Raw genomic sequence first — 233,882 nt, 5'->3', positions numbered from 1 at the left:
CCGAGCCCCTAGCTTCTCAGATGTTGGCTAGAGGGCAGACCCCAGCCCGGGAAGTAAGGGCCGGTGGAGAGGAGTCCAAACAGCCTTCCAGGGCCTGCAGTGGTCCCGGTAACTGCGCGCTTGCGCACGGGGTTTACGGTAATGACATCACTTTCACATCCATCTTTACTCCAGGGGCCATACTTCCTGGCTCATGGAGGTAAAAAGCTTGGTTTTGACAATGAGTTATACAATCCGGCTAAGGACCACAGTGGATCACCTCTGAAATGGGTGCTTTTATGTCAATTTAAACCATGAGGAACTGAAGGCTTAACAAGGTAAAATTTCTCGCTCAGGGTCACAGTTGGTGAGCGGTGGAGGACTAGGACTAGGACCCAGCTGGCCAGATGGCGTAGATGGAGCACTTCGGCTCCTGCTGCTGTGGCCACCTGAGGATGGACATTGATGGGAGCCTCTCGCCCATCCTCCTAGCACGACAGCACGATCTCTAGAAACCACCCGCCACAAATCTTGTGTCCCTCCAGCCCCCAGCTCCTAAAACGGCTCACCTGCCTGCCTGAGGAAGGCCAAGGGTTTGACCCAGGCAACTCTGGGGACTCTGACCAAAGAAACCTTCAAGCCACAAATCCATTCACCCTCAGGAAAAAGCAGCTTTGCTTCTAGAAGCCTCTAGGGGGAGGAATGAGGCCGTGAAATAGCGCTCGATGATGCTCTACCAAGAGCCCGGGAAGGGAAGAAGAGGGGAGGGCAGAAAGGGTGCTAGCCCCAGCCTCCCCCTTGGAACTCTGCTAACCTACCCCCACCTCATTCAGTGTGCTGGCGGGGAGCCCCTCAGCCCCGCGGGGTTGCCCTGGTCCGGGGCGCCCTGTCTGTCTCCCCCAGCGCAGTGGACTCCCCCCCCCCCCCCCCCCCCCCCCGCCCACCGCACTTCCTCCCCTCCCTGGCTCAGCAGCCACCCCTGCTCAGAGACCTCAGACTTCTTCCTCTCCGTCCCGCACGCAAACAAGCTCCAGCTCCCATTCTCAGCTGTCAGTCACCGTCTCAGTGCCCCTCACTGGGACCTGCCCAGCCTTCTGGTGTTCCTCTTTGGCCACAGCCTCTCTGCTCTGCCGCCCAAGGGGAAGGATCTGTCTAAAATGGTTCATTTCCTAGTTTGAAAACTTTTGCGGGCTTGCAACCTCAGCCCTCTCCAGGCAAGCCCAGTGTCTGGGCTCAGAGCCTCCTGGTGGCCCTTCAGCCTTCCCGGCCATTCCCTGACCCCTGCTCCGGGAGGACCACACACGGACTTCGTCAAGGCCCTGTCCCGACCTGCTGTGGGCAAAAGTCTGCCATGCTGGTTGGGGGCTCCAGAGCAGGACCCGAATTTATTCAGCAGGGTCTCTGCAACCCACCTGGGCCTGGCACACAGTAGGTCTCAATGTGGGATTCGGGAGCGCTTGGCTCATTACAGGCCGGTCCCTAACGTGCAGGGAATTGACTGAGAGCCCTTGTTCTCAGCCAGAGCAAACTCTCATCTCCCTGCCCTAGTGGGTGGCAGCAGCCTGGGCCGCTTTCGGCACTGCCCTTACCCTGCTCTTCACCCACTCCGGGCCCAGCTTCTTGGTGGTGTTCCAGGGTGGGGGGTTCCCAGATCCCAGAGGGAGGAATGAGATCATGCCCCTCGAGGTCTTGGAGATCCTCAGAGAAAGGCGCCTCTATAAAGGCCACTGTGATTAACCCTGTTGGAACCCATTCAGTGTTTTAATTGCCCCGCCAACGGCCTGGCTGAGCACCCACAGCTGGGTTCCCAGGGCTGGGAGCTGACAGGGCCGGGTGGGGCCAAGAGGGGCCAAGGTAGGGTAGGCGTCCCCTTCCTTCTGAGGCATACAGTAGCCATGACGTGAGGGGTGCAAGGCTGTTGACCTCCTCGGCCTCTCTGCAGCCTTCTTGTCTGTGTCATACAAGCCTAAGGCTACTCTCACAGCAGCCCAGTCCCCAGAGATGTCCTGTGTTCTGTCTCTTGTCCTTCGCTTCCTGAGGGCAGAAAAAGGCGGCTTTGACTCCAACCCACACACAAACCCATACGGAGCCCAGTTCAGTGCTAGGGGATTGGATCGCCACCCAGCCTTCTGGGAGCTGAGTCTGTAGGGTGATGAAGCACCCAGAAGCCATGACCCTGGTCAGGACCGTGAGCCCTAAAGATCAGGGCTCAAGGGAATTGACTGGGGCATGGTTGTACGTGCCAGGGGTATGGGGTGGTTTAGGTGCGGGAAGACCATATAGTATAGGTGGCCTCTGGCCCAGGTCTGAGCAGCATCAGCAGAGCTGGGGGATTAGCAGTGGGCAGGAGAGTTAGAAGTGCACATCTGTTCAGGTAGGAGGGCTGCTGGTGAATTAGCCCCTTCTTGCTCCTGGGCTTGGAACACAAAAGCCTTCTAGAACAGGGCCCCACTGCAACCAGCAGCCAGCTGAATGTGGAATTCTTCCAGCACTTGCTCACTTCAGCTTTGAGACTGGGATCCAGGGGATCAGCCTTTCTTTGGGAGAGTAGTACAAAGTAGTAGGGAGCCTCAGACTCACAGCCCCTTAGGGAAGGCAGGGGCTAAGGCAGGGGAGGCTGGCGGTCAGAATAGGGTCTTTAACCCACACTCCCTCCACCACGGGCTGGGGGATGAGTCCTTTCTTCCCTTCATCCCAGAAAGGAGAAACAAGGTTGGTGACTTGGTGTAATTAGGCCTTTTACAGTGCACAGGTGCCCCTCGTCCAGCTCCCATCTGAAAGGTGGTAGAATAAAGCTACGGTGACAAGGAGTTGCTGGGCCACACAGGAAAGCAGCATTGGATTATAACCCAGTGCATAAAACAATACCCACGGGTCCAGACTGATCGGAATGTAGGACTAAGAAATGCGGGAGAATTCCAAATAATCTATAGAGGTTATTAGCTAATAATAGAATCTATCTATCTATAATCTGTCCTTACAGATGGTGGGACATAACTCCTTGTTCCTTAAGTGTGGGCCGCACCCAGTGACTTCCTTCCAAAGAGGACAGTATGAAGAGGGAGAAGCAGGTTTACAGTGGAGAAACCTGACAAACGATACTTCAGCCAGGTCATCAAGGTCAACATCCATCCTTGATGTGTGATGAGACTATGCCTTCCTCTGTGGCCTTCCTTGGCAAAACACAAAATCCCGCAGCTGTCAGAGCCAGGAGAAACCAGGAAAGCCTGAGGAGCTGCCAGAAGCAGGAGGAGCCTAAAGAGGCCTGGAGACTAAAGGGAATGTGGGATCCTGGAGCAGAAAAAGGACGACAGGGGAGCCGCATACGTCTGAAAAAGGCATGAAGGTCGGTTCATAGTAGTGTCCCAACAGCGGCTGGTCAGTTGTAAGCTGTGTGCATCCTAGTGTAAGAGGCTAATGACAGAGGGCACTGCGTGGGGGGTATATAGGAACTCCCTGGATTATCTTTGCAATAATTCTGTCAATCTAAAACTGTCTTGAGGAAAGTTCATGAAAAGAGAGTGAAAGAGGGAAGGAAAACGAGGAGCCTGGCTCTGTCCCGGCCAGGCACCGCCGTAGGCCAGGCGGGACAAGGAGCAGTGCGGGTGGAAAGGAGCGGGGGAGGCGAGTGGAGCAGACAGCTGCTTTAATTCCGAACAAGACGTCACAGCCCTGTCCCACCCCCGCACCTGGGAACCCTGAGCCCAGGTGAGCTGGGCAGCTGCAGGCCTGGAGAGATAAAGCAGAGGGAGGTCTGAGTGTGTTCCTCCTCTAACCAGAGGAATGGGTCACCACGACTGTGGTGTGACTCCTCAGCGGTCCAGGGAATAGGGAATAAAGGGATCAGGGTCCTCGAAAGTCAAGGTGAAGCAGGAGGGGGACACACCTCCCCTGCTGGCAGGAGGAGAAGGGATGGTGGCATCCAAGGGCTTGGAGGACAGTAGAGCAGAAGGGCCATCCTTGGGGCTGGGTTCTAGAATGCCAAAGGAAGACCCAAAGTGACAGCAGTGCAGAATCTGAGGGACGAGGGTGTTCCTGGGAAGGCGTCCAGGGGAGCAACCACAGTCCTGGGCTTTGTTGGCTGTCCCATCATGCTAGGCTTCCTCTCTCTCTGGGACCCAATCAGACACAAGCAGAGGCTCTCGTGGGTGCCGAGAGGCCACCTGCTCAAGGCGGGGGCGCTGCCTTGGGGCAGTCCCAACTGCTGGTCCCACAGAAGAAGTCCTCAGGGAGCTCACTGAGGAGTCCATCCAGGTCATCTGCAGGGGGACATGAAGAGGGTAGACGGACTTAGTGACGACGTTAGGGTTCCACGGGACTCAGGTCCCAAGCTCCTGCCTCTCAGGGGGTTCTGGACCTGGCTGCATAGTTGGGGAGTTCCCTCCCCCTGGGCAGTGGTGACTGGGCCTGAGGCTGACTGGACTCCCGGCTTCCTTCTGCTTCCCACACATGCACACATCACAAGAGACAAGGACAAAACGCCTGGGCCTTTCTGTCAAGAAAGACGCTCCCCTTGGCCTTGGGCATGACCCTCTATCCATCCAGAGGCACAGTGCTTGACCAGAGAGGCTGCAGGGATCCACCAGTGCAACCCGCTCATTGGATGGAGGAAGGCAAAAGGCCAGAAAAAGTCATCAGACACATTCAGAATCACGGATCCCTTTCTTACCTGAAGAGCGTGAGACATGGGCCCCTTCCCCTGTGGACCTTCCTGGGCGTGTGGAATGAAAGCAACTCTCCCTGACTGCAGTTCGCAGCTGCAAGCTTGTGTCTGAGAACTTGGAAGCCACCTATCTCAGTCATCCCTGCTGGGACTATACCAGTTAACAACAGCAGCTACCGCTCGCTGACCCAATGCTCCTGGCCATACCTGCTGTACTCATCCCTTTCCGAACTCACAAAGCCCTTTGGAGGGCGTGGTTCCTCTTTACCATCCTCGCTTTGAGAGAATGGAGTTTAAAGCAGTCAGGCAACTGGTGGTGAGCGTCCTCAAGCTCCATCTGAGGCCAGAAGCACATGGCTCCCAACCAGGGACCTCCAGTGTAATGGATGGGCTCAGGCAGCCCATGGGGTCAGGATTGGACACCACACCTGCAGAGGCTAGCTTCTGGCCTGGCATAGAGCTCCTGATAACCACGACGCTGCTCAAAGAAGTCCACTTGCTGGCATTCAAAAAAATTTTTTTGGTAGGACTTTTTTTTTTTTTTTTCTTAAAGATTTTATTTACTTATTTTTTTTTTAAAGATTTTATTTATTTATTTGACAGGTATCACAAGTAGGCAGAGAGGCAGGCAGAGAGAGAGGGGGGAAGCAGGCTCCGTGCTGAGCAGAGAGCCTGATGTGGGGCTCAATCCCAGGACCCTGGGATCATGACCTGAGCCAAAGGCAGAGGCTTTAAACCACTGAGCCACCCAGGCGCCCCTAGCATTCAAAATTTAATTAAGGTGCCTGGCACTGTACTTAGGGAAGTGAGACTGGAATTTGATTGTACCAACAAAAGGTGATGGGGCGCCTGTGGGGGGGCTCGGTCGGTTGGGTGGCCGATTCTTGATTGTCGCTCCTGGGGTCGAGCCACACATTTGGCTCTGCGCTCAGCCGGGACTCTGCTTGCGAGTCTCTCTCTTCCATTCCCTTTGCTCCTCCCCCGCCTCAAATGAATAAATACATCTTAAAAAATAAGAAAAAAAAAAAGGTGTCCCTCACTCATTACACTATGACTGTTCAGGGAAACTCGATGTTAAATGAAGGGCAATGAGCAGACTGTGTGGGCCTACGAAACTGGGAATCAGAGAAAGAACTAGTGTTGGTGGGGTGCCTGGGTGGCTCAGTGGGTTAAGCCTCTGCCTTTGGCTCGGGTCATGATCCCAGAGACCTGGGATCGAGCCCCACATCAGGCTCTCTGTTCCGTGGAGAGCCTGCTTCCTCCTCTCTCTCTTCCTGCCTCTCTGCCTTCTTGTGAGCTCTGTCTGTCAAATAAATAAATAAAATCTTAAAAAAAAAAAAAAAAAAAAAAGAACTAGTGTTGGTGTCTCCCAACTCTGTCCAGCCACGGCTAGTAGCTGCCTGCTTGGCAAGTCTGTCCCTACAATGGAGATGTGACACCAGCCACAATATTCTACGGATGACTCTCCTCACTTATTTCATGAGCTCCAGTAACCTCCTGATGATGGTCTGGCTTGTCAACCAGCTTACTGATAAGGAACGAATGCAACATCTCAGGGAAGATTCTAGCATGAGGGGTAGATACCCTTTCGTAGGCTATAAGTAAATTGGCTTATGTGGTTTAGCCATTAGTCCAATGTGAATCTGATTAATGTGAGAAACTTACCCACAATCCCATGAATTTCGGGGCTGGACAGGGTTGAATTTATGGAATCCAAAAGCTAAGGCTCACACTTGGACTGTGTACGCTCCACATGGGTGATGCTCCCTCCCGAGGAACAAGCTGGTCATACCCTTACAGGTCTGTGTTTGGGCTTCTCAGGTCTGTTTCTTGGTGCCACCCTAACCCCATGGATGTCTGACTCCTCAGCCCTGCCTGCAGGATCTCTGAGCTTAGTCAGAATGGGGAAATCAGCCCCCAGAAGACTCAAGGTGTGGCACAGGGGTGGTGCCCATCCATCCCCTCCTTGTGGGTAACCACATGGCCTGGAAAAGGGGAGACCCGTGGATCCCACTGTATTTGTTTATGTAGCCCCAATCACACTACTATAGTTAGTTTGTGGCCTACAGCCTTGCCAAAAAAGATACCACATCTGATTTCTGGAAGATTCTGTAAGACCCAAAGATTCACAGAAGGAGGGAAGAGATGTAGCCAGATTCTCCTGGCTGCGCTATCCAAGAGGAAATAGAAGAAGAACCGCTTTTGCTCCTGGGTAGGATGACTGCCTTACCTGCTTCTGGGAGCTCTTCCTCGGGGGATGCCCCTGCCTCTGCGTTCGGTGCTGTTCTGAAGCCTTTTCCAGACTTTGCAGTCTCATGATGGGGGCTGCCAGGGAAGCTCCCCGGGTTCTGGGGACAGAGGGCCTGGTTACTAATGTCCATGCCCCTGACATCCCTCTGGACAGTCCCATGCCCCCCAGACAACCTCAAAAGAATAGGTAGGGGCTTAGGAAAGACACGACAGAGGAGTGTGGAAGGGGCCAGTCACCGAGGGGAGGGAGCTGAAATACCAAACACCCCAAAGAGCAGGTAATTAAAAACACAAACTTTTTTGGGCGATTTTCTTTCCTAATTCTGTTGGTATCTGGTGTTTTAGGAAATCTGTATATACCGGGAACAGAGTGAAGAGGCCATTCAGAAATATGTTGAGGATTTGGCCTGGGGTTAAAAATGAGATTTTAGGGGGCGCCTGGGTGGCTCAGTCATTAAAGCATCTGCCTTTGGCTTGGGTCATGATCCCAGGGTCCTGGGATCAAACCCCACATCAGGCTTCTTGCTCAGCAGGAAGCCTGCTTTCCCTTTCCCACTCCCAAGCTTGTGTTCCTGCCCTCACTGTCTCTGTCAAATAAATAAATTAAATATTTAAAAAAAAAAAAAAAGATGAGCTTTTATGGGTTCGGAGATTCAGCCCCATGTCACGCTCATGCACTGGGTGTGGAACCTGCTTAAGATTCTCTCTTTCTCTCTTTCCCTCACTAAAACAACAACAACAAACACCAAAAAAACCTTTTAAGAATCTGCACACCTGGGTGGCTCAGTGGGCTAAAGCCTCTGCCTTTGGCTCAGGTCATGATCCCAGGGTCTGGAGATAGAACCCCACACATCTTGCTCTCTGCTCAGTGGGGAGCCTGCTTCCCTCTTCTCTCTCTCTGCCTGCCTCTCTGCCTGGTTGTGATCTTTCTTTGCCAAATAAATAAAATCTTAACAAAATAATAAATAAAAACAAAAAACAAACAAACAACCTTTCCTTTAAAAAAAAAAAAGAATCTGCACACTAGCTAATATACAGTCAGGTAATGGAAATTAGTAATTAAGCTGTTTTTTAAAAGAATATAAGCTTTTTATTATTTTTTAATTAATTAATTAATTAATTTTTATTTGACGGAGAGAGCGAGAGACCACAAGTACGCAGAGAAGCAGGCAGAGAGAGAGGGGAAAGCAGGCTCCCCGCTGAGCAGAGAGCCTGATGCAGGGATGTGGGTCTCGATCCCAGGACCCTGAGATCATGACCTGAGCTGAAGGCAGAGGCTTAACCCACTGAGCCACCCAGGCGCCCCAGTAATTAAGCCATTGACCATCATCTGCCGTAGGGAATGGGAAAGAAGAGTAAGTTTTATGTTTTGCTTTATTCTGTACCATTGCAATTTTTGTCAATGTGTATGGATAACTTGACATTTAAAAGAAAAAGAAGGATGAGGTTTTGGGAGTGGGTGATTTTTGAGAAAATGTGGAAGGTTAAGGGGAAAGATGAGGGAAATGGGAAGTACCCCACCAAGTGAAAGGTGTAACTTGAGAAGAAGTCATCAAGTCTAGAGCATTCGCTTTTTAGATGAAGCAACAGCAGGGGTGGGGACGGGACCTGCCAAGGTCAAGTTACAAATTACCAGCGGAGCGGAGACAGGAGGTCTCCCCACCCCCAGGCCAGGCCCAACAACCCAGGACCCCAGGAAGGGGGGAGGTGGCCACAGAGGGGACACCATGCACCAGTCAAGGGCCAGCTCTGCACTCTTAACCTGGAGTGGAGCTGCCTGGAACCCTAGTCTCCCTTAGTTCCCAAAGGGGGGTGTCCCCTCCTGAGTTCTGTGTGGGTGCCCCCCACACCCAGCAGAGGTGGAGGCCAGGAGGGCAGATGCAGAGCAAGGGCTGGCTCACATGACAGGCCATACGCAGCTCCCTACTCTCTGCCCCGCCGCCTGTAGCAGATCTGACCCTGAGTCACTTACTGAGGGCCACACCACCCCTCACCCAGGAAACCACAGCCTCGTTAGTTCTCAGGTGACTCCATCCTCCCTGGTGCTCAAGCCTGCCATCAGATCACCAAGTAGCCAGCTGCTCTAGGTCCTGTTACTGTGCCGTCTGGCAGGCGGGGGCCCTGGGAACAGGAGGATGCTGCACTGTCTTCAGAGGCATCTCTTCACCTCGGGGTAACTGGCCCCTTCACGCCTCTGCTCCCCAGGGTGAAGGAATGGAAGGTACCAGAAGATCCAGCCAGAGAGAGGCCCTGTCAGCCCCCATTCCATCCTGCTCCTCTTACCTTGGGGAAGGGCTGAGACGGCTTGAGGAAGCTCCCATCCCCGGAATCTGGGCTGTAAACACGGACCAGGTTGTTGGGCGTCACGTTGAGGTAGTGATTCCGGAGCGACGGAGAGAACACTCCAACCTTGAGCCGGGGATGGGGGAAGGTCAGTGTCCTCATGGAGCCCAAGATACTGTTAGATGCTACCCGGTCCCCGCCTGAGTCTCTCTCGCTGGCCTCGGCACCGGGGTCACACAGATGGTTTCACCCCAGCCCTGGGACCAGAGCAGAACCGAGTACTGCACCCTCCGGCCCTCACAGCACCACCCCTCATCCCCACCCACCTCCGAAGGATGGGAGCCAGGCCAAGCCCTCAGGGACCTTCTCCAGGGCGGGAAGGCTGGAGAGCAGGTCCCCGTTTGGGGCGCCCCTCACCTGCTTTAGCAGCAGCACCGAGCCAGGTTTCAGCTCACTCTGGCGGGTCTCGAGCAGCAGCCTGTGCACCGTGCCCTGCATCTCTCCTGCAAATACCACGTGGCCCATCAGGCTGGGTCAAGGGCAGCACAGGGACTGCTTTGGGCCCTGGCTGGGAAGTGGACCGCTCACTGCCTCAATTTTCCCGTCTGCAGATAGAGAGGACGACTCTTCCTTATCCCCTGAACTCAGCGAAGGCCACTCATCAGACCCGCTCAGGGCCTGACTGCTCACCTGTGGGGTCCTTGAAAACCACGCTGGCGTCCATCACGCTCCGCCTCAGGGACCTGATCATCACAGCCATGTGGGGGACCTTGTTCCTAGGAAGCTGCTTCAGGGCTGCCTGGTTACGAGGAGAGGCATTTGCTGAGCAAGCAGCATCCCACCAGTGACGTTCCCAAGTGGGCCAGGGCAACTGGAATGGGGGGGGAGGGAGCAGGGAGTGGGTTCCGAGGACAGACATGGTGATGATCTTCCTTTTGTGGAGGGCAAAGGGCTGTCTGAAGGCCTCATCCTGTCTCTCTAGCAGAACTGATGCTGGCAGGGCCTTCATTTATCACTACCCCCTGCTTCCTTTCTCCAGCATATGTCTCTTTATACAGAGCTCTACCTCCGTCGCCGTGGGCATGTGTCCTCACATGAGGCAGCTTGAAGGGTAGCAGTGTGCTCACCCCATCTCATCCAGGACCTGGACACGCAGAGACATACCCATACCCCACTTTCACCTTCCACCTATGCCCAGTAGTAGTGAAATGCTGGGTGAGGAGAAGATACAACCAAAGGGACTCCATGTAGCTGCTTGGAGATAGGCCTGGGGTGAGAGGGAGCAAGAGGACAGCCCCCTTTCCTAAGGCAGAGGAGGACAGCAGGTTGGTAGAAAGGGTAGAAATGGTCTTTCTTGGGGTGCCTGGGTGGCTCATTTGTTAAGCGTCTGCCTTGGGCTCAGGTCATGATCCCAGGGTCCTGGAATTAGGCCCCGCACTGGGCTCCCTGCTCAGCGGGAAGCCTGTTTTTTCCCTCTCTGCTCCCCCTGCTCTTGCTGTCACTCTCGCTGTCAAATAAATAAAATCTTAAAAAAAAGAAAGGAAAAGAAATGGTCTTTCTTGCACAGCTCAGCACCCAGTATCCTTACCTTCCGCAGCACCATGACAATGCTATAGGCACAGAGGAAGCAGGTGGGGTCTCTCTCGTCTAAGCCCAGAGAAGACTTCATGGCCAGCCACGGCCCTCGCCCAAAGTCCTCCTCTGCTGATGCCTGGGAACTGGTAACAATCTGGTACCACAGAGCAAAGGGGGCCTATGTGAGTGGATCCACTCCCTTCTGACCTTGACTGAGACAGGATGGGGGGCTGGGAGGGAAGGTCGAATTCCCTGTAGCATGGTAACCAGTCTCTTCCTCTCCCACGTCACAAAATGGTATGAGAGATTTTGCTGCATAGCATATCTTTCACTAAGCAGCAATACCAAAGGTTTATTTTATTTTATATCAGGTCCTAACTTTGGTTGCACTGAAGCAAAAGGCTATGTCACTTGTGTAATAGACTCGAGAAGTATTGGGGCCGGTGAGCCCCCGCCCCCACATTGACAGGTTTCCAGAGTGCCTTAGCCATTTTGAAACCAGTCACATTTTATTTGGGCTGCCTCTGGCTTAACTATTAATCTTCTTACATTAAAAAATGCTTTGGGGCACCTGGGTGGCTCAGTCGATTGAGCGTCTGACTCTTGGTTTCTGCTCGGGTTGTGGGACTGAGCCCAGTGCTGGGCTCTGCACTCAGTGAAGAGTCTGCTAGTCCCTCTCCCTCTGCCCTCCCCCAAATAAATAAATAAAAAGTCTTTAAAAAAGAAAATGTTTTGTAACCAGATGGATCTGTGGATGGCAGCAAAGAGAATTAAAAGCAAAAGTGGGTCTGAGGATAGAGCAGGTCAACCAGAACCCCGGTGAGGAGGGAAGATGGGTCTCACCCCCGCAAAAGGAACCCACTGGAGGCCAGACGAAGGCAGATCCTTCCCAGCTCAATTCCCAGAAACCTGCGAGGAGGGGTTCCCGAGACACAATTTCCTAATACTTGTGACACTGCCCTCCTCTGAGGGAAGATGGGAGTTAGCTGGGCCTTTCTTTCTTAGGTGAGAAAGAAGACTGGACGCGTGACATGGGTCGGCATCAGGATAGGCTTCATCTTCGGCTAGTAAAACCACCACATCCCCAAACGGCCTTCCCCATGCGCCTCTGGTGCGGGAGCCCCGGAACAGGCCTAGTACCCCAGACTCTGCTTCTCAACTCCTGAAACCCACAGGGGTGTCCCTCACCCTTAAAAAACGCCCAGAAAGTCAGCATATGCATGGAACTAGTTACCTCTGTCCGGAATTTAGCCAGAGCACCATGAGTTGGAGTCTGGGGTGTGGAAACCATGATCTCCTCCAGATGCTTCCCGCTGAGCTACAAGGGGAGAGAGAAGGCGAGAGCACGCGCGGCAGCTGTTACTTACAAGTACAGCTTCTTGTCTGGGTTACATAATGAGTTCAGGAAACTATCGGGGACAATTAACACATATCACAGCTCTCCTAACGAAGTCTCAGGAGCCTTGCTGGCAGCTCAAAAAAGATGCTTTGGGGATTGTTTGGGGAATGTGAGGAAGCTGGAGCTGGCCCAGGAGCAAAACCCAGGGCTTCCTGAAGGAGCCAATGACCCGGATAGGGAGGCCTGGGATAGGCACAGAGGCAGCTTTCCCCAAGTCCCTTCTCAGGGACCTAACCCTTCCCCGCAGGGATCCAGCCCAGGAGGAATGTGGATGGCCTCCTTGGATTTCCCTTAGAGTGCCAGCGAAGGGCAAGGAACAGGCAGAAATGATTTGAACCAGCCTTAAAATGAGAGGAAAGAGTGCACCAATCACAACCAGACCAGACGCTCAGGGTCCCGTTATCTAGGATCTGATCCAAGATGGTTTGACGGAAACTGTCCCTCCACCACCGACTCCAAATGGTCGGCATAGCACAGCTTCCCCCTGCTGACCCCACGCGCCCGCCACAGTGGCCCGTTCCGTGTACCTCTGACAGCATCCTGCCCTCCTGCCTCTGGGCCTTTGCACATTCTCTTCCCTGTCTTCCCACTGCTGAGATGTCTCCCAGAGCACAGCTTTCCTACACGCACCTGTCCATCCACCTCCTACCTGACCCTCCAAAGCCCACTCAATCACCCCAAGGAGCCCAGAGTCTCCGCAGCACCCAGGGACACTCTGCATTTTACATATCACCGCTCGTTTGCATCTGCTGCTTCTGCTGTGCTGTGGACAACTTGGGATGGGAGCCATGCCCATCTTAACCTCTGTGTTCTCAGCTCCAAATTAGCAAATATAAGTGAGTGGCTCTTACTGCCCCAGTGCTAGCAAACAGTAGGTGCTCAACAAAGGAAAGGTGTGAGGTTCTCAGAGCCCGGAGCGCCTCTCTCACCTGCGGTATTCAGTTCTTCCTTCCCACTTCTTTTAACTTCTTCTGAAGCTCTGGAAACCCTCTCTCCACACTTCATTCCCTCCTCCCCCACTCCCCACCCCCCATGTCTGGGACAACTGTCCCTCACCTGGTGAGGCAGGACCCCGGCCGGGCCAGGGAAGCGGCGTGTTTTGGGGCTGGCGGGCTGCTGGGGTGTCTGGTGGGCAGCAGTGACCAGCCGCACCAGGTGGTTGGTGACGATGGGTGTCTGCAGAGCTGCCTGGGGAACCGGGGAGGAATGGGAGCTCTTTGGGGTGCTGGGAGGACACCTGACAGAAGACACTGGTGCTCTGGGTCGTAAGGGGCTCTGAGGAAACGATCCGGAGATAGTCTTTGAGGGAGCAGAGCACATAGAGCTGGGAGTCCGTGGCCCGGGAAAACGAGATTTGCCAGGTATGGAGGCGTCTGGACACTGGAATGAGTGACCAGGAAAACGGTTTTGAGGGCAGCTCTGAACAGGCCCGCCAGCTGCTTGGAGAGGCTGTGGTGCCTGAAGAAGAGGGCCCCTCTGACAGGCTTCCCAGCGGGGCTGCTGAACAGGAATGGGAAAGTCACTGGTGGCAGCCGATCTCGCATGGGGCTCTGGAGTCCTGCAGTGGACAACAGGCTCTGGAGGCTCACCATGGGCTGACAGGACACTAGTCATGTTGGGGGCAGGCACAGGTCCCTTCAGGCAAGACCCACTCAGCTCAGTGACCCGGGCCTTTTTAGCCACCGCTGAGTCCTCCTGATGCCAGGTGGCCAAGATTCCTGGGGCCTCACTGCTGCCTCCAAGGTCCAGGTCCATGCTTGCGAGGACCTTATCAAATTCATCTTGTTCAGGCCCCTCGAAGCCTCCAGTTACCGGCTGCTGGCTCTCAAAACTGAGCAGGGAGTGGGAGGCAGAGGTCTGGTGTCTAGGTGGCACTTTGAGCACTTCTGCCAGTGCCACTCGTCTCTGATGGCCAGTCCAGCTGCTGGAAGTCGGGATAGGCCTTAGGGAGGCTGTTCCTACAGAAGGTGGACCCCTGATGGCCGCGGGCATGCTGGAGGTAGAAAGGCGGAGTCCCAGGGTTGATGGGCCCAAAGCCTCTGAAGGAGCAGTGGGGCCGGATGGCAGCTGCCCGGGAGACTGTGCCTGCCCGGAGTCCCGTGGGCTGGAAGAGGAGGGTCTCAGGCACCCAGCCTTCACAGACCGAGAGCCAGCAAGCCGATTCTCTGCATCCTCCACGGCAGACAAGAAGTCCTACAAAGAAGCAAAGATGGTGGGTCTTGGCATCTGGACATCAAGAAACACTCTGCTTTTACTGTTCCAGGTATGCAGTAGGTACATGGAAGCAGATACATGGAAGTAGGAAACCAAGGCATGAAAGGCCGTGGTGGGGTCTTTTACCACCTTTGACCTTGCCCATGAGCTCACTTCCAGACTTTTTAAAAAGATTTTACTATTATTTTTTAAAGTAATGTCTACATGCATTATGGGACTCAAACTTGTGATCCCAAGATCAAGAGTCGCATGCTCCATGGAATGAGCCAGCCAGGCGCCCCACCACCCCCCAGACTTCTACCAGAACCATCCAGGGGCGCCTGGCTGGCTCAGTGGATGGAGCATGTGACTCCTGATCTTGGGGTCGTGAGTTCAAGTCCCACGTTGCATGTAGAGATTACTTAAAAATAAAATCTTTAGCACTGTATGTTAACTAACTGGAAGTTATTTTATTTATTTTTTAAAGATTCCATTCATTTATTTGAGAGACAGAGAGCATGAGCTGGAGCAAGGGTGGGTAGAGATAGATGTAGACTCCCTGCTGAGCCAGGAGACCAATGTGACTCCAGGATCACAACCCGAGCTGAGGGCAGATGCCTAACCAACTGAGCCACCCAGGTGCCCCACTAACTAGAACTTAAATAAATATATGAAGAGGGGTGCCTGGGTGGCTCAGTCAGTTAAGCGTCTGACTCTTGATTTCGGCTCATGTCATGATCTCAGTGTTGGGAGATCGAGCCCTGCATTGGACTCCACGCTCAGCACGGAGTCTGCTTGAGATTCCTTCTCTCTCCCTCTGCCCCTCCCCTCTCTAAAAATAAATAAACTAATTAATTAAAATTTTGAAGAAAAAAGTCTTAAAAAAAATTCTAAGGCTAAGTCTACAGGTAGCTTCTCTTGGGGGGTGGGGGAGCAGTGGTATTCAGGGGAGTAGGCAGAAGCAAACATACCAGGGCACCAAGGAATCGAATCACCCAAGATTACACACCCATCTAAAGGATATAAGTTTTCTGGTGTCCAGCCTGTGCAACAGGGGTCTCTCCAGCTGGTCATGCTGCCTGTCCTCAGCCCACTCCTCTCCCCCTGCCCCAAGACACACACACACACACAACCTTCAGTAAGCCAAAGAGGCCTTGGATCCAGCAAAATAGGCAGACGTTAAATATAGCTTTTCAGGCAGGTTAAATTAAGTATGGATTCCAGTTGGGAAGCAAGGTGAGATTGACACCTTCGAGAGCAACAGACCTGTTCTGAGGGTGTTTTTGAGTCAGAACTGCTGATTTAACTGACAGGAAGGTCCTCTCCACCCCCATCCTTTGGTGCTGCATTGGATTGTCTGGGCCAGAGAAGGGTTTTTCCCTGCTTTGTGTATTGTCAGGAGAATGGCATACCCCAGCGGGACTGCCATGGGGTTTAGCAATAACAATATTAGAATTACAGCAGCAGTGAAATCCTGACAATCCTTTTCTCCTAAAGAGCTTAGACATGATGTCATCTGCCTGAGGAAGGAGGAAAGGGGCTGTTCTTAGAACAGAAACTTGAACTGTCAGAGTCCTTCACTCTTTTTTTTTTTTTTTTAAAGTAATCTCTATGCCTAACATGGGGCTCGAACTCAAGACCCCGGGATCAAGAGCCAACATGCTCCACTGAGCCAGCCAGGTACCACAGAGACCTTCACTCTTAATCCCATTGCCAGCCCCACAGTCCTCTCATCACCTGGTAAGACCCGAAAGGGACACTTAGCAGTCACTTTTTCAGCCTGTAATTACACATCTCCAAAGCTGAAAGACAAAGACAGGGACACATCTCCTCAACAAAGCTGGCAATTTTGAATTTTTTGTAAAAGAAAAATTCAAGTCCCCAAGTGATGACAAAAACATCTTACAATTTGAAATGGCACTGGGTGCCGGGGACCCCATACACATTTTACCGGAATTCTCTCAATGAATTTTCACGATGGTCCTAATAAGTGTTATTATTATTCCCGTTTTATGGATGCAGAAATGGAGACTCAGAAGTTAAATAACTTCACAGAACTAGGACTAGAGCCCATATGTGTCCCTGTCACTATGTCTTAGGGCCTCAATGAATGAGACAAGTCAGAGACCGGTTTTTAAGAGGTCTGAGGAAGGTCTGTCTTCGCTTTCAAACCTTAGGTTCCAAAAGCCTCAAAGGAAGAGGAGTGCGGGGCTTGGGCTGCCAGAAGGGTCCCCAGTGCAGCATTCATCACCCGATGAGGTACAAATGGGGCATCTTGACAAATCCTAAATTCGATTTTTAAAGCACAGTGCTGGGAGACAAAAAGTAAGTTTGAAAGGTTTGTCATTGATAAAAGAAAGCAATTCTCTATAAATATAGTTTAGTATCTATGTATGTTAGCCTGGAATCAGGAGGCCAAGACCTCACCCTGGTTGTTGGTGGTGTGTTCTTAAACAGGTTAATTTACCTCTTTTGCATTTTGCCTGCTTAAATCCTGCCTCTTTCTGAAAAGGGTTTCAGGTAGCGATTTTGGGCCTCCCAGACCAAACTATATCCTTTGGATCTGAGCGGGAAGAGAGCTGCGGGGAGTGCTAGCTAGTTCAGTGATCTCTAACTATACCCCGAGATTAGAAACAGCCCTGCTTGGGCCTATCCCCAGAAATTCCGATTTAATTGGCGGGTGGAAAGGCCTCAGCAGGGGTGATTCTGACGTGCCAGCTTCTGATACAGTCTAATCCCTCATCTTCTGAGCAAGAGGGAAGAGTATTTGAGGCAGAAGAACATCCCTCCTATTATAGAAGAGAAAACAGAAGGCCAGAGAATGAAGTAATTTTCCCTGGCTCATGTAGCGACTTGGTGACCCCAAGCCTCCTGCTATCCACTAACTGTGTTGTCTGTGGCTGTCCATAAACTTTCTTCCCACCTCAAGTATGCCATCATAAAGGTGAACTGAATCATCCACATGACACAGCTTCCAGGCAAGGGCCCTAGTAATTTAAAGGTATGTCAATTAGGCAGCTCACATCTCTGTTTTTCTGTCTCTAAAACAGTGAAGTAGGTTGTTTACATGTCTCATCTTCTCTCAGCCTCTCACAGACAAAAAAGCTATACATGTCAAGTAAAAGGGAGGCTGGGGCAGACTGCTTCAAAATGTTCTGGGTCTGGGTGTTGACAACTCAAGACGTCCTCTGCTATCTCTGATCACCAACACTTCCTTACCTCATCTTCAAACTCCTCTTCCACAGTAAACAGCTTCTGCAAACTGCATGCCTGAAAGGAAAACAAAGCAATTGAGGTTGGAGGAGAGATACTGCTTACAAGTACATTCTGTCCTCACTACGCTTCTTTCCAAATCTAACAAGACCATCGGGTGTACTGTTTTTTGTTTTTGTTTTTGTTTTTTTCCCCCTAGTGTTGAGGGAGGAATAAGGGATGAGGAGGGAAGAGATGGGATTTACTTAAAGATTTAGAGGATTCAAAAATAAACAAACAAACAAAAAGATTTAGAGGATTCAGGGTCGCCTGGGTGGCTCAGTGGGTTAAGTCTCTGCTTTTGGGCTCAGGTCATGATCTTGGGGTCCTGGGATCAAGCCCCACATCGGGCTCTCTGCTCAGCAGGGAGCCTGCTTCCCCTTCTCTCTGCCTGCCTCTCTGCCTACTTGTGATCTCTGTCTGTCAAATAAATAAAATGTTAAAAAAAAAAAAGATTTAGAGGATTTGGAATCCTTTCTTGCAAAATAATCCACTCGGGTCCATCTGTATTCACCTTGGAAGAGGGAGGAAGAGGCAAGGGGAAGGCTTAAAAGGGTGCATGGGTCATTCTTTAGCCTCAGCACTGGGCACATGGGCTGAAGGATTTTGCAACATCCCAAAAAGTTGGCCTGGGGAACCTATGTGAAACCTCAGAGAGGCTACCATAAATCCAAGCATGCCCAGTACAGTGGCCTTGTTTCTGAAGCAAGTGGTTTCCTTCTATCTAATCCCATGCACCAAAGCCAGCGTCCCAGGAGGGTTGGATGCCCCGGCCCAGAGTTCCTTCTTTCTAGGCAGCAGGGCTGCTGTGGGCAGTTCTTAAGACGTGTCAAGCCCAGCGCGGCGGGGTGTGCCTACCCCCGCCCCCCGTTGCCAGAGCAGCAAGAGCTATAGTGACACACACCCCCGCAACCCAGTGCCCAAGGATCAGGAGGTACGGGGTTGCGGGGGAAGGGGGTCGGTTCTGGGGCCGTGACGTTCGGGCACACCGAGAACCACGAGCAGTTCTCCAAGAAGAGAGGTAAGAGCAGCAGGAGGGAAGCAGGCCCAGAGGGAGGTGCGTGGAGAGAACCTTCCCAGGGTCTCCAGGCAAGCCCTGACTAGTGCCCAGGTGTTCCGAGGCCACCAAGCTCTGACCCAAACCTAACCCGGTGGTGCGGCAGTTCCACCGCCTGGGGCGCGGCATTACCATGGCGACGGCGGGCGGCCTCTGACCCCGGGCGGGGAGAGTGTTTTGTCCGGCAGGCCCCCCACTCGAGGGGTCGCCAGGGCCTCGGACTTGTCCCGGGCGGGACAGTCGGAGTCCGGACTTGCGGGGTCTCTGGAGCGAGGTCGGAAAGTCACGACTCTGAGACTCGGGCGGGGGCCGAGAGGGGGTCGCCGGAAAGCCGGGGGAGCTGAAGCCCGTGGCTGCTTTCGAAGTGGCCGCCACTCCGGCGTCTCCGCCTCTTAAAGGGGCGGGCCTATTTCTATCCCGCCGACGCAAAGACTCTTCTTCCTCTGTCTTCCGCCTCGGCCTTAAAGGGAAATGAGTGGGCTCTCGGTCGCCCCCCAGCGGCCCCTCGGGCCAGGTTGGTTGGTTCAACAGGAGTTCTGGGACCGCAGGTTGGGTCCCCAGTTCCGCCCATCCTCCTCTACAGAGTTAAGCGCACTGGGGACGGGGTCCTGGAGCATAACTCTCATTCACATTAGAATCCGCCCCACTGGCTGTTTGTTCATCTATCCACCCATACTTGCAACACGTATATTAAGCAAAGATGTTCTTGGTCTTGTTCTTTTTAACCCTTAATATTTCAACTTAGATCTCAGATCTTCCCTGTCACTTCTCAAGTAACATCCCTCCCCCATCCAACACTCTGTTCCCTTCTCAGCGCTTTCCATAATTTATAACTGTCATGATATACTTCTTTATTGCGTGTCCTCCTCCCTAAAATACGAGCTCCTGGGGTTCAGCACAAAAAGCAAATAAACAAACAAAAATGAGCTTCATGAAGGCAGGGACTTTGTCTGGCTTGTTCAACTTTGTGTCCCCAGCACTTAGCACAAGGCTCAACAGAATTATTGGAGGAGGGGCGCCTGGGTGGCTCAGTGGGTTAAGCCGCTGCCTTCAGCTCCAGTCATGATCTTGGGGTTCTAGGATCGAGTCCCGCATCGGGCTCCCTGCTCGGCAGGGAGCCTGCTTCCTTCTCTCTCTCTCTCTCTGCCTGCCTCTCTGTCTACTTGTGATCTATCTCTGTCAAATAAATAAATAAAAATAAAAATATTTAAAAAAAAAGAATTATTGGAGGAATTCTACAATGACTGCCGTGTATCTGGCATAGTACATAACACTGAGGATAGAGAAACTTAACACTCCTTGTGCCCTCAGCTTTACAACTTAGGGAGACAGGTCAAAAGGTAGTCTAGGCTAGTTGTGCAGAGAGATGGGCAGGGATGCTGTGAGCTGGCAAAGCTAGCCTTCATGAGCCAGCCCTCAGTCCTTCCTCTGTTCTTCTTCTTGCTTGTCACTATAAAACTAGTTGGAGAGAGCTTAGGGCTGCATAGTTTTGAGGACTCAAAAGACAGGAGGAAGGTAGCTGACTCAAGTTCTTAATGATCTGATCTGAGCCAACCTTGGATCGTCCCCAGGGTGGCCTGGCCTGGCCTCTCCTCTGGGCAAGCATCATAGCTTCTTGGGGACCAATTTACCTGTCCCATGTCAGAATGGAAGCCAGAATTGTGATGGGAGATGGAAGCTGGACCCCTGCTAACTCTCACCCAAGTTAGAAATTCCCTCACAGCCTCACAGCTTCTTCTGAGCTGGGTACAAAATCCCAAGTATCCCACTTACAGACCTCCTCTTCCTAAGTGCAGCTCATTCTGCTCAGCTATGGATAGCCCTGGAGACCCATTTGGGGTCCTGGGGCATCTGGGCTCTGCCAGCTCCAGCTGAAGGGAGATCACAGAGCCCAAAAGACCAAGAGGGCTAAGAGCAACTCCTACCCACCCTGAAGTCTGCAGCTTCCAATTTTAACCACTACCTGATTTTGTCTTCACAAAGGTCCCATGAAGAATGGGGGGGGGGGCATGGTATTATTTTACAGATTAGGAAACTGAGGCCCAGGAGGTAAGAGAGCCCATCAGGGCCACACAGTCCCTCAGTGGTAGATCTTCTAATGGGAAATCCTGTTTTCTCCTCCATCACTTTTCTAAGTTCAATGAATTTGACATCTATGGCCCCCACATCCTGTTAGAGCTTGGATGGGGGGTGGGGGAGGTGGTCAGAGCTAATGGAAAATGTGGACCTGAGACATTTTAGAGAGGAGCTGGCAGGACACAGTGAGGAGGTGGTCTGTGATTTTAGAGCTGGGAAGGACCCCCATGCTGAAGGGTCCCCTTTCCCCCAAATCAAACGTCTTCTCCCCAGCGCTGTCATCTTATGGTCAAGGCAAGAACTGGGTCTCCATGGTGATGGTGCCTATGTCCTCTTCTCTCTCCTCTTTTTTTTTTTTTTTTTTTTTTTTTTAAGATTTTATTCATTTATTTGGGAGTGAGAGAGAAAGAGAGAGACAGAGCACACGCAAGCAGAGGGGAGGGGCAGAGGGAGAAGCAGACTCCTTGATGAGCAAGGAGACTGCCAGGGGTTTTGATCCCAGGACCCTGAGAACATGACCTGAGCCTGATCATGACCTGAGCCCACACTTAACTAACTGAACCACCCAGGCTCCCCTTCCTCCTCTTAGAAGAGAGGTTAATGTTAAACTCTAAGAACCAGGCTTGAGGATAATGGAAACTCAAGCCAAAAAGGAAGAGGTGGGTTCTGGAAAAGGGCAAAATGGGTACCAGGTCTCAGGCTGGAGGGCCACACTAGACGACACCAGATCCCCAGCTATGAAGTGGGGTACAAAGGAGAATAAGTGTAGTGAGGGGTCCTTTTTTTAAAAAAAGATTTTCTTTATTTTTTTGAGACAGAGAGAGAGCATGTGGGAGGGAGGGGCAGAGGGAGAGGGAGAAGCAGACTCCCCACTGAGCAGGGAGCCCAAAACGGGCCTCAGTCCCAGGAGCCTAAGATCACGACCTGAGCCAAAGTCAGATGCTTAACGCAACTCAGCCACCCAGGTGCCCCATGGTGGGGGTGTGGGGTCTCAAAAGCACTCTGATTTAACTCATAATAATAGCAGCCAGTACTTCCTGAGCACTTTCTGTTCCAGACAAGGTTCTGGAACTTTCCACATATTGGCTCACTTAATCATTGTAACAAGCCTCAATATAGGTGTTAGGATCACTTCTGCTTCACAGAAGAGGAAAGGGTCAAGGTCCTTTCCCAGTTCATATAGGTAATAGGTGGTGGCGCTGAGATGATGAAGCCAGCTGTCTGATTCTAGCCTCCACAGGCTTAACCACCATGTTGTTTGGCCTGTTAGAATTCCAAGGAACTGGGTTCTTAATCTGGGGCTTCAGGGACTGTAAGTCCCCTATAATTATGTGCAAAAGATAGTTTGCCTATGCATAAATGCCTTGTTCTGAGAGAGAATCCAGGCTTTCGTTACATTTTCCTTGCCTCGCTCTTTCTCAGGACCAGGATAGACCCCAACTTCCCCATCCCTGTCTATCCCTCACCTTGTCCAGAGACCTTCCATTAAACACCAGGCCTTACCAGCTCCTGCCTGAGCTATGGTGGTAGCTTCCTGAATGTTCTTCCTAGTCCAAGCTGTCCTTCCTTCTGTCCATTCTTTCTAACACGCAAATGGGATACTATTTCCCACCGCAAAAATTTTTTAATTCCCCCAGTTACTGGGGAATGACATATAAAATCCCCAGGGCCTGCAGTGCCCTGGCATTTTCCCCCCTGCCCTAGCTAATCTCTCAATCTCTCAAACCAATCTCTCAATCAATACCAATCCATCTCCTTCACACTCCTTCTTCACCCTCCCCTCCAAGGATGCCTCTTCAAAGAAGCCTTTCTTACGACCCCAGGAGGCCCAGCTTTACCTTCTCTTTGGTTCCCTACATTTGGGGCCTACTTTCACTATAGCTTGGGTCTCTTGTGTGCTCTGTATTGTCTATAGGTTTCCCTCACACCTTCCACTGGACTTTGAACTCCTTCAGGGCAACAGCTGTGGCATTTCCTTTGTGACCAGTATTTAGCATAGGACTTGACACATGGAAGACACTCAGCCAAGGGTTTGTTGAATGACTTAATGCCATTTCACAGGAGGGAATGTTAATGAATCTGGGCAACTCCATGCTTATTTCCCAAAATCCCTGCAGTTGCTGGACAACAAGACTCACCTTCTTAGGTACAAAGGAGGGCACACCTTGAGTGTGTGTGTATGCATGCATATGCACACCTATGCACATGTGTTTGGAGATAGCGTGCTGCATTGGCTATGAAGTCAGACGAATCTTGGTTTATATTTGTGGGGACTGGGGGGAGGGGGGAGTAGGCTCCACAGACCAAGTGCTGTCACTTGATGATGTTCCGTTGCCTCTCTGAAACTTAGCTGTCTCATCTATAAAAATGGAATAATACATCGCCCTTTGCAAGGCTGCTGTGAGATTAAATGAATTAATGCATCGACATGGCTAACTCCATGCCTGGCACATTGGCAGGGGCTCAGCAATGTGGGTTCCCTCGACTCCAACTTGAGTTTGTGAACACGAGCTGAGATTTGTTATGAGAGCCACATGGTTTGAGTTTGTATCTATTTCAACATATTTGCAAGTGCATTTTGCCCTAATTTGTGTTTTTATTGTATGAGCCCTTGTATGTGAATCAGTGATGATGATGTGTGTTTATGTGTTTGTATTTACATTTGCCTTGGTACGGACAGTGGCATACACCGCAGATGTGTATACACATTGAGAATCTTGCTGGGCTGTGCTGGTGGGTGTGTGTTGGGTGAGTGAGTGCAGTTAAATGTCTGTTGTGTGCTGCATAGAAGGTGGGGGTGCTGAGTGTCTGGGACTGGGGGAGGGCTGATCTGCTTGTTCAGCTTTGTGCATGCGAAGGTTGTGTAGACCAGCACTATTCATAGACCATTCTGTGTTGATGGACGTCTTCTCTTTTCTTTTTTTTTTTAATTAGATTTAATTTATTTCTATGAGAGAGAGAGAGCAGAAGCAGGGGGAGTGGCCGAGGGAGAGGGAGAAGAAGATTCCCAGTTGAGAGGGGAGCCCAAAGTGGGGCTCCATCCCAGAACTCTGGGATCATGACCCGAGCCCAAGACAGATGCTTAAAAAACAGGCTTAGAAAACAGAAGCTTAATGGACTGAGCCACCCACCCACCCACCGGATAGAAGTATTTTCTACCCACTCTGCCCCCCAGAGTAGTCACTAGCCACATGTGCCTACTGAGCCCTTGAAATGTGGCTAATCAGACTAAGGAACTGAAGTTTTAATTGTATTTAATTTTAATTAATTTAAATGTAAATAGCCATGGGTAGACTAGATAGAAACCTCAAACTTGTTCTCCACAGACCAAGTGGTGTGCATCCCCCTCCTTCTCACCGCGGAAACCCTTTTATGGGGTCCTGACCCCAGCAGGTGAGTGGACCCGCCGGGGCCCTGCCCGCGCGCGTGTGTGCGCGTTGTGCGCGTGTGCGCGCGTGTGTGCTACAGTATGAGTCGAACTGAGGGGGCTGCTGCAGCCTACCTCCCCTCCCCCCAGTCCCCAGGAGAGCAGTGAATCAGCCTGACAATGAGGTGAGTCATTCATGAACTGCTCGGCCGACCCAGCAGGCGGGAAGCCCTACCCCCTACAACCCCCCAGTGGGATCGCTCAACCCCACGCACTGCAGATGTTGAAGAAACTGACGCGGGCGAATCAAGGCACCAAAGCTCATCTCCTCAGCCCCTCCTTCTGGTTTGCAATCCATTCATCCCCCAGCCCCTTTCTCCCCTCGGGTGGCTGGCGTTTGAGTCATCTCAAGATCTACGCCCCCAATCCAACCCCCACCTGCTCTGACCTCTCCCAGTTGGTCTTCCTCCAAAGCTGGGGTGGTGATGGGGGAGGGGATCGGCAGGGAGGCTGAACCCTTGGTGAGGTGCCAGGGTCTGCCTTTGGCAGCCAGGCTGACCCACTCAAGGCTGGGGGGTGGGGCGGGCTCAGGGCAGGCTGTGGCTGGCTGGACCTCAGGGAGGTGACATCCAGCCTTCTTGGAGGAACACCAAGAAAACAGGGGGTGGCAGGGAAGGAGTTCCTGAAGGGTGCTGCCAGGAGCAGCTGTGGCTGCTGGTGAAGAGGGGACCTGGAGGGGATAGGAGTATTCCTCTGTTTTCCAGAGAAGTCCCCCATAGTGGTCTCCCCAGTACCACTCCTCCCGTCAGTCAGCCTTCTTCTCTTGGACTGAAACTTTTCTGAGGCTTCTGACTTGGACAGCTGGTCCCATGGCAGTACCCCTTACTGAGTCAGAAAATATCATCGAAAGCCTTAAAAATGTGTGGACACTTTGACAAAACAACTCCACTTCTAAGAATTTATCTTAAGTAGTAATTGATGTGTACAAAGATTTAGCTATAAGAACATGCACCACAGCGTTATTTAAAATGGTGAAAAGATGGGACACAAACTAGATGTTCATCAAAAGGGGATTGGGGGCACCTGGGTGGCTCAGTGGGCTAAAGCCTCTGCCTTCGGCTCCAGTCGTGATCTCAGGGTCCTGGGATGGAACCCCGCATCAGGCTCTCTGCTCAGTGGGGAGCCTGCTTCCTCCTCTCTCTCTCTCTCTGCCTGCCTCTCCACCTACTTGTGATCTCTGTCTGTCAAATAAATAAATAAAATATTAAAAAAAAAGAAAATAGGAACATGGAAAAAAAGATTAGAAACATTTATTAACAATTGTCCTCATGAGACCAGAGAGTTAGAAATAATTTTTTTTTTAAGATTTTATTTATTCATTTGACACAGAGAGATCACAAGTAGGCAGAGAGGCAGGCAGAGAGAGAGAGAGAGGAGGAAGCAGGCTCCCCGCGGAGCAGAGAACCCGATGCGGGACTCGATCCCAGGACCCTGAGATCATGACCTGAGCCGAAGGCAGCGGCTCAACCCACTGAGCCACCCAGGCGCCCCGAGAGTTAGAAATAATTTTACTTTCTTCTCTTTCTCTGATTTATTTCCCCCAGAATTTCTTTCATAAGAGTCTGTGACTTTTTATAGCAGAAGTAACAATTAATTTATTAAATGTTTAAAAAAACAATTTGTGGGAGGCAGTAATGGGAATTAACTGTAAGTGGATATCTATTGGGGTGATGAAAATGTTTTAAAACTGGATTTTTGTGGGGCGCCTGGGGGGCTCAGTGGTGTAAAGCCTCTGCCTTTGGCTCAGGTCGTGATCCCAGGGTCCGGGGATAGAACCCCGCATGTGGCTCTCTGCTCAGCGGGGAGCCTGCTTGCCCCTCTCTCTCTGCCTGCCTCTCTGCCTTACTTGTGATCTCTGTCTGTCAAATAAATAAAATCTTAAAAAAAGAAACAAACACACAAAAAACCCCTGGATTTTGTAATGGTTGTGCAATTTGGTAAATCTAAAAAAAATTGACTTGTATACTTAAAATGGGTACATTTTATATTATGTAAAAAGATACTTAAAATTGTTCAAAAACTCTTAATAAAAATCATTTGCAGGGCTGTCTGCCATGAAGGTTAGTCTTCCAACGGGTCGGGGAATGGATGGCAGATAAAATACAGGACACCCGCTTAAATTTGAGTTTCAGATAAGGAATAATCTTTTTTTTTTTTTTTTTAGATTTTATTTATTTATTTGACAGACAGAGATTACAAGTAGGCAGAGAAGCAGGCAGAGAGAGGGGAAGGGAAGCAGGCCCCCTGCTGAGCAGAGAGCCGGATGTGGGACTCGATCCCAGGACCCTGAGATCATGACCTGAGCCGAAGGCAACGGCTTAACCCACTGAGCCACCCAGGTGCCCAGGAATAATCTTTTAATATAAGTATAAAAATAAACAAGTTTTAAAAAGTCATGAACTCTTAATATAAGTATACAAAATTAATCCTCGTGTATCTGAAATTCAGATTTAACTGTGCATCCTTTACGTATTTTTTTTTTAAAGATTTTATTTATTTATTAGAGAGAGAGAGAAAGCAGGAGAGGAGAGAGGTCAGCGGGAAAAGCAGACTCCCTGCCGAGCAGGGAGCCCGATGGAACTCGATTCCGGGACTTCAGGATCATGACCTGAGCCGAAGGCAGTCGCTTAACCAACTGAATCACCCAGGTGCCCCTCCTGTATGTATTTTTATTTGCTAATTCTCGCTGCCCCCAGCCTGGAGTCCTTGGTTCTGCAGGATTCCTGGAGCAGGGAAACAGACTTGGGGGTGGCTGTATGAGCTTGTATCCCCACCCATCCCTAGGGCAATTCTACAAAGCCTGGGAGAGTGGGATGGGGAGCTCAGGTGGAAACAGCAAGGTGAGAGCAGGTGGGGGCAGGAGTCATTTCAGGTGTGGAAGGTGAGTACCTTGCACAAGGAGTGGGTGTGGCCAGTAAGTAGCCTGTCAACCACCACAGAACCCCAGAGGGGTAACACAGAGGCTGGGGAGGGGAGAGGGTGGGGTTTACCCTGTGGCTGACTGCCCCCACCCCTTGGGCTTTCACACAAGTGCTCCTGTCGTGCCCTAGCTAGCTACCCAGGGAAGAGGATGTTTTAAAGGTGAGGAAATCGATTTGAAGAGTTTAAGTAGAATTTCTTCTTCTTCTTCTTCTTTTTTTAAGTTTTTTTTTTTTTTTTAGATTTTTTTTAGATTTTATATACTTATTTGAGAGATAGAGCACGTGTGAGAGCTGGGAGGGTCAGAGGGAGAAGCAGACTCCCTGCTGAGCAAGGAGCCCAGTGCTGGTTCCATCCAGGAATTCCAGGATCATGACCTGAGCCAAAGGCAGTCAGTTAACCAACTGAGCCACCCAAGTGCCCCTTACGTAAAATGTCAAGTTCACAGCTAGGAAATGGCAGAGCTTCAGTCCTGATTGGGTTTTTACCGTCGCATGGAGGGCAGAATCCAGTGGTTAAACCAAGCAGACTCTGTGCCCTGCTCACCTGGGCTATAGCCGCACCCAGAAGCATATTTGTTTTTATTGATTATTTATTTATTTAAGAAGATTTTATTTATTTGATACGTAGAGAGAGAGAGAGTACAAGCAGGGGGAGCTGCTGAGAAAGGGAGAAGCAAGCTCCTACTGAGAGAAGAGCCCAAAGTGGGGCTCGATCCCAGGACCCTGGGATCATGACCTGAGCCAAAGTCAGATACTTTGTCAACTTGAGCCACCCAGACGCCCCTAGTCTTTGTTTTTTCTTTTTCTTTTCTTTTTTTTTTTAAAGGTTTTATTTATTTATTTGACAGAGAGAGATCACAAGTAGGCAGAGAGGCAGGCAGAGAGACAGAGGAGGAAGCAGGCTCTCTGCTTAGCAGAGAGCCTGATACGGGACTTGATCCCAGAACCCTGAGATCATGACCTGAGCCGAAGGCAGCGGCTTAACCCACTGAGCCACCCAGGTGCCCTCCTAGTCTTTGTTTTTAAACAAATTCGTAGCTTATTGTAGGAGCCATGATGTCGGCTTCCCCTAGGCCCTGCCCTTGCTGAGTATAAAGACAGGGGCCTGCTCCTGATGTCTGGGTCAGGAAGACATCCCTCGCTTACTGGGTTTGTGGCTTTGGGCAGGTTTGTTAAGTCTCCTGAACTTCGTCTTAAAAGTGAGATAATAATAATGTCCACCTTGTGGGCTGGAGGATGAAAATGAAACGGTACAGGTCAAGTTTGTCATCTGAGCTGTCTACTGGGCAGGACAGATATGCCAAAGACCCTGCTGCTCAAGAATGATGGAATGTGCCTTCCCGACACATGAATCAAGGCCTTCCCATGGAGGGGCGCCTGGGTGGCTCAGTGGGTTAAGCCTCTGCCTTCGTCTTGGGTCATGATCCCAGGGTCCAGGGATTAAGCCCCACATCGGGCTCTCTGCTCAGCAGAGAGCCTGCTTCCCCCCCCACCACCGCCAACCCTGCCTGCCTCTCTGCCTACTTGTGATCTCTCTCTTTCAAATAAATAAATAAAATCTTAAAAAAAAAAAAAAAAGGACTTCCCATGGAGGTCCTGTGTCCTCAAGGAGTTCCCTGGAGAAAGAGGTCATAGCTGTTTCTGCCTATTGGGTGAAGAACCCCTCAAAGCCAGGGAGACCTCCCCTGGTGCTGTACCCAGAGCCTGGGTCATGGCCTGGCCCAGCCACTTACTTACCTTCCCTGGGCTCATTCTCCTTATCCAGAAGGGGGAAGGCATCACATCTACCTTATAGAGTTGTGAGAATGATAATATAGGCGACAAGGCCTTTTGAAAGGAAGTTGCTCAGTAAATGTGTACAAGAAAGGGGACATGGGCACCTGGGTGGCTCAGTGGGTTAAGCATCTGCTATTGGCTTGGGTCATGATCTCAGGGTCCTGGGATCAAGCCCTGCATTGGGCTCTCTGGTTGGCAGGGAGTCTGCTTCTCTCTCTCTCTCTGCCTGCCTGCTTGTGATCTCTCTCTATCAAATAAGTAAATAAAATATCAAAAAAAACCCCACAAAACAAGAAAGGGGACAAAGCATATGTCACCTGCAGACTGCTTGCTTGCTGGAGGGAGGGCAATTAGGCCGGTTTTTCAGTGGCCATGATCCATGCCCCTCCATGTAGCGTGTAGGTCCGCTGTGTCTTGTTCTCTATTGTTTCACGACTTCAGGGCCAAGGGGGCTTCCAGAAATCGAGTACCCAACCCTCCAGTCATAGAGGGGAAGCTGAGGCTCAGAGAGGGCAGATGATTTGCCTGAACTTCTCTAGGTCTGTGTGTCCCAGGCTCCCTCTGTCCCCACTGTCCCATCTTGCTTTCGGGGGTTCTGTGGTTTCCAAAGGATCATAAATTCTGAGAGGGCAGGCATACTTGCATCTTCTGTTCCTCCCCAACATGCTTGCTCTGCCCAGAGAAGACACTCTGGAGGAATCTGCAGACACGTGGGATGGGACTGGCCATGGCTGTTCCTTGTGCTCTTGTGTCCACATGGCCTTGACCCTTAAGCAGTCAGGGAGGAACCCTGTGCCATCCTGGAAATTGTGGGCCTCACTTCCAGGTCCTAGCATCCTTGCATGATGTCGGGGAGCGGATAAGCTTCCTTATCAGTCATTCGCCTGGACCTCCTGCTCTCCTTGTTGCTGAAGGGGTCTGAGGGTCCTATGTGAACCACTCCAGGCTCCTGTGGGGTTCTGGGCTAAGAAGTATTGGAGTCCATCCTAGACCTTTTGGTCACCTGCTGTCCTTTAGCAAGTACCTTGCTGCTATGGGAGGCTGGATGAGGAACCTGGGACCTACACACCACAGGACTGGCAGCTTTTCTCCGCTCTTTCTCTTTATTTTTATTTTTATTTTTTTTAAAGATTTTATTTATTTATTTGTCAGAGAGAGAGAGAGCAAGAGCGAGCACAGGCAGAGTGGCAGGCAGAGTCAGAGGGAGAAGCAGGCTCCCTGCGGAGCAAGGAGCCCGATGTGGGACTCGATCCCAGGACGCTGGGATCATGACCTGAGCTGAAGGCAGCTGCTCAACCAACTGAGTCACCCAGGCGTCCCCGCTCTTTCTCTTTAAATGTGTGTGTGTGTGTGTGTGTGTGTATGTGTGTGTTTAATGCACTGTGACAAATGATGGTAGCTGCACCCAGGACAGTCTATTTTTATTTTATTTTATTTTTTAAGATTTTATTTATTCATTTGAGACAGAGAGAACACAGGCAGGGGAAGAGGCAGAGGGAGAGGGAGAGGGAGAAGTCGCTCCTGCTGAGCAGGGAGCCAGATGCAGGGTCTGGGGCTTGATCCCAGGACCTGGAGATCAGGTCCGGGAGGTCATGACCTGAGCCACCCAGGTGCCCCCCAAACAGTCCATTTTTATACAAATTCATAGCTTAGTCTATGAGCCATGATTCTGGCTTTCTCCAGGCTTGGTTATTGCTGAGTGTAGAGACAGGGACCTACTTCCGATCTCTAGTCCAGGAAGGCAGGAGCTGGGAAGCTTAGGAAGGGACAGAGGTGTTGAGGGCCAGGCAACACTTTCAAGTGAATGACTGAAGCCCTTGCCTCCAGCTAGGCCTTCTTGGTTTTGGTTTTGGTTTTTCGAGCTGTAACTCTAGAATTGTTGGCTCGCAGGGCTAGGGAAAAAAACCTCAGAAGTTATCCATCCGGGGGCACCTGGATGGCTCATTCGGTTGGGTGTCTGATTCTTGATTTCAGCTCAGGTCACGATCTGGGGATCCTGGGACTGAGCCTGGTGTCGGGTTCTGCACTCAGCGAGGAGTCCGCTTGGGATTCTCTTTCTCCCTCTCTCTCTCTCCTCCTCTGGCTCATGTGGTCTCTCTAAAATAATAAATAAATAAAAATCTAAAAATGATAATAATAAAGCTTAATAAAAAGAAAAAGAAGTAGTTATCCATCCAAACATACGATTTTACAGATGAGGAATGGCAGCTTTCCAGGTACCTATCTGTCCCTTGTTCCCAACCATCTCCGTCAAGAGGTCTCTTGTTGGATGATGGCCTAGAACCAGTTCCTTTCAGCCCTAAGTTCAGAGAAGAAGACCCCGGAGGGAAGGGAGGAAGGGAGGGAAGGAGGAACTCCTCTTCTGTCTTTCCTTCTCAACTTTACCTTGTTGGGCCATCCAGAAAAGTCTCTAGCTGGAAGGGAGGAAATCCAGTCCAACCCTCTCCTCCTACAGATAAAGAAACAGAGACCCAGAGAGAAGAAGGGCCTTTGTTCAGGTCACACAGGGAGACCTGAGCCTAACTCAGGCATCCTGAAGTGGGGAGGACATTGCATTATACTCTGCATGATTCAGTCCTCAGTGACTGCCTTTGCTTTGTGCCTCGGGACATATGAAGTGTCTGTCCTGAAATAAATTCTCTTCTGGCTTCTTGAACATATTGTAAACAGCCCAAGGGCAGGACAGGACCTTAAAGCATCGCAAGGAATGAAGGTCCAGCCCAAACTTTGAACTCCGGAGCTATGCTGGATGTGGTCACATCTGCCATCACATCTAATTTGGAATTCACAGAATGTCAGAACTGAAAGAGACCTCAGAGAACAGAAGTCCAAGTCCTGTTTCCCAGATAAGGACACTAAGGTCCAGAGGGAAAATGACTCATATAAAAACACACCGGGATAGAGCTGATCGGAGGACCCAGATTGTCTCACTTCCTGTCCTGTTTTCTTATTTTCTTCTTCTTCTTCTTCTTCTTATTTTTGCAGTCCCCACAGTACCTTATACTGTGCTGGTCTCATAACTTTTCAACATGCTCAGTAATTTCTTGCTCTTAAACTAAAAACAAAATGCCTATAGTAACTGAGCCTTAGTAACTGATAGATTTAAAGAATGCATATTTCCTTTGATAAATGCCTATTGCTTGGGCTTATTAGCTCATTTTTCCCTTGTTCCATATTATTTTCTGCCTAAGGCTATATTTAGGCACAACTGGACTATTTCCACCCGAGGCACTCTTTGGAGGCCCGAAGGACCACATAAGTGTTGCCCCACCCAAGGCTGGAACAGTGGGCTAGACCACTCTGGCCAGAGCCTTTGCAATCCTGGGCATGGATCTGAGGATCTCCACTGCATACAAAATTCTAGGTCAGAGTGTGGAAGTGGGGGCACATTTGAACCGGGTGCCCTATTTGAGCCGCAGGCAATGCTAACTTTATCTTTTTCATTTTTAATTTTTTTTTAAAAAGATTTATTTATTTATTTATTTGACAGAGAGAGATCACAAGCAGACAGAGAGGCAGGCAGAGAGAGAGAGGAGGAAGCAGGCTCCCTGCTGAGCAGAGAGCCGGATGCGGGCCTCGATCCCAGGACCCTGAGATCATGACCTGAGCCGAAGGCAGCGGCTTAACCCACTGAGCCACCCAGGCGCCCTCATTTTTAATTTTTTAAAAGACTTTTTTTTTTAAAAGACTTATTTATTTGACAGACAGAGATCACAAGTAGGCAGAGAGGCAGGCAGTTGCGTGGGAAGCAGGCTCCCCACTGAGCAGAGATCCCAGGACCCTGAGATTATGACCAGAGCCAAAGGCAGAGTCTTAACCCACTGAGACACCCAGGCGCCCCAAAAGCCTTTATTTTTAAGTAATCCCTACACCCAACGTGGGGCTTGAACTCACAACCCCAAGATCACGAGTCACATGCTTTACCCACTGAGCCAGCCAGGCTCCCCCAGGCAAGGCTAACTTTAGAGGGCCTAGGCCTGGGTGAGCAAGAGTGGGTGTGCTGGAGATGGGTGTTATCAGTTCAACAGCATCCGCTGAGCACGGAGGAAGTTCATTCTCTCTCTTGCTCCGGGTACTGACTGGGGCATTTCTCATGATTTTGGATAGGGCTTGCTACTCCCAAAGGCCCTAGCATGTGTTCAGCATCCCCAGTTTTCTCCCCTGATGCATTCTTCTTAAAGTCTATTAGTGCTAACAATCTGTCAGGCTATAGGTTAAAGGCTCAGCTTTCCTCCAAAAGTGATTTCCTTTCTTTCTACCGAGAGGCGAAATTCACTATTGGATCCCTGGGGCGGAAGTTCCCTAATTGGCTACTGGATTCTATCTGCAGTTTCACTCGACATTGGGAAACTGAGGTAGCGTTTAATGAGACAGCCCCATGACCCTCGTTTCCATGGTGAATGGTCCAAGCAAAGACTCATAAGTCATAGCAAAAGGCAGTTTTATTCTCTGTGAGGAGCTCTAAGTTCCTCAAAGGCAGATTCATTTCTAGATCTCTAATACCTACCACTGGTACTCAAAAACACAGGAAGTACAGGATTATTTAACCCCCATGTAGCTGAGAAGGGAAAATCTGAAGGCTCATCAGGGTCCTGTATGGTGAATTCTTATAACTTCTGGGGCATTTGGCTCTTGGAGAACGGAGGTGATCATCTCAGGGACCTCCAGAAGAGAGGGCTAGAGCACTGGAAGCCAACTCCTTCAAGTCCCATCCTTTGTGTTTGGGAGACAGAGATACCTGAAGGTTGTTGTTTTTATTTTTTTTTTTAAGACTTTATTTGTTGGGGTGCCTGAGTGGCTCAGTGGGTTAAGCCTTTGCCTTTGGCTCAGATCATGATCCCAGGGTTCTGGGATCCAGCCCAGCATCTGGCTCTCTGCTCAGCAGGGAGCCTGCTTCTCCCCTCTGTCTCTGCCTGCCTCTCTGCCTAGTTGTGATCTCTGTCTGTCAAATAATTAAATAAAATCTTAAAAAAAAAAAAGACTATTCATTTGACAGAGAGAGAGGTAGAGAGAGCGAGAGCGAGCTCACAAGCAAGGGTTGGGCTGGGATTTGGCAGAGGGAGAAGCAGGCTCCTAGGACCCGGGGATCATGACCAGAGTGGAAGGCAGAGGCCTAACTGACTGAGCCACCCAGGCACCCCAAGACCTGAGTCTGAATCCCAGTTCCTGCTTGCATTAACTCTGTGACTTTGGGCAAGTTATTTAGCTTCTCTGAGCCTCAGTCCCCTCCTTTATAGAATAGGAAGTGCTTAGCCAGGGTGCTCCATGATGGTTACTGACCTCTATCATCCCATGGGGGATGTTCCCCATGTTCTGAGATCTTGAGAGGAGAAATTCCAGCTCTTCAGGATCCCGAGGCCTGGACTTAGTACCTGCTGCGCAGAAGGTGATGTGCTAAGTGCTGGAAAGGCAAAAAGAAATATGATCATACCTCTTTTCTCAAGTGGCCCATGCTCTGGGGAGGCGAAATGAAAGCCTTGAGAAAGCCAAATCCCAGCCCAACCCAACTGCCCTAGAGACAACATAAGGTTGATCAAGAGTGACAGCAATGGGGGTGAAGGCAAGAGGATCTCTGTCTTGGGGTGACTGTGGAGGTGGTCTTTCTGCTCAGAGTCCATTGTCTAATCACAAAGTGCTGGCTCTGACCTAATCTTTTAATACTCATTCATTTCACCCAACAAATACTCATTAAGTCTATTCGTTGTTGTTCCAGGCACTCTGCTGGGAGGAGATGTGCGGTTTCTGCATCAAGAAGCTTGCAGTTTAGAGGAAGAAACGGACACTGACCCTATAATGCCACAAATAGGTGCATATTTCCAAGTCATTATTAGGGTCAGTTAAAACATATATAACAAGGGGAATCAATTTAGCTAAAGAACCAAGGAAGGGCACTTTCAGGAAGTGATATTTAATTGAGTTCTATGGATGGCTAAGAGCTAGCTAGACAAAGAGAAGGAGGGAGGGGGGCATTCCAGAAAAACAGAACAAAACAAAACAAAACAAAAAAACCAAACCAAACCAAAACAAAGCCCAGCCTGTGCAAAGGCCCTGAGGAGCAAAGGGCACACAGTTCAAGGCCATAAGGGAAAGGCAGCTAGAGGAAGAGAGTGAGGTGGTCAGGGACCAGATCATGTACATAGAAGCTTCTAGGTGGTTTATTTGCTTTTTTCCCCATGTATGAAGGAAGGACCAGCTGCAGCAAATCCCCTGGGGTACTTATTAAAATTGAATATTTGTGGACCCCATCCCCACTGAAAAAGTTCTTTGTAAGTATCCTAAAGTTGGGAAGCCACTTTTCCGGGTCAGATACAGATTTCAGTGACAAACTGGAAAGGTTTTAAGCCCTTCTATTAGATTTGTGTTCCAAAAGGGTCACTCTGGCTTTGGAAGGGCCCTGGGTTGGAGGCAGGAATGGATACAGAAATGTCTCAGGCCAGGGATGATTTGGTTTAGACCAAGCCGGGGGAGGGGTGGTCGTGGGTGGGGGGGCGTGGAGTGGCCTGAGTCATGAGATATTTTGTAGGAACAACCTTTAAAATTCATTACAGAAATATTTATTTCATTTACTTTTTCTGATTAAGTAATACATGATCGTTGCAAAATTTCAGATATATACAAAGATGAAGAAAGCAAAAGGTAAATATTTTGGTATATATTCTTTTAAGCTTTTAAATATACATATGTGGGACGCCTGGGTGGCTCAGTTGGTTGAGCAGCTGCCTTCGGCTCAGGTCATGATCCCAGCGTCCTGGGATAGAGTCCCACATCAGGCTCCTTGCTCGGCGGGGAGCCTGCTTCTCCCTCTGCCTCTGCCTGCCATTCTGTCTGCCTGTGCTCGCTCTCTCCCCTCTCTCTCTCTGATAAATAAATAAAATCTAAAAATAAATAAATAAATAAATAAATATACATATGTATTCAGACATTTGGATCTAATTTGTTGTTTTTTACAATAATGGAACAATTCTGTAATACCCGATTTTCAAGAAAACAATGTATCATGAACATCTTTCAGGTCCATACAGACGTGTATATATATATACACGATCTGGATGATATTCTGCTGAGTGTGCGTACACTAGTTTATTTGCCAATCCCCTGCCGGTGACTATTCGTGTTGTTTCCAACTTTTCCAACACCATTATAAACAACCTCTTTCCGTCTCCACTTATTTTTGAACACAATGCTTATTTCCTTAGGATCAATTTTTGTTAGTGAAATGACTGGGTCATTGACAAACTGTCTAGGTTTAATCACATATGTTCATACTGAGTCCTAAGGGGAGTTGTAGAGGAGGATGGCATCAGTCAGGAACCGGAAGTCTTCCTTTTGAAGGCCCTGAGCTGTTTGTTACAGCCATTCTCTGGCCTTTCCAGTCTTTTCTTTCCCTGGCATGGACGCAGTGTGTGCGGTGGCATCTGGTGGCTTCAAGACCGGCCCCAGCCATCCGACCCCAGCCCAGCCCCCTAGGTGGGGCCTTCCGCGGCCCTCCCAGTCCCTAGGAATCCATCCTTAGCTGCCCTCCCCCATCGCGGGAGGACGTGTTAGGGAGAAGCTTAGGCAGGCAACGATTGCACCATCCACGGTTTGAAAGGAAGTAGAGGAAGCGCAGGGAGGAAAGTCGAGCGTCCCAAAGGCCAGGACCCAGCAGCCGGACCAGGTCCCCAGCAACGCTCCTTCCACCACTCCTCGCGGGGCTCGGACCTCTGGCCTTCCACCCCCTACCCAGCCCTGCCCTTCGATGAGTGCCGGCCCTTTAAGAAGCTGTCACGGTGGCGCTGCTGGCCCCGCCCGGCGGGGAGGGCCGAGAGGGAGGGGAGGAGTTGGTGGTGGCTGAAGCTGGGGCGGGCGGGGAAGGAGGGGGGGGTCTGGGTCTATTTTTAGCTCCGGGTCGGGTCACGTGACGGGAGTGACGTCTCCGAATGTTGTTGTTGGTGGCGGCGGCGAGCGGAGCCGGAGGAGCCGCCGCAAAGATGGAGGAGCCGTCGAGGAGGCGCTGCCGCTGCTGCCGCCGCCGCTGCTGCCGCCGCCGCCCGCGAAGCCGGAGCTCGAGCCGCAGGGGGTGAGCGCGCCGCACCAGCCCAGATCCCATCTACCCCGGGTCCCCGCGACGCGAGGCGGCGCCCCCTCCTCCTGCCGTCGCTGCCCGCGGGCTCCCCGCGCGCGCGCGCGCCCGCGCCCCCCTTGCTTCCTCCCGGCGCCCGGTGCCAGCCGGCGCCCCCCGAGAGCATCGCCAGCCCGGGAGCCGGGCCTCGGGGTATTGCCCGCGCCCCTCCACGCCCCTCCCGTGCAGGGGCGCGTTCCCTGCAGGTGAGGGAGGGGCCCGCCTTCCCGCGACCCGCACCCTCAAACGGCCCGGAGCCCGGCGGGGGCTGCCTGATTTGCCCCTTCCCGGGCCGCGCGTGTTGCGTTGCACAGCGATCTGAGCCCTGCACCCGGATTCTGTGCAGACCCCTCTTCGCTGGACACTCCTTTCTTGGTACTCTGAGGTGAGGGGCGCTGCCCACCCCACAGCGCTTCCACCCAGACCTAAGAACGCATCCTTGATTTTGTGTCCTTGACTTCTGTGCGTGAGGAGGGGGCCTGCGGGCCCACCTTACTTCTCTTTCCCATTATTCTCACCCCTTCCTCGGTGAGGCGTTATTGCGTTTGCTCCCGCCCTCTTCTCCGTCTGACACCCTGGAGCCAGGGAGAGGTGAAAGCTCCCCTCCTTCCTGTCTGGGGTGGATGCCCCCAATTTTTAATCCTGGGTCCGTGTCTCATAAAGGCAGGGATACTGCTTGTGCCTTTCAACTTGAGGGAGGCTGATTCCCTACCCCGCCCTTCTCTGTGGTGGGGGGTGGGGGTGGGGGGGGAGAGGGGGTGATGAACGCTGGCTTGGCGATAAGTAAGTAATTTGGGAGTCTGGTTGTTGTGGGGCAGGGAGAAGTGGGGAAGGTGGGGGTGCCCCATTTGGGGTAAGAGGTGACCACCTGATGCCCCCACTGTTGGCCTTCTGAAACGACCTGTGTCCCCAAGAGGAAGGGTAGCAGCTGTAGTTACTTTTGAGGGGGTGCTCAAGAGACCCACCACTCCTGACGGTGACCACTGTGCTTCTGGGACCTGGAATTCGTTTTGGTGATTGGGGTCGATGATGGTGATGATGGGGTCACCTGGGAGGGGAGGAAGGTGCCAGATGGGAGGAACAAAAGAAGGCAGAGGTTGGGAGATCCAGGAGTCTTGGCCAGAGGTGCTCCTGACTGTACTGCCCTGCAGGACTGGAGCGCGGGGTTGGGGGGTGGGGGCTGGGTCCTGCCCTGGTCCGGTTTGGGTTCAGAGGACAGAGGTAGAGAGGGTCCTTGATCCGAGTTCCAGGCACTAGGGTCTCTGAGATGAGGGGCGTAAGTTGAGAGGCTGGGCTGGGCTGGGCTGGTGAGTGAGCCATGTTGGGGGCTGCTGCCTTCTTCCAGTCTTCTTTCCTTCCTCTCCCTCCTAAACACAAAGCTTGGACAATCGTAGTTTGCCCCTGCCCCTTTTGAATCCTCTCTTTGCTGTGTCTCCCCTTGGAGTTAAATCTGACCTATTTTGACAGGGCAGGTAGGGGTCTTTCTGAGTTAGAGGGGTGGGCCCCCAGTATCCCCACTCTGTCCGGTATGGGTGCCTGGGATCAGAGAGACACGTACCAGGTGCACGTTACTTGGGGGCAAGGCTGGAGGACATGTTTTCCTTGTGCCAGCCTTCCCTTCCTCCCCAGTATATCCTGGGGAGTAGCTGGGCCGAGTAATGGGGGTTGGGGGGGTATCACATGCCCCACCCACTCCAAGTAGCTGCAGAAACAAAGGTTTGCTTTTCCTTCCCTAGGGGTGGCATCCTAGCCCAGTGTTTGGAAGTGGGGCCTGGGGATGGGGGTTGGGGGTATAGTTTGTGTTTCTCCATAAGGGGGAGGGGGAATCAGCTTTCGGAGCTTGGGGGGAGTGCAGTCGGTGCCTAAGTACCAGCTGCTCTTTAATAATTAATTCTTCCTACTCACATCCCTTTGAGGAGGGATGTCTGGAACACAGCATCAGGCTCAGCCAGCCTGCTAGAGGACGCACTCCTGGGTGGGGGGGGGGGAAGAGACTGCGAGGGGGGGCGGTTCTTGGCATTTTGGGAGCACTGTCGCTTGCTCATGAATGAAAACCTGATGCAGCCCATGAGGGGGCCTATTGTAGTCGACTTTGGCTAATTAAACTTTCTCTGCCTTTCTTCTCCCCTACCCCACCTCACCCCAGCCCCCGCCCCAGCCCTTTTTTGAATGGGGACCCTGTCTGGTAGTGCTGGGGAGGGGGTATGGGTCTGCCTGAGGTTTTAGGGCAAACAGACCCGGTCTCTGCCCTCTGCCTCCACCTCCTCCCTCCCTCCCCTCTCATTCCCCCCTCCCCTTTTTTTTCTAGAAATAGCAGCCTCCTCCATCTGGCTTGTGCAGATGCCTGGAGCTGCGTCTGAGCAGACAAACAGAAATGGGCCGATTGCAAAAATGAATTTGTCAGCCTGGTGCCTTTTTTCCTTTCCTGTTCTCTCCCCATTCCCTTAGTTTGAAGCCTGGACATCCAAGTCAGCACCCCCTCCTGGCTCTGATAATCCTGGGCTACTGGTGGCCCTGCCCGGGGGAGGTACCAGGTGGTGGAAGCTCTCTGGCTGGGAAAGTGATCTGTTCTGGTCCCAGGCAGGAGGGGTTGAGATGAGAGGTCTTTTGTGCCTTGGGATGGGATGTGTGGGTTTGCACCTCTCTGATGAGGTCTTTGTCACAGATCTCCGATTCTGGGCAATCTCAGTTCCCAGGGTTTGGTTCAGATGGCTCCCCAGGCCATCTGTGACCTGGGGAGGGGACCCCAGGCTGCAGTGCTCAGGGCTGGGGAGAAAGCTGCCTGGTGGTGCTGGAGTCCAGGTTCCAGAGAGGCCCTCGGAGAGACACCTGATTCCCCAGGAATGCTGAGGGAGTTTTTCAGGGACAGATACCTGCGGGGCAGCTCTGTGAACTTGTGGCCTTTGGGTCCTTATGCTGCTGCATGTCTCCCTTACTTGTCTGCCCTTCTCCTCCCACTTTCTGCCAGAGTTTTTATTACTCATGAATGGGGTGGGCGTGGGGGATTGCCCTACCCCCACCCCGTGTCTAGCCGGGAGCTTGTAGGAGGAGATGTACCCTGTTTCCTTCATTCCGTGCCATTGTGGCTGGAGGTCTGACCACAAGAGCCGATGGGATGGGGACTGGACTCTGGGGGGTCTGCCTGCTTAGGAGTCATGGAAGCCAGGCTGCTCACTGGTTTGGCATCTACCTGTGCTGTCATCCAGCAGTGACATGGCCCTTGGCCCCTGAGTGCCCACAGAGACCCTCCTATAACTGTAGGCAACAGCGAAATTTTGGCAGCAGAGTAGGCACCAGAAAACCAGATTTAACCATCCCCCTGTCCTTTTTCCCCCTTCATGCCCCACCCAGACAAGAATCTGTACCTGTCCTGATCAGGCAGTGAACTCTGCTTTGTCTCCCAGAGAGGCCCCTGTTCATTCAGGAGGCCTGATAGAGGTGTTGGCAGACACCCTGTGCTGTGGGGCGAACAGGGCCCAGGGGTCCTGCTGTGTCTTACAGAGCTGGGAGGAGCGTGGCCTAATTGAATCCCGAGCCAAATGGAGTTCTAGGAGCCCCTCCCTTCCTCTTCTCTGTGGAGGGTGGTGAAGATGATGGAGGGGGCGTCAGAGTTGATCTTAACTTCCATTTTTGTACCATTGAGACTCTGCCCCTTCTCAGCGCCCTGCTGTGGAGGCGCCTTTCACTAAGGAGATGGGCTGGGCCACTCAGGCTGCTGGGAATCGTGGGAATTTCTGAACCTGTGTTCCCCAGCCCACGGGAAAGGGTGTGAGCAGGACTGGGCGCCAGCCTTGGGGTGGGCACGGGCTGAGCCGCCTGCCCACGCGGGCCCTGCCAGGGCACCAACAGCCCCACCTGCCACATTCCTGAGCTTAGCCTGAGCCCTGCGCAGCCTCTTTTGTCCTTGCCCCATACCTGTGCCTGCCAGGAGCAATTCAGCCCCTTCTCTCTGCCTCCTCCTAACTCCCTATCTGAGTGCACCCTTCTCTGCTACTGAGGCCCAGCCTTGTGGGTGAAAGCAGGGGGCAGCAGGCCTAGGAAGGCTTGAGGTCTTCTGCGCATGCGTACGTGTGTGTGTGTGTGTGTGTGTGTGTGTGTGTGTGTGTGTGTTCGTTTGTCCCAGCCATGCCTGACTCCCTAGCTACTGGCTCCAAATGGACCGCACTCCTGGGAATCTTTGATGAGAATGTAAGGCTTAACAATAGTGAATCCTGCCAGGAGGTGGGGTTTTGGGGGTGGGGAGTGGAGAGCTGATTGCCCCTCCCCAGCTGGGGGAGCAGAGTCTGGGCTTACACATCTCACTCCTTTCAGCCTCACTGGATCACTCCTGCTACCTCACTTTATCACTGGGTTTTGGAGGGCCTGCCTTCATCTGGAAGAGAATGAATGAGGTCATGTCTGGGGTGGTTCACGGGCCATTCAGGGATGGGCCCAGGTGGGTTCAGGCATAGCGTCTGAGGCTGGAAGGCTAACCATGGGGCCAGGGGGAGGCGAGGAGCTGGAGGAGTGGGACAGGTTGGCAAACTCACTGTCCTGTAATACTGGGATATCCCCCACTACTGTACTGGTCTGGGCAGATACACCGTTGACACCTTTGTACAAACTGGGAAAAGGTGTCCTTTATTTTGGGTGGTCTCAGCCTGGATGACCCATGGCTTGGCAGGCAAAGCCAAGGCTGGTGTTCAGAACTCCTTGCACAGGGCACTGTCTGTCCAACACACACAAAGCCCTGGGCTTGGGTCCTGGACCCCAGTCCGGGGAGTGCTGGATGTGGAGTACGTGTCTCTGCCTTTCTAAATTCCTGGAAACAGCATGGGTTATGGGTAGAAGAGAGGCGATTACCTTCTTCCCTGGACTCGATGTTGAATGGGGGAAACCAAGACAGAAGGCTATCACAGTTCCCGAGCTGGGTGGCACGGGGCTTAGGGAAGAAGGAGAAAGTGGCACTCCGCCTGAGGGTCCCCACCCAGGCAGCTGGGGCTGGGAGAGCAGTGTCTCCCTGACCTTCTTCCCGGGACTCCAGCCCCGCATCTTCCCACTGCCACAGACAAGAGTTCAAATCTGCCTGTGCTTTTCTCCTTTTGTGGACACCCAGTCCCATGTCAGGCACCCAAGCGGGTCTGTAAGGTCTTCCCACCTGGCCGTGGACACTGTCACCTGAAAAGGATTTTGGATGTGGCTCCTGTAGCCATTTCCCTTTCCTTGAGTGCTGGCAGCCTCACAGTTAAGAGAAGAAGCCAGGGTCTGGCCAGTGCTGCTGCTTTCCGCTGCCCCCCCCTGGCCCTCCAAGCCTGGGACAGGTGTCCCTCTTCTCTTCCCCAAGTGTAACCCAACAAGCCCCGAGGTCTCCTTCAACTCTCTCAGATTCCCGAGCTGGGGGCCTCTAACCCTGCTCCATCTCTCCCTAGGGATGCCGTTCTGAGTGCCTGACTGCCTCACCCCGAAGGATGGCCTCTGATGGGCAGTAGAGGCCAGCAGCCCCGGGCTCCTGTCCCGTCCGTCTGTCTGTTATCGTCTGTCTCTCTTGACATCACCGCAGCTCCACCCCTTCCCATCCCAGCCCCCAACGCCAGCTTCCTGTGGGCCCAGAGCCGGCATGAACTCTCCCACCGAGTCGGGTAAGAGCTGGAAGGCCAGAGAAGGGCACCCTGGGGTGGTTTTGGCTTCAGGGGGCTGGGTGAGTTTCTAGCCCAGGCCAGCTGACCATCGGGGTCTGAGCTGTAAGGGAACGAGGGGGTCAGGACTGGAGAAGCATTTCCAGAAAAGGAACGAGGCAAACCTGAAGTGACTGACCTGAGGGATAGACCTGGAAACATGGGCTGACAGTCCAGCCTGGCCCTGGGAGGACCCAGGGTCCAACTGAGTCCCCATGCCTGCTGTCTCATCGTGGGGACCTGCTGTTCCGGTTCTGCGCGGTCCCGTTTGCCACTACAGGCAGGCCTGAGAGGGGATATGTGTCCCTGGATATCTCTGGGCCAGCCGAGGATGATGTTGGAAGGTTTCCACAATAGCTGAATGGAGCTTCGTTTTTGTGGTGCTTCTTATCCCGGTGGAGTTTCTCTCTGTTCCATGCTTTTTTCTTAGGGGAGGGTTTGCAGGGCCTTTGGCCTCGGCCTTTGCTGGGGTGTGTGGTACTGGGATGGGGGATGCAATGTCATGTTGATGGAGGAGTCTTGGCTTTCTCCTTTGAATCTGGGTGGACCACTCCTTCTCTTCTTGGGCACTGGACTGGGGTCCCCAGACTTGGATCTGGGGACTTTGACTCTGTGATGTCCTTTTCCCCTCTGTTCCTAGGAGGCTGCCTTGTGCTGCCAGAAATAGTCCATGGGTGGGACTCCAGGCGGCTTTATGTATGGGTGGGTCTGGGTGTATGCCCGTGAGGATGTGTCCAAGTAGCCTGAGCTGGACCCTCAGGAGTTTCCCAGGAGGGTCATGGGTCAGTGTGGTCAGGGTAATAACTGCCTTCTCTCCCTGGCTGTCTCCTTCTGCACAGTCTTAGAGGGCCAGAGTCTATCTTGTTCCGCTTCAACCCCCCACGGCCCAGCCTGAACCTCCACGTCTCTTTCCGGAGGGATAGAGGAATATTTCCCTTTCTTTTAGGGATAAGAGAACTAGGACCTGGGGATGGAAACCGATTTGCAGGATGGAAGTAGCATCGGTGGGGGTGGGGGGTGCGAATCCAGGCTGCCTCCCATCTCATTGCTTCTCAGCAGTTTGCTGGACCTGATGCTCTCTCTTGGGGGGACCCGATGTGGCCGAGGTCCTGACAAGGCTCCTGGAAGTTCCAGTAGACTCAGGGAAGCTGGGAGTTGGTGGGATTGTTTGGCTTCTTGCCGTTTGTTTTGGTCAAGGTTATGCCCCCTCCTCATTGTCTCTGCGGCCTGACAATGACATCCTCAGGGCACGGCTGCAGGCAGCATAGGGTGTCAGCGGGTGAGGGCTGGGCCCTCAAGACTCCCCAGGTCAGCTTTGCCCAGGGAACCCCCTCCTGCAGTGTGTGCAGTTCCCCCTGCCTCTGTCCTTGCCTTCACTCAACTTGGAGGGGCTGTGGCTAGGAGTTAGACACGGAGAGGTGCTGAGGGACACCGGGGCTGGGGGGGAACAGGCGGTCAAGCTCTGACCTCCTTCTTCCTCCTCTGAGGCTGGTCTGGCCAAGGGAAGGGAGAGGCCTGGTGGGTTCTCCCCAGTCCCTCGCCCCCCTCCTGGACACCGGCCGCCATGCCAATGGCTTGTTTCCTCTTAGCTACTGTGCTGACCTATCTAGGGCCACCTACAGTCACACTGAGCCTGGGTCAGACCGTGGGCCAAGGGAACAGAAACTGCCCAGAGGTATCTGATGATGGCTTGGGAAGGACATTTCCCAGCTTTGGGATTTTATTCCCTGAACAGGGAAAGGCTACGACAATCCACCTTGGCTAGATGAGGCCACTGGGTTGCCTTACCAGATGCTGGTGCTCCAAGGTCCTCTTGCAGCCACTTTGGCCAGGGCTGGTGAGAGTATGGTGGTAGATGGAGGGGGGGGTCCGCATGTGGCTCAGGAACCCCCGCCCCCCCCCCCCGCCCCGCCCCTGCAGTGGGGCTTATAGATAGAGCTGGTCTCACCTCCTGGCTGGCTTTCCAGCTCCCCCCAGCAGGGGGAGATGCTGTCTTCTCGTGTTTGGGAAGGAGGGAGAGGAGGAGGGGGCCAGATACCCGGAACTGCATTTTAGGCCTGCAGAGAGGCCTGGGGGCTGGGATCCTTGCCTGGGGGCAAACTCCAGAGGCTCTTCCCGTCCAGTTTCCCTGGGGCTCTGGGGCTGCCTCTCCTTGTGGAAGGAGAGCTGCTCTGGGCCAGGGAGGCGGCCAGCTTCCACATAGCTCTCCTTTTTGAGGGGCCCTGCACCTGCTATTACCAGAGCTCAGAGTGGCATCTGGGCTGGGGCTGCCGGTGCCCGGCGCCTGGCACCAGCCTGCGGTCCACGTGCCTTTGGACACCACAGAAGGAAGATGAAACCATAGCTGGGCAGATGGGTTTTGACTTCGCTATGGATACGCTGACGGGAGCGCTAGGAAGAGCACGGGGCCCTGGGGCCGGGGGGAGAGGTGGGAGCGATGAGAATGGGTCGTCCCTGGGACCTGGCTGCCCTGGCCCGGAGCACCTCGCACGCACCCTCTCCTGCATCCCTGAGACTCGCTCCCCTATCCTCAGGCCACAGAACAGCGTCCTTTCCTGCCTCCCTCCAGTTCTCTCAGTGTGGGAGCTTTCCGGCTGGCAAGTGCCTGAGTATCCCCAACACGCCCAACCCGGAGCTCAGCCTGCGGGGAAACAGAAGAAAAATAGAAGATGGTCCATCCCTGCCCCCCCTAGCAAACGAGTCAGTGAGAGAGCAGGTCCCGGGTGAGGGGCGGCAGGCGGGGAGAGAAGTGTACTTCTGGGGCTCCCCCCTCCTCCCCAGGGAGTGGGAGCTGACTGACTTACCTCTGGGCTGGGCTGCACGCCAGCATTTGACCTGATTTGCCTCTTTTGCAGTCTTGGGAGTACAGGAGGAGGCCATTGATGGGGCTGCCTCTGCTTCCCTGAGGAGGCTGCTCCCCGGTGTCTGGCTTCTCCTCAGGCCAAAGGGGGCTCAAGGAGGGAGGCTTGCTTTCTTTTTCTGGAACTGGTCATTTCTGCTCTCCTCCGTGGGATTGAAGGACAGACAGAACCTGCCCCCTGTCGGGGCTCAGACTGGAGGAGCTGGCGTGGGCCCTGGGCCCTGGGAGCTGGGCCTGCTCTGATCTCTGCCCTGTGCTCTGTGCCATTGCCTAGGAAGGAGGGCAAGAATCAGGGCTGCTGTGGGAGCCAGTTCGGCCGGCGACAGGGCCCCAGGAGGCGGCAGCCAGGTTCCTGAGCCCCAGCGTGGGAGGGGAGACAAGCTTCATGACAACACCGGCCTGCCCAGCACCTCCCAGCACGTTCCACACTTTCTCTCCTTCCCTTTCCTAGGAAGGAGGGAGAGAAAGTGGCTGCCCCCTCTGGGTGACCAGAGAAACTGGGGCATGGCTGTGGGGTGGAGCCAGGAACCTCGGCGTCCTGCCTCCCAGCCTCGGGCTCAGGCTCTGCCTCGGAGCCCCCGGGGACGGCAGGCAGCCAGCCCCGAAGAGGAGAAAGTGGGTCAGTGCGGGCTTGGCCTGGGGGGTCTGGGAAGTGGACTCTTGGCATCCCGTCTCCGTTTAGGTGCCCCCTGGTGCACCTGTGCTCCCTGCAGATTGGGATCTGCTCCGCCCTCCTTTTCCGGCTTCATCAGTCGAAAGTCCCATCGAAGGCTCAGATGGGATAGTCAGAGGCAGGGTCAGCCCTAAGGGGATGTGAAAGAGGCCAAAGTAGGTGTTCACGTTTTTCCGGGACTGGGTTTCAGACGACAGGGTTCAGCCAGCACCTGGCACGGAACCTGGCACCTGGCAGCTCCCGGGCGGTGCCAACAGGCTCCCGCATGATGGGCCTCCAAGGGCAGGAGAAAACTGGAGGGCAGGCAGGCCTGATGGCTCCGGGGCCCTGGGTCAGCCGGCACGCTCTGCTCTACCCAGGGCGCTCCTGAGCCAGCCCTTGGATTTGTAATGGGCACGAAGACGACTTGCTTTCTTCTGTTAGGTCAGGGCCTTCCCCCAACCTTTTGTACCCAGGAAATGGTAGCCTAGAAGAGCTCAAGAAGCCAGCTTTGGGCTCTTCCCCTCCTAACCTTTAGAGGGTTGGGAGGCCCGAGGCCAGCCTCTAGGAAGGGAATGAGGTCACTGTGGCCTGGAGGGGGTGGTGCTTGCTCCCAGTGGAGCCCACGCACCCTGTGCTTGGTGGGTGCTCTGGAAGATTCGTGGGATGACCCTTGGGAGAGCTGGATGGCTTGGGACGGAGAAGATAAATGAACCACAGAGAGAGAGGCTATAAAGCAGGAAGGATTGAGGTTAGACATTAAGAGGACCTTGTATCACTTGAATCTCAGAGGAAAAGAAGACACTTGTCCCCACCCCAGGTCTTGTCTCTAATTCCCCTGGAGGATTCTGGGAAGTGCATGGAGGATTATCTGGCTGTCTGGCACTTTGCTTCCCACCTCGTGCTGTTACCGGAAGTCCTGACGGTGCTGGCACCTGCCCTGAGCCCCAGGCTCTGACCACCTCTGGGTGCCCAAACCCCTGGGTGCTCCTGTCTTCCCTTACCAAGGAGTTCTTTTTCCTTGGGTTTTTTGCTGCTCTGGGTTCGGGGGGCCCTGCTTTTGAGTCACTGTAACTGATGACTTCTCCTCCTCTAGAACAGGGCTCCCCTACCATACTCTCATGTGCCTGGGGCAGGCAGAGAGAGCCGGGACAGGGCTAGCCAGCCCTTCTGGTTGCTCCCAGCGTGGGTGGGTGGAGTCCTGAGCTGGGAGGGGCTGCTGCCTCCGGCTTTCTGGGGCTGTCTTGAGTCTGCTGCCCATCACCCTGCTGGGGGGGCCTTGGTCTTCCCTTCTCTTCCTCTTCAGAGAGTCTGGTCAGCCAGGATGAGGTTGGAGCGGGAGGTTGTGAATGAGAGGTCCCCAGGCCTACCCCTGGGGTGTCTCTCAACTCCAAACCCCCATGGGGAGCACTGCTCCATCACCATTTTTCTAGAGTCAACCATGGCAGAGAAGCTGAGGCTCTGGATCTTTGTTCAGGTCCTGTTTCCCATCCCCCACCTCAAAGTACATCTTATCATAGAATATCGGCTAGTCCAGGGCCTGGGAAAGTCCACTTCCGCCACCTCCCCTGTCCCCGTGCTCCCCTCACCTGCCCCTTTGCCGTCCTCTGCCTGGCCGGAGAGCCGGCTGGGAAGATGGGCCGCGGGCGCCATGGCTACTGTGTCCTTGGTTGGCCAGCTCCTCCAGGGCTCCCGACAGGAGGGTGAGGTCATCCAGTCCAGGGAGAGGACAGGTGTCCCTGGCTCCATGCCTGGAGTCGGGGGCAAGGAGGGGCCAGGAGGGGGCTCTAAAATAGCAACGGTGACATCAGGAAGGGGGGAGGGGGATCCAGACCCAGGAATAACCAGGCTATTAAAAGGCTCCAGTGAGGTCAGGGGGCCAAGTGGGATCTCTGTACCAGTGGGAGGCACAACCTGAGGAGGAGGGATGAGCCAGCAGTGGGCAGGGTAGACGGGCATCACCGGTCCTTGTGGGCCCTAGCCCGAGGTCCCGTCAGGGCCCCAGGAGCATGGGCTGCTGTGCCAGGCCTGGAGCTGGGAGGGAAGGGCTGGCTTTTATCAGCTTCCTAAGTTCTTAGAGGGGCTCCAGCCTCATGCCTGTGTCTCCTGGGGTGCTGGGGGTCATCGTACCTGTTCATGGAAACCCTGGGGCAGCTTCATGTGTTCCTTTGTGTAGGAGGCAGTGGGCTGTGGTGGTTAGCACTCAGACTGGAGCCTCAGACATCCCGGCCTTACCATTTAAGCAGCCGTATGACGTAGAGTGAGTGACTGCATCTCTCTGCCTCAGTTTCCCCACCTGCACCTATCTCCTGAGGTCATCGTGCAGAGTGAACGAGGTGATGTATGTGCTGTTACTAGCGTCACCCCTGGTATGTTGCCAGGGAGGAGCTGTGTGTGCTCCCACAATGGGCAGGTGCTCCCTGGTCCCCTTCCGTGGTGAGGGCCAAGGCCTATCCGGGAAGACCGCCTCTGCTCCCTGGATGGCAGCTGAGCAGCCCCTGGAGGTGACACCCTTCCAGGGGTTAGGGGTAGGAGGGAGCTGCCATTCAGCTGCTGCCCAGGGGTCTCCCTTCTGACTGAGGGGGTGGGGAGGCACCCTCCAGCTCTTGAGGGAGGACAGAAATCAAATCAATTCCCATCTGGCTGGTAGGAGGGCTCCAGGGAAGATGTGAGGGTAGGGCAAGTGGCCCTGTCTGCCACCCTCTCCCAGACCCTTCTGGTTTCTTTACCTGCTCTGATGGCGAGAGGGAACGTGGAGATTGAATCTGGTGTTTGGGTCCCCGGCCCCTCGGATAGCACCCGAGCCGGTCCCAGACACATGGGTACTCTGGCCTGTGCCCTTCCCCGGCCCAGCCTCCGGCCACCCCGCTCTGTGGCCTTGGCCCCGAGTGTGGGCCCTCCCCTGGCCCCCATCCCCCTGCCTGGCGCTTCCTCCTGGGGTGGAACGCGCCTCCCCCCCCCTGGGGCCTCCGCCAGCCCGGGCTCCTGGGCTCCTGGCAGCCGGCCGGCGGCTCCCTGAGCATGCTCCACCTATTTATAGACAGGGCCCTCCCCCAACTGCTATTTCAGTCTCCTGCCAGCTGCCGGCGGCTCATTCGGGAAGGAGGAGCAGGGAGCCAGGCCCAGAGCTGTCACCCAGGGCTGGGAGGGAACACAGAGAGCCCGCCTGCCTGCTGAGCTCCCCTTCCTGTCCCCTGAGTGCTCAGCCATATAGCCCAGCTCCTGGGAGCTGGGCAAGGCCCGCGGTCTGATGCCCCTCTAGCGGAGAGCCGGGCCTGTAGCTCTGGGGCCTCCTGGCTCCTCCTGCTGCCTGGAGCGCCCAGGCCGGATGAGGCGCCTCCCCATTGCCCGGGTCCCAGCGGCAGTGGCCTGGGGGAGCCCCTGAGCAGTGAGGGCCCCGCCCGACCACCTTTCCCTTTGGCCGACTCACGCCTCCAGCAGCCCCCTCCCGCCTCCGGCGGCCCCTTCCCTGGCATGCTGCTGGTGCCCAAGGCTCAGGGGCTCGTGGAGATGCTGCAGACCATCTATGAGACGGAATCCTGTTTCTCAGCAGATGGGATGTCAGGCCGGGAACCAGCCTTGGAAATCCTGCCTCGGACCCCTCTACACGGCATCCCTGTGGCAGGTGAGTGCCTCGGTGTCCCCGCCTGCCCTCTGCCGTCACGCATCCTTGTCCCCGGGGCCAAGCTTCTGGCTCTAAGCATCGCCCAGCTGGGGTCCTGCCTGGATCTTTGTGGAGGGCTTTGCTGAGAAGATGGGCGGTCGGGGGAGCTGGGCTTCCTGAGGTGGGCTCTGTGGCTCTCCCCGGCCCGACCCTGCCTTCCCCGCCGTACCCTCCAGCCACACTGTGCTGCATTTGAGAGTCTCTCTGGTTTCCGGCAGGGTCAGCTTAAGCTGCTGGGGGCCATGGATCGCTGGAGGATCCTGGCCTAGTTGGCACTGTGGTCGGAGGGGAGGAAGTGGGTCAGTGACCTGCCTCCCAGGGGCCCGCTTCCCAGGTCCGGGCAAAGGAATAAGCTAGCTGAGGATCCACAAGACTAAAGGCGACCCCAGCTCCTCTGGCTGGGTTCTTGGGGGAGCATGTGGCTTCTGCAAGTCTCTCAGTCAGGAGTTCCCAGGGAATCAGATGTGATGCAGGGTTAGGTAGGGTTAGATAGAGGCTATGTGGTAGGGTTAGGTAGAGGCTGTGTGGTAGGGTTATGTAGAGGCTGGCAGCTGGCATGTCGGGGGTCCTGGCTCTCTTAGCTTCCTCATCTCTCTGTCCCTCAGGCCTTGGTTTCATCCCATCTCGTGATGGCGAAGGAGTGTTACTCCAGTTCATTTGGGCTTGAGGACCCCCTGGTCCTGCCATCTTCTCAGCAGGGACATTTTTGTTTCTTGGCTAGGGGTGGGGTCCCCCAAAGCTGGGCCACTCCCTCCCTCCCTCCCAGGAACCTGTTGGCATCATCAGGCTGTTCTGGCACAGCCTTCCCACTGGGCCGGCACCGCGAGATGCTTCTTTTAGGGAGGGGCCTGCTGGACCCTTGCCCGCTTGGCCCCTCCTGGCAGTGGCTTGGCACTTAGATGTGGGTGTCTGTGTGCCTGTGTACTGGGAGTCTTGGCCTCTGGATACGTGGGTGGGGGTCCCAAGCTTTGAATTGGGAGGTGGGAGCTGTCTGTCTCTGCAGGTGCCTGTGATTGGCTCTAAGCTGTCCAGGGATAATGTTGCAGCTGGACTAAGATGCGTCAGAGGACAGATGTTTTGGGAAATTTTGGAAAATCCTTGGAATAAGGCCTGCCCTCTGCCTGGGCAGTGATGACCACAGAGTCTCCTAGGGTAGGGGCCTAACCTTAGGAGCCAGCCCTGCAGGGTGCCCACACAGGCCCCTGGGATGGGGGCCTAACCTTGGGGGCCGGCCATGCGGGGGACCGACACCATCCCCTGGGAGGAAATGTAAACCCAGAGCTCTAGCCCTGGTCTGGTGGAGTCGGCAGCTCTCAGTTGTAAGCTCTAAGTGCCTGCGGACCCCTGCCTGGAAGCCTCAGAGAGCTGGTCCCCTGGAGGGCAGAGGACTTGACGGGCAGCTCTCCCCCATCATGCACATTTCGGTCTGCATCCTGCCCTTTTACCCTGCTGTCCCTTCCTTCCCAGCAGCGGCTGGCAGTTGGTCTGAAGTTGCCTCCTCAGCATGTTCTCTTATCTTCTTTCAAGTTAGACCCCAAAACCCTCACAGGCTGGAGCCCTGCTGCTCTTGTCCCTTCCCTAAGGCTGCCTGTCCCTGCATAGACCTCCTCTGGGCCAGCCCTCTCTCCAGATCCCTGTGTCCCCCTACCACACACACACACACACACACACACACACACACACACGCATGCATTGCCTAGCTTTCTGATCGGCGGTGTGGTCCATGCTGGCAGGAGGGAGGTGTGAGTCACCTCAGCGGCTCCGGGAGAGGGCTAAGAATGTTCCCCCTGCGCAGCTCTGATGCTGTGTTTGTGACGCGGCTGGGGACAGATATAGGCCTGGAGCTCGGCTGCCTTGTGTTGTTTTTTTTTTTTTTTTTTGGACTCTGGAATGTAAATAGATGTTTCAAATAGAAACGCTTTAACCTTTGGGTTAAAAAAAAATCCACCCCGGATAAACACGGCCATGAGGGCCCAGGCAGCCCGGTGTTCCCCCCACCCCCCCCCGCCCCCGCCCGCCTCCTCTCCCTATCTCTTGATCAGTATCCAAACAGGAGGCCGAAGCCTATGGCTAAAAAAACAGGTGTCCAGGAACGCTTCTTGGGCAGTATGTGTCGCCCGGTCTCCCTGGCCGGAGAGGCTAGGGAACAGGGCTTTCCAGGGTGGCTGGCTGCTTCACCAGCAGGTCTTTGGAACTCTGTTTTTGGGCCATCCTTTGCTCCCTGAGCTGTCTGTTGCTGTCTGTGCATGGCCGTTGTGTAGCACAGAGCCTGGCGCATGGATAAATGAAGGTTGCTTTGAAGGGGCTGGTGTCCAGGGCTGAGGTCAGGATTCCTGGGTTCTACTCTGGGGCTTGGCCATCTGGGTGAGCAGACAGATATGCTGAGTTGCCCCAGTGGGTGAGCCAGAGCCTTGGCAGCGGGGAGCCCACGGGGGCTGCAGGGCGCTCTGTGCTGTGTCTGCTCAAAGAGGGGAACCAGGCATCGCTTTCTTCTAGCCCTATAGGGATCTTACTTGACGGATGGGATCTCTGCCGGACTTTTCTGCAACAGCCCACCACACAGAGGGCACCCCCATCATTCAGGCCTCGTTGCGGCTTGGGGAGCCTCGGGGCTCGAGCTCCTGTGTGGGATTCCCCAGGACACAGTGCTGGGGGAGCCCGTGTTTCCTGTGGGCCCTGAATGCCCCCGTGGCCCGGACTGGGCAGCGTTGATACGGGCATCGTGCAAGATTTTAGGAGCAGACGTGGAAGAGGAGTCTCCTTTCCCCAGTGAGGGAGGGTGTGAGTCCTGCTTGTGCCAGGAAAGGAGGCTGTGAATGCTGGGAAGTGCCATGGCGTTGGGGTTTGGTATTGGGTTTTCCCTTGGATACTCTTGCTCATGTTCTTGGGGCCATTCCAAGCTTGGCGGGGTGTGTGGGCGTGTAGGTGGAGCGGTGTGGGGGAAAGTAGGAAGGGCGAGGCTCAGGTGGGAAGGGAACTAATTATGTCCTAAGCCACGAGCATATCAGGCTTTCCTTACCTTGTCTCTTTTAGGAAGGTTTTATTAGCCATGTTGTACAACTGAGAAGGATCAGAGAGGTTAAGGAACTTGCCCAAGGTCAGAGGGTAAGTGACAGCTGGGATTCGGATTCAGGTCCACACAATTGTTCCTTTGTGTACGTTTTTGAGAGGTGGCCCTTCTTCTGGGGAGGGTGTACATCTTCATGCCGGAGCAGGTGGCTTTGCCCTTGAGGCGTGGGCTCAATTTCAGTCCTGACTGGCCCCTTGGGTTGGGTGTCCTTGTGTAGTATACAGTCTACACGACCTGTCTTAGTGCCTCCTGAGTGTAAGCATCTCAGGAATAGAGACCAGTGTGGCTCTGTGTGTGTGTGTGTGTGGGGGGGCTCCTGAGCTCCCAGAGAGGAGACTTTGTTTTCTGTGAACACTGGGGACTCCTTGGTCAACGCTGTCCCTCTTGCACGGATTTCAAGGGAGAAGGGACCTTGGACGCGAAGTTGAACACTCCATCCTGATCAGGCCAGCTCCCCTGCCCCCATCCACTCTTCTTGTGTTTGAGACCCTCAGCTGTCCCTTCCTTGCTGTACAGCTGCCAGACAGGAAATCAGATTAACTGTGTCCACACACACAGCTGTAACAGCTGTCAGGTTAGCAGCAGAAGTGCGTGCGGCCCACCCGCCCGGGGACACCATGAGAAAGAAAGTTCTCAAACTTTCAGTTGCATCAGAATGACTGATTTTACATATACTGAATTTATATATTAAAGTGCAGACCTCCAAGCCTGGCCCCCCCATCCCCTGAAGGGTTCGGATTCTGTAGGGCAGCCCAGGAGCCAGCATTTTGGACATATGTCCAGTGACTCTGATGCTAATGGACTCAGACCGTGCTGGGGGGTAAGGGCTGTGTGGACAGAAGTCGGGTGGGCACGGTCATGGGGCCTCGCAGTCTGCCAGTGCATGTCACCAACAGCCCTGGAAGGCCTGGGCAGGCTCTGGGACTCCTTGGAGCAGAGGGAAGAAGGCTGTCGCCCCATTCAGAGGCACACCCAGCCCCCAGCAGCCTGGCAGCCTGCAGAGGGAGAATGTCTTGAGACGCTGGGCAGCCCGTGTCTCAACCCCAGCTGGGGGGGCGGATTATGGCAAGTGGCCAGGTGACCAGGTGGGCAGGGTGCCCTGCTGGAGGCTGAGTTGCACTTGGGGAATGGAAGCAGATCCCCTGGCCTGGGGCCCCTACTGTCCACCCCAAGTGTGGAGTGGACAGTCCCACCAACAGCTGCAGCCTTTGAATGGGTAGCGTGCCTTTTAGCTGCCTCTAACTGGGCACCCCAATGTTCCCTGGAAATGTCTGGGCTGGGAGAAGTGAGTCCATTTCTTCTCCAGATAGCAGCCGAGGTCAGTGAGTGACTCTCTCTTCCTCAGCGAGACACTTCGCGCCTTCCAGCAGGCGTCCACACACCTGCTGGCTTGAGGTCCTTCAGACACATCGTCTGCCTCAAGGTTTCTGGGGGTTCAGACCACCCAGCCCCCTTCTCCCCTGCGCTCCTGGGCCCTGGTGTGCTGGGGGCCTAATGGATGCTCTCTCTAGATCCCTGCATCCTTAATGCAGAGTTTGGCTCCTCTCTTCATCTCTCATTAAATGCCGGAGCAGCCATCATGGTTTCTCCTGGTGATTTTTCTGTTTGTTTGTTTGTTTTTCTTGTTGTTGTTTTTTATTGGGAGGCTATTAGAGAGAAGACCCTGTGGAAGCCCTAAGTCTTACTCTGCCTCCTTTCCAGATGATGTGGACAAACCTCTTTCTTTCTTTCTTTCTTTCTTTTTTTTTTTAAGATTTTATTTACTTATTTGACTGAGAGAGATCACAAGTAGGCAGAGAGGCAGGCAGAGAGAGAATCGGAAGCAGGCTCCCTACCGAGCAGAGAGCCCGATGTGGGGCTCCATCCCAGGACCCTGGGATCATGACCTGAACCAAGGGCAGAGGCTTTAACCCACTGAGCCACCCAGGCGCCCCAGGGACAAACCTCTTTCATTGCGGCCCCCTGGCCTCTGTTGGTTTGGGAAGCTGAGTTGCTCATCAGCAGGCCCTTCCCGCTCAGACGTTCTAAGAGCCTCTGAAGTCGATTGCACTTTGCTTCTGCCTTTCAGGAAGAGGGGCCCAGGAAGATGTGGGATGGTACTGGAGAGTGAGCTGGCACAGGGAGGCAGGAGACCAGAGAAGACTTTCTGACTGCTTGGGGTTGGGGCCCTGAGAGCAGGGAGCCACACTTGTGCGCATCTGTGCTAAGTAATGCTTATGAGGAACCCGAGGGAGACCGAGGCCTGTGGGCTGTGCTACAGAGGACAGGGCAGCCCTTCTGGGACGTAGCGAGGCAGGACAGACAGCCTGAATATGCTGTGGTCAGCAGGAGGCTGTTCCCAGAGATCCCTGCTAGAGCGCAGGGATCTAGCTGCTGGCCACCCCAGGGTGTGTTGTGTGGGGCGCGCAGGCCGGGCTTTGATCAGGACCACAGAGCGACCTTGGAGTGATCTGAAACCAGAGAGCTAAGGCCTCCCTCTGGCTTGGAGTAGTTCTAAGTATTTTTTTTTTTTTAAGATTTTATTTATTTTGGGGGGGGGCATACAAGTGGGAGGAGGGGCAGAGGGAGCGGGAAAGGGTCAAGCAAACTCACCGCTGAGCAGGGAGCCCGATGTGGGGGCTTGATCCCAGGAGCCGGAGTTCATGACCCTAGCTGAAGGCAGATGCCCAACCAACTGAGCCCCCCAGGTGCCCTGAGTTCTACATATTTTCTTTCCTGAACTTGAAAAACATTCTGAGAAGTGGTCCAGACTGCCAGAGGGGTCTGGGACACACACAGATAGCAGGAACCATTAGTAATCGCCCTGACCAGCTACCCCTGAGATCTTCCTGGGCCTGGGGCCAGGCTCTCCTGGGAGTCCTTTCCTGAGCCTAAGAGCTCTGGGAGGAAGGTACTGGTCTTACTCCTGTTTCACAGATGCCTGCCTGGAGCACAGAGAGGGGCTCAGGGCCTTGCGCTAGGAAGTGGCGCAGTCTGACCTGTACCTGGGCGTTTTCTTACTCCAGGGCCGTGGCTCTTAACTATCACGTGGTGTGTGTGAGCTTGCGTTACGTGAGGAACTGCGAAAATTGCTAGGTGAGAGTCCTCCCCAGCTTGCGCATGGGGAAATACTGTCTGAATTGTGGTAGAACCTGTTGAGCCTAAATTGGGCTCCCTAGTCACGTAAGAGCCCAGAAATAGATCATGGGAAACCGTCCTTGGTGGGGAGGGGTCATCAGCGTCACGGGGAGGAGTGAGAGATGCTGTTCCCTGCCTCCTTCCAAGATCCCTCAAGGCCAAGGAAGGGAAGAGTTCCTTTTCCCATTCTCCAGAGGGACAGAATGAGGGCCTTGGACATTGAAGGAAGCTGGGGACCGCCCAGCCTGTGGAGGGAGCTCCTCGAGGCTCAGGTGCCAGGGGAAGGCGCTGCCTTCCGGGTGGGCTGGCAGCGTGCTGCTCTCCAGAGGGCCTGGTTCCATAGGCGGGCTGGTGCAGAGGGCTTGAGTTGCCCTGTGGTGGAGTCAGGCTCTTAGATAAGTGTTCAGAGGGTGTGAGTCCCCACTGCATAGCCGGGATCTTCTGCACAGTGGCCCAAGAGGTTTGGTTTCTTCATCTGTGCATAGAGGGGCCCGAGGCAGGTGATTGCAAAGGCCTTTTTCATCCTTTCCCCTTTTCAGCAGGGTAGTTCCTTTGACCCAGGTCTTACCTGCAGAGGCCTCGTTTTTTTTTTTTTTTTTTTTGTCCTGTGTAGACTTTCCAAATAGCTCAGTGCACCCCTGGCTCTTACTCCGCGTACCCTGGGTCCCTTCCTTCTGCCCTAGCCCTTTGTGGTGGGCTCCAGGGAGCAGGGTCTTTAAAGAGCTAAGCGGTAAGCTGTTTTGGCCTGTGGGGCAGGTCTACACACTGGGCTTGCCCTTTCATCTCTGGCTTCTCCAGGGGTGGGTCAGAAGGCACCGGTTTCCCTGTTGCCAGGGTTTGGGTCACAGGGATTCTGGAACTGGTGATTTCTCCACTTGAGGGCTCAGAGCTGGGGCATGGCTTATAGGTATGTTCCGAGCAGGGGGAAGGCTTGGCTTTGCCCTCCGGCAGCCAGATGTGTTTTTTATTTTGAACTCTTATTCCTAAAGCTGTTGCTAAAACCTGCTGCTTACATCCCAGAGCTCCTGCCTGCTTGGGGGCTGCGTCCCTTTGTCTGGACACTCTTTTTAGTCTAAGGCTGTGCTGGTGCGCGTCCCAGAGGTTGTCCTGCCAGCACCTGCCTTGTCTCTACCTAGGAGCCAGCCTATCTATCCCTGGGCATGCTGCCTAAAGACTCTGCGGCGGGAGCCCGCCTTTGGCTGGTGGGGCTCGCGGAGAAGTGGGGGTGGGGCAAGCATCCTCACTAAGGTTTTGGCACCGCCCAGGTGGTCCCACGAGACTGGGCAGGGCAGCCCCTCTTGGGCAGAGCCTGGTTTTCGTGAGGCCACTCCAGAAATACACTGCCCTGCCCACTCATCTACCTAGGCTGGGGCTTCTCCGCGGAGGCAGTGTGAGTCAGTCTTGCAGAAGGCCGAAGGATAAGATGATAACATTCTCCTAAGGCTGCTGCTCCCAAGAGGAAGGGTCAGAGTCCCGCAGGAGCAGAGTCTGGAGGAGGGTAGACCTGGACCCTTGTTGCATTTTCCCTCTCTAGGAGGTGACTGTGTTGGCCATCTGACTTCCTCTGTATTCTCTACATCTCTCTGTCTGAGGGAGGCATGGGGGCCCCGGGGCCTTACCCTCTTACTGACCCCTCTCCTGGCCTTTCAGGGATCTCTTTGCTAGCTGGAATTCCTGGCCTTTCCTCTTAGGGAGCAGTGCCCCTCAGCCTGCTTTCTTCTGTCGTCGGAAGTCCTCCCACTGTCTTGGTCCACCAGGAGGCGGTCGAGAGCCTCCTCCTGTCTTCACACACCCATTTCACCTTCCAGGTGCTTGGTTCTAATTGTAACCATGGCCATCTGCTCGGCTCATGCCCCGCTGGCAGAGGGCACAGATCCTCTAGGGGGTGCAAGGCCAGCCAGGCTGCAGGTTTTGTGTCCAGCAGCCTTCATTCAAGAGGCTCTGTGCCTCCCCCGCACCTTTTCCTGGACTCCAGCCGCTCAGCCGTCATCCATTAGAGCTGGGCTGAGCGGGTAGGCCTTGGGCTGCTGTGTTCTGTCCGGGCCACCACAGCACCTGTGGACTCATATTCCCTCATCGGCTGTGCTTCCTACTTGCATGGGAACGAGGCTGGTGTGGTAGAGCCCACGGCCTGTCCTGCTATCTGCAGAGCCATGGGGCTGTGGCTCCCACTACAGATGGGGCCTACTCTCCCTGCCACCCCGGGGGGAGGGTCCCCGAGCCCGAGCCCGTGCCCTCTCCGCGGGGCTCCTGCAAGGGAAGCCAGCCCTGTTGGCGGCAGTTGCATCCCGAGCCGGGTTATCTGTTGGGAGCCAGGAGCGCTTGGACCCCTGCCCTTCCCCAGGCAGGCAGCAGGCTGGCAAGCGTCCAGCTCCTACAGCCCCAGGCCTGCTGGGAGCAGCAGGTTGAAGCCTGTCCTTCTCTTGGCTGAGCGGTCCGAGTGCCACGGGCCAAGCCATGCCGAGGAATAGATAACTCTCCAGCCAGCTTGGGGCTTTACTGAGCATTTCCAGGGCTGGGGAGACCAGAAGCTGTCTGCTGGGTCCTTGCTGTCACCCTGCTTTGCACACTGGATGGGGTTGGCCACCTCCAGGAAAGCCCCGTTGCAGGGCCTTTCCAAGGGCCCTTCCTCCTGGTGCTGGGGGAGAACGGGGGCTGGGAGGGAAAGTGAGTGAGTGAGTGTGTGTCTTTGTATGTAGCCCTGCCCTCCTGGCCACATCTGGCCACTCCTGCAGATGTGGCTCAGGCCTCGTGGCCACAGAGTCGTCAGTGTGGCTGGCGGGCAAACCACAGAGGAACGTGCCTAGCAGTGCTGGGCGGAGAACAGGCGGGCGGGGACCGAGCTATTCTGCTCAGGCTTTACCTTCCCCCAGCCGGTCCCAGAGGCCGTGTTCAGGCATGAGGGTCGTAGCAGGGCCCAAACCTTCAGCAGGCCTGGTCCCTGCCTGGGTGATACTCATTCAGTGTCACTGGAGAGATCCAAACCCACAGACTGTGCAGGGTATGGAAGCCTCTCTTAGCTCAGCCCTCTGTCCCCTCCCAACTCCCTGTCCACTCCCAGTGAAGATAAGGGATGGGAGCCTGGGCAGAGAGGTCTGCTCACGAGGGCAGGAAGCACACTGGTAGCCGCCAGCATGTTGGGGTCCTTCCTTCTCCAGGCCCAGGCTGGAGTGGGCTGCCTTGCCACAGGAAGGTCTTCCCAGCTCCCTGTGGCCTCCCTGGGCTGGAGTGAGAAAAGTGAGGGCTTTCTTTGGAGAAAGAAATGGAAGAGAAACAAGGTGGGTTGGCCCTGCCTTTCTAACTTCCTCCTTTCCAGGCAGTGGGTAGCCTGTCTTCCCCTTCCTGCCAGAGGCTCTGTGGAGTTCGGGTTGGGCTTAGGGCTCCCTGCTGGTGTGGTGTTTGCCCAGTTGCCCTGGCAACCGCAGGGCAGGGGTGGGGAGTGACATTGAGTGACCACAGGACAGTGCGGATGAAGTCGAGACCCATGCTTCCCATGAGCCCCTTGGAACATTTGCCCAGGGATCCATTGTCCACATGGGGGCCTGGACCTAAGGTCTTGGGACCTAGCTGGCCCCTCTCCCTCTTTCCCTTCCCTGCTGGTTCTCCCTGAGACTGGAGTTCTGAGATCTCTGCCTGAGCTCCAGCCTCCGTCCCCCCACCCCACCCCACCCCACCCCATGCTGTTACCCTTCTTCCTGTCTGATTCCCTTTCCTTTCCTGTCTCCTCCTCCTACCTCCTCCCTGCACCACCCGCCCATTCTCTCATTCCCCCTCCCCCCAGGCACAGCTGCTGTTTGGCTCACTCTATATATAGCGGCATTTTCAGGGTAATTACAATAAAACTGTTGAAAGGAGATAATCCAGCAAAGGAAGCAGAGTCTGACTCCCAGCCCCCTCCTGTCCCCGGTTTGGTGCAGCCCTGCACCCCCTTTCCCTGAGGCTTCCTGCTCCAACCCCCCACCCCCAGTCTCATAGCCTCTCCTTTGGGCCCCATCTGCCCCATCTGGGTGTGGGACAGAGAGAAGGGGGGAGGCAAGAGTAGGGGTGTCCAGAAGGTCCCCACAGGTCTCTCCTGGGTTTACTAAGAGCCCTGGCTCCCAGCCCCCTGAGTTCTAGAACCATCCTCGGCTTCAGTTTCTCTTCCAGTATAGGCTTCTTGGCAGGGAATGTGTGATGCTGAAAGGTGGGGAGGAGGCCTGGGAAGGACAGTGGGTGCAAGCACAGGGTTTGGATTCACATTCAGTTCGTCGGTCACCTGGCCGTGTGTCTTTGGTCATGTACTTCAACTTTCCTAAAGCTCAGTTTCCTCTTCCGTAAAGGAGTTCCTATAAAATGCCCACTGGCGTTAACCGTCAATGACAGTATCACAGGTTGAGGACTCAGTCTCCCAGAGACTGTGCTTCATGCTTAAGCATATTTTTTTTTCTTTTCTTTTTGTTTCAAAGATTGAATGGTTTATTTTAGAGAGAGAGTGAGCTTAAAGTGGGAGAGGGAGAGAGGGAGAAGCAGAATCCCCCCCCCCCCCCCGCCAAGTGCAGAGCCCATTGTGGGGCTCAATTTCAGGATCCTGAGATCCTGATTTGAGCCAAAACCAAGAGGTGGACGCTTATTAACCGATGGAGCCACCCTGGTGTCCCGGCTTGTCATGTTTTCTTTTCTTTTCTTTTTTTATAAGATTTTATTTATTTATTTGACAGACAGAGATCACAAGTAGGCAGAGAGGCAGGCAGAGAGAGAGGGGGAAGCAGGCTCCCTGCTGAGCAGAGAGCCTGATGTAGGGCTCGATCCCAGGACCCTGAGATCATGACCTGAGCTGACGGCAGAGGCTTAACCCACTGAGCCACCCAGGTGCCCCTTGTGCACGTTTTCTTATTGAAGTTCATGTCTTTGACTTCAGCTAAGACAGAACGTGGTTCTGCGGAGCAGAGGGGTTTTCCTGTCCCCCTCCCAGAACTTACCCTCCTGGATCTGGCAGTCCTGGCTGGTGGCTTTCTGGGGCCCCAACATGGCTGCCCAGGTGTCACGGTGTTGCCATTGGGCTCCCTGACGCCCATCTCTTGTCCCCACAGTGGAGGTGAAGCCGGTGCTGCCCGGAGCCATGCCCAGCTCCATGGGGGGTGGGGGAGGCAGCCCCAGCCCCGCGGAGCTGCGGGGGGCTCTGGCAGGCCCTGTCGACCCCGCACTGAGGGAGCAGCAGCTGCAGCAGGAGCTTCTGGCGCTCAAGCAGCAGCAGCAGCTGCAGAAGCAGCTCCTGTTCGCCGAGTTCCAGAAACAGCATGACCACCTGACACGGCAGCATGAGGTCCAGCTGCAGAAGCACCTCAAGGTGAGCGAGGGGGGCGCGGGGGGGCTGCCCAGACCTCCGACCCCCGCCCGGACCTGGCTCACCCTGGGTCCGTCCTGTCCCTCTCCCCTCCCCCCCACCGCACCCCTGCAGCAGCAGCAGGAGATGCTGGCGGCCAAGAGGCAACAGGAGCTGGAGCAGCAGCGGCAGCGGGAGCAGCAGCGGCAGGAAGAGCTGGAGAAGCAGCGGCTGGAGCAGCAGCTGCTCATCCTGCGGAACAAGGAGAAGAGCAAAGAGAGTAAGGCCTGGGGCCTCCCGCACCGTCCCCCAGCCCAGGGGTCTGGGCGCCGAGCACCCGGGTCAGCTGTGCCCTGTCCTGCAGGTGCCATCGCCAGCACTGAGGTGAAGCTGAGGCTCCAGGAATTCCTCCTGTCGAAGTCAAAGGAGCCCACGCCAGGCGGCCTCAACCATTCCCTCCCACAGCATCCCAAATGCTGGTAATGGCCCTTGGCAGGCGTGGGACACAGAGCTGCCCTGCTCAGGAGCTTGCCTGGCTGCAGGATGGCAGGGGGTCTCCTGGCCGGAACCCACAGTCGGGCCCTGCAGTCTTTCTTAGGGGATGAAACTCCCACCCCTGGCTTTTTTCCTTTCTTCCCTCCCCAGGATCCATTTCTTATCCCTTGATGTGCTGGGCATTTCCTAACGGTGCTTGCTGGGTGGGAGGCCCCATTGGCTGGGTAGTAACCTAGGTCTGTTTCTATTCCACCTCACATCCCCCAGGGGAGCCCACCATGCTTCTTTGGACCAGAGTTCCCCTCCCCAGAGTGGCCCCCCTGGGACGCCTCCCTCCTACAAACTGCCTTTGCTTGGGCCCTATGACAGCCGCGATGACTTCCCCCTCCGCAAAACAGGTGTGTGGTGGCCAGCCTGGCTTTCTAGAATATGGCTCCTTGGAGGTGGGTGTGTACCTATTCGTGTGGGTGCATCTGAGCCTTGGCTCCATTCTCCCCAGCCTCTGAACCCAACTTGAAAGTGCGTTCGAGGCTAAAGCAGAAGGTGGCTGAGCGGAGAAGTAGTCCCCTCTTGCGACGCAAGGACGGAACAGTCATTAGCACCTTTAAGAAGAGAGCTGTTGAGATCACCGGCACTGGGCCTGGGGGTAAGGACTTCTGTCTCATTCCTGTTCTGAGGTCCTGGGAGTGGGGGGGCAGGGAAGGTGACTCTGAGCATGTCCCGGTGACAGCCAGTTCTCCCATAGTGTCGTCCGTGTGTAACAGTGCGCCAGGCTCCGGCCCCAGCTCTCCCAACAGCTCCCACAGCACCATTGCTGAGAATGGCTTTACTGGCTCAGTCCCCAACATCCCCACCGAGGTACAGGCCTGCTGAGGGCTGGGCGGGTGGGCCAACCTGCTCCATTTCCCTTGGAAGAAGAAAGGCAGCTCCTTCCTGTCTGTCTCGCTGAGAGTATCCAGCAGGGACCTCCCTGCCCATGTGGACAGGCTAGAGGGACCTGTTGCTTTTAGGTGGGCTTGTCCCATGGGCCTCTGGAGGACTGTGATCTCTCAGTACCCCCAGGTGGGGCTTGGTGTGGGGAGCAGGGAGAGCGAGGCACCATTCAGAGCCCTTGGCCCCAGAAAGCCCTCCTTTGCTGGCTCTCATGCCTGTCTCTCCCAACTGCTCCCTAGATGCTCCCCCAGCACCGGGCCCTCCCTCTGGACAGCTCCCCCAACCAGTTCAGCCTCTACACGTCTCCCTCTCTGCCCAACATCTCCCTAGGGCTGCAGGCTACAGTCACTGTCACCAACTCGCACCTCACCGTAAGTATGGGGCGTGTGCCTCCTCCTCCCTCTGGTGTTGAGGTCTGCTGTCCTGGATGCTTCCAGATGGGGCTTTGGTCCACACAAGGCCCCGAGTGAGAGCAGATGGCCTTCTGGTGGGCAGAGGGTGGGTGAGGGATGCTGATCCCGGTTGGCAGGACTTGGGGCCATATAAGCCCCTCCCTCATCTCCATCTCCCTTCCCCACCACAGGCCTCCCCGAAGCTGTCAACGCAGCAGGAGGCCGAGAGGCAGGCCCTCCAGTCCCTGCGGCAGGGTGGCGCACTGACGGGCAAGTTCATGAGCACATCCTCCATCCCTGGCTGCCTGCTGGGCGTGGCGCTGGAGGGCGACAGCAGCCCCCACGGTCACGCCTCCCTACTGCAGCACGTGCTGCTGCTGGAGCAGGCTCGGCAGCAGAGCACCCTCATCGCTGGTGAGTGGGCGGGGGGTGGGTGGCTATGCGGGGGGCATGGGGGGGCACCTGGGTGTCAGGCTGCTGCAGAGGCCCCGCAGGGCCGCCCTAAGGGAGTAGCTAGGGTCGCTCTCCAGCTCTGTCCCAGCTGCCCTCCAGGGCATCGGTGACTTCTCCTGTGTCCTCCAGACATGACTGAGTACATACAGCCCACCAGGCACTGTTCTCGAGGTCATCCACAGCCGCCACGTGCTCACGTCCTCGAGCCGCGCTATCCAGTAGACCTACAGCATGAGCCACGCTTGAAACTTCAAGTTTTCTTTTTTTTTTTTTTTAAGACTTTATTTATTTATTTGACAGAGATCACAAGTAGGCAGAGAGGCAGGCAGAGAGAGAGGAAGGAAGCAGGCTCCCTGCCAAGCGGAGAGCCCAATGTGGGGCTTGATCCCAGGACCCTGAGATCATGACCTGAGCTGAAGGCAGAGGCTTAACCCACTGAGCCACCCAGGCACCCCAACTTCAAGTTTTCTAGAGCCATGTAGTAATATGTAAAATGGGGAACCTGGCTGGCTCTGCTGGGAAAGCACATGACTCTTGATCTCGGTCACGGTTGGGAGTTCGAGCCCCATGTTTGGTGTAGCAGTTACTTAAAATTAAAATCTTAAGAAAAAAAAAGTGAAAAGAAACTGTTAAAATTAACTTTAATAACATACTTAACTCAGTAAATCTGGAATATTGTCATTTTTTAAAGGATTTTATTTATTTGTGAGAGGACAAGCATGAGATGGGTGGAGGGTCACAGGGAGAAGCAGACTCCCCACTAAGCAGGGAACCCGATGTGGGACTCGATCCTGGGACCCCAGGATCCTGACCTGAGCCCAAGGCAGATGCTTAACTGACTGAGCCACCAGGTGCCCCTTATTTATGTATGTATTTTTAGATTATATTTTGTTTATTTATTTTTATTTTTTTTAATTATTTATTTATTTTTTAAAAGGATTTTATTTATTTATTTGACAGAGATCACAAGTAGGCAGAGAAGCAGGCAGAGAGAGAGGAAGGGAAGCAGGCTTCCTGCTGAACAGAGAGCCCGATGCAGGGCTCGATCCCAGGACCATGACCCGAGCCTAAGGCAGAGACTTTAACCCACTGAGCCACCGAGGCGCCCCTGTTTATTTATTTTTAAAGATTTTATTTATTTGTCAGAGAGAGCACGTGCACAAGCAGGGGGAATGACTCAGCTCCTGCTGAGCAAGGAGCCTGTTGGGGGATCGATCCCAGGACCCTGGGATCATGACCTGAGCCCAAGGCATATGCTTAACTGACTGAGCTCCCCAGGGTTCCTTATTTATTTATTTTAGAGAGGGAGAGAGAATGTATGTGGGAGAGGGAGAGGGACACACACACTCTGTGCTGAGCAGGGAGCCCAACGTGGGGCTTGATCTCACAACCCCGAGATCCTGACCTGAACCCAAATCAGATGTTCAACTGACTGAGCCTCCCAGAAGTCCCCATCTCAATTTAGAGGGGCTGCATTTCAAGTGCTCAGTAGTTACAAGTGGCTGGCATCCAGAACTGGACAGCATAGTTTTGGACATTCAGACCTTCAGCAGCTAGTGGCATTAGAAGAGGTTCTGCCTAAAAGACATACAATCCTGGCCCCAGGCTTCCCCACCCAATGGCATCCATGTCTACTATCAGGACGGTCTTGTTGCAGTTGGAGGAAACAAGTTATTATTTACCTACACTGAGGGCGTAAGACTATATGTGCAATCATAAGGGAATCAAAGGGAGAGAGTGGTGAATCCAGGAAGGCTTGCTGGAGGCAGTGACTCTGAGCTTACAGGACCGTTCCATTGTGGGGAGGAGGAAGAATGGGGCTCAGGTTGGGGAGCCAGGTGCCCCCAGGCCCCTCCAGGGTTTTTCCTGATTATGTAGGTGGTGGCGTTCTAGGAGGGGGAGAGAGCTGGGGTAGGACGGGGGTGCCTGGCACCTTGGCAGTGATGGTTCCTCCCCTCCTCCCGCTGCACAGTGCCACTCCACGGGCAGTCCCCGCTGGTGACAGGTGAACGTGTGGCCACCAGCATGCGGACAGTGGGCAAGCTTCCGCGGCACCGGCCCTTGAGCCGCACGCAGTCGTCCCCGCTGCCCCAGAGCCCCCAGGCCCTGCAGCAGCTCGTCATGCAGCAGCAGCACCAGCAGTTCCTGGAGAAGCAGAAGCAACAGCAGCTGCAGCTGGGCAAGGTGAGCTGGGGGCGGCCAAGGGCCAGGGCGGTGCTGGGGGCCGGGCAGAGCAGGGCACTGGTCTGGCAGCTAAGGAGCGAGGGGAGCAGGGGGTTAATGCCCTGGGCCATCCCCCAGGCTCCATCTGCTCCAACATATCACCTGGCCTCCTGGAGAGGCTCCATACGGCTGGCCAGCTGCCAGGGGAGGCCAGGGAAGGGCAGACCATCCTGGGCCACGGCTGCATGGCTGCGCCCCCTCCCAGCGGATGTCCCCCCTCTCTCTGCTCCTCCAGATTCTCACCAAGACTGGGGAGCTGTCACGGCAGCCCACCACCCACCCCGAGGAGACGGAGGAGGAGCTGACCGAGCAGCAGGAGGCCTTGCTTGGGGAGGGAGCCCTGACCATCCCCCGGGAAGGTTCCACGGAGAGTGAGAGCACGCAGGAAGACCTGGAGGAGGAGGAGGAGGAAGAGGAGGAAGAGGAGGAGGAAGAGGGGGAGGAGGACTGCATCCAGGTCAAGGATGAGGAGGGCGAGAGTGGCCCTGAGGAGGGGCCCGACTTGGATGAGTCCAGTGCTGGTTACAAAAAGGTGACCCCTCCACCCCAGCCCTTGATCACTGCCCCTCTGTCCCCCACATCCCCATCTCCCCGCTCTGTGTGGCCCAGGATGCGGGGGAGGGGGTGGGGGGACGGTGGCTTTGTGTAGAGGGCAAACACGGAGGAGGAGGGGGCAGGGGGTGGTAGAAGGGGGCGCTGCTTGTGCTGGTCTCAGGAGAGCCTCCTCCGCCCAGTCGCCCAGTCCACCAGCCAGTCCTGGCTGCCACTGTGACTGCCCCGCTGCTGAGCTGTGTGTGTGTGTGTGTGTGTGTGTGTGTGTGCGCGTGCGCGCACGCGCGCATGTGTGTGTACTTGCGAGCGCCCATGTGTTTCCGCCTGCTTTGGGCCAGTTGTGCATCGGTCTCTGTGCACACGTGTGTGTGTGTGTGTGTGTGTGTACACACACACCCCCGCTGTTACTCCCGTCTGCCCCGCACCTAGCAGCACTCCATTCATTGCGGACAGCGCTGAGCCCTCCAGGCCTGAGTCATCCTGCCCCCTCCCACGCCCCCGTCCCTCCTGCCTCTTACCTCAGTGCTACTCTGGCTGACTCATCACGTCCCCCCGCCCCCCTACCATCTCCTGGGAGGTGGCGGTGGTGAAGGCTGCAGTGCCTCCTGTCTCTGGTGGGAGGAGATGGGGAGCGGGTTTGGAAGAGAAGGGCTGGAACGGGGGGCCCCCCCAGAGGCCCCAGGACACTTGTCCTCACTTTCATCTCCTGCCCGCTCTCCTCCTGTGCAGGTGTTCTCCGACGCCCAGCAGCTGCAACCACTTCAGGTGTTCCAGGCGCCCCTCAGCCTGGCCACTGTGCCCCACCAGGCCCTGGGCCGCACCCAGTCCTCACCTGCTGCTCCTGGCGGCCTGAAAAGCCCCCCAGACCAGCCCGCCAAGCACCTCTTCACCACAGGTGAGCCCCGCCGCGCCAGTGGTCCTCCCCGCATGTACCAGGAGCCTGTGTGGGCTACCCAGCCTTGTACGACCGGCTGAGGGACCACGGGATTTTTGTGCCATCATCCCATAAGCCCTGGGTCCCTGGGTGCCGAGAACCTACTGTCTCAGTTGGGCTCCGGCCTTCTCTGGGCCCTGTCCTCTCTGTGAGGTCAAAAGTGAGGCCTCAGTCCATTCCCGAATGGACTGGGCTCTGAGGGGGCACAGATGCCCGGTGATGGTCTGACCCCACCAGTGGGGTGTCGGGAGTCGGGGGCATGGCACACACGGGCTGTGACAGAAGGGGGAAAAGGAGGCCATGCCCCAGAGGGGGCACAGTGCTGAGAGCATGGTGGGCAGAAATCAAAACCAGTGGGGGTTTTGGCTGCGGCTTAAGGAGCGGGGAGGCTTTTGAGGGGCAGTAACAGGTGAAGGGGACCACAGGCAGAGATAAGAGGGGCAGGGTGGCTGGGGGGGCAGGGTGTGAGGAGGTCCCCAGGACAGGGCTGGCTGGGGGGAGCCCAGGGAGCCCTGCCGAGGGTGGCCGCGGCTGGCTGGGCTGACAGGTGTGTGTGCGGCCCAGGTGTGGTCTACGACACGTTCATGCTGAAGCACCAGTGCATGTGTGGGAACACACACGTGCACCCTGAGCACGCCGGCCGGATCCAGAGCATCTGGTCGCGGCTGCAGGAGACAGGCCTGCTTAACAAGTGTGAGGTAAGGGAGCCTTTCCTTCTTCCACCCCCCAGCCCAGACCCAGCCAAAACCCTTGTGTCTCCCCGTCCGCGAAGCCTCTCTCTGTGTCATCTTCATCCTTCGTTCAACCCCTGATCTCAGGGTCTGTCCCCTCAGCCACCTTTCTGTCCCTTCCCTTGCAGCCCGCTTTGCTGACTGGGGGCGGTCCTGGACCGGGGCGCCTGGGGGTCAGGGCGCACATTCACAAAAGCCATTGGATTCTCTGAAGGCCAGAAAGTGGCTCCATGCGTCCCAGGCTGTGGGGCAGAGAGAGGGTGTGGGCCTCAGGGAGAGCGGGGCCTTCGGCGTGTCCCCTCACCGGGCTCTTCTGCTCTCCCCGCGCAGCGGATCCGGGGTCGCAAAGCCACACTGGACGAGATCCAGACGGTGCACTCCGAGTACCACACCCTGCTCTATGGGACCAGTCCCCTCAACCGACAGAAGCTGGACAGCAAGAAGCTGCTCGGTGAGCCGGCAGGCGGGGTCCGGGCTATGTCCACCGCCCTGTGGAGATAGGGAACTGTCAGGGTAGGGAGGTGGGCCCCCTAGGGCACAGGCCATCCCCTTGCTGCACTGCCCATCTCCAGGGTGCGCGTCTCCAGTCCACATAGACTATCACACGGGTGGGGTGCACTGCAGCTGGTAGAAAGGGGCAGGTCAGTGATAGGGGAGGGCTCTGCTTTTCTCCCTGATCGTCCCCTTTTTCTTCTTGCCATCTGCCCCAGAAGTAAGGTGTCCCCTCCCCAGAATAGAGCACAGACCTCTTCCAGCCGGTGCGGGCCACAGAGGCCTATCTTTTGCTTGGGTCTGGCCGCCTTTTTCAGGCATGGCGCTCGCCACCCTCTGCGGGCCCCAGCTTCCCAAGTAGCTCTGTCCCTCTTCTATGCAGGCCCCATCAGCCAGAAGATGTACGCCGTGCTGCCTTGCGGGGGCATTGGGGTGAGTAGAGTACCTGCTAATAGGGTGGGTGGGCGGCTCTCCCAGCTCTTGCCCCGCCTTTCGTGCCCACCATGGCTGCTGGGCCCACTGTCCAGGTGCCCACCCCCATTCTTGCCCTCCCCCTGCAGGGGGCACGCTGAAGCCTGCTCTCCTGCCCCTGCAGGTGGACAGTGACACTGTGTGGAATGAAATGCACTCCTCCAGTGCTGTGCGCATGGCAGTGGGCTGCCTGGTGGAGCTGGCTTTCAAGGTGGCCTCAGGAGAGCTCAAGGTGAGTGTGTGCCCAAGGCCGCAGCCCCGCCTTGGCTTGGTCCTCAGGGGGTGGAGGACAGGGACAACTTTGCCTTTCCCTAGAGCAAGGCACTGTCCCTGGGCGCCTTAACTATCGGATGCCGGAGTCGGGGGCGGGGGAGGTGCTAGCTCCTGGACCAGCTAGGGAGGCGAGGCATCCAGTGGGGACTGGGAAGGAGGCACGGGCATCTGATGCTCTCAGGGGTATCTCGAGGTCAGAGATGGTGCCTGCTGGTGCATGTGGCCTGCAGCTGTGTTCCTTGCATGAGGGTTCTCTTCCCTGCCTGGTTTATTTTTCCTCCTGTATCCACCCTCTCTGTGGCCACCTTGCCTGCCTGTCTGTCTGTTGTCTCTGACCCTCCGTCTGCACTTCTTCAGAATGGATTTGCCATCATCCGGCCCCCGGGACACCACGCGGAAGAGTCAACAGCCATGTGAGTACCCCCTCTGCCCCCGCCAGACCCACTGCCCTCCCCCCTTCCCTTTTCCCTCCCAGCTGAGCTGATGTGTCTGTTTTGCTCTGGGAGCAAACATCTGCTACAGCTGACCTCCCCAACCGTTTTCTCCCCCGACCTGGCCACCAGGGGTTTCTGCTTCTTCAACTCTGTAGCCATCACAGCCAAACTCCTGCAGCAGAAGCTGAACGTGGGCAAGGTTCTCATCGTGGACTGGGTAGGCAATGGGCTGCTGGGGTCGGGGTCTGCCTTCAGGAGGGCCTCACTCCGACACTGCCCCTTTTTCCTCAGGAGCCCGCACCACTGCTGGGCCTGAGGCCTTACCACAGCTCTTCCTGCTGGAGCATTCGCCCAGCCCTCCCATTCCCGTGGGGCTCCCTCCTCACGAAGAGACTCGAAAGTGGTTTTAGCCCTCGAAAGTGGTTTTAGCCTTAGCCCCGGTCAGTCTGGGCCCCCACCTTGTAGCCTCAAGCAACCGAGGTTTTCTACCTTGAATAGTATAGACCATTACCAGCATTGCTAGAATCACTCTTCTTCTTTTTTTAAGATTTATTTGTTTGTTTTAGAGAGAGGGAGTGTGTATGCCTGCTGGGAAGGGCAGGTGGAGGGAGAGGGAGAGAGAAACCCAAGTCGACTCTGTGCTGAGCACGAAACTCCATGCGGGGCTTTATCTCACGACCCTGAGATCATGACCTGAGCTGAAACTAAGAGTTTGGACACTTAACCGGCTGCACCACCCAGGCGTCCCTGGAGCCACTCTTGATGCAGAGGGGTGGGGTGGGGGGGCGGACTCTGCTGGGACACACAATACTGCTCCTGGCCGCATAGAGTAGTACAAACAAGTATGGATGGGCATTTCTATAAGTGGAGACCCTGAGCTGTTGGGTGACATAGCCACAAAGTCACATAGTTTGGGGTGTTGGGCCTGACGCTTGTGTTCCTGCTGCTGGGCACCGCTTCTCAAACCCCACCTCTCAGGGCAGCGGGAAAGGCACCCACCACTCCTGGTGACTGGAAAGTACCCAGGAGCAGTCATCAGCAAAGACGACATCTCTTTGAAGCCCAGATCTGGCTTAGAAATTCATGGAAACGTTGGGTTCATCAGAATGTATCTGCTTTCAATTCCTTACCAGCTCTAATGTTTCCTCCCAATTGTTGAGTGGAATGGGCTCGCAGGCAGGTCCACCATACGTATCCCGCAGCTTTGTGTGTCTGCACAGTGACCCATGGACCCCGGGTAGAGAAGCATGGGATGATACCATGGTGAACGGAACACAATGCCCTGTAGCCAGTGATGGGCTGCACCCCCCAAGTTCACCATAGAGTGGAGGTGGGGGGCAAGTGGAATTTTGACCTTTGGGGCTAGAGCCTGGGATTTTTTTTTTCTGATGCTTCCATCCCTCCCCACTAGGACATTCACCACGGCAATGGCACCCAGCAAGCGTTTTACAATGATCCCTCTGTGCTCTACATCTCCCTGCATCGCTACGACAACGGGAACTTCTTTCCAGGCTCGGGGGCCCCTGAAGAGGTATGGTTTCTGGGCTCAAACGTGGGGCCCCTTGGGGAGGTGGCAGAACAGGACTCGGCAGGGAGCCCCGGAGACCTGTGGTGGTGCTGGGTCCCCAGGGAGTCTGGGCTCCTAGTGGGAGGACCACACAGGCCAATTGCCCCTCCATGCAGAGCAGCGGTGAGTGGAGCAAGGGCTGGAATCAGGGCTGAGGGTGGGGGCGATGTCTGGGATCCCCAGGCAGTAAGAATAACCCCTCCCCCACCGTGCTGCCAGGTTGGCGGAGGGCCGGGCGTGGGGTACAATGTGAACGTGGCATGGACGGGAGGTGTGGACCCCCCCATCGGAGACGTGGAGTACCTAACGGCCTTCAGGTGGGGACTGAGAAGGGCCAAGGGCGGGGTGGGAGCCCCCTGGGCCCTGCCACGGGGGGGCAGAAGGCACTCAGTTTGGTGCGGGTGGAGGGGGTTGTCTCTGGGTGGGGAACAGAGCGAGGTGAGGCCTGGCGTAGCCACCCGCCCGGGTCAGCTTGGGCCCTCTCCTTTTGCAGGACAGTGGTGATGCCCATTGCCCACGAGTTCTCACCTGATGTGGTCCTGGTCTCTGCCGGGTTTGATGCTGTTGAGGGACACCTGTCTCCACTGGGTGGCTACTCTGTCACCGCCAGATGTGAGTGCTGGGGGATGGAGGGAGGTTGCGGAGCAGTGAGGAGGGGGTTGAGTGGGGACACAGAGCAGGAAGGAACTGGTACTGCAGAGGCTGGGATGATGGACGCGGGGTTGGGGGGCAGGTCCGAGACTTGGAATCATCTTGGCAGGAGCCTCCCGCTCTCCCTCTGCCTGTCTTGGACTTGGGGACAAGCAGGTGGGTGTGGGGTAGCAGAGGGTACGTCTCCTCCCAGATCATAGGGATAGAGCTTGTTGATCCCTTGTGTTTCAGTGGTGCTCCTTGGGACGTATAATTGGAATTTTTAAAAATCTCATCTGTTGTTTTATCTTTAATGGAGCATTTAGTCCATTGACATTAAATTTCATTATGGAGATGTATTGGGGCTTAAATCTGCCATCTTATTTTCTGCTATTTGTTCCACCTCTTGTGTTTATTTTCTCTTCTTCTTTACCTTCTCCTGTTTTTTGTTTTTGTTTCTTTCTTTCTTCTTCCTCCCTTCACCCATCCCTAAAGGCTTTGGCCACTTGACCAGGCAGCTGATGACTCTGGCAGGGGGCCGGGTGGTGCTGGCCCTGGAGGGAGGCCATGACTTGACCGCCATCTGTGATGCCTCTGAGGCCTGTGTCTCAGCTCTGCTCAGTGTAGAGGTAAGGGGTACAGGGAGGCAGTGGGGGTGAGGGGCCAGGGAGAGGCTAGTAAGGGAGGGCCCCTTTCTTGATCAAGCAACACTGATCAAGAAGGTGGGAAGGTTTTCCTGGGTCCTAAAGACAGCTGCTGGCCAGGGAGGGCTTTCTGACCCAGGGTTCCTCCAGAAAGCTAGGTTTGCCCCAGTCATGGGAGATCTCTGGGGCCGAATGTGGGGTGTTTAGGGGACTAGGCTCCATCCACCCTGGCTCACTCCCCACCATGAGCCTTCTCTTCTTTCCCCTTCCAGCTGCAGCCCTTGGATGAGGCAGTCTTGCAACAAAAGCCCAACATCAACGCAGTGGCCACGCTAGAGAAAGTCATCGAGATCCAGAGTGCGTGAGATGAGGCTCAGACCTCAGCCAGCCAAGGGGGCAGAAGCTTACAGGCCTACCAGGGCTGGGGATGTAGTATGGGGCTCTCTGTCCTCCCTGACCCCTGCTTGCCCCTTGTCCACAGGCAAACACTGGAGCTGCGTCCAGAGGTTCGCCGCTGGTCTAGGCCGTTCCCTGCGGGAGGCTCAGGCAGGTGAGACAGAGGAGGCAGAGACTGTGAGCGCCATGGCCTTGCTGTCAGTGGGGGCCGAGCAGGCCCAGGCTGCTGCAGCCCGGGAGCACAGCCCCAGGTAAGCTTCCTTTCTGACTTCTGCCCTTGGCCAAGCTGGTGCCCCTACCTCAGTGCCCACCTCCCTCAATCACCCTGTGCTTGTTCCTCCAGGCCGCCAGAGGAGCCCATGGAACAGGAGCCTGCCCTGTGACACCCTGGCCCCCAATCCTCTGGGCTTCATCATTGTGATTTTGTTTATTTTTTCTATTAAAAACAAAAAGTCACACATTCAACAACGTGTGCCGTGTGGGTCTCTCAGCCTTGCCCCCCTGCTCCTCCAAGCTGTCTTGGGCCTCGCCCCCAACTTCCCACAGCGTGGCCCACGTCTCCATTCTAGAAGTCTGCTTCCCCTGTAAGGCGTGTATGGGGGGTGCCCTTTCCAGCCCCTCATCCGTGTTGTGTCCCATGCCCACATTCCCGCAGGCTATCCTTTTCCTCCTTGGGGCCTGGGCCAGTTTAAGGTGGGCATGGGGGCCCAGATAGTACCGTCTGGTTTTGGGGTCTCCCTGACGGAACAGGGAACAGTAAGTTTGGTGCCTTGGCTTCAGTTGACTTGGGGGGAAATGCCTTAATTTCACCCTCCTTCCCTCTCCCAACCTCAGGGGAAGATCGGGAAGGTTGCTTTACAGTGTGAGACAGAGCGGAAGGGAGGTGGTCTCCCACCCTGCAATTCCCCACCCTTTTCCCTCTTTGTCGTCCTCACCATCTCCACATAGACCCCTTTCCCCTTTCTCCTGGCCTCAGCACTGAGGGGAGGGCTTCTGCCCCAAGAGGTGGGCCTGTGGTCTGTGGGCCAGGCAATTTTACTTCATGCTTCTCCTGGCCTGTTTTCCGTTCCCAGGGGCTGGAGAGGGTCAGAGTGGAGATGGGATGGGGCAGGACTCCTAGGTTCTGCGGGACCGGGGGAGCTGCAGAACCAGGCCTGCTCTCTGCCTTACTCTTTTGGCTTCCCTGGCCCTCTGCTGGCACAGCCTGGGGAGGGGGAGGTGATCCCTGCAGGGGGACTCCAGGCTGGTGAGAGACCCACTGCTGTTCAGGACCACATTACCCCAGCCATCCAGCAGGCCATGAGAAGGGTCAGTGGCTCACCTCCCTCCTGGGGCCTTTGACCCTGAAGCCCAGGGATGGTGAGGGTAGGGGTTCTAGAAGGGGCAAGGCCAGAACCCAGGAACCCAGGAATCTGCCCTCAGCTATAGCTTCCCTTCCTCCTGGGCTTCCTCTGCTGGTCACTAGCCCAAGGGAGCTAAGACCAGGAGGGACTGAACAGCACCCTTTTTCTTTCCCAGGAGCCCAGCCTAGCCCTCTGTTTAAGAGGTTGGGGAGCTCATAAGTCTTCTAGGGAATACGGTCTAGCCTGTAGGAAACCAAAGATGAGAAGCGGTTCCCAGGGGGCTGAGTCTTCCTCCCTCTTCCTCCCAACACCACACATACATTCTTTCCACCCCATCCTGAGGGCCTCACCTGTTTACATATTTATTATCCTAATGGGGGCCTGAGTAGGATTGAGGGAGCTAGGAGAGGGCCAGGAGTCCCACCACCATTGGCTCATTGTGTGCTGTGTCTTGTGTATTGTTAGTGTGTTCTAGATCCTCCTGGGGGATGCGGTTGGGGCTAGGCCCAGTGTAGCAAGCCTCCCCTTGCTGAGCCCCAGCTCCGGGCCCTTAACCCTCCCTCTCCCCATGGCTGGTCTGGTTCTCATGTAAACCCACTCCTTGCTTTGTCTCCCTGGATATGGATTTCAGTTAAGTATTTTGTAATCTGTTAACACTGTGTGTCCTTATGTAAATAAACTTGTTTCTGGCAGTGCCTTCTGGGGCTGTTGTCTCTCTTCTCTGGGCTTCCAAATGGAATAGAGGTTCTTATTCCCCATCCTGGCCCAAAAAACTGCTCTGCTTTTCTCCAGTCCCTGGAGTAGCCAATTTAGGAAACAAGAGGCTGGGGTGGGAGGGAGCAGTGTCTCTGTCCTCAGAGGTTAGAGACGAGGTTTCACCAAACCTAGCCATAGCATTTCATGGGACCTCTCTTGTGGCCTAGGTGGTGATGCTGGGGAGAGGACCCAGGCGGAAGGTCTCCGTGGAAACGGGTGTGGGGGGTGCAGAACAGGTGGCCTGGCGAGGGTCTCACTTGGACACACACAGGCAAGATCAGTGGAAATGTGCGCATAGGCAAGAAAAGAATCCGGAAGTGTTCAAGGGCTTTATTGGGGCTGTTCTGAGCCCCTCACAGTGTTACAGGAGCCCATTGGTCTTGATGTTGCCTTAGCTCCCTGGGAGCTCAGAGGGGGAAGGCAGGATGACCAGCCTTTCTGGGAGGAGAGAAGGCCCTTCTCTGGGGCTAAGACCAGATGACGGAGCAGTGGGAGACTGAGGATGAGCAAGGCCTGCTGGGAGCTGGAAAGGGAATGGGGCTGCCTTCCGGAGTGTGGAGATCACGGAGTGTTGGCTTTTTGGGGTGGGGGATGCAAATGGGAACAGGAGGCACTTGGAAGTCAGGAAGAGCGGAGAGGTGGTGTTTCGTGGGCACTGAACGTGTACACCACCCAGGGCACGAGGGCCAGGACCAGGCATGGCCACAGGGTGTACTTGAGGAAATTGAAGATGTAGAAAAGGCTGATCTGAGGGGGGTGGCCCAGCCAGTCCAGGGGGCCCAGCAGCCCCATGGCCAGCACAAGGCAGGCTATCTTCTGGCCATGTCCCAAGTATGCCCGCCGTACCTGGGCATAGCAGGGAGAGTGCAGGGCGATGCCCAGACCCAGGGCGGCCCCTGAGTCGCGGCTCAGGGAGGCAAAGGGCCGGCTATCCACGTGCACCCACTCAGGCCGCTCACACCACTTGGAGGCCAGGCTGATGGACCTATGGGGAGGAGGGTCTTTGCCAGGAAAGATTCCCCTCGAAGCATGAGGACCAATGGCTTTTAGCTCCTTTGGGGTCTACCCCCATGTTCTGCTGTGACCCCGGGAGAGTCTGTATTTGTGAAAAGGAACGTGTCCCCTTTTAGCTACAGCAAACCAGGGACCTACGAAGGCTAGGTAAAGGCGAAGCAGGACAGGCCCCAGCCTGCCCAAGCTTCAAAGCAGAACTTACCAAGAAAGATCCAGGCCCAGTGTAAAGAGGGTCCAATAGATGAGGCTGGCACCCAGCAAGAGGGCCAGTGAGGTCAATCCATAGAAGCTTAGCTCCCGCTCCGTGGGCACGCGGGGGGTCATGAGCCAGCCCAGGACAGCACCTAGAGAAGTGGGGTAACAGCAGCTTCAAGGGGTTTGGGGATATGAGCCCCCTGAGCTGTAGGGCAGCTTGGCAAAATAGTCTGAGCTGTAAGGGCACCTTGGGGTCCACTGTACGAAGGGAAGATCCTATACCGGTCCTCCCACTGCCAGAGGCACCCCCAGGCCCACCCTGGGGCCCCAGCTGCTCACCAGTTATTAGGCCACCCAACACCTGGTGAGGGAAATGTGCTAAGAGGAAGATCCGGGACAGGCCGACCGCCAATAGGAAGGTGCAGTAAGCCAGGCTGGGTATCATCCTTACCCAGTGGCTACAAAGAAAAGCAAACAGTTCAGGGGGTGTCCATACACAGCTCGGCTTCCCCCAGCACTCAAGCACTTCATGGTTTGACCAAATACCCCAAGGCCCCCAGAACTCCAGCTCCCAGGCTGCCCTGCTGCTGGGTTTTTTGGATCCAGAGATTGGGGGGATGGTAGACAATGCCGAGGCATACCTGTGGGTCCGCGTGGCCAGCTGGGAAGAGATGGCCGTCATGATGGGCCAGAGGGCGGCTCCTGTGATCATGCAGTGTCCAGAAGGGCTGCCTGCCAGGGGATCCAGAAGCTTGAGGTGAGAGCATGAGCGTGGAACTCAGGAGCCCCTGGTGATAGCTGAATGCAGTTGCCATTGCACACCTCCCCCTCACCCCCACCGCTGCCCCTGCCCTGCCCCACCTTGGTCCAGGCTCCCTCCGCCCTGCAGCCTACTTCACCACTGCCTGAGCCCACTGCACTCAGGTTTCTGCTTTGCCCTGTATCTCTTGGCTCTACTCAAAACAGGGTGGTTAGCTGCACTCTGGCCTGGGTGCTCTCCTCCCAGAATTCAACTCAGTCTTCCCGGGCTCTCTTTGTTCTCTGGGTCAGTAACAGAGGGGCTGGGTGTCTGGTTAGGCCACCCCGGCTGAAAAGCACTCTGAAACACTCACCAAACCCTAACCACACCAGGACAGGGAGGTTTGGGGCTTCCCACCTGGACCAGTTTCACAAGAAGAGGGGAACTGGTGAACCTGGGCTGGGGCCTGGCTGTAGTACCCAGACTCATGGACCCACCAAAAGGGCCTGTCTCCAAACAGAAACCTAGAAGAGAACAGATGCAAGATGACATTACACGCACATGCAGCCGGGGGAACAGGCAGGGAGCAAAAAGATGTTTTTGGAAGGCCTGCATGGTGGAGTCTGCAGGGGAGTCCAATTCTGTGCATTACCTTGCAGTGATTTTTTTTTTTTTAACTTTGGAAGAGAATGCACGCTATTTTTAAAGAAGTGATGAGGAGACAAGAGACCATGTGTGTGCACATGTGTGCAAGTGCACACTCAGAAATGTTCATTAGTTTCATTCTTACCCCACTGCAAGGCCAGCCCTACTCTTCTCACTCCTAGTGAGCCTGGGACCTGCCTCTTTTGCTCCCAGACCCCTACTCATGCTCCTATTTCTCCCTCTTCCTATTCCCCAAATTCCAGCCTCAATTACCTACATGTGAACTCTTTAGGTGGGTCTCCGGTGTTTGAAACCGGGAAAGGGAAATGGACAGAGGAAACTGAGAAAGAACAAGGAGGACCAAAAGCTCAAGTTCCCCTGGCCTGGCAGGTGCTTCGCTGGACACTGGGAAACAGCACACAGAAGAGGCTATGCTGCTGGGGCCAGAAAGAGAAAAGATGGCAGACCAGAAAAGATGCTGCTGGGGAGGGACACGAGAAAGGGAGCTGCCTCTCCTTGCCACCAGGTTCACACACCAGGTGCTCCAAACACACTTAGGAAATGAACAAGGGCTTTGTCACGTGGGGGAGGAGCACTGAATGTGTCTACCCAACAGAGCTCACACAGACTCTGAGCTGAGAGAGAGCACAAAGCAAAGGCAATTAGGCAAAAAGGAAATGGTGAGACCGTTGCTTTTTCCTTTTCAGGAGGGATGAAACTCTTGCAGAGAAGAGTGGAGGGGAGGGTAACTCCTATTTTGTTTTTCAGCAAGTCATTCCAGCCTGTTCAAATGTCTCCTCTGAACTCCCCTCCCCCAGGCAAGGCATCAGGCAACAGGGGATGAGGTGAATGAGGAGGAGCAGCTCACACCCAGCGGGAGTCATAGCTCCCCTCTTCACCCCGGAGAGAACAGGTGGCACCAAGAGATAAGCCCTGGGGGCCCCACACACTTGCCTGGGATTCCCAGCTTCTAAGTCTGTGTGAGGAGCCCACTAGTAAACGGAGGAGAAAAGGAAGGAGCAAGTGTTCGCTGGGAGACAGTGCTTTTCAAGTCTTACTAGGCACTCCAATTACCTGAGGTGTTTGATAAAATGCAGATTCTGATTCAGTAGCTCTGGCCTGGGGCTTGAGATCTTGCACTTCTAGCAAGTTTGCCAGGGCTTCCCAAGCTGCTGGTCCCGGTCCAGGAAATGCACCTTAATTCTCCAGCACCTTAGCAGCTATTGTGAAGCCTGGCACAAAGCATGCTTCTTAGCAACTATGTCAAATAAATGAATGACTAGATGAATGAAAGCGTGAGCTGAGAAGCAGGACTTTTTGCTACTTAAGCCGCCCTAGCCTCTTCTTAAAATACAGATTCCCAACCCTTTCCCTGAAATTTCTAAGTCTGTATGTCTGAGGTGGGATGAGGTACTGCATTCTAAAGGCGCCTCTTAGGTGATTTCTCTGGTCAGGCCCGTTTGAGAAATACGGGTTTAATGAGTAACATGGGGACTCTGAGGTCTGAGGCCAAGATGCACAGTGATGCTCAAAGGAAAAAAGTCAGGGGACAAGGGGTAGGGGAGAGGAGGTCTTAAGGCTATGGGTTCAGTGGGGCGGGTTGGCGGGGGATGTCCGAGCCTTTAAGGCACCTGCTTAGAGAGATCAGGGCTTGCCCAGGACTCAGGGCCCTAGGGGGTGGGGGGCCAGGGCGCCGAGGGCTTCGCTGTCTCACCACTTGAAGACGAGGTTGAGCCACTCGGTGATGAGGCTGATCCAGAGCACTGCGATGCCCACGCGGCGGGAAGCGTAGTAGGCCGCGGGGAAGTAGAACAGAAAGAGGCTCTTGGGATCGCCCAGAAAGGTGACCCAGAGCCACACGTTCTCCAACCAAGGCAGTTGGTTTTGCAGTGCCTCGGCCATCGCGATGCCCGCGCCCAGCGTGGACTCCATGACGACCCAGGGGCCGGCCGGGCGGGTTTATACTCTAAGGCGGAAGCCGAGGAGTGTCGGAAACAAGGAAGCGGATCCCCACTGCGGCCCAAAGCCCACCTCTCTGAGCCCCCGGCTCCGCCCCCTGCCCGCGGCCGACGCAGAGCCCCGCCTCCTGCCCCGCCCCTCAGCAGTCCCAGACTCGCGCGAGCCGGGCCTTTAGCCGGTACCGTTTCCTCCAGGGCTCTTCCCGGGCCTTCCTTTCTACTGGGCAGCGCAGGGGACAAATCTTTGCGAAGGCGTTTCCGCAGAGTCCCACGTGGCCGCTGTTGCCGGCACGTGGGCATTGGGCGCAGAGGCGGCTCTCGCTGCTGTTCCGGGTCAAAGGAAGGACTGACTTGCGGGTCGGCAACGCGCCCGGTGTTCTTGCTTTGCCGCTGCGAGGTGGACGTGTTATCACCGACAAGTGGATTCCTTCCGTACCAGACCTCTTTTCTCCGGTACCGCTACCCTCCAGAGATATTCTGAGATTTCATGAAGAGAAGGCTACGGGCACTGCTTCATCGGCATTGCCAGGCATTGCCGGTCAGCGCTGAAGCGGGACCTTAAATTTACGTACACCTCTAATCAGACCATGCTCTTCTCCCCCAGCCCAAGAATCTTCCGCCCAAATTCATCCGTTATTGATTTGGAAGCTGACAGATAAGCCTCTTAATTTTGAGGCGTCTTCTGTAAACACTTGCGAATTCCTACATGTAGCAGTCTAAGTCACACTTCCTCCCACTTCTAAGCTTGCTTTACCTTCCTCCTTTCATTTCTTTGCCTTCCAAAACCCCGATGGGCAGGTAAAACCGTGTGGTAGTAGCTGGGTTGGTATGGGAAGAGGAGGGGCACACACCCACGACAAAATTTGGAATAATCTTCTCCAGGAACACACACACAAAATAGAAACCTTAGCTATTCTAGGCGAGGTTCTGCCTAGAGGCAGAGCTGGGGTGGGAGACTGTTGAGTGGCTCCCCAGTTCTTCCTACCTCAAGCAACTTTTTTCTTGGAGAGTTTTCTGATGGGTGGATGAAATTGAGAATGTAAATATGGTTCTTGGAAAGAGATTAATTTCACTAATTAAAAAGGTGTGGGGAAGGGAAGCTGGATACAAATGTCATTTCACTTCCTTGCTAAATGTTTTTCAATTGCCCCAAGGAGAAAGCCTACATTTTCTAGGTCTTTAAAAGTTTGCTCAGGCTCTACCAAGACAACCTTAACCAGCCTACCCCCACAACTCCATTTCATCATATCTCTGAACTACTTTATGTTCCTTGAAATCACCAGTCTCTCTCTCCTTTTAGAGATCATGCTAGTCTTTTAGGTCTCAGATTTTTTCACTTCCTCTAGGAAGCTTTTCCTAACAGTACCTGACAGTCATATATATGAAAACCTATAATCATGCTACCATATAAAAAGTGGAGCAGCAGTTACATGTGACTTGAGAGGGTCAGGCTTGAAAGTTCTCTGAAAAAACACAACTAAGAAGGAGCAGTATATTTATTCCTATTACAATGATTGTACTACTATACACCCAATATTGAGAAGTTGATGTCTCTTGCAGGGCAAGGAAACACTTTTGAACTGTGTTCAGGTTAAGTAGGACCAGGGCTGGCCCTTTGCCTCTGTCTGGACTAGAGAAAGTTCAGCCTATTGTTGGTCAGATATGAGACTCCAGAATTTCCATGGAGGGAGGGGCAGTAGGTGGATTAGGGATAGAAACTGGTGATGACAGGGCTTGAAAATTGCATCTTGCATGTTTAAACTTTCATACGTCAGATGGACACTAATGGGGGAGGGCCAAAACTCCTGCCCCAAGGCCACCTTTATCACTACTGCTTCTCATTCCTGCCCTTTGCCTGGCTTTCTAGAGAAGGCAAGATGGGAAATGGGGAAACCTCTCAAGTTCCAAGGGTGATGGGTGATCATGGAGGAACAACAATTTATTAAAGACCTACTACATACCATTCATTTGTACACATCATCTCACTAAAAAATACTCTAGACAGATTATTTAATATAGCAGAGCAGTAAATAGCACCGTCTATGTAAATTGCATTTGTCAGGCAGACCAAATCCTTTCTGACTGTGTGATCCCAGCCAAGTTCAGTCTAAGACTTTGGTTTCTTCCTCTGTAAAATGAAGGTGGTGTTTCTTATCCCAAAAGATTATTGGATTTTCAGTAAGTAGTAAGAGGGAAGAAATAAAGATTCAGGATCAGGTTTAGTAATTTGCTCAAATTCATAGAACTTAGAGAGTGGCAGACCTGGGATTCTGATCCCAGTTTAGCTAATCCTATAAGCAATGTTCTTTCCACTACCACTTTATAACTGGGTATAATAATTTTGGGCAAGTTTCCTTAAGTCCTCTGGGCCTCACATTCCTCATATATAAAATAATAGAGTTCATTCATTAAACCCTTGTGTCAAGGTGCGCACATACGTAAACAGCAGCTCCCTCCTCCTTCCCTTTTTCATCCCACGTAGGTCATTTATCTTTAACTTCTGAAAATGACTCTGCAAAGACTTTACCAAGTGGGCCCCCAGTTGCACAAACACACTAACTCAGATTCCCCTTTATTTCCTCTTCTTCCCTTTTCCACCTAGGCTCCCGCCCCACCCAGCACGAGGCCACGCCCTAGCGTGTGACGTCAGTGCGCCTCGTGCGTCGCGTCGCGTCGCGGCGCTCACTGGGGGCCCGGCTTTCGCCCGCTGCTGCCGCCGCCGCCGCCGGCCGCGGCTGCTCTCCCAAGATGGCGGCTCCTCCGGGCGAGTACTTCAGCGTTGGGAGCCAGGTGTCGTGCCGGACGTGCCAGGAGCAGCGGCTGCAGGGCGAGGTGGTAGCCTTCGACTACCAGTCCAAAATGCTGGCTTTAAGTATCCTTCGCTGCGCGGAGCCCGAGGCCGGGCCGGCGTGTATGTGCGGTGGTGGGGGGGTGGGGGACGACGGCGGCGGCTGGGGCCCTCTCCGGGCCTAGGGGCGACCGGCTACCGCGGCGCCCGGAGCGCATGCGCACGGGCCTGAGCTCCCCTCCCCCTCTTCGCGTGTCCCTCGGTCCGCTTTGGGGACCCTGTCTCCCACCCCTTGTGGGAGCTGGGCCCCGAGCGAGGGTCAGTGGGTGGAAGGGGGCTTGACACGAGGATGCCTTTTCGGGGGAACTCTGTGAGAGGGGACACGGTGATCCGGAGAGAGGGTGGTCGTGGGAGGGGGCTGGTGGATGGGAGCCCGGATGGAAGGGGGGCGGGTAGAATCATGTGGGGAGGGGGTGTGCAGATTAAGGAACTGCTAGTAGCTCAAGGGTATAGTTTAAGAAGGGGTGTCTTCTGGTGGGATTTGGTCCAAGGAAGGGCGGTGGGGTGGTGACCAAATGGGCCTTTCTTGCTTTGGGGGAGAGTAAGTGCAGGACAGAGTTTGTATCTGAAATGGGGATAGGGGCTTGTTTTGCTGGTGAGTGTGCATGGTGCTATTGGGGGCGGGGAGTATTGAATTAGCTTTCTCAGTCATTTGAAAATTGCTGTTTTGAGAATGTTTGCATAGGAAACCTGGTCCAGACAGAAGACCACGTTTTTTAGGGGCTCCCGTAGGGTTGTGTGGGCTACAGGTGAAAGAGTAAGTTATCTTCTCCTCCTCAGCCCAGCACATGGAGTCCTGACTTTTCCATAGTAGTTGCCTCCCGTTTTGGAAGTGGCGGTGTTAAACAGAATGGGAAAGAAGGCCTGCTTCTTTGGGGTGGAAATGATTTCTGAATTACTCCAGGAAACTCAATCTTGGAATTACAGTACTTCCTGATTGTAATAAATATGCCACCCCTTCCCCTTTCTGAGCCACAGGTGTGTTTATTTGGATTTTTTTTTTTTTTTTTTGGAAGAGTAATCTTTTATGGCATCTTTCAAAAGGAAGTTTCCCTACCGAGTGCTGCATTTGAGTGGCAAGTATTTTAAATTATTTAATCACTTAGTTGTAGATTTGTAGCCTAGGAGGACATCCTCTGAAACTACAGCAACAGCCATGCTTTTTTTTTTTTTTAAATAAAAACTCAGATCTGGACCAAACAGACCTTTTACGATAGTGGTTTAATTGGAAGGGTTTTGGCATGAGGAATTCCTTTACTTTTAATTGGCATATAATATGCTCTTGATAAATAGTTGGAGGGCAGGTGAGTGAGTGAATGAATGAATGAATGAATGAATATATATATAAATGAATGATTTATTTAGCTGGGTTCACCTTGAGTGAGCCTCCTTTCCAAGTGCTGTAGTTTTCTCCTCTGCAGAATGGGAAATCTGAAATCTAAAAAAGTGAAAAGAGCAGTATATAGATGAAAGGAGTATTATACCAAGAACAGAAAGTACTGCCTCTCCTGTGTGGTTCCTTAGGTCCTAGACAAACTATATATACGGCATTAACACTGCATTATCCCTCCCTCCAACCAGAGAGGTGACAGAAACCTTTTCTGAGGTTTCCAATTTTGGATGGTATTTGGCTTTGAAAAGCTTGAGATCTTTGGGTTCTGGGTTTTGAGTGGGCAGAAGGTGGCCGGCAGAGATTCCCTGAGGAGAGCTGTGATTCTTGCAAGGCTCCCCCCTCTTGCTCATGGCACACCTGTTACACCAGCCTTGTGTGAATTGTGTTTTCCATGCCCCTTTTGGGATGTGTCAGTGCTCGGTTTGCCCCTGTTTTCCTTAACTTTATTTTCTCACCAGAATGTCCCTCTTCCAGTGGAAAGCCCAACCATGCAGACATCTTGCTCATAAACTTACAGTATGTTTCAGAAGTGGAAATAATTAATGACCGAACAGAAACCCCTCCTCCCCTAGCTTCACTCAATGTTAGTAAGGTAAGGACTTGAGGGCAGTTCTGGCTCTCCAGAATGGTGGGGAGATTTGAGATTCATTGACTTTTGGTCATACATACATTGTCCATTGTTTTTCATTTTTTCATTGACTTAAAATTGTTCCGATACCATTTTGAAAGACCTGTCAGTTTAGGTGTTCTCTTTATTCCTGGGTATCCTCAGAAGACTTAAGAAACCTTTTAATGCCCAAATAGAGAAAGTTGAGAGTTTGCTTTTGTCCTTTGTGAAAGAGGACTTTTTTTTTTTTTTTAAACCTGGAGTCCATGTGTGAACTTCTGGTGTTGGTGGGGTCGGGTAGGGGTGTGGCCTGTGAACCTCCTGAAATTGTGCACACATGAATATATGTGATTTTGGTGAACAAAGGGAGTACTTTGCAGATCTCTGATTCATGACCTACAAAAATTTGAAAACTACTGCGTTAGAGCTTCATTTTTGTCTTTATGTTTGTATTTTGAGGTCTGACAGAATTAGAGGCTTAGGATATTTTAATCTTGGATGGATATGTTGATAATGTGGGAACCCCCAAATCACTTTGACTCTCCAGTTCTATGAGTGAAAGTTCATGTATAATAACATTAGTAATAATACAACCCCCATGCCCTGTAGTCTTTGCTGTCCTGTACTTGGAACACTCTTTCTTCCGGAATTTGGAGCTACATCCTTCAGCACCTCTTCCAAGAAGTCTTCTCTGATCACCCAGGCTAAAGTAATTTGCTCCCATTATTCTCTCTTACAGTACTTTATCGTTTAGAGTTAAGGTGGCAGCATTTATAGTCCAACTTGGGACATTTTTGAGAGTAAAGCGTTAGTGCTTTTGTTTTACGCTGGTACAGTGGGGCAAGTATAGACCAGTGTGTCCTGGGCAAATTGAAATTTAAGATAACCCTATTTTTAGCCTTTTTATAAGTATAATTGTGTATTGTTTCTTTGCTTTTCTATCTCACCAAACTTTGTTCAGAGGTTGGGAACCATCCCTGTTTTGTATATGGCTGAATATACAGAGCCTTGCACAGAATAAGTGCTTAATATTTTTGAATGAATATTAAACCTTATTAGACATTCGATTTTAGTAGCAGCTGCTTTTCCTTAAGTCTCTTGAGTTAGTGTGGTGGAAGTTTTTCCCTCTGGAGGAGTCTTGTAATAACGTATATTCTCTTGCTTCTCTCTCGGGAATGTGGTATGTTGGCTACAGTTCAGCAAAGCAAGGAAACACTCAGGCAGCTGAAACAATAGAGGGTAACTGAGGCTGGTGGAATATAGTTACCTGCGATCTGGAGCTCCCTTTTTTTCAGATTCCAGGGAAATGCCACTTGTTTTTTTAGTTATGGCTGAAGACAGATTTGGGAGGGTCTTGGGTTTCATGTTAAAGGCTGTTGCATATAGAATGTCCCATTCTTAGAAATCTATAGATTTTTTTAAACCCTGCCTTAGGTACCTCCTACTAGAATGTAGGACCTCCTTGAGCGGTTGTCTTTTTTTTTGACTGAAGAGATTTGAAAGATTCAGGTGAAGTTGTTTATTCCTAGTATATTGAAGAGAAAGTAGTTACTTTTGGTGTCTATAAGGTATGAGAAGTTTGTTACTAAATAACTGGATGTTTAGTGAGTATTAGAGGAAAGATTATCTGGAAGGGGGATGATTTTCTCAAATGTAAAGGACTAAGTTTCTGTTCCTGGGACCAGTATGTGCCCCCATTTAGAGGGCTTGGAGTATTATGGGGGGGACTGTTAAGAGGTAATTTTATTATGCTTGACCTCAAATATAAATAGTTCTCGGTTATGGAGTTTGTCTTTAGGGTTTTGCTTTCTGCTGGTCAGTTTTAGATTATTAGTATTGTTGTAAACTAGTTGTTTACCCACTTTTTCAAGAAAGCAGCACAATCAATAGGTTAGGGAAGACCAGAAGTTCTTACTTTTCTTATTTTGTGGCATGCTTGCCAGGTCTTGAAAAAGGTTTGCTGGGAAGAGGAGTCAGAAACTAAAAACTAAAATTAGGTTGAAGGGCTATCTTTGGACTTCATTTTTTCACTCTTCCCTTCCCAGACGTGTTGAGGAGTCAGCTGTATTGGCTTTCCCTTGAAACTATCGTTTGAGGAGGCTTTGTGATTCCCTGGATTCAATTAGACTTAGAAGAGCCTGCTGTACTGTTACTGAAAACTTAAATCTGGGCAGTTGTTTGCGTATTGCTTGAATGACCTGAGAAGTTCATCCCATTGAAGAACATGGACTTGGGGATTTTTTAAGATGGAGAGTTGTTTAAGCATGTTAGGAGGGAACTAAAGTGTTCAGAGATCCCTGGAAGAAAGCTGTTGCTCTCGCAGTCTTAGGGAACACCACTTATGTGCTACACTTCCAGTAGGAAGATACCATCACATGTTGGCTCATGTTGCTGATCTAGTAAGTGCTCCGTTAAATCAATCCCGTTGATATAAATTGGATATTTGTTTACTCTGACCCAGCAGGAAATGGAAGAGAAGGACTTTTTTTTGGGGGGAGGGGGCGGGGGAGAGAAGGACTTTTAAAGAAAATACTTAATTCCAGTCCAACTAGAGAAGGTACGAACTAGCAGTTTTTAGAGATGAGTCTGTTTTGCTTTCCATTGACAGTTCACTGCTGGCTAAGAAGTCCTGTGTCTGTCCACAGATGTGGGATGTGAGAGACAGTGGGGTTGCTGAAGGTGGAAGTTACAGGTATCATTTGATCTTCTCCATAGTACCGTGGTACCCTGTTAAAGTGTTCTGAATTTCCTGACTCTAAGACAGAAGCATTTCAATAGAAGTACAAAAGCACATCAAAGCCAGTCATAAGTGAGGTTCAGATTACTCACCCTGTGGCTTATTAGTTTATTCTGTCATGGGGAAGGTTTAATGTTTCTTTAGGACAAGAAGAACTGTAGTGTCCACGTGGCAGGATGAAGTATGATGTTTCTGAACAAGTTCCTTTGAACTGACTCTGCTTCTTGCTCTCTGGGGATGGAGATTACCCGTGGGTTAGTAGTGTTCTCAGGAGACGATTTGGGACATGTCAACATTAACAAGGTTGCTCTTGTGTAGCATTATAAAACATTTCCTGAAATCTATTTTGTGCAAGGCGCTGTGGTAAGCTCTGCTGGGGACCACAACTTGCAAAGAACTTGGACACCTCTCATTCCATTATCTCAGTCATACCGTGTGATCTTTAGAGTGTATTCTTTTCATTTAACAGATGAAAAGACAGGCTTATTAGTTTAAGTGACTTGTTCTGGGTTACGTGGCTGGTAGCATGGAAACTAATGTTTTTTTCGTGTTTTTTTTTTTAAAGATTTTATTTATTTATTTGACAGAGAGAGAGAGATCACAAATAGGTAGAGAGACAGACAGAGAGAGAGATGAGGAGAAGCAGGCTCCCTCCTGAGCAGAGAGCCCAATGCGGGACTCGATCCCAGGCCCCCGGGATCATGACCCGAGCCGAAGGCAGAGGCTTAACCCACTGAGCCACCCAGGCGCCCCGGAGACTAATGTTTTTATGTGCCACTCTAAGCTAGCAACTGGTAGACATCTCATTTAATTCTAACAGTTCTTATGGTATGGGTACCATCAGCATCTCATAAGAGAGTAAACTGAGGCTCAGAGAGAACGAGTCACTAGCTCAAGATCATCCACCTACTAAGTAACAGAGCTGGAATTTGAACTCAGGTCTGATGTTTTGACTGCCAAGTCCCATGTTAGTAATGTTTCTACGTAGAGAAACCTGTGTGTGTGGTCAGGAGCATTGTGGTCTAGTAGAAAAAGCAGGAACCAAGCAGGTAAGTCTCTAAAGTTACTTCTCTGCCTCTTAACTGTACTAAGCATGAATTTCCTGACTGTAAAAATGGGATAATGTTAGAACCTATCTCACAGAGTTGCTGCGGGGATTAGATCAATTGACTAGAATTGGCAGGCGTTAGTTCTGTTCTGCTTAGCTATTTGTAGCCAACTGATGTTCCTTGAATAGGCATAGGGGCACGATGGGAGGATGGGGGGCATTGTGACTGAGGGAAGGCAGCCAAGAACATGAATGCTATTACTCTGTCAGTCTTTCCTGGCTTCAGATCGACATTTGTTCAGTTATCCGAACTTGCCAACCCAAGATTGGGGAAAATCAAAATTGTATTGAATGCCATTAATATGTAATAGAGTTAAATATTTTTAAGAGATCTCTTCTTGGTGACCAGAATTAACTTGAACTTCGAGAGCAGTGTTACCAGGTGGTGTAGTTAACACTTGGCTGGGTACTGGAGTTTAGAGTGAGTAGTCACAGAACCTAGGAGGCTGTGCTTTCAACCTCTGAGACCCTTAGGAAAGAACTCATGGACATAGCCAAGGCAAGTGTATGTATTTATTAAGATAAATGCATCCAGTGCATTGAATGAGATGTAAGTCATCTTCTCACTTTGCTGAGTTGGAGAAGACTTTCTTGAAGAGATATTTGTGAGTTGTGGGGGGAGGCAGGAAAACTGACAAAGCATAGAAATTGAAATCCACAGATAAGGCATCCACCTCCCTTACCAAACCACTGACTAATTTGTCAGCCTCTTTTATCCATTTATTACCTCTTTAGATCTTGCTAACAAGCATTGAGTTACCAGATGCACCCAGGAAGAAGAGATTCAAAAAGCTTATCATTAGCCCCTGGTAATGAAGAAGGAGTTGGGTGCCTTTGGATAAAAAAGGGTATTTGGAGATTGAGTGCGGTAGCAGGGGGGTAGTTCTGGAACGGCTGAGAAAACAAAAGAGTCACAGAGTTCACTTAAAAAAAAATTGTTTACCTTTAGGTAGTTGTCGTATCCAGGGAAGAGCTGACTTACTCTTTGTTTTGAGTTCTCCCGATTTCAAAGCTAAGGTTTAGGTTAGGGGCACCTGGGTGGCTCAGTCGTTAAGCATCTGCCTTTAGTTCAGGTCATGATCCCTGGTTGAGCCCCGCATCGGGCTCCCTGCTTGTTAGGAAGCCTGCTTCTCCCTCTCCCACTCCCCCTTCTTGTGTTCCTTCTCTTGCTCTGTCTCTCTCTGTCAAATAAATAAATAAAATTAAAAAAAAAATAAGGTAAGGTTTAGCATAGCCATAGACTTTCCAGTGATTTGAGGGTTAATTCCCAAGTACAAGTACACTTCTGGAGTGGTTAATAGCTGCTGCCTTACGGCCTTTCTTCGTGGATCTGTCTTGTCAGGTGGGCCCTTGACCATATCGTGACCCTAATGTGTGGAGATACGGAGTTAGCACCGATGGAAACAATTGTTTCTAGAGAAAGCAAGTCTTTTTTGTCAGATACAAATTTTTCTAGCTTTTAGAAGCTGTATATAACCTATTGGCTCACTTGATTAGAGTGTAATGTCATGGCCCCAGTACCAGGTTAGAGTCCACCAGTGTTTTGCCCGTGGCTGTGAGCAGACATAGCTGTTTCCTTATGAAAGCGTCATGGTTTAGGTTGGGGGTGAAAAGGAAGAGCCCATTACTGCTGTGTGACAGGACGTGTTAAGTAGTGAGTGGTATCAGATGAAGTTAGCAAGGTCGAGTGATTGCCATTTTATTTTATTTTAATTTAGAATTATTTATTTATTTTAGAAAGAGGGAGAGCACATGGGATGGGCAGAAGGAGAGGGAGAGAGAATCTCAAGCAGACTCCCGCTGAGTGGGAAGCCTGACAAAGGGCTCGATCCCAGCACCCTGGGTTCATGACCTGAGCCAAAGGCAGACGCTTAAGCAACTGAGCCACCCAGGTGCCCCTTGGCTTAGGTCTTGATCTCAGTGTCTTGAGTTCAAACTCTGCCTTGGGGTCCGCGGTTCAGCAGGAAGCCTGTCTAAACAATCACTGGCCTTCTGAAGCGTGTCACATTCAGTGGCATTCAAACTTTAGCGTCCAAATGACAGAGCCATAGCGGGGGATGCAGTGCTCTGGGCTGGGGCTTGTGGCTCAGTTAGCTATAGTGCATGGCAGCCAATCCTGTGAGCCTTCATTAGGTTGTTAAGGGTTTAGTTGCAAAGGGGGCTTTCTTGACATCGTGGGGTGTGGAGACAGTTGCTAGGCCCGAGTTATTGGCAGAGTGCGCCACCTGTGTGTGACTGAAGCCACCTCTGCACTCTGACGTGGAGGTGGTTTAAACTGAGGGCTGTACTGCTGGGTCAGTGGGGGTATCGCTTCTGCTGTTAAGGGCATCCTAACTGTTTGGTCTTACAGCTGCGGAACAGGCTTGTGGAGTAAAGGGTGATGCGGTCAAGTTCTAGCCCTGGAATTTTGAGACTAACTTAGGTAAATATCAGAAACTACCCTGGAGAGTTCAGCAAATTGTACCTGAAGTGGAAAATGAAAGGATCTGCACACTGTGTCAAAAGCCAATTGTGTGTGTGGTAGAATGTGGGGAGTTTGAAGAGCTGAGTTCTTCCAGCAGCTGGGTTCTTACTGAATTGTGTGACCATGTGTTAGTCACTTATTGAAACTGCGAACTGTTCTGTGAAATTCTTATAGTTGAGGTTTCTTTTCCTTTTATCCTCTTTTCCTCTCATTCCCCTGCCCTTCCAGGCACTGGGAATGTTAAGATGATTAAGACCGCCTTTTGCCCTCAAGAATCCCATGTGTGTTGGTGGTGGCGAGGGAGAGCAGCATTTAGCTGCTGCTGACAGTACGGCGGGGTCCGTGTTACGAGAGGTGTGAGCAAGGTGTTGTGGGCGCATAGAGCAGGGGCCAGCGAACTTTCTCTGTGAAGGGCCAGATAGTAAATATTTTAGGTTTGTGGGATATCCATTCTCTGTCACAACTACTCCACTTTGTCTTTGTAGCAAAAGCAGCCATAGATGATACAGAAACAGGTGGGTGTGGTCTTTCCAATATGGCATAACTAAAACAGGTGGTTGGCTGAATTTGGCCCAGAGGCTCTGGTTTGCCAACCCTTGGCGCAGAGTGGTAAACATTTTAGGGAAGGCTTTTCTGTTGTAATAGTGGAGTAGGGTCTTGAAGAGTAAATAATAAAAGGAAGGAACTTAAATGGAATCAAGCTAATTTGGAAGGTGCTCAGTGTGTCCGTCTACAGTTTAGAAGCTTTTGCTCTTCTGTCGGGAAGCTAACCTGGAGGTTATTAGTTCTCAGAGGGAGGGAATGGACTTGTTACGTGCTGGGATTGGTGTTGGGTGCTGTACATGCTCGCTGAATTCCAACAATAACCCTTCAGGGTGGGCCCCAGATGAATGGACTGAGGCTCTGGAGAGGTTGTGCGTCGTGCTCAGGTTCCCACAGCTAGTGTGTGGTAGGCAAGAGTTTGAGCCAGAATCTCTCTTTGAGGTAGTAAAGGGGTGTGGCTCTTCTATTTTACCTTGTTTTCTCTCTTTTCAGAGCCCAGGAAACAACAGGGCATGGCTAATTTCAGTACCATTGAATAGAAGCAACTTTTTTTTTTTTTTTAAAGAAAGAGAGCAGCACACGTGCTCCCTAGGAGGGGAGGGAAGGTAGGAGTAGGGGAGGGACAGAGAGAGGGAGAGAGAATCTTCAGCAGACTTCATTGCCATGGAGGAGCTTGACATAGGCTCACTTTCCACCCTGAGATCCTGACCTGAGCCAAAATCAAGAGTTGGACACTCAATTGCCTGAGCCACCCATGCACCCCAAAATCAACTCTTTATTTATTTATTTTTATTTTTAAAGATTTTATTTATTTGACAGAGACACAGGGGGAGAGGGAACACAAGCAGGGGGAGTGGGAGAGAGAAGCAGGTTCCTGCTGAGCAGGGAGCTCAAGGTGGGGCTCTATCCCAGGATCCTGGGATCATGACCTGAGCTGAAGGCAGACGCTTAATGATTGAGGCACCCCAGCTCTTTATTCCATAGGTAGTGCCCCCATTTAGGCACATAGAGTTAAAGACATTTCCAACTTACTATTCTAGTTATATTTTGGAAGATGTTAAGATGTTCTGTTTAGGACTTATAACTTGTCTAGCAGCTCTTACAGAAACCAGAAAGGAGAGAGCACTGAGCTCATTGGCTAAAAGGTTGGATTGTATGGATTTTTCTGAAATGACCCACAAGCCACCTCTGTGCTAACAATAATGATATTATAATAATAGTGTTAATGGCTAATATTTATACAGTGCTTTACAGCTCCCTTATGGCTTTCACCTGGGCTGTCTCCCTTAATCCTCACAGCCACGTGTGAGTTGGCTAATTTGAGTGGATACTCTCAGATTGTTGAGGTCAGACTTTAGCTTCTTTCTCAGCCAGTTTTCTCTCTGGAAGGGCCACTTAGAGGTTCCACAGCAGTACTGCTTTCAGGGTCTCTGGAGTAGGAAATTATTTAGTGTCCTGGAAATTTAGTTTTCTGTTAGAGTTATGAATTGTGTTTGGTGACATAATTACAAATTGCTAACAAACCACTGACTTAAAACTAGTTTTCGTTTTAAGCCGGAGAGAGAAACCTTAGCCTTTGTGGACTGGCTGTGACTTAAGGCTGGTCGATACTGTACAGTAGCAATATGATGGTTTAACAAGTATCACGTCTCTATGGCCTTCTGGATTTGCAGAGTGTTTTTCATCTTAGCTCAAAGCACTCAATGTAACTTTATTTTTAAAAATTTTATTTATTTATTTGACATAAAGATCACAAGTAGGCAGAGAGGCAGGCAGAGAGGGGGTGAAGCTGGCTCCCTGCTGAGCAGAGAGCCCGATGTGGGGCGTGATCCCAGGACCCTGAGATCATGACCAGAGCCGAAGGCAGAGGCTTTAACCCTCTGAGCTACCCAGGTACTCCACTTTCTTTCTTTTTTTTTTTTAAGATTTATTTATTTCAAAGTGGTAGCATGAGCCAGGGGAGGGGCAGATGGAGAGAATACTCAACCCCACTCCCCCCACCCAGGTGCCCCTAGATAAATATTAAAAAAAAAAAATAGAAAGAAAATGAGGGTCCAGGGAGTACTTACAATTATTGGCCTGAAATTCTTTGTCACACAAGATGTGTTTTCTGAAAAACAGTTTTGTGACTTACCTTTAACAAAAGAAATAAAGGGGCGCCTAGGTGTCTCAGTAGGTTAAAGCCTCTGCCTTCGGCTCAGGTCATGATCCCAGGGTCCTGGGATCAAGCCACGCATCACATAGGGCTCTCTGCTCGACGGGGAGCCTGCTCTCCCCCACCTCCCTGGCCCGGCTCTCAGCCTACTAGTGATCTCTGTCTGTCAAATAAATAAAAGAATCTTTAAAACAAAACAAAAATAATGTTCTTGACGTTTAGGGTGAGACTGGGGCCCTTTTCAGGTAAGAGCAGTCCTTCTCTAGAAGGCAGACAGCTTTGTTCTGAACTGGAGACATTGGTGGAAATGCCAGAATACGTTGACAAAAAGAGAAGGTGGCAGCTGAATTTTAAAAGTTTTTCCTTTCTGGAAAAAAAAATGTTTTTCCTTTCTGAAAGTATTTTCTTTTGCATTCAAATTTATATTTTCAACAATAATTTAGACTTACTTAGGTGAAGCTGTTTGTAGCATAGGATAAGAATGTAAGCTCTGGGGGTGTCTGGGTGGGTTAAAGCCTCTGCCTTCAGCTCGGGTCATGATCCCAGGGTCCTGGGATCGAGCCCCGCGTCGTGCTCTCTGCTCAGCGGGGAGCCTGCTTCCTCCTCCCTCTCTCTCTGCCTGCCTTTCTGCCTACTTGTGATCTCTGCCTGTCAAATAAATAAATAAAATCTTTAAAAAAAAAAAAAAAGAATGTAAGCTCTGGAGTCAGACTGGGTTGAAATTCAGATTCCCACTTGTGGCTTGGTAAACTTGGCCAAGTCACTAAGTTTCTCCATCTATTAAGTAGGAGGAATTTTAGTCCCTATTCTGTAGGCTTGTACAGATTTTTTTTTTTTACGATTTTATTTGTTAGACAGTGAGCACAAGTGGGGTGGGGGGAAGGGGCAGGGGGAGAGAGACAAGCAGACTCCCCACAGGAAGCCCAACATGGGACTTGACCCCAGGACCCCGAGATCATGACCTGAGCCGAAGGCAGATGCTTAACCTACTGAGCCACTCAGCGCCCCATTGTGCAGATTAAATGTTTTAATACACGTGAGGTGTGTAGCTTGGTGCCTAGGATGGAGTAGGCTTTCACTTAGCAGGTTGGCTCTTAGAATTTTAATATTAACTATCAAGCCTCTTAGGCTCTACAGTTCCTATTTGATTCAGTGTTTTTATACATTATTATATATTCTAAGATACAAAGACAAGTGGGGTACTCTATTTTTGGAGTTCCCAACTATCCAAAGTTGTAAAGAACAGTATTTTACTGAAACTGTCAGATAGGAGCTTTCAGCGAGGGAACAGGAAGACTTGGGGATACTGATTGGAGGCTGGAACAAATATTTTTGAGAGCCTGCTTGTTGCTAGTTAGGAAGGAGGGCTTTCTGAGGACACACCCCAGGATGGGGACCGCAGAGGCAAGCGCAGGCCCTAGGATGCTGGTGGTTCTTGGCCGCCACGGTTCTCAGCCGCCATGGTCTGTCATCCGTCCGCCTCCACAGGCATGATAGCCAGTGCCGGCAGGTCCCGGGTGGCAGCTGCAGTGCTTCCTCGCCTCCGTGTGAGGGCAGCTGGCTGGACGGCCCGCGTGCACACATGAGACAAACTCAGAGTGGCTCATTGGAGTCAGTAGGTCACATCCAGTGTGTTCCTCTTTGGACTCTGCTTCCCTTGTTGTCTCAGCTGTCGCAGCCTGTTAAATACTTGCGGTAGGAACCCGTCTGGGTTCCCCACAGCGCCTGTGCTTCCCCAGTCTGGGTGTGTGGGGCTAAGCTGGCCCAGCTGGTGACTCAGTAACAAGATGAAGTGCGTATCGCTTAGATTTTGTCGTTGTGGCTGCTTCCTTTTCTCCATGTCACTAAGTGTAGGAGGAGAGGTTTGTGCATTAGTTCACTCATTCAAGGGTTACCCCGCAGCAGGCATGACTAGATGCCTTTTAATATTGATGTGCTTTGGTATCAAGTTCACATACTTTTCTCTGTTGCCCACATCAAGTTGCTATATCCAGAACGGCCACGGGAGGAAGCACTGGTTAGTAGACCAGGAATAGTTGTTTCCACAGAGTTTCATACAAAATAAAAGGAGAGGCAGGTAAGCACAGGTTGTCTTGTGCAGACATTTCAGTGAAGCCACATGCACATTAGTAATAAGTACTCATAGGTTTGTGCTTCTCACTTTGCCTGAACTCAGTTTGTAAAGTGCTACCTTTAATAGTCTTGGAGATTCTCAACAGTTAGTACTTCATTTTTTTTTTTTTAAGATTTTTGTTTATTTAACAGAGAGAGATCACAAGTAGCAGAGAGGCAGGCAGAGAGAGAGAGAGAAGGAAGCAGGCTCACTGCTGAGCAGAAAGCCCACTGTGGGATTTGATGCCAGGACCCTGAGATCATGACCTGAGCCGAAGGCAGCGGCTTAACCCACTGAGCCACCCAGGTGCCCCAGTACTTCAGTTTTGATTGGAAGAGAGGCCAGCAGCTAGCATGCTTCACTGAAAATAGATGTAGTATGGTGGTAGTCATTGAATTTTAAAAAATTGCTATCCTGGTTATCTTCCCAAGTTTGTTTATTTATTAAGATTTTATTTACTTATTTGACAGAGATCACAAGTAGGCAGACAGACAGTCGGGGGGTGGGGGCAAACAGGCTCCCTGATGAGCATGGAGCCCGATGTGAGGCTCGATCCCAGGAACTTGAGATCATGACCTGCGCCAAAGGCAGAGGCTTAAACCCACTGAGCCACCCAGGTGCAATCTTCCCAGGTTTAAAAGGTACACACCCTACACCTCTACTGAGGGCAGCTTTTATTGGTTCCCTCTAGTGGTTTGACAGTAACTGTAAACTTACTATCTTGGAGTAACTGGACCATTTATACATATGCATGAGTGATGTGGGGGGATTCAAACCTAAGTAACTGCTAACTTGAGGGTAGAGTGATAGTCATTTGCTTTACAAAAGGAGTCTTATCTACAGTTTTCATGAATTTTCAGGAACATGCCTAAAAAGAGCAAGGTAATCTCACCCCCAGTTTTGAGAGACTTCTAGATTCCTTTTGTGAGGGTAACCATCCTTATTCCTGTTTGTTAGGCTCCTCTGAGGGAGAAATTTACCCCTTTGTATAAGTTCCAGGTGAAAGCAGATCTATGTAGCTGAATCAGATAAAAACATTTTTCAGATTGCCATGAAAATACAATTCATAAACAGACAGCAGGAGGTTTCAAAGGTTGCATTGCATCCAGATCCCCCAGAGCACAGTTGCAGGTACAAGTAGAGTAATTGAGAATATTGGGGCAAATTGAAATACAGTCAGTTTACTCTGATTTCTGTTGACTTTTCTTTCTTTTTTTTTTAAAGATTTATTTATTTATTAGAGAGAGAGAGAGGCAGAGAGGCAGGCAGAGAGAGGGGGAAGCAGGCTTCCTGCTGAGCAGAGTCCAAATCGCGGCTTGATCCCAGGATACTGAGACCATGAACTGAGCCGAAGGCAGAGGCTTAACTCACTGAGCCACCCAGGCACCCCTCTGTTGATTTTTCTAATGCTCTTTTTTTTTTTTTTTTTTTTTTTTTTTTTTGGTAAAGATTTTATTTATTGGAGAGCAAGAAAGGGCGATGAAGGGCAGGGAGAGGGACAACCTGACTTCGCACTGAGTGCGGAGCCTGCTGCAGGGATTGATCTCATGATTCTGAGATCATGACCTGAGCTGAAACCAAGAGCTGAAACAGGAGTCGGACACTTAACCAGTTGAGCCACACAGGTACCCCTCTAAGGCACTTTATCATTTAGCATTTGGGACCTGTTTGCACTATGAGTTGAAATAGAGAATCATCTAGTCTATTCTCCTTTGCTCTCAGAGCCTTTAGAGGAGATTATACACCTGGTATTTTGGGGGGCTGGAAGCGTATTTTGAAATCCTTGTTTTCTAACTGTTGCTGTTACTCAGGCTGTCCAAAGGAATCACTTCTGGCTGAGATTTATATACGTTTTATTCTGCCTCTGGCAAGAACTCAAAAGTGACTCCTTTCCTAGCCTTTTTCCTTCTTCTTCTAGCCTAAATTTGTCAGTTCTGTTCTTAAACATTCAGCATAGGTGCCTGGTTTCCTGAGCCATTTCCTCTCTTACTGAATGGGTGAGGTTAGTTTTTAATTTGCTATGTAGGTGACAAGGATATTTTGCTGGGGGTATCCTCTCTTGTCTAGTCAACACAAGCTTTATAGAAGCAGCTTTGTCTGATCCAACACAGGGAGATGATTTTGGTTTTCAGGGATAAACTTTGTTTTTTTTAAAGATTTTATTTATTTGAGAGAGAGAGAGAGCATGAGAGGGGGAAGGGTCAGAGAGAGAAGCAGACTCCTCGCTAAGCAGGGAACGCGAGACTCAGATCCTAGGACTCCAGGATCATGACCCGAGCCAAAGGCAGTTGCTTAACCAGCAGAGCCACCCAGGCACCCACGTTTTTTTAAAAGATTTTATTTATTTATTTGACAGAAAGAGAAAGATCACAAGTAGGCAGAGAGGCCTATGTCAGGTGGTGGAGAGAAGCAGGCTCCCTGCAGAACAGGGAGCCTCCTGTGGGACTTGATCCCAGGATCCTGAGATCCTGACCTGAGCTGAAGACAGATGCTGAGCCACCCAGGCGTTCCAGGGATAAACACTTTTTTTTTTTTTTTTTAAAGATTTTGTTTATTTATTTGACAGAGATCACAAGTAGGCAGAGAGGCAGGCAGAGAGAGGAAGGGAAGCAGACTCCCCCCTGAGCAGAGAGCCCGATGTAGGGCTCTATCCCAGGACCCTGGGATCATGACCTGAGCTGAAGGCAGAGGCTTTAACCCACTGAGCCACCCAGCGCCCCAGGGAGAAACTTTATTTTTTTTAAGATTTTATTTATTTATTTTTAAAAAGATTTTATTTATTTATTTGACAGAGATCACAAGTAAGCAGAGAGGCAGGCAGAGAGAGGAGGAAGCAGGCTCCCTGCTGAGCAGAGAGCCCGATGTGGGGCTTGATCCCAGGACCCTGGGATCATGACCTGAGCTGAAGTCAGAGGCTTTAACCCACTGAGCCACCCAGGCGCCCCAGGGATAAACATTTTTTTTTTTTTTAAGATTTTATTTATTTATTTGACAGAGATCAAAAGTAGGCAGAGAGGCAGGCAGAGAGAGGAAGGGAAACAGGCTCCCTGCTGAGCAGAGAGCCTGATGCGGGCTCCATCCCAGGACCCTGAGACCATGACCTGAGCCGAAGGCAGAGGCTTAACCCACTGAGCCACCTAAGCACGCGGGATAAACATTTTTAAAAAGACCTGCAAGTGAGACCTTCCTGCCTGTTCACAGGGGTAAGGTAAATAGCTGCCTGGTCACTTGCACTCCACAGGAGCCCTGGAAGAGTGTGGTTAATCCAGGGGAGCGCTGTTGCCCCCTGGTTTTCCCTTCTTTCCTTGAAGACTTCAGGTTTTGTACAGGGTTGTTTGGCAAGTGAGACTCAGGCTCTGGGGAATACTGTCAGCCCTGTGCATTTCTTTCTCTGTGGAGTTCTAGCCTGGTAGGGCCAGAATGGCAGGACCAGGCTTGAAAGATTATTTATTTAGTGCTGCTGTACTTGCCTCTCTCCACGTGCTGGGGACTATGTGAAAAGGGAGCTCAGGCTTCAGATCACTGCAGAGTTCTGGCCTTTCTTTCCTCTTTTCCCTGGGGACACTGAAATGACAGCATGCATGACCTCTCTCTTCTGTGTTCACACCCCTCACCCCTCAGATGATTTTTGAAACTCAGAGGCAGTGCTCCCCATAACCCAAAGGTCTCCTTTTCTCTTCTTCATGGTCAAACCCGCACCTTAATAAAGTGCTTCATTTTGCTAACAATTAGATACTTTGCCTAAATAAACAAACTGTATTTGGTCTATGGTTTGAGGGGTCACTGTTAAAATGGAATAGAAATGTTTAGGAATTCCAAATATCCAGGTACTTTGGGGATGTGTATGAGGTGTGACTCTCTATTATAAGGAGCTGGTATTTGGGGACAAACTGTTCTCATGTGTGTGTCTGTGAGTATGTCTTTAGTGTACTAGCTGCAGCATCGTGCTCATGTTTGTGGGCCTGAAAAATCTCCAAATCATTTGTTTGACTTTCAGATGTATTTTCTGCCTTTCATTTTAACCATCTTGTCCAGCACATTTTGTTTTGCTCTACACTGAAACGAATTTGTACTTCTGGAGTCTCTAGCAACGAGTACAGTAGGGTGGGGACTAGAAGTGTATTAGAGGGACAGTAGGGGTTGACAGGGCAACCCACCCCTGTTGGAAGGGATTTACTAGATTTTAGTAGACTACAGTAGTCTCCCCTTATCTGCAGGGTTTGTAGTCCCAAGACCCTGGAGGATGCCTGAAACCGTGAATAGTACCGAGCCCTATATGTATTAGTTGTTTTTTTTTCCTTCCTGTACACACATAACTATGATAAATTTTAACTTATAATTAGTCACAGTAAAGACTAACAAAAATAATTATTAATAACAGAAAAAGTATAACAATATGCTGTAATAACAGTTACGTGAATATGGTCTCTCTCTCTGTCTCAAAATACCTCATTGTATTGTTTTTACTCACCCTTGTGCTGATGGGAGGTGATAAGATGCCTCTGTGATGTGATGAAATGAGGTGAATGATGTAGGCACTGTGATGTAGCATTAGGTTATTGTTGACCTGACCTGATGATATGTCCAGGAGGAGCGTCAGCTGTTTCCAGACCAAGGTTGACCCTGGATAAGAGGAGGGGCGGGGCGGGGAACTACTGTACTAGTTTGTTAGAATTTCTTTTGATCAGTTTGTGAGCATTCCACTAGAGGGCAGATAAGGAATGAACATAAAGTAGAATGCAAACCATTCCATATTCTAAAGAGTAGGATATCGGTCTTTTAAGTTGAAGGTCGACAGTATCCATGGGTTAGGTTTACTTGAGTTTTGGCTCCCCATGTGAGCACAGATAGTGGTACCAGAAAGGTCGTCTTTAGAATCTAAAATTCTGGTCTCTGAAGGTGTCATAGGCATTAATTTCTGAACCTGAGACTCTAGCAGTGACTGATAAAAATTCTTAATTTTCTCCTTTCATAGATATGTGTGCGATACCTTTTTTTCCGACTGTCACTTCCCAGTCCCACTGTGTAACATTGCTGTGCTTTATTTTCTGCCCAGCTCCTTTTAGCACCGTCTGAAGTTACTCTGTTTTTGTTCGTGGTCTCTGTCCAGTCCCCGCCTCCGTGCTGTATCTCTAGCCTAGCACAGCGCATGGGTACCTGGTGGGCGCTCAGTAAGTGGATGGAAGGAATGTTTGCCACCGTAGCGGTAACTACTCAGGCATCTTGGGGTGCGCTTTGTTTCACTTTTGGACTCTGAGAAAACTGAAGCTACCAAACCAGTCTTTCCTAGCCTCCTTTCCTCAACAGGTCCTGACTGTTGGGAAGAATGAAGGTGAATGCTTTTCTGAGTCTCTTTCCTCTCCCCCACCCTAGCTTGCCAGCAAAGCACGGACAGAGAAGGAGGAGAAGCTGAGCCAGGCCTATGCAATCAGCGCTGGTGTTTCCCTAGAGGGCCAGCAGCTCTTCCAGACCATACACAAGACGTGAGTCGGGGGAGCATAGGGGTCCCTTGTCCCCGGGGGCGATGCTGCCTGGCCACGCTGTGTGGTAGTCGTGTTCCTGAAGGTCAGCAGAGGTGCTGGGTAGTGTGTCGGCAGCACCTCGGTGTCCAGGGACGTGGGTTTTCCCGTCCAGGAGAATGGTGGAATCGCGGGCAGGTTGTCTTCCCTGGCCTTCATGCCTTCAACTGCAAAACTTCATTTGGGATTGGATTTTCCTGAAGATCCCTTTCAGAACTGGTATTCAATAATTTAGAACTCGTGGCTTCTTTCTCTTTATTATTTTGATCTTGTAACTTTCTCCAGAAGCTGATGCAGTTTTACTAAGGGAGAGTTACGTGTCTGTTTCTTTCTAATTAATTGTACATCGGGGTGTATATAGGGAGTTAGGGAAAGCAGAAGGCCACCTTATTACCACCTCCTAAAAGACATTTTGTCACAGCAGAAGTCATTTGACTCTCCACTAGCTTTCCTAGCTGCTGAAAAACTGAAACATTTGACACTCCCCCCTCCCCCCTGCTGCCTTCTGTTACCCTATTTAACCACCTGGGTCTGGTGCACAGATGGCAGCTGGCATCAGAGCTGTCTGAGGCCGTGGTATGAGTGTCTGAACATTTACAGGTATGTGAGGGAACTCTGAGGAATATCAGCTGCCCTGCGTTTCCCCAAGTGTGAACTGGAATGGGTTTTCCCAGTCTGGCAAGTGCCCAGCTGTCTGATAATTGAGAGGGGCTGGTTTGAGGAGCGGTTTCCATTTCGGGAGGTAGGGGACAGTGTGCAGATCATAGCAAGTTGGGGGAATTTCTTTTCCCGTCTTTCTAAAGGTGCTATTTCCCCCTAGGTCAAAGGTTGGCAAACTGCAGGCAGATCAACTCCTTTCTTTATGTATCATCTGTGGCTGCTTTTGTAGTAGGCACAGCAGCAGAATTCAGTGGTTATGACAGAAATTGGATGGCGCTCACAGCCTCAAATACTGTCTGACTCTATAGAAAAAGGTTGCCAGCCCCTGCCCTAGGCTGCTACTTTAGTTGAATCTAGTGGCCTGAGCCTCGCTGTTCATTTGAATTCAATTTGGATTAGACTTCTGAGGCTGCCACCAAGGTTTCTCTGGTTTTCTAGGTCCCCATTGCTTCTGAGTAATTCTTCTGGGCTCTCCTTGGAATGAATGTGCATCATGTCATTGCTTTTCCTAGCCAGTGATGCCCAGGGGCTTTCTTGGCTACGGCACCCTATGGGCTGCTGGCCTCTGGTTACTGTGTGAGCTGTGAGCTGAGAAGTTGGGGTCAGTTTTCTCGAATTACTTATTCATCAGGCAGGAGGTGTGGGATGCCTCCAAGAGGCAACTTTCACCTGCTTTCTTCTCCTTCCAGCATTAAAGACTGTAAATGGCAAGAAAAAAACATCGTAGTCATGGAAGAAGTTGTTATTACACCCCCATATCAAGTGGAAAACTGTAAAGGCAAAGAGGGGAGTGCACTGAGCCATGTACGCAAAATAGTAAGTAAAGGAGCCGTGAACCTTTAGAGAGAGGATGATTCCTTGGCCTTCACCCCTCCAGCCTCAGGGCAGGCCCTTGTGCTGCAGTCTCTGCCTGCTCTGACATGCCAGCCCGAGAGCAGCCCTGCCTAGTTCCCTGTCCCCTGCGCTGCAGTGCTCCGCTGCTGTGCCTGGGCCACTTGTGTGGGGAGGGAACCCACTGGGCAGTGTGATAAAGTGAGCGCTCGACAGTGTGGCTTTTCAGAATTAGCCAGACCATTCCATGGGACTGCGCCTGAGCAGTTCCTCTCATCCCAGGCTGGGTTCTTCTCAGGATGGGCTGGTTGGTATCAGTCAGTTGCTTTTGGCGTCTGTGACCCTGCATATGTCATGTGACTGTCTCGACTGAGTTGCAGCATTTGTAAAAACACTCTGAGCATCAAGAGACCAACATTGTGGGTGTAAAAAGTCTAATACTGTGAATTCCCTATTAGCTTTTCTGCACTTACATGAAGAGGGGAGAGGAAGTTGGGGTCAAAATAATCTCTTTTCATACTGCGTTTGAGCTTACCGGCTCACTTTCTTTTAGACAGTCTGAGCTGAAGGTGCAGCACATGCGGCTGAAACAAAGAGGCCGCCACCTCTCCCTGGCCAAGAAAGCCTGCAGATAGCGAGGGCGGAGGGGCCTGAATGGTCCCTGAGCTGGACAGCCAGGATAGGCTGTGGAGGCCTGGCATGAACTGTTTGGGAGGCCTTGGTGCCCATCTCCTGTTCTGACCTAGGCTGAACTGGTCTCTTTCAGGTTGAAAAACATTTTAGAGACGTGGAAAGCCAAAAGATACTGCAGCGTTCACAAGCCCAGCAACCACAGAAGGAGGCTGCCCTGTCATCCTGAGTCCGCACACACGGAGGACTCTTCCAGCATCCAGCCGACGAGGCGATGGTGGTGGCTTCGGCGGAGGCAGGCCGGGGGAGGGAAGGGATCCTATATTTCCTGTTGGCTCTTGTTAACAAAGGGTCGGCATTTCCAAATCTTAGACTTGAACAAACAAAACACCCAACAAAAAAGAACAAGAGAATAATTTAAAAGTTGAATCATTACTTGACTAACAGACTTCGGTCCACCATGTCCTTTTCACAGCCCCCTTCTGGAACAGTCACCTTGTTAATTTTATTTTTGAAAATTCCTTTCCTGCTCTGCCCTTTCACCTCTGACTTTCCTAGTCTGTCCCTGCCATTCTGTTTTTATAAGTGGCTACACTTGCCTTCTGAGTGATCGAAAGAAACTTTTACATCTTCTCTTCCAAAATAAAAGTAACAAGCTGACTGTGATACTTAAGTTGAGACTAGAGCAGCAGACAGAGGTCTCACTTTAAATTTGTCTTTTTTTTTCTTTTTTTTTTTTTTTCCCTTTTTTTTGCACAGGGCATGGCTTGAATTAGTTTTATTTTTCTTAACTTTAAATATATATATGAAAATATATATTAAAATGTTCTCTAAATATTTTCTGCTTCTTGCAGGTCTCTTTTTACTAGATCATGGCCGCTCTTCCCACCTCATCCCTTCGAAAATAAAAACGTATTACCCTCCCCACCACCTATAGCCAGGCAACTAACTTGACTTGGTTCACAGCAAGAATCTTCTGCAGCACTTTCTAGAGCCAGTGTTTGCAGGTGGGATTCGGCTGTGAGGGTTCCTGATGGCTTTTTAGTCTTTAACCGTGTGTGTGTACCAGTCTCACATTGGGCCAGAACCTCAGGATTCTCCCTCTGCCTTTTGTCTTACTTCATGGTACTAGAAGAACTTCCTCACCACTCTCCTGTCTCCTAGATGGGAGAGTCCGCTGCCCTGTCTCCTGTGCCCTCTGCAGGAAGAAAACTTTTGCATGGCACGTCTCAGCTCCTCCTCGAAGGATGATTTTCTTCCATAAGAAACCTGGAGCCCAACCTCTCCCGGTCTCTCGAAGTCTGTATCCAGAGCCACTAGCCCAGGAGAAAGCTTGGGTGACCTGTAGTTTCTCTTCTCCCACCAACCTCCAGCTTTTATGCCCTTCCCCACCCCCTTAAATTTTACAAGCTTATGATAGTTTGTATGTGCTCAGCCGATGGGCAGAAAACCTGGAGAGAACTTCTGGACTTTAGCCCACCAGTTTGTCTGGTTTGACTAACCTGCTGAGCGCAAAAACTGGCACGCGGTGCCCCTGTGCCTTCAGGGCAGTCCAGTGGGGCCGAGTGTGCCACCAGCTGAATATCAGGCACCTAGTGGGAAGTGGGTGATGCTCATGTGACTGGCTAGAGCTTTGGGGGTGGGGTGGGGGTTAACTACTATCTTTTTGGCCATGATCTCTTTCCCCTTCCTTTTTTTTTTTAATTAAATAAATGGATCAAAATTAAATAATTCAAGCCCTGCCTTCAAAATGAAATTTTTTTTTTTAGTATTGTTTAGCAAAAACAATAAAACCCAAATTTTTTTAACCATCACTCATGTCTCAGGTTTGTACGTGCTTTAGAGACCCCAGAGGGTGGGGGTATAAGGGGGGGGTGTTTGGTAATCTTTCCCTTTAGATTCTCTGCTTTCTACTCTTTACCCTGTCTCCTTCCACCCCATGGAGCTCACCCAGAGATACAGTGCAAAGTGTATAATTTGAGAAGGGGATCCAGGGTTGGGAGGTGTGTGTGAGTGGGGTAGGGGCACACAGAGCTGGACACATACAGGAGGCCATTTGTTATGGGCTGTTTGGAAGAAAAACGAGAAGACTGAGAAGGGTATTTTCATCTGCCTGGTACTTGTAGATTTAAAGTACCAGGCCTTCAATTTAGTCTGCATGGAAGTGTAAGCTTCTGGAAAAGGTGAAAGAGGGAGGCAGAAAGGAGGCCTTGTAAGCTCTAGAAACCGTAAGAGATGCCATTAAAGGATTGAATGTGATTAATGGAAAATAGAAGCCTGGGAGGAAGGTCTGTGTCATGTATCCACACCATCACTTCCTCCCCATTAGTCTTTAGGTGTGAATGGAAGACTGTAGGTACCAACTGTTTCTGGTAGAGAATACTTTTTTGACTCTTCAGTTTTAGTTTATGAAATGATGGGGAACCTGAAGCACTTCAAGATGTGGAGTTAAGACTGTAAAAGGCAGTGAGGTAAAGAAGAAAGAACAAGGACTTTGGAAGCGTAACTAATTGGGCTGGAATCCCCACCCTCCCTTTCCTCACTTTGAGATTGTGGGTAAATCATTTCACCAGTCTGAGCCTTTGGTTCCCCACTGTCAACATGGAACTCATACCTGTTCTCTACTGTTGGTGTGGAAGGCTAAAGATCTTTAAAATGCTTGCTACCGGAAGGTGCTCTGTAAATGTTAGATGGGTCAGAGGCCAAACTGCATTCTTTTCTCCCCTTAAGGTCCCTCGTGCTCTTATGTCGAACCCCTTAAGTTTAGGCTGTACACGCTGATGATTCCTTTTTTTTTTTTTTTTTTAAGATTTTTAAAATTTATTTGACAGACAGAGATCAGAGGCTCTGGCTTTGTTTTGGAAGCCTGGCTTTACATGGCATTTTATTTATTTTTATTTTTTATTTTATTTAAGATTTTATTTATATATTTGACAGAGAGAGACACAGCAAGAGAGGGAACATAGGTAGGGGGAGTGAGAGAGGGAGAAGCAGGCTCTGTGCTGAGCAGGGAGCCCAATGTGGGGGTGAATCCCAGAACCCTAGAATCATGATCTAAGCTGAAGGCAGACAGACACTTAACGACTGAGCCACCCAGGCGCCCCTTTATGTGGCATTTTATTTATTTATTTATTTTAAACGATTTTATTTATTTCACAGCACAAGCAGGGGAAGTGGTAGGCAGAGGGAGAGGGAGAAGCAGGTTCCTTGCAGAGCAGGGGAAGCCCGATGTGGGACTTAATCCTAGGACTCTGGGATCATGACCTGAGCCAAAGGTAGTGGCTTAACCAACTGAGCCTCCCAGGGGCCCCTTATATGGCATTTTAAATGAGGTTGATAAGGTAAAACAGTTGGGCAAGGGAGGGGGTTGTCTCAGTCCTGCCTTTTTTCTAACCGATTTCACCTCTACCTCTGCCCTGCAGTCGAGGGGAATTCCTTTGATTATAATATGAAAACCACTCCTTTTACAGAAGGAGAGTGGGTTCCACAGGGCTAAGTGACTTGTCCTGAGAACCACTGCTACCTGTGCTAACAGAGCTGGAACAAAACCTCAGGCTTACATCCACATGTGGGCTCCTACTGCCGCGCTCTGACTTACCAAACTGATGGCATGTACCCTGCTCACTTGCTTGCCAGGTGTAGGATGGGGCACAGACAGGGCAGAGTGGCAGAAACGGCCTGCTAGATTGGAAGAGCACTGAACTGTTGAAGAGTATGGTGCGGAGGGCTCTGATGACCCGTGTGCAGGTAGCTCCGCAGGACACACCGACCTCCCCACCCCAGCGCTCAATGACTTCCCCTCCCCATGGCCGCATGCCTTCGGGTTTACTGCTGTGGCAAAGCTGTAGTCAGGACGTTCTAGGTAGCATGCGCACAGGGAGCCGATGCTGAGTCTGTCCTGTGAAGAGGCCGAGCAGTTTCTTGCTGCTTTGAAAATTGCTCAGGCACTGCGGTCTTGGGTCAGGAGCTCCAGCCTGGAACTCGTGATGAAGGATAAAGGCCCCTTTACATTTTTGAAGTTAAGAATGTGTGTGTGTTGCAATCTGTTCTTCCACAAGACCTACTAGTGAGTAAAGGAAGATACTGAGATCTTTTAGTCCTACGCAGGGATAGAACCGCCTGTCTTCTTGACACGAGGGACACAGTGGTGAGAACGAATGAGGCTAGGACCTGCAACGTGCAGGGTGAGCAGCGGTGGGGAGAGAGGCCGGGGCAGGTCTGGGAATTGGGATTGGAGGATGGTCATTGTTTACATGGTGCGTTTGCTTTCTTACCACTGCTGGAAGAGGCTGCTCATGCCAGAGATTTCTCCTTTAAGAATCATCAGCATGGCGTCCCCTGGGTGGCTCAAAGGATTAAAGCCTCTGCCCTCGGCTCAGGTCATGATCCAGGGAGCCTGCTTCCTCCTCTCTCTCTCTGTCTGCCCCTCTGCCTACTTGTGATCTCTGTCTGTCAAATAAATAAAATCTTAAAAAAAAAAAAAAAAAAAGAATCATCAGCATGTACAGCCTAAACTTAAGGGGTTCGGCATAAGAGCACGGGGGACCTTAAGGGGAGAAAAGGACGCTGTTTGGCTGCCGTCCACTGGTCATAGACTACTGGGGCTAGAGTTTCAAAACAAGTTTGTTCTTTTTTATTTTAAAAGCCTTACATGGCTCATTAGAGAAAGCTAGAAAATAAGGCGAACGTTTTCCCACTCCCACCCCTGATTGCTAACATCTTTCGAAACTTCCAGATTCTAAAACATTTCTTTATCCCTACCCCTTGCACTTCTACATTGCGGTGTGCTTCATGTCGGATGAAACTTGCCGGCTGCGGTTGCCTCATCCCCAGCTCACGAAGGGCATGCTAATCTTAGCATCTTAGACTTGTTAAGATCGAAGAGACACGGGGATAGATGATCTCTCCGATTACTCCCAGCCTGTCTTATTTTATCTTGTCTGTCTTATCCTACCATGCCTTGCTTCAGAGCCACCTCGGAAGCCATCCTCGACAATTAAGGTAGAAGGCGATTCCTAGAATTTTTTTGTATTACTCACGTCATGGGGCATGTATGATGTGCATTATACGTTATTTGTTTAGGTTTGCCTTGCGTGGTCTGATGGGGGAATTTTGAGGCTCCAAGGCAAGGATAATGACTTCCTCATTTTTGTAGTATTCCCTAGCACCCAGCTGTTGAATATAATTGAAGGTAGAAGTTCGAAAGTTACCAGTTTAATAACTAGATGAGTTGCCTGAGTGGAGGAGACGTAAAGCCATCCAGGATGGAGTGGGATTTGAGGAAGGCTGGAGGTCCAGCTTGAAAAGAGGACAAGGGATCAGCAAAGGACATGGGAGATGAAGGGCTAGGTGGGAGCAGCGGGGCTCTCCCTCAGGTTTCTTGAGCGCATGCTTCGGCGGCTGGGACCAACCCTGGGCGGGCTGTGGCCTCCCCGTCCCATTTTCCTGTCATTTTCAATTTTGTTGAAAAGTTTAACAGGGAACTAACTCGCTTCCTGACTGGTTAAGTGAGGCGAGGGTGAGGCATATTTCTAGTGACTTCTCAAATAACCTGTCCCATCAACCCTTCTGATGCTGACTCTGCAGTTAGTTTTAGTGGAGGAATTCGTAAGTGGTGGCTTCTTTTCGGATCCGGCCCCCTTTGTTCTGGTCTCTGTCCTGGTTTCAGGTAGCTGCTCCTGGTCATTGTGGGGAGGTACAGGTACTGCTCTGAAGACAGCATTCTGGAATGGTCCCTTGAGATGTCATATAAGCCGAAATCTGAACGAGGTGCCAGCCAAGAGTGCTTGGATAGGGGCAGCAGCAGGTGCTAAGTGAGGGTGCTAGGAACTTGGGGTGTTTAGGAATGACTAGAAGACAGGTGGCCGAAGCCCCGTGAGCAAGAGCCGGATCAGGCAGGGCCTCGTTGCCATCGTAGGGACTGGAATCTGTTCTTGGCACAGTGGGGAGCTGTTCGAGGGTTGGAAGCTGTCGAGGGCTTTAGTCTGTCAAGGGCAAAGGTGGAATCACATCGCTGCATTCCGGTCATCCAGGCACGACATGGTGGTGACAGAGGAACAGGGCTTGCTGATGAAGAAGGTTTGAGGCTGAGGTGGTGGGCAGAAAGGAACTGAGAGCAGCTACCGGGTAGATGGCAAACAATGAGAGAGGAAGAGTTTTGTGGAAAAATCAAGAGTCTTGTTCTGCCATATTTGTCTTACCCATGAAACCCTGAAGAGCAGATGGCAGCCGGACAGGTGGGTGACAAGCCTGGCATTCATCAGGGACTGGGCTGCAGCTGGGGTGTTTCAGAGTCATTACCTCATCGTGAACTCCAGAAGGTCGTAGACAAGATCCATGGCCACAGATGTTTTGGCCTCTGATGGGAAGAGGCTCTTCCACTATAAGAGGAAGGAAGGAGAAGACTGTACAGTTGCTGGTGTTTGTAGATTTAACGGGGAGGTGAGGGCAAAGGAGGGCATGTCCACTGGTTCAGTAGACACGGGAGAAATGGCATGGTTGCTGAGGTCCAAACTCATGCATTTAGCATGTAACCAGATGCCCATTGTGTGACCTTGAGGTTGTCCCGCCAAGTGGCCGAGGTGCAGACACAGAAGGTGGAGAGCTGGGCACAACCAAGGGTGTTTATCAGGTGGGCACTGTAGGGGGAGGGGCATTTTGGCTGGGATCCAGTAATGGACTCTTCACCCCTGCAGATGGAAGCTGTTCTCAGATACATTTTGGCTTTTGTTCAGATTACTCTTTTTGAAAGTGTCCCACTGTCATCCTTGTGTCCTGGCTATGGGAAGGAGAAGCCAGAAGTCAGTATGTGAACAGTGTGCAGAAAGAGGAGGCTTCTGGGGCCGGGATGGCCCAGGCGGTATAAGAAGCTCAGCACAGATATCCTGACTTAGAAATGTCATGGATTTTGCAGCTCATAGGGAATAGTCCAGCCTTCCAGTTTATAATTTTTTTTAAAGATTTTATTTATTTATTTGACAGAGAGGGAGAGACAGTGAGAGAGGGAACACAAGCAGGGAAAGTGGGAGAGGGAGAAGCAGGCTTCCCGCTGAGCAGGGAGCCTGATGTGGGGCTCAATCCCAGGACTCCAGGATCACGACCTGAGCTGAAGGTAGACACTTAATGACTGAGCCACACAGGCGCCCCTGTAATTTTTTTTTTTTTTTTTTTTAAGATTTTATCTGAGGGGCACCTGGGTTGCTCGGTTGAGCGTCTGCCTTCAGCTCAGGTCATAATCCCAGGGTCCTGGGATCAAGTCCCACATCAGGCTCTCTGCTCAATGGGGAGCCTGCTTCTCCCTCCTCTTGCCCGCCGCTCCCACGCTTGTGCTCTCTCTTGCTCTCTCTCTGTCAAATAAATAAAATCTTAAAAAAAAAAAAAAAAGATTTTGAGGCACCTGGGTGGCTCAGTGGGTTAAATCCTCTGCCTTCGACGCAGGTCATGATCCCAGGGTCCTGGGATCGAGCCCCACATTGGGTTCTCTGCTCTGCAGGGAGCCTGCTTCTCCCTCTCTCTCTTTCTGCCTCTCTGTCTACTTGTAATCTCTGTCTGTCAAATAAATAAATAAAATCTTTGGAAAAAAAGAGAAAAAAAAGATTTATCTATTTGAGAGAGAGAATGAGTGAGACAGAGAGAGCATGGGATGGGGAGGAGCAGAGGGGGAAGCAGACTCCCTGCTGAGCAGGGGGCCCAACCCAGGGCTCCAATCCCAGGACCCCGGAATCACCCAAGGGTGATTCTGACTGAGCCACCCAGGCGCCGCATCTTCCTGTTTAAATATCCTCTCTCCAGCATCCTCAATAGACTGTCTGTCTCTACTTGACCTCTTTCATTGATGGGGAGCTCACTGCTTTGTGAAACTGTGTCCTTTTGTCCTGTAAGCAGCAGCTCCTTTCTAGAGCCATGGCTAGAGCTCAGGTCTCCAGCAAGCTAGGCCCTGCTCTTCAGGATGTTTCCTTTCCTCATAGCCCCCGGCCGAGGGGCACACAGATGTGACTGGGAGCGTGAAATGGCTTTTTTCAGCCAACTATTCCAGCCTGTTAAGAGCTTTTAAAAAATCTTGATTCTATAATATAGCGGTTATCCATCCCAGTGTTGTATTAATTCCAGTTCATATAAACTGTCTTCTGTGTTTTCATTATCGCAAGGAATGTGATGAGAGACTTTAATAAGATCCAGATGTTTGGATCTGAGATAGTCATCGAGTTAGCCTATCAAAAAAGGAATCGAAGTTGTTTGAGTATAACTTACTTTTGGTGCCCTCATGCGGGCACCTGGTAGTCGCTGTGTCCTAGGTAACTGCTCACACAGCATGCTCAATGAACCTTTTTGAATTTTGTTAACTGTTGTTACACTTGTCTGACTTAATGAAAGTTGGAACTTTTTTTTTTTTTTTAAAGATTTTATTTATTTGACAGAGAGAAATCACAAGTATGCAGAGAGGCAGGCAGAGAGAGAGGAGGAAGCAGGCTCCCAGCGGAGCAGAGAGCCCGACATGGGGCTCGATCCCAGGACCCTGGGATCACGACCTGAGCTGAAGGCAGAGGCTTTAACCCACTGAGCCACCCGGGCGCCCCGAAAGTTGGAACTTTTGATGAGCGAGCTTGTCTCTGGTAACCTTCAGTTTGTAATATTTTCTCAGATATTATAATTTTTAATTTTGAAAAATTTTTAAATAAAATATCTTATTATTATTTATTATTTGAAAGAGAGCTAGCTCATGAGCAGGGGGCAGGGGGAGAGGGAGAAGCAGACTCCCTGCTGAGCAAGGAGCCCCATGTAGGACTCGATCCCAGGACCCTGGGATCATGACCTGAGCTGAAGGCAGACGCTTAGCCCACTGAGCCACCCAGGAATCCAATGAAGATTATTATTATTTGGGGGGCACCTGGGTGACTCAGTGGGTTAAAGCCTCTGCCTTTGGCTCAGGTCATAATCTCAGGGTCCTGGGATCGAGGCCTGCCTCGGGCTCTCTGCTCAGCAGGGAGCCTGCTTCCCCCTCTCTCTCTCTCTGCCTGCCTCTCTACCTACTTGTGATCTCTGTCTGTGAAATAAATAAATAAAATCTTAAAAAAAAAAGATTATTATAATTTTTAAATAAGATTCTATTTTTTTAAGTAATCTCAATACCCAAGGTGGGGCTTGAACTCAACAACCCCACAATCATGAGTCACACACTCCAGCGACAGCTTGCCAGGTACCCCTTAAAGATTATTGACAGTGATTTTTCAAATTTTTAATTTTAATTTCCTTGAACCAGATCCCTTGAACTAATTCAAAGGGGCCCAGATCTGATCAATCAAAGGGTCAGATTCATATTCTAAGTTGATGGTGGCTCAGCTGCTTTTCCCATTCTGGTGATAATCTGTGTTATTCACCCGTAGACCTTAATTTTTTGAGGGGTGTTTGGCAAGTGAGACAGTGGCCCAGTCTTGGTCACTGTGGTTTGGTGGTTAGGCGCATGGCCGGATTCAGACAGGTCTAGGTCATGTCAGATTTCACCACAGCTGCTGATCAACAGTGTGACTTGGCAGCCTGTGTATCTTTGCCGAGTGTTAGTTTCCTCTGTAAAATGAGTGTCTCAGTTGAGGATTAAATCAAGCCTTTAATGAGATGCCTGGCGCTTGGTAACCATGTCTTCCATATGGCCATTAGGATTCTCTTAAGACCTGCTGCGTGGGGCTGGTGAGCACACTAGGGAACCCAGAAAGAAACTTGTTTGGTTGGCCTCCTAGGGGAAGGCAGAAGTGGTGGGTACAGATACCCTGTCCCCAGCCAGACCAGTCTGTTTTCAGGAGGCAATGCTGGACACTCTTCAAAGGCCAGAACAGAGTATTTTGACCTTTGGCCCAGTGAGGAGAGAGAGTATTTCTTTCCTTTGTGTCCAGAGAAGATGGATTATAGATGGGCGAATATATATGCGCATATATATATATATATATGCAGATTATAGATGATGGCATATTTCTTAGGCAGGCAGTATAGAATGAAAAGAAGATGCCTGGCCCCTTTTTGACTTGTGGATGTGAGATGTGCTGAGTGGAGGCCTCCTAGGGGCCTCAGGCTGCCATCCTGATAAGTGATAGGACAGGATGCGGGGCTCAAAAGGAGGGCCATGGTGTGGGGAGTGAGGAGTGGTGGTCTTAGGCAGGGCAGGATCCTGCTCCCCTGGTTTTAAGGCCACAAGGCCTTGGAGATGTCCTCAACCTGCCCCCTGCCCCATCCCCACCCTCAGCACTGTGGCTTCCTTAAGATCGGGTCTTTGATGCTTGGGGCTGGGGTTCTGGCAGGAGGCCAGGAGGGCAGGTAACTAGAGCTGAGATTCTTTTCACTGCTATTCCTGGGCTGGGGCTGCACTTGGCAGGTGGTGCCAGGAATACAAGGGAGTGCGTTGCACTTCTGACCTCAGTGGCCAGATTAAGCCAGGGTCCAGTCAAGGCTGTGTCTTCTTGCAGAACAGGGACTCTGCAAATGTTGGCTGGTTGAGTGACGCAGGGAGTGTTTAGGGCCAGGAAAAGGCAGAGGTGCTCCTGGGCTGTGGGAAATAAGTGGGGGTGGGTATGGAGTGAGAGGAAAGAAGGGGTGCCGGAGTTTAAAAAGGCCATCTTCCCTGATTGTTTTTCATCCTAGTAGGCATAAGGGAATGACAGGTGGCGGGGGTAGGGGATCAGAATGCTGGCGTCTCAGGCTGCAATGGCACTTGCCAGAGCCTTGGTAGCAGGTTAAATTATGGGAGATGGAGGGAGGTGTCCATAAGACCATGTTGGGGGACATGGCAAACGGTGAGACCCCTGAGTAGTACCTGCTTTTCCTCTCCCTAGCACACCCACACTCCCCAGAGTCCTGGCTGGAGGAGTGAGGCACCAAGGTCTGTATATCCATGAGCCTGATGCAGGCCCGAGGCTATCATCCTCCCAGCCCCTCATGGGGCAAGGATGGGGGAGGCGTGGCTACTCCTTCCATATGGTGGCTGTGGCCTTACTCAGGAATCTGGTGGCAGTGAGCCCAGCACCGTGCACCTGTCCAGTCACAGGAAGTGCGGGGTATGAGGGTTCTCCCCCGACTCAGCCTCCCTCTCAGGCTCTCTGGCAGAGTGACTCTTGGAGCTGAGCCACGATAATCTGAGTGGGGACTTTGGGTGTTGCTGTGGGATCTGGCTGTGGAGCCCTGGGGTGCCTGGGTCTCCCGGAGTGGTTGCACCTCAGCCACAACCAACTGGCTTGCCTGCCCCTGGACGTCTTCACCACCCCAGACTCTCTGCTCCTGGCTCTCTCTCACAACCTGTTTATCATCCTGGACCCCTGCAGCCTGTGGGGCCTAGGGAACCTGAGCAGTTCAAGCTAAGTCCCAACTGGCTGACCGAGCTGGGAAGAGCCAGGCTTGGGGGCCTCTTCTGTCTACACTAGCTCTTGCTGGTTGGAAACTGCTATGAGTGGCCTGGCCACCATGCCAGGCCTGAGGTCCCCTGTGGCTAGGAGTAACATCAGTGTGCTGGAAGCTGAGGTCTCTGCAGCCTCATTTGCGCCAGGCAGCCTCTCTCCAGTAGATGACTGCTTGCCACACCTTAGTTTCAAGGTGACTGCAGACACCTAGATGGCGGGCATGTGGCTGCTGCTGGCTAGTAACCCCTGGGTGCAAGACTGACCTGCAGTAGGCCTTTGGGAAACCTGGACCATCTGTGGCACTTGTGGGTGGTCAACCTGGGCAACCTGACTTCTCCTGGCCCTCACCAGTTGGGGGTGGTGCTGAGCAGTGCGGAGGCCCGGCTCTGCCTGCCTGAGACAGCTATTGTGCTGGATACCCTGGGCACCATGCTGGTCACTGTGGCTCTGGGCATGGCAGTGCACAAGCCCAGGTGGGGCTCCAGAGGAGCTGGGGAGTGGGAGAGCCCTCTGGAGAGGGAGGGGCTGCTGCAAAGGGAAGTGAAGGCAGCAGGAGGAGGGAAAGCAGATAGAGAGGTGGACATCAGGTAGAGATGTAGACGACAAAAAAGGCTGTTCTTCAGAAGTCTTTCCAGCTGAATTGTCGTCCTGGACAGGAGTGGGAAGAATGGGGGGGGGGCGGCAGGGGGCAACAAATGGCTGTGTTCCTCTCGCAGGCATTCCTCCCACTCACCTGGTCTCTGCCTTAGCACAATGCTAGCATCTTTCCCAAGCCTAGAAAGGGATTTGACCCTTAGTACTTCTCAGCAACCTTCTAGGGACTAGGGCAGTAGAAGGCAGAGACTGGAGACCAGAGGGAATTAAGGTGGGAGGGGTACCCAGGGAAGCTTCATGAATCCGCCTCCTGCCCCTCCCCACACATGTCCCTGGCCACTGCTGTTGATAAAGTCATGAAGGTGGTGGGGTGGGGTAGGGGTATTGTTCCCGTGGGGACAACCCAGTCAGGCTCCTACAACTATTTTGTGGGCGTACAGTGTCCCAGTTCCAGTCCTCAACACCTTAGCTTCCTCCTGAGGGCTCTGCATTCTTGTCACATTTGAATTGGGAATGGGTGAAGAGATGGAAAAATAAAGCCAAGGGAAAATTTGATTCTGTACTATGTACTTGTGGAAAACTCACCTCACGTGGTTGTCACTGGTGCATGGGGGGAGGTAAACAAAATGGCCTTTAATCCAAGTTTTTTCTCATTCCTTTCGTCTGGACATTCCTCTTTCCCACCCCTACCCCAGCATATAGGTACACAATAATCCCATTTCCTAGATGTTATATCCTAGATGGATATATCTGTCTCTCCCTCATGTTTCTGTTATGCCCAGGCTTTATTCCAGGGACTAAAAAATAAGATATGAGAGGTGTTGTATGTAGCTTTACTGGCTGAGTGGGAATTTTTAATTCACACGAGGCTCCTCTCCCCATCTCAGGCAATTGGAAGCAAACAGACCCGAATTAAACAGCCTGGTGGGAGTGCTTGTGGTCTTAACTTCAATACTGGAAGATGAATTTGTGTGTGGCAGGGTGGTGGTAGGGGGTGCAGGAAGATAGGTGGGGGTGGCTTTGTGGTGGCAATCCTGGAGTGCCCAGAACTTTCGCCCACTTACTGAACGAATTACTTACTGACTACCTACCATGAATGAGACCTACTGGCTACATCTTCTGTTCATTTATCTATTTAACATGTATTTCCTGAATGCAGCTCATCTACTAGGCTGCGAGGACATAGTAAGCAGGAATCCAAGACTGTCCTTGGCCCCACGAAGCTCACAATCTAGGGTTAATCTGGTCGTTAACAAAGAATCTAAAATATATAATTGCCATTGTGCTGAGGGATTCAAAGGAAGGGTATCTGATGTCAGGAAGACTTAAAATAGGGGGCTAAGAATTAACAAGGAGGCCAAAGGAGAAGCTGGGGAGGCCAGCTGGAAGCCCGCTGCTGTTAAACCAATAAAAGTTAGCAGGAGCACTGGAGCTGGAGAGAACAGACTGATCTGAGATGTCCCCTGTGTCCACATCGGATCTTGCTTTTTCTCTCAGGAGATAGAGGGAAGACAGACAGAGACCAAACTTCTCCACGAGTGACTTAGCCAAGGGAACACCTTACTCTAAAATTAAATAGAAGAAGAGAGATTTTGTGTATGTTTACACCATCTACCTACCCCCTGCTATGAGCTGGTACCATCACTGCCACACTGAAAGCACTGAACTACGCTGGGAAGTGGATGTCCTCCTCATTTTTTTTTTTTTTTTTAAGATTTTATTTATTTATTTGACAGACAGAAATCACAAGTTTGCAGAGAGGCAGGAAGAGAGAGAGGGGGAAGCAGGCTCCCCGCAGAGCAGAGAGCCTGATGCTGGGCTCCATCCCAGGACTCTAGGATCATGACCTGAGCTGAAGGCGGGGCTTTAACCCACTGAGCCACCCAGGTGCCCCTGTCCTCCTCATTTTACAGATAGGTCTTAGAAAGTGCAGGGGATATGCCCCAAGTCCGTTAGGGTTGGAGTTAGGATTGGAGCCCAGGTTTAGCAGCAAACACCAGTTCGTCCACGGCGCTGATATCCTGCACCCACTGTTCCTTCCTCTGGTCTAGTTTTCAATTTTGCATCCACGAGGAGGGGTCCTTAAGCCCCAGAGCAGGGAGAAAGTATGAACTCCGCAGCTGGAACACATCCTTCTGTCCGGAACTAGAGAGCGAGAGCACTATTTCCCGTCGGAAGGGGAAAAATGCTGCCCTCAGCCCCGCCCCCGCCGCCTCGCGAGATCCGGAAGTTGCGTGTCGCATCCCGGCGCCAGCCTCCCCGTCGGGGGTGACGCCGCAGCGGACTGCCCTTTCCCAAGATGGCGTCGAAGATGGGTTCGCGACGGTGGATGCTGCAGCTGATCATGCAGCTGGGTTCGGTGTTGCTCACACGCTGCCCATTCTGGGGATGCTTCAGCCAGCTCATGCTGTACGCTGAGAGGGCCGAGGCGCGCCGGTGAGCGGGCCCACGCGGCCACCGAGCGCGGTGGGGTGGCGGTACGGCCCGTCCCAAGAACGGGGGTGCAGTGAGGTGGGGAAGAAGTTGGGACCCTTGGGCTGGGGAAGAATTGGGATCTCGGGCTTGGTAGGGGCCCTGGTCTGGGGCAAGGTGGTCATCGAGCGTAGCGCAGCGGTCCTGGCCGTGAGAAGGGCCTCCGGTTCAGGGGCGCAGGGGAGCTTGTGGGAACTTAGGGGGTCGTAAGGCTCTTCTCCCGCTTCATTCTGTCCTCGTTGCTTCTTCCCCTCTCTGGCTCGCAGGAAGCCCGACATCCCAGTGCCCTACTTGTACTTCGACTTGGGGGCGGCCGTGCTGTGCGCCAGCTTCATGTCCTTTGGAGTGAAGCGGCGCTGGTTCGCGCTGGGGGCCGCCCTCCAGCTGGCCATTAGCACCTACGCCGCCTACATCGGGGGCTACGTCCACTACGGGGACTGGTTGAAGGTGAGCACCTCGGCCCAAGGCAGGACTTCGCTAGGGGGCTGGGGAGCCCGAGGCCAGTGCCCAGTGACCCCGGGGCAGCGGGTAATGCATGGTGCTAGCCAGGTGCATAGTGTGAAGCCTGGGAAGGCAGAACCCCTAGGCTTGTGGAGATTGTTACAGACTGCAAAGATGAAAGGCCCTCAGAGACCACACAAGACTGTCTTTCAGGGCGTGAAAACTGAGGTGCAAAGATGAGAAACAGACTTCCCCAAAGTTACACGACAGTTAGCATTGCAGGTGAGACCAGAACCCTTTATGCCATTAGTTAGTAATGTCAGAATATAGGGCAAAAGGGACCTTGGAGAGTACTGGTTCCAGCCATCTGATTTCATGAAATTTAATTAATTTAGGGCGGCATGTAAATCTGAAGTGCCAGAACCTGTACCAGGTGCTGCAGGTGTGTAGATAATCCTGGACAGAGGCAGGGACTGTCAGTCCAGTGGGGGTGGCAGATGCGAACAACTACCGGACAGTGGGATCCCTGATTTTTTTTTTTTTATGGGATAGACTATACTCTATAGCAGAAAGAACATTGGGGATTCGAGTCTGTATACCTGGAGGTGTAGAGGGGGCAACTCTTGGTATCTGGACACTTTCTGTAGGACCTTGGACAATTTTAGTAATCCCCTGGGCCTCAGTTTCCACTTCTGATAAAAAGAACCTGCCCACCACACTTGGAAACGGTAAGAGGGTTCATCGGATGGAATGGGATGTATAGAGATGGGCAGTGCTGTGCTCTAGACAGCCAGGAGAAAGGTGGTGGCTGCAGTTCCTGACTGGGGTCCCCTCGCCTCGGTCCAGGTCCGGATGTACTCGCGCACAGTTGCTATCATCGGCGGCTTTCTTGTGTTGGCCAGCGGCGCTGGGGAGCTGTACCGCCGGAAGCCCCGCAGCCGCTCCCTCCAGTCCACCGGCCAGGTGTTCCTGGGCATCTACCTCATCTGCGTGGTAGGTTGGGGGGTTGCTGGTAGGTTGGCTGGAAGTGCTTGCCCGGGAGTGAGGCAGAACCCAGGGAGGTGGGCAAAATAAGGCCCTGCATATATAGTTCCTGATGGTCTGCCTTCTGGACACTGCCCCAGCCAGCTATTGGGCTCAGGAACCATTCAAGTGCCTGAGACCTGGCTGAGGGTCCCTTCTTCCAGCATTATTGCCACCAGGGAGAGAAGAGGTTGGATTGACTGTCCAGTTCCAAGCCTGAGAGTCAGCAGAACAGGGTGGACTGGTCCTCTCGTGGCTTCAGCCTGCAGAGGACTGGGAGAGGGAGCAAAGGAGAGGTTTGGTGGGATTCAGACCCCAGATGGGGCTCTGTTGCTTAGAGTTGGTTGGAGTAGTGAGTTATGGTACTCCCTAGTGGACGACCTAGGGGGAGCCAGTGTGGCTGGGGACCTGGACAGGCTCCAGGTCACTTGGCTTCATCTTGGTTCCTGGGCACCATATCCCATGTGCAGAGCTCTGTACTCAGAGGTGAGAGCCCCAGTCTGGCAGCGGAGACATGCTTCTGCCCTCCTGAGCCCCAAAGGTGAGGAGAGACAGGCCCTAACCTCCGGAGTTCCCTAGCCTGTGTGGGGGGAGATGCAGGCCCTCCTTTTAGAGAGCCCCAGGTCTGAGCCAGGAGTCAGGGGCCCCGCTGGCAGAGGCTGACTTGCAGGTGGCATCTCAGGGCCAGCCGTCCCCAGGCAGGCTCCTCAGCCTGCAGGAGAGACTTAGAGGATGGTGTGTCTCTAGGCCTACTCACTGCAGCACAGCAAGGAGGACCGGCTGGCCTATCTGAACCATCTCCCGGGAGGGGAGCTGATGATCCAGCTCTTCTTCGTGCTGTACGGCGTCCTGGCCCTGGCCTTCCTGTCGGGCTACTACGTGACCCTGGCTGCCCAGATCCTGGCCATTCTGCTGCCCCCAGTCATGCTGCTCATTGATGGCAATGTCGCCTACTGGCACAACACACGGCGCGTTGAGTTCTGGAACCAGATGAAGCTCCTTGGAGAGAGTGTGGGCATCTTTGGGGCTGCCGTCATCCTGGCCACCGATGGCTGAGTGGCACAGGGAGAGGCCGAGATGGGCGCAGCAAGCCACCGAGGGCCACCCGCCTTCCTGCTTGCTGGCCCCGTTGTTTCCTTCTGCTTTCCACTCTGTTGGTTTGGTTCTTTGCTGTGTGTGTATGTGTTGGTAAGAGGCAAGTCTCTTCCCTGGTACCTGGGCTCGGCCCTGGGTGGGTGGGAGCCCCGCTCACGATGCCTTACAGGGCTTTTTCCTGTTCGGTGGTGGGAGACCTGAGGCCAGCTGCTCCCTGGGTCTCCTGTCTCAGAGAAGGGAGTAAGGCAGGGCTTGGGTGGGGCTACTGAGAATGGAAGACAGAGGAAGACCATGAACCAGAAGTGAGCAGATGTGAAAAATTCCTATTTGAACCTGGCCAAGTGCAGCTAGGCTCTACAGTGCTTTCTGGAGACAGACTGAGACTGAGACTGTGTGTGTTGACACGTGGTCGGGGCTGGGAGGAGCCAGGGGCCAGGTGCCAAGGAGTGAGTTCTCAGGGTGTACTGGAGGCAGAAACAGCACTTGCTGTTGCCCCACCTTGAAAGCAGAGCAGGCCCCTGTCCGGGGTGTGCGGGGGTAGGGCAGGCGGTGGCTAGCTTCCTGCCTCCTGCCTGCTGTTTCCAGCTCTATGGTTGGCCTGGTTGGGGTGAGTGCCCTCCCAAAGACCAGACCACACAGTCCTCCAAAAATAAACATTTTATATAGACATTTGGCTTTGCTTCTCTGTTCTCCCCGCAGGGCACGTTGCCATTGGCTGGGATTGATCTTGAGTTTTTTGAGAGACCGCATCTGGTTAAGCCCCACTTTGGTTCCCCCGTGATCTCTGCCCTGTTCTGAGGGTTCCCACAGGCCTTTGGCCGTCTAGTCAAGATCCTCCCTGTATTCTGCCTTTGATCCATCGCCTCGGTCCCTGTGTCGTAGCTTGTCTCTGCCTACCCTTTTTTCCTCCTGGTTTCTTTTGAAGAAATCTTTGGTGAGGGCAGCTGGCAGGGGGCAGGGGGGCTAGCATTGAGTGTCCACTCTGAGGATTTTACATCTTACAGATGGGGCAAATGGAAGCTCAGAGAAGGTGAGCAGCTTCCCTCAAGCCACAGAGCAAATGCAGCCGCAGCTGGATTCCAGGTCGGGCCTGTCTTAATGCCCACACACAGCTGTGCACTCTGTCACCCCTCTGAGGGAAGGCAGAAGCTGCTCCTGGGGTTTGGTTCTGTCATGGCCCTGCTGTGCCATGATGGTCCTCTCCCTGCTTGTCCATGCACCTCCTGATTGAAAGTAGCCTGGCGACCAGCATGGGGCCTGTCACATCGCGGGGGTCAAAAATGTGGAATGAGACCTCTGGCTTTGGGCTCCTGCTGGCTAAGGTGTTCTCAGCAGATGGACACAGCCTCCAGTGGGTCTAGGGGAAAACATCCAAGTCTGGGCCTTGCTTGGAAAGAGAGCTGGGGCTGCTGTTGGTCTGGTCTGTGGGATGGAGGGGAGCCCCACTGGGGGCTGCTGACATCCAGGTGAGGGAGACGGTGACAGCATTCATCTTGGAGGCACTCCATCTCATTTAGCTCCTCTCTTCCCTCTGGGAGCCCCCTGGTTCTCCAGCCCTCAAGATCTTGCTCCCAGAAGGTCACTGCTCATTTCCTTTCAAGTGTGAGCTGACTCTCAGACAAGTATTTGTGTTTTAATCAAGGCCTCCTGAAAAGTTGTAAGACCCAAAGGGATTAAAGTAAGTGGTGGAATATCAAGCAAATGGGGGTGATATTTCGGATAAGGGAGCCTCAAAACAGAACGGAGGCCACAGAGACTGGCCCACCTTTAAGGTTCGCCCCGAAGGCAAACCGGCAAGCCCTCGACCCTGGCTTCCCAAATCTCTAGACTGAAAAAGGAAGGCCATCTGGTTATAGTTAAGGAGCCAGTGGTGAGGGTCGGGGGTTGTCTTGGACACACCCTTCTTCCTGGGCTTGTTCCCTCTTGGGCGCCCCCCTCTGGACAGAGTAGAGTAGGAGCCGCTTCCTTCTCTGCAGATCACTTAGCCATGAAGCCTGGTCCAGCCTGTGGCTGCCTGGGATCATCACCTCCAGCAGGCATGACTTTGGTTCACCCTGGTTGTCCCAGGGCCTGAAGGGCAGGCAGTGAGGGTCAGCTGCCTGGGTCAGAAGCTGGCTTGCAGAAGGAGTCCGGCAGCCCCTTGGCATGGTTGACCAGCTCATAAGAGTCCCGGATATCGGCCAGGCCAAACCAGAAGAAGATCCACTGCTTGTTGGAGAAGCTGCCGTCACTGTGTTTGAAGTACCTGGTGGGGGGAAGGAGGCAGCTTTTAGGGCAAGCTTTTAGGCATGCCATCGACATGCTAGGCACCCTGCTGTTAATCCGGTTTCATCCTTACAGCAGCCGCCAAGAGCCTGGTGGTGTGGTATGCTCTTTGCACAGAGAAGCAGCTAAGGCCTGGAGAAGCTAGTTGACCTGCCAGAGTCCCAAAGCTAGGAAGCTTAGACTGAGGACGTCCTTTGCTCTGTGCCTCCAGGGGAGGGGTTCTTGTTCACCTCTTGGTCCCCACACAGCTGGATGAGGGCATAGTTGTAGAAGGAAAGAGAAAGGAGAGACCATTATGCTGGAGCTGCAGTAGGCTTGGGGTCAGCGCTTGGCCATTAGGCCGGGAATAGAGACTGGAGGATCAGGACTCTTCTAAGGACTCTGGGAGAGTCAGGGAGTGTCTTCAAGGAATCCACTGCAGTGGGACAGAGCGTGTTTAAGTGTGCTCTGCTTCTGGGGAAATCTCAGATTCCGTGTGTGGGGAATGTGGGGTCACATGGAGTGGAGCCTTTTCCTTGGGGGAGGCCCAGCCTTCGGGGGACGTGGCTGTGGAGAGCTGGGGCGGGGCCGGGGGGCGGGACCTACCAGGGATTGATGGGGTTGGTGACGCGGGAGCGCCAGAAAAGCGTCTGCAGGTCCCGCCGCAGGCACTCCCAGAGCATCTGGCCCGAGCCTTGTCCCTGGCGGCTGGAGCTCACCACAAACTTGTCTAGATATGGGGTGCCTCCCAGTACGGGCTCCGTGGTCAGAATGGCGGCCGCGTTGTACCTAGCGCAGCAGGGGAGAGGCAGGCTGGGACCTCTCTTAGGCCCCAAGCTGCCCAGCTCTGTCCCTCGGTCCCTGTCCTCTGGGTCCCGCAGGCTCACCCCTCAGAAACGTAGACAGAGTGCAGCCGTGGGCGCAGCGAGGCCAAGTAGTCGTCCCGGAGCTTCTTACCGAAGCTGGCGTTGACCAGGTTCACCAGGCGGCGCTGGTCCAGGCTGTCCAGGCTGCGCACCCGCAGCATCCGCTCTGCGTTCTTGAACAGGGTCCCAGACCCTGGGGGTGGCGCGGAGCGCGAGGGGTTGGTTAGTTTAGCCCGAGAGCCAGGGCCCATCAGCTCCTGCCTGTGCTCTGCCTGGTCGTCGGAGGGGGGAGGGGTGTCCGGATATGACAGGGGCCAGTGGGACAGTGGCCCTCTTGGGAAGATCTCCACAATGAAGTGATCTCTGCGGTCAGCACAGATACGTGCAGGATTTTCATACGGGGAGAAGCTCTCTCCTGGCAGTTTGTCCCTCAACTTCGGTCCATCGTGCGGAGTCCCACCTACTTCCCCTAGACCCGCTTGCCTCCCCCAAAACCCTGTCTCGCCTGGTCTCCGCCCCCGCCCCGCCCCGCACCCCCCCCCCCCCCCGGCGCGGCCCGCACCCTTGTTGCTGAAGAGCTCGGTGAGCAGCGTGGCGGCGGCGGCGATGACGGCCGAGGAGTGGTGCGGCAGGCGGCTGAGCACGTCCACGATGAGCCGCATCTGCTGCCGTTCCTTGGTGCTCACCCACTCGGCGTTGCTCACCACGTCCAGGTCGGCCGGCAGGTTCACGTTACTCAGGACCTGCGTCCAGGCCCAGGGGGTGAGCCTCTGGCCCGCAGCCGGCCGCGGTCTGCGCCCCTAACCCCCACGGACCCCTTTACCCTCGCACCCTCCCGGAGTCCTCGGCTGAGGAGGGTTCGGATCTGGGCACCAAGCCATTCCCTAGCCACCCGGCTTGACTCTGGGGCCCGTCAGGGAGGCGAGCAGGGAGCCCAAGAAGGACTCAGCCGGGACCGGGGTCCCGCGAGCGGCGCCCGAACGGAGGGGATACACCTTCTGACTGCTGTCGCGCAGGCCTCCTGTATTATTGAGGAAGATGATTTTGGTGGGCTGTAGCGCCTTGGCCAGAGCCGCGGTCACCTCCAGCGAGTCGAGGAGGACGGAGCGGCGCGCCGTCGTCTCCCCGATGGGGCACAGTATGGGGATGCTGCCGGACTCCAGGCACCACTGTAGCAGGTCGGTCTCCACGGAGACGATGCCGCCGTAGCTGTGGGGCCAGACGCCGTGCTCAAGAGGGCCCCCTCCAGGCCTGCGGGGCTGGGGCGGGGCGGGTGGCCGGGCGAGGTCTAAGGACGCCGGGCGCACGCGGGACCCGCACTAACCTGGCGTGAGGGGCGGGCTCAGCCGCGCTCAGCACCGAGCCGCCGCCGAAAAAAGGCACGGCAGGGGCAGCGTTGTGCCGCAGCTCATCCACCAGCACCTTGCAGTTCTGGGCCAGCTGTGCCTTGGCCTCCCAGAAGGAAAGGCAGCCGGAGGGCGCCGTGGGAGCGGGCAGCCCTAGGACAACCAGGGGCTTCATGTCCATGCGCTGCAGGAATGCCAGAGCGAAGGCCAAGCTGGATACGGCGCTACTGCACTTGAGTACCTCCTCGTCCACCTGTGGGGGAGGGAGCGTTCAGAAGGGGCAACACTGGCCCTGACTCCCGCAGCCTGACCCCCTCCCCCCCCAGCCCTGTCGGTGCCCCCTGCCCTGCCCAGGAGCAGTCAGGCCCCATTCCTGGCTACCGGCGCCCACCTGCTCCGCCCTTTGCCCCGTTGGGTCTTGCCATCCCCTTATCTCGCATTGGTGTTCCTCCCTCTGTGCCTCCCTGCGACCTTGGACTCTATGAGTTCTTGGGGGGAGGGGTAACCCAGGCAGCTCCTGTCCAAGTTCCCTACTTGGGTTCCCATCTGAACCCATAATCGCGCCCACGGTGTGTGTGCGTGGTGGGGAGAGTTCTCCAGCGCATCACACTTGGGGGATTACGGTCCCCCAGTCTCCTCGCCTGGGCTGGGCGTGAGACTATGGGAGCAGCGCGCAGCTTCACCCGGCGCCGGGCACTCGTCCCGGCACCGTCTCACCCTTTCGGCTTCCGCTGTGCAGAGTCGCAGCGGGTCCCGCCATGCCTGGCGACACGTCGCCGGACAGCCCCCATACATCCCGTCGCTGTGGCACGGCCGGCGCCGGCCTCCGCTCACCTCGATGACTGCGAAGGGCTTGTCTGCGGAGTGGTAGCAAGTCTGGAACTGCGTGAGCCAGTGGCGCGCCTCCCCGGGGCTGGCTCCGCACTGGTTCAGAAAGGCCTGGATGTCTCGTTGCACCAGCGAGCGGCCGGCCGGGGGCCCCGGGGGGTCGGGAGGGCCCGGGGGCGCCGGGGGCGGTGTCCACTCCTGCTCTTCCCGGGCAGGCGAGCGGAGGTCGTCCTCGGCGCCCTCGGGCCCTTCCCGTGCGGGCTGGGCCGGCGCCCAGGCGGTGCTGAGCCGGCGACCTGGGCTGGCGCCCCTGGCCGTCCGCCGTCGTGCGCTGCCGCTCAGTCTCCGGGCACCCCCAGGGCCTCGGGGACCGCGCAGCCTTCCTCCCACGGAGGTGGTCCGTAGGGCCCAGGCCAACCGCGCCGTCGCCATGACAACCAGACTGGCTGGTCCCCCCACGAGTGCGCTTCTGTCCACAGCTCCCGGCTCTGGGGGGCTCTTAACCTGCTGCAAGGCGGGGCTGGACCAGCCGGGGCGGGGCGCGGACTGGGGGCGCAGAGTCTTCTCTGGGTGCATTTGAGGAGGGTCAGGCAGGGCATGGGTCAGAGGGCGGGGCCACCAGTATCCCCCGCCCCTGGGGGGGGGGAACGGAACCCACTAGCGCGGGTCACGCGGCAGAGATAAGGGGTGGCGAGGTGTCTTTCATCTGCTGCCAAGGCCGGTTCCAGGAAGGGCTTAGGAGACCCAGGGTGGCTTTGGCGGTTTGCGGGTTCTGGGTGATCAAACGGGAGTGTGAGGAGGGCAGGCGGGGAGAGCAAGTGGCCGCTGCCGCTGTGGCCGCGGGACTGAGGGAGGAGACGGCAAGGAGAGGCAGGGAGGAGTGGAAGGAGGGTGCAGGTGTGCCAGCTCTGCTGAGGGCGGGGATGCCTCTGTCCTATCATCGGAGGTCAAAGAAGATTGGAGTCATGAGGTTACCAGGGTTTGCAGGCTCCAGACAGTGGGTACCACTTGGAAGAATTTTGTCATATTCTTAAATCACCCCTTCTTATTTATTTTAGTTTACTTTTTATTTTTATTTTATTTCATTACCTTGTTTGAAACCAGGCCATCAGCTATATGCTCGAGACTGTAAGCACTGGGAAGCCAGCTTCGGTTTCTTTTCCCTCCTTTTCCCAAACATAAGCCCTTTTCCACCAAGACAAGCGTCCAGATCTGATGGGAAAGGGAACCGAAAGGGAAGTCACCCCTTATTAGTATGAAATTTTAAATTTAATTTTATTATTTTTTAAAAAGATTTTATTTATTTATTTGACAGAGATCAGAGATCACAAGTAGGCAGAGAGGCAGGCGGAGCGGGGGTGATGGGAAGCAGGCTCCCTGCTGAGCAGAGAGTCCCATGCGGGGCTCAATTCCAGGACCCCGGGGATCATGACTTGAGCCGAAGGCAGAGGCCTTCACCCACTGAGCTACCCAGGCGCCCCATAGGAAACTTTTTAAATTTAAATTTTATCAAAATTTATCCCTGTCAAGATTGTAACTAGAAAACCAGTATCCCCTTGCTATCATCAGAAGAAAGCCTTAAGAATAAAGCCAGAACGAAATCTTAATCAGTTCCAGCCAGCTAGTGTTGCCAGCTCTCTTGGTAACACAGAAGGCCGGCGAGTGCCCAGGGTCAGAAGCCCCTGCAGCCTGGGAGGCTTTCTGCTGACATGTGGAATGCCAGGCACTCTGCAAAGCATTTCACATATAATAATTCATTTCGTCCTCACGATGACACCAGGATGGGTATTATTATTCTGCCCACTTTACAGGTGAGGAAATCAAGGCACAGAACAATGGGAAGGCCAAGGTTGTTCCTCTCATCAACAGTGGGGCTGTTCTTTGAAGCAAAGCAATTCTGCTCCAGCTGCATGCTCCTAAACAAGATTTGAAAAGGACCTGAAAACTTTCACAGGATGTGATTCACTGTGACTTGATACTGTATCCACCTGCTGCCAGAAGCACGCCCCACACTATACGTTGTACACATCCTGCTCTTCCGTACTGTACCGGGTGCTGGATCCCCCACACGCTGTCCTTGTAGAGGAGGAAAGCAAGTGTGAAGGAGCAGTGACTTGGCCAAGGTCACACTGCTGTTAGCGTCACTGCCAGATGTTGGGCAACCTAAGTTCTCGCTACTGCTCACTTCTTCCTTCTATGCAGTTCTGTGCTCCCTGGGCTGGGGGTCAGGACTCTGGGGGCTCTGCCTGAACCGCCAGTGGTGGCTTGAGCTGCTTCTCTCCTGAGTATCTCAGAGGATGCTGGGGGAACACGCCCACCCTGTCCCAGGATCCCCCGCCAACACGCTCATGCCTGCACCCACACGTGCGCACACACAGCACACGCAGGTGCTATCCTGGGCAGGAGACTCCTGGCAGGGGGAGGGGGGAGCTGACCTTTGTGACCTTGTCCAATGACTTTTCCATTTTCCTACTTAGAAATCCTGGGTTCCCTTAGAGCATGGAAGGTCTGTACCCCCTACTCTGTGGGGGCACCTCTAGGGCCTTCTGTCTCTTTGCAATTTACTCCTGCCCACCCCCTACTTCCCTACACTTCCCAGAATCCCCCAGGGGAGGTGGTCCTAGCTCCTGGGGGCACTAATCACTTTCCAAGCCCCTCATCGGGCGCTCCCACCCTCCCTGGCCCTGCCCCACTCAGGATTCCTCCTTTCCTGTCTCTCTGCCCCAGCTCTGTCCTCTCTTCACGCCTCTCCCAAACGTATGCCTCTTCCAGGCCCTTTCCCCCTCCTCCCAACTCAGGGCCTCCGTGAGAGCAAGGCTGACTTCTCGCTTCAGACGGGAGCTCCCTGAGGGCAGAGTGGATGTCTCCCTCCGACCAGGGGCCCACCCATTTCAGCCGCCAAGAGCATCAGCCCCATTTCCCGTAGGCTGGTGGGGCAGACAGGGGCTGGGGAACTGCTTCCTACTGCCCCACTGCCTTGGGCTTTAGCCCAGAGGGCCGTGTCCCCAGGCAGCCAATGGGCCCAGGGATACCCTGAGTAGATAATTAACTCTAGGCCCAGTGACCCTGGGGCCACTGTGTCCTCACTGCCTCTCTCTGGGGGAAGGCCAGCCTCTGGTTGGAGAACTGGCCCTGCTTTGTGGAGGAGATGAGTGTGGGTGTAAGAGGTCAACACCCCTACCCGACCCCACCCCTCCGAACTGAAGGCCGCCAGGATCCCTGGGGGTCTGGGTTCCAGCGTGAATTTTCCTCATTCCCCCTAAAGCAGGCCGTCGTTTTGTTTTTCAGAGCAAAGCTTGTTGTCATTGTGCCCAGAGTCAGGCTCCTGTCTTCTCACCAGGCCCTGGGGCGTGGAGATGCTGGGAACAGACACAATCCGCCAGCTCCAGACACTTCGCTCAGCACGGGCTGCAGCCTTGGCACGGGAGCTGGTTTGAAGGGCCAGGCTGTCCCTCCTACTAGAGCCCTCCTTGGCTGCCCCTCAGGACAGGTAGGCGTGGAAGTGACAGGAATCCAGCCAGTCTAGGGGCCGGGATGACAGCTGACGGTTCCAATCACAGCACCCGAGGGGAGATACACACACACACACACACACACACACACACACACACAGAGTACACAAATGTAACATGCCACACCATCCACTAGGCTGCACGCTGAAACACAGATGTCTAGACACACAAGTGTACAGAGATCCACAGAACAGTGGAGACCCACACCACTTGTTGTCACACAGGTGTACACATGGCGAGATGCACATGTACAGGCACTACAGGTGAACAGAGAGACACGGGTCCACCCAGACACGCATTCATGTGCAGAATTATGCCAATTTACTCGCGCGGCCACTGGGTCATTCATAGGAACACAGACATGTACATGCGGGCAGGGGCTGAGAACACACAAAGACATACCAGCTGTTATCAGTGACAACTACGGGGACACTTAGATCTGGAGACATGAATGTATGTGGACTTTTGTATGTGTGCGGGCACGCGCACACTCACACACACACTACATACAGAGTTAGAGGCAGACACCCCCTCCCCCCCGCCCCGAGGTCACACATGTCTACCCACAGACAGAGGCACAGAGCTGTACTCATTCACACACCGTGATGGGGTCTGGCATGGGTGAAATGGCCAGGAAACATTGAAGGAAGGAAGGAAAGAGAAGACAGAAGGAAAGAGGTAGGACCCTGTGGAAAGAGGCCTGGCTCTGTGGACCCTGTGCTGTGGGACTGGCTCGAGGACCACCTGACAGCCCCAAGGTGGCCCTCTCTGTCCGTGAGGAGGGAGAGCCCAGCGGGAGAGAACAGAGGCCTTGGTCAACCACAGTTTTGTGAGCACGTATTATGTGCCTGGTCGTGAACGGGGCACTCTGAGGATGCAGTCCTGTTTCCCTGGCTGGAGACCAGCAGGCCTGGTGCTGCCACTTCCTTGGTTGCCAGGGTTTGGCCAAGGCACTTAACTTCTCTGGGCCCCCGTTGTCTCCCCTGTATAAAGCGGGGAAAGAGAATAAAACTTAATCTCATGCGCAGTAGTGAAGACGGAAAGCTCTCCATGGGCACGCAGTCAGCCAAATCCACACTGTGGGAAACCATAGGACAGACAACCTGGTTTCCTCAACAGGTAAATTACAAGGAAAAGAATAAGAGAGAGGAGGGCGGAGTAGATGAAAAGGTGTGTGTGTGTGTGTTTTATGGATTCTATTTTAAGTAATTTCTACACAACTCAAGAATCATATGCTCTACTGCCTGAGACAGCCAAGGCTCTCCCTAGAAAAGACTGATTGATTGATTGATTGATTGATTTTAGAAAGAGTGAGTGCAAGCTGGGGGAGGGGGAGAGGGAGAGAGAGAATTTCAAGCAGACTCGGAGCCTGTTATGGGGCTCAATCCCACAACCCTGATCATGACCTGAGCCAAAATCAAGAGTTGGTGGTTTGGGTGCCTGGGTGGCTCAGTTGGTTAAGCATCTGCCTGAGGCTCAGGTTATGATTCTAGGCTCCTGGGATTGACTCCAGCATTGAGCTCCCTGCTCAGCAGAGATTCTGCTTCTCCTTTTATTCCTCCCTACTGCTCATGATCTCTCTCTCTTTCTCTCTCTCTCAAAAAAAAAAAAAAAAAAAAAGAGTTGACAGCTTAACTGACTGAACCAGCCAGGTGCCCCCCCAAAAGATTTATTTTTTTTATTTTTTAAATTAATTAATTTATTTAAAGATTTTTATTTATTTATTTGACAGAGAGAGAGAGATTACAAGTAGGCAGAGAGATAGGTAGAGAGAGAGAGGAAAGGAAGCAGGCTCCCTGCCGAACAGAGCCCGATGCGGGGCTCGATCCCAGGACCCTGGGATCATGACCTGAGCCGAAGGCAGAGGCTTTAACCCACTGAGCCACCCAGGTGCCCTTTTTAATTTATTTTTAAAGATTTTATTTATTTATTTGAGAGAGAGAGAGATCACGAGCAGGGGGGAGGGATAAAAGGAAGAAGCTCCATGCTCAGCAGGGAGTCCTCCTGATGCAGGAGTCGATCTCAGACCCTTTGATCATAACCTGAGGCAAAGGCAGACGCTTTATAGACTGAGCCACTCAGGCACCCCCCCAAAAAGATGTATTTTAAAAGTCTCTTTTAATCCTTATTTGAATTCTGAATCAAACAAGCCATAAGAAATGAGACAATTGGAAAAATTGGAAAAACTTGATCACAAAGGATATTTGATATATTAATTTTTAGGTGTACTATGATTGTGTGTTATGTTTTTTCTTAAAGATTTTATTTATTTATTTGATAGAGAGAGAGATCAGAAATAGGCAGAGCGGCAGGCAGAAAGAGAAGAGGAAGCAGGCTCCCTGCTGAGCAGAGAGCCCGATGTGGGGCTCAATCCCAGGATCATGGGATCATGATCCTGGGATCATGGCCTGAGCCAAAGGCAGAGGTTTAACCCACTGGGATCATGGCCTGAGCCAAAGGCAGAGGCTTAACCCGCTCAGCCACTCAGGCACCCCGTGTGTTATGTTTTTAAAACTACTCCATATGCTTTAGTGTACATCCTGAATATTTATAGATGAAAGGATAAGATGTCTGGCATTTGCTTCGAAATAGCCCTGGAGTGGGGAGGAAAAAGACACAAGGCAGAGGATCAAAAGGTAAGAGAGGAAAAAAGTGAAAACAAGAAACAAAAACCAAAACCCTGGAAGGGACAGGGCGGGGTGGGAGAACAGAGACAGTAAGGCTCACTTCGAGTCGGGAGGTGGTATGTGTCGAAGCTGGACAGTGGGCGGAGGATTCATGACACTACCCTCCACTGTGTATGATTGGACAAATGAGAAAATTCAGGGAATCCCCATAGGTGCAAGTTAGCAGCCTGACACGTAAACTCCCCATAAAAGCAAGCTTTCTTCTTCCATGAGTACTTTTCCTTAAAGGCACAAAAATGTGAAATATTATATAACTCCACAAATACGTAATTTATGGATTGAAGAATTTCGGTTCCAAGTGTGTCATGAGCCTCTTGTCCAGCAGGGGGCTCCCTACTCTCCGCCTCTTCTGGCTGCTGTCCTGGGGGTGTGTGAAAAGGAGGAAGCTATCCCCGGTGTAAGGGAGATGTTGGAGGCCTGTTAGCGTTGGCCAGAGACCTTCTCTTGGAGATGAGAGAAGAAAACACACACACACACACACGGAAGAATCCGTCCATAACCCTATGATGGTTAGAGTCTTCCTACAGTCTACAATCTCTGGGGACTGGGGGTATTTAGGAAAAGGCTACTGTCTTTTTTATTTAATTTAATTAATTTATTTGACACAGAGAGAGAGATCACAAGTAGGCAGAGAGAGAGTGGGAAGCAGGCTCCCTGCTGAGCACAGAGCGTGTTGCAAAGCTTGATCCCAGGACCCTGAAATCATGACCTGAGCTGAAAGCAGAGGCTTTAACCCACTGAGCCACCCAGGCACCCAAAAGGCTACTGTCTTGAAGATCATGATGGCAGACTCTTGGTCCGATAGGTTCTAAGCACACGAAGTCGGTGTGATGATTATTACAGAGATGCTCGGAGACAGATGATAGACAAGTAGAGATAAAATTCTTGAGGCAAGGGCACCTGGGTGGCTCAGTGGGTTAAGGCCTCTTTCTTCGGCTCAGGTCGTGATTCCAGGGTCCTGGGATCAAGCAGGCTCTCTGCTGAGCAGGGAGCCTGCTTCCCTCCCTCTCTCTCTTTCTCTGCCTGCCTCTCTGTCTACTTGGGATCTCTGTCCATCAAATAAATAAAAATTAAAAAAAATCTTAAAAAAAAAAAGAAAGATTCTTGAGATAAGATTCTGGAGAAAGCGGAGAGCACAGTGGAGAGGTAGAAGGGGTTCCACCAGGAGTCACCCGGAATCCGCAGGTGGAGATGGTTCAAGAAGAAAGGGGCAGCCCGCACCATAGATGCCTCAAAGCCTGAGAACAGGCTGCTGGTTTCACTTATCAGTGACTTTCCCATTTCAGTGTGTGTATGTTGGGGCGGGGGGTGGGGGGCTGTAGGGTAGGAAAGCCAGGTAGTAGACAGTTGGGGAGGGGACTGGGATGAGCCCACTGGAACTCTGGGAACTCCTGGCCGGAGAAAGAAGCAGAGCCTCCTTTTTAAAAAAAAAAAAAAAAAATTATTTATTTATTTATTTGAGAGAGAGAAAGTGGGAGTGAGAATGAGAGGGGAGAAGGTCAGAGGGAGAAGCAGACTCCCCATGGATCTGGGAGTCTGATGTGGGACTCGATCCCGGGACCGTGACCCGAGCCCAAGGCAGTCGCTTAACCAACTGAGCCACCCAGGCAGCCCCAGAAGCAGAGCCTCCTTATTCAAAACATGGTTCTTTACATCAACTGGGGGCTAGTTGAAAATGTGGAATCTGAGGGCCCTGCTCTAGGCCTACCGAATTAACATCTGCACTTTAATGAGGCCCCTAGGGGATTCTTTGGGAGCATCAAAATCTGGAATAATAAACTGGAATAAATAAACTGGGGCAGAGGTGTGGGCGGGTCTCAGGAAGTCAAGAGAGGTGGCATTCAATATGGGGGTGTCCCTCGAGAGTTTGAGGTCAAGGAGGAGATGGAGGGAGAGGTGAAGGCCCTCGCGTGGAGCTGAACTTGGGGCTGTTGTGTTTATGGTTTCGCGGGGTGTTGTGTTGGACTCATGGGTAAGGTTAGGGGGCGCAGCGGTGGGTGGTGCTTCTCTGACCCATGGCTGAGGGGGTTACTCATCTGTGTGTTCCAGAGAGGAAAGAAGAATGTGCAGAGGTGAGTGAGTGTGTGTGTGTGTGTGTGTGTGTGTGTTTGAGGGTTCTGGCATGTATGAAGGGTGAGTTGGGGAGCAGAGCTCATATATATCTTTTGTGTGTTTTTGTGCTTTTATAAGTTAGAAGCCAACAAATGGAAGTTTCATAGGGTCCATCCTAATACGTGCGTGTCCCAAGGAGAAGGTGATGTGTAGGCAGAGAATTGTGGAGTTCCGGGCTTAGGAAACTGTCCTAAGGTTGAACAGCCCGCCTGCTGGACTTAGGGAACTCACGGCCCCACCCGACCTGTCCTCCAGGGAGAAGAAACCCTGCAGATTGTAATTACATACTATTGCCACGAGAGGGAGGTGTCGGCTCGGCCCGGCGATTCGAAGACCGGGTGAGCTCCCAGCGAAGTTACAGCGGTTCGCTGCAGGAGCCGAGTGAGAACCGGTCCCCGGCAGCGAGTCTGGGGGCCAACTCTTGGCCTTTGGGCCCAGGCTTGCCGCCCCTCCCCCGGGCTCTGACTAACCTCCACCCCAGCCAATGCTCTTCCAGAGTCACCCCATCTTCGGACTCCGCTCTTCCATCCTGACACCCCCAACCTTCCTGCAAGTCGACCAGCCCTGGGGTGGGGAGAGAGTGAGCCGAGGGGGAGTCAGGACCAAAGGCGTTGAGGGGAGTGAAAGGTTCCCAAAGTTGGGAAGGTGGGGCTCAGGCGTCCTCAGTCGGTGCGCATGAAGGGAGCGCCCACGGTGGCCCGACAGGGTGCTGGACGAGTGGATCCGGGGACACAGGGCTCAGCCCTTGCCTTGATCTGGAGTCGTGGTTTCGAGTCCCAGCCTCACAGAGTGGCCTCGGAATGGCTTTGAGCAGGACTTTCCCTCCGACTGCGGGAACTTTCCTTTTCGTCTTCTCGGTGGGGAGGAAGCTGGCTTCCCTCCCGATTTACCGACTCACTGGTCGTTGCAGGTCGTTGAGAAACCCCGGGGAAGGTACTAGTGTTAGTGTGCCAGGGCAAGGGCAGGGGCGGGGAAGGGCAAAGCCCAGCGTAGTAAGGCCAGTGGTGTGGGTGCAGCTAAAGGAGACCGGGGAGCCCCTGTAAGATTTTGAGGAGTGGCCCAGTGTCTGCTGGGCTCCTAGAAGTTAAGGGTTGGTGGGGGGGGGGGAGGTGGTGGAGCCCAGGCAGAGACCAGGGGTCTGATAGTGGGAGTGGAAGGAGCAGCTGGTGGTTCCGTTTAGGGTGTACTTAATAAAAGAACAACAGCACAAACCTCAAAACACCAAACACCTTTTTTTTTTTTTCTTCATTATAAAAGTAATTCAGGAAAATTACTGAAAACTAGATAAATAAACCTGTCTAGCCTACTAAGACAGTTGCATTTGGTCTTTCTTTCCAAGCTCTTATACATGAAACAAACAAGGATGGCTGTATTATGGTGTGCCTGTAAATATTTCCCTGAGCTTCACTTAGGACGTCAGGAACATTTTTCATATTAGGTCCCTATATTCGTTTCCTAGGGTTGCCCTAACAAAAGACCACAGACTGGGTGGCTGAAAATAGCAGGAATATGTGGTCTCACAGGTGGGGAGATTAGCCAGGATCAAGGCACCAGCAGGGCCACCAGAAACCTGTAGGGGAGAATCCTTCCTTGGCTCTTGTAGCTTCTGGTGTTTGCTGGCAGTCCTTGGCTTTCTTTGCCTTGAAGATGCCCCACTCCAATCTCTGTCTTTGGGGTCACGTGGCTACCTTCTCCTTGTGCGTGTCTCCTCTTCTTAGAAGGACACACAAGACATATTGGATTAAGTGTCACCTACTCCGGTATGACCTCATCTTCATGAATTAAGACCACAACATCTTCCTTCCAAATAAAGTCCTATCCCGAGGTACCGGGGGTTAGGACTTCAGCATATCATTTTGGGGGACACAATTCAACCCGTCACACTTCCTCACTGTGCCTTTTATTGACTAAGATTTCAACAAGTGTAAAATTCTCTCATCTACTTAATTAATTTCTATTATTAAACATTCGATTTGCATCCAACTTATATATGATTATAAATATAATTAGCATTTCACGCATAACATGTTCCTTCATACTGTCAAATGATTTTTTTTAAGGATAAATATTCAGAAGAGGGAATATCTGTTTGAAGTTTATGGGAGGTTGTGATTACATTTTCAGTTTGGGGAGAATATAGGATGTGAGGAGACGAAGCACAAGGCAGAAGAGAATTACCCACAGGCTCATCCGCCAGAGGAAGCTTCTATGAGCCTGCTGGTTTTTTTTTTTTTTTTTTTTTTTTTTTGGTTTTTTTTTTTTAAAGATTTTATTTATTTCTTTGTTTTTAAAGGTTTTGTTTATTTATTTGATAAGCAGAGATCACAAGTAGGCAGAGAGGCAGGCAGACAGAGAGGAGGAAGCAGGCTCTTGGGGCTCGATCCCAGGACCCTGGGATCATGACCTGAGCCAAAGGTAGAGGCTTTAACCCACTGAGCCACCCAGGTGCCCCTTAAGATTTTATTTTTAAGGGGCGCCTGGGTGGCTCAGTGGGTTGAAACCTCTGCCTTCTGCTCAGGTCATGATCCCAGGGTCCTGGGATAGAGCCCCACATCCGGCTCTCTGCTCCGTGGGGAGCCTGCTTCCTCCTCTCTCTCTCTCTGCCTGCCTCTCTGCCTACTCGTGATCTCTGTCAAATAAATAAAATCTTAAAAAAAAAAAAGATTTTATTTTTAAGTAATCTCCATACCCAAGGTGGAGCTGAAACTCACAAGCCAGTTATCAAGACTGGGAGGGCTCCACCGACTGAACCAGACAGGCGCCCCCTGCTGTATATTTTTATATATACTTCCTACCCTTGTTTTTTCTGGGTTGAGATGTTAGGGCAGGTAACATTTTGTATTCTGCTTTTCCCACTTAAAGTTCCAAACAGCTTCTCATCGCAGCAACCTCATGATCAACTTTTGGGTAACTTCATAATGTTACACTATCGGGATACTTTAAAATTTATTACTGAATATGCTATTATCAGATATTTATGCTACTTCGAAGTTTTCACTATTATAAATAAGTTTTGGTACACATTTTATGCATATATTGCTGAAATGATTTTATTTCAGTGGGTACCAGAAACCGAACTCCTAGGTTAAAGTGCATAAATGCTCCCGAGTCTTTGGAAGTTGCTTTTCAAAAGGGCTGTACCAATGCCCACTCATTAGCCGAGAATGGACGCGTATGTCTATTTGCCAGCACTCTTGCCAGCAGTAGTGTTATCATTTTATTTATATATTTTTTAAGTTTTGAAATCGTCCCAGGCAAAGCAGGGTGTTCTGTTTTGTCTTTTTTGGTGACCAGTGATGCCATTTGTTCTTATGTTTTTTTTTTTTAATTAATTATTTATTTTTAAAAAAAGATTTTATTTATTTATCAGAGAGAGCGAGCGAGCACAGGCAGACAGGCAGAGGGAGAAGCAGGCTCCCTGCCGAGCAAGGAGCCCGATGCGGGACTCGATCCCAGGATGCTGGGATCATGACCTGAGCCGAAGGCAGCTGCTTAACCAACTGAGCCACCCAGGCGTCCCTAATTTTTTATTTTTTATAAACATATATTTTTATCCCCGGGGGTACAGGTCTGTGAATCGCCAGGTTTACACAGTTCACAGCACGCACCAAAGCACTTACCCTCCCCAATGTCCATAACCCCAACCCCCTTCTCCCAACCCCCCTCCCCCCAGCAACCCTCAGTTTGTTTTGTGAGATTAAGAGTCACTTATGGTTTGTCTCCCTCCCAATCCCATCTTGTTCTTATGTTACCTTCCCTCTTTCAAAAGTTGTCTCTTCATGTCCCTTTGTCTTTTTGGAACCTAATGTTTTACATAGAGTCATAGAGATCTGTAATTTCATTTTACGTATAAAAGATATTACCTTTGGGGGCGCCTCTCTGCTCAGCGGGGAGCCTGCTTCCCCCTCTCTCTGCTTGCCTCTCTGCCTACTTGTGATCTCTGTCTGTCAAATACATAAATAAAATCTTTAAAAAAAAAGATATTACCTTTTGTCATATCTGTCGTATGGATTTTTTTCTTTTATTAGTCTATTGACTCATTTAAAACTAGTTATTGGGAGGGATGCCTGGGTGCCTCAGTTGGTTAAGCTGCTGCCTTCGGCTCAGGTCATGATCCCAGGGTCCTGGGATCGAGTCCCACATCGGGCTCCTTGCTCAGCGGGAGCCTGCTTCTCTCTCTGCCTCTGCTGCTGCTCTGTCTGCTTGTGTTCTCCCTCCCCCCCCCCGACAAATAAATAAATAAAAATCTTTTAAAAAATATAAAAAAAATAAAACTAGTTATTGGGAAATGCAAGCTAAAACAACAGTAGGGGGCACCTCACTGGCTCAGTCGGTGGAGTGAGCGACTCTTGATCCTGGGGTCGTGAGTTCGAGCCCCACGTTGGGTGTAGAGATTATTAAAAACAAACAAACAAACAAACAAATCCCCACAACAGTAAGATGCCACCTCACACACTGTCAAAAACACCAGAAAGTAACAAGGACTGGCGAGGAGGCAGAGAAATTGGAATCCCTGTGAGCTGTTGGCAGGAATGCCAAATGGTGTAGCTGCTATGGAAACAGTATGGCATTTCCTCAAAAAGTTAGGAGGGTATGGGGTGCCTGGGTGGCTCAGTGGGATAAGCCTCTGCCTTCGGCTTGGGTCATGATCTCAGGGTCCTGGAATCGAGCCCCGCATCAGGCTCTCTGCTCAGCGGGGAGCCTGCTTCCCCCTCTTTCTCTGCCTGCCTGCGCTCTTTCTTTCTCTCTGTCAAATAAATAAAATCTTTTTTAAAAAGTTAGGAGGGTAGATTTTATGTTACATGTATTTTTTGGGGGGGTTTATGTTATGTATATTTTACTGCAATTAAAAAAAAAAACCCAGGGAAGGAGAAAATAGAACAGATAGCCACTAAAAAACTTAATGGATTTTACCCCGTGTAAAGTATTTCTGTGCGCTGGGCACGGAGATTATAAAAACAATAAGATGTCAAGGTGCCCATGCACCACGAGGATCCAAAGTGACATTTACACACAGTCTCATCTGCGTTTTGCTGGAGGATGGAGCAGCGGGGGGCCAGGGAGCATTTAGGGGTGACAGCCAACCCCAACCAGGGAAGGTGGAGTTGAGGGGGTGAAGGGAGGGAAGGTTCCTGGCGGGCTCCATCTAGGACAGATTAGGCTCGAGCTAGGCAAAAAAGAGGGGTTCATGCGTCATTTCAGTTCTGCTTTTATGACACGTACCTGTGTTTAACGCTTCTGTGGGCAAAGCTGTTGACCTTTCTCCTGTGTTCTCGTCCAGTCCTTTCTACTCACAAAGCCCTCTTCCCTCAACAGGTCTGGTTGTGCCGCCTTCCAGATTTTCTATGGTTCAATGTATATTGTTTTAAGATTTATTTATTTATTTGACAGACAGAGATCACAAGGAGGCAAAGAGGCAGGCAGAGAGAGAGGGGGAAGCAGGCTCCCTGCTGAGCAGAGAGCCCGATGTGGGGATCGGGGACTCGGGGACGTCAGGGATCGATCCCAGGACCCTGAGACCATGACCTGAGCTGAAGGCAGAGGCTTAACCCACTGAGCCACCAGGCGCCCAAGTTCAATGTATTTTTACATGTAACTCCTTAGTCTACCCAGAAATTACTTCGGTGGGGGGGGTGGCGCCTGGGTGGCTCAGTGGGTTAAAGCTTCTGCCTTTGGCTCAGGTCGTGATCCAGGGTCCTGGGATCGAGCCCCACATCGGGCTCTCTGCTCAGCAGGGAGCATGCTTCCCTTCCTCTCTCTGCCTGCCTCTCTGCCTACTTGTGATCTGTTAAATAAATAAATAAAATTAAAAAAAAAAAAAAAAGAAATGACTTTGGGGATGGGTGCGGGGTTCTGGGGTTGGAGGGGAGGAGGACACTGGAGGGGACCCCAATGGGAGGGCGGAGAGGCAGGAAGGGGATGTCGGGCGGCTGCCGCGGATACTGTATTCATTCTGCTGTTCTGCCTCCTGCGTGCTGGTTGTGGACCCTCTTTCCTCCCTGGTTGTTTGAGGTGATGGGTAGGGGGGTATATAGCAGAAGCCCTGGGTGATGGGAGGCGATGATCCAGTAAGACCCTGCTGAACTTGACGCATGAGGATGCAGGGCAGACTGCTGTAAGGACTTCCAATATAGAGACTGACTAGGACAGGATGGAATTGTATATGCCATGGCTGCTCCTCAAGCTACCACTCTCAGCTCCCGCTTTCCCCTTCCTTATAAATACAGTCGACCCTTGTACCATATAGGGGTTAGGGATGTCAAAAGTCTGTGTGGAGCTTTTGACTCTCCCACAACTTAACTTCCAATACCCTACTGTTGACCAGAAGCCTTATAGAGAACACGAACAGCCGATAAAAATAAACATATTTTCTGTTAGATGTCCTGCATGCTGTGTTCTTACGATAAAGTAAGCTAGAGAGAACATGTTATTAAGAAAATCATAAAGGATGGGGCACCTGGGCGGCTCAGTGGGTTAAAGCCTCTACCTTCAGTTCGGGTCATGGTCCCAGGGTCCTGGGATCGAGCCCCACATCAGGCTCTCTGCTCAGCAAGGAGCCTGCTTCCCTTCCTCTCTCTCTTTCTCTGCCTGCCTTGCTGCCTACTTGTGATCTTTGTCTGTCAAATAAATAAATCTTAAATAAAATAAAATAAAAATATATAAAATAAATATATTTTAAAAAAAGAAAAAAGAAAATCATAAAGGAGAGCAAATATATTTAGAGCACTGTATTGTATTTACCGAAAAAACTTGCGTGTAAGTGAATCCACGTAGTTCAAACCCGTGTTCTTCAAGAGTCATGGGTCATTTTATTTATCTGCTTTTTATTTATCTACTTGTTTCGGGGTGTGTTCTTGCTGGACCATAGATCCCTGGAAGGCAGATCTCGCTGCCTGTGCCTGGAGCAGGTGCTCTTGGAGTATGGGTGAGTGAATAAGAGGAAAGAATGGCCTCTTTGTGCTGACCCCCGGGGGCTGTGGGCGTGCAGGAAGCCAGGATGAGCTGCGTTCCGAGCCGTCTGGTCCAATGCCCGTGTGTGGATTGCTAGACGAGGGAGGATCGGGATCCTCCCAATAATCTGGGGCAGATCCCTTATGGTCTGGTTTTTGGGGTCAGCGTTCCTGCATTCTATGGGGGGCAGGGGGACTGCGGGGCTGGGGAGTCTCCAACCCACGGATGCCCTCTTAGCTGAAGCTGGGGCTGGGCTGGAGATGAGGCAGAGACTGGGCCTCCGTCTGGGTCCAGAGGGATGGGGCTGGGCGAGGCAAGGCTGAGTCATGAAGGCAGCGGTTCTTGATGAAGTTTCCTGTCTCAGGGGCTCAGAGACATTTATTACAGCCAGGAGGAGAAGTAATTAAGCCAGAGAGCAGAGGGGTGGGGGAGAGGGAGGCCTGGTTTTCTCAGGAGGCTCCTGGTAAAATTAATAAGGGCAGAGGAAGGGAGGACTCTGCCCAGTCTGGGAATATTGGTGATAGAGCCGTGGCTTCAGGGCTGGAGTCACCCACATATGTGCTGAACACCAGAGGAGGGGACACAGAGGCCCAAGGCATGTGTTGCTATCCGGCTCCACGAAGGCAGCCTGAGATAGAGAAAAGAGTGCGGATCAGGGCCCCACTGGCCTGAGCTTTTGCCCCGGTGTCCATTTAACCGCTGTGGGACCTGGAGCAAGTTGCTTAACCTCTCTGAGCCTCAGTTTATCAGTAAAATGGAGCTAATAACACGGACCTTACAGGATTGCGATGGGGCATCAGTGTAACATGCTCAGCGGGGGGCCCAGCATGCATGGACACATGTGGAGCTGGGATTCCAGAAAGAGTTGGTGGCATTTGGGCACAAGAATCCATCCACATGTGAGGGGGGATTGGGTGGAGGGGCAGGGATGTTTAGGCTCCCCTGACAGCGGCCCATGGCTCTGAGTCCCGGGGCAGGCATATCAGCCCCAGGTATGGTTTAATGGACACCTTCTCAGTGGTTTTTCTCCAGTTTCTGTGGTCCTTGCTATGGCCTTGCCATGGGAATGGTATTAGTCCCATTCACAGATGAGGGAAACTGAGGCTCAGAAAGACAAAATCAATGGGCTGTAGAACTGGGATTCCAGTTTAAGCCTATCTGGGGCCACAGTCCTCAAAGGATCGTTTCCTTTAGGCTGCAAGAAACCCAGTCTTGAGGAGAACCATGGGGAGCAATGGGGCCACCTAGCCTCCTCTGCAGACACCCTAAATTACCTGCACAGAAATGGGAACCTGGATAAAGGTAGACACCCGGGGCGCCTGGGTGGCTCAGTGGGTTAAAGCCTCTGCCTTCGGCTCAGGTCATGATCCTGGAGTCCTGGAATTGAGCCCTGCGTTGGGCTCTCTGCTCGGTGGGGAGCCTGCTTCCTCCTCTATCTCTCTCTGCCTGCCTTTCTGCCTGCTTGTGATCTCTTTCTCTCTCTGTCGAATAAGTAAATAAAATCTTTTTTTTTTTTTTTAAAAAAAGGTAGACACCCCTCACTCTCACTCTAAGCCAGCCTTCTGAAAATTCTCCTACAGTCTCCTCTCTAGTGTTCAACATGGCCCTGATCACAGCCTGGACGACTGTGGGTGTTAGCACTGAAAAAAGCAAAAAACAAAAAACTTTGTCCCATCCCCCAATTTTTTAATTGGAAAGAAAAGTATCTTTTATTTTAATTAATTTGTATTTCTTCGATTAATAGTGAGATAGAATACATATTTTTCACATTGATTAGTTACTTGTGTATTATCCTTGCTCGCTTTTTGAAATGGGGGTCTGGGTCATTTTTTTTTTTTAATTGATTTGTAGGTACTCCTCACATATTCCAGACCTTAATGCTTCTTTGGTCATATATGTGATAAATATGTTTTCTTGAGTTTGAGTCTTGCCTTTTACTTTAGTTTTTTTTAATTATATAGAGAAATGTTATGTTTTAATGTCGTCCAACTTATACAATTTTTAATATATTCATTTTGTTTGTTTTTGTACTTAGAAGGGCCTTTTCTTTTTTCATCATAAAAGTCCTATCACCGGGAGGGCCTGGGTGGCTCAAGTCGGTTGGGCTTTCCGCTCCGGTCGTGATCCCGGGGTCCTGGGATCGAGTTCCACATTGAGCTCCTTGCTCGGTGGGGAGCCTGCTTCTTTCTCTGCCTCTGCCTGCCACTTTGCCTGCTTGTGCTCTCTCTTTCTGAAAAACAAATAAATAACATCTTAAAAAAAAAAAAGTCCTATCACCACTTTCGTACAAGTTTGGAGGAGGAACAAAGTCATGCCCAGCATCACGGGACCTCATGCAACCAGAGTGGATTTAATTAAGAGCAAAATCGAGATTTAATGATCTGACCAAGTCCGGGTCTAGACTTCAGTAATCGATTTCAGTGACCTCAGCGCGGACTCGGTGCCTGACAGCCAGATGCCAGCTGTTTCCTCCGCTGTGCCTCAGTGCCCTCTTCTGGAACCCGAGGAGGCTGGACTAATCTGCTGGCTTCTCGGGAGGAGGTCCCTGCAGGCTCTGGGTTCGGACGGGCGCCAGGTTCAAATTCACATGCTGAGGTTTCCACCTAAGTAAGCAGTTTCCACCTCTGCAAATGGGGTAGTCACGGTGCCTCCCCCACCCAGTGGTTGGAAAATTGTGGCGAAAATGGAATCAGATGATTCTCAGGCAGCCCTGAGCCCCAGCTAAGCCTCGGTCGAATGAGATACGAGTAGTACCAGTACTGGTAGTGTTAAGGAATTCCTGACCAGTCTCCTGCTCCCACCCATTGGGAATCGAGGTCAAAACGTGGGTCCCTGCCTGTGTCGCCGCCACCAGGGGAAGGAGGCCGGGGCAGACGGATGAGCTCGGAGCAGCCAGGGCTGGTGGCTGAGGCCGGGCGCTGGAGAGGAGGGACCGGGGGCGATGGGCGGGGGCGGGGGCAGGTAGCACGCTGATGCAGTGTGCTGGGGAGTCTCCGGCCTCCCCCCGTTGGGGCCCTCCTAACCGCGACCCCATCGTATCTCCGGATCCGCGGGGCCATCGGAGGCGGGCAGGATGCCGGGAAGTGGCGGTGCTCTCCGCTGCCTCCGGCTCTTATCAGCGCCGGCCGGATGAGCGCGGCGGGGCGAGGGGTTCCGGCACTGCTCGCCGCTGGCGTTGCGGGAGATAATGTGTTTGCGGGAGATAAGAGCTGCGCGGCCGCTCGCAGGCTCTGTACACAGACGCCACTTAGCTGTGCAAACACCTGCCGCTCGCCTCGGGCTGGCAGCCGGCGCAGGACCCCCGGGAGGGTGGGGCGGCGTGCGACGGTGGCGGTCACCTGCCAGCCGCCAGCGTGTGGGGTGAGCGGTGGGAAAGGGTGTGGAGTGGGCAGACCTGCGCGCCAGGATTCCCCTGCAGCCTCTGGGTCCCTGAGGGTGAGAGCTGCGTGCGTGTCCGCGAGGCACGGTGGGCGGTGGGTGCAGGTGTGTATCCGAAGGGGTCTTCTTGTGATGCGTGAGCCCCTGGGTTAACAGCCCTCACACCCAGCGGTGTCGCCTCCAGCCGGGCCTCAGGGATCTATGCAGTACTCCCTACCAGGTGTTGCCCTCCTGCCCATGGGGACAGGCACGGAGACCCCCAGGGTCCCAGAATCGGGGGTGGGGAACGCGCTCAGGCCACCTGTGTCCTGGCAGGGCTAGGTCTGCGGGGCCACTGATCAGACTCCAGAGCTGGGAGCTAAGCTTGCAGGGGCTTCCCTGGGAGAGGCCCTGGAAAGTGACCACACCCTCTGGCTGCCTCCTTCATCCCAGGGCTGTCAGCTCTGCCCCCGAACTTTCCTTAGATCCCTGTTTTCCACTCCCAGCTGCTTTCAGGACCTCAACATGCTGTTCAACATGGCGCCACGGGCTTGGTGCCTTCACCACTCTTTTCCTTCTAAGGCTACCCCATGCCAAGGTTGTCTGAGGGACAGACCATCTTATCTAGGACAAAATGAACAGCTGCCCTCAGTACAGGGAAGCCTACTCAACCGACTGGTTAGAGGCATCCAAGTTGAGCCCAGCATCCAGCTTCAAGCATGTCTTACTGACATCTCATTAGCTTGGAAGACTGTCCAGTTCTGCCATGCCTGTTTCTGCCACGTGCCCAAATCTGCTTTATTTCCTGCTTTTGCCAGAAGCTTGGTTAAATCATCATCATCTTCTTCTTCTTCTTCTTCTTCTTCTTCTTCTTCTTCTTCTTCTTTTTCTTTTCTTTTCTTTCTTTCTTTTTTTTTTTTTTGGCCTGACTCCTGCCCCAAAGTCAGACCAAGTACTAGCATACAGGTTGTACACTGCAATAGAGTATTGAATCTCAGGGGCACCGTTCACATTGTAGACACGGAGTAGTGTATATGAGCATGCAGTGATCTTGCCATCAAATGTTTGGTCAGTAAGGGATCCCCCTTCTATGAAATACCACACAGGCACCCGGGGCCTTATGATAGGAGAATTAAGCAGGCAGGACACCCGGTTGGCTCAGTCCATGGAGCCTGTGACTTTTGATCTCTCAGAGTTGTGAGTTCAAGCTCCACGTTGGGCGTAGAGACCACTTAAAAATAAAATCTTTAAAAAAAATGACATTATGGAAGATGCGAATGAACAAGATCCAAACATGTATAACAACAGGATGAACTTCACAAACCTACTGTGGAGGGTGAGGAGCTGGACACGAACACTTGCCACGTGATTCCATTGATATGTTTGAGATAAGGGTACATGATTACCCTCAGCAGGGCAGTGACGGGAAGGGGGGGCAAGAGAAGGACTTCTGGGGGATGGTAACATGTTCTGTCTCTTATACCGGGTGCTAGTTACACGGGTGTGTTTAGTTTGTAGAAGCCCATTGAGCTGAACATTTACAGTTTGTGCGCAATAACGAATGGGGGCTATTCTCCTATTTAAAAAAATGTTGAAAAGTTTAAAACATTTATAGATGGGGCACCTGGATGGTGCAGTAGGTTAAGTGTCTAACTCTTGGTTTCGGATCGGGTCATGATCCCAGGGCCTGAGATCTCAGGGTCATGATCTGACCCGGGGGTCAGGCTCGGAGTCAGGCTCTGGGTTGGGCACAGAGCCTGCTTAAGATTCTCTCTCTCCCTCACCCTCCGCCCCTCCCCACCATCATGTGCTCTCTTGCCCTCAAATAAATAATCTTTAGAAAAAAACATTTATAGAACCACCATTTGGATAAAAGTAAGCTCTCTGCCACGGACTAAGCTCTCTCTGGCCTGTTTCTTCCTCTCCTTCCTGTCTCCCCCCTTCCATCCCTGGGCCTCGTCTGGATGCCCAGGTCCTCATTTTCCCTTTGGTTGGCTAGTTGCTCAAATTGTGGGATTGTATGCAGATACACCTACAGTTTTTCTTGTTACTGTTATTAGAGAAGGGAGTGCTTTAAAAGGTTTTATTTTTTTCGCAAACATGCTGTATAGGTAAGTGCAGTCCTTGTCCAGACGTCTTGTTTCCCCTTCAGTGTGTTGTCATTGGGGATTATTAAGTCCAGCTGTGCATGAAGAAAAACTCGAATTTATAAAGTCTCAACCTGGTGGCTCTCAAACTTGAGTGGTGTCAGAACAGCAGCGGCCTTATTAAAGCCCAGTCCCCACCCCCAGATTCTGATTCAGTAGTTGTCAGGATGGAGCTGGAGACTGTGTCTTTCTAACAAGTTGTGAGGTGATGTTGTTGCTCCTGATGCGAAACCACACTTTGAGAGTGGTTGCCACAGACATACAAGGTCGTATTCTCTTGTATAAAAAGCCCAGAAATTGGCAACCCCGGGCTGATGTGGTGGTGAGTTGTCAGGGAGCCAGGGCTTGTCAGGCTTTCCCTCTGGCTGTCTGAGATGTGTCCTTTGCCTTATGGTCCAACGTGGCTGCCTGAGCTCCAGCCATTAGGTCTTCCTCCAGCAAATAGAAAGGAGGATGAAGCAGAAAATAAAAACAAGAACAAAACACATACCATTATGGTGCCTTAAAATGCCTCCAATGACACTTTCTAGAAATTATAAGCATAGCTTTCATTGGCAATCCATTGGCCAGAACTTAGTCATCTATATAACTAATTATGAGAGAGGTTGGGACTATGTCTGTCTTTCTTTCTTTCTTTCTTTCTTTCTTTCTTTCTTTCTTTTTTTTCTTTCTTTATAATCAGGTTTCAGCTAAGTCTGAGGTTCTCTGACTAATGAAGAAGAGAAGAATAGATTTGGGGACAACCAGCAAGAGTCAGAGAACATATCCCAAGCCACCCCATCTGCCCAGGGCCAGGGCCAGAGGCCCAGGCCCAGCTGGTTAAGATTAGATGACCTCACATAAGGCAAGTCACCTTACCTCTTTGTGTCTCATATCTCATGTCTATGAAATAGAGACTCACTCATATCTACATTGCAACTCACATTTACTGAGGCTCTTCCTGCCCCGCCCCCACCACCGGGATGGGGGCCACAACGGAGAGAGATAAGTCAAGGGCACTGTCTGCGAGGTGCCCACAGTCCAGAGGGCCGATGGACAAACAGCTCTGCCCTTCTGAAGCAGGGTGTTGGGGGCTATGCTTTGGGGAGCCCAGCCACAGAGTGGGAGTGGGTGACCTCTATGAATAACGTTTCCTCCTACCTTTACTGTTGCAGGAACAGATAAACATCGTGAGTGTGTGACTTACAAATAGCTAAGTACTTTGGAGAATGTGTGGCTTTTCTTTCTGAGGGACAGACCTAAACAGAGTGTCTGGGCAGTAACTCTCAATGCTGCCACGGCTCACCAGGAGCAGAGGGGGGTGACCTGGGGGAGAGCGTGGTGGGGGCTTCAAGTATTCATGGAGGCCATGGACAGTCTTCCTCAGAAAGACCATCCTTCACACAGATTTTGTCACACAACTTCAAGGGGTTCACAGATTCCTGAATCCCATCAAAGGACCCTGGTTAAGAACTTACTGTAGGGGGACAGCTGGGTGGCGCCATCAGTTAAGCGTCTGATTCTTAGTTTCGGCTCAGGTCATGATCAGGGTCATGAGATCGAGCCCCATGGCAGGCTCCCCATTCAGTGGGAAATCGCTTGAGATTCTCTCTTTCCCTCTGCTTCTCCCCCCACTCATGTGCGTGCTCTCTCTCTCTCTCAAATAAGTAAAAAATAACAACAACAACAAAACCCCCGAAAAACAAGCAAACAAACAAACAAAAAACCAAAGAAATCCCAAAAACTCTTATTGTAGAGAAAAATCTCAGCTAGTGGTGGTTTTTAAGAGCCTGAGGTTCTGGGACAGCAGTTTCAAGAGGTTTTCCTGAACATTCTGGAGCGGGGACCACCAGCAGGAAAATCCCTGTGGCAGGGGCGGGAATGGCTCAGAGACTGGACTGTGATTTCTGGGGACCTCAGAGCTGGGCAGAGGAGAGTGGAGAGCAGGGGGAGGTGAGGCAGGAGAAAGTGGCCAGAGGGGCGAAGGAGGAGGGAGGCGGGGAGGGCCATGAATGTCATGCCAAAGAATGGGCAGGTCTGTGGTGCCTGTGTTGGGGGTAGGTAGGCCTAGAATGGGCCTCAGGCCAGCATCCTGTGGTGGGGGGCAGTGCCACCCCCGCACCCACGTCCTGTCAGGTGCAAGGTGGTGTCAAGGAGAGGCCCCCCCCACTCCCTTGCCAAACCCTAGTTTCCGTGCAGCTGGCCTGGGTCTCCGTCTCTCCGGGAGGCGCCAGCAAGGCGGATGGTGGGTTGTGTTCTGTTTTCTCCTCTCTCTGCTGTCACCTCCCTGCTGCCTGCATGGATGGCACAGACTGAGTCACACTAATGGCTTTCCGTGGAGCCCTCGGAACCAATGAAGCTGTTAACAAGTGAGGGAGCAAATGAGTCGTACTACTTATCCCTCCACGGGGGCCTACGGAGCAGGCCAGGGCTGCACAGGGGGCATGGAATGGAGTAGGGGTAAAGCCTGTTGCTTGGGCGAGGGAGGGAAGGCAGGGGGTGGGGAGAGGGAGAAGCAAGAGGTTCTGGGTAGGGGAGGAGAGGGCAACGTGTGGAAAGGGAGTTAGTGAGAGCTGTGGAGAGGGATGGGAGATGCAGAGGGCAGAGAAGTAGAGAGGGGAGCGCGAGGGGTATTGGGGTGGGGTCGGGGGTGGGGTGAGGGTCCCCCCAGGTGCTGGGCACCGAGGGAGGCAAAGATAGGAAGGCCAGGCTTTGGCCTTGAGGAGAGGAGACCACAGCTTGGATGGGGGGGGGGGGACAAATATATCCATGACTTTATTTATCAAAAGAAACCTGTGACCTGGGCTTTATTGTTCCCTTTTTGCAGAGAGGCTCAGAGAGGTCAGGCAACTTGCCCAAAGTCACACAGCTGAGAAATGCTAGTGAGCTTCAAACCCAGAGCTGTCTGACTCTGGAATCCATGCCTTTCCCACTGCCCTCCGTTTTGCAGGTATGTGGAAGAGAAGACATGATGGGAAACCGCTAAGAACAGATTACTCTGGGTTGATCTAATTTGCCTCATTAATGGAATTACTGGATCGGGGGTGGAGGTGCCTCAGGCTCCTTGCATCTGGACTTTAGCAAGGCGCTTGGCAAAATCTCTCCTGACATCCTGTGGACACAGGGGTGACATATGGGCAAAGGGCTCAATGACTGGAAGAATTTCTAATTGGATGTGGGGCCGATTCTAAAGGCAGTTGATGGCAGAGCCGAGGCAGTGACTCTGTTCTTGGTCCTGTTCTCCTTTACCTTTTTTTTTTTCTTTTTCCTTCCCTTGTAACTATATTCCATTATCCAAGTAACAAATGTCTATTGTAGACAAATGTAAACTATGGATAAGCAAAAAGGAAGAAAAGGCATCCTGAGGGGCACCTGGGTGGCTCAGTGTGTTAAGCCTCTGCCTTAGGCTCAGGTCATGATCCCAAGGTCCTGGGATCGAGCCCCGCATCGGGCTCTCTGCTCAGCTGGGAGTCTGCTTCCCCCTCTCTCTCTGTCTGCCTCTCTGCCTACTTGTGATCTCTGTCTGTCAAATAAATAAATAAAATCTTAAAAAAAGAAATAAGAAAAAAAAAAAAAAGAAAAAGCATCCTGGATCTTACTAAGAACGTTCGCCAAATAGTCTTTTCAACTTACTGTAAGTTTCAACATTTTTGGAATGAAATGTTGGAGATAAAAAAACCTTCAACAACAACAACAACAACAACAAGCCCTCCACAAGGGACGCTGGGCTGGCTTGGTCTGTAGAGCATGGGACTCTCGATCTCAGGGTTGTGAGTTCGAGCACAGGTAACCCACTGTTCACATTTAGGGTGTATCCTGCCAATCGCTTTATTGCAAATAATGGCCATAAACGCTAGCATTTTATTGGGCATTTACGAGAGCTGGCCATGGTGCTGAGCATCTTATGGGCACCGTGTCATTAAATATCCTCATCTCCCTTTATGGGCACTTTTATGATCTACTTTCCACAGATGACAACGCCGAGGCTCAGAGATGACGTAGCTTGGCCACAGAGGCTGGGGGAGAAGATGAAGCGAGCTTGTACCAGGATTTTTCTGGCTTTGGAGTGGAATTCTGAGCTTCCACTAAAAGCTCTCTAAAAGCACCTGGACCCGCTCCCCCACAGTTCTCCCCTTCCCACCTCACCTCCTCCAGGGGGCTGCTTGTGCCCGGTGGTCATGAATCTTCATGCTGCTTCCCTTCTGCCTGTACGTCCCAGAGGTGGACCTCCCAGAAGGAGCAGACCCCAGTGGAACAGGATATTCTCACGGCCTTTAAGCAGCCATCTCCAGTGGGCATTTCTCATATGTTCCTTATACAGGCAGATGTCTCAGTTCAAAAAGCGAGGAATTTATCTTATTTTTAACACTTAAAAAAAAGATTTTATTTATTTATTTGACAGAGAGAGAGCACAAGTAAGCAGAGCAGCAGGCAGAAAGAGAGAGAGAGAAGCAAGCTCTCTGCTGAGCAGGGAGGCTGATGCAGGGCTCGATCCCAGGACCCTAGAATCATGACCTGAGCTGAAGGCAGAAGCTTAACTGACTGAGCCACCCAGACACCCCAATTTTTAACCCTTTTTGAAATCTTACTATTTTATCAGGAACTGTGTCAAGCTCTTTAGAGATAATAACTTAAAAAAATGATTCTGAAAAGTAACATACACTAAAATTGACTTTTTTGGTTGGGGAACTGTTCTGACTTTTTTTTCTTTTTAATTTGACAGAGATCACAAGTAGGCAGAAAGGCAGGCAGAGAGAGGAAGAAGCAGGCTCCCCACTGAGCCAAGAGCCCCATGGGGGGCTCCATCCCAGGACCCTGGGACCATGACCTGAGCCAAAGGCAGAGGCTTTAACCCACTGAGCCACCCAGGCACCCCAACAGTTCTGACCTTTAACATGTGTGTAGATTCCTGGGGTCACCACCACAGGTCAGGGTTTGCAAGAGTTACGTCACTCTGCAGGACTCCCAGGCACTATCCCCGTGCAGTCATTCCTCCTCCTACCCCTATCTTCAGCAACTACTAATGTGCTCTTTATCACCATAGTTTTATCTTTTTGAGAATGTCCGTAAATAGAATTCTACAGTGTGTGACCTTTTGAGACAGGCTTTCTGCATTCAGCCTGACGCCTTTGACATTAATCTAATTTATTCTGCATCTCAATGGTTCATTTCTCTTCGCTGCTAAGTAGTAAATATCCCAATATATGAATGTACCATAGCTTGTTCACTTGGTCCCTCACTGAGGGATACTCAGATTGTTTCCAACTTAGGGCAATTATGAATAGAGCTGCTATAAACACTCATGGACAGGTTTTTTTTTTTTTTTTTTAAGATTTTATTTATTTATTTGACAGACAGAGATCACAAGTAGGCAGAGCAGCAGGCAGAGAGAGAGGAGGAAACAGGCTCCCTGCCAAGCAGAGAGCCCGATGCAGGGCTCGATCCCAGGATCCTGAGATCATGACCTGAGCCGAAGGCAGAGACTTTAACCCACTGAGCCACCCAGGCGCCCCATGGACAGGTTTTTGTGTGGACATATGTGTTCATTTCTCTAGGATAACTGCCTTGGAGTGGGATTTCTGGGTCATATAGGGTCTAAAGGGTTTCTGGTTGAACTGAAGAAGAAAATGGCAATGTTTTTAGACATCCGTCTGACTCTTCCTTCACAATTCTTTTAGTGCAGATCTGCTGGTAGCAAATTCCCTTAGTTCTTCCTTTCACTGAGAATTTCTTTTCTTTTTGCTTTTTTAAAAAGACTTTATTTTTAAAAAAATTTTATTTATTTATTTGAGAGAGAGAAAGAGAGACAGCATGAGAGGGGAGAAGGTCAGAGGGAGAAGCAGACTCCCTGTGGAGCTGGGAGCCCGATGCGGGACTTGATCCTAGGACTCTGGGATCATGACCTGAGTTGAAGGCAGTCGCTTAACCAACTGAGTCACCCAAGTGCCCTTTAAGATTTTATTTTTAAGTAATCTCCACACCCAACACGGGGCTTGAACTCATGCCCCGGAGATCAAGAGTCACATGGCTCACCCACTGAGCCAGCCAGGTGCCCTCTCTGTGGCTTAGAGTGGATGATTTCTCATGCGCTATCTTCAAGTTCACTGGTTCTTTCTTTTGTTATATCCATTCTGCTATTTGATCCCATCCAGGGAATTTCTATTTTGGTTATTTTATTTTTTCACTTCCTAAATTTCCATTTGGGGGGTGCCTGAGTGGCTCAGTCATTAAGCGGCTGCCTTTGACTCAGGTCATGATCCCCGGGTCCTGGAATCAAGCCTCACATCAGGCTCCCTGCTCAGTGGGGAGCCTGCTTCTCCTTCTCCCACTCCCCCTGCTTATGTTCCCTCTCTCACTGTGACTTTGTTAAGTAAATAAATAAAATCTTTTGAAATAAAATAAAATAAAATTTCCATTTTGTTCTGCTTTTATCTTTAATTTAATAGCTGAGACTTTCTTTTTATTCATTTCAAGAGTATTTGCCTGAAGCATTTGAAGTAGCTGCTTTGGGGACACCTGGGTGGCTCAGTCGGTTAAGCATCTGCCTTTGGCTCAGGTCTTGATCTCAGGGTCCCGGGATCAAGCCCCCCCCAGACTCCCTGCTCAGCCAGGAGCCTGCCTCTGCCCCTCCCTCTGCCTCCCTACTCCACTCATGTTTTCTCTCAATTGCTCTCTCTCTTTCAAATAAAATTTAAAAAATATGGAAAGAATAAATAAAATAAAATAGCTGCTTTGAAGTCTTGGTCAAAGAAATCCAATCTATGGGTCATCTTGGCATTTGCATCTGTCTGAGTTGAAGGTTCTCCTGGTTCTTGTATGTTGCATAATGCTCGCTTATATTTTGAAAAAATTATGCTGTAAGAATCTGGCAACTGTCAGAGTTCTCCAGAGAATGTGGGCGATTTTGTTTTAACAGGGTAACTCACCCAGGTGGCTTCAGGCTCTGAGTCCTCACTGGATTTCCATGGGTGATAGTTTCAAGGTCATTTCAAGCTTTTGCACTGGGGTTCAGCTCATTGTCTTGTGTGTAGTGTCCAGTGGCTAGTCTGGGACCTGGGCGGTGGTCTGTCCTTGAGTCCAGTCTCAAAACCTTAGGCTCACTGCTGGAGACCAGATCCATTTGAGTACAGCTGAGGGGTAAACTCAGGAACTTGTGAATTTGGTGAACTTACTCTTCCCTGGCAGTGATTTCCTTCATGCTCCTCATGCCCTGGGGCTTCCCTGCTTTGTTCTCCAGCAAGAAAACTGGGGCTTGATTTACCCTGCCCTGCTGCCCACTCCCTGTGACCGTGTTCAGGCTCACCCCAGCCTCTCGCGAACACAGCTCTTTGATTAGAGGGGGATGTTCCCTTCCCTTAGAGTTTAAGGTATGCATGGCGGGGGGACTTACTTTTACCACTACCACTGCCGTAAAATTCTGGGGGCCAGGGCAGGAGCGAGTGCAGAAGAGAAACCCAGGGGCTGCACTACTCTCTCTGAGTGTTAGGCCCCCCTTCTCCCGGGCTCGAGGCAGAACCAGGGCAGTTCTGCTGGCGACCTCTCTTTTCATTGCCGTCCTCGTTCTGGCTTCTGGGCGGTCTTATGTCCCGGCTGGGGACCACCAGAGGAAACGGGGATGTCACCACCTGTTCAGCAGTGCTCCGAACTCTGGCTTTCTTCCTCAGTGTGCCCAATGTGCTTGGCTTCTCTGACTCCCCACATAGCTGCTCCTCGCCTCGCCGTTCAAGTTTTATATCTCCACTCAGTGGGAGAGGTGGGGCGGCCTGGCCTTACTCCATCTCATCTGGAACATAATCGCTTTTAAAAAATAGTCACAACTGAGGGTGCCTGGGTGGCTCAGTGGGTTAAGCCTCTGCCTTCGGCTCAGGTCGTGATCTCAGGGTCCTAGGATCGAGCCCCGCATCGGGCTCTTTGCTCAGCAGGGAGCCTGCTTCCCCCCCTCTCTGCCTGCCTCTCTGCCTACTTGTGATCTCTGTCTGTCAAATAAATAAAATAAAATCTTTAAAAAAAATCGTCACAACGTGGGGTGCCGGGGTGGCTCCGTCAGTTGGGCGTCTTTGGCTTTGGGTCATGCCTTTGACTTGGGTCATGATCCCAGGGTCCTGGTATCCAGCCCCGTGTGTGTGTGTGTGTGTGTGTGTGTGTGTGTGTGTGTGTGTCTCAGGCTCCCTGCTCAGCGGGGAGTCTGCTTCTCCCTCTGCCTCTGCCCCTTCCCCCACTCCTCCTCTCTCCCTCACCTTGCTCACTCTCTATCTTATATTAAAAAAAATCTTAAAGAATTAAAATGGTCACAACTGTAGGAAGTAGATACTGTTGTCATCTACATCTGACAGATGATGAGACTGAGGTTCACGGAGGGTGAGTAATTTGTCCAAGGTCACACAGCTTGTAAGTGGCCAACCCCATCCTCCTGGCTCTGGGAGTGCGTGTCCTCAGTCCCCAGTTCTGCAGCCTCAGAGGCAGGTGCACGCTGTCCCTGCGGAGCGGAGCGAGGTCTGGTCCCCCTTATGGTGGGCGGGGCCCCATATCCGCCACCGCCCAGCCTGCAGGGCGGGCAAAGGGAGGGCGCAAAGTGCAATGGGACAAGAATGCACTGAGGAATTGTACACATACGTGTGTATGCACGCTTGTATATGTGCTTGCTAAATCGTGCAGCCCATGCCTGTGAGGGGGTGGATTCATTCGTTTAGCAGAAGTATTAATCCCCACCCCCAACCCCGCCCCGTAGCATCCCCCACCCCTGGGGATACATCATGAAGAGAGCAAAGACCCCTGTATTTTAGGAGTGTCTCCGTCTCTTCGGGCACTACAACCAATTACCATAAACTTGGTAGCGCTTAAAAAGCAAAATTTATTTCCCACAATTCTGGAAACTGGGAAATCCAAGATTAAGGCACCAGTAGATTCAGGGTCTGGGGAGAACCCCTTCCTGATTCATGGAGACGGTTCCTGCTACGTCCTCACCCTGGCGGAAGGGCTGAGGGAGCTTGCTGGTACCCCATTCGCCGGCCCTCATCACCTCATCACTGTACCAAAGACCCCACCTGCTGAGAGCACCACCTGGGGGGTGTGTGTGTGTTTGTGTGTGTGTGTGTGTGTTAGGATTTCCACATGCGACAGTCGGTCTGTCGCAAGTAGACAGACAATACACATAATAAATAAGTTATTGTGTGGTGTGATAGAAAGTGGGAAGTGCTGTGGGAGAAAACAGGACAGGAAAGGAGCATCAGGAGCGCTGGGGCAGAGGGTTGGGTGTCTGTTTATTGACAAAGAAGGACCCCTGCGATGTATCCTCGAATGACAGATAAAAGCCAAAATGCCTTCTATACTGCATATCCCATTTTTAAAATTTACGGATCAAAATGTGTTCTACAAGCCTATAGGAGGAGGACGCCCCCTCACCTGTACCTTCCATGTGGTCCCCTCTATTCCCGGGAGCACACAGTAAAGTCAAGCCCTCTCTGACGAATTCCTTTGTGGTTACTCCCCAATTCCGAGACCTGCTGCCCGTTCGTAGATCTGCACTGCTCTGTCTCCAGACTTCCAGAGAGCGATGCAAGTCACTTGTGCTAGGAAGCCAAGATTTCCCACTCAGCCGCCTGTGAGTTGGAAATTCTCTTCAAGGAGCCGGAGATCCCTGGAGATTTGGGGATCAAGACAAGGGTCAGATACTGACTTGCCCTCCCCGTGCTTCCATTCCATCTTCTGCACGAATGGGGCGAGTCGTGTTTGCAGTGAAGACTAAGCGAATATGTGAAAAGGCCTGGTGTCTTGACAGCACCAGAGAAATGTTGATTCATTATTTTGGTTCTGTGGGTGGCACGGAGTTTTGGTTGACTGGCAGACATCCAAATGGGTATGTCTGGGACCAGAGATGATATGGGTCAGGAGCTCAGCAGAGGAGTAAGTGACTGGGATCTGGGGCTATTCGCAGAGGGGGGCTGTGGCATAAGAAGAATATATATTTGGTCTTTGTCCCCAGTTCCCGACGCAGAGCTCCTAAAAGCCCTTGGCATTTCCTGGGTAAGAGGAGCATCTTTTAGTTTTAACGAGGGGACTCTTGGTGAGTGGGCCCCTAGATACCTTCAGGAGGGGGACTGGTCATCAGAAAGACCAAGCCTTGATGGGAAGCCTGGAACTTTCAGCTCTGGTCCCCCATCTCCAAGGAGGGCGGTGAACCACAGCCCTGCAGGACAGGAGCTCCTGCCCTCGGGACCCTTCTGCGCCTTGCCCCGTATGCCTCTCTATCTGGCTGCTCATCTGTATCCCTTCTAACGTGTTTTATAATAAACCAGTAAGTGTAAATAAAGTGTATTCCTGAGTTCTTGGAAATGTTCTAGCAGACTATCCAACCCAAGGACGGGGTCACAGAAGTCCCGGATTTATAGCCTCTTGGCCAGAAGCACAGGAGGTCCAGGGGTTTCGACAGCATCTGGAGTGGGGGCAGGACTGTGGGACTGGGCCCGTGAGTGGCGCCAGCTGTGCTCACCTTAGGTAGTTAGTGTCGGAATTGGATCAAACTGCTGAGGGCCCGCTCGGTGTCGGGAGAGTCAGAGACGGTGGTTGAGGCAGGAAAACACCACTGAGTTGGCTAAAACTGTGGGGGAAGGTGGTATCCTCGTGGTGAGGACCATGTTTCCTAGGCTCCCTCCTAGTAAGGAGTGTCCACGTGACCAGGTTCTGGACACTGGGGTAGGAGAAGTCATGTGTGCAGCTTCCCCCATTAGATTTTCAATTTTAAAAAGATTTTATTTATTTGAGAGAGAGAGAGAGAGAGTGAGAAAGAGCATGAGACGGAAGAAGAGGGAGAAGCAGACTCCCAACAGAGCTGGGAGCCCAATACGGTACTTGATTCAGGGACACCGGGACCATGACCTGAGCCGAAGGCAGTCATTTAACCAACTGAGACACCCAGGGCCCTCCCCCCCATATTAGATTTTTTTTCTTTTTTAAAAAGATTTTATTTATTTACTTGACAGGGAGAGACGCAGCGGGAGAGGGAACTCAAGCAACGAAAATGGGAGAGGGAGAAGCAGGCTCCGGGCCGAGCAGAGAGCCTGATGCGGGGCTTGATCCCAGGTTCCCGAAGGCAGCCACTGAAGGACTGAGCCACCCCGGCGCCCCCACCCACCCCTATTAGATTTTTAAAAGGAAAACGCTCACCCTCTACTTTTTCTTTACTCATTCCCAGGAACTGGCAGTGAATGTGGGGAGGTGATCCCTCTTCTGCCACACAGATGAATGCAGCTATCTCGGGGTAACAAGATAGAAGGCGCTGGGCTCCTTGGGGGTCAGAGCCACTACCAGAGCCCCCACCTCTGGACCACCTGCCAGCTTGGACCTTTGTAGGAGAGAAAAGCCAAGCTCTTCCTTCCTCCTTCTCTCCTTTCCCTCACCTCCTCTCCCTTTTCCTTCCTTCCTTCCTTCCTTCCTTCCTTCCTTCCTTCCTTCCTTCCTCATTTCCTTTCTTTCTTCCTTTGTTTGTTTCTTTGTTTCTTTCTTCTCTTTCTCTTCCTCTTTCTTTCCCTTCCTTCCTCCCTCCATTCCTCCTTCTCTCTCCTTTTGTCTCTTCCTTTCTCTCTCCCTCTTTTTTCTTTCTTTCTCTCTCTCTCTCTCTTCTCTATGCTGGGCATGAAATGCAATGCGGGCCTTCAACTCCTGACCCTGAGATCAAGACCTAAGCGGAGATCAGAAGTTGGATACTGGGAGCTCCTGGGTGGCTCAGTTGTTAGGCGTCTGTCTTCAGCTCAGGTCATAATCTCAGAACCGTGGCATCGAGCCCCACATTGTTCTCCCTGCTCAGCAGGGAAGCCTGCTTGTCCCTCTCCCACTCCCCCTGCTTGTGTTCCCTCTCTCGCTGTGTCTCTCTCTGTCAAATAAATAAATAAAAGCTTAAACAAAAAAAAAGAGTTGGATAGTTAACCAACTGAGCCACTCAGGCGCCCCTTTATTAGTTCTTTAAACTATTTAAGTGATATATACAATCTATAAAAACATTCAAATTCAAACTACACAGAAAGTAGGTAAACTGCTGGAGAAGTTCTTGCTTAGATAGAAGCAGGACTGGGTCACTGGCTGGTCTTCAGAAAAAGCTGGTCCAAGTGGGCAATCATAAAATAGAAACAGAGGGGCGCCTGGGTGGTGGCTCAGTGGGTTAAAGCCTCTGCCTTTGGCTCGGGTCATGATCCCAGAGTCCTGGGATCGAGCCCCATATCGGGCTCTCTGCTTAGCAGGGAGCCTGCTTCCTCCCCTCTCTCTCTCTGCCTGCCTCTCTGCCTACTTGTGATCTCTGTCAAATAAATAAATAAAAATCTTAAAAAAAAAAAAAAGAAACATATATGCCTTTGTTAAATCATTTTGACTTCAAACCTATAAATGCACATTTAAGCCTCAGGCTGTCTTTGGGCTCTTGACTCGAGGTGTCCTTGTCTTCCTTGCATTAATCACTCCCACAACCCATCACCTGTTATTTCCAGTTTCCTTAAGTGGGGTGAGACGGAAAGGACACAAGTGAAACTATCTGGTGGAGAAGCCACTTAGATTTTTTTTTTTCAGAAATTTCTCCAAAGAATTTCTAGTTACCCTTCACACCTCATTCAACATTTCTGCAATTCTCTGGTCGGTTCAAAGCAGCCAACTTAGTTTTCAAGGAAGTGATTCTGTGCACTCACATTTCATCAGTTTGTGTACTATTTAATTGAATTATGTGATAATAGGATTATGGGATTATAGGATTACAAAGACAAGTATACCTGGCTGAAACAAGGCGAGAGATCCAGCTGACTCTTGGTAAACAGGCAGCCCCGACACCGGACACCTGACACCCTGGAGGGGGGCGGCGGATGGGGGGAACCTGAAGTACCTGCTCTTTGAGACCTGGGGTCAGAACACTGTTGTTCCCCGAACCTGTTTTTGTACATCCTGAGTACAAATGGTTTTACGACGGATGGTTTTATATCTTTAAATGGTTGGAAAAAATCAAAAGGAGAATATTTTATGGCCTGAAACGGATGTGGAATTCAATCTTTGATATTCACCAGTAAAGTCTCACTGGGGTGCAGCCCCGCCCCTTCTTTCTTTGTTTGTTTGCATAGTTCTTTGGAGGCTTCTGTGCGACAGTAGCCAAGGTGAATGGCGGAACAGAGACTAAAATATTTACTGTTTGGTCCTTTACAGAAAGGTTTGGCTGATGCCTATTCTAGAGAGAAGCCTGAATCTTGGGATTGCACCAGGCCACAGGTATCTGTCACCGCGATTTCCAGAAGGACCGAGGACTTGCGGTAAGGGAAGCTTCTCTAGAGCAACTCCAGCCATCCGAAGCGAAAATCCTTTCTCTCTTGGCATTCCTGCCTCCCAAAGCCGCCCCCTTGGTAAAACCAGGATCCATGGTGTGACAGTTTGAACCATTTCTTATTGACCTCACTCAGTCACCCACGGCCCCCGTTGTCCGTCACAGGGCTTTGTACACAGTGACAGATCACGAGAAGGAGAGGGTGGCCCTGTCTGTTCCCCTGCCATTAATCTAAGCAGATGACAAAGCTTCCTTGAATGCAGCTGATATCCTTTCGGACAGGCGCCATTGCTCCGCGGTGTCAACGGGCTATTCCTCATTCTCTGCTTCACTCCGTGCAAATGGCCAGTGTTTTTAAGCAACAGGACATTTGTATTCATGACAGAATGGACAGGCTTGCATTTTGAGATGCGCCGTCGTGGTAGCCAATATTTTCCAGGGCTATGGCTGGGAATCAAGGTGGCATAGAGAGTTTCACATGGGCTAATAAATGCGTAGCCTTAACCATCAGAGAGCAGAGCAGACCGATCTGCTGCCTAACCACCATTGACATCCATCCATTTTCCACTGTCTCCTCCAGGGGATTTTTTTCCTAGCTAGATGCAAGACTCAGTACTATTTGGATATAACTGGGCATTGTCCTTAGGTGACACGTGTGTGGGGTATCTGCACCTGTGAAGAGTGTGTGTGTGTGTATGTGTGTGTGTGTGTGGGTGTGTATGTCTGGGCCACCATCACGTTTTGGCTGGATTACTGCAGTGGGTTCCTAACTGGCTTCTCTGGTTCTGACCTTGCCCTCCTACAGTCTGCTCTCAACATAGCAGCTGGGATGCTTCCTTTAAAACCCAAGTCAGGGGGCCCCTGGCTGGCTCAGTGGGTGGAGCAGGTGACTCTTGGTCTCAGGGTTGTGGGTTTGAGCTGCACATTGGGTGCTGAGATTACTTTAAAAAATAAAATCTTTAAAAATAAATGAAAAAAAAAAAAACACCTAGATTCAATCATGTCACTCCTTGGACCACAGCTCTCGTGTCATTCTGAGCAAAAGCCAAAGTCCTCATAGCAACCTACGAGGCCCGACAGGGTCCAGTCCCCTGATGCCTCCCTAATCCTCTCCTTCTCACTGACCCCACTGGTCACACTCCAAAAACATGGACCTCCTCGCCATCCTCAAACTGTGAAGCCCACTCCTACCTCAGGGCCTTTGCACTTGCTCTTTCCCCTGCCTGGAACATTCTTCCCAACATAGCCTCATGGTTTGCTTCCTCACTTCCTTCAAATGCCCTCTCATAAGTGAGGCCTTCCACAACCACCCAGCATAAAATAAGTCCCGCACACCGCAGTACTCTTTCTGCCTTACCCTGACTTTTCTCCATAGTACTTATCATAATCAGACATGCTACATGCTTTCTTGATTGATTTTCTATTTCTTGCCATTAGAATGTAAGTTTCATGAAGGCAAGGATTTTGCCCCTTTGTTCACGGCTCTGTGCTTAACATAGTGCCTAGGAGAGAAGGGGCTTAATAATTGCCACGTGGCAACCTGCTGTCCACAGAACCTTGGGCATGAGGCCTTGTTGAGGGTGGAAGGCCGTGGCCTAGCCCTGCCCAGCACATGGTAGATCAAAGAGAGCCCTTGTATGTGGGAAGTGGGGGAAAGTGGGCAGGCAGTGGGGTGGGGGAGAGAATGCTAAGCCGCTGGGGATGTGTGCCATGGGTCATCCTATCTTGATGAGTGGTCCTGGAGCCCCCCTGGGAAAGGGGAATGCTCAGCTGGGGTCCAAGTTCCTGGCCTCCCTGACCTCTGGAGAGGCCTTACTAGGTGTTCTGAGAATGGGGATCAAGGGCAAGGGCGCCCCCGTGATTCTGTCCCCCTTGCTCTTTGAGGACAAGTTGGAGGCAGGTGCTGGTCCCAAGTCTACAACAACACTTAATTTGAAGTTTCTTCTTTCACAGCTCTCAGCCCCCCACCTCCCAAACACATCTAATAGCAACTGAGTCATGGGTCAATGATGGTGGCGCGTACGTGGGTGGGGGGTAACTGAGTGCATTGATCGAGGGCCGAGACGTCATCCCCACTAATGAACAAGTTAATAAAGTCTTCAATGAGGAGGTGGTGATTAATGAACCAATCAGCTTGCCCTGTAATTGGGAAGTGGAGCTGAAGGGCGGGGTGGGCCCGTGGGAGGTTTGTAGGCTGTGGTGGGCCGGCTGCTGTCTCTCTCTCTCACAGTCACTCTAAAGGCAAAGAGAGAAGCGACTACTTTAGGGGTTGTACCTTGAACCCAGGCCTTCTGCCATACCTTCTGGCTTCTCTACTGTTTCTCCTCTGTTCCCCTCTGTCCTCAGAACCGCCCCCCCCCCCAACTGCCTGAGGAAGGATAGGCCGCCAATTCCCTTTGGGCACTTCGCAATCACTGTCCTCTCTCTCTGCCTGGGATCAGTACACCAGAAACCTCTGTCATGACCCCAGCCAGGGCTGCAGAAGAGCAAATGGCTCCCACTCTCCACATCCTTGTCCCCGTTAGCCTGCAGGGATCCTTATCTAGACTCCGACCCCTGGGATTACAGCTGTTCCAACCAGCTCCCTGGCTATTGCCTTGCCGTCTGCTCCCCCAACTGGACCCAGACTTGTCCCTCTGTTTTCCTCTCTATCTCTGTGTCCTGGCAACTCTCCAGACTGGGGCTCTGCAAGAAGGGTGCTGGGCCTCCTCCCTTAGGATGGGGCTCCCTGGTGATACGGCTTTGCCCCTCCCCAAGGGTATGGGGATCCCCAAGGGCATGGCCACAACTGTCCTCTGAGACTGGGGGTCCTGGAGAACAGGGCTGTGCATCTGCCCTCAGGTGAATGATTTTTCTTCTCCCTCTGGGTATAGAGTCCATGTCCCCTCTTCTGCCTCCTTGCTCAGCGTGCTGCCCTGGCCTTTCCTGGGATATGCAGGGCCCATGGGCCCGACTGGTTGATAAGGCGCCTTTCCGGAGAGTGCAGGTGATTGAACCTATAAAAAGGTGATTGAGGGAGCCCTAGACTCTCCACCTTGAGAGAGCTCTAAAAATAACACGGCCATCTGTCCTGGGGGGTGGAGGGGCTGGCGCAGAAACAAGATGGCGCCTCCTGCCCTCAGGGGCTGATGGGACACAGGGAAGCCCTGGAGGCTCTGGCCAGGCTGGGAGAAAGGGAGATGGAAAGGGCTTTATGGGGAGACTCCCTAACAGCCCTCTTTTCCCAGTGGGAGCAAGTGGGCCTGATGTGGTTGGCCTCTCAGATTGGGTAGCAGGCCCCCAAATTAGACTCCCCTCTCCTGCTCCCATGCCCAACTTCTGAGCTCCCTGGTGATTCCTGGTAGTGAGCCATTCTGCCCCTCAGTGGAGAGGGCCTCTTCCTGGGGTCTACCCCAGCGCTTTCCTCTTGTTCAAATCCTCGGTTCCCTCCTCTCTCAGACCTTCAGTTACCTCATCTGTAAAATGGGTATAAACTCAGATCATTGGGTTGTGCTTCGATCCTGTATGGCTCGTGCACAGTAGGTGCCTAATAAACAGAGTCCCTTCCTCTTTCTTTCAAAGGCCCTGGGTGAGGATCTTTGCCCCAGAACCCAGTGGAGACTGAAATGGCCTGGGGACAGTGGGCCTGGGTCTGTGCGTGTCAGGCTGGATGCGCAGGTGGCCGACTCAGGTGCTTCTGGGAGAGGGGACTGGCCTCTGCCTCCTTTTGGCCCTCTCCCCAGATCTTTATCAGAGAAGGGACATAGTGGGGTGTCCAGACAGACCTGTCCCCTAGGACATCATAAACAGCGTGTCAAGAGCCCAAACCATAGCTCCTATCCCACCTCCAGTAGAAAGAGGCTTTCCCTGCTTTCCCCGCGGGTTTTGCCTCCCTCAGCCCCTCTCCAAGGAATTGCAGAGGGAGGGCTGAAAAGGTTGACTTTTCCGTGGACCAGTCACGGGTCTCATGGCTGGAGGCAGTGTCAAGCCTATGCCCGTCCTTCCCACCCATGGGTAGACTAGGGAAGATGGAGTCTTATCCCTGGTCCCAGGGGCTGCCCCAGGAGTCTACATGCCAACATTCCACTTCCTGGGGAGGCTACACCCTGCTGTTGGGGGGCTGTGGGGGGAAGATGGGTTTCAGGAGCTGTCCAGGGTCTGAGTCTGAGTCTGATCTCCAGGAGACATCACGCACTGTCTGCGTGTACACTCAGCGATCTGGTGGGGGTGGAGGCAAGGAGGAGGAAGGGCCCTTCCCACCTCTCCAGCTCCCCCTCCCCCTCAAACTCCCCCTCCTTTTCCAGGCCGAGATATAAGCCCCGCAGGGAAGGCACTGAGCAGAGGAAGAGGCCACAGCCCGACCTGCAGCAGTCCAGCCCTTGGGACGCCTTTCGCCGGCCACTTGCTCATCCCTGCTTCCGGAGCTGTCGCCGTGAGTGGCCCGGGAATGGTCTGGTGCAGGGGATCCCGGGCTATTTGGTGGAGAAACTGAGGCTGGGATGGTGAACATTGGGGCTGAGAGGCCAGCATAGCCCTCCGCTTCCAGCTACCGTTCTGGGCAGTGCGAATGGGAATTGGGGAGACGGGCAGGGCTTCTGCCTCTCTGAAATACAGGGAAATCGAGGCAGAGACAGTGCAGTGCCCGAGAACACACAGTGAGCCGGTGGCTGAGCCTTGGTCAGGCAGTGGCCCTGCACAGGCCGGGGAGCGTGGGCCCGACGGCAGCCTCAGCCTCCCGCAGTCGGGTGTCAAGGCCGGGGATGACCCACGATCCCTGCCCCTGCTCCAGATGGTGACGGTGCGCAGGCCGTGGCCCGCCGTGGCTACAGTGCTGCTGGCCCTGCTCGCCTGCCTCGGGGCGCTGGTCCAGGCTTACCCCTCCAAACCCGAGGCTCCCGGCGAAGACGCCTCGCCGGAGGAGCTGAGCCGCTACTACGCGTCGCTGCGCCACTACCTCAACCTGGTCACTCGGCAGCGGTGAGTCGGCGGGGCGCGGGGTCCCCCGGGCTCCCGCCCTCCGCCCAGGGGCGTGCCCGTGTCTGACCCCGCCCCCTCTGGACCCGCCCCCAGGTATGGGAAACGCGACAGCCCCGAAGCGGTCCTCGCGAAACTGCTCTTCCCCGACGACGAGGACCGGCCGGTCAAGACACGGTAAAAGTGTCTCCCCGCCACCCACGCCCCCGACGCACATCCTGTCCCCCAGTGCTCGGTCTGGGATGCGCGGCCCCACGGAAACACCTAGTGCGTTCCCCCAATCTAGCCTCCCCAAATCCGAGGTTGGTCTCTGAGCGATTCCTTTCCGTTCCTTCCTACAGGCCAGAAGACCGGTACATGTGGTGACGACCTCAGGGGCTCCTGGGAGATATGCTAACTACACCGACCTCATCTGCATGGCTGCTCCTGATCCCGGAACCTGGGTTCCTCTCCCTGCCTGCTGCGCCTGGGGGGTGGGTGCGGGATGGGGGTCTTCATTCCATTTCTCCGTGTCCTCAGCCCCTGGGCTGGAGGGCTGTGTGTGGTCTTTTCCTGCTCCCCAAATAAAGAGCAAATTTCAGTGAAACAGAATGTGTGCCTTTGTATTTCCTTTCCCTTCTCCCTCTTGGAGGTGGCTTCCGGAGGGAGAGAAGGGTGGAGGCACCAGTCAGGAGAAGACGGGGCACCGCAGACAAAAGCCTCCGCAGGACAAGTCTGGGGCAGAGTTGGGGGGTGCGCTCTGCTCTGAGCTGAGAAGACCCTTTGGCCCAGCAGGGGCAAGGAGGATGAAACCCAAGCAAGGGACTTCTGTGGCACCTTCCAGTGGGGCAGGATGAAAGTTCTTGACAAGGGGCAGGGAGGAGCAGGAAAAATAATTGCGAGAGAATGGGGAGGGTGGAAAGGAGCTTGCTAGGCAGCCTAGGAGAGCAGATGGAGACAGAGGTGCAGGTGGCTGGGGGTGTGGGCTCGGCACCAGTCCCTCAGAGCAGTTACCCTAGCCTCCAGGGCTGTTGTGGCTGGGAGGAGAGATGGGATCCAAGATGGGACTGTGGAGGAAGTCATTTGGGAGGGGGGTGAGGTGGGTGTACGTGTGCTGGGGGAGGGGTCATTTCTAATGTCCCCTCTTCCCTGGACAGGAGGCGCCATGGGAGTGTAGAGGCTGCCCTTTCCCTTAGCAACTGCCCTCCCCCACATCGTTGAATTCCCCACTCCATGGATAAGGCACTCATTGTGCCTTCCTGGTGACAAGGGACACCCCCCCCCACCCCGTGCACCCCTACCACGATTCCCTTGACTAGACGCTGAAGGCTGATGGCGCTGTGGATGTTTAAACTGGAGTCTGATCCAAATTTCTTACCACTCTGTGACGGAGGAATCCCAGAGCCCTCCTGCAGGCTGATCTTCCCTGATACCCTTCCTTCCCAACCCCTTTCCTCCAGGAAGCCTGCCTTGATTGTCCCTGCTCTGCACTCTTCCTGACCTCTGTGGCAGCCTGGCTCTCATGGCCACTGCTCTGTTGTGTCCATGTTGCTGTGCCTGGTCTCCCTTCTAAGTCTGAGGAACCCCTAAAGGAGGGGCCCATGTCTCCCCACTCAGACACAGCCTCCTCAGTCTGTAGGCTCTTGCCCAGGCCTCTAGGTCATAGGACATGCACAAGCACAAGGTGGGGAGCTGGGCAATGAGAAGGAGAATCAGGCTGAAGCCAAAGGCACAGATCCAGAGCGGGTCGGCCAGTCAGGGAGGCGGGTGTGGCACATCGGAGAGTAGGAGTCTCTTAGGACTGTTTGCAGTTAGATGCCTATGGAGGAAGAGAAGATCCTAAAGCCGGCTCTGTCATAGCTGCTCTGACACCATCTGCCCTAGGGGGCCTGGGGCTCCGACTCCTATCCTTTCGTGTGCTGCCTGTCTTTGAAGGTAGGGCAGGAATGGGTGGAAGGGAGGCAGGTCCCGGGCCTGGCACACATCACAAACTATGTGGACTCTGACACTCCGACGTCTTTGTCCAGACCACTCCCCTGCCTGCGGAGCCCTTTCGCTCCATTGCAGTCTGAAAAACATCTTCAGGATAGTGTTCCCCTCTTCCCAGAAGCCTCTCCTGATTTCTCAGGCTAGAGTTAGTTTCTCTGGTTCTCCCTTCTCTATTGTCATTATCTGAGATCTGCCCCCTGTGTCATTCTGTCCCTTCTCTCCTCCAATCCCACTCCCTCTGCACCAGGGGAGGAGGGGTGGGAACCTATAGTGGCTGCCACGAGCTTTGGCTCATTTTATGGTCAGAGGAATGGGACTGCATGTGCCAGTGCTCGTGTCCCTGGCCCCCTGTCTGGCGGTCTGCCTGGGAGGACTTTGGTCAGTTTGAAGCTGATGGAAGAGATCCCTGGTATGAATTATGGATGACCACAGCCACTTTCAGTTTGGCCTGTCTGGTTGGCCATCACTGACCTGGGTTCAACTCCCATTCACCTGGAGGAGGGCTGAGCCAGTGGTTTATTCACGGACAACAGGACTCAACCAGCCTTGCCCCCCACAGGAGCCTTAGATGGGATATTAATGATGACAACAGGTACCTTTTAAAAAAAGCACTTACTTACGTGCTAGACACCGAGCTATTTGTTTTACACACACCTTATTGCTAGAATATTGATTTGGCTTTTAAAATAGAGGCAGAATTAGCGGTGGCTTAAACAAGACAATTTATTTCCCTTTTATTTAAAATTCAAGTGGCATCTGGGGGAGTCAGCAGCGCTGTTCCAGGAGGACATCCAAAAGCCCAGGTCTTATTTTGTGGCGTCTCCATGTCCTCCTCTGCGTGACCGAAGATGGCCCACCATCACCGCCTTCGTGTTCCAGTCCCAGGGAAGGGAGGGACCGGAGAAGGGCAGGTGCGCTGGGTACTATGCTGATTCGCATCTACCCGAAGACTTAGCAGCGTCCACCAACCACTTCATATCACTCATGACTTTGTGGGTCAGGATTGAGAAGGGCTCAACTAGGCCCCTGTCGCTTGGAGTCGTTCATGCAGTGACAGGTTGGCTGGGGCTGGGATCGTCAGAGGGCACCCCTGGGTTGATGCCAAAGAAGGCTCACTCACGTTGTCTGATGGGTGCTGCGGGGAGCTCCACTACAACTCCATGTGGCGGTCCCTCCCACGCCATATTCTTGGGGTAACTGGACACACAGGGTACCTGGCTTCCCCCCACCCCCCCCAGAGTGAGGGTTCTGGGAGAAGCAGGAGGAAGCAGGGCGCCCTTGGCTTTCTGGTGCTACTGTAATAGAGCATCACAAGCCCAGAGGTTTAACAGCAGTTCTGGCGGCCAAAGCCTGAAGTCCAGGGGGCCTCGGGGTTGCTGCCTTCTGAGGGCTATGAGGGAAGGGGCTGTTCCAGGCCTGTCTCCTCGACTCGCAGAGGAGTCCAAATATCTGTGTCCAAATATCACGTTCACTTAAACACAGCTGTCATATTGTGTGAGGGGTCTACTCTCCTTCAGTGTGACCTCATTTTAATTAGCGACATCTGCAATGACCCTATTGCCAGATAAGGCTGGGTCCTGAGGAACTGGGGGTTAGGATTTCAACACACGAATTTGGCGGGGCGGGGGGCGGGGCCGGATACCATTCAACTCCTAACGGCTTCCTTCTATGACCTGGCCTCACAAGCTAACAAGTCCCCTTCCAACACACTCTATTGGTCAAGCAGTCACAGGTCCACCTGCATTCGAGAAGAAGGGACACGGGCCCCGTTGTAGAACTATACTTGGGAGAGGAGTTGCTCTGGCAACTCTTTTGTGGTCATCTTTGCGACCACCGGCCTCAGGACCGCACCACCATTACTAGAACCAGAGAGGTGCCAAGGCACTTAAACACTCATCTCATTGGCTAGAACTTAGTCACGTGCCCCCACCTCATTGGCTAGTACTTAGTCACGTGGCTCTAACTCGTGGCCAGAACTACCCGGGAGCTGCCTTTAGCTGAGTGTGCAAGGGCTATTCTCAGGCTCTTCTTTCGTGATGGAGGGAGGAGAGAGAGGGTACTGGGACAACGCACGGTGTCCGTTACAAACACGATCTCCCTTGCACAGCCTGAATCTGAGCTCTCACGCAGGCCTATGCCCAGGAGTCCGGTGGTGGGCAGTGGTGGGGGGTGGCGAGGGTGTGGGGGGGCGGTGTGACCTCAGATACGAAAGATCTGGATTCCAGTCCTGTCTGCCGATAGTCAGCCATGTGATTCTGGCCAAGTCAATCCATTTTGCTGCCTGTATGTCATCACTGGTTACGCATGGAAGTTTATACCTTAAATAAGAATGATAAGAGTTCACTGCTTAGGCTTAGAGAGCTTATGTCCTCTGATGAAGGTCACACAGCTGGGGAGTGGTAGAGCTAGTGAGGAAAACAGCTGACTCTAGAGCCTGACCCATGCTTATTTTTTAAAAATATTATTTATTTATTTGAGAGAGAGAGAGTGAGCAAGAGAGAGCACAAGTAGGTGGAGGGGCAGACTCCTTGCTGAGCAGGGAGCCCTGTGTGAGACTCAATCCCAGGACCCTGGGATCCTGACCTGAGCCCAGGGCAGATGTTTAAACTGACTGAGCCGCCCAGGCGGCCTTGGCATATGCTTATTAGCACCCCCTCTTTTCCTTTACTCTCCCACTCATTTGTAACCCTTCTCAGAACTGCTCTGGCTACTCTCCCTTCCAATATCCTAAGGGAAAAATTCCCCTCCTTCCACACCCAGATTTTTTAGGAAAAATCTGGGCTGATCATGATACGATTTGCTTTTGCAGGCGTTGTGGGCAGGGAGGGAAAATTACTGAACACTGTGATGCCCGCAGGGTTCCTGGGTGCAGAGGGAGTCTCCCAGAGAGGGAGAAGCGGGGACAGAGTCCTATCTCCAAACAAGTGACTTGAGTCCCCAGTCAGGCCTGCATTGATTTTGAGGGAGTGGGATGGGGGGGCTTAACTCGTGTGTGTGTGCGCGTGTGTGTGTGACAACTGTCCTCAGCCTAAGGGTTTCTCCAGCAAATAGGGGACACCCTGGGTTCCTGACATCCAGGTGCAGCCACCTGTCCCCACCTCTGTTGCTGCCACCCAGTGCAGGACTAAGACATGGTCCTAAGAACTGGGCCAGGCTGCTCTGGAGGCACTCTTGGGAGAGGGGGGTACAGAGGATGCGATGCTGGCCAAATCCCTGCCGTTCCATATATGGGACTCCACTCCACTTGCCTTGCTAGAGCACACTCGGCCTCCCCCTGTGATCCCAGGTTTCCTCCTGGTTTCACTGAAGCCCTCACTCCATCCCTAATGTGGCCCATCGGCCATCCTCCTTGTCTTAGAAGGCATGGGACTGGGTGGGTGAGAAGGGACCTTTTCCATTTCATTTGGTCTGCCTGCAGGTAAGTGCTTGGTGCCTTCTCTAAACGGGGCTCCAGGGCAAGCCCTCAGAACATATGCAGATGAGTGAGAAACATCACCCTTTTCTGGATCTGGCCATACAGTTCAGAAAACACACCCACTATCTTTCCCTCTTCCTTTGTCCTAACATCCCTGAGAGGACTTGGAAGGGCAATCTGTTGTTTGCAAAGGAGAAAAATGAAAGCTATAGGTTCAGTTGACATCGTGGAATACAAGTCATTTCTTAGGCACAAGACAAAACTATACCTGGCCCCAGCACTCTAGTCAGTCCGCAGATCTGCCGTCTGTCTGCAGGGGCTCCATTCCAGCATAGGTAGTGGCCAGAACAGGTCCCAGCAGGCTGTAATCTTGTAGGCGGCCAGACCTTCTGAACTAGGATTGAGCCCTGGCGCCCCCTGGTGGCACAATGCAGCTGCTGCGGCCTCATCACCTCTGTTTCGCAAAGTGGGCACCAAGTCCAGGGTTTGCCGGGACAAACCAATTATTTATGTATTTGAGAGAAAGAGAGGACAAGCAGATTCCCCGCTGAGCAGTGAGCCCAATGTGGGACTCCATCCCAGGACCCTGGGATCATGATCTGAGCCCAAGGCAGACGCTTCACCGACTGAGCCACACAGGCATTTTCTCAATATTTGTTTTTAAGCTGTTGTCTGGTGAAGCATTGTTGTTCTTCTTGTTACCAGAAACCAGAATTGAGAAGAACAGACATTTACTAACACTTTCTTTATCCTCACTATTTGGAGGAAAATCAAAGCTCAGAGAGGCTAATGGAATTATTTTCCAGGGTCCCACAGAGCCAAGGGCAAAGCCAGGATTTGGACACTAAGCTCGCTATGCCAGATCCCTGGGGTAACACCTCCAGCTGTCACACCCTCTACAACTCCCCCTGTAATACACACACTTTTGGTGTCTTGATCTGGGACAGCAGGACCTCAGGGGTAAGAGGTCCTGTGCTCCCTACTCAGGCTTCAGTGTATCATTTAGACACAGCCAGTTACTGCTCCTTGGCCTGAGCTGGAGAGGGGTTGGGAGTTGAGGAAGGGACGCTGAGCTGGGCAGACTCACAGGCTCTTGGGGGTGGAGGCGAGGCGGCACGGTTGGGATGGTGGGCTTGGGATTCCAAGCCAGAATTTAAGTCCTAGGTATCTGTGTGGTCTTGGGCAAGTCTCTTCGCCTCTGTGAGCCCCACCTTGCTCAGCCAAAAAATGGGAAATTATAGCAATACTTTGACAGCCTCACTTAGGAAGTGAGGAGTCCAGATTTTGGAGAGTCCAGATTTTGGAATTAGACTTTGTGTTAAACTCTGGATTTCCCACTGACTAGTTATGTGGGTTGGGGCTAGTTCCGTAAAGTCTCTGAGTCAGTTTCTGAATCTGTAAGATGGGTCATTGCAGGGACCCAGTGAGATGATTGAGGGGCACACTGGAAAGTTCAAGGCTTTATGATGCTGGTTTATCACCGCTTTGGAAAGAAGCTCTGGGAAATGGCTCTCGCACCCACTCCCGCCACTCCAGTTTCCCTGATTCCAGGCACGTGGGTTCTCATTCTGCACCCCACACACCAGCCGGGTCTCTCTGTGCCTGGGTCCCCACTCCTTCCTCCATTGCCTAGTTACCTAAGGCATCTCCCCCCGCCCCCCCCCCCCCCAGCTTCCCTGTTCCCACTTCGTTCTAGTCACAACCTGGAAAGGAAGTCCTGACTCTCCATCCTGGAGTCTGGAGTCCCAGCCTTGATCTTATGATTCCCGTTAATCCCTGGGAGGCAGGAGGGGCTTTTCTGAGGCCTTTTCAGTCATTCTGAGGTCCTAGACCCCCATTCTTCTTAAACCAAGCCTCCTTTGGTGCCCAAAGGTGGTTGGGGGCCCACAGGAGAACTTCTGTGGCCCACTTTTACCTGTTATGCTGCATCCCTGTCCCCCTCCTGGCCCTGGCCCCAGGGCTGGTGCTGTGGATACCAGGGAGACGGTGGAAGGGGGGGGGTGAGGCTTCGGAGTGAGAGAGGCTGACAGGAGGCGGGGACTCTGGGGGGCTGAGGACTATAAAGGGGCACGGGGGAGGGCAGGGACACCCATCTGGCCCTCAGGACTCAAGGTAAATGGTCCTAGTCTGGAGAGCACTGGGAGGCCAGGCTCTGGGGAGTCCTTGGGACTAGGGGCCTGGGGTGGGGGAAGGAGCTTTGCAAAGCAGGGAGGTGGTATTGGGAGGTCTGGGGTCCTGCTTGGGTCCGGCTCTACGTCTGGATAGATGGATGACCCTGGCAGAGCAGTCTGTGGACTAGAAGACTGAAGACGTGTGTGGGGAAGTGCGTGGTGGCCGTTCACACAAATGTGACCGTGGCCTTGTGAGTGGCAGAGTCCGAGGGTGCGCCTGTGCCTATCGGCTGAGGGCAATGCAGGCAACAGTGTCTTCTCCAGGACCTGTCCCTGAATCCCGGCGGCAGTTGCAGGGGGGCAGACCCGCAGGTCCTGGTTTTCTGTCCTTTGTCTCACAAGTTCATTCTGTGCGCTCCCACCCCGTTGGTGAGCTGGAGCACGTCTTCACCCCACCCCGAATCCGAGTCCTCAGGGCCACCAGGCCCTGGACATCATGAGTCCTGGCTCTCCTGTCCCAGATCCCCACCTTCTCTGCTATGTTTTTGATTTTGCCGAAGGCCTGGGTGCAGACTTGGCTGCCGAGCGGCTCGGGCTCATGACCCGGGCTGTCCGCGCTCTCCAGGGCACATCTGGGAGGACCAAGTAGCCCTTTGCTCAGCCCCTTCGTTCCCAGGCTTGGAGAAATGGGTGATGGGCGAAGGGGCTGGGCAGATGGGCTCCGTTCTGCCTCCACCTTCCCTCTCCCCACTCCTCAGATGCCTGCTGCCCGCCGCTGCCTCTCCCTGCTGCTCCTGTCTGCCTGTGCGGCTCTGTTGCTGCGGCCGCGGCTTGGGGCCCGCGCAGCCCCGCTGGAGCCAGTGTACCCCGGGGACAATGCCACACCAGAGCAGATGGCCCAGTACGCAGCTGAGCTCCGCAGATACATCAACATGCTGACCAGGCCCAGGTGCGTGCGAGGGTGGGTGGGAGGGAGAGATCCCAGTCCCTGCAGCTGTGGGCCATGACCCCAGCCCCTTCCATGCTCCTGGGAAAGCAGACCTCCTCTACTGACTAGGCCTGGAGCCCCAGGAGCCTTGGGGGAGAGGCAGGGGGTGTGCAAGGGTGGGTATGAGGCAGGTGAGCTGGCGTGTGGGCACGGGACTTGCCCCAGCTGCCTCTCCCCTCCCAGGTATGGGAAAAGAGACAGAGAAGAAACCCTGGACATCCTGGAGTGGGGCCCCCCCCATGCTGCTGGCCCCAGGTGGGTTTGCTCCCCTGCTCTGTGTGCCTAGATCCCTGGGGCTGAAATGGGTGTGTGGGGAGGGGAGAACAGAGGTCCCAGGGCTGCCCTGGGGTCTCCAGAGGGTGCGAGGACTGTCCCCTCCCGCTGCCATGTTCTGCCCTCTCCTCACAGGGACCTCAGCCCGATGGACTTGTGATGCCACCTCCTGCCTTCTTTGACTCCAAGAGCAATGCTGGCCCATCTCCCCTCTTGGCACCCCTGGCAATGGCCAAAGCTTGCTCCCTGCCCCCACACAGACTAAATAAAGCAAATCAAAGTCAGAGCTTCTCTGCGTGTCTCTGTGGACCCCTGGTGGGGGCAGGCGTGGGCCACATGCTCCGGAGAGACAGAGAGATGGGGGCGAGGAGGGAGGCACAGGAGGGAAAGGAGGGTACTGTCAGGCATCCAGAAGGCCTTCGGGGTATGTAGGATCAGCAGGGCCATTCAGCTCAAGCTCTCGGGCTCCACAGAGGGGCAGGCCCAGAGGGAGGTAGGGGCTCCTCCACGGCCATTCAGCGGGTCAGTGAGGTTTGACTCTTCCCATTTCAGCACTTCTAGATCTTTCTGATCAACAGCTTGAGGATAGCCCTGCCCCAAAGGCACCCCCAGCAATGCTTTCCGACACCTAGGCACCAGGCCAAGTATGAATGTATACTGAAGTGTCCTTGGCATGGAGCCAGGGGCAACGACGCAGCCCGGAGGAATGACTGGTGGCCCCAAGTCACCAGCTGCCCTCCTCCGGGCAGATCAGAGATGGCTCACTGCGCATGTTCAGTAGAAGCACGGCCAGCGCAGGGGAACTGTGACGGGGCGGGGCTTGAGGCCGGGGTCCTGTGCAGACTGTTGGGAAAAGGAGCCTACTGTGTGCCAGGAGCAGGCAACCCTCCCAACCACCCAGTGAGGGAGATACTGTGTTCTTCCGTCTGCAGAGGCCGAGGCTCGGGGAGGAGCCACAGCTTGTCCCAGGCCTGGCACAGGCAGCAAGCTAGTTTAGGCCCACAGCACCCGCTGTAGAATTGGAGGAACTCGGCTCTGAGCCCAGGGTCTGCCCCGCTCTGTCTGTGTGTCTGTCTGTGCACTACCACCTCTCCGAGACTCACATTCCTCATCTGTAAAGAGGGAAGGATGATAGGGTTGCAGTGAGCGAGACAAGAAATAACACGCATTAAACACTGAGCGTGCGGGGCGTCTGGTGGCCTGGTTGGTTAAGCCTCCGACTCCTGATTTTAGCTCAGGTGGTGATGGCAGGGTCCTGGGACCCAGCACCATGTGGGGTGTCTGGCTCCACACTCAGGGCGAGAGTCTGGTTGACATTCTCTCTCTCTGCTCCTCCCCCCCAATCACACACACACTCTCTACAATAAACATGTACAAATTTAAAAAACAAAAACAAAACAAAACCAAACAACCCGGTGTTCGCAGCTGGAGGAAGCAAAAGCTCTGAGAATCCCTTGAACAATTCCTCTTTCACAAGTGAACCCGTGGATGTCCTATTATGATCTCTGTGTGGGCCGATATCCTCTAGCATCGATTGCTGGAAATCCGAATTTCAGTCAAATCGATGCAATTACTTTTAAAAAAGAAACAAGGAAAGAAACACTGAGCATGGTCCGTTGACCCACGTGAAGGCCCAGGAAATGGGAATTTCTCAGGGGCAGACTGCTCACCCCCCCCAGCCAGCTGTCGCCATGATGCCTGCTAGAAAGAGCAGCCAAGGGGCTCCAGGATGGGGCTCTGGAAGGCAAACTTTCCAGGACTACAAGGAAGCATCTTTGAAGAACCAGGAACTTAGAGAGAACGGCTCCTGAGAGGTACTGGAGGCCTGGGGGGTAGGAGCTGCAGGCAGGGAGAGTGGAACCAGGCCCTAAAAGGCACAGGGCTAGAGAGGATGCAACCTTACCAGGCAAATGCACGGGCTCAGGGCAATTCTCAAACCCAAGGGAGTGGCTGGGCGGGGGGCCCTGTTTCAGCAGAACAAAGTTTGAGTTTGGATGATGGAGGTGGAAGTCCCAGAATTTTCTCTGGCCGCTAAGGGGAGGGGATAGGCTCTGAGTAGGGAGAGAGGTAGACACTTCCCAGGGCAAGAGTTAGGGTCCTGCTCAGGACATACTCGCGTGTGAGAGGTGGCTCTCAAGAGGTGCCTGTCTCCCTGCCCCCCTGCCCACCTTCTGAGGGTCACCAGCCCCTCTGCCCCTCTGAGAGTGCCCCCCTCACACCCAGCTTCTCAGGGACAGGCCTCAGTGGGGCTCATTGCCAGATGGGCCGAGAGGGTCCTCGGGTCAAAGCAGGACTTCTTTACCCTGAGGGGCAGGCAGAGGCCCTCCTGCTCGTTCCTGGGCCCACACGGGACATCCGGGCTAGACTCAGAGCTGCTCTGCTCTGTGGAGAAACTCGAGCCGGAGGGCATCCTGGTTGAAGCCCCTCCTTTGAGGTTGCTGGGACCTGCTCCTTTCCCCTCTGCTGGCCCCCTAGTTAGAGCCACCCCTCCCCAGGGGTGATCGTGGGGAAGTAGGGCGCAGGTGGATGGGCTGCAGGGAGGAAGTAAGACAGACCTGCAGGGGTTGTCTTCTTCTCTCGCAGTAAGAACTCCAGGGCCCTCTCTCCCCTTGAAGGACGCGACCCCTCCTGCCTAGGCCCACGGAAGTCACCAAGCAGTAGAGCTGTTTCTCTTTATTGTTGGGCGGGGGGGCGATGAAGGAGGTGGGTAGGTAGGAGTCAAGGCTCCTCTCAGAATACAAAGGGGGTCGCTGGGCCAGGAGACTTGAGTCAGGCATCTGAGGTCAGGGCCCTGCCTGGAGAAGGAAGTCCTTGGGAGCGCCCACCCTCCGGGGGGGGCTTCCTCTAGTTCCTCTCGTTCCAGCTCAAAGTGCCCCCCGTTCTGTGGCTCTGGATCAGTGACTGCCTGCCCAGGCTCTCCTACCTGGGGCCCTGGGAGGAGGGCGGCGGTTGGGGTTTCCCGGTGCTCTGTTGGGGGGGTTTCCCGGTGTTTGCTGGTGGGGTTTTTGTGGCGTTCGCGGCTTTCTTGGGGTTTTTAACATTTTTCGATTTCTTGGTGTCCTTAGACTTCAAGCTGGGGAACACGTCTTTGCACAGATCATGGGGCAGGGAGGGCGGTGGGTGGGGTGCCCGGTGATGTCCCCTTCCTCCCCCATCCCCCTGCGCGTTCTCCCTCTCTCCCTCCCTCCCTCTCGCTCCCCCCCACCCGCCCACCTGCTGCTGAAGAGCTTCTCTAGGTACTTGTTGAAGTGGGCGAAGTTGGCCATCCAGTCGGCCGCGCGGGGCGCGGGGGTCTCCGGCTCTTGCAGCTCCTCCCCCAGGGCTCCCCGGGGCGGTGCCAGCAGCAGCACTAGGCACACCAGGGCCAGTGCGCACGCGCAGCGCAGAGCCGGCGCCTGGGGAGGGGGTGGGGAAGCAGACGGAGTCGCCGGGTGTCACGTGACGGCCCGCCGCGGACCCGGGGCTGAATGGACTCAGCTAAGCGTCTACCTGCGGGACGCACGCAGGTGTGCGAGGCCGGACGGGACATCCCGGTGCCCAGGCCGAAAGATGCGCCCCTGGCCGTGCGCCGTGACGCACCCACGCACGAAGCCCCGGGTATACGGCGTGGTGGGGATGGACCGGGAGACACACTCTCGGTTGGACCCACGGGGGCTGCGTGGAGCCACCGGTCAGCTCTCTAACCTCATCGACCTCTTCCGCTACTCCTTGCTCACCCCACTCCAGCCTCGCCCGCCTCCTCGCTGTTGCTCCTGCTGTTCTCTTGCCTGGAAGACTTCCTCCAGATATCCAGATATCCTCCAGGACCACCTTCCTCACCTCCTCCAGGCATCAGCTCAAACGCCACTTCCTAAATGGGTCCTACCCTGACCCCTACTTAGAACTGCAGCCCAGCCCTTGATCTGGTGCCTTCCCCTTATGTGTCACCTTCTAACTAATATATTCTATGCTTGTTAAAAATTGTCATCTCTCCCAAGAGGCACGTTCCTCTTCCCCCATTTGTGAGCACCATCACAGCTGGACTCTGCCTATTTTGCTCACTGATTTGCACAAACGTCTGGAGCAGTGCCCGACACTTCGCAGGTGCTCCATTCCATTTTAAATGAAGGACTAACACAGCTGCATAGGGGAATGCCAGCCCAGGGATCCCCATGTGCGCACTCAGCTGCGCACGGAGAATTTTATGCTGATTTTACGCAGGCGCATCCCGTGATTCATATACTCTGATGCCTGTACATGTGATCCACACCCTCCAGAGCTCCTGGACCCTCAACTCTCTCTTGACCAGGAAAGCCCCTCACCCCCACCACCCAAAGCAGGGACAGGAAACCCCCGCAGCTGTCCGCCATCAGATTGGCAGAGGGAGCGACCCTGGTCTCACTCATTCGTGCCCTTAATGCCCCGGGGAGGGGACCTCGGTGGCAGCCTCCATCCCCAAGCTCCTGGAGAGCAGAACTGACAGGGGTCCCAAACTCAGCCATGAGACATTACCATGGTGCTGGGTGGGCGCAGAGCAGCACAGCAGAAGGGTATTTTACATGGACCGCAGAGGCCCTTTATAAACCTTCAGCTCCATGCCCCCTTTCCCACAAAGGCTCCACACCCAGCTTGGCCACCTCCTGCCCCTGTGTCATCACCTGGGAGTTGGGAACAGGGAGAAAGTGGGGGTGGAAGCACACGAGCTGCCGGCTGTCCTGATCTGGGCACAGTTCGAGCCGGGGGCCCAGAGGTGTGGGTGGCAGAGGCAGGAAGCCCTGGGGAGTCAGGGTCACCTTTTGCCTCAAGTCTATAGATTCCCAGGGAGGAACAGTCTCTGGGGTTGAGAGGGGACTCTGGTTTGCCCAGGGACTGTTTTTGGGGTAGGGAGGGGGCTAGGCTGAGAGATGAGGTACCCCTTCCCTCCTAGCTGGGGGCTCAGCACCCCTACTCCTGGCTTCCAGGCCTGAATACAGGGTCATGGGTGAGGCTAAGCTTTCTGCCTTACGACTGCAGGCCCTACTGCTCATTCTGGAGATTTTCGCTGCCTGCCTAGCTACTTTGGAGACCCTGATGGGAGACGTGCAGAGCTTTCTCAAGTGTGGTGGGTTTCATGTGCCTGAATGATGAACTCAGAGCTTGGGCTGCTTCAGGTTACAGCGCCTTGGCTCTGTGTGGCCGTTACGGCCCCACTCTACCTGCTGGACATTGCTGCTTCCCTGTGGCAACGCTGTAAAATGTGGACTGATGCTTTTTACGCCAATGCCCACATCGCCAGAAGGGACACAGTAGGAAGAGCAGGGGCTTCTGGATAGGATTCCTGACTTTATCACTTCCTGGCTGTGTGACCTTGTGTGACCTTGATTAAGGGAACTTATCTTTCCTGAGCCTCCTCATCCGCATCTGTGAAATGGAGCTGATCCCATCTATAGCCTTAGGACTGTCCTGAGGATCCAGTGAGATGCTGTTGCTGAAGCCCTTGGACAGCTCCTGCCACAAGGTAATTGACATAGGTGAGCCCCTCCACTCAAGATGCACCCTTTCCCCCCACTCACACTTCTCCTTAGGAGAACGGGTGAGAAACTCATTGTCAATGTCACCGAAGTTTACAGGATGGCTCAGCAGCCCTGTAAGACAGTACTGCATTCCCAAGGAGCCAAGGCTCTCAAGAAAGAGAAATGAGATTCCCACGCTAAAATTCCATCATAGAAGTTGGGAGGCAAGAACTAGGTGTCAGTTTACCCCAGATCCCAACAAACGGGCTATTTTTTATTTCACTTAGGCACAAGCCCAACATTGATGACCCCATTTCTGAAAGAGCTCCAACGATGTGTCCTCCTGTAGCCTGTGAGGACCCAAGCTGCCCTTATAAACCCCGGGGCTTTTCCACAAGGCACTGAAGGCTCTCAGTCACTCACCCTTCTGGATTCACGCACATGTTCCAAGAATGGTCAAGTTCTGAGAGATGTGCATCTACCCACCTTTCTGGCCTAGAAGAAGAGAAAAAACTTGATGGGTTGAGCAGGTTGGGGAAGGAGGCATGAAGCACTCAATATTATTATCACAATAAAATCACAATCACAAAGGACTATCACAATCATAATAGCCCCGTGGAGCATAGAGTTATATACCAATAACTGATAATCACTGCCATTGCTTAGTGCCAGGTGCTGGGAGAAGCACTCTCCCAGCATTGCACTGTCTCTAGTTTTTTTTTTTTTTTAAAGATTTTATTTATTTATTTGAAAGAGAGAGATCACTAGTAGATGCAGAGGCAGGCAGAGAGGGAGGGGGAAGCAGGCTCCCCGCTGAGCAGAGAGCCCATGTGGGACTCGATCTCAGGACCCCGAGATCATGACCCGAGCCGAAGGCAGCGGCTTAACCCACTGAGCCACCCAGGTGCCCCCACTGTCTCTAGTTTTAATGACACCTGCAGGCATTAGCTCTTTTGCATTTGAGGAAACAGGCTCAGAGAAGTTAGGAGACAATCCAAGGCCAGTGGGGCTGAGATTCAAGCTCAGGACTGACTCAGATCTGGAGAAGCAGTCCCATCTTCTTGGAAATATACCCCCTGTCAGTTACACACTTTTCTGTCTCTTGGGATTCAGGCCATCTGCAGTCCAGAGTCTCCCCTTGATCACCTCCCAGTTCCTTGGCCTGTCAGCTACTCCCCACTCGAGTGGGGTTGCTCGTGCATGCTCTAAGTCCCCTCCCCACTCCCTTTCTCCCTCCCTCTGCTTGGCTCTGTTTTCCCCAGGGGGCTTTTTTGAGTCAACTCTTCCCTGTTTTTCTCCAGGTCTGATGGTTAAGACCCAGGCATTGGCATCAGACGGACATGGCTTCCAAGCTGGACATAGCTGCTTGTTGATTGCGTGTCTTGGACGGGTCGCTTTGCTTCTCTGAGCATGGTGTTCTCAGCTACTAGGGGAAACACTAGAGCTAGGTATGGGGCTATTGGGAGACAAAGCTGAGAGAAGGATCTTCAGGCTTCCGGCCCCACGTCTTCCTTGAATTTTGTGATTCACCCCAGGACCCTTCAGAGAAATTCTCTGTTTTACTTGATCTGACTTCAATTTGGGTTTTTACTTGCTACCAAGACAAACGAAGGCAAACTGAAAAACCTTTGACTAATAAGCCTTCCATGACTTCCTGGATTAAGTCCAAACTTCTTAGCGTGACATTTGAGGTCCTTCACAATTTGACCTCAGCCCACTTAAAAACCAAACAAACCTTCAAAAACAACTTTGGAGAAGTAGCATTTAAACACAATAAAACTCGCCCATTTGAAGTGCGCCAGTGGAGTTCTGACCTGTGTCACCGCCCCCACAGTCAAGACCCAGAACATTACCATCCCCTCAGTTAGTGCCCTCCCGCCCCTCTCCAGTACACCTGGCCTCAGACAGCTGAGCAGATCTCTGTAGATCATATGTGCCCGTCTCAGACTTCATGCAAATGGTGTCAGTGTGTTCTTTCTGTCCGGCTTCTTTCACTCAGCGTAAGGCTTTGGACATCCCTCCATATTGTGAGGCGTATCCACCATGTGTTCCTTTTTATGGGTGCGTAGTACTGTTCCTTGAGAAGAATGGACCACAGTCTGTATACCATGCCCCTGTTCTGGATGTTGGCATTGCCGCCACTCTCTTCAGCCACGTCTCCTGCTCCTGGATCGGTTCCTCCCTCAACGTACCTGTCTGACCCTCTACCTGCTAGACTCCAGCGGCTTCCCAAACCGTTCTTTCATACCCCCAGCCTTTGCCTGGGCTCTTCCTTCTCTCGGGGATGAGTGTCTTGTACTCCTCCACTTGGCAAGATCATAGGACTCGGTTCTGGCAATTTCTCTTCTGCGAAGCCTCCCAGGTCCCCTCCTTACATTGCCTTGGGTTCCTTGGATCCTCTCTACAGCCAGTTGCCTGCCGGTCCTCACCTGCCTACGCACCAGGCCGATCATCTGATGATGACAACTTACCTATTCTCTTCCTTGACTGTGCGCTGCAATCATCTGGAGAACTTTCCAGCCACTGTTGTGCGGCTCTCCCCCCAAGAGCCTGCCAGTGCAGAGGCTTGGTGGCAGGCAGTGTGTCAGGTGCTGGAGTTCCAGAAGTCAATAAGATATAGTCACTATCAGGGGGCCTGGGTGGCTCAGTGGGTTAACGCCTCAGTGGGTTAAAGCCTCAGGTCATGATCTTGGGGTCCTGGGATCGAGCCCTGCATCGGGCTCTCTGCTCAGCAGGGAGCCTGCTTCCTCCTCTCTCTCTGCCTGCCTCTCTGATACTTGTGATCTCTGTTTGTCAAATAAATAAAATCTTTTTAAAAAATCTTAAAAAAAAAAGATATAGTCACTATCTCCAGGGAACTTCACAGTAGTGGGAATAGGTATTTACTGAATGGACTAATTAATACTCCAAGAAATACCTACCAAGGATACCACTTCTTGGAAATCCCTGTTGGAAAGAAGGTTTTTTTTTTTTTTTTTTTAAAGATTTTATTTTTTCATTTGACAGAGATCACAAGTAGACACAGAGGCAGACAGAGAGAGGGGGAAGCAGGCTCCTGCTGAGCAGAGAGCCCGATGCGGGGCTCCATCCCAGGACCCTGAGACCATGACCTGAGCCGAAGCCAGAGGCTTAACCCACTGAGCCACCCAGGCGCCCTGAAAAGAAGGTTTTTATCTCCTTCATGAGCAGAGTGGGAAGTTGTCTCCTTGGATACACATTTTGATGGATTTGGAAGGGAATTCAGGAAGCTAGTTCCAACTTCCAAACCACCCATTTTATAGATGAGAAGGTCAAGGCCAAGTAGGCAGGTTTTCTCCCCTGGAGGAGAAAGGTAGTCTCTGAAAGCCAGAAGACTTTCCCATAAGGGCATCCAGGCCGGCTGCTCTTGAGAGCTGCTGAGCTGTTCTCAACCCTGGTGTCTGATGCCAAGTTAATAAAAGATTCAGGACACATTAGTAACAGTATTTTAATCAAGTCTAGATAAATTCAAGATTACATTAAGCCATGGTGGATAACAGCAAAGAATCTGCTACAAAGATGGCAAATTGTTTCTAGATGTTTATTTCTTTTAGTACTGATAATTTTATGCATTGTCTCAAATTAAGTCAAATTTAAATGTTATTTAAGTTCAGCAGTTTTTATGAGTTCTCATATTTTTGTAGATTGGAGAATAATTATGGAAAATGAAGCAAGTTTCTTTACTAACAAAACCTGCTAAGCCAAGCTCTGCCATTTGCTTGTTGTGTGATCCTGGGCAAGTCATTGAACTCCTCTGTCCTTTCATTTTTTTTCTTCATTGAAGAAATGAAAGCTAAAAATACTACCTATGGAGCAAGGCCACACAACCTGGGGACAAATCCCAGCTCCACCACCAACAGCGTCATGCTGCTGGGCAGACTGCTTAATCTCTCTGTACTCCAGTCTCCTCATCTGTAAAATGGGACTATAGTACTCCCTGCCTTGCCAGTTGTTATGAAGATCAGAGCAATGTATAAAGGGGAAGAGACTGGACCTGTGCGTGGCAGAGCTCACACGTGGCAGCGCTGGTGTGGGTGACGGTTAGAGCAGAGTGGCAGCCCACATGGCAGGAGAAGATTTTGAATTATGAATAAGCTTTTTGAAAGTCAAAGAATGCAAATTAAGCAACGGGGTGAACTGACTGAGCAAATCCCCCAGACACAGTGGGAAGAAAAGATCTCCCCCATTTCTCCTACCTCCACACCGTCCTCCCTCTTCCCTGTGGGATGGGCAGGAGGTCCCCCTACTCTGTCCTGCGCGCGGGGTGGGCCCAGGGTGGTTAAACCTCAGTGCAGAGGGTGGGAGAAGATTCTGGTGGGGAGGCTTGGAGCTGAGCAGCTGGCACCAAGCAGGGCTGCAGTGGGGAGGGAGAGCTTTAGTTGTGTGCGGCACGGCATGGGCAGAGAATGGCTCTGGGGCTGGGACCTCCCGGCATTCCTGGGAAGGGGGCATGGTCCTGGGTAACCCAGCTCCCCTGCTGTGGCTCACAGAGCACTTTTATATGGGTATGCAGAGGCTGTGAGGCGGATATTACCCAGCTCCAGCCAAACGATTTGCCTGAAGTCACCCAGCAAGCTGTCTTAAAGCTCTCCGTAACCCCTTTCCCTGTCCCTTCTGTCTCTGCCTCAACCCACTCTACAAGAGCTCCCGTGGCCCAGGGCTCTGGGGGTGGGAAGCAGCACAGCGCTTGTGGGTGTGTGGGCGTACGTGCGTCCATTCCCGCACATGCAGCCCTCTTCCAGGTCACCAGTCCAAGCGGGGACACTCCCTTCTCCTTTCTTTCTGTCTCCAAACAACAACCCGAGTGCCTCACACGGTCCTCAGGGCACATATTCCCACGGTCTAGAGCCTCCCTCCACTCTCTTCCCTTTGGTCCACAAGAGCACTCTGAGGCATCACTGGCTTGTGAGGGTCTCCAGCAACGGAGATTGGGTTATGGGGCGGGGGTGCTAGCAAGACTCCCTCCCACTCTTAGGTTCTGCTCTGTCTTTTACAAGCTCATCTCCACTCTGTTGATGGGCTACCTATTCCTGGCCCCTTTATATGGTGTCCAGAGCAGAGCCCTTGGCAACTTGGTGGGGGCAGTGGAGGAGGAAGAGGTAACAGTGGGTAGCACAGATAGGGCTGGGCAAGATGCCACTAATGGTTGTGTGGGCAGCGGGAAGAGGACGTACTATCCAACCTGATACCTGGGGAGCCAGCAGCCCTGGGGTGGACCTCTGTCTGCCCGAGGAAGACCTGAGGTCAGTGATGGGCACACCAGATATCCAGAGAGAGACTCAACACCCACTGGCCAGAAGGCACCTAGCTAGAGCCTGTTCAACCCAGCCCCAAAGGGAAGCCGCATTTATTATACACACCTTCTGTGTACCTTCTATTGTAGCAGTCCCTCTACATGGGTCCTCTCCATTGGGGGTTATCCCAATTGTAGAGATGAGAAAATTGAGGCTCAGAGAGGTAATGCAAATGACCTAAGAGATTATCTCTATCTCTATCTCTATCTCTATCTCTATCTCTATCTCTATCTATCTATATGCAGTGAGAGTTCCAAACCTTTTTTCCTATTGAGAGGTCCAGCCAAGAGAAAATGTTTCTAGAGCAAGACTGGAGAGTTGCATGGGTCACGGCAAACGCGAGCGTGTAGACTTGGGATAGCTGTGGCGGCCCCTGCTGGCCTTTATCGTAGGTGCACCATCACTCTCAACAGCGCCAGATCTGCCAGAAATTCACAGCAGCCGCTTTGAATTTTATTTCTCTTCGTGTCCTGACTCTCAAAGCCCTGAGATGAACATCCACCAAACCTTGATTTTAGGGGAAGCAGAGACGCTGACTGCACCCTTGTGATCTCTGGTGGCAGGGAGGCCGACTGAGCTAATTACAGACCAGAGAGGGAAAGGGAAAGGATGCTATCCCTCTCGCTTCCCCCACTCTCCTGCACCCCCGCCCCTGCCCCCCTGGGTTGCCACTAACTGCCATGGGATGCGTTTTGGGCCCTTCCAACCTGCTTCCCTTCTCAGCTACTCTGTTTCCCACCAGTAGCACTCTCATTCCTTGGGGCTCATTTACTGTTCTTCCAGTATGACAGTCAACTACACGACCAGAAAGTGCTTTTTGTTTTCGACACCGCCCCTGAGCCCGGACCTCCACCCTAGAGGGGAGCTCCAGGAGATCAGGAGCCACTGAGCCTGGCACCAAAGCTGGTATCTGACTTAGTATTACTGAAGATGTCACCTTGTCTGAAACAGAATGGGAACATGGTACTCTGCACGAATAAATCCTTCTTTCACACCGGAGTCTCACTGGGCTGATGAGAGAATCAAACAATTTATCAGCTGGAAGGGTCCTGAAAAGATGTGAGGTGCTGGCATTCTGTAAGGCTCTTTTAGAGAGATACTTGATACTTGTTGACTGACAGTTACTGGGAGTGTGGGTGGGGAAGGCAGTTTGTAAGAATAAAATTGGATTACACCTCCTTAGTGGTCCAGAATCTGGGATTCCACCTTGTCTTGGGGATACTTGGTGAAATTGAAGGTTTGCTGTGGATTGCTGTGGCTTAAAGAGTTGCCTGATTGAGAAGTAATTAGTATTTCAGAGGGATTCAAGATCCTCCCACTTCCCAATCAAACGTAATTAGGTGAGTGATTCTCTCTCTGCCCAGAGGTGGACAGGTGACACTGGTGAGTGGCCTTCATAATGGGAAGAGGGCTTGTTTCCTGAGGTGAATTAGGTGGATCTTCTGGTCTGAGGGCTGGGGAGAGGGTTGGAAACAGTGTGCTCCCGCAAACCTCGGGTTGGAAACAGAACCTGCAATTCCAATTTCCACCATCTGGGGTCGCTTCTCCTTCAGTAAGGCGGGAAGAGCGAGGAAGCGCCAGGCCTTTCAGCAGAAAGGTTTTATGGCTTTTTTTTTTTTTTTTCATGGCTTTTCCCTATATCTGTATACCCAAGTTTATGCCCTCTAGAGCTCAGGGGTGAACTGAGTCTCTTGGGGTCCCGGGGACCAGTCCTCCACTTCCAGGATGGATTCCTAAGTCAAACCCATTTCTGAGATTTCCAAGCAAGTTTCCAGGTGGCAGTCCACTTCCTCCCTTCCTCCCTCCCTTCCTTCTTTCCTTTCTTTTATTTCTTTTTTAAAAAAGATTTTATTTTGGGGGTGCCTGGCTGTAGAGCATGCTACTCTTGGTCTCAGGGTCGTGTGTTCAAGCCCTCATGATGGACTTGGAGCCCAGGTAACAACGACAACAACAACAACAAATTTGTTTTTAAGTAATCTCTACACCTGAAGTGGGACTCAAACTCACAACCCCGAGATCAAAAGCCGACTTCACCGACTGAGCCAGCCAGTCTTCTGGTCTTAGGAGCTGAGGTCCACTTCTGGTCTTAGGAGCTCAGCTAGCAAGAAAGAGGGATGATCTCTGCATATTCTGGAAGACAGAGCGGGTGGTGGACACTGAGGTCAGAGAAGTGCTGGGGCTGGCCCGCATATGCTAGGCTGTCTGAGCGAAGGATGGTCTCCAGGCTGAACCTACAAGCATTCCAAGGCCATACACTATCTTTTACAAGCAGGTCTGGGGTGGAGCTGAGCCTGGTGAAGGCAGACACCTAACTGGGTTTAACACTTTACTTCACTTCTTGAGATGGGACTCTGAAGAAGGATAGAGAATTACTTCTTTCCCTAAACAGGGGTATGGACCTGTTCTTTGATCCGAACCTAAAATAAGATCTCGAACTCTCTCTCAAAGACGTTTCCCCTGTCTTCTTCCAGAGAGCCTGGGATCCCACTCTTCCCCCATTGGAGTCCTTCCAAACTGCCCCCTGAGCCTGAGACCCTATGGGAATGCCCCTAGGGGATCTCTCTCAACTCCTCCGGTTCCTTTTCCCAATTGGGAAACGGGATAACCTGGAAAGGTGAGGCAGATCTGGAATTGAAAAGTGGCTCTAAACTGAGAGAAGGGAGCGGAGTAATCGTTCACCATCGCCCTTTTAAGGGATCGCTGGGCGCCAAGGGACGCTCGTTGGAACGGGTCCTAGCTCGGGCTTCCCCCAGTGCAAAGCGAGCAGGGGGTCTTGGGCTGTGCGGTTTCTCCCAAACCACCACCTCCCCGCCTACCCTCTAGCTGCACGGAAAGACTACTTTCTCCGGCTTTTCCCTCGGTATCCAGAGCCCCCCTCCCTTCCTCTCGCCTCTCGGTCTCCGCCCCCTCGCGCAGAGGAGGCCTTGCCGCTTTAAGAGCCGGGGTAACGATTGACAAGCAATAAACGCGGAGCGCCGGGCTGCGCTGGAGCCGCAACGAGCTAGGGGCTGCCGGGGCGCAGGTAGGCGCCCCCCGACTCCCGGGCCAGCGCCCACCCCAGGGCCCTTGCTTTCTCTTCGTCCAGGCACAACCCTATTCTCTGGGTCGGGTCTCCCCGGGCCCCTTCCTTCAGGCCGGTCCCCTCCCTCCCCACCGCCCGCCACCCTCCTTTCTCGGGGGCGTCTAGAGAAAAATCAAACCCCGCTGCTTCTTGATGCTGGTCGGAGCGGTTAGGGCTCCAAAGTGACATCGGGCACAGAGCTGGTGGCGAAGCTCCGATATCCGCGAGGCCTCTTCGGGGGCTGTGCGGATTCGGGGGACTTTGGAGCCGGGCATTACGTAAGAACAGCGCTGTTAGCGCTTCCGGGGGTTGGGGGCGCGAGACAGAGGTTGCGTGGGTCCCGGTGGCCGCCCCCAGACCCCTTGGGAGGCCAACACCTCAACCTTCCCTGGGAGGGGGTCCTGGGAAGGGGGGCACTGCTTCTTCCCCTTCCAGGCAGTGGGGGGGCCGGGTCGGGGTCGGGGGCCAAGGTTAGGGTCTGGAGACCTGAGAGGGGATCGGTGCCAGGAGAGAAGAGCCGAGGTCAGAAAGTTAGGTCAACTAACACGGGGGGGGGGCTGGGGAGAGTGAGCACGGGGGCGGGGGGACATCATTCAGTGACCTCATCCCCTGGTCTCCCGCGGGCGCGCTCGCAAAGAGCCTTCTTTGATGGCTCGCAACACGCCCCCCTTCCGCCAGGTCCTAGCGCCCAGCCATTTAGGGCCCGGCTCTCGGGGCGGGGGCTATCCGATTGTCCGTGCGTGCAGGTCCGCACGTCTCTGGACGCCCCCATCCCTCCGTCTGTCTACCCCTCCCCATGACCTGTCGGTCTTCAAAGCGCCTTTGTCAGACCTTTCTCTTCCAACATCTCTTTGTATGGGTATTAATGGAGGGGTGGATGGGAGGGACGTTGGAGGGAACCTCCCCCTTTCGCTCCGGGTCCGCATCACCTGCTGACCCTGGATAGTGTGAATAGTCTGGGGGTAGGGGTGAGAGGGCACCGAGGCCCAGGCTTTTGGAAGCCGAGGTGCGCATTCCCCGAAGCCTGGGCCCCGGGCCTTGGCCCGTAGCCAGACTGGCTTGCCTGGCACTGCTGTTCTCCTGTGGGCACAAGCCAGGCCCCGCCCTCCCAGAGGCCGGGGTGGGGGTGGGGAAGAGCTAGCCGAGGCTGTGGGAACTGATTACCCAGAGAAAAACCCAGGCAGGCTGGGCAAGACTCCAGGGGACAGGATCCTCCCTGCCTCTTCTCACCTTCCAGTCTCTAAGGAAGGCGGATGTCTGGGGTCTGCTCTGCCAGTAACAGTCAGGGAGAACAGCATCAGCCAGGAGAAGGCTCCAGGTTCCAGGTGGTCAGGACTTTGGATGGGGGAGGAGGGAAGGCACAGCAGGGGTGGGCACAGGGGCACTGGCTGGCACAGCAGATCCTGGGCATTTCTTCCAGCCTTGGTGCTAGCCTGACAGAGGGTGCCCTTCTTTTCCCTGAAAACACCTTTCTTCATGTCTTTAGGGGAAGACCCAGGAAGAAGGGGAGTCATCCCCCAACCTTTGTGATTTCTGCCACTTGAGCTCAGATGACCGACCAGCTCTGGTCTGGGGGTGGAAGGGATGGGACTAGAGAGAGGGTTTTCTTAAAACCTGGTGATGATCCCTCTGGGTGGAATCCTTTTTTTGGGGGGGAGAGGAAGTTGTGACTCCCTGCCCCCCAGGGCCCAGCAGGCATTCGGTCCTAAAGTGGGCACTGCCAGCTGCTTCCCCCTTCTCCCCCACCCCTGCTGTGAGCCACTGCCTCTAGTTGTCATAGCAACTGGGAATTAGGGTTTTCTCCAGTAGCAAGTGCCCAGGAAGGCAAAGGGAAGAAGGGTAGTGGGTATCCCTCCTGTACCCTCCCCTGGAGAATAGGGAGCCCCCTGATTTTCTTGTCCCAGCTCTGGACTAAGAAGGGGCAAATGGAGAAAGTGGAAGTCAGAGAGGCCTCTGGAAAGTATGACTTCATTTCTGCCAGCCAGACACACACACACACATGTTTGTAGAGCACCTACACTGGCTAGGTTTGGGATCCAGAAGCAAAATAAAACAGGTGTAGTTCTTGACTTCATGGAGCTTACAGTCTGGGAATGCCCATCTTTCTGGCTTTTGACTCAGATTCCGGACTCAGACCACCCCCCAAAGAAATAAAGGACAAATGGCAGACAGAAACATAATTTTTTTTTAAAGTCATAAAACCTGGGTGTTCCATGTGGCTCTCTTTATTAGCTTCATGACCTTGGGCAAAGCAATTAACCTCTCTGAACCTCCTCCCCTCCTTCTTGGAGAAAGGGGCACGTGATATCTTCTCTTCTTGCCTTCCAGGTCTGTGGGATCCTGCTGCCTCTAGGGAATGAATGCCCTCATCCCAAGGGGAGGCTCTTCCTAATTCCTTCCCTCATTGCTTTGCCATTGTGCTTTCTCATTCTTTTCTCTCCCCTCCTCTAGGAGAGACATTTCAGAGCCCTCCAAGACCTCACCATGCCAGTTGCCGCCACCAACTCTGAGTCTGGTAAGAAGGGGTTGAGGATGTCTGTTTGTATCCGTGGTTCGGAGAGTGCCAGGCAGGGCCTTGAGGGTGGAGAGCAGTGGTGAGGCACTCCCACAGTCACCGGTAAGGATGAACTGTCCCCCACCTCCATCCTGCTACTCAGCCTTTCCTTTAGGCAGCTTCCAAGGCTTTGCTGCACCTGCTCAAGGGTGGGGCCGGAGACACAGCTCCACTCACCTCTGTGGGGGGCAGGAGATGATCCCCAGTATTGCCCAGGGCAATGGCCTGGGGCCAGACTCCTTGGTGAGGTGGCCCTTAGGAAGGGGCCCTTGGAGGATGGCTGGGGGTTGGAGGACAGCCTGATGCCACCAGATTAGTAAGCAGCCTGTGCCAGGGAAGGGCTTGGGGCTGTGTCCTGGGACGCTCGGAGTTGCACGTGGAGAATGCCAGCTGAGGAAGCCTGGACTTGCTTCTCTGGGAGATTGTGGGGCAAGGGAGCTGGTCGCCCAGATGAGCTAGGAAGCCTCAGGGGCAAATTTCTTAGCCTTTTGGAGGCTGTGTCTCTTCTCCTATAAAGAGGTCGATGTGACACTCTAAAGCTGTGACTCGGGAAGTATATTCATGGACCCCATGTGCAGTCAGGGCCCTACCAGGTGAAGTTCCCTATGCTGGAGGCTATGGGCCCTCACACCACAGCCTGCTCTGGTTTTGCTCTGATTTGTCTGATGTTTCCCTGCCTGGGTGCTTCCTGCCCCGGCAGTCCAGTCCTTTGCTCCAGGCCTTGCTGCTGCCTCTGCAAGATATTCCGGGCCTCCCAGTTTCCGGGCCTCCCAGTTTGGTTAGAGTAACTCCCCTGTCCCTCCCCTTCGAGAAAGTGAACTAGGAAAGTGAAGGCTGCTGTGGGTGGGCCAGACCCTAAACTGTGGCACCCTTGCCTGCCCCCCCCCCCAAGACCTTTTCTCCATGTAGTGGAGGAACTGTACTAATGTCCCCCAGCCTTGGTGGCCTTGGAGGCCTTGGAGGGCTCAGTGCTTCCTACCTTGTGTCCGGCATGCTGAGCCCCCTGGGTTCTTCCCCTGCTCCGGTCTGCCTGGGCCTCACTGTAAGCTGCTTAGGGGTTAATTAAGTCCAACTCTGAGCCTGTGATTAAAGGCCTCTCAATCTGGGGCTGGCCAGTAAACCCATTAATAGTGCCTGGCAGGGCTGTAGAGGGAGGAGAATTTGATTTCCCTGGCTACAGGCCACTTGATGGGGGCTTGATGGGGGTGCAGTGGGGACCAGGCAGGGAGTGGAGGCCAGGGGCAAGGGACAAGGGAAGAGGGAACTCGACTGCTTCCTCTGAGGACCCCTGGGGCCCCTGATCCCCTGGGTGTTATGTCATCAGCTACTTCTGCCTTCCTGTATCCAAAGGAAGGAGGATAGGAACAAGCTGCTTAACCTCTTGGATCCTGAGTTTCTTCTGTAAAGAGATGATGTGTGACCCAAGCTATGAGCCTCTTGGCTCTTCCTGCAGGCAGCCCTCCCTGCGCCCACCCTAGGCTGAATTGGCTCCCGGCCTCAAAAATCTGATAATGGGTCTACTTCTTCTAATTTGATGGCCATTACACTTCCTATAGGCCTGATAAGAGAGGCAGCTGTGGTCAGAGTCACCCACCTCTGAGGTCAGGGTCACCTTCCCTCTCCCCGCTCCCTTCCCAGGGAGATTGGAGCCTTGCGACCTGCAGAGTGAAGCCAACAGTTCCCTTTCCTATGACTCAACACAGCCATTGTCATTGCGGAGGGGAGATGGTGTGAGTGTACTCTCGCAGAGAGACCCACCTATCCTTCTAGTAAAGTGGAGGGGCCCTTTCCTGAGGGTGGGGGACAGGCTGGGGGATATGTGGGCCATGGCATTGGCTGAGTGTTCAGAGAACTTGCCCCTGGAGTTTTCAGGCCTGGAGCCCTGCCCACTCTGCCCTCTTTACTTGACTCCCTCTTTTCTTTGAATCAAAGCGGGCCGTTTTGAGGTGAAGCTGTCCCTTTAAATCTCTCCTGCATCCCTGGGTTAATGTCCTGGTGTGTAATCCCTCCTGCTGCCATGGCAACCAGGGGTGCATTTCGACCTGGTGCCACTCCTCTGGGAATGGCTGTCTGGTGGCAGCCTCAGCTGGTGGTGTCCTCATGGGTACAGGGTGTCAGAGGAATGGAGGCACTGGGCTGGGGTAACTACCAAGTTCTATGCTCCTGCCCACCGGGTTCCATGCTGCGAGAATGCATCCTCACCTTTTCCCTTCCAAGATGCCTGACTTGCCCACCAGTCACCATCCCTAACCTAAGGGGAGGAGCCAATGTGAGATGGGGGAGGGGAGGGGCCACTGCTGCGTTATGGGGTCAGACCGGGAGGCCGCTCCCTTCCCCTCCTTTTCCTCCCGCCCCCCACGCCTCCCTCCCCATGGCTAGCAGGTGGGGGAGGCATTTGGGGCTTGCGGTATTTGTCCCATGCCACAGTGGTGCCCCTGCTCCTTGCGGAGGGCTGAGAGTCATTCTCGGGGGCTTCCTTTGATTCTGAGGAGGTCATTGTAAAGGAAACTGGGCCTGGAGAAGGAACGTAGAGGTCTGAGGGCAAGAGGAGGAAGTGGCATGCGGGTTTTAGAGGAGAGACTTCCAGAAGAGGGGGGCGGGAACAAGCCGGTGCCAAATCCGCACCCCGCCTTGGGTTTCCCACAGCTGGGCTTTAAGAAGGGGGTCTCTGAGCACCGCCTCCGTTCTGAAGGGGCGGCAGCCTTAACCCCTTGCCCCGCAAACCTCCCCTCAGCCGCCCCCTCCGGACCCCCGCGGGTGCGAACACCGGGTGCAAGGTGCGATCAGGCTCCGGGAGGACCGGGACTCTTTGCCACCGCCCCACTCTCGGCTCTGGCACCGCCCCCTCCCCACCCGGCTGCTCCCGTTGGGGCTTTGGCCAATCAGCAAGGCGGTCAGGGAGACTCAGCCTTGCTATTGGCTGATCCCGCAGCTGGCGCTTCCCCCGAGTCCCGCCTCCTCGAGCGCGGCCCCCCTCGGGCTGGCAGAGCAGCGACAGCTGTGTAGAGGCTACTCGTGGAGCCCCCGGAGCCGGGTGTGGGGGGCAGCCATGGCGGGCAGCCCAGGCAGTGGGGCCTCCTTGGAGGGTGTATCCCTGGGCTCTTCTGAGGAAGCCGATCTCCAGAGGGAAGGTAGGGAAAGGTGGGGCGGGGAGGCTGTGCGGGGAGAGCTGGCCCCTTCATCTACCCTCGTTCCTCAGGGTTTGGGCATCTGGAGAGGGTCCCCTGGGAGCGGGCGCTCGGGAACCTAAGGGAACTGGCCTGGGCAGAGGGCCCTCACTCCCCCGTGCTCTGTCCTCCTCCAAGGCTGACAGGCTTGTGAATCTGTAGGTGAGGATGGCTGGGGAGGGTGGATCCCACGATACCCTGGCAGAGTGGGAAGGGTCCCTGCCCTGGTTTCTTTCTGAGGCCTCTAAAGGCCTTGCTGGTGTCTGATCAATACCAAGCCCAGGCCTGGGCAGGAGGGATCTAGAGGGCGGGCTTGGATGTTGTTTCTGGAGAAGGAGGGGTTGAGGGGGGGTTCCCTGAGCCATGTCTGCTTCTCCAGTTTCAGTGCCCCCTCCTCCCCATCCCTGTTCCTTCCTGGAGGAGGGGGTTCTGACAAGAGTAGTGAGAGGAGCCAGGGACTGTGTCCGCCCCCCTCCACGGATTGAGCTCTGTTATGTAGATGCAGGCGTGGGTGGATGGGTGGCAGAGTAATGATACCCCCTGCCCATCTCTGCCCCCAGCTGGGCACACTCTGCTTCTCCCTTCCTCCCCCCAGAACCTGCCACAACTAGGAGCTCCCACCTCCGTGGGTGCATACAGACAAGGCCCATCTCAGATCTCAGCAGCCACTGCCATAGCTGTGTCAGGTATTCTCATGTCCTTGGTTATGTCCCATGGCAGGCTGAGGGGTTGCTGATCCCTGGGCTGACTTGGTCTAATCTCTGCCCTTTGGCACCCACAGCTCCCCCAGGTGCCTGTCTCCCCAGCTCCTGTCGATGTTCTGGGCCGTAGCTTTGGCTTCCTATGATCTATATTAACTTCTCAACATTAATAGATCACTCTCTGACTGAGCTGAAGGGCCTGTAGACACTGTCCAGTTCCACTCACCCATTTTACAGGAGGGAAAGACTGAGGCCAGTGAGGGACCATGACTTTTGAAAAACCATGCGGAATTAGTGCTGCTGTTGTACAGCGCACTGTACAGGCTCTGACCTCCTGCATGACTGCCTGCTTGACTCTGGGCCTGCATTCAGGGACACGCTCCAAGTACTGTCTCTCCTATCCCTGAGCCCCCTAGGTGCAGGTGGCTGAGTCCTGGGACTTCAGCCCATCCAGAGATCATGTGAGGAGTCTGTGGCTCTCTGATTCAGGGCAGAACCTGGAACCTGACAAGTGCTTCCCTTTCTCCCCTCTTCCCACGTCAGAGTCCATTTCCTGATTCCCAAACCCTCCCACCTGCCTAGGCTAGCATTACCTAGGGCTTAGAGACCAGCTCAAGGAAACTGACTCCCTGCCTACCTTAGACCCCAGCCCTGGACATTCAGGGACCGGGAGTGCCTGAGCTGGGCAGGGGGGAGGGGCTGCTGGAGAGAGGCCGTCTTCTGCTGGACATGGGAGAGGAGGGGTGATTGCTCTTGTGCCCCACTAGTTCCTGTGTCTCATCACCTGCCGCTTCTCCCCAGCCATGCAGCAAGTCCTGGACAACCTGGGATCACTCCCCAATGCCACGGGGGCTGCAGAACTGGACCTGATCTTCCTTCGAGGCATTATGGAAAGTCCCATAGTGAGATCCCTGGCCAAGGTATAGTACTGCAGGGATGTGGGCACGAGGGCACTGTGCCTAGGGAGTTTATGGGGTGTTGGCCATAGGGTGCTTGGGAAAGGGGCATGTGGCCCAGAAGACCCCCCGTGGAGGGACTCTGTGACAATATCCCTGCCCAGGTAATGAGTCTGCTGGACAGCAGGTGGTGGGCAACCCCATACCTGGCCAGTGAGAGTGTGGACATGCCCAGGTGGATGGGATGACTGCCAGCTTGGAGGGGGGAGGATGTGATTGGTGCCTATACCTTGGAGTCTTCAAGAGTTCATCCTGCCTGTCCCTTCTGCCTTTGGGCATTTTGTGCAGATGTCTTTTTAAGGTCACTTGCCATGTGCATCAGGTGGGGGAGAAACTCACTAGGAGAGAAGTTTTTAAGCATTTTGATAGTGGCTCTGCTGGAGGCAGATGCGCTAGGCGTTTTGGGAATGTGAAGGGCGGATGTCTAACCTGGTCTGGAGTAGCCAGGGAAGTCTTCCTGGAAGAAGGGCCCCTTGAGCTGAATCTGAAAGACTGAGGAGGAGGGGGAGGGCATTTGGGGCCAGTGGAAGAGCTTGAGCAGAAACAGAGGTGAGAAAAAGCCAGAGGTCTGTGAAGGGACATAAGGGCAGGTGTGAGGCTGAAGCTTCAGGTCTGAGACAGGGAGTGTAAGCTGCAGACATGCTCTCAGGTTGTGGAGGGCACTGGGAGCTGTGCTGGGAGCTTGGGCCTTGTCCTGTTATGTTCTGTAAATGACATGGACCTCTTCATGGGGCTGAAACGTAGGGGACAGTATGAAGGGGACAGGGGAGAGGAGGTGGCTTCGTGGGTTTCAAGTGGGGGTTTGATGATAGGATATGGATGTTTTCGGAGCATCCTTCTGGCAGCCCCATGGAGGGTGGTTGTAGGGTCATGGCTGGAGCAGGAAAGGCCAGAGTTGGGGATGACCCTGAGCTAGACTTCTGGTAAACCTTTGCGCTTAAGGGAGGAGAGGACGAAAGAAGTATTTAGGAAGTGAATTGGCAGGGTGTTTCGGTGTGGAAGGTGAGGGGTGGGGGTAACAAGGCACTCAGGATTCTACGCAGGGGAGGTATGAGGCTAAGGTTCAGAGGCAGGGTTGGGAGGGGTGGGGGTGGATAGAAGGGTGCCCCCTTTCCTGGGGTAGAGGCAATGGAGTTGCAGGGAATCCTGTCTACTTGCTCAGATTTTCCAGAAAAGGGGGGGGGGGGCGTTGTATGCTGGAAATCAGAGATCAGGGTTGAACTGGGGCATTTGGAAATGAAGACTCAACTAATCACTGAAGGGAGGGGAGAGGGACCCCACCAAAGCCGGGGAGCAGGATTGACAGAGCCCCAGACTGACTGTGGCAGGTGCCTGACTTTCTAGGGTGGGGGTGATTCAGTCCTGGGATGCTGGGAGTAAAGGGTGTGACTTTGGTCCAGGTATGTGCTGGGTGTTGGCTGTGAAGGCTGAGACATGGGGACAGCATGAAGGGGACAGGGGAGAGGAGGTGGCTCAGAGTATCCCTGGGAGGGATGGGGAGGGGGACTGGCAGCAGAGAGGCAGGAAGAAAATGGAGTGAAGGGTGGGGGCTCTCTGAGGTCACCAAGTGTTTGGGGAGAGAGTGGGTAGCTGGAAGAGAAGGCAGAGTTCAGAGAGAGGGAGGTCGGAGATTTCCAAGGAGGACGGCTTTGGGGGATGACGTGACAATTTAGGGTGTAGCTGCGGCAGGCAGGGAGGTCAGCAACATGCAAGAGGCCCAGAAATGGAAGGTTTGCATGTAGCTGGCGTTGAAATCTAGAGTATGGCAGGCATCGGGGTGGGACAAGATGGAGGCGGGCTCAGGGTCTCAGGAAACGGCGGTGGGGTGGCCAGGAAGTTGGTGATGACAGTGATGAGACAGCGGAGAAGGTAGCCAGGTGGCAGCTTTTCCACAGGGTGGAGAGGGGGACTCTGTCACAGGATGGCTGTGACCAGCTCTGGCATGGGGTGTGGAGGGGGGCCAGGCCTTACTGGAGGGAGAGAGCTGCTCAGGGGACGCTCTGTCCCCGGGACATAGCCTGGTCCCACTACGCGTGCAATGGCTGAAGACCCAGGGAGGTTGCTAATGGCAGAAGGTGAAAGTGGAATGTTCTGGGGAGGAGAAAACTGAGCAGACTGGGGTGGGGTGGGGAGGGGATTGGAGAAAGGCAGAGCGCTTTCCATTCAGTGGTCAAGGATTGTACTCATGGATTAAAAATAAAAATAAGGGATCCAGCATTTCAAACAAAGAGAGTGTGAGCTCCAGCAGGGTGGGGCATGTCTGCCTGTGTCCCCAGGGGCCAAGAACAGTGCCTTGCACAGAGTAGGTGCTCATGGAATATTTGCTCAATGAATGAATGCAGAGAGTGTAGGAAAAAACCGAACAGCTCTCTGAGTATCATCTCCAGGATGGGAATGCTGACCCCACTTTCTTGCATTCTTGCTATGTCTTTATAAGAAAGAAGAAGTGTGATGCCGGGGCACCTGGGTTGCTCAGTGGGTTAAGTCTCTGCCTTCGGCTCGGGTCATGATTCCAGGGTCCTGGGATCGAGCCGCACATTGGGCTCTCTGCTCAGCAGGGAGCCTGCTTCTTCCCCTCCCCTCTCTCTGCCTGCCTGTCTGCCTACTTGTGATCTCTGTCTGTCAAATAAATCAATAAAATCTTAAAAAAAAAAAAAAGGAAGTGTGATGCCACTGGTACCCCTCCTCAGTCCCACTTCCACTGCTTTCCGTCCCCACAGGTGACCCCTGGCTTGAGGTAGATGACGTCCCACCCCTGAATGTTTGCCTGTCTTGCCTACCGATGTGTTCAGATGTACACAATCCATCCCTAGGATATGGGATTTTAAATGTTCCCTAATGGAATGATAGCGTGAGCCGCTTAGGTTTGGGAGAGTTCTAGTTTATGTAAGTAACATGATTCCTGACATAAGTATAGATGGAGATACAGGTAGATTAATTTTATTTTATTTTTTAAAAGATTATTTTGACAGAGAGAGAGAACAAGCAGGGAGAGAGGCAGGCAGAGGGAGAGCGAGAAGCAGACTCCTCACCGAGCAGGGAGCCCGATGTGGGGCTCAATCCCAGGACTGTGGGATCATGACCTGAGCTGAAGGCAGAGGCTTAACCAACTGAGCCACCCAAGTGCTCCGTGTGTGGTGTTCCAGTATATGAAACAGAGTATTTATTTATTGGTTCTACTGAGAGACAGGTACAAGAACGTGCCTTGTTGATTTCCCCGCTATTCAGAGTGGCGCTGTGGGGAGCATCCTTGCATTTCTCTGCTTCTGCACATGTGTGAGAGTCTCTCTAGGGCTGACACATGGCAGTGGCATTGCTGAATATACACATTTTGACCCTCTCCACCTGTAACCTGCCAAAGCTGATTTCAGAGTAGAATTTATTAGACCATGTCACCTCTGGGTCCTGTTAGATGTTGCCTCTACAGTGAGACAGCCAGTGAAAGAGGGAGCTTTCAGGAAGGCAGAATCTCAGGATTGGAAGTGCCCCTCCAAAGCATGATTGCCCTCAGTGGTGTTCTTCGGTGTCTTTGTCTGGTCCACTGGACAGCTCTCCAGTGATGGGATTGCTGGCTGGATGACTGTCCCTCACTCAGTCATCTGTCTTCGCTTTGATGAGTATCTATGGCGTGATCACCGAGTAGCAGATACAGCACTGAGGCTGTGGGAATGAACTGCCGGAGAGTTTGTTCTCCGGAGGGGGTCCAAATCTATTGCCCTGGGACCTCCCTGTACAGCCTAACCTAGAATTAGCCAGATCAGGCGGTAGACATAAACTCTCTTCTCCAGAATTCATCTTGGGGATAAGCTGGTGAGAATTTCCTCTGAGGAGATTCCCAGGATGGTTTCAGATGCATAAAGCACAGTAGAAGGTGGTGTGGACCTTTCTTCAATACTGAGACTCCCAGTAAGAGGCTGACGGGCTAGGGGGACCCTGTGACTTCTCTCCATTGAGCTGTGAGACAAGCAAGAAGTGCATCTCCAAAAAGACCATCTGAGCTCAGTAAGAACCCCTCTCATCCCTATACGTGTAACCCTCTGCAGTGGGCCTTGGTCACTTCCCTCACCAAAAGGTAGAGTTTCTCCATTCTTCAATCTGGACTTGACCCCATGACTTGTTTTGGACATTGGGACCTACTTTGTACTCCTCATCAATTTTAATGATTATATGTATAGAGACACAGTTCTAACCTAACAGATATAAGTACTCAGATCCATTTGTAAAAAGATCCAGCAGTAAAACCTTGGTTCTCTTGGTGAAGTGGCCCATAAACTCAGGAATAGTTAAGCAGGAATTAATAATAGCTATTAATCCCCTTCCTTTACTCTTGTGGAGTGGAACTTGCCTCTCTCCGATGGGGTTGTGCAGACAGTGTGGGAAGGGCTGGGCTGAGTAGATCTAAGACCAGGGAGGAGAAGGGCCTCAGGAGACAAATCCAGAAGGAAAGGCTCTGGAGGGAAGTCACATATGGCTAACAGATCATAAGTCCGTGGGGTTGGCTGCAGACGACAGCTGCAGCCCTAGCCAGTAGGTGACATCTGGGAAGGCTGACTTGGATCCAGTAGCAGGTGTTTCCGACAACAGGCAAGGCCAAGGTGAGGAATCCAAGTCAGGTGACGTTCAGTAATTCAGGTGAACTGTTACCAGTGGGGACATCTGCCAGCTGGGAGGCCTGTGATCTAATCTATATGAGATGAGGTAGAAAGAACACAGGGTTTGGAGTCAGAAGAGTCACTGGATGACTGTGTGATTTTAGTATGTCTGACAACCTCTCTGACCTTTAGTTATTTCTTCTGAAAAGTGGGGATAATGATGTCTCTTTTTCAGAGACATTGGGGAATGTCATGGGTGTAGAAGTGTTTTCCAAACCATAAGGAGTTGTTACAATGCAGTCTTGGCCATGGCCAGAGTTCACTGGGAAGACTCCATTCCTGTGATAAGGCCAGGGTGAGAGTTGACAAAGCAAGACAGGGTCCTAGAAGAATGAAGGAGAGGGGGCAGGTCACTGAAATAGAGATTCTGACCAGGGGACAGGACAAGTGGAAGCTACAGAGGTGAGGAGTTCAATGTATCAGTCAGCTTCTGCTGGGTAACAAACCATCCCACAGTTTGGTGGCTTAAAACAACCATGTTTCATTTCTCATGATCTTTTTGATCATTTGGGTGGTTTTGCCGGTCTGGGCTGCTCAGCTGGGGCAGGGTGGTCTAGGACATTCTCCTTCACATGGCTGGTGTCTCAGCTGGGAAGGCTGCAAGGTCTATGATGGAGTGCTCTCTTGTCCTCCAGGAGGGGGCCACTGGAGGGTTCTCCACAAGGCAGTCTCAGCAGCAGGGGAGGACAAGCCCCAAGTCCCAAGTACTTTCCAGGCTCTGCTTGCCTCACATTTGCTAATGTCCCACTGACCAAAGCAAATCACATCATCAGTTCCAGATGGAAGAGTGACTTTACCTTCTGGCATACCATTCTCTGGGACTCCTTTCAGTATTTGAGCTATTTAATTATGAGCCTAGACTTCAGGGCTCATAATTCTCAAAATGAGAATTCCCTGTTTTCTGCCATGATCAGAGAGGTTGGCATGGAGGGCAGAAGGAAAAGCTCTCTAAGAAATGGCTGTGTGGAATTTCTGCCTTTGCAGTCTGATTCTGGCTATGGATATGGAGCTGACAGATTGGGGTTCAGGTACTGGCTGCACCCTTAGCTAGCTGTGTACTTGGTCCAGGCTGGGCTTCAGGAAAATCTCTCATCTGATGCTGGGGAGAGGACAAAGTGGCCCAAGGCCAATGGAAAAGTGTTGTCAGTATCTAACAAAATCAAACCTGTGTCTTCTGCTTGACCCAGGAATTTACATGGAAGACTTCTCTATAGACAGACAACAGCTGCCCCAGGTTATTCACTTCAGCTTTATTTGCAATAGTGAAATATTAGAAATAATGTAAAAACCCATGAGATTGGTTGAATAAATTATGGTCCTCCAGTCATGCAGTGAGTCAAATGCAGTAATTAAAATATAATAATAATAATAATAATAATAATAATAATAATAAAGAAAGGTCTGCAAGTAGCAGCATAGAGTGATTTCCAGGGCATATTGTTAAGTAAAAAACCAAAGAGCAAACCAAGCCAATTAAACAAACAAACAAACCCCAAGGAATCAAAGAGTGGGTATTGTGTTCTATCTTTTATGTAAAAAAGAGAAATTTGTACTTATTTTTGTGAAAAGAAACAGAATAAATTGGAACTAATAAAATGATCTCCTCTAGTGTGTGTGTGAATGAGGTAGAAGGGATGAGGTTGGAAATGAGACTTACTTCCATTTACTTTTTATATAGATTTAAAATTCGAACAATGTAAATGTTGTGCATATTCCAAAAATACAAATAAATTAAAAAGAATGAAAAAAGTTAACTCTGAAACTAAGTGTGGGTAAGTGAATCCATCCATCTATTAGATTGTTAACATAACCATATAGAAAAGGGAGTTAATTCTAGTTACTTTTGCTCATAATATTCTGACTGTATACCCTAAGTGAGATATAGGCTAAGGCTATACTTCTTTTTTCTTTTTCTTTTATAAAGATTTTATTTATTTATTTGGCAGCTAGAGATTGGAAGTAGGCAGAGAGGCAGGTGAGGGTGTGGGGGGAAGCAGGCTTGCCACCAAGCTCAGAGCCCGATGCGGGGCTTGATCCCAGGACCCTGGGATCATGACCTGAGCTGAAGGCAGAGGCTTTAACCCACTGAGCCACCCAGGCACCCCAAGGCTGTACTTCTTAATACAGTAGCCAACAGCCACATGTGAGTATTTATTTATTTATTTATTTTAAATATTTTATTTATTTATTTGACAGACAGATCACAAGTAGGCAGAGAGGCAGGCAGAGAGAGAGAGAGGAGGAGGAAGCAGGCTCCCTGCTGAGCAGAGAGCCCAATGTGGGGCTCAATCCCAGGACCCTGGGATCATGACCTGGGCCGAAAGCAGAGGCTTTAACCTATGGAGCCATCCAGGCACCCGTGACTATTTATTTGAATACTTTAAATGGAAGGTATTAAATATGGAATGAGGGAAGGTGAGGAAAATCTTGCAGACTCAGATTTTATTTGGAATAATCAGTATCAACTAATGGCTATAAGTGACACCCCAGAAGGAATGAGCACCGGTTGCCCAGATCTTGGTTTCTAAATACCATTCCCTGCCAAAAGGAATCTGAGCTCCTTGGAGAAATTGCTGAGCCCAGACCTGGAGTAGGGAAAGTATAGGATGAGCCCGTGGCAGAAGGAGGAAGGTGCTCAAGGACTGATGGGAAATGTCAAAAGGACGCAGGTGTGTTTGGGGGCTCCTACTGCACAAATTGGGGATAAATTGAGAAAAAGAAGATAGTGATGGTGATGATTTAGAGTACAGGGTAAAAAGAATCCATAGTGATGCAGAGAGGGGGCTATGGGGAGAGGGGTAAGAGGGGAAAAGGACAAGCTCTCTCTTATAGTAGAAAGCCAACTAATAAATGTAGAAGCAATAACGCGTTAGAAAATCACCATTTTGCAACTCCCAATTTAAGAATTGACTGGGGGGCCTGGTGGTGCAGTTGGGTATGTGTCCAGTTCTTGATTTCAGTGAGATCCAATCCCGCATCCAGCTCTGTTCTGGGCATGGGAGCCTGCTTGGGATTCTCTCTCTCTCCCTCTGCCCCTCCCCGCCCCCTTAAAAAAATGAATTGGTGGGCGCCTGGGTGGCTCAGTGGGTTAAAGCCTCTGCCTTCGGCTCAGGTCATGATCTCAGGGTCCTGGGATCGAGTCCCGCATCAGGCTCTCTGCTCAGCAGGGAGCCTGCTTCCTCCTCTCTCTCTGTCTGCCTCTCTGCCTACTTGTGATCTCTCTGTCAAATAAATAAATAAAATCTTTTAAAAAAATGAATTGGCTTAGGCAGGTGTCATAAATGAATGCTAAATTCATCAGTGAAAGATTGTTGGGGAGCAGAATAGTCACAGGATCTCAAGGTGTGGGAAAGAGACAAGATGGCTTATGTAGAGCACTTGCCTAAATGACTAACCTGAGTCTAATCATGGGGATATAATCGGGAAAATCCATTTTACAAACAACTTGCCTGAACTTAAAAATGTCCTGAAAGACCAAAAGTTATTGGGATCTGGTCTAGATTAAAGGGGAATAAAATGGGGTGCCTGGGTGGCTCAGTGGGTTAAGCCTCTGCCTTCAGCTCAGGTCATGATCTCAGGGTTCTGGGATTGAGTCCCGCATCGGACTCTCTGCTTGGCAGGGAGCCTGCTTCCTCCTCTCTCTCTCTGCTTGCCTCTCTGCCTACTTGTGATCTCTCTCTGTCAAATAAATAAATAAAATCTTTAAAAAATTTTTTTAAAAAAGGGGAATAAAATGATGGGACAATGAAATGTAACACCTGGTGCTTGTTGAGATTGCCCATCAGGGACAAACAAAACAAAACAACAAAAACAAAAACAAAACAACAACAACAACAAAACCCCACAAAAATGAATCTATAAGGGGAAATGTTTGGGACAACAGTGAACATTTAAATAGAGACTGTCTACTAGATTATATTATATCAGCGTTTCAATGTTGAACTTCCTGCATGTGATATGGGATTGTAGTTTATGTGGCAGATCTCCTGTTTGTTCTTAGGTGATGTATGCTGAATGACTCTGGGGTGAGGTGACTTCTTTTTCAAACGACTCAGAGAGAAAAAAGTCTTCATGTATATCCCTGACCTGGCACTCCTTACTTCCTGACCCAACTAACATGACTCTCCTGGCTGGGCTGGGCTGCCTTTCCCTTTTTTCAGAGCAACACCTTGTCGTGGAGCCCAAGGTTGGTAGAGTGACAAATAGGTACAGGGCCTTCTCCTGGTACTGTAGGCTGTTGACCCTTGAACAACATGGGTTTGAACTTGTGAGTTAACTTATGTGTGGATTTTTCTTAATAAATAAAGTACAGTGCCTCAAATATGTTTCCTCTTCCTTATGATTTTCTTAACACTTTCTTCTCCCTAGCTTACTTTATTGTAAGAATACAGTATATAATCATATAACATAGAAGATATGGTTAACCAACTGTTTATATTATCCGTAAGACTTCAGCCAACAGTAGGCTATTACTAATTACGTTTTCGTGGAGTCAAAAGTTACATAGCGATTTTTTAAAAAGATTTTTTTTTTATTTGACAGAGAGAGAGACAGTGAGAGAGGGAACACAAGCAGAGGGATTGGGAGAGGGAGAAGCAGGCTTCCCATTGAGGAGGGAGCCTGATGCGGGGCTCAATCCCAGGATCCTGAGATCATGACCTGAGCTGAAGGCAGACGCTTAACGACTGAACCACCCAGATGTCCCATACATAGCAATTTTTGATGGTGCCAGATTGTTGTGCCTAATCCTCGTGTTCTTCAAGGGTCAATTGTACTGATTTCTTGTCTCCTCCCCCGCTGGGAGCACTGGCCTGAAGGTCTGGAGACCCAAGCTTGGGTCCCTGTGATCTTGAACAAGTTGCTCCACCTCTCCTGCTTCCTCATCCTGGGGTACAGGATGTCCAAGACCGTGCCGTCACGTGGAAAAAGCTGTCCTTGAACTCACAGGCTTATAAGGTCCCAGGGGCTGGGGACAGCTTGATGATTTTAATGGCCCTCTGTGACAAGAAGATGGGAATGAACGTTTGGACTTGTATTCTTCCTTCTATAAACTGGGTCCTCATCATCGTTTGGGCAAGAAAGGGGAAAGCAAGGCATGTCTGTGTGTGTGAGTGTGCTTGTGTCTGGGTGAGCGAGCATCTGAAGCTGGTGTCAGAAACCATGCGGAGGTTGAGGTCTGAAGTCAGGATCTGAGCAGGTAGGGGACAGTGTTTGGTACCTCAGGCTTCTTGGTGATCCTTAGGTGTCACCTGTTCTGCTCACCCCCCACCAGGCCCATGAGCGGCTGGAGGAGACCAAGCTGGAGGCAGTGCGGGACAACAACCTAGAGCTCGTGCAGGAGATCCTCCGGGACCTGGCCCAGCTGGCAGAGCAGAGCAGCACAGCCGCGGAGCTGGCGCGCATCCTCCAGGAGCCCCACTTCCAGGTTCGGGCCCTGGGCTGGGGTGGGGGCTGGGGCAGGCTGCGGGGAGGGGGCTGGCAGGACATTAGCACAGGAATGGGAAGGGACCATGGGACACTGTCTCATGGTTTGCCTCTTTCCACTACCTCCACAGTCTCTCCTGGAGACACACGACTCTGTGGCCTCCAAGACCTATGAGACACCACCCCCCAGCCCTGGCCTGGACCCCACCTTCAGCAACCAGCCAGTACCTCCTGACGCAGTGCGCATGGTGGGCATCCGCAAGACAGCTGGAGAGCATCTGGTGAGGCTGCAAGGCGGGGCTGGGGCTGGGGGTCTGGAGGGGGCACTGAGAGTAACTGGTGGGGACCAAATCTGGTCAGGAGAGGGCAGAAGAGGAAGATGGGCCCATGCAGCTCCTGGAGTCCACAGACCCTGTGCACCTGAGCTGCGCACAGAAAGTGCCCACTCTCCCTCCATGAATGCCCCCCTGAGTGAAGAATTTGGGCAGAGAGTTGGAAGAGGAGGACTCTGCGAGGCCGAGTCCGGGATAGAAGGGGGTGAGGATGGGAATGGAGGGGTGCTTAGGAGACCCATCCGAAGGTTCCGACTTGGAGCCCCTTGGAGCCCCTTCATCATGCCGGCCCTCTATCCCCTCCAGGGTGTGACGTTCCGCGTGGAGGGCGGTGAGCTGGTGATCGCACGCATCCTGCATGGCGGCATGGTGGCTCAGCAAGGCCTGCTGCACGTGGGCGACATCATCAAGGAGGTGAACGGGCAGCCGGTGGGCAGTGACCCCCGTGCGCTGCAGGAGCTCCTGCGCAGTGCCAGTGGCAGCGTCATCCTCAAGATCTTGCCCAGCTACCAGGAGCCCCATCTGCCCCGCCAGGTGGGTCCCTCCACCAGACTCAGGCCCAAGGGGCAGCCGCCAGGGTGACATCCTGGGGGTGAGAGTGCCCCATCTCCCGCATGCTCGTGCATTGGCCCTAGTTGTGGGCACTCATACACATGTGCAAGGGACACGTGCACATTTAAGGCCTGGGGTGCCCACAGGAGCGCCCGTGTGGATGCAGCCCTGCATCTGCAGATGCGAACGGGGTGCACGCATGCGCAACGTTGGGTAGCCACGCGTCCTGTTTTGCTGCCTCCTGGTTGGTGGATTGTGGGGGTCTGGCTGCTCTGTCCATCTTCTCCGGTGGGCTCTCCAGCCATCTGCCAGAGCCCACTGGGTCAAGCGGAGGGTGTGAGTAGACCGAGGGATCCTGGTTTATGTGCCAGGATTGTGTCCCTTCCCCAGTGATCCCGCCTTCTCCTTAGTGGATGGGTCTATGCACCCCCCCACCCCCGGCAGAGACGCCATCACTCTGAATCCTTTTGTTCTAGATGCAAAGGGAGGCTGGTCCCAGGGAGGTGGCTGGGTGGGTCTGGGGTGCATCATGCCTGGAGAGGGACGGTGCCCAAGCCTCTTGCATCTTTGTGAAGGTAGGGGGAACACAGGGGACTGTGTGACACTCCCCCACCCTCAGGAGGGGGACGTGGGGCGGGGCTGGTCTGAGAAGGGTACTGCCCTCCAGCCTTCCCTTCTTCCTTTGACCCTTCTGTGATCCCTGGCCCAGGTATTTGTGAAATGCCACTTTGACTATGACCCTGGAAGAGACAGCCTCATCCCCTGCAAGGAGGCGGGCCTGCGCTTCAGTGCTGGGGACTTGCTGCAGATTGTAAACCAGGATGACGCTAACTGGTGGCAGGTGCGGCTCCGTGTCTGTCTCCTGTTGTGGCGTGGGAGGGGGTGGGAGGCGAGGTGAGGGCCTGGGGAGGTGTCTTCTCACTCAGGGCAGGTCTTTGTCCCATATCCCTTGCAGGCATGCCATGTGGAAGGGGGCAGCGCTGGGCTCATCCCCAGCCAGCTGCTGGAGGAGAAGCGGAAAGCCTTTGTCAAACGGGACCTGGAGCTGACACCCACTTCAGGTATGAGGGTCCTCCCTGGAACCCCTAGTCTGGGATCCGACACAAGCCTGCCTGGCCTCACTCGCCCATCTCTCTGTGGCCAGGGACGCTGTGTGGCAGCCTTTCAGGAAAGAAAAAGAAGCGAATGATGTATTTGACTACCAAGAATGCAGGTGGGTGTTGGAGGCCCCCTCCCTGTCCTCCCAACACGGTCTGCCCCCCTCCCAGCCGCCAAGGACTTGTGCGCATGCTCTCCCTCCCTGTGCTTATGCTGCCAGTCTTGTCCGTGGGCCCTGCCTACTCTCTCTTTGCTGCCCCTAGCCCCAGCCCCTTGGCCCTTGGCCCCTGGCCCCTCCCATGCCAGCCGCGTAACCTGATGACTACCCCTCCCTGCGTTCAGAGTTTGACCGCCATGAGCTGCTCATTTACGAGGAGGTGGCCCGCATGCCCCCCTTCCGCCGGAAAACCCTGGTGCTGATCGGAGCCCAGGGAGTGGGCCGGCGCAGCCTGAAGAACAAGCTCATCATGTGGGATCCGGATCGATACGGCACCACAGTGCCTTGTGAGTGGGAGCTGGGCCCTGCTGGGTGGGGGGCCAGGAGGCAGGAGTGCCCTAGGGGCCAGGGCAACATTCACTGAGTGGGCCTGTGCAGGTCATCAAGTCAAGTGATACTTTTGGAGGGGGGGGTGCGCCCCCAGCGGGTGATGGGGGAACTGCAGGCCGGAGAGGGTTTGGGACGCCCTCTTTTGAACCTGTGGCCCCGGTAGGCTGAGCAAGGCTTACCTCTCCTTCTGTCATGTTTCACTTGCTAAAAACCCAGTTGGGGGGGGGCACCCGAGAGGCGCAGTCGGTTAAGCATCTGCCTTTGGTTCGGGTCATGATCCCCCGACTCCTGAGATGGGTCCGGATCGGGCTCCCTGCTCAGCGGGGGAGCCTGCTTCTCCCTCTCCCTTTGCTCCTGGCTCATACTCCCTTGCCCTCACTCTCTCTCTTTTAAATAAATAAATAAAATCTTAAAAAACAACAACAACAACAAAACCCTGTTGGGAACCCGTGTGAAACAGGGCCTCATGTAGTGACAGAACCAGCAGGGGTGGTCAGAGCTCCTGGTTCCTGGAGGCAGGAACCTGAATGCTGACCCCAGATCCGCTTGGCCTTCGTGGGTGGCTTTGGGGTGCCCATTGCCCCCCTGGGCATCAGCTCCCCCATCTGAGAGAGCTGGGCTGGAGCAGTGAACTCTGGAGCCCCCGCCTCAATATGGATGTGTCGGATCTGTGGGTATCAATGGCGAGGGCGAGGGCATGGGGCATGGGAAGGCAGCAGTGCAGTGAAGGTGGAGGGGAGCTGCACCTGCTGGGCTGCGTGGCTCCCGTAAGACATGTACACGTGTGTCTGAGGCGGCACACGGCCTGCATGTGTTCATTCAGGCCCTCCCTCCCCCAGACACATCCCGGCGGCCCAAGGACTCGGAGCGGGAAGGCCAGGGCTATAGCTTTGTGTCCCGTGGGGAGATGGAGGCCGACATCCGGGCGGGACGCTACCTGGAACATGGAGAATACGAGGGCAACCTGTATGGCACGCGCGTCGACTCCATCCGGGGTGTGGTCGCCTCCGGCAAGGTGTGCGTGCTGGATGTCAACCCCCAGGTAGGGTCTCAGCCTGCTTGTTCCCAGCCTGCCCACTTCCCCTCTGTGCACTCTGCTGCCCACCCCCACCCCACCACATACTCCGCATATATTTCCAGGCCCTGGTCTCCCAAGCAGCTCCCCCATATAACCCCTCAGCTCCTGCTAGGGACCCAACGCACCTAGAACCTTTTTCTCAGCCTCCCAGGCCCCCCACTCCTCTAGCCTCCTCTGGTGTCCCAAACCCCAGCCACCTGCCAGTGGTTCCTCTACTGTTCATCCCCGGGACTCAGGTCCCAGGATGCCAGGTACCATTTCCCCATCATTTCCAGATATCTGTCCCCCCCTCCCCCACCCAGTTATCCTTCACCAACCTTCTAGGATGTCTGTGGGGATAGACTCCCCCATCCCCTTCTCTTCCTGCAGGCAGTGAAAGTGCTGAGAACAGCTGAGTTTGTCCCTTACGTGGTGTTCATCGAGGCCCCTGACTTTGAGACCCTCCGGGCCATGAACCGGGCTGCCCTGGAGAGTGGGGTGTCTACCAAGCAGCTCACGGTGAGGGCTCCTATGTATGCTGGGAGGGGTCCGGTGGTTGCCTTGGGGAGAGGACAGGCTGGGAATGAGGGGAAGATGAGGGGAAGAAGGTGGCATCGGGGAAGGGGAGAGAGGCCCACCCAAAGTATCAGTGAGTTTGGACTTGTGATTCCCGCTTTATAGATGGGAAAACAGAGGTCTGGGCAAGGAAGTGAAGTGTCCAAAGTCTTACAGTCAGGGATACGGCTAGCCTGGGCTGCAGGAGCTTTTGCCAGCCCCACAGCTCCTTCCATTCTATGGGGACAGAGTGCTGACCAAAGGGAGTCCAGAGGGCCAGTGGGAGATGTGTGGGCAGAAGGGACCAGGTGGTGTGAAGGTGTCCATAGCTGGAGGGAAAGGCTGAAGGGAAGGAGGAAGCTGGAGGCTGGAAGTCTGGCTGGAGGGATGAGTTAGCATTAGGGAAGAGGAGGCTTCCAGTCAGGTATTACAGGACCCCAGGACACCTACCTCCCCACCAGGAACTCCTTTAGAGCAGCCTTCCCCTTCCCAGGGAGATGTTGGGTTTGCCGAACTCTGGGCTCAGGGGTCCATCTTCTGGCCACAGCTGGTACTGCAGCTCTCAGGCCCTAGGTCAGAGTCCTGCGGAGGCCCTGGAAAAGGCTGCCCTGGAAAAGGCTGCCCTGGAAAATGCTGCCGGGGCTGGGCTCCAGGCTGAAGTCCCCGGCCACAAACGTAGCCAACTGGGGTCACTGGGACATAGCTGGGCCAGTCCTAGAGCTCCCACCTTGACTTATTTAAGTCATTATTCAAAGTTCCCTCTGCATTCCTGCCTGACCAGCTGCCCAGCTCTGACTAAGTGTGGGGTGGTGGTTCCTGGGGTTGCCCCAGTGACGGCATGCCTGGGAGGTGTATCTCAGGCTGTGGAGGTTAAGGGCGCCTGGTCAGAGTGGAGGGAGCATTGACTTTGGAGTCAGGCGGACCCTGTGCACCTGCTGGCCAGGTGACCTCCCTGTACCTCAATGTTCTCTGTTGGAAATGGCAAATAATGAGTCCTGCCTTACAGAGCCACAGGAAAGATTATGCGGGTTGCAAAGCAGTTAGTATGCCCTGCTTGGCACTCACTGAAGTTTATTTCCTTCCTTCCCTCTTTTCACCTGTTAGTCTGTCCAGAGTTGCCGGAGAGCCGCCCTGGGGCATGTGGGGAGGGGCTCCTGCCTCCTCAGCCTGGGGAGCCCATACTTGATATGACTGGGCTCTGGGGAACGGGGACAGATAGGGAAGGCTGCCAATTCCCCCGACGATGGGGGTGAACGTGGGGGACACTGATGGCCGGGAGGGTCCCTTGTGCCGCAGGAGGCTGACCTGAGGAGGACCGTGGAGGAGAGCAGCCGCATCCAAAGGGGCTACGGGCACTACTTTGACCTCAGCCTGGTCAACACCAACCTGGAGAGGACCTTTCGTGAGCTCCAGGCTGCCATGGAGAAGCTACGGACGGAGCCACAGTGGGTGCCCGTCAGCTGGGTGTACTGAGACTGTTCATGGGGACTGCACCCCTCTGGGCTGTGACCCAGAACCCTGAATCCATCCCCTCCCCCAGCCATGACCCCCAGTCCTGGTCCTTAGCTCTCATCCCCTGCCGTCTGGCTCTCCCTGGGTGTCAATGGCTCCTAGCGGGCCCTAAGCTGTTCCACACAGATGCGCGCACTGCCAAGGAGGTGGGTGTTCATGGGGCACTACCGTGCCCAGGTGCTGCCCACTCCCGATGCCCCCTGGCCACCGGATGTCCTTCTCTGAGGGCCAGGCTGTTTCCCGGAGTGTGTCAGAGTCACCTCCATAATGCCCAGTGCAGAGAAGAGGAAAGCTGCTCTGGGGCCTTGTGGCCAGTAGGTACACTGCCCCTGGCCACCTCTCTCAAACCGCCCTTTCCCCTCGGACTGGCCACGCCCATTCCATTCCCCGGCTCCTCCCGCCCCTCCTCCCTGTGGGGCTCGCGTCCCTGGGAGCAGGCCTGGCCGTCCAGGGCAGTGGTCCCTCCTGGGGCCCTCTTGAAGGCTGGGGGAGCCAAAGCTTGAGCCGGCTGCCACAGCCAGGGAGCAGTGCCGTCCCAGCTCCCTGGGAATGAGGCAGACGCCCGCAAGTGGACCCCACACCGTCCTTCAGTCCTGCACAGCTTTTCACTGCCGAAGTCTCTCCACGGACTTCTCCGGATGTGCCCCTGGCAGGGCGGCTCTGCTCCCCGCAGGGCTCAGCGCAGGGAGGGGTGAGCTGAAGTGTGACAGGGAGCCTGTGACTGCGGACCATGGCTGGGGGAATGGTGGGGGGGGAGGTTGGTGGTGCGTCTGGGCTCCCTGTTCAGGACCGCAGTCCATCCTGGTCCCTCTGGCGGGGTCCACGGGGCCCACTCTCATCAGGTGTGCCTGCGGGACTGAGGATGGGTGCAGAGAGGAGCTTGGGAGCCAGCCATGGAGCAGGGGCTTGGCAGAGGACCTCTGTGCTCTAGCCGGCTCCCTGTTATGCAACTCCAGGGGGCGCCATCCACACTGTTTCTGCCTGCGCAGCTTAGGTTCCGCAGGCCGGGCCACCTGGTCTGTGTTTGTGCTGTTTGCGTGTGTGTGAGTCTCGGTTTGGGGAGAAGAGAAGCAAAGGGTTGTTTTGCTTTGGAGGTCACTTTTTGGGGCCCTATTTTGGGGGCTCCCCATCAGTCCCCATTTCTTATGAGACCCTGATCCCAGTTTCCAGGGCCTTGGCCCTCCCTGGATGTCTTTCTCCCCCTCTCCTAGTGTCCCCCTATCCCATATGACACGCTCGAGTCCTTGGGGAAGGCAATTGTGTAAGATAGGAGAATCCCTTTTAAGAATGCCGTCCTAGACTTCCCCAGGCACCTGGCCCTTGTCCCTCTCTGTGACCCCGTCTGGGGTGAGCCTGTTCTTGCAGGGACTACCCTGTCAACCCCACCGCCAGCCAGCCCCTCTGTCCTTCCTAGTTTCTCTGAGTGTCTGATCAGTCTTCGCTGCAGGTTCAGCCCGAGCTGGCCCCTGAACCACTGTGTGCCCATTTCCTAGGGAAGGGGAGGGAGAAGAAACAGAATATTTATTACAAAGTTAGAAATATATTTATTATATTAGGGATCTCATTTGCATTTGCCTAGGATATGCAAATGAGATATAAAGGTCAAGCCTGCTGCCATCTCATTTGCATAGCTTGGCATCCACTATGCAGTCACCTTTATACTCCTCTTTCCCCTTTCATCAGTGTTCTTTTAATCCTCATTCAAGCTCTTCCTTGCATCACCCTTACCCACTGCCCAAGGGGACCAGGAGTGGGAGGAAGCGCTGCTCTCCTCCTGGTCCGAGACAGTGGTGTCCTTTGCCAGTTCCCACCTCACCTGGGGCGCTTGGGAGTAGAAGCAGTGGAGGATCTGCGGGTGCAGCCCCCTCTCCTTGGTTAACCCTCGAAGTCCCCTAATGGAAAGAGCATCCTCGGATGGAGGTGGGGGAGCCCCGCCTAGGGTGCTGGGCACCTTGCTGAGGAGCTGCCACCTGGCCCTGCCGGACAGATCTCCTGCGCTGATGCTGTTCTGGCTTCTGGCACCTTCACCTCTAGAGATGCCTGGGGGGCAGGGCTGGGCCCCTCCTCACCTGTCTTCATCCCGTCAACTGCGTCCTACCTCCCCTACACAAGCCCCACTCACTCCCTGGCCCGGGGCTGGGTTGGAGCAGGTGTGTGCCCATCACATTACCTCTCTGACCCTATCCTCCTTCCCTGGACGCTTGTATTTGGGGCATCTTGGGATAATGAGGACTCTGCCCCACACTGTCCACACTCAGTGGCCCTGTCGCCCTTCCCCTCTCCCCTCCCTCAGCCAATTCCTGAGCTTTTGCTCTGACTGGTTTTCTTTCTTTTCCTTTGATTAAATGTGAAAACAAAGGCTTCTGGGCTCTGTCTGTCTTTGGTTGGGGCCCGGCGTATGGTTTTGGTACAGGGTGAGAATGGGGAGCCCAGCACAGACGATTCTGGAATGGAAGTCAGAGTGACTTGTGTCCAGTGATGTCTTCTACAATTTCCCATCTCCCCATTCCACGTGCCCCATCACCAGAAGATGCTTGTTCTAGGGGCGCCTGGGTGGCTCAGTGGGTGAAGCCTCTGCCTTCGGCTCAGGTCATGATCTCAGCGTCCTGGGATCGAGTCCCGCATCGGGCTTTCTGCTCGATAGGGAGCCTGCTTCCTCCTCTCTCTCTCTGCCTGCCTTTCTGCCTACTTGTGATCTCTCTCTGCCAAATAAATAAATAAAATCTTTAAAAAAAAATTAAAAAAAAAAAAAGAAGAAGATGCTTGTTCTAAATGCTCATATCCAGGAGTCTGTGAGCATTCGTGGGGGCCGGGGACTCGGGGACTCCAAGACTAATCCACTCCACTTCACCCAGAACTTGCTCTGTGGCTTTCAGCAAGTCCCTGTCCTGCTTAGGTTTATCCTTTATGGAAATGTCATGGGACTCTCTCTGAGCTAATGTTGGGGTTGGTTCTAGGCACTCAACAACACAAGCCATAGACAGCTGGTTGAAATGTCACCCAGATGTCACCATGGGTGTGTGTGTGTGTGTGTGTGAGTGTGTGTGTGTGTGTGTGTGTGTGTGTGTGTGTGTGTGTGTGAAATCCCTCAGGCAAGGCATCAGCCTTCCTTCCCACTTTGAATTCTTCAGGGGAGCTCAGAATGTTCACTGAGGAGTCTCAGCTGGGGGCTTTAGCTTTTCCCTCCTCCCCGCAACAACCAAACGTGGAATGGGCTTTCTTCCTTTGGCTTCCCCGAGGCATCCACTCACACAGGGATGAGCATGGGACGGAATTCGTTGGGGGTGTGGAGACAGCATAAGGACTCATGTCTCCCACCTAACAGGTCTGATGAGAATTTAGGGTTGAATATTAAATGCCCCAACTCTGAAATATTTCCTGATCATTCCCAGCACATTGAATACTTTTCTGGTCAACCTTTCCCTTTGGGGTCCCCTGTCTCCCTCCATGTTGTTACACCCTCTTCCTCTCTCTCTCTTTTTTTTTTTAAGTTGGCCCCACACTGAGTGTGGAGCCCAACTCGGGGCCTGAACTCATGACACTGAGATCAAGACCTGAACTGAGATCAAGAGTTGGTCACCGAAAGAACTGAGCCACCCAGGTGCCCATCTTCCTCTCCTTTTTGAACAACCTTCTTCCCGTCTCTGGGGTGTCCTTGGAAAAATGAGTATTTCATGACCATACCTAGCGACCCCACACTTGTATTTTTGTCCTAATCCAGCGTTTCTCAATCCTGGCTGCACATTAGAATTGCCTGAGGGGTTAAAAAACAGACACACACAAAAACAACTGCTTGGATTTTATTCCAGATGAGTTAAATCAGAAGTTCTGGAAAGGCAGACTACTATAACTAACACAGTTGTTTATTATTATTATTGTTATTATTATTTTGTTTTATTTATTTATAGAATTTTCAATTCTCTCTCATTAGATATTTGTTTCTATTTTTGCTATTATAAATAACAGCACGGAGAGTCTTCCCACAGGCTCAATTTGTCTTTTTTTAAAAAAGATTTATTTATTTATTTGACACCCACAGAGAGAGATCACAAGTAGGCAGAGACCAGCAGAGAGAGAGGAGGAAGCAGGCACCCTGCTGAGCGGGGACCCTGAGATCATGACCTGAGCTGAAGGCAGAGGTTTAACCCACTGAGCCACACGGGCATCCCTATTTTTTTTTTTAAAGATTTTATTTATTTATTTGACAGACAGAGATCACAGGTAGGCAGAGAGGCAGGCAGAGAGAGAGGAGGAAGCAGGCTCCCTGCGGAGCAGAGAGCCCGATGTGGGGCTCGATCCCAGGACCCTGGGATCACGACCTGAACCGAAGGCAGAGGCTTTAACCCACTGAGCCACCCAGGCGCCCCTATTTTTAAGTTTTTTAAAAAAGATTTTATTTATTTATTTGACAGAGAAAGACAACACAAGAGGGAGCACAAGCAGGGGCAGTGGGAGAGGGAGAAGCAGGCTTCCCGAGAAACAGGAAGTCTGATGCAGGGCTCAGTCCCAAGACCCTGGGATCATGACCTGAGCCAAAGGCAGATGCTTAATGGCTGAGCCACCCAGGCGCCCCTTATTTTAAGATTTTTATTTTTAAACAATCTCTATGCCCAACGTGGGATTCGAACTCACAACCCTGAGACCAAGGTCTTATGCTCTTCAACTGAGCCAGCCAGGGCCTCCAACACAGCTTTATTATTAATTTCTTGCTCACATCATATCTGATGGGAATTGGGTGGCATTCCTGGTAGTGACTCAGGGATCCAGCCTCTTTCCATTTTTGACACCACCATCTTTCAGAACAGGCTGCACAGGTGGGATGGAAGAGGAGTAGAGGGTCAGAAATTACTCAGGGATATTATGGTCTAGGCCAGTTGGCCAACATTCGTTGGCCAGAACCTAGTCATGTGGCCCTGGATTATTGCAAAGGAGCCTGGGAAATGTAGTTTTCCTTGGTGCTCAGGAAGAGGAAATAGGATCTAGTCAGCCTCTGCTAGGCTAGGAGTGGAGTTTGGGAAGTTTTGTGTTTTAAAAATTCCCCAAGTGGTGCGCCTGGGTGACTCAGTCATTGAGTGTCTGCCTTTGGATCAGGTCACGATCCCAGGGTCCTGGGATGGAGTCCTGCTTTGGGCTCCCTGCTGGGTGGAGAGCCTGCTTCTCCCTCCCCAACTCCCCCTGCTTGTGCTCCTGCTTGTGCTCTAGCTGTGTCTCTGTCATGTGAATAAATAAAACCTTTTTTAAAAAAAATTCCCCAGGTGATTCTAATTTATAGCCAAGTTTGCCAACCACTTCTCATCTATTTTCACCATACTCTAGGGAGCGAAGGAACTCTCCTTTTAGCCCCAAATTAGCATCAAGGTAGTTTCCTACTAAACGTATTTGAATTTCTAAGAGGAATTCAGCAACCAGTTTTGTTTTTGTTTTTAAATTCTTTTTCCTTCCTGGCACAGTAGCATATGATTAGCAGGGCAGAATGGATTCTTACCATATTGTAGTTGGGAAACGGACCTACAGAGGTGATGGGCTTTTTGTCCAATGTCACACAGAAAGTCATGGGCAGAGCTGGAACAGACCCCTGGACTCCTGGTTCTCAGGCTGGGGCTTTCTGCCTCCTAAAGATGGAGGGGGATTGATAGAGTCCGGGTGGGGTGCCCTTAGGGGAGGAAGGCACTGTTGGAGGAGGAACAGGGAATAAGAAACAGAACCATGAGCAGAGGAGTGGGTTATCTTGCCATCTCCAAGATTCAACTCTTTGAGAGATCTAGGCATTCCAGGGAGTTGAGGCCATCGACTCTCTAGAGCTCACCCAGCTCTGGCCCCTCCTCCCTCAGGACTGGGTTTAGTAATGAGCCCACAGCTCTGGGAGACACTGAGCAGGCCATGCAAGGGAGCAGGGAGGACAATCTATTTTGTCCCATAGATCTATTTATCTAATCTATTTGCTATTATCAAGGTTTTAATTATTTAGAAACTTGTATGTTTTACTATCTGGTGAAGAAAGTTTCCAATTACTCTTTTGATCAGTGATATTTTTCTCAGTAACACTTTTCAAATTTTTCCTAGAAGGGGAACTCTAGGATCATTTTGTCAGAGCACACTAGTTTTCCTATGGGGCTCCTAATTGGAATTGCATGAAATTAGGCCATTAACTGGGGAGGATTCTCACTCTTTAGTCTTTTCCTACAGGACCATGGTCTGTCTCTCATGTACTCAGGTCTCCTTCCAGCCCAGGTCCCCCATGCACCTGTCTGGCAAGCAGCACTGGTGAGACTGGCATGGTCTCCGGTCAGCAGCAGCCTGATAGCCAGGAGAACACTGTGACTTTCTTATAAAACAAAATTCTTTCCTTTCAAAGGAGATCCCCCCCCCCGCTTCTCTACTCTTCAGGGTTAAAATAGTCTTTTTAGAGAAGGGAGGAGGTATTTAATTTTTTTTCTTGCTTCTAGATGTATAAGTTGACAAAATATATTTTGGAAGTGTTATTGATCTGTCAAATCTCAAAGTTTGGGTTATATCTCTCAGTGGGTTTAATTACACAGATGCCCTGCGTTTTGTTGAGTATTTTGTACTGAGGTTGCTATGGAGAACAAGGTCCCCCCCCCACCCCACCCCACCTGACATCTTCTAATAAATCATCCAGTTCCTTAAAAAATAATGGCACGGAACCTTAAGAATTAATTCAACACCATCTTCTGAGTACCACTGGGGCACAGTCCCTACACCCAGAGGCCCAGAGTCTGAGGGAGCACAGAGGATGACAGACCCCATCAGGACGCTGTAATAAGAAGCTCTTATGGGAGACCCAAGAAGCTGCTCCTTGATCAGATCACTTGTGGGGAGGCATCACAAAGCATTTCCAAGAGGCGATGATGCTGGAGTAAATTCTCAAAAATAAGGCAATTCTTGATAAGGGAATGAATGAATGCTTGTTGCACATTGAAAAACAATTGGTATTTTGGGTATTGAATTTCCTTGTCTACTACTGAAATCTCACCTGAGTGTGTGCGTGCCTGTGAGAGGGGAGGGTGGGAATCAGAGCTTCTGCTCAAGGAACAGATCGCCTAATTCTCGTTTACCTTCCACTCACAATATTTTAATTTAGTAAGGGAACAAAGGTCGTCCTTAGTCTGTCAGCCTACTTTGACTTTGGGCCAGACTGAAGACACTTAGGATTGCTGGGCTAGAATAGGGCCCTTCTTTTGGCTTACTTGGGGGCCAAGGTGTGTCTTCATATACTTAATGCAGAGACTGAAGCTTTGTTCTCCTAAGAAGGGCAACAGAACAGGAGGGAATGAGGATCTATGAAGCCGATCTCAGCTTTGTTGTCCTTCTGCAGCTCCTGTTTCTTTTCTGCAAAATGGGCTGTCGGGCCAGCACATGCGCAGCCTCACCTCCGGTGCACTGAGACTCAATGGCTTTCCAAAGGTATCTCTTCCTGAGAAAACTTCTTAGAAATTTTCCAAGACCCAAATCCATAGTTGGAAGTGCCTGCCATGCAGCCGTCCGTTCATTCTCTCTGTGACCCTCCAAGAACACCATGTACCACCAAATACCCCCTCGGGACACTATGGTCATTGTCTATATGACTGCCTCCCGGACCCCAATAACCATGCACTCCTGGAGGGCAGAGGCCAAGCTTTCCTATCCTTTGGCACAAGGCTTAGCACAATTATAGTCAACCCCAAATAATTTCTTTGAAGAAACCAGTACAATCAACTGATTTACTTCCCTTAAAAATGTATGAGTTGGGCAGTGGTCTCTGAACTTCTGAACAGGAAAGGGCTTCATAAGATAGAGTGTGACTCCTTGATACACATAGAGGAGGTGGACCGTGTGTGTGTAAGCTCTTATCCCTGTAACCTATAAGGAACAGAACCTTAATTTCCTTTTTCACTACTATAGCTCAGTTAGCCTTCAGCATGCATTCATGATAAACGACCTAGAAGCATCTTGAAGTAGGATCTTTCTGGAATAATACAAAAGGATAAAGGCAAATTCGGCACCAGTTAGGTAAACAGTAGGAAACTTTTTTAAAAAAGATTTTATTTATTTATTTGAGAGAGAGGATGAGAAAGAAAGAGAGCAGGAGAGGAGAGAGGTCAGAGGGAGAAGCAGACTCCTTGCCAGGCAGGGACCCTGATGTGGGACTTGATCCTGGGAATCCAGGATCATGACCTGAGTTGAAGGCAGTTGCTTAACCAACTGAGCCACCCAGGTGCCCCAACAGTAGGAAACTTTAAACACAGCCACACAGACAAATACTCCCAGCTACAGCTGCACACCTGGGATGGGTCCCAGTACAGGATCCCAGTACAGGGTCCAGTACAGGAAACTTTTGAAGTACTTAGTAATCTCAGCAATGTCTGAAATAGTTGTGAAGTAACAGATTGATAACCATTCTCTGGATGCTTGTCCCGGGGAAATAAAAAAATTATTTTATGCTAAGGGATCAGGGAGAAAAGCTACTGCAAAGTGAGGCTGAGCCCAAGGGAGAGTCTGTGGAACATTCCCAGAAGACAAAGCTGATGATCGCAGCAGCCCACTGAATCTGGTTAACCAAGGACACCTCTCAGGTGGCAGGAATCCAGCTCATAGGAGCAGCCAAATGTCCTCAAAAAGCACCATGCTGGAGCCACCATGCACTGTAGGAACCAGATGTGCTAGGTGTGCCTCTCTGATGGTCCTCCTTGCCCAGGAAGGAGAAAGGGCTGCATCCAGCATCTGGATGTAGCTTTTATTTGTCTTCCCTCTTTTTTCACTTTCACAAGTCTTGGCACAATGCCTGACAATTTCACAAATTATCTAAGTGTGTAAGCCCCACCCCACCCATTTTATTTTAGGGCTTGGTCTTCCTTCCAGAAATAGATCTTCTCCCTGTAGTTCCGCATAAACTTACCCTCATACCAGTGGTAGAGGTGCCCCAACACTGGTCCATGGACCATCTCATCTGTGACAATATGATGAAATTAAGAGCAAAAGCAGAAAAATTATGATTAAGCTAAATATATTTAAGTTTAAGAATTATCATTTATTCTAATATGGTGATGGTGAATGTTATTTTCTCACATGCCAATTATAGAAATACCCCCCCTTTTTTCTAACTTGAATCAAATCTTTCCATGAGTCTCTGCTCATTAGAGTAGAAAGAAATGAAATCTCAATCCGATTTTGGAGAGCTTCCTCCTTTCCCTGTAGTTACACAAAGACCTATGGGACTTACATAGTGCCTGGGAAATGGGAGTCAGAATCTGGTTCATGCAGAATGGTGATCAAGGAACCAGTGTGCTTTTAAACAATGAGATTGTACATTTAACAATTTTTATTGTGTTGCTGAGCTTGTGGGAAGGGAAATATCCAAGAGGCATGGTGAGTGGACAGGAAAGGTGGAGTTATCCTAAAAGGCAAATGACAATATTAACATCACATTTGGAAAATTAAATATAAAGTCAGGGACAACCTGAGGTTTTGGTAAATTAGGGATCTGGGAAGGAGCTAATTTGGTCCCAAGTTGGTATCCTGTATCCTGACAGAAACAAAAGCAAATCCTCTCTGGAGGAAGGTATCCTCAATTTTCAGCCCCCCAGGTTGAAATCATCCATAGATGAGCTCACATTGTGAGATCACAAAATACAAAGAAACAAATTGCCATGAGGGACAGTCAACAGAAACAACAGCGTATTTATATCTCCAGGGACTTTTGGTATTTGGCACAAAATGTAACCGAACTGTGTGTGTATAACATATTTAATGGAATAAAAGATGGCAATTACAAAAATTAACAAGCAACCAGACTCTAGAATGACTAGTTAGGTTTGAAAGAGAACTATCTAGAACTTTTCAAAATTTAAAAAAAAATGCAAGGATGAAAATAAAAAGCAATATTGGGGAGTTTAACATCCAATTAAACACAACTGAATAGAGATTAGTCAACCAGAAAGTTCTTTAAGTATGGTGCTTGGACCTACAGCATCATCAGCCCTGAGAGCTTGTTAGAAATGCAGGTTCTTGGGCACCACCCAGAACTACTGAGTCAGAATCTGAAGTTTAACAGATTCCCTGTGATTTGTAGGCATATCCAAGCTCGGGAAATATTAAACTGGTAGAAATGACATAGCCAGCAGAACAGAGATGAGGAGGGAAATGTGAAGGAGAGGTTAAGAGATTCGGCAGCGGTAAAGAGAGGGCCTGGAAAAATTTAATTCTGGTCTGTGGTAAGATTAAAAATGGTGGAGAGCAGATAATATTTGAAGAGAATGGCCTAGAACAGATGACAGGCATGAATTCACATATATAAGAATTTATAGCAAACAAGAAAATAAGGAGTTCATGGCCAGGAGTAAGACTGCAGAATACTGAGATAAGTAGAAAAGTGGTCTGAGTATCCATGTACAAACATAAAACTAAGGTGTTTCAAGATGGGAGGTTGCAAAGTGACAACTGGCAAAGGAGTGGTTTTTCTTAACCCTGTCTGGAGGGCGTGATTGGGCCCACACGGTGGCAGCAGTGGACGTTGAGGGAGTGAGCAAATGTCTATGGAGGGTACTCGAGTATCTGATAAATCTGTGGAGACTTGGAATCCCAGGGATGCCAATCATAGGTTGCCTTTGAGAGAGCTGTGCCTCTCAAAAGACATTGATCTGTTCAGTTGGTACATGGTCGAAAAATGGGCAACAGGTGGTAGTGGGATGACCTGGCTGACTGTCCCTTGGTCCCCGGGTGACAGGTTGAGAGGACAAGAGGCTTCTTTCCCCACTGAGCAGTCCCAGTTCTTACTGCCCTCCAGCTGAAGGGTTTTCCACAGGGTAAGTTTTTGGGGTCCGTCTGACACCACCTGAAACTTGATGTTCCCTCCCTCCCTTGACATCTGGCAACACACTATACCCAGATCCTGGGCAGAGATGCCAGAGCTCACACCCTGCCCTCCCTCTCTACCCAGAGAAGGTAAGAGGAACTCACCTGTCCCTGGGGACCTGGGGCAGTGGCTGGAACTTTCTGGAGAGCTTCCTATGCTCTATCAGACCCTCTCTACCTTGCCCAGTCCCCCAGGCCCTCACTGCAGGGGCATTCCTGAGTGCCTCCTCCCGCTATACCCATGGAGACAGATGTAGACACCGGTGAGGACTTGGAGAAAGGCTGCTTGGAAAGCTCTGGTGGGAGTGAAATTGGTTCTGTCATTTCAGAAAGCTGTTCAACAATGGGTATCAGTAACATCAGAAATGTTCGCCCCCTATGACCTAGCACTTCCACGCACACAAATCCTTCTTCAAGAAGTCTTCAAAGGCAAATCAAGGGGCACTTGGGTAGCTCAGTGGGTTAAGCCTCTTCTTTTGGCTCAGGGCATGATCCCAGGGTCCTGGGATCAAGCCCCACATCTGGCTCTCTGCTCGGGAGGGGGCCTGCTTCCCCCTCCCCCTCTGCCTGCTTCTCTGCCTACTTGTGATCTCTCTCTCTCTGTCAAATAAATAAATAAAATCTTAAAAAAAAAAAAGACAAATTGAGCCTGTGGGAAGACTCGCCATGCTGTTATTTATAATAGCAAAAATAGAAACAAATATCTAATGAGAGAGAATTGAAATAAATGGAAGCACACGGTGAGGAAATATCACAGAGCTGATACACATTTTATTTATAAAGTTTGGTGAAACATGGAGAAACATTTCTAAGAATTAAGTGGGTGGGCGCCTGGCTGGCTCAGTGGGCGGAGCGTGTGCCACTCTTGATCTCAGGGTCATGAGTTTGAGCCCCGCGTTGGGTGTGGAGATGATTCACAGATAGAAATCTTAAAAAAGAAAGAATTCAGTGGAGAAAGCAGAATTTAAATCTGTATATACAAACTCATTTGTCAGAGAACACCAGCGAACGATGTGGAGTTAAAAAAAAAATGGGAAGGAAACGCAACAAAATGCAGCTGGATTGTGGGGGGAGGGGTTGAGCCTGAGTGCATTTTCTTCTCCTCCCCGCTGTGTTTCTAACTTTTGTATACCAAGCGACCACCCACTTCACTTTTTAAAGAAAGTTGAAAAAGAAAAAAATAGCGGTCCTGTTATTCTATTCCCTCCCCCTTCCCAATCTCCAGGTGACTCAGGGTCATCTTCAGGTTTCTCTTAGGTTCCTGCCCTGTACTCTCTCTCCTGCCTTTTAGATGCCCACCGGCACCTGTGCTTTCTTACTCCTCCAACCCCAACCCAAAGGCAATTAACTCTTTCTCAACAAGGAAGGAGCCAAGCTTTTCTCCAGCCTCCTTCCAAAGCCTGGGATGCACGGCTGGGTAGGGAGCCGGGAAAAGTAGCCCCTCCCTGTCAGTCCCGGGGCCTCAGGCCTTCCAATGGGCACCTGACCTGGGCCTGGACTCAGACCAGCCCAGGAAAGCCCCCAGCTGGGTCATGGTGTCGTAGGCAGAGCAGACCCTATGGGGAGGGGGCAGGCGGGAGACCCCGCAAACCAAGTGTAGACTTTAACCTGAGCCCACTGCTTCTCAAACTCAAGTATTAGAGTCACTGGACACTTGTTAGAAATGTAAAGTTCTGGGCCCAGCCACAGAGAGGGTCTTGGTAGGTCTTGGCAGAGCCCAGGAAGCACATTTTTAACCAGCCTCCTGAAGGACTGGGATGCAGTCACATTTTGAGAAACCAGAACCCCGTCTATTCCCAGCACGCTCCTCTTTCTTCTCCTCGCCCACTTATGCCAGAGAAAGTGGTGCTGAGTCAGGATGGAAAGAAGGGAGAAGTAGGTGGGGGTCTTTGGCTGGGCACCCAGGCACGGGGGATTTCTGGTAGCAGATTCAAACTCAGACCAGATCTCCTGAGCCTTGCCTGGCTCTGGTGAGCTCCGAGGGGGCTGCATAACACGCCCCCCCAGCCCCCCAGGGATGCGAACATGCTGAGGAGGTCCGGGGGTCCCGCTGGCACCACTGAGGCCACCACTGCAGGTTTGGGGGCTGACAAAGGCTTCTGGATCAGGCTGGGCAAGCAGGAGGAGAGCCCGGGGTCTGGCAGGCGAACTCTGAAGCTGTCGTGGAAAGCTTATCGGAGTTAGTGCGGGCCGGCCTGGAGGGGACTCTTGGTGCTAGACTGAGATGAACTTGGAGAAGCCGAGCTCCTCCCCAGACATGTGGAGGGGAGGCTCTGGGATCATGTCCCGCTCCGGGTCCTGGGAAGGGGCTTCATCTTCCTCTGAAGTCTGGAAAGACAACAGTCAGGGGTTGAAAAGCAGAGCCCAGCTGGAGGCAGGGTGGGGGGTTCTCCAGGTAGCTGTTGGGTCCACCCCAGCCTTTTCCACAGTTCTGGGCCTCTAAGGGGCATAAACTAACAAGCTCTCCCCAGAACCCCCCCAGGCATTGATCCATGCCCCCCACACCCTCCTCATGGCCTCCAGCCAGGTTTTTGCCTGCAGATACTGGAATCCTGCCAGCCCAGAGCGCTTTTAAACTGTGACTACCAGCAAGCTGTTCAAGAACTTTCTGGATGGGGAAAAAAGAGGATGCAGGGTTGGAAGTCCTGACTCCCGAATGAAATGGCCAGCATCTGCAGTTATGGTCCTGTACGTGGGGGGATTCAGGGGGCAGCGTTCGGAGCAAGCGGATGCTGACGAAAGAGCCCCCTCCCCCGACTTCCCTGCATTGTCAGAGAGGAGCCAGGCTAGGTGGCTCCAAACCCTCCCCCCACCCCTCCCCACTCCCCTGAGACCTCTGTTCACACCTGGCTGAGGCCCTGGGTTTCTGTGCATGGGCTGGGGGGGCTGGCTTGGGGCCCAGGGGGCCCTGCGAGGTTGATCACGGTGTACTCCAGCGGCTGAAACAGAGACTCGGTCAGCACAGTCCATTCCTGGCAGCAGTGATGGTCCCCTCCGTGCCCCCCCCCACCATCCATAGCAAGAGGAAGGAGCCACGGGAGAGCATGGGCAAGGGGAGGAACACAGGCTGCAGGGTCAGAGCCCTTCCATCCAATTTCCTGCATCTCCAAGTGACCTTGGGCACACCACTAACCTCTCTGAGACTCAGTCTCCTCAGCTGTCAAATGGGGATCAGAATTTTTCCCTAGGGATTATAATGAATATTTCTGGTAATGTTTTACTGCTCAACACCTGGGAATTCCGGCAATGATTCATTTGTTTTCATTATCGTCTCCTCTCTCCTCGAAGCAGAAAGAGCGTGGAGGCTGCTGGCTGTCCGCAGGTCGGGGAAAGCAAAGTTGAACACCTCCAAAGTTCACCGAATAACAAACCGCAGAGGAAAAATTCTTTACAACCATAAGCCTGGGCGCCAACCCCCACCCTTGATCAGATAAGTAAGCCAAGGTCAAAGGAAGAGAGGCAGGTGGTCCAGGGTGAGTAGGGGCTGTCCTGGGGCCAGCAGCCAGGTAGAAGGGGCTGGAGCCAGCCAAGGGCCCCAGCCAAGTCTCCCAAGGGCATAGCTGCCCTTCGGGGTCCTGGCTGGCAAGTCCCATGGCCCCACAGGCACTGAAGACAAAGAAGGAATCTCCTGTCTTCTGGACACCTACTGGTGGTCTCCTCTCACAATTTCCTGACCACAACCCCGTGAGATGGGGATACTGAGGCTCAGAGAGGTGAGGTAACTTGCCAGATGTCACACAGCTGGGCTGGGACTCGGACTCAGGACACTTCAGACCCACGCTCTTTTCCTATCCCTGGCCACCATCCTGGCGGGACGTGCTGCACACCCTTCCCTTCATTTCAGTGTCCTTGTCCCCTAACTGCCCCTCTCCCCTACTTCTATCACTGCCCTGGCTGCAGGGGATCGAGGCAGAGGTCGACACTTGAGCCATCTCCGGTGACACATTTAGTCTTACAGGATGAGATGAAAATCAGAGCAGAATTCCTCGAGGGGGCTGGGGCTGGGGGGACGAGGGGACGAGGGGACGAGGGAATGGGGGGAGTGGGAGGAGATTTCACAGATCCTGGTCTCTCCTGGTCCTGCCTACGGTGAGGACACGGCAGAGCCGGGGCTCGATCTGACGACTCTGATGTCAGGTGCATTTCCCCATCAGTCCCATCTTTACAGTTTTGTGATTCGGCCCCAACCAGCCCCGGTTGACCACCACCGCCCACTGGCAGCCACGAAAGCGGCATTTACCCAAGGGTGTCTGCATTTTTCGAACTCTCCTGGGGCAGGGACCAAACCACACATGCAGGGAGTGGCCAGGACCCCTGCCCTATGTCCAGGGTGGGTCCAGTGGCCTGTTCCAGCAAGTGCGGAGGCGTTTTCTAGGTTGTTGAATATAGAGATACATATGAGAGCCTCTGAATCTAAGCACTAGGGAAAAAGCAGGGACTCCGGGAAGCTTTGGGAGGAGGGAGCTGAGCCCTAATCTGAGCCAAGCACTCCCCCTTGCCTGTTTCAGGAGTCAGGGGCCTGGCTGTCCCATGTTCACGAACTGAGGATGGCTCTTTCTTCTGAGTCTAGGGGAAACGGCCTGGGCGGGCCGAGCAGTCGGCTCCACTTCTCAAGCCCTCCACACTCCAGCGTGGCGAGGCAGCAGCAGCTCGGGCACTGCTGTCAGCGCCACACACTGGGTCCCTTTTCCCAGTTCTGCCTCTTTCATGCTGGGCCTCTGGGAGCAAATTACTTATGCTCTCTGAGCCTCTGTTTCTTATTCTGTAAGAAGGGGGTCATGAGAACTCAGGTAGGATTTAACAAAGATTCAGCAACATAGGTAAAGCCCCAGGTACACAGTAGGTGTTCAATTAGAGAGTAAAATGAGAGCATCTTGAAATATCTCTGTGGGCAAGGGAAATGCTGGCTTGAGCCCTTGTACTTCCTTCCGAGTTTCACACCCCCCGGCGGCTCTAGGGCACAGCCAGCAGAGTGCCCCCTTCCCTCTCTGACCCGAATGTGGGCAAAGAAAACCCCAAACCCTTTCAATTCCGCCTGTAGCCCCTGCTAAAAATTACAAAGAAGCCCAAAGGGAAATAAACCAAAAAAGCCAAAAGCTCTCAATTGGCCGTGTTCACAGAGCTCTTGTCTCTGATTCTCTCAGGAGACCCTGTTCCATCCTTCCCTCAACAAGGACCCAGCCCTGTTCCCAGCCCCTCAGCCCACAGCCCTGTGCCCTTTTCTGGCACCTCCCACGTGAGCAGGGGCAGGGACAGGTGGGCATGTGGGAAGCAGTCCCAGGCGGCCCTTCCCAGGGTGGGCTGGGTAGCAGCAGCTTGGAGAGAAGGGAGATGTTCTGGGACCTCCCAGAGCAGAGACTTCCCCTCTGGCCCCGCCCCTCTTCTAGAGCGGCAGGGTATGCCCCAGGATGCCCCAGGACGCACTACCGGAAGCTGGGCTCTGGAGGACAGCGGCAGCCCCCCTCCCCATCTGGGTCTGACCTTTCCCTCACTCCTGTCCACCACCTCTGGCCTTGCCGGGCTTCCTGAGACAACAACAGCTGCTTCCTAAGCCAAAGCCCAGAACCCCATTCCTGCCCCGGCCCCTCCCCAGGGCCATCAGGCCTGAGTCTTTTGTCTTCACTGGCGCCAGGAAAGAAGGCCATGGCAAGCCCCCCTTTCCCGTCCCCATGTGTAGGAGAATAAAGTAGAGGCATCTCAATAAACAGCAGAGGTGGGGGGCCAGAGGTGGGACTTCTGTGTCCTGAACCCATGACCCTGCAGCCCTCCCAAAGACCACGAGGATCCAGCTCTGACAGTCTCTGCTTCTAAGAGGGGGAGGGGAAGAGGGTGCTGGGCCTGGGGAAGACCTCTGCCTGGAACCCGCTGGGCACTCAGGGTGAGGTGGGGCATTCTTTTGGCTTGCACCCTGAAAGGCTAGTCTCAGGGCTCACAGAGATTCCCCAGAGACGGGCAGCAAGCCTTGAGTGGAGCTCAGAGACAAGCAGGTAGGGAGATGCACAGACAGGGCCCAGGTGTCCCGATGCCCGGCCCCACAGGGATCAGAGCTGGGGTTTGGGGCTGGCCGCCTTCCTTACCAAGTGTGAGAGGTGGACCTTCCCGTTCCTCTGTGTCTCTGTGGCCAGGTGAGCTGAAAGAGACCAGCAGGCATACCCTGAGGCCAGGAGCAGCCCAGAGCAGCTTGCAACAGCTCCCACAGGGGTGGAAGGGCCCCCCTGGACTTGGGACCGGCGGCTTCCCAGGGTGAGCATGTGTAGGAGACAGGTTGGGACAGGCAGACTTCTTGGAATTCCGACTCAGTCCCTTAGCCATGATCCAGACTTTTGGGATGGGTACACGGAAATCTCGTGGTGTGAGCCAGAAACTGGCTGGGGAAGTAATTCTATGAGCTAAGGTCATTGCTTCTCAGCCTCAGTGTGCATCCAGGATCCCGAGACATTGTATGAAAATGTGCATTCTCTGCAGCAGGTCGGGGCTAGAGTCTGAGAGTCCTTTTAACAGGCTTCCACAGGATGTCACTGCTGCTAGCTGGGGACCACAATTGGAGAGGCAAGGTGCTAAGAAGTTCTGAGGTCTCGATCGGGAATATTCCCACCCTGTGTGCTCCTCCGGACTCCTCTGCGGTGAGCTGGGGGCGTGGGCAGAGCTGACATTTCTTCCCGGGGGCCACACAGGGCGAAGTCAGAGGCAGGCCCAGGATCACCGCCCTCCCCCACCCAAGGCCAGGAGCAGTAAGACAACTTTGCCAATTTGCAGAGTGTTCTGGCATACGTCTTCCTGGTTCCACTGCTTCCTGGCTGTGCAGACGGAGGGCAAGCTGCTTAATCACTCTACCTCAGTTTCTTTCCCGGTGAAATGGGGGCGCTTGTAATGGGCAGTTTCTAATGCCACAGTATCGAGAGCATTAGAGGAGATAAAAGCAACAGAAGACACACAGAAACGCCCAGCCCACGGCAGCTCCTTTGATTGATATTTCGGCCACCCCTCTTAAACCATACTGTCTGCCAGGGGAGCCCCGAGTTGCACTCAACCACTGACCCCAGAAGCACGACTGCGCCAAATCACGCCAGGTTTTGAAGACTCAATATGAGAAAAACGCAGGATGAAGAATACGTAGCATGAATAGTTTTATATTGTTTCCATGTTGAAATGATCGTGTTTTGGATAGATCATGCTAATAAAAGTATATTATTAAAATTGACGTCCCCGGTTTCTCTTTACCCTTTTTCATGTGACTTTTAGGGAAGTTTAAATCGCATATGTGGCTTGGATTCTACTTCTGTTGGACTCGTATTCTATTTCCGTTCTAGTTCTCTTGTATTCTAGATCTGTGATCCGGAAAAGTCGTGGCTCAGGGGAGGTAAGTGACTTGCCCAAGATCACATGGCTAAAAAGTAGCAGAGCAAGTCTAAAAAGACTTGAAGCCAAGTCTTCCCAGGAGCTATGCACCTCCTGAGACCCCACAGTATGTGTGAGGCCCCAGTAGCCTTCCTGTTCAGGGCTTAGTTTCTAACTCCCGCCCCCACCCCCTGCTATAGTCACACAAGGAACCGTACCTGTGGAGGCGGGATGTGGATTGCTGGGATCAATAGGGACAGAAATGATTGATGAGGTTGGACAGATGGGGCAAGCCAAGAGCCCCCGTTCTCCCATTCGTACATTTGAATGTCTTTTTCCTAATGTTGGCTGACCTGTGGCTCCCTCAAAAGGGAGGAACACGGCTCCTGATGCTCATATCTTGGAGGGACACACTGAGCCCCAAGGTCTCCCTGGGGTGGTGGGGGGACTGCAGGTCTCAGTGGGGTCCCTGGTGTCTATTACTTTTGCTCACCTTCCTTCCTCCAGCGGAGAACACAGCTGCCGAGGGCTGCCAGGCCTGCAGCCAGGAGGAGAGCCAGCAGCACAAAGACCGGGGCCAAGATGCGGACCGTTGGGATGGAGACACTGTGGGCGAGACGGAAGGACCCCAGCAGCTGTCACCAGATCACCGTGGCACGCTGTACACCATAGCATTCTTCGTCTACGTCTACATCCCAGCCATGTCCCTTGTCTTTCCCAAAGAGATCAGAGGGCACCGGGAACCACAGCACCTGGGCGGTCTCAGTGGGAGGGACTCCAGCCCCCACTACTAACCCCAGGAAACACTCTCAATTGGGTCTGAACTTGGCAACAGGTTACCTGGATATCTCAGACAGGAAGCCTCCGTCAGCAACGGAGTGCGATTATATATAACCCCTAAGAACCAATCTTTCAGGCTGCGGCTCCCGTTGGGTAAGAAAAAAACCCATGTTTGTGCTTGGCACAGGGCCCAGTGCAAGGTGCATCGGCAAAACTGGGCTGGCTGCCCCTGCTGCTGGGGTGGGGAGAGAGATGGGGGCCGGAGCCACTGTAGACCGTTCACCTCAGGTGGGCCTGTGTGTCCAGAGCAACATAGCTGCCGGCCCTGCAGTGTAGGTTATCCACTGCTCAAGGGTCCTGCGGAGGGGGGACGGGGGCTGCGTCTGCCCTCTGTGCTGTTAGCCATGGCCCTGATAGGAGCCTGTGTCCACCTAGAGGAAGGAGTGCCAAGTCCTCCTCACTTGCTCCCAGCCACCTCCTGTTGTGGGGATGGCCTGAAAGGTGACCTTGGTCACTGTGGGCTCACCTGGACACGGAGCTGCTGCTGCTGGGGGACAGAGGGGTGTCCTCTGCGGAGGTGAAGTCCGGTTGTGTGGGTGGGCGGGAGGTCCCTGCATGAGGAGAGGTTGCTTCGTGAGGAGAGGTCCCCGCGTACGGAGATGTTCCTGTGTCTGGGGAGCATCCTGGGTGCTGGGCCGGGGAGGTCCCCATGAGAGGAGAGGCCTCGGCCCCTGTCTTCCCCTGCTTGGCTGTGGTGACTGTTTGGTGGAGACCAGGAGAAGCTACAAGTCCAAAAGCAACGCCTCAGCACCTTCTCGGACTCTTGCATCCCAGCATTCCCCAGACCTATGACCCTTGACCTCTGAAACCTAGCCTCTCCAAAACCAACTTCTCAGCACATCCCCAGCTAAAGGACCCCCCAGGAAGCAAACAGAGACCTAGAGGAAGCCATCGTGAGCAAGCTGCCCCGGTCTCGGTAGACCCCGCACACATGCAGAGTTTTCAGCCCCTGCCTGTGCCCGCTGCCTGGGTCGCCACACCCCTGCCCCACTCTGCGACCCATCCCCGGGCCATGCAGGACACACAGCCCCATCTGACCTCCCCTACCTCCCCCAGTCCTAGAGAGTTATCACTCATGTCGCCCCATGCCCACCCTCACCACCTCTGCCTCAACCACCTCCCTCAACAGCCACGGGGTCCGCAGGGCAGGGTGGCAGGGACAGGTCCAGAGGTCAGGGTCCAAGGCCCCACATTTCCTGCTCAGCATTGCAGCCCGAGGTGGAGCAGACAGAACACAAGCCTGGCCTTCAGGCTGCACTTCCTCCCAGGGCTCTGCTGCTCCTTGCGGGACCTGGCCCCACAGGGCCGCCGATTCCTCCGTGGACAGGCAGCTCCTAAGCTCTGGGGGCCCCAGAGGCGCAGTGCCTGGCTGTGGGCAGGCGCTCATGGGATGCCGCTTTGTACAGGGGTGGAGGGGAAACAGAAAAGCCATTCACTCACTCAATTCTGGGGGCTGAGTTTGCCAAGCTTTTGCCTTGGGCTGGAAGCTCCTTGTAGTAAGAGGCTGGAAGGAGGGAGTGGGGGAGAGAGGACAGCAGGGACCTAGGGGAAAGGGAGAGGCTGGTCTCAGGGGAGGTGAGGGCCACCGCTCTGAGCCAGATGTCGTGCCTTGGTGGCAGCCAGTAACTTTCCTGCCCCCACCTCTCTGCTCAGAGTCTCCACCACCTTCTTCCCCCAGCCACTTAGGAGGCACGGATGGAAGATTCTAGTCGATTCTAGTCGATTGCCGGCCTCCCCATTCTGCAGTACCCTTGGCCTCCCACTTAGCTCAGACCTTCAGCTTCCCTTGCTCCCCAGCTGCCCGCCAGCCTACTCTTTCTGTGCCACTCTTCACACCAATACTGGTTTTGTCTCTAGAATATAGAGCTGGGTATGGAATACTGGATCCCATCGTTTCTGGCTTCAGAGCCGTCAATGGCCCTCACGGCCTATGAGCTGAAGCTCAAGCTTCTTAGAGGCCTTTCAAAGCCTTTCAGACTCAGACCTCAGTTCCCTGTGTCGGCTTCTGGGACACCATTCATTCCCCTATTTGGCCTCTAGTCCCAATTAAGTGAGCGTCCCACCTGCCACCGTGCCTTTGCTTCACCGTTCCCCTGTGTGCCATGCTTTTCTCCACCTCTGCCTGACACACATCTTTCTGTCCCTGCAAGGCTGGGATCCCTCAAGGACAAGATGCCTAGCCTCTGTGCCGAGCACAGTGGGCAGAAACGTGGTTTGGCCAATTGCCCTGGAGCCGCCGAGCTCCCAGCCCCCCTCCCCCAGCCCCTGGGTGCCCCTCTGTCACCTTGCTGGAGTGCCATGTGGGACTCGCTCCCTGTCCCCATCATTCTCTATTCTTTTTTTTTTTAATATTTTATTTATTTATTTGTCAGAAAGAGAGAGAGAGAAAGCACAAAGCAGGGGGAGCAGCAGGCAAGGAGGGAGAAGCAGACTCCCCGCTGAGCAGGAAGCCCAACATGAAACTCGACCTCAGGACCCTGGGATTATATAACCTGAGCTGAAGGAGACGAATAATCAGTTGAGCCACCCAGGCATCCCTTATTCTCTATTCTAATACGAAGTCAGGTTTCCTCTGATTTTTCTGAGGAAATGACCACATCTTGCACAAATAAACGGTACTTATCTTTTCCTATCCGATATGTATACTTTTTTATCCTGTCATATTTCATGGCCTAGACCCTCCAGGCAATGGGGAATAGAAGAAATGATAGTGCGTACTCTTGTCTTGTTCTGATCTTCCTAGAAATTCTCTTCACTCGCCATACTCAATGGTGGGCTGCAGACGGCTCCCACTGACCCGGGAGAGCTGACTGTTCACTTTTCAGGAATTCTGTGAGCTGGTCATTAAACTATCGGTGGCTGGAAATGGGGGAGGGCGGGGGTCATTTAAACCGCGGAAACCAGCAAGCGTTACAGATCAGAGTTTCCCCAGCTCAGCATTCACGGGTACACCATGGCCATTAGCCTTTATTTTCCACATCCCAACTATCATCAGGAAAAGGTCATCAACGTCTGACACAGGATAACACAATAGCACACATATCATGCATGAATGAATAATTACAAATGAGGTCAAAATTTAAAATAGAGAGCCTCAAATATAGCTAAATTGACCCCCACTAGGTAAGAAGGAGGTCTGAGTACTGATAAGAATCAGAGATCAGAGAAGCTTGTATATAACAGAACAGGTTCAATATGGTTACGACACTGCTGCTATTGTTTGGTGAGCTTAGCTCTATCTCCTTGAATTAAAAGAAAGACCCACAGATGTTGGGGATCTGGCAGTGGGGATGGCCCAGGAATGGGGTGGGTCCCAGCGATGTCACCAGGAGAGGGAAAGAGCAGACACCAAAGTGAGAAAAAAACAAAACAAAACAAACCCTGGGTTTGAATCCTGACTCCATCACTTCTTGCCATGAGACCTCATGGCAAATCATTTCATCTCTGGAGCCTCGCCCCTCCCCCCGTCTGTGAAGTGGGATACAGAGACCTGCCTCACCCTCATGGGCCAGCAGACTAGGGTTGCCCACTCCCCTACGCCCTCTCTGGCTTCTCTCATCTCAGATCAGCAGGTCCAGTGGGGTTCTGGACATACAGAGAGGTGCTCCATCCCATGCCAGAGTCCCCTAGTGTCCCTGAGCTCAACGAGCTCCTCTGAGACTCGATCCCAGGCCCTCTTCGCCCCTACCTTTGGGGCTTCGAGGTCTGGGGAAGGGAAGCAAGAAGGAAGAACGGAGACCACAGGCAGGGCGAGGCCAGTGTGGGCGAGGCCAGTGTGGCCGCGGCTAGGGGGCGCTGTGGAGCGGGTCTGGGGTGTTGCACAATGGTGGGTCCAGGCTGTGGAATCCTCGGGAATAGTTCTGACTCCAAAGAGGGAGCCTTTTTCATTCTGTGGGCTGCATATCTCATCCCCAGCCCATGCAATCTCTCTCCCACCTCTGGGCAAAGAGGAAAGGCACTGAGCTGGGAGTTTAACAGATCTGCGTGGTATGACCTTGTCAAAGAGCAGTCAAGCCTCATGCTGCACCGTCCCTGCTCCCAGGACAGCTGAGCACTTGACCAGCATCATCTCACTGAGCCCTTGACCGCCCCCCAACCAGGAGGGTGGTACAAGTGCTACACCTGTTGACGAGCGGGAGACAGGGTCTGCCTCTGCTCCGCGACCCATCTGTCCCTCCTCCCCTCTGTATCACTTGTCCCCCATGCAGGGAAGCAGAGATATGTGTTACCTGGAAAGACAAGCAGAGAGACCAGGACAGACTCATCTCGCCCCAGTTTGGAGACCCCACAGTAGTACTTTCCAGAGTCCTGCAGGGTGAGCTTCCTCAGGGTCACGTGGAGTGTGAGCGTCTGGGGGCTGTCTTGGATGGACACCCTGCCCTCCGTCGTCTCCTGGCCATCTTCTCCTGCATAGATGGTGTTCGAGCAGCGGGACAGGAGGAACCCACCCTGCTTGCACCAGTACTTCTGATGTGTCCTGAGCTCCTCCTGGTAAGTGCACTGCAAGGACACCGTGTCACCTTCAAACCCACTGATCTCCTTGGGGCCCACCATGGCTCCATAACCTGAAACCATAGCAGGGATGGAGGTCAGAGTTCCGAGGACCAAGTACCATGGTCAAGACCAACAAACTCCTCAGTCATTCCCTTCTGTGGCAGTCCCAGAAGGGTTGGTTGTCCCTTCCCACCAAGCGAGACTGGGAGGGGGCTGTTGCTGTGT

The 233,882-nt window shown here is 52.7% G+C and overlaps 10 protein-coding genes and 1 long non-coding RNA gene across 31 annotated transcripts in view; 7 read left to right on the top strand and 4 right to left on the bottom strand.

Annotated features, from left to right (window-relative positions):
* Window positions 1-3,252: 3,252 nt before the first annotated feature.
* On the bottom strand, window positions 3,253-19,035 carry HROB (homologous recombination factor with OB-fold). 2 transcript variants are annotated; one of them, XM_032323002.1, is made up of 11 exons: window positions 18,584-18,731; window positions 17,562-17,612; window positions 16,515-16,653; window positions 13,206-14,342; window positions 11,985-12,068; window positions 10,764-10,904; window positions 9,866-9,974; window positions 9,593-9,678; window positions 9,176-9,301; window positions 6,873-6,990; window positions 3,253-4,238 (listed from the first exon to the last, which is right to left on the bottom strand). In XM_032323002.1, exons 3-11 carry the CDS (start codon window positions 16,584-16,586, stop codon window positions 4,147-4,149), a joined length of 1,965 nt encoding a protein of 654 aa, XP_032178893.1. In that variant the 5' UTR covers window positions 16,587-16,653; window positions 17,562-17,612; window positions 18,584-18,731; the 3' UTR covers window positions 3,253-4,146. The 2 variants fall into 2 exon arrangements, with proteins under 2 accessions (XP_032178893.1, XP_032178894.1); XM_032323003.1 differs by lacking the exons at window positions 16,515-16,653; window positions 18,584-18,731 and adding an exon at window positions 18,784-19,035.
* On the top strand, window positions 18,514-35,489 carry LOC116578532. 2 transcript variants are annotated; one of them, XR_004280927.1, is made up of 3 exons: window positions 18,514-18,615; window positions 34,565-34,657; window positions 35,460-35,489. It is a non-coding gene; the product is annotated as an uncharacterized LOC116578532 (long non-coding RNA). The 2 variants fall into 2 exon arrangements; XR_004280926.1 differs by lacking the exon at window positions 18,514-18,615 and adding an exon at window positions 24,168-24,279.
* A 1,227-nt stretch (window positions 35,490-36,716) lies between these two features.
* On the top strand, window positions 36,717-73,356 carry HDAC5 (histone deacetylase 5). 11 transcript variants are annotated; one of them, XM_032322998.1, is made up of 28 exons: window positions 36,728-36,910; window positions 42,361-42,570; window positions 48,295-48,454; window positions 49,672-49,743; window positions 61,039-61,295; window positions 61,407-61,551; window positions 61,636-61,750; window positions 62,034-62,164; window positions 62,266-62,412; window positions 62,512-62,624; window positions 62,939-63,070; window positions 63,283-63,505; window positions 65,517-65,728; window positions 66,003-66,299; window positions 67,046-67,214; window positions 67,818-67,951; window positions 68,315-68,435; window positions 68,859-68,908; window positions 69,072-69,179; window positions 69,578-69,633; window positions 69,784-69,871; window positions 71,066-71,185; window positions 71,441-71,538; window positions 71,715-71,833; window positions 72,347-72,480; window positions 72,768-72,852; window positions 72,977-73,142; window positions 73,235-73,356. In XM_032322998.1, exons 4-28 carry the CDS (start codon window positions 49,677-49,679, stop codon window positions 73,272-73,274), a joined length of 3,327 nt encoding a protein of 1,108 aa, XP_032178889.1. In that variant the 5' UTR covers window positions 36,728-36,910; window positions 42,361-42,570; window positions 48,295-48,454; window positions 49,672-49,676; the 3' UTR covers window positions 73,275-73,356. The 11 variants fall into 11 exon arrangements, 10 of the variants coding, with proteins under 10 accessions (XP_032178887.1, XP_032178889.1, XP_032178888.1 ...); XM_032322996.1 differs by lacking the exon at window positions 48,295-48,454 and having other exon boundaries at window positions 36,727-36,910; window positions 49,669-49,743; window positions 61,410-61,551; XM_032322997.1 differs by lacking the exon at window positions 48,295-48,454 and having other exon boundaries at window positions 67,049-67,214.
* Window positions 73,357-75,302: 1,946 nt separating this feature from the next.
* G6PC3 (glucose-6-phosphatase catalytic subunit 3) lies at window positions 75,303-79,803 on the bottom strand. Of its 3 annotated transcripts, XM_032323006.1 has the most exons (7): window positions 79,725-79,803; window positions 79,298-79,549; window positions 77,356-77,462; window positions 76,841-76,931; window positions 76,539-76,657; window positions 76,207-76,348; window positions 75,303-75,975 (listed from the first exon to the last, which is right to left on the bottom strand). In XM_032323006.1, the coding sequence occupies exons 2-7, from the start codon at window positions 79,513-79,515 to the stop codon at window positions 75,612-75,614; spliced, it is 1,041 nt and encodes a 346-aa protein (XP_032178897.1). In that variant the 5' UTR covers window positions 79,516-79,549; window positions 79,725-79,803; the 3' UTR covers window positions 75,303-75,611. The 3 variants fall into 3 exon arrangements, with proteins under 3 accessions (XP_032178897.1, XP_032178896.1, XP_032178899.1); XM_032323005.1 differs by lacking the exon at window positions 79,725-79,803 and having other exon boundaries at window positions 79,298-79,690; XM_032323008.1 differs by lacking the exons at window positions 76,539-76,657; window positions 79,725-79,803 and having other exon boundaries at window positions 75,946-75,975; window positions 79,298-79,701.
* A 2,391-nt stretch (window positions 79,804-82,194) lies between these two features.
* Window positions 82,195-103,910, top strand: LSM12 (LSM12 homolog). 2 transcript variants are annotated; one of them, XM_032323009.1, is made up of 5 exons: window positions 82,195-82,413; window positions 84,241-84,374; window positions 100,883-100,992; window positions 102,378-102,504; window positions 103,286-103,910. In XM_032323009.1, exons 1-5 carry the CDS (start codon window positions 82,290-82,292, stop codon window positions 103,376-103,378), a joined length of 588 nt encoding a protein of 195 aa, XP_032178900.1. In that variant the 5' UTR covers window positions 82,195-82,289; the 3' UTR covers window positions 103,379-103,910. The 2 variants fall into 2 exon arrangements, with proteins under 2 accessions (XP_032178900.1, XP_032178901.1); XM_032323010.1 differs by lacking the exons at window positions 82,195-82,413; window positions 84,241-84,374 and adding an exon at window positions 84,827-85,098.
* Window positions 103,911-117,371: 13,461 nt separating this feature from the next.
* TMEM101 (transmembrane protein 101) lies at window positions 117,372-120,822 on the top strand. The gene is made up of 4 exons (XM_032321556.1): window positions 117,372-117,560; window positions 117,863-118,043; window positions 118,884-119,030; window positions 119,808-120,822. Exons 1-4 carry the CDS (start codon window positions 117,424-117,426, stop codon window positions 120,114-120,116), a joined length of 774 nt encoding a protein of 257 aa, XP_032177447.1. The 5' UTR covers window positions 117,372-117,423; the 3' UTR covers window positions 120,117-120,822.
* Window positions 120,800-126,039, bottom strand: NAGS (N-acetylglutamate synthase). Its single transcript, XM_032321554.1, has 7 exons — window positions 125,446-126,039; window positions 124,590-124,864; window positions 124,261-124,474; window positions 123,828-124,008; window positions 123,287-123,458; window positions 123,006-123,188; window positions 120,800-122,400 (listed from the first exon to the last, which is right to left on the bottom strand). The coding sequence occupies exons 1-7, from the start codon at window positions 126,013-126,015 to the stop codon at window positions 122,247-122,249; spliced, it is 1,749 nt and encodes a 582-aa protein (XP_032177445.1). The 5' UTR covers window positions 126,016-126,039; the 3' UTR covers window positions 120,800-122,246.
* Window positions 126,040-149,011: 22,972 nt separating this feature from the next.
* Window positions 149,012-165,009, top strand: PYY (peptide YY). Its single transcript, XM_032322404.1, has 6 exons — window positions 149,012-149,134; window positions 159,361-159,464; window positions 163,759-163,886; window positions 164,244-164,431; window positions 164,525-164,605; window positions 164,770-165,009. Exons 2-6 carry the CDS (start codon window positions 159,374-159,376, stop codon window positions 164,792-164,794), a joined length of 513 nt encoding a protein of 170 aa, XP_032178295.1. The 5' UTR covers window positions 149,012-149,134; window positions 159,361-159,373; the 3' UTR covers window positions 164,795-165,009.
* A 7,671-nt stretch (window positions 165,010-172,680) lies between these two features.
* PPY (pancreatic polypeptide) lies at window positions 172,681-173,465 on the top strand. Its single transcript, XM_032321770.1, has 3 exons — window positions 172,681-172,871; window positions 173,094-173,165; window positions 173,319-173,465. The coding sequence occupies exons 1-3, from the start codon at window positions 172,681-172,683 to the stop codon at window positions 173,341-173,343; spliced, it is 288 nt and encodes a 95-aa protein (XP_032177661.1). The 3' UTR covers window positions 173,344-173,465.
* Window positions 173,466-186,762: 13,297 nt separating this feature from the next.
* MPP2 (membrane palmitoylated protein 2) lies at window positions 186,763-212,722 on the top strand. 3 transcript variants are annotated; one of them, XM_032321969.1, is made up of 13 exons: window positions 186,763-186,988; window positions 189,479-189,542; window positions 194,251-194,369; window positions 204,330-204,482; window positions 204,613-204,762; window positions 205,120-205,347; window positions 206,075-206,206; window positions 206,321-206,426; window positions 206,510-206,578; window positions 206,806-206,967; window positions 207,850-208,052; window positions 208,458-208,586; window positions 209,919-210,095. In XM_032321969.1, exons 2-13 carry the CDS (start codon window positions 189,512-189,514, stop codon window positions 210,093-210,095), a joined length of 1,659 nt encoding a protein of 552 aa, XP_032177860.1. In that variant the 5' UTR covers window positions 186,763-186,988; window positions 189,479-189,511. The 3 variants fall into 3 exon arrangements, with proteins under 3 accessions (XP_032177860.1, XP_032177859.1, XP_032177861.1); XM_032321968.1 differs by lacking the exons at window positions 186,763-186,988; window positions 189,479-189,542 and adding an exon at window positions 192,631-192,712 and having other exon boundaries at window positions 209,919-212,722; XM_032321970.1 differs by lacking the exons at window positions 186,763-186,988; window positions 189,479-189,542 and adding an exon at window positions 193,344-193,434.
* Window positions 212,723-221,731: 9,009 nt separating this feature from the next.
* The window catches only part of CD300LG (CD300 molecule like family member g), a 13,104-nt gene continuing 953 nt past the window's right edge, over window positions 221,732-233,882 (bottom strand). The window contains exons 2-8 of one of the 4 annotated variants that reach the window (XM_032322096.1): window positions 233,393-233,728; window positions 230,604-230,705; window positions 229,630-229,885; window positions 228,817-228,929; window positions 227,063-227,115; window positions 223,832-223,924; window positions 221,732-223,313 (exon numbers count right to left, since the gene is read on the bottom strand). In XM_032322096.1, the coding sequence (XP_032177987.1) occupies window positions 223,200-223,313; window positions 223,832-223,924; window positions 227,063-227,115; window positions 228,817-228,929; window positions 229,630-229,885; window positions 230,604-230,705; window positions 233,393-233,728 (1,067 nt within the window). In that variant the 3' untranslated portion in view covers window positions 221,732-223,199. The remainder of the gene's footprint in view (window positions 223,314-223,831; window positions 223,925-227,062; window positions 227,116-228,816; window positions 228,930-229,629; window positions 229,886-230,603; window positions 230,706-233,392; window positions 233,729-233,882) is intronic. The other 3 variants (XM_032322099.1, XM_032322098.1, XM_032322100.1) reach the window with 3 other exon arrangements.

Source organism: Mustela erminea, chromosome 18, assembly GCF_009829155.1.
Source record: "Mustela erminea isolate mMusErm1 chromosome 18, mMusErm1.Pri, whole genome shotgun sequence".
NCBI lineage: Eukaryota > Metazoa > Chordata > Mammalia > Carnivora > Mustelidae > Mustela > Mustela erminea.
Note: the sequence above shows the minus strand (reverse complement) of the source record. Positions and strands in the feature narration are given on the sequence as shown.

Coding starts and splice junctions, on each gene's coding strand:
- HDAC5 (XM_032322991.1), top strand. CDS start 49,593: ATGCTGCTGGTGCCCAAGGCTCAGGGGCTCGTGGAGATGCTGCAGACC. Junction 61,296..61,406: donor AGCTGCAGAAGCACCTCAAG/GTGAGCGAGGGG, acceptor GCACCCCTGCAG/CAGCAGCAGGAGATGCTGGC. Junction 62,625..62,938: donor TCCCCAACATCCCCACCGAG/GTACAGGCCTGC, acceptor ACTGCTCCCTAG/ATGCTCCCCCAGCACCGGGC.
- TMEM101 (XM_032321556.1), top strand. CDS start 117,424: ATGGCGTCGAAGATGGGTTCGCGACGGTGGATGCTGCAGCTGATCATG. Junction 117,561..117,862: donor GAGAGGGCCGAGGCGCGCCG/GTGAGCGGGCCC, acceptor TCTGGCTCGCAG/GAAGCCCGACATCCCAGTGC. Junction 118,044..118,883: donor ACTACGGGGACTGGTTGAAG/GTGAGCACCTCG, acceptor GCCTCGGTCCAG/GTCCGGATGTACTCGCGCAC.
- MPP2 (XM_032321968.1), top strand. CDS start 192,631: ATGGCGGGCAGCCCAGGCAGTGGGGCCTCCTTGGAGGGTGTATCCCTG. Junction 192,713..194,250: donor AGCCGATCTCCAGAGGGAAG/GTAGGGAAAGGT, acceptor GCTTCTCCCCAG/CCATGCAGCAAGTCCTGGAC. Junction 204,763..205,119: donor AGACAGCTGGAGAGCATCTG/GTGAGGCTGCAA, acceptor TATCCCCTCCAG/GGTGTGACGTTCCGCGTGGA.
- PYY (XM_032322404.1), top strand. CDS start 159,374: ATGCCTATTCTAGAGAGAAGCCTGAATCTTGGGATTGCACCAGGCCAC. Junction 159,465..163,758: donor AGAAGGACCGAGGACTTGCG/GTAAGGGAAGCT, acceptor CTCCTTTTCCAG/GCCGAGATATAAGCCCCGCA. Junction 164,606..164,769: donor GACCGGCCGGTCAAGACACG/GTAAAAGTGTCT, acceptor TCCTTCCTACAG/GCCAGAAGACCGGTACATGT.
- NAGS (XM_032321554.1), bottom strand. CDS start 126,015: ATGCACCCAGAGAAGACTCTGCGCCCCCAGTCCGCGCCCCGCCCCGGC. Junction 124,865..125,445: donor AGCCCTTCGCAGTCATCGAG/GTGAGCGGAGGC, acceptor CCTCCCCCACAG/GTGGACGAGGAGGTACTCAA. Junction 123,189..123,286: donor TCTGTCTACGTTTCTGAGGG/GTGAGCCTGCGG, acceptor CTGCTGCGCTAG/GTACAACGCGGCCGCCATTC.
- G6PC3 (XM_032323006.1), bottom strand. CDS start 79,515: ATGGAGTCCACGCTGGGCGCGGGCATCGCGATGGCCGAGGCACTGCAA. Junction 76,932..77,355: donor TTCTTGTGAAACTGGTCCAG/GTGGGAAGCCCC, acceptor ATCCCCTGGCAG/GCAGCCCTTCTGGACACTGC. Junction 75,976..76,206: donor CTGGGCCTGGATCTTTCTTG/GTAAGTTCTGCT, acceptor TCCTCCCCATAG/GTCCATCAGCCTGGCCTCCA.
- HROB (XM_032323002.1), bottom strand. CDS start 16,586: ATGCTGCACTGGGGACCCTTCTGGCAGCCCAAGCCCCGCACTCCTCTT. Junction 12,069..13,205: donor CCGGGGTCCTGCCTCACCAG/GTGAGGGACAGT, acceptor CTCCCCTTGTAG/CTCAGCGGGAAGCATCTGGA. Junction 9,302..9,592: donor CGGTGCTGCTGCTAAAGCAG/GTGAGGGGCGCC, acceptor CCCCGGCTCAAG/GTTGGAGTGTTCTCTCCGTC.
- LSM12 (XM_032323009.1), top strand. CDS start 82,290: ATGGCGGCTCCTCCGGGCGAGTACTTCAGCGTTGGGAGCCAGGTGTCG. Junction 82,414..84,240: donor GTCCAAAATGCTGGCTTTAA/GTATCCTTCGCT, acceptor TTTTCTCACCAG/AATGTCCCTCTTCCAGTGGA. Junction 84,375..100,882: donor CTTCACTCAATGTTAGTAAG/GTAAGGACTTGA, acceptor CCCCCACCCTAG/CTTGCCAGCAAAGCACGGAC.
- PPY (XM_032321770.1), top strand. CDS start 172,681: ATGCCTGCTGCCCGCCGCTGCCTCTCCCTGCTGCTCCTGTCTGCCTGT. Junction 172,872..173,093: donor AACATGCTGACCAGGCCCAG/GTGCGTGCGAGG, acceptor CTCCCCTCCCAG/GTATGGGAAAAGAGACAGAG. Junction 173,166..173,318: donor CCCCATGCTGCTGGCCCCAG/GTGGGTTTGCTC, acceptor CTCTCCTCACAG/GGACCTCAGCCCGATGGACT.